This window comes from Falco cherrug, chromosome 5, assembly GCF_023634085.1.
Source record: "Falco cherrug isolate bFalChe1 chromosome 5, bFalChe1.pri, whole genome shotgun sequence".
NCBI classification, from domain to species: domain Eukaryota; kingdom Metazoa; phylum Chordata; class Aves; order Falconiformes; family Falconidae; genus Falco; species Falco cherrug.
In genome coordinates this window covers 62309684-62570078 of record NC_073701.1, presented here as the reverse complement: position 1 = coordinate 62570078, position 260395 = coordinate 62309684, and the positions used below count along the sequence as shown (strand labels likewise).

The window sequence follows — 260395 nt, the reverse complement described above, 5'->3', positions numbered from 1 at the left end:
TTTCTAAAGAGCAGAAAAGCATTGAAGGAAAGACACAGAGCCTCTCCCCTCCCACTGGTGTCCCCGCAGGTGAGCAGTCCATGAACTCATGTCTCCCACAGCCACAGGCTAAAAAAAGTACTTCTACCATTGCCAAAACTGCCCAGAAAGAAATTGCATTATTTTTCCTGACAATTTTATTATATGTCTGAAATAAAACCTACTGCCAGTTTAATCTCATTTGTATGCTGTGTGGTAGATATGGATTTGGGCATCAGGAGGACTCAGCTTTGCCCTGGCAGGCTGGTGACCTTGAGGTGGAAGTGTATTTCTACTTGTACTACTTCTCTTCTTGAGCGGAGGCTTAGTTTTGGAGCTGTTTGCATCAAGGGCTGCCTTTTATTATGTATGTGGGTGCCTGGCGTAACAGAGATGTGATCTTGGTTGTGGCCTCTGCAGCTTCTCTAGTACAAACAATAATTTCCATTCCATCTATTCTTTTGTTTGCTACTGATCTATATTAAACAGTTGGTGATTACTACATTTATGGGTGATTATTGTACTTATGCTGTGTTAAATCTAAATGTTTGTTTATCTTTATGTGGTCTCTGTGTATGTTTGCGTGGCTTTTAACTTTATGTATTGCAGAGTTCCTTAATTATAAAATCAATAAATTTTTTAAAGTTATGACTATTGCACAGATAGAAACCCACACAACATCCATGTCTGTATGCAACAATGATTCTTATCTTGAGCTTGTGGCAGCACACAAACCTCAGCTACGAGAGTCAACAGACTCTTTCCGTTTCTTTGGGGTTTGTTTTGTGCTAGCTGCGATTAATGCTTTGTTAGCCTGGCTCATTCTCTGCTTCTCATCAAAGCCTTCCTCTTGCAAGCTGTTCTTCTCAGGTGGACTCTCATCTCCCTGGAGGCTTGTTGACTTCAGCAAAAGTCATGATCCATGGAGGTCGCTGCCCAATGGTGCCTGTTGAATGAAAGCTTGGAGAAGTGGGTTCAGTCCCCAGCTCTGCCACAGGCATCTTTTGAGTTACATCTGCACCACAGAGAAATCCTGAACGGAGTAGCTCCGTTACAGCTGCTCTTTATTCCACAATCTTATGTCTTCTGATGGTGGTGCACTGCCAATGATTAATTCCAGACCTTGAGCAGCTTCAGGCTGACTACAGCAAGAAGCCTTTTCTCCAGGTATTGAAAAGGAGGTGGTTGGGAATATTTAACACAGATTTACCAAAGGCAAGCCATGCCTGACTAACCCAAATGCTTTCTGTGATGGTTTGACTTGTTATGTGGAGAAAGGGAGAGCAAGGAATGTAGTTTGCCTTGATTTAGTGAGGTCTTTCATGGGCTTTCCTAGAGCCTCTCCATAGAAAAACAGAGGAGATGCGAAAGAGATGGGTGAACTACCTGAAAGTGGCTGAAAAACTGACTAATTAATGATTAGTCAATGATTAAGACTAATTGGTGACTAGTTACATATGGTGTTCTCCTCAGTGGTCAATACTTTGTCCATCAGTGACCTGGACAACAGGACTGAAAGCAACCTAGCAAGTCTGCAGGTGTCACCAGATTGGTGGGCAAATCCGAGGACAAGGCTGTCATTTAGAGGGACAGGCTGGAGAAATGAGCCTACAGGATCTTCATGAAATTCAACAAAGACAAATGCAAAATCTTGAATCTGGGACAATCCTTTGTACCATGCCATGCTGGGAACTGGCTGGCTGGATGATCTGCAGAAAAAAAGATCTGGCTCTTCTGATGGACAGGAAGTTGAATTTACATTAGCTGTGTGCTCTTCAGCTCTTGAAGGCTAAGAATATTCTGGGTTGTATTAGCAAGAGCATTGCCAGCTGGTCAAGAAAAGTGGTTATTCCCTCTGCTGAGCAGTCTGAGACAATATCTGGAGCACCGTGTCCAGCACTGGACATCAACACTTAGTCATAGAATCATAGAACGGTTTGGGTTGGAAGGGATTGTAAAGATTATCTAGTTCCAATCCCCCTGCCGTGGGCAGGGGCACCTTCCGCTAGACCAGGTTGCTAGACCAGCCATCACAGACATTTTGTATTTCCACTGTTCTTAGCAAGGATTTCCACAGCCTTGCTTTCAAGCAGTGTAACAGCAGAGCTGGTTTCTGTTTTGCTGGGGGAAACCAAAGCATGTCATCAAAGTATACCCTGCAATGTCATACCCTAGATTATGCACCAGAGAAAAAGAGCTTCTCTTAGCTCACGGTCCATGCAAGTGGAGAAAGCAAAGATGTCCTGCTTGGGTCACCAAGGATGATTTTTTTTACTTATACATCGTTCTGCAACCATGGTCTTCTGAAGCAACTTGCCAAAAGAACCTAGACATAGCCTTGTGTCTTACTCTAGTGCAGCAGCAGTAACAATATTTAGGGGGAAGAAAGTTTGTGAGCAGATTCTGTAAAAATGTTGCAGGAGACAATTCTGAAATGTCCACCAGGCTATGTGAGTGCAGCAGGTAAAAGACATTTCTGCATTACCCTGTCGTATGAAGCAATTAGGTTGAGCTAAGCATCAGCACCGTATCTCCATGATTCTGGGGACAATGCACAATACCCAAAACACACCTTTGTTTGGTTTAGGCTCTCTGTTATTGCTGTTTCATCCTGGCTGTGCCTCAGTTTCCCCCATAGGGTTGTACTAATATGGGAGCACATTATAATCATCAGTATTTCTCCACTACCAAGAGTCCTGAAGCTCCTCCAGACAATTAAAACCTGTGAATTGATAAATACACCAGGAGACACCCACTGCCTGGCACTTGTTGCTGCCTGTTGTTGATGAGGAGCTGCAAACCTCCCATGGAAGCAGGAGCTGCAGCCACTCATGTAAACACAAGCTAATCAACAACCGGCGTTAAAGAAGTGTAGCAGGTGATGACCCCAATTTCTTTTTTTCCAAGCTATATTTCTCAAGCAGCAGCTCACATCGGCTCTTACACTTTCTTACTTTGCCACTTACATCTAATTAGGATATGTGCTTACAAGGAGCAGAAGCATCTGTAATTAAATGGAAGCGCAGCGCCGGGAGTGAGCTGTCAGGATGAGTGCCCTTCCGTAGCCGAGTGTGGCAGTTTTTGGCATGGCTGGAGGCCAGGGCTCCAGTGGGAAATGACCACCATGTCTCTCGCTGTGGACAAAGAGCTGGTGGGTGTCCTAGAAATGAATGTCAGTGGGGGCACGCACCCCTTTCCAAAGTGTTGCCCAAGAGATGGGTCTCGAGGGGAGGTCCCAGAGTTGTTAGTGATGGCACAGACAGGATTTCTGTGGTATCCTGTGCGTGGACTTAACCAAACTGTTAGCCAGCGCCAAGCTCAGCATCTTTAGTTTTGCAATGCTATTTTACTACTCTTTTCCAGGGGGGGAGTGAGGAAGGAGAGGAAAGCCATGCTTGTACACAATGTTAACTCTCCCTAAAAAATGCGGTATTTACCCCAGTCTAAATGTATTCTATGTCAGTGCGCATGAATTCACCCTCCCCAGCAGACTGTAGTTAGTAATTACAATAAGGTGTTTGGCAATGTGCACATCTGAGAACAGCCTGGACTATTGATCTTATTTTTTAAAAAACCATATTTAATCTCACTAGTTCCGCCCATAGAAAATACCAACACAGACATGTTAAATCTTATGCAGACTTGCCTGAGATCAGGCAGGTGCTTCACAAAATTGTTAAAAAAAGGAGAAAACCTAACTTAGCCAAAATTTATTTGGTGTCAGTGTACAGCCCTCACTCTATCTGATGCCAACTTGGAGCTACCTTTTTCACGTTAAATCAGGAGCAGCAAGGGATTATAATTGCTGCACGTGGGTAAGATGAAAATCAGAAAGAGTCCCAGATCCAACTGCAATTCTAAGGGAAATGTAGGAACATAATTGATGTCCAAAAGCAGCCTGTGGATAGAAGTCCCTGCTTGGAGCTGAAGCCAGCAAGTCAGGTGTTGCCGGGTCTTTTTGGCCCTGTGTGGTCAGAAATGTAATATCACAACTCATTGGAAAACCTCAATGGGTTGTAATTCTGTTACAGCATTAAAACACACCAGGGGCAGAGGCATCCCAGGGACTGTGTAATTCGAAAAAGACACATTCCAGCAATTACTTTTTTTTTTTCTTTGAAAGAAAAGCTGATCTTAATGGTTTCAATTATTTTCCATCCAGTTGCTGCCCTAGGATGATGTGGAGTTTGAAGTATGGGCAGGAACTAATTTCAAAAGGGACGTTAAATGTATGTTTATGTACTAAAATATGTATAATGCAGACCACAAGAAATGAACTGCAAAGCATTGCATGGAGCTAATTCCATCAAGGGAGGGAAGGAGCCCACAAGTTCACTCACACAGTTTAAAAGGTCAGAGGAATCCCTCACCGGAATTGTTTGTTTCTCAATAACTGTTGCCCAACTATTTTTCTGAAACAAATCCCATGTCTTCCAGGTGGAAACTGATACCAGGCTGAAAGCTTGCCTGCATGTAGCCTGCTTTCTCTTGTCCAAAGAAGAAATGTGGCCTCCTGTACATGAAAATAGAATCCAGGACCAATATACTTGGTACTGGAAAAAGTCAGACACTACAGGTTTGCTGGGTGATATTGGGAAAGGCTTTTCCAGCTCCAGCCTGCCTCCTTCTGTGATAGCTGGAAGGAAATGTTTCACATAACTCAACCCACACTGTTTTAAGAAGGCAATCCAGCAAGATATTTGAGGGTTTGATAGTTTTCCAAAGGCAAGGCAGGATTTTTAATTTTTTTTTCCTTTTTCTAAATCTGGAAGATGTCTCCTGGGACAGGAACATGGCTTCCAAGACAGCTCTTGAACCAATTATGTTTCATGCACTTTCAGATGACTTCCCTGCAAATGCTGAGGCTGCAGGCACTTTGCTGAAAGGAGCTATATTACCTGCAACCCACAGGTCTGCCTGATCTCCTCATACCCCAGAGCAGCAGACTCACATCCCACCAATTTAGCCATGCTGAGGAAATTGGGACATATCTACACACTGCAGGGCTGGTACCACTGCTCTCCCACGCAGCAAACGCCCCTTATCTCTTGCTGGGCAACTGCACCACTCTGAGATGAGGAGGCCACCGTCCCTGGAGAGATACTGCTGAGAGATTGGCCAAATTAACAGATTCCTGTGATAAGGTTTCTGCTCTGTGAAGATCTCATGAACAGTAACAGAGTGACTTGGAGAAACAGAGGACAGTAAAGTCAAAGCTACACTAGAACTGAAATCCATGGTAATTTCAAACAACAGGCAGCTGTTTTGGATACTTATCCAGTTGTTAAAACTCATAATTCCCTTTATAATCCCAGTGAAGATGCTTACTGTACTTACCCAGGACAGACAAATGTTGATGGGACATTTAGCAGAGGCTCTCTGTGGTCATTCAGTTGGCCCTAAATAGAACAGTCATTATCCTTATGAGAGCTTTACAGGGATAAATCAGCCTCGCTTACTCTGAGTAATCATGCTAGATCCTAGGTGACTGGAAAAGACACAGAAAAGATAGATGGTTTTGTGGTTAAAGCACTGGTTTATGCAACTGGAAGAGCAATTCCTGCCACATTTTCCACTGCAGTCTCTCTGTGGATCAAACTACAGGTTTTGTGCATTTGGATTATGAACTGCTGGAGAGCAGGGAGGGCAATCATGTTTGCACACCTCCCAGAAGGAGGGAACACCAATTCTGCTTAGCACATGTAAAATCTACTGTAATACAATGAATAATAGCCATGATTTGCCTTCTTCAGCCTTCTGGGGTTAGTAAAACCAGGAAAACTGTGGCAGAACTGGAGTTTTACATGCAGAGAGCACAGGGGACTGATTTAGACAGGCTCTGGCAGAGGATGCTGCGTAGACTTGGGAACATGTCATAGAGATGAAGCTGCAGCCCCTTTAGTCTTCCTGGGAACTGGTGCCTGCAAGAAAACAGGGAATTAAAAAAGCAGAGCCCCTTGGACGTGTAAATGGCCTTGTCCTGTATTTTAGCCTGTTGTGAATCAAAGTACCTGCCTTCTACTACACCAGACTCCCCATGAAACTTGGCCCTTCTCTTCCCCGGGTGAATCTCTTTCAGCAGCTCCTGGGAGGTAAAGATGACCAGGATAGATCCCCTGATGTCTTTCATCTGACAGGATCTGCACCCAAGAGAAGTCTGTGCTTCCTCTATCTTATTCTCTTTTCTATTCCCTGCATGTGCTGCTTGCCTATGCCAAGCTAGTGATGTAGTGAAGCTAATAACTCACTAATGCATATTCATGAATGCCAGATAATATGTTAATGACACTATGCAAACACATTCGATTAAAAAACCCAAACCAAATAAAAAAAAAACAACAAACCCCAGGCCACCTTGTTACCTTTTTTTTTTGATTGTGCTCTTCCCAGTCTCTCCAAGGAGGTTTTGCCTTGATACGGGTTACTGCATGCCATCTCCTGTTATGTGTTGTCGTTCCCCGCCCCCCCCCCCCCCCCCAAATTTCTTTCAGACTTCTGACAGTCATGACCTATTCATTATTTCAGCCACGTCACAGGTTTATGCTCTGACTGAACCTTTGTGCCTTGGGTCTGGGTCTCCTGAGGCTGGCTATGCTATCCACAATAGTGGTGTACAGCCACAGAGTCCTCTTTGACAGGAGCAACTCCCACCTGTTTTGAATACTCCCCAGATGGATTTCCAGGTATATTATCAGGACTGATCCCAGATAAAAAAGACCTTTTTAAGCTCCAAGGCTGAAATAAATACAACAAAAAGCAAAGAAATATTGTTTGAATGGATTTCACCAAAACTAATTCTTCTCAGAGTCACCAAGAACTGGAAATAACTGAAACCAGCTAGGTGTATGTTGATCACAACAAACTCTTCCCTTTCACCTCTGAATATCTTTAAGAAATGGAAAGGCTTGCAAAGAATGGCCATTCTCTCTCCTTGCACTCATAGATGCCCAGCTATGTAAGGTTGCTCACCTTGATGTTAGAAAAAGATTCAGTGTGGGCATCCATGGACCATCTTAATTGGATTCAAAGCAAGGATTTAAACGAGGTTATCTTGTCTTTCAGGGCAAGTCTACTGAGAGAGGGAAGATAAGGCAGTGAGGGTTGCAATGCCTCCAGCTGAGAGAGATTAGGGTGTTGGCCAGTGTGAGGAAAGGTTGTAATGATTGCACATTGCTTTGAGTTCATTGCATTCCCACAAAAGGCTCTGCCCCCATCACACCCCTCAGCATGCTATATTAGGGGCAGTGGTTCAGAAATGATGCAGAGAAAGAAGGATTATTTTCTGAAGAAGTTACACAAACAGCATTTGGCATCTCCTGCCTGCTCACAGAACAACTGTGACCCTGGTTAACTTGAAAAAAGCACAGCTGCCATCACCTTGCTACCTCCTGGGAAAGAGTCCCCAGGCAGTAATCCCACCATTAGAGGAGGTATCAACATGCTCAGAGGGGCTTGGTACTGTTCACTGTGGCACAGCCTCCATCTGTGCCCACCTTGCTCTACCCGCAGCAGTGGCAGACGTTCCCAGGAGGTGATTGGTTATTGCCTCAAAGCCCACAAAGAGCAGTTCCCAACATTTTGCTGCAGGTCTGATCCCGAGATGAACACAGAGATTGAGTCTCTCCACCTGCAGCTGCCCCATGACAAGCTGCCAGATTGCCCTGCAGAGGTGTTTCTCAACCTTTTTTAATCAAAGACCATGAAAAGATATCAATAACCCCCTCCTGGAGTTGCTTATGTCATGGAGTTACAAAAGAATTTAAAAATAAAGGTAACATTCAAGTGCTGCTTCGTTTTCCCCCCGTTTTATTTGTGGGTTCAGGGTTGCATACATTTGTACAAAAAGGAAAGGTCTGCAGTCATTTCACAGAGCTTTGGCTGTCTGTAGCAGCATTTAGAGACCATGCTGTACCTACCCACCTCTCTGTGCAAAGGGTTGGCAATTTCCCCATGGCATCCTGCATCCCCACGGCACCATTTGGTCCAGCCCTTTCTGCCCAGCAGGAGCAAAAAAACTGAAGCAGGATGAAAAACCCCTCATACTGTGAAAAGGAGAGAATGATGCCTGGCCGGGTTTCATCCTTCTAACTTTATGTGTCATCAGTTCGGATGCGTAAATCTGAGCAAGTTGTCTAGACATCTTTTATAGTCGATGGAGAGAAAGAACTTCCCGGGTGCAATTCAGCCCAGCTGGGAGAGATGAATTGTGCTCTAGAAGGAACCATCTCTCTTTCCCGACCGTAAAGCAAAGTCGCAGCGATAAAGCAGCTCAGACATAACCGCCTACCTCTCAGCAAGCTGCAGTTAGCTGAGAAAAGTCCCACTCAAAATAACACACAAACAACTGTCAGCTTCCCTAAACAGCTCTTACGCTGTAACAGAATAAAAGCATCCAGGGGAGAACTGCATCTTGGCAGCATGCTTCCTACTGACATCAAACCAGCAGAAGCCCCTGACCTCAGTGAAGTTATCTGACCTGGGAAAAGACCTGCTCCATACCCTGACTGTAATAATGCACTGTACCAGAATTCCAGATCAGAATTTAAGGCTGCAATAAGCCAGAGGAGCTGTGCTCACTCGGGTTTTGGTTTTGCGGCAGCAGAGAAGTTGGACAGCATAAAAGGGGCTGCAAACCCTCCCAGGGTGGTGTGGGCTGTGCCGTGCCAGGAACAGCATCTGACTCCCAGAGATGCAAGGACATAGCACTGAATTACAAAGGGACTAGAATATTGCTGCAGATTTTTCTGACAAAAGAGGCTCCACCTTTTCCTTCTTCCCAAACATGGGAAAAATTCTGAAAATATTTCCTCAGCTCCATTGGAGGTTCCACCAGCACATGCACAGCCCCCCACACATCCCTACACCCCCACACACACTAGGTACACAGTCATTCCCCAGGTTTGCTTTGCAGATTTGCCTATTGACATTCCCCCTCCCTCCTTCCCTCCCTCTCCTGCTCTTCACTTCCCCCACTCCGTGGAGGCACCAACACGACTCGACTCTTTATAACATTCACCATCGCTGGGAGACCAGGGGCTGCTTTGAAAAATAATAATAAAAAAAGAGAAATATTTTTAAAAGGGAAAAAAAAAAACCACCAAAAAAAACAAAACAGGGAAAAGGGGCAGAGGAAAAAAGAGAGAAAGAAAGGAATGCATGTCAGCTCCAACCCGCTGCCGCGCCAGCATGCACACGGGTTGCCTTTTGCTCGGCGCACATCAATGCCTCTTATCCTCCGAAGTTATTTCCCCTGGAGTGAACCTATCAAAGATTTTCAGCCTCTCTGGAGAGAGCAGTTCCAGATAACACTGGATTCCCTTGTCAATTTTTGCCTACCAGGCTCTGGCAGCATTTTCTACCTGTCACTCTGATCTTGACACACACGTACCGAAGAAGCATGTGTGTGTGTGTGTGTGTGCGTGCGTGCGTGTGTGTGTTTCTGGAGCTGTTTCCTCCTGCTTTGCAAGCAATGCAGCTGCTTTTAGACTGCAGAGAGGAAGGGAAAACTCAGTTACGCTTGGCATCTGTATAGCACCCCACTCATCTGTGATTCCTGTAGTGTCTTGCCCTCATCATAATTACAGTAATTAATATAATTATACTAATAATAATTATTATTATTTAGGGTGTGCCAAAGCTTTCCTAATACAGCTCCTTCCCTGGAAATCCTAGGCCTATATTTGTAAAAGAAATCACTGTAGGATTTCTGAATAAACGCTCACCACCAAAACCCTGCTGCCACAACAGCTGTGAATTCAGAAACATCCATCCTCTCCCCTTTCTTTGTTGTGACAACAGCACTGGAAAGACCAGCCACTCCAACAGGCTCCTGGTATGTCTCTGATGGGCCAGATAGGTCTTTCTGGTCACTTGTGATTTATTTTTGGAGGAGAGAGATTGGTTTGAGTGATTTGGTCAGCTTTTATCATTGAAGACGCTAAGGCAGTGGCTGGTGAGAGGAGAGACTCTGTGCAACCCCTAAATCAGCATCCCAAGAAGCCGTGTAATTACAAGGGTCTACCTAAAGGGCCCAGAGCTCATTAGCCTCAGCAATTAAATAAGCAGTTTATAGGTGCTGTAACTCATGCTGGACCAAAGGGTGGGCACGTCGCAGCACAGTGAGCTGCAAGGCGCGGCTGCTTGCCTGTAGCTTCAGCCCCAACCAAAAGTTTTCCAAAGCTCCAGCACAGCTGATCTCTCTTGTGCAGAACTGGTCCTTCAAAACGTAGAATCATGTGTGCCAGTTGATGGCTTCTTTCTATTTTGTGTTTTCTGCTGAGGCTCTATGTCCCAGGATGATATTAGACCCAGCTGCAATATGGGTTATGATCACCAGCTCAGCTTGCACACCGAGCGGGAGGAGAGTGGCAAGAAGTGATGCTGATGTGTCACCCAACCACCCCCCTCCTCCTCTGGCAATGCTATCCGCAGCACATGCACAGACAGTAGAAATCACTACTCTGTGGTTAAACATAGCCCACAATTATTTGCACTGTATATATGATCTTGCAGCTTTCTGCATATCACCCAGGTCATGCCCTGGAAGTAGCGTTGCCCTCAAGCACAATGTAAGAGCCCCTGAAGACCCCCTGAAGGTCTTAGCAGTGTGGGAGGAGGATCCTTGAATGCAATTTACAGTCACTGTTACCAACATTAAGTCGTAACGTTTCCACCTGAGTCCGATAAAATGCTGTGGAGGAAAGGGAGGCCCAGAGCCACCTCAGCACCCCGGGACACTTGAGTGAACCACCCAGTCTAGGAACTGTCAACATTACATCAGGGCTCCACGACCTTGTGCCCTTAAGCATCCACACTGTTTTCCCCCCAAGGACATGCCTTCTCCAGCGGTGACTGTAGAAGCAGGAGGAAGGCAAAGGAGGTCAGTGAGGATACTGTGCTAGGGAGTGAGAGCATGGTTGCTCTACTGAGGCCACCTGACCATCCAAACCAGACCTCAGGGCTTGGCTGTTTTCAGCCACTACTGCTATTCCAGCTGTAGCAAAAGTATCCCAGTTACCCCACACACAACCTCCCAAACTCAAGCACCGCCTTAACACTTACTAGACTCATGTAGGTGTATGGATCACACAGGTTTGCCTATAGATGCTGCTGGTGTGCAAACAAGGAGACCATGCAGACAAAAAAGTCACACTGCATGGTGTCCATATCATAGAATCACAGAATGGTTTGGGTTGGAAGGGACCTTAAAGACCATCTAGTTCCACCCCCTGTGCCATGGGCAGGGACACCTTCCACCAGCACAGGTTGCTCCAAGCCCCGTCCAGCCTGGCCTTGAGCACTGCCAGGGATGGGGCAGCCACAGCTGCTCTGGGCAGCCTGTGCCGATGCCTTGCCACTGTCACAGCAAAAAATTCTTCCTAATATCTAATCTAAATTTACCTCTTTTAGTTTAAAACCATTCCCCCTTGTCCTATCACTACAGGCCCTGCTAAAAAGTCTGTCACCATCTTTCTTATAAGCCCCCTTTGGGTACTGGAAATCTGCTCTAAGGTCTCCCCGGAGCCTTCTCTTCTCCAGGCTGAACAACGCCAACTTCCTCAGCCCGTCTTCCTAGGAGAGGTGCTCCGGCCCCTGATCATCTCCGTGAGCTCTTCCAGACATTAGGGACACACAGAGAGCAAACGATTCCTGAAGACCTCCATGGTGAAACCAAGAGCTCTGTTTGAAACCCAGCAGCACAATATAGCCCCTCAATAGCAAACCCAGCCCCAGAGAGGACAGCTTTGCTCCAGAGCTCACCTGTGTTACTCCAGCCCTGTAAATACAGACTGGAGACCTGGGTTCTAGCTAGTTGGTGCTGTTCCCCCTCTGGGAGATTTGATATTTGTCAATTCCGTGAAGGCCCAATAGCATGTTAAAGGCAGGATGTAAAATTGGATTACGTGGACTCAGCCTTTGAGCATAGAAGAGCTAGCTCTCCTTAAAGGCCAACAGCCTTTCCTTTTTCCCTGCCTGGGACCTTCACTGAACCTTGAATGGTGCAGCACACGGTTATTCCATTTCACCTTGCAGCTGGCTTGCTGTAATTGATTATATTTGTCAGCTTATTTTTTTTTTTTAAATGCCATGAATGGATTCATGCTGCACATATGTGTAAACCAGAGTCACTGCCCTGCAACAATAGTTCCCTGTTATTCTCTGTTTTGTGCTCACAGTGGGAGAGATTCATTCAAATAGGACAGAAAAATATTGCTTTATAAACTTGAAGTAGGTGTGCAGCAGCTAATCCAGCCATCCATCATCTCCCTGCTCTAATCTGCCTAAAGTCATTGGGGACAGAGAGGGAAGGAGCAGGCAACAATCGCAGTATCATGGTAACAGTGAGAGTGATGCTGGAGTGGCTTGTCTGCTCCAAGAGTGCAGGGAGGGGTGTGCAAGCTCACACGCAGCTTCCCGGGCTGTGTGTCCTGGGTAAGCATTAATCAGATACAAAAGGGCACAAGTCACACAAGAATAACTCTGCTATTATTATGATTTATTTCATGTAATGCTCTAGCTCTTTAGTCAGGTCAGAGCCTTGGTCTTTTCCTTCAAAGCCTGAAATAGCTGGAGGCGTGGATGGCTAAGAGCGTATTCTGCACTCCCATATTCAGCTCTGCTCAGGGATGGCACTTTGCAGTTGAACAGCTCCTGCCATGTCCCCGGCAGCTTGTGCAGATGGGAGGTCGCTGTGCCACCGGCCATGCTGTGGAGCCAAGGGCCCAGCTCAGAGAAAGGAGCTGTGAAGCATCCTTCCCTCCCACCAGCCCCAAGGTGTATTCCCCCAGGGCACAATGGCAGCCCTCATCCTGGCAGTGCTTGATGTGACTGTACACAGTGAAATGTGGGTCAGATTAAAAGTAAAAATTACCTCTGGTGGTTTCAGCTTTGCAAAACCTGCAGATCCGTCTGTCTGTCCATCCTGTTCTGCTCTGAGACCCGTTCCTGGTGTCACCATGAGCTGCTATCACAGCTCACCACTCCTACTGTCTCCTCCTGTCCTGGGATGTGTTGTATGACAGCAGAAGGAAGGGTGTTGGGCCAAGAGATGCGACTCAGACCTTTCGTAAAAGGTACCACCTGATGTGAATTAAAAAGACACAAACCATCCAGGGGTCTGCTTTCATGGAAATGGAGCATAAAAGGCAAATTTCATCTCCTTAGAGGGTGGCTGGAATCCTTTAGTCTCTGATGTCCAGGTACCCAGGAAGGAACAAAAAGAATCTGCAGTAGGAATTAACAGAGCACAGATTAATTACCAAGGACTAGGGTCTTTAGAAATGCATCCTATAAAAACCAACCAAAACAAAACAACCCCCCCAAAACAAACCAGGAACACTTTGGGGCTTTAACCTTCCCCTCTCTCCTCCCATCTGTCACACAATTATGGCTGCCCTCTTGCAAGAGGCTGCAAAGACAAGGGGCAAGGGGAGCTAGCAGAGCAAACACACATGCCCAGGGGCCTTGTTGCATTGCTGCTTCTCTCTATGGCTTTGCAGGAGCTGCAGGGATGCGACAGCGAAATGCAGCAACTGGAGCTCAAGAGCTGCCTGCATCATGAGCAGGGAGTGTGAACAACGGACGCAGGAGAAGCTGTTAATGCAGGGTAGATGCTGAAGCAGCCCTAATCTATTTGGCAAGCTGATGCCTGACACTGCATAAAACTGTGCATTGAAAATAAAGACAGGGTTTTGTTGAAGTTTGGCAGGGTGTGATTTGTGTTTGCTAATGTACAGTCTGCAGTAGCAAACGAGAGAAATCCTGGTATATTCAGAAAGAAAGAAATCCCGCTATGGTTCTGCCTCTGCAGCAGCGAGGCATTTTAAGGGGCACTCAGTCTGCATCTGGATGGCAGAGGTGGCTCGCATACTCTGCTCTCCTTTCACAACGGGTCTCTCCAGCTAGCACATTTAATTCTAAGGGCTTGGCTCACTGGCAGATCATCACACTCAGTGGTTCATGGATGGGACTGAGCCAATATCCATTCTCTGTGGTTTGATACCCAGCTCTGCCTTTGCTATTAAACCTAAATAAAAAACAAGTTCAGTGGCTGCAAAAGCTGCCAGGCCATTGCAGCTTTATTTAGTTGCATTGCAGGTGCATTTTGGGAAGTGGGTTTTGCAGTCTTCCCTCATGCATGCATGCCCGCAGCCTGCCTGTGAGGTTAACCCATCCCTAAAGGATCAGGACTGTGCAGACCAGCCCCTTCCCCCTCTGCTAGCCGGCTAGCTAGTCAGCTAGCCATCTACTGCAAGGAGTCTTTGTGCTGGAGGCATGCAGCTCCGAGGCGTCCCCTGGTGCCATTGGAGTGTCTCATAGTGGGTTTGAGAACTGGTGACCAGTCTCAGGTGGGATCTGAAATCACCAGAAGTCCTGCATGAGAGGATGGATGGATGGGAGGGTGGGTGGATGGATGGATGGGAGGGTGGGTGGATGAATGGAGATGTTACCCAGCATTCACCATTGCCTAAACCTCAGCATTACCGTGACAAGGTCCTGTCCATCAAAAGCTCCACTGCAGATGCCTGGGAAAGAGATGTCTATATTTAGGAAGCATTCAGAATTTTGGGTTTTCTTTCAGGAATTTATCCAACAGCTCTATGAACCTGTGTAAATGCCTGCCCTGAGAAGGCAGCCAGTAGAACAACTCTCCATCTGAAGGATGTCCTTGTGTTTGTTTTCAGCTCGCTTCCTGCAAAGTGCTGTCTGCCTGTCAGAGTTGATGCCTCCTTTTCATTGTATCAGAAGAGGTGGTGAAAGAGCTTTGTCTCTTCATTCCTCAGTGGCACTTACAGACGTCTACTGAATCCACTCTCAGCCATCTCTTCTTTAAAGTAGTTATGTTGCATTATCAGGATTTCATTTCTGGCTCTAAGCCACCAACAGAGAAATACTTGCAAGGAAGGAAGAGGAACTGTCTTTGCAATGCCCATGTTCCTGGCCTGCTACAGCCCACCCTCGCCTCCAACAGCACAAACCACTTGAAGCTGGATTCACCTTTTGTGACTGTCTAAATTTGAGGCATTTTACAAGCCAAACGTAGATATTTGTTTTAGGGCAAGCTAAATCCTTCTGTAGACTGTCAAGGGACTTCAGTCACCACATCTTGCAGAGGCACCTATGTTGTAGCTGTCTGAAGGCCAGAGAAGGGCAGCGAAGCACAGAAGGGCAATGCAGCTGGGGCAGGGGCAGGGGCACAAGGCTGATGGGGAGCAGCTGGGGGATCTGGGGGGGGGGTGTCAGCCTGAAGAAAAGGAGGCTCAGGGGGGACCTTCTTGCTCCCTACAGCTCCCTGAGAGGAGGCTGCAGCAGGTGGGGGTCGGTCTCTTCTCCCAAGTAACAAGTGACAGGATGAGAGGCAACAGGCCCAAGCTGTGCCAGGAGAGGTTTAGATTGGATATTAGGAAATATTTCTTCACTGAAAGGGTTGTCAAGCATTGGAACAGGCTGCCCAGGGAGATGGTGGAGTTACCATCCCTAGAAGTGTTCAAAAAATGCATGTTCTGGTCCAGGAAATCCCAGACTGGAGAGATCTGATGTTACACCTGGAGTGAAATGAAGATGCAAACAAGATCAAATGCTGCTCATCAAGAAACTTTATTGTAACAGAGTGTTTACTAAAAAATAGCGATAGGAAAGGGAAGGAAGAATAGAAAAGAAGGAAACCTAGCAAGCAGTCGGGATAGAGTTGCAAAGATAGCCACCACCTTGGATCCAGTGGCTTCCCATTGGTCCATAGTTTCCTTGTCCATCAGTGGTGGGGGTCTCCAGATCAAGCCCCTTACTGTCCAATTATGCTGTCTTTTCTAGGGTATCTGGGCAGACTCTTTCCCAGACAAGGGCACGTACCACACTACCGGGCATGCTCCCCATCTCAGCATGCTGGTTCCAAGGGGCACACGTGGCAGCCACGTGGTCCTTCACTACGGACTGCACATACCTCGGCAGGTTGGGGTGGTCATTCATGTCTGGACATGTCTCCCAAAACAACGTGGCCGTTCCTTGACCTTGGCTGATGTCTGGTTTTGGGCGGCTGCTTGCTCCTTGTCTGGTTCACAGCTACTGAGTTTGGTTAAACTGCTGGGTAGCCTTGCGCCGAGCCCAGCGAATGTGAACAAGCTTTGAGACAGGTCACAATATGGTCTCCCACAACATAGAGATGCGGTGCTTAGGGACATGGTTTCATGGTGGGCTTGGCAGTGCTGGATTAATGGTTGGACTTGCTGATCTCAAAGGTCTTTTCCAACCTAAATGATTCTATGATTCTATGCAGTCCCACCCATATGGTAAACTCAGCCTCCTCCCCACACCTCTGATTGCCCATCTGAACAAACGCAGACAGCTTCCCCTCTTCATGGTATTATTTAGAAGCTCAATTAGTTAATGGCTGTAAAGTGCTGGTAAGATGGATAGCACTATAGAAACACTGTTCTTGGGAAGTACTTCCAATTTTTTTTTTTATTTTTTTTTTTTTTTACTAAAAAGAAAGCCACCTGACAAATCTGTGGCTAGAAAAGCCAGGATGTCAAAAGAGATGGACAGTGAATAACTGAGAAGGTGACAGGAATTATAATTCATCTTCCATTGGCATTTGTTCCATTTTTATCTCCACTTTGGCTTGAATGCTCAAGAATAAGGTAGGAGGAAGGAGTTTTGTTACTGACTTACTAATGTTGTTGGTGAAGGGCAAGAAAGCCTGCAGTACAAAGCTGAGACACTCTCCCCCTCTATCTTCACTTTGCATCTTCTTCATGGATTTACCGTTTCTAATGTATGAAGCAGTCAAGGTGGGCAGGACAGCTGAAAAACACTTTCTCATATTATTTTTTAATATAATAAAGAATTGGAAAGGGGCGGTAACCCTGTTACTGTTCTTTTGTGAGTCAAAACAAGTCGGGACAATACAACCTTCTTGCCAACACATTTTTTGCTGTGCTTTTGGCCTGTGGTCCTTTCCCTTGCTGCAAGCCTGGCCGGCGTCACTAACCAGTGCCGAACATACACAGCACTTAAGGTTTCTTTGAGCTTTTTCTGCAGGCAGCTTCCTGCTGTCATCTCTGCTGTTTGCACAGCTGAATGCCTGTAATACCTGAGTCAGGGCTGAGCACAGTGCAAATCCCCCCAGCTATCAGGAAATCCAATTTTATGGACACGGCTAAATTTGTGTGATGTGTTGGTGGATTAATTCATGAAGATCATTGCCTTCTCAGTACTGTAATTCAAGCTCTTTTCTTACAGGGGAGAGAGGCAGGCACACGGATATTTTCACATCATGGGGCCAGTCAACAAGTGTCACAGTGGGATGCAGAAGCAGCATGTAAGATTGTGCTTGGCCGAAGGTCAACACAACTATTATAGTGCTGCATGGGATTGGTCAAAGGTTTTAAATGAGCAGTCTAGATAGGTTAATTCTCATTTCATGGATATTGATAGGTCAAAAGGCTTCCAGCAACTCCAAAGACTGTATGTATGTATTGTCCATGCTGAGATTTTTTTTTTTTTTTTTTTGCTAGATAGTTGTAGACTGAGCTAAACCAATAAATCACACCTACTTTGTGGGTCAAGATGGAGGGGAAGAGCTTTTATTTGGGAGGCAGCAGTCTGCTTACAACATGATACTGCCCCATGTCCTGCTCTTTGCATTTGTACAGTGCTTTTTCCCTCTGTGCCCCAGGAAAGATGCAGGTTGTTGCTGTTCCTTTCTGGTGTCCCTGGCCAACAGCACTCCAAAACCCTTTATCCCTGAACTGGTAGCACCAGTGCTTCCTCTAGAAGGGCCTTCCCAAAACAGATACAGAGTCATAGAATCATTTAGGTTGGAAATGACCCTTAAGATCATCGAGTCCAACTGTAAACCTGACACTACCAAGTCCACTATTAAAACATGCCCCTACCATGGGGACCTACCCTACCTACCCTGTCATTCTTGAACTGGTAGAGTCTCCCTTCCATTAAAATGAAAGCCAGAAAACTCCACTGCCCCCATGTAGGGCTGTTTAATGATAGCATCACTCCCAGAGGCAGGAAGATAACTAATATTTTCATCCTCCTTTACTGTGATGAGGAACCTGAGGCCCAGCACAGCTGTGATTTGTAGAAGCAGCAGTATGGGTTTCCCAACATTCAGCATCCATCCAGCCTGGTTTTCCATCTTTGCAGGGTTGTTCTACTGATCCTGCAATGGGAGGACCCACCACAGTCAGCAACATCCCCAGCAATGTCATCGTTGCCTTTAGCCTTCATCTGACAGACATGAGACATCAGTTTCCTCCAGCTCCTGACCATGCAGTATGTGTTGCACTTCCTTTGTACAACACAGAGGACAAGCTCTATATCCACCAAGAAGCTAGACGTCCCCGTGTCAGTCCAGAACCTTAAACATCAGAGTCACAAGCGGCTTATCACAGCAGTCACTGCAGTCATGCACCAGAAGGTGCCAAGTAACACTGCAATGCTACCAATGGCATGGAGTCACCAATTTAGCAGCCTCAGCAGGAAACACATTGTATTTGTCTTTGTAATAAAATGCACATGAACAGGGACCAAGTTACAGATGGTACTGAGGCTGAAGGGACACCTCACGATTTTGGGACCCCTCAGGACCTCAGCTCTATGGGATCCATTACTTGCAGCCTCCAGAGCCCCCACAAGTGAGGACTTCTCTTCAGGGAGAACCAGCAGTTTGGTGTTGGAATGGATCTCAAAGCACATGACAGAGGATGGAGGAATAGCATTTCCTCTATTTCATGGATGAAGAAAAGCCAAGGGCAGCAAAGACATAATGTGTCTTAGCCTACATGGGATCAGTTGCAGATTTGGGAATAGATCTAGGAGAAGGATGGTGCATGTATGGGTGTGTGTGTGCATGCAGGGGTGTGTCCCACTGAAACAACCAGCCAAACCTCCACCACCTTCTCCAGAGCAAAGACTTCATCCAATAGCTCAACACCTCTATGGCTTACATGAAAATCCTTCCTCTACAGCCGTGACAACCAACCACTGCTGGTGGTTCCTTCCTGCGCCTCACTTAATACCCTCATTCCTGAACCAATTCACAGCATCCCACAGCATCTGTGGGGAATCACTGGAGCTTTCCAAGGCTTGATGGGACTTCAGGAAATGGCATAAGTGAAAGCCTAAAGAGGGTTTGACTTGATGTAGGCTCATCTTGGAGGAAGAAAGGAAAAAATGTCCATCAGATAGGAAGGACCTCCTATCACCCTACAAAGCACCTTAAGCATGTTACAGACTGAAATACCCACAGGGATGTGGTCTGTTCTTCCTGTTCCCAGTTTACGTCCAGTCTATCCCCACCTATCTCTTTTTCCTTTTAAAATCTCATTTCTCTAATCTTCTGGAAGCAGCCAGACATAGTTCAAAAATTACCTTCCCCCCCCGCCTCCCCTCCATTAAAGCCTGTCTCCCTCTCCCTTTCTTCATATACCTGTTTATATCAGTTTCAGATGAATGGAGAAGGTCCACTGAAAGTGTTTTTCTGTATTTTTTCACAAATTGGACCATTAAACCTGATGTATGATATTAGCAAAGTGTGTGGTATTAAGCAGAGTAGCATTTACACATAAAAATTATTTAGAGTATTAGAGATTGGGATTGTTTTCCCTTTACACTGCTCAAAATGTGTCGGAAAGTGAGGGAGAAGTGCATTAGCAGAAGGATCAGTTGTGATTCAAGGCTGAAGAGTTAAAGCTCCCTGGACCACTGTAATTTTGACCCCTTCTCCAAATCATTATGCTAGGACATAGAGCCTTTCATTACTTGAGAATATAACGCTGGGCTTTGGGAGCTTTAACTCTGCATTTTTGGGATTTTGTGAGTTTAAATAATAATTTATTATTCTATTAAAATAGTTCTTTTTCATTTTTTTTTCCCAGTGAATTAACTTGGAGAGGTTTTTGAGAGTGAAAGGGAAAATTAAAAATGTGGGGAAACTGGAGAGTATTTCCACACATTGCAATAGTGTCTCTGGCTTGCAATGCAAATATATCCCAAAATGTACAATGTACTCAGCAGGGAAAACAAATGTGCAGATAGCTGGAGGAGAGAACAGGGTGACAAAGCATTGAGAAAAATTGCATGGGTTATCTAGGAGCTCATCTGGGTATATGCAACAATCCAGCAAGGAACTGTAATCATAACCTGATATTACAGAATCACAGAATCATAGACTATCTTGAGTTAGAAGGGACCCATAAGGATCATCGAGTCCAACTCCCTTCTCCTCACAGGACTACCTAAAACTAAACCACGTGACTAAGAGCATCATCCAGGTGTTCCTTGTACTCTGACAGGCTTGCTGCCATGACCACTTCCCTGGGGAGTTTGTTCCAGTGACCAACCACCCTCTCAGTGAACTTTTTCCTAATGCCTATTGTTGCTGTTATTATTTTTATAAATATTAACTAAACGTTGAGTACTGTCATTGATCCCTTTCCCACCAGCAGGACCTCAAAGTCTGCTGGAGATCTCAAATCAGAGGCTTCTGTGGTTTTCAACAGCCTTTGGGCCAGGCCATTTCACCCACAGGAAAAACCTGTTGCATTTCAGAGCTGTAACAAGAATGCCAGCAAGAAAAAAAGCAGAGAGAGAGTTAACAGAGTGATCTGCTGTGCAAGGTCTGGAAAAAAAATGACACTTTTGTGAAATAAATAGGGAGAAATGTTGAGACCGTGGATGGTGTTTGCAAAAATGGCAGCCATTGGTCAATGTTCTCTTTCTCATTATTCCTCAATTGTGGAACAAAATCAGACATTATCTCCAGGGATGTTTTGAGATGTAAATAGATGACTAGGCATGTTCAGATGATTTTTGCCATCCCTAGTGTTTATGTTTCATATCATTTCATGGGCACACTTCAATCAGATTGCATCAAAACTTGTGGCCAGATTAGGGGTGTTTTGACTGAAATAAAGATTAAATGTTACTCAAGACGATTTACAGCTGTCCAAAACTAGATCTAGAAGGAACCTGAAACATTTGTCTGACACTTTCAGAGCCTCAGGGGTAGGAAGTTGTGCAGATTTATATTTTTTATTTCTACCATCTTACAACCATTCACTAATGAGAACAATTTCTCACATCCTTGCTGTATGTAGGATACCAGCGTCACAGCCCTTCAACCATGGGGCTAGGTACAAGCGTGTTTACATTTGTGCATGTCCGGAGTAACTGATGGAGCAACCAGAGTCTGATTTAGACCCACAGCTTCAGGTCTGCAGAGTCACTTAGCAGCCATTTCGTCTCTGGGCTGTTTGCACTAGACTTGGACCATACCCAAATATAGCCAAGCTTTGAAAAAACTGAGCTCTCAATTCAGGTTTTTCAGGATATCTCTAGGTTTTAGTATGTTTTTCTTCTGTCTCTGAGTTACAGCAGGTATCAGGACTTCAGGTAACACAGAACATTTCAATGAGGACTTGTTACTTGAAGAGGAGCATTCGTCTGGGAACTGATGATCATCACCACAGTTACATCCCACTCAGAATTTCCAAAAAGAATCAGTGGTCAGGGACTTTGTGGCAGGGAAGGATTCAGATTGGATCACCATGTGAGCTGGGTGTTTTAGACACAGCAGGAACACGCTGTTTACACACTTTCCCTGGTCCATTCATGTTCAGATGAGTTTGGATGTTATTTGATTGATCAGATCTAAATGAATCTTTGGGAAATTCCTTTTTTTCCATGGTGCATAAGCTGATAGCTGGATGAGGGGCAAAATACATCATGAATTTCCTATGGCATTTGGTGTCCCAGGGCAAAAGTGTAAGCTTTTTTGCTTCCTGCTGAGTCTGGTGGTACAGGGAAAAGGCAATTGAGGAGTCATGCAGCCAAAGGAGAATCATTTTCATCTGCTGTAACTTTGCAATCCCTGCACAGTGCCATGGGAAAGCTTTAGGACTTTTATAGCTTCTCCACAAGATGTGTTGGAACTGTGCTCAGTATATAACTGGGGAAAACCACATCAAAAGCGGGTGCCTCAGTGCACTGCATGACTTCCCGATAACTAACTTCAATTAGATTTATTTATTTATTTTATTCTGTTGATTCACATCTCACAGCACTTCGCTGTTCCTGACTCCCTGTCCTCAGATGACGAGAACTTGGTTTGTGCATCTGTCTTTCACTGCTGTCACATGAAGCGAGTCCTCTGTGTTGCATACAGATGAGACTTGGCTCTCGCCTGCGCAGCAGCCAGAAGGATATCCACAGGAATCGCAGCTCCCCAGGTGTAAAAGTATGGGGAAAAAAAGAGAATAACAGGCTCTCAGACTGCAGAGAAGTGGTGGAAGACACTAGTGCCACTCTGCCAGCATTTGTGTTTTCACTGCCAGCCTCACAATGTCTAGAGGTGTCCCAGAGCAGTGAAAGGATTGTATGTTAAAAAATGAATGCTCTGCAGTTGTCGCTAAGGAGCAAAGCTAGGACACGTGAGCCCTCAAGGGTGTGAAACCAGAGGGCTGTAGAAGGACCCCAGATGTCAATGCTTTTCTAATCCTGAACTCTTTTCTTTTTGCACTTCGGATTGGCAGTGGTAAGATTAATGGCTGGATTCTACCTATGTTCTCCAAAGTTTCTTGCTATAATGTCTGATCCCTGAAGATTATCCCTACATCTTCTTCAATCTCTTTCTATTTAAGCATTGCCTTTACAAAGTCAGCTTTCAACCCTGCATTTGAGAAAAATATTAAGCTGTTTTGTCAGAGAAGACACACACTTCAGAAAGGGGCTCTTTCTGCAGCATGTGCCTCAGACCTCCCCAGCTTCTATTTATGCTGCTTTTGAGCATAAGGATAGTTTGCTTTTATCTGTCCAATGGATTTCTGTCACTGTGATCATTTGTCCCCTGGGAAAGATGTCTGTGGCTCTTTCCACCACCACCGAAACACAAAAGACCTCTTTTCCTTTTGTCAAGGAGCCAATGTCGAGAATTCCTGCTCTCTCACTTGGGGGTAGTGACTGACTTGGAAAGAACATCTCAATTGAGTATTAGTTTCCCCAGATGAAATATCACTTACCCTCTTCTTTGCAGTGCCAGTAATACGAATGGTCTCCAACCACTGTAATTGCTTCGCGGTAGATTGAAAAGGGAAGGAGCAGCTTTGCTGATTTGTGGTTTAGGAGAACGTACAATATATGTGTCTCCAACCGATATTAAAGATGACAGATTGAAATCTGAACCACCAAAGATGTGCACTGCAGATGATAAATTGCCCTCCAACTTTGAGAAGAGTTGGATCGTGGCTCAAAGTGCAAGGGAAGGCGTACACTGAAAGCCAGACCAATGCGTAATCTCCACAATTAGTGTAAGCATCCATCCTGCATCTGTAGAGTGCTTTCTATTTCCATATGGATGTAAGTGAATTAGTGTGCTGGGGGCTGATAGCCCCATTAGATAGCCTGCTTTCCTTTAATGGTTTGATAAAAGGAAGGTGACAAGAAGATAGATAGAGGCAATACTCCAGGCTTCTTGCCGTAGAACCATTATCATTAACAGCATTAATTAGCCTATAATACACTGTACAGAAACACCAGATACAACCAGTTTAAAGGGAAGTAACCTGACAATTGTCCGTGACGTGATAGCTTAGCATTAGCATATACTGATCATTGAATATCTTTATCTTCCTAACCTGGCTTTTCAAAAAGGGAAGAATTCCCAAGGCTGCCTTGCAGGCAGCCTCTCTAACCAAGTCATTAAAAAGACACATGATTATGGAAGCGGGAGCCACAAGGTTGGTTGCAGACGCCAGAACCTTTTGCCGTGCAGTCCGGGTTTACCCTTTGGAGACTATTTGCGCTTAAGGGTACATCAAGGTGGACTCAAATGCTTCTAAATCTGACAGCCTTTCCCAGCAGAGACTGGTAGTGCCTTTGGAGAGCTCTGGTGAAGAGAAGTGCAGAGAACAACCCTGAGTTTGCCTATAGGAGGTAATACAGACAGATATAGATAAAATTGGAGTACAGCCCTAGACTGGGGTGTTTCAGCCTAAAGCCAGCCTTAACCATCCTGCAGTCTGGACGTGCAGAGGTGATAAAGTACCCTAAGGGAAAACAAAACATTTTACTGTTAGTTCTTCTGAGCAGCTAGCCAAAAACCCCAAGGCTCCTACTAAGAAGAGAAGTAAGAACTGTGTAATCAATGGTTTTTTTAAGGCAATAATCTTTCTCTGCAAGGAATGTGTCCAGCCACAGAATCACAGAAAGACTGTTGAGTCCCTTGAACCAAAGTTGAATCAGGGGCATCTAGCTCATGCTCAACAGAAGTTTATCCAAACAGTTGGTGAAAACCCTCAATCAAGGAGATTTTAAAGGCTCCCTTGTTAAGCCATTTTAGCATTTTGTTGTGAACATGACTTCTAGTCTCCCCTAGTATCCACATTAAATGTTCTTTGCTGAAAATTAAGCTCATTTCTTATTATTTTTCTCCCAGTGGATTAGAAGAATTGCTCTCATCACTTTTTCAAGTATCTTTGGTCTCCTGGAAGACTATTATTCTATCTCTACTTGGCTTCTCTTTTCTTGGCTAAAGAAATACAATTCCTTCAACCTATTTTGCTGATTACAAAAGTAATCGAAACTACTGGAGAGGGTTCCCTTGCTAAGAGCACAAACCCTCTCTCAGCGAGGAGCCCTGAGACTTTTTTCATCAAGCTTTTCTGCATGCTGCTTCTTCAGCCTGTGTGACACTTTTCCCCACCAGCATAACTGCACTGAAAGGAATACTGAGTTTTAATCTAACTGCTCTCTGTGCCTCAACAGCCTGAGGCACGTGGGCTGTGCAAAACCCTCCTCGGGTTCTGGGTAGGTCCTCAGGGGTTAGGCTGATATCTAGGCTGGTTCATATTGTCTGACACCGGAGGTTATCACAGGACTGTGAATCAGCCACGGATTTGAGACAGCCTTCACACAGAGCTTCCAGAAAGAGACAGAAAGGATTTTAAATTCAGAAAACTCCAGTGTTATTTGAATAAAAAATCCAATTGATTTCTCAGCTAGAGGATGGAAAGAAATTGACACCTCCAGGGGATTTTTCATCCCAGATGCTAACCTAACCTTTGGCTGGAATGAAACTCTCCTTTTCTGGAGGGACACTTAGGGTTTGCTCAGCCTGGACACCCAACATCTAGATGGCCTATACTTGATGAGTTACATGTTTGTGCTGGTTTTCTTTTGCTTTCTCAAAAACAGCTCCAGTCCAAACAGAAGGAAAGGATGATTGATTGATTGATTGATATGGTGATGGAGCAAAGTTTACGCTCCTGATTCCTTGGGTTGCAGCACTTTTATATCTAAAAGTATTTCTTTGGCTCCTTAAGCAAGGGCTTTGACCAAAGAAATCCTTCCAGATCTCTTCTTGAGCTTACTGTACATGGCCTCAGGCAGACTCCAAGGTCAGCCATTCTGCCTGTCCATGCAACCCCCAAACTCCTGGGCATGACACACCCCAGACTGCCAACAAGTACCTGCTGTCACCAACGAAAGTCTGTTGGGATCATGAGAAATGCACTCACTGGAGAAAAGTCTCCAGTGAAAATGAGGGACAAATGAGACCAGGATGTCCTGCAGTGACCAGGTGGACACCCTTCAGCTAGGTCTTGGCAGCTCCGTTTTCCAGCTCTTCTGTTTCCATACTGTCCTTCCTAGAGGGAACTGCCTTGGCAATGGCAAGGAAGAGATGCGGTCTTCAATATCGCTGTTTTTCTTGGGAGTGCAGTCTCATGAGGAGTTGCAGGGTTGCCTTCAAGCCTCTTCATAGAAATGCCTAATTTAGATGCTGTAACCAGCTTGACATCTAAACCAGAGCTTTCTGACCTTGAGCTTACAGACAGCCAGTGTAAAGAGCTAGGGTTTTATAGCTAAGGTAGATGTCAGCAGTAAGCAGTTACTTATCGCCCATAGCTTACCCAAGGACAGCTTCCTGACAAAAAGATGCACTCCCACCTGGCATTGAAAGCAACCCCTGGTCTATTCCATCTATGCTCAGGAATCAGCTGTGGAGGAATTTCTAGCTGACCAAATCCTCCCTGACTACCTTCACAGCCAAGGGACAGAAGTAGGCACCACAGCATGAAGTTTATCTGTCCAGGCACGGATGTCTCCTTTAGGATGAGACGATTCATGTCTGAGAGGTTCTTAGGGGTGCATGGATGGAGCGTAGGGGGTGAAGTTCATTGTGGTTGTGAGTTGAACCTCACTTCGGAGCTCACCTCTTGCAGCCATGGGGCATTGACACTGGGGAACCATTTACACCAGTATTTTGTTGGTCATCTAATAACTGCTTTAGTGAAGTGCAAAAAGAAATGCTGCCCATTCTGCTTGGGCTGGGGCTTGGGAGGGAGGGAAAGGAGGAACAAAATCTTCCTCGGGGGATGAAAAATATGGAAAAATGAAATAGACCAGGCAACAGAGAGACTGACAGCTGGAGCCTGCTGGATCTATTGCTATTGACCGTAAGCTTGGTTAAGGTGGCAGTTATCAGCTGCAGTATCATCCCACCTAAAAGTGGAAAGGAAATATCAATACTGAAATGTTAAAGGCACCAAAAAAAAGCAGAGCAGAGAGAGAAAGTGAAATAATGGGACTGCAATGATTAAGACAGACAGACAGACAGTGATGTTGCTGCAACAACTCTCAGCAGTGCTGGGAATGAAAGTTACATTTCATTGTGAGAAAACATAAAAGGAGATGAATTTGCTCTCATGCTGCTTGCAGAGTTTAGTAGACTGCAAAACAGATTTCCTGGGTTCTCTGAAGGAATTGTTTAGAGGAAATGCCCAAGTCACGGGGGTTATTCTCTTTTGCTTACAAAAGATACCTGGATATAGTACCTACAACTTCAGTTTTGGAGCAAAGGGTGGAGCAAAGGGATGGAAACACAACCTCTCCATATATATTATAAGGTATGAAATGGCTTGAGGTCAGTGTTTTCTCAAGAAAAAAAAAAAAAAAGCATTTTGTTCTTGCTGCTTTGAACTTGTGTATTTCCCATTGCTTGAGGTGAATGAAAATCTGCCCTGAAACAGTGTACATGCATCAGCGTGTGTATGCATGTGTGAGCAGGGGTCAGATGGGCACGCAGCATTGTTATAAATAAAAAGAAAGTGGCTGTCTTTTTGCATTGTGCTTGGAACTAGGGCTTATTTCCCTAGAGGTGCACATGTCCCATTTTATTTATGATCTCTAATGGCACCGTCCCAAATGATGGCTGCTCCACAGATGGGCCTAGATCCCCAAAGGGGACTGTCCCATGAGCGCAGCTTTTCAGCAACACTAGCCACCTCTTCCTCACTATTTGGTGCCCAGTGGATGTGGACACCCTAGAGGACCACCTTGCTTTGAGGAAAGGCTCATTTTTTTACTCTTTTGAAGAAATACTGGGCAAGCACAAATCTTGAGGATACTTTTGAAGCACAAGGCAGTTATATATTTCATGCAAAGCATTTCCTTGCAATGAAAGGTTTCAAGATTACAGCTTTCCAGGGCTTTCCTGTACTCGAGATCAGCATCACCAATCCATGGATCTCCTCTGCTACCCCTATGGCAACTCTAGGTTTGCACATCTTGCTTAAGGACAATTTCACAGAATCTCTTTTCCTGCTGCAAAGTCAGCCTAGGAAACCTTTGTGTTGCTGCCCAGCTCCTTTCCACATCCACAAAGTGGACCAGGAGAGCTGTTCATGGGACCACACCAAAAACCATGTCACTGTCACTGAGATATCTGGCCAAAAGACAACCTTCTGGTTGTGGGTGATTTTTGGAAGGGAGGTGTGGGTATATAAGGGTTATTTTCAACTGAGATTATCTAGCAGATTTTCAAAATAATCTCTACTTGAAAAATCAAGCTTGTGATGGAGCGGTAGCTGCCCTTCCCTCCTAAGATGGAAGCATCTGCTCTCCCTTATTCTTTTACTCCCAAATCAGCCCCTGCAGTCCCAGAGAGCTTATAAATAATAAAAAAAATAATCAATGTGACAGCAAGAAAAAGGGATCTGCCCTAACTATGCAATATACCCCTCCAAAACCTGTGCACAATGCCTGTGGTGTTGCTGATGAGGCCAGAAGGAGCCCTCAGGAGAGCCAGCCTTCCAGCCTTATCCTGCTGAGAAAGCACCCGTATCCCCCTAAGCACCCTGAGAGAGCCTTGATTTAGGTCTGGCTCATACTGCTTTTCTCAGATGAATAGGAAGGAGAATTTGGAAGAAAATCTTGTTTATAGTGGTGGTCAGAAGCAAGGCCAGCGGGAGAACGTATATATGCAAGAGTGTTCACACACATCTAAGGCTTTACCTCGGTTGCCTCCTAAATAATGTCAAGAAGCATCGGGATGGCAGAAGGCAGCCGCAGCCATCTCCTTCCTTCCCCTTGCAGGCCTAGTTCTAATTTTTTTCTTGCCCAGTTTTCAAGGCTATTTCAGGTCCAAATTTTTCCTGCACGCTCCACCTCTTCTCCCTTCGTTTTTCACCATGCTGGGAAAGAAACATGAAAGCTGTGTTTGCTCTGCAGAGCAGAGAGGACCTGTGATTGCAATTATAGCTCTCAAACTAATGATGTGCAGAGACACTAGACAACAGTAGTCTCTGTCCGCAGGATGGGGATATCCTGTGTTGTCCTAGCTCTGGGTAGCTTCAGAAAGAGAGAAAATCAGTTTTTAACAGGGGAGCATTTCCTCAGCTGGTATAAACCAGCATAACCTGATGCCTTTCTAAAGGCCGGGATGGATGACAATAGCCCCAGGATGATTTCCCACAAAACTTTACAGAATCTGAATGAAATAAGGACAATTCGTTGCAAGTCCTTAGCAAAAAAAGCACACAGCTTGGTGCTTAAATTTCCCGACCATCTCTGCTATTTTTACGTACAGCCAGCCAGTGCCATATTTATTTTCCCAGCATCACTGCCTGCTTGTTTTACAAGAACAGGACTTGACATACAGGTGTGTTGGGCAAATAACTTGCCCAGTGCTTCAAAAAGTCAGCAAGAGAGTCAGGAATCACAGCCTGGCACCATGCAAATAAACATTTCCATCCTCTGGCTGTGTGGAAAACTGCAGGTGTGGGATTAAAGGAATGGTGGGGAATTGGGGGTAGGGAGAAAAGTGTAAAAAAGGAGCTGAGAACAGTGCCTGCTCAATGAATGTATTTGAGTGGGAGACAGTTAAAGGCTGGTTTATGGTAACTGCATCACACATTCACATTCATCTTTCTCTAAAACATTCTGAGTTTTCTTTACTCACTACCAAGGCAACTAATTCCTGCAGGAAAACAGGGTGAACTCACACAGAGCAGTTGTAAACAGCAGTGAGCACAGCAACACCGCGCTTGTAGATGCACAGTGGCCAAGTCCAGAGCAGTTCAGAAGATACAGAGAAAATTTCTTCGCATCTAGAAACCTCTCACCACCAACCCCTGGGAATGCACAGACCAACCATCTGAATACGCCATGCAGGGCCCACCCGCGCAGTGCATGGTGCATCAGATATGCTGCTCAGATGCCGATGGATGCTCAGACATGTTCAGCTTCAGCGAACAGCACTGCTGATGCTGGCAGGAGTTTGCCTTCTCACATCTGACTCCAAACATCTCCCACCCTCTCCTCCAGCTCAGCTTCTGTGAAAAACAGGAAGGAGAGGTGGCCTTGGAGGAGCTGAGAGCAGAGAGCAAGACACGCAAGGCATCTCTGCTCCCACCGTTAACAGTGTTGATCTGACTTACGAGCACTACAGGTGTCAGAGTCTAGACTTGAACCTTAGTATCCCACGCTGGGACAGGGTGAGAAGGAAAGCCTGTCCTCATATGTCCTGGGTGCAGTCCTGAGCCATGCCTCTGCAGGTAGCCCACTGTGATGTGACAAGGAGGGAGGCAGCTTTGGCTGTCACCTCTCCCAGCAGGGCTCACAGACGTCAGGGAAAGAAGGGCTGGCGCTCAGCTGGCAGAGCCTTGGCTTAGTTACAGCATCAATGATGACCCTGTGGCCTTTGTGAAAAAGTATTCTCAGCCCTCGGGCTGGAAAGGTTGGACACCTCTGGCTGATTTATCCAGAGGCACTGACACAGGCAAGCAAGGTCCCAGCCTGGGAAAGTTTGCGGAAGATGGATAACAAGGCACAGATATTAATGGGCCATAAGGGAAGGTGGCAGCAAATATGAGGAAGCTTCTGGTACCTGACACTTGCCTTTCAAATATAATTGCCCCTTGTCTGGCTGATGGAGGGATTTGAACCTGGTGTTTCCTATGCTGGAAGCACAAATCTCCAGGGTCTGCATGAAAGAGCAAGGACATCGCTGCACTGCTGACCCATCCCTTCTGCTAACGGCGAGGTCTGAACCTTGAGCCTTCAGCCAGACATTCACAATTAGCAGCATGCACAGACGGAAGCATCTCCATATTAACCCATCATCGCACGCACAGACGGAAGCATCTCCATATTAACCCATCATCATTGTCTGCCCTCAGACAAACCTGAGAGCAACTGAGAGTTTCCCCACACAGCATCTACCTCCCCAGCAGCTGGGCAGGTTTAACGGCACTGTTGGCACAGCCCCTTATTTGTTGCTGCGCTTCAATCCATTGATGCTAAGGGTGGGGTTCCATCCCACCAGCCACATCCAAAGTGATCACCTGGTGCTCCCTCAAGACAAATAACCACAAGCAAGTGCAACTTACCTTAAAATAGAGATGGTAAACAGATCAGGCAACCTGAACCTTGGAAAAGCTTGTCTTTCTCCATTGACTAGGAAGGGAAAGAAGGCTGATTAACTCTGATGCAATTTTTGTATTGTCTCTAGTATAAGACCTTAAAAAATGATGCTGCAGTCATGTCTCATGAAAAGGGAGTCCTAAGCCACAACATGTCAGAAAATCACACTCTAGAAATAATGTAGAATAGAGGTAGCAAGATGATGATACAACAATCAATAAAGCAGAGAGGTACCAACAGTGCTGAAAGAGAAGCCCACTACTGAATGCAATGTGAACTCTCCACCCAGGTGGAGGAGGAGGAGTGGGAATTTATTACTCTGCTAGGCAGGACAGTATAATGAAACCCATCGTCTGGCTTTGACCTTTTCTTGACAAAAGAAACTAGAGATTTTAGGGTGCTTCCTTTTCACAGGGTCAATTTCTTATACATTAAAGGGGATGGAGCTTCAGGAAGACAAGCCTAACCTTCTGTATGTCAAATCCCCCTGAGATGTTTCCTGCAGGCCACCTAAATATTAAGTCCTCTGAATTCCCTTCAAAATTGGCTTCCAGTATCCATACTCCAGTCTACACTTGATTCTTCCATATGTACTATCATCTGTAATGTCTGACCTTTTCCAAGGTTGGTCCCCTGTTTCAACTGGAGATTTTGCAACAGATTAAGGACAAATGTCTGATTCCTACACAAAGTGAACTAGAATTGGCTCCCTGGTTTTAAAAGGGAAAGCAGGAGGAAGGTGCAAAGAATGACTGTCTCAAAAAGTTTGCACAGAGCAAGAATGGTCTCCTGCACCATGGCCTTACAGGTTTAACCAGGCAGGTCTCCTGCCCTTTGTCTGGGCTCCTCCAGCAGTTCTCCAAAGTCAACAGGCAGCCATGCAATCGTACAGTGTCCTAGTATGTTGTGATCACTCCTTATTATACTGTACTCTCCCTACTCCTACCTCTCCTGGGGTGCTGAACACTTTGGGCAAGGCCTGCCAGTTGTACACACACCCAGCACTCATCCACAGTACCATGGATTTGGTGTTATCCTGTACATGTGCAGGATTGAACCCTTGCTGCTTACCTCAGGAATCCAAGGAGGTTTTGAATGCTCCCCCCACCCCATTTTCTGCTGGCACTGTGTTTTGTCTTTCCTGAGACACACAATATTTTGTGATTTTGATTTTCAGATGAACAATGACAATGAAGAAGATAAGAAGAAAAAGATTCACTTAATTTTCTCCGTTAATATGATACATTTTGTACTTCTGCCTCCCTCCTTTTTACTCTGAGCTTTCACTGATTCAAGGATCTGTTAGCTCGTACTTGTTGGAAACAGCTCATCTCTGTTTACTGTCTCTGCAGGAGGTATTATTGCCTCTCACAGCTTAAATTCATGAATTTTTTTTTCTGTTTGTTTGTCTTTATCCATCTCCAGCCTTCCTTGTTGCCTCCACTTCCTAGTTGGATCTTCAAACTACTTTTGAGACAAACCTTATTGTTTATCCAAGGGATCATGTTCAGATAGCCTACTCTAGGTGCCTTGCTTTGCTACCACAATGATGGAGCACCACCAGCAAAGGGCTATCCAGCAACTCACGTCCATTGTAATCCATGGGGTCAAAAGGAGAATTCAAATCTGCAATTTTAATCACTAGTCTGAATAAGAGACCTGACTTCTCTCCCAATGACAGCGGTAACTGATTTTGATAAGACCAGGATGGTCTTCTAGCAGAGAGGGAATGGCCAGCTGCCCTGGACACTAGACAGAAGACCTGAGAGTGACCTTGATTTCCATGTGCACCAATGTATGTGCTGGTTTTTCACATGTAGGATTTCTCACCGCAATCTGCCAACAATGAAAGAGCAAGATCACAGCAGCCTTTCCTGGGGAAAAGTAAAGCTTCTTAGGAACTGTTGAGACCTCAGAAGCGACCGCTGTGAGAAGGGGAAGGCTCATGCATGTTCATGCAACAGCATAAGGGACACAGCGCCAGGAGACCAGGCTGGGAGAACAGATAATGCATGGCTTATTATGAAACAACAGTTAAGCTGTAGCTCTCAGTTATCAGCTTGATCGCCATTAATATAAGAGCATTATACTTTTGTATTCCTTCTTTGCCCTGTGCTTGCAACTAGGAAGCACTCCTCACCAGCCTTTGCAGGTTTTCTAGGGTCAGTTCTAGAGAGTAGGTTCATGGCCAAGACCATCAGGATGGGCAGCAGCCCGCTCTCCTCCTCCAGCATGTGGTTGTCACTGTACCAGAAGCAGCTCACCCCAGTTCCAGTAGGGATGATGTGAACGTAGCACCAGATCCAGTCTGAGGATGCTGGGTAAGGCTGATGGTGAACAGCCTCAGCTGCTCATTTGCCACTACCTCAGTGCCCCTACTTTGGGTAAGCTAATGTTATTCCTACCTACAGACACTTTCTGCAGTGGTGGGTGGAGGGGGGATGCTCATTGCAGAGTGCCAAGGGGGGAGAGCAAAGGGGTCTCATGGCCACAGTAGAGCCAAGCGGACAGAAATGGGAAAGATCAGCAGAGAAACTGCTTGTAGAAAATGGGCTGTCATTGTCTCCACTGACCCTTTCCCTCTGCTGAGCCAATATCACAGCTTATATTTCCAGGCAGCAAGCTGGAAATGTTTCCTTCCCTGTCTGCAGATGCCAAAGGTGCCCAAGCCGAGACAGAAGCTTTCAGGGTGGCTCATCACAAAATACACCACAACAAACACTGGCAGGGCTGCAGCAGTGCTTTTCTGAGCACCCTGCATGCTTTGCACCTTCCTCCACCACACCGTACAGCAGCCTGTCAGGAGTGGGACAGTCACAGCCTTTGCCTGTCAGACTGTGGGATTTCTCTCTCTCTCCCTGTCTCTGTGCCTTTGGTGCAATGCAGTATTTTCTGCTCTAGCTGCTTTGCTCACTGGAGCCCTGCAAGTGCTGGAGAAAACAAGGGGGTTGCTTTGCAAAGCCACCCTGTATGCAGCTATTGTTCCCACCTTCAGTGGGTCCATGCTTAGCCCAGTGATCAAGCAGGAGCATGAAGATCTTTTATGCCCCAGTTCTGCTGCCTGCCCTTAGTGAAGTGAAGACTGGGAAAGGAGGACCAGCAAAGATGTCCAGTGTGGGGGAGCCCAGTTTCTGAAGAGTTTGTGTCCAGAGCACCAGCCCGCAACTCAGAAAACATCTCAAGATGTTTCTCCTTATGTCAGCTGATATGGAGAGGGATCAGAGAAGACACTGGCAGTATGTAGCTTGTCATGTCTAGGGTGGAGAAAAAACAGCTGGGTAAATTCACATTTTCTTTGGTCGGCGATAGGGAAAGGTCCGTGTGCGCTGCTTCATGGCTAGCTCCTTTACGGTGCGTTGGTCATGTCCACACCACAAAGCACCAGACCCATGGCTTGTCCATGACTCGAAGATGTAACAATTATATTCAGGTGGATTTTATTCTTTAATTGCTTGAAATATAAAAGCTATCCCCAAAAAGAGTGTTCAGGTTTTGTCTTAAAGGCACAAAGGGATTTGCACACAACTATGAAATAGTAACTGAGATAACAGACATGCACCATAAGCAGTTGGGGACCAGGGAGGAGGAGCTACCCTGGGAGCTAGGTTGGCAACCCTAGATGCACATCTTTGGTAGAGGCTGCAACCCCAAAATGCTTGGATAACCTTAGGGGAAAAAAAACCCATGGATTGCTGTTGCAACCACTACTGGCAGAAACCCAGCCCCTGCTGTGTTTTGTGTGTGCACAGGAATTCAGAAAATGCATAAACCGTGCTGTGGTTTCCTGCCTTTATGTAAGAACTTGCCTCCATCCCTACATTCACACCTTCCAGCCAGACCTACAGAGCTTTGCTCCAGGGTTGCAGTACTCTGCTCCTGCGCTACTCCTCATCTGAAAGCCCAGAAAGCAGCTTCACACCTCACGCAACACTCAGATGTGCTCAGCAACATGTTTAATGGGCTGTGCACGGCCCAGAGCAGCAAACGGTGGGTTCTCACCAGCTCTGTGTGCTCGGTGGAACTGTCCTCAATCACCCTTGCTCTGCAGGGTGAGGGGAAGAAAGGGAAGGAAGGGAAGGAAGGAAGGAAGGAAGGAAGGAAGGAAGGAAGGAAGGAGGGAGGGAGGGAGAGAAGGACAGAAGGAAGGAAAGAAGGAAGGAAAAGGAAGGAAGGAGGGAGGGAGGGAAGGAAGGAAGGAAGGAAGGAAGGAGGGAAGGAAGGAGGGAAGGAAGGAAGGAAGGAAGGATGCAGCCAGACAGCACAGACTTCCTCTTTCTTTCCGCCTTGCTCCTGTCCAGTCTAATGAGAAGCAGGCAGAGTTTCTCCTTCCCCAGCAGCCATGGAGCTTGTTTGAAGCAATTTGGAGGCAATTGAATGAAAAGGAATAAACGAGTGGATATTGCAGTTTATGGATGGCTGACTCAAACCCACAGGCAGTGATTAGAGGCCCACAGTCCCTTTTATGCCCACAGTAAGAAAATGAGTTAAATTTGTTCTATTTTAGCTCTAAACAGGAGGCAAAGTTGTAGTGGGCTGGATTGTCAGTTATGCCACCTTTTAATATTCATCTGGAGAAAAACCAAAACAGAACAGTTTTTTTTATTTTAATTTAAATAAAGTGTCAGTCGATCCAAAGCTCTGGCTTTGATACTCTCCTTCTAGCTGAGATGCAAAGAAATGATGGTGGGGAAAATGGAGAATAAACAAGTGCAACTTCCCTACTCTTTCTCCCACCTTCATTTGCCCTACAAGTAGTTTTCAACACAGCTGTTTGCCCATTTGGCCCCTTGTTAGCACTATCTATGGTGGTTCCTCACCTTCTTTCTCACCTGTTTGCAAGCTCAGATGAAGAAATGCAGTTCCAAAGAGTGGACAAGATGAGCATGTCACGAAAGACCTTATCTGAACTTTAGTTCCATCATTGCCTCTGCTGATGATTGTCTGAGTAACCTTGGGTAAGCCAGTAGAAATGTTTTTCCCCCAGACATGTGCCCGCTTGCTGCATTGCCATTAGTCATGCTAAAATGTGCAGGTAACTGGACTGGAAAAGGCAGGCCAATGAACCTGATGCTTCAGTTGTCTTTCTGCAGCTGGGATAAAAAGGCATCCCAGTCCTGCACCTTTAGGGTTGAAACCAAAGGACATCTCAGGCCTCATCACTGCTCTCTTGTGGCCAGCACAGCCAGACCTTCTTCCCACTGGGACCAGGGTGATGTGCTGAACAAGGAATGGGGGAAATCGGACTTTCTTCCAACATGAAGCTGGTTTGCAGTTGTCCTGGTTTAACCCCGGCCGGCAACCAAGCCCCATGCAGCCTTTTGCTCGCTCCCCCGCAACCAGAGGGATGGGGAGAGGAATCTGAAAGGAATGTAAAACTCGAGAGTTGAGATAAAGACAATTTAATAGGTAAAGCAAAAGCCACACACAGAAGCAAAGCAAGGAATTCACTCACCACTTCCCATGGGCAGGCAGGTGTTCAGCCATCCCCAGGGAAGCCGGGCTCCAGCACATGTAACTGTTACTCAGGAAGACAAACGCCATAATGCCAAATGTCCCCCCCCGCTTCCTTCTTCCCCCAGTTTATATATCCAGCATGACATCATATGGTATGGAATGCCTCTTTGGCTAGCTTGGGCCACCTGCCCTGGCTGTGTCCCCTCCCCATTTCCCGTGCCCCTCAGCCTCTCACTGGCAGGGCCCAAGAAACCAAAAAGTCCTTGGTTTAGTATAAACATCACCCAGCAACAACTGACAATATCAGTGCAGTTATCAACGTTGTTCTCTCATCAGACCCAAAGCACAGCACTGAACTAGCTACTAGGAAGAAAATTAACTCCATCCCAGCTGAAACCAGGACAGCAGCTGAGGTGCATACCAGACAGAAGGATGCATCCTCAACTTTGAGGAATGAATGGTCTAAACAGACAAAGGAAGAAAAAGCCAGAGATTCTCCCAAAGTCACCCAAAATGCCAGTGGTTGCGGTAGGCTTGAGAGGCCCTCACTCACTACCCAGTGGTCTTGCCTCTACGCTACAAAGAAAAAACCTACATCTTTGTATTCTTACACTAACTTCTTTCATCAATGTTACTTTCAAGATATTGAGATTTGTCTATTTATTAGAAGGGAAAAGACACAGTAAGATTTAAAATGTACTTCTCAACCTACATCTCTTACAGTCATGTTATTCAGTCTCCTGGGACAATGGCTACCATGGCATCTAAATCTGAATCCTCCTTTGTAAACGGATGGAAACTTGACATTCTTCAAGTCTTTCAGAGAAATTACAATAAAACAAAACCACCAAAAAACCCCCAAACACACAAAAAAACACCCCAAAACCAAACCACAAACCAGCAAAAAACTTCAGAAAACCACACACACTTAGAGCATCAGCTGCTGAAGCCATGTTAAGTTTTCAAAGGACAGAAGGGTAAAAAAAACCACCAACCATCTCCTGGATGATGAGTCTTCTTGCTGCTGATAGTAACTCTCATTCTGGTCCTACCTGCTCTATGTGCTGCAGTGTTTGTACTGTTGCTTTGTCAACTTGACTGTGATGAACTATTTACAGCTTGAATTTTGCAGAGACAAAAATATGATACCTGTTTAGATGAGTAAGACCTTCCATGCCAGCGGTGTCGTGTATTTTCCAGAGATAAAGGCAGAGCATCTTGTACACAGTTCAAGGTGTGCTATGGGAGGTCAGTTCTCTCGCAGCTTCATTCAGCTCTTATGCGTAATCCCAAGCCACTCACTTCTTCACTGTAACCTCTTCTAGTCTTTACATACTCCAGTGCTTTCCAGGCAGAGATGTCTCTCACATGGGCTTCCCAGCAGTTCCCATCTCAGCTGGCCTTTGATTTCAGCTGGGTCCTCAAATTGTTATAATGCAGAGAAGATCAATAATGTCTGCACAGAGTAAAGGTACAGAAGTATTGTATGAGGCAGCAGACAGCAACAAGACCAACAACAGAGTATAAAAAGTGGGGGGAAAGTATGCTTTTCCCTATGAAAACACCTGGGAAAGGAAAGAACAGTACACCAGACCTCAAACGATGATGGATGCTCAAGTCACTTGTGCTAAGCCTGGATGGATGGAGGGAGAAAGATGATGCCTGGACTATTGAAATAAGCACAGAAAGCAGAAAAGGCATTGGGATTTGATGTGTAACAGAGTAAGCCCCTGAAGATATCCACATACAGAGACTTTATAATACTTCAGTGGAGCTACTTCATTTCTGCTGTTACACGAGCATGCAGAGCATGACAGAGAATGGAACACTCTGAGTGGAGAAAGAGTCTTTTGGTTGCAAAACTTGTCAGCAGCTCAGACAGTATAGTTGTCAATCATGGCTCTAGGGTTTTTTTAACCTGACCACTTGCTTACGGCTAGATTTCCCAAAGAACCCAGCCTCTGAGCTAGCTGCAAAACAATTTTGTTTATCTGTCGCTCCTATAAAATATGTTAAGTTTTGTTAAAAAAAACAGACACTTGGAAACAGTGTATTTCTCAGCTTTTAAGGAAAACTCACACTTTTTTTTTCTTGAAAATGATTTCTGATTAAAAAATACGCACTTTCAGAGAACACCTCTTTTTTTTTCTTTTTTCCTTCTTTTTTATTTTTTCTTTTTTCTTCTTTAATTTTTTTTCTTTTTGGTTTTGGTCCGCCTCCTCCCACACCACCACCCCCCGCCACCACCCCAAATAGTAACAGGAACAGCAATCAAGCAAACAGATCCAAGAACCTCCTATAGAAAAAGCTCTAATGCTCCTGACTAAGCACACAAGTGAGGATATCAGGCTTCCCAAAGTGCCCAGCCTACAGGAACCCACATTTGTATCAGAAAAACTACATCCATCAGAAACTATTCCTGGCTTTATGCAGGGACTCAATCAAAACTCTGTGGAGTCTTTGTGCTTGGTCCTTTCTTTGGGAAGGTCTGCTTTTGGGGCTCCATCACACAGGAATAACTGAAGCTTTTTACAAAGCAACACCAATCATAGAATCATAGAATCGTTTAGGTTGACAAAGACCTTTAAGAACACCAAGTCCAACTGTTAACTTGGCACTGCCAAGTCCATCACTAAAACACGTCCCCAAGTGCCACATCTACACGTCTTTTAAATACCTCCAGGGACATTGATTCCACTGCCTCCCTGGGAAGCCTGTTCCAATGCTACACCACAGGCCAGAGAAGATGAATACTGTCATTGCGCTGCTGCAAACACCAGTCCTGCCAACTGCAGAGCATCGGGAGCCACTTTCCCACCTCCTCCCTCCTCACAAACAGTTTGGAGCTCAGCCATGGTCCTGGAAGAGGGCCCAGATATTTATGTTCCTGGACCTTGGCTCATGGCAGCCAGTGTTTGGTTTTGAAAACAACTGCTGATTAAACAGAAATCCCCTGCCGAACAAACAAAAAGAATCTTTTCTTACCCATTTTTGCCCATTTAGTTATATGCCTGGGCTGGAACAAGACTGTTTTGCTGGACAGATCTCTCCTCGGCAAATTCCAGCAGTGGATGCACTGCTTTGGCTCACACCTGCCTTGGTGCTCCCAGGGACTCAGAGCCTGCAGAAGCTGGAAGATAGTTTAGACAATGAGGGAAAAGGCTTTTCTCAAATAGTTAAACTAACACTCAGTAAAATTAATAGGTAAAATTCCAAATAAACTTCAGTGCTCTCCCTCAACCCTGCAGGGTTTGATTTTGGTCCCTGACACCTTTGCTTGCAAAGCAGCCTTCACTGGTGACAGCCACTGCAGCCCAGAAATAGCCATCTCACACAGCCCTTCAGAATGCTCTCATTTTCCCCAAGACAGAGCAGTGATGTGACAACTCTGAGGCACTCGAAAAAGCTGCCATTCTGACACTGAAACAGCTATGATTTGGCCTCCATGAGACCACAACCATTCTTTCCATCCCCATCACAATGCATTGTTATCCCCAGCTGGAGTCTGTGCCTTCACTTGTTTTTCTTTGTATTGCAAGCGACCCTACTGCTTTCAGCTTTGATGCAGACCCTATAGTGCATGGTGCTGTCCATGCCCACAATTTTTATGAAGTAAATAAAACAGTCAATGTTTGGGGAAAAAAAATAACGTGCCATTTTGCAGATGGCTGGAGGCTGGTAGTTCTTGGCCATGAGCTCATCCACAGTCTACTTGTTATAATGGCCTTTCAGTTCTGCTGTGTTACATGTTATAACCACATTCTCAGTGTTTCATCCAAAAGCTATCATCAAGTAGGAACCAAAACCAGCAAAAACTCACTTCTTAAATCAACTTCCAGTTGACATCATTGTCATTTCTCTGGAGTATCTCCTTTGAGCCTTCAGAGCATGGGACTACCTGGACCATGTTCCACCCACCACACTCTCTTGTGCTTGACTATGGATTAGATTTGTGCTACCATGTTTCCTAAGTCAACTGTTGACATAAGAGCACATCACAGTATCTGGGAAGACACTCACTAGGTTTTCCAGAGAGGCTTTGCAAAGGAAGCCATATTTTCAGGACAGCTCAACAGGCTGTGTACTGAGCTGGGCTGAAAATCTGGGAGCTCTCAAGCCAAGCGTCAGGCACTTCTGAAAACCTGAATTCTTTTGAAATCTTGTACCATAACTTAGTCAAAGATCTACAGGGACCTATGGCACACCCACCCTTTGTGTCATCATCTTCTGAGCCTTACCTATGCCTTTGCAGCCTCTTCTTCTGTTACATACAGCATGTTCTTTTTTCAGTGGTGCGTTTAGAAGTAATTGAAAAATTTCCATCACAAATCATTTCTCAAAGCAAACATTTTTTCCCCCCATACTACACTGTTTTTCCAACAATATCTTCAACACCAAAACCAACAGCTCAGTGCCTCAAACCCAAAATGTTTGGATGGGAGTATTGCTCACTTGCCTTTAGTCCCATTCTCCCATTGTGAGATTCCCTGCCTGGAATAAATCTCTGACAACGTACCACTAACTTTTTTCAGGGAGACTGTGATGTTAAGAGGAAGGTGCAGACTAACAAGAAAGTCTAGGAAAAATGGAGCCAATCTCTTTAGGCGCCATAGAGTGGTACATTGGAACCTATGTTTCTTATTTTCCAGCCTTTCTCTCCCCAAATTAATATTCTCACTGAACTCATCCTGAAAACATTTAAGAAGGTAGAGATAGAAATGTCTTCGTCCAGCTATAACTGCAGTGGTATTCCAGAAAGAAGGGCGAGGGGTGGGGGGTGGGGGGGGGTGGGGGGGTAGTTTTTGTGCTGTCTTTCACACTTTCTTTAAAGTTTCTTCTTGTGAAAGGAACTTGGAATCCCACCTTTAAATGACAAAAAAGATACTGGATGATTTCAGTGATGCAGTTTCTCCTGGTTTTGCTCTGTCATTTCTGCTTGTCTCTGCTCAAGCAGTTGAAAAGCCATTCAATCTGCCTTGGACAAGTGGCCATCTGACCTGGACAGCAGCCCCTGTCATGTAACCCATGCAACAGCTGTTGAATGGTAATGCACTTTAGCTGGCCATTGGGCTAGTCTGGATTGACTTGTGAGCCAGTGGCTTGGAGGTGAAAGCCTTCAGTATTCCCTTACTAATTGTGGTCAAGCCAAAGGAACTTGTAGGACATGGTTATAGGAAAAATTAGTAGATAGCAAAGCAAATTCACAAGTATTTAGAGTCCTGAACAACGACGAGTCACTAAGTCTATTGAGAATAGCTCTGAAGATAATGTGCTTGGATGGAAATAAATAAAGGAAAAGAAGAGCAGAGAAACGGATGTATGGCACCATGGCAGGCACCATGGAGCACTCACCCCAAAGGGTGTATAAATACCCTGGTCTCTAGAATCATTTGAAAGTGGGTTTGCCTCAGCAAGTACAGAAAAAATCTTGTGCTGGCCAAGAGATGACCTCGTAGAACTTTCTGTCTCTCTTTTCTAGCCCTTAGTCTCTTGGATCATCTGTTTCCTTTGGTGCAATTGCCTTATTTCCTGGTCTGAGGTGGACTCACCTGTCTAATCTACAGAACAATGATGCTCTCATTCATTTTCATTCTTACCACTTAGCCATGCCTTTCATTATATAGCAGATGTTTACTATGGTTACCAAGAAAGAAGAGAGCAAACCGGTAGCTTCATCTGCACTCTACTGTATGTGATGCTGCTAGACCCATCATACCTTTCATAGGTCTTGTATGCTGCATTTGGCAGGAGGTGGGAAAGTATACCCCTACCCATCCCTATATGCAGGGCACATCTTAATACAGACTGGTCCCTTGTAAGACCACAGGATCAGTTTATGACACCAGACAGGGAGGTGAAAAGCCCTAAACTGGTCTTTGTCATCCACAGGTCTTCATATTATCCCTCATAATAACATTAAAAAAAACAACTGGCTGCAGTAGGTCTGTCCAAAGTTCATCCCTCCAGCCCACCAGTCTGCTTCCAACCATGGGCAGCTGCAGATACCTAGAGAGAAACTATACAGAACCGGGAAATTATAGAATGATCCATTCCCCAATTTACCCATTCAAGACCCACTCTTCTTTCCATCGTGGCACACATGGTGGGTAGGTAGCTTCAAGGTAGGCATATGTTCAGATATCTTATTCTAACTCTGATTCACAGCAGCCTAGAAAATCTGGAGGAGGCTGATGGCACTGGCTTAATGAAACTAACTGTTCTACTTGGAAGAAGGGAAAATTATTCAAATTGAGTGAACGTCTTGGAGAAAAAAACCCCATTATTTAGAAAGCTTAATCATCTATAGACACTGGTTTGGGACTAAAGTAACCCTAAGGAGGTTCCAGGAGTGTTCTAGAGAAAAGCTGCCCTCAAATGTTTGGGTCCATGTGTCTGATGACTCTGAGTTCATAGGAGAATCTTTCCCATCCTCACTTCCACTTGGGTGGAAACAGGAGTGCTTTGCTGCACTTGATTGAAGAACGAGAGGCTTCAAAAGCAGCATTAAAGTCAGATATCAAGGCAGGGGAACAGGAAAAAAAACAACCAAAACTAGCTTGGTGATGAGGTTTAGGGCAAGTCTTGCTGTATGCAAAATCCCAGCCCCAGTGATTTGGCAGTGGAAACTGCTTGAACTCAAGAGTCACCAAGAAATGGGAAACAATAGAGATAGGGTTTGCACCTGTAATTTTCTTTCCCCCAAACCAGGAAAATTCGTACTCCTCTTGTCTTAAACCAGAAAGAAACTAGAAGCCATGCCCACACACATGTCTCAGTGGTGGAGAACAGTCTCCTGTGCTTTCTCCTCTGGACTTTCCTCCATTTGGTGAGCCCCAGGGTCCAGTGCAGGGTCACCCTCTTCCTTCCACTGCCTGCACAAGTGCTTCATCACATAAATGATCCAAAACCAGACGTAAGCTTCCCCCTACCCACTCTGAGCCTGAGTTTTAGGACAAGGAAAAGCAGCTGCCTCAGAGTGCAAACCCACCATGTCGCCTCTAGTCAGATGACTATTGAACTGCTGCGCCAGCATTTTTTACAGCCGTTTAAAACGCTATCAAGGCGGCATCAAACTGACTTTTACATCCAAACCAAAATGGCTATGGAATGGAGCCCAGAGTGAAATGCTAAATTGGATCCTATCAAATCAGCATCAGATCACACAGGCTAAGCGGTAATGAATGGCTCCTAATGATGGAGTTCATCATTATAAAGTAATGACAAAAGATACATAACCACTGAGGTCTCCAACAGTGCAACCAGCCGCCACCCATCACCTACCCCCTCTGCTCTGTCTGTTGCCCGCTGATATTTTCCTATTAGGGTGAAGCTTTTTTCTGGGGAGTGTTTTTCTCCCTTTAACTGGCGAAGGGTTTCAGGGCTCATTCAGGATAAATTATTCAGTCTAAACAGAGATGCAATAAATCTTAAATCGCAAACAATAGACAATTCTCCCTTTAGACACACAGAGCCTACAAAACTAATCTCCTGCTAAGCAATACTATGTCCCACTACAGCTGCTGATGGCAAAATTTACAAGGGTAGCATTTGTTTCCTTATGTGCATCTATATTTAGATTGCCATAGGGCCTCCCCTTCCCACAGCAACACAAGGCAACCCATCGTTGCATGCGTGAACTGGTCACCATGGGCAAGACAGAGAGAGAAATGGCTCGTCACCTCTCAGTTTGGAAGATACTTGGCCATGCAAACTTTTAGCTATTTCACTCGTTAAATAAGGACACTTGAAAGTGGAAGAAAGGATAGAGCAGCTTGTGTAACTGAATTAGGATTAGCAGTCCCATGTATCGTTCTGCCGAGATTTAAGCCTTTCATGTAGCTGGACTTGCACTGCTTTTTTTGGAAAGCATGGTCTTGGCATGAGTTCTATATTGTTGAAAGTAGTTTTACCCACCCTGAACCCAGGGGATCCATCTGGAAGAAGGTGAAGCCTCAAACCCACCTACAGCACTCAAATCTCTGCCCCTTCACCAAAGCTAGCTCCTCCTTTTTCCTCCAGCCAAACTCAAAGCACAGACCAAGTCTGTAGCATCTGGAGGGTGGTGCTGTTCCTTAAGGAAGAGAACCAGCTCAAAGCAGAGAAAATCCCCACCACAGATTTAGTGCCAGAAACCAGCTGAAATAACACTGTGGCTAGCACAAGCTTCGGCCACCAAATGGAAATAGCTGCCGGTGGATCCTCGGCAAGCCACATTTCCCCTGGCTGGGGACTTGGCCTTCTGTGTGCAAATCTTTCCTCACATTGCACACCCACTCCTTCCTGCCATCTGCCAGGCGCGCCATGCCCTGGGCCAAGTCTGGTGCCGGCTGCTCCTCCCTGTGCAAGCCTCCCCAGCCCAGATATGCCCAAGTGCTTCTGCACACTCCAACTGCTCTTCTCAACCCAGAAAGAAGCCAAGTTGGGAGCTCTGCTGTCATTTCCCCTACCCCCACATCAGCTGTAGCAGGAGTGAGCAACTGCTTTGGCTTCTCTTTACCTTTCAGGGCCATCTGGACAACCTCAGACCTTGTGCTAAGGAAAATGGAGAAGGGCCAACAGCACCTTCATGATGTCAACCAGGAAGCGAGTTATAGCCTGGAAGCAGGAGTTTTATGTACATTCATGAAATACTCAGGGCTTCCTTGCACTCCTTTATGACTGCAGACTCCTTTGGGAATGACATGGACTCCTAATGGATGCTGCATTAGCTAATCCAGTGATTCAATTACTTCTAAATACTCTCTGGTGGCAGGGGCTAGTCTTCCTGCTCACTTACTGGAAATAGTTGCTCTTCCAGGGGGTGGGGAGAAGGGCTTCCATTATAAGAAGCACCCCCTTGTCTTTTCTTTGCATCGTCTTTCCACAGATAGTGCTCAGCCTCTAAGGACACAGAGGAAGGCAGACAGACCTGAGATCCAGCACCTTTCTTCCCAGCAGGCCAGACACAAACCCTGTCTGGCTCCACCATCATAAGAGCTGTATGAGGAAGGCAGGTCGTACCAGTTCAGTGCAGCAATGCCCTGATAGCCACCAGCTTGTAGGAGCTGGTTTGTATCCATCTAGCACACAGTGAAGCCAGAGGTGCTCAGTCCTGCTGATGCTCAGCTCTGTAGGCTAGCCAGTCTAGGACCAGTATCCAGATATCAGGAGTTGCTCCATTCATTTGCCTCATGGTCATCCCTCAGCTGGACAGAATTGTGTTCAGCATGGGGCCCCTCGCTGCAGGACAGACACGGAGGAGCTGGAGCGTGTCCAGAGCCGGGCAGGGGCTGGGGGGGGGGGGCAGCGGGGGGAGCTGGGGGGTTAGCCTGGAGATGGGGGGGTGCTCCGGGGGGACCTTCTCGCTCCCTACAGCTGCCTGAGAGGAGGTTGCAGTGAGGTGGGGGTTGGTCTCTTCTCCCAGGTAACAAGGGACAGGACAAGACGAAAACCAGGGGAGGTTTTAATTGGATATTAGGAAAAATGTCTTCATGGGGAGGGTGGTCAAGCATTCGAAGAGGCTGCCCAGGGAGGTGGTGGAGTCACCATCCCTGGAGGTATTGAAAAGACGTGTAGATGTGGCACTTAGGGACATGGTTTAGTGGTGGGCTTGGCAGTGCTGGGTTAATGGTTGGATTCGGTGATCTTAAAGGTCTTTTCCAACCTAAAAAATCCTATGATTCTATGATCACTAAAGAGGATGGCAAAAGTATAGACACCAGGCTGGACAGACTCCTATCCAAGCAATCATGACACATTCTACTGCTGAAATTCATATTGCAGCTTTAATGGGACACTCCTTCATTTCCTACCCTGAGCTCTGCCTCTGTGGATGAATACACTTCAGTAGTGCATTTCAGACAGTCTTAGGCATATGCATAGGTATCACCTGTATGTCACACAGCAAATCCACACTCTTTCTGCTGGTGCTTTGCTGTATGGACAGAGTTTATAAGCCTAAGAGCAGCATTACTCTTAGTTCTTGAAAGCACAGAAGAGATGAAAGACAAATTCAGCACGCTTAGAGGAATAAGAAGCTCACGCCAGAGAAGAGCAGGTTTGATCCTCTAGTGAAGGAGTGCTGTATCCAGCCTCGCCTGGCGGATAGGCACATACGAAATACTGCGCCCCCCTGGAAAGTAATCAGCCAGAGCATGGGAGGGTCTGCTGTAAGTCTCAAGTGGGTTTTACATGATAACACGCTTACTTCTTAGAAACTTGCAGAAAAATAAGGAAAGATTTGCAGAGAATGGGAGTGCCAGGTACACTTCCTTTTGATTTGTCAGCGATGAACCATCAAAGAAGATCCGCTCTTGGCTTTGCTTTTACATTAGGATTGCTATACTCACTTTTGACCAGGGAAGTGCTAAAGTATATACAAAAAACATTGTCTGCATAGACTTAAAAGGGAAAGATAAAAACTTACAAGCTTCTGCCAAAATCTTCATATGGCCAGAAAACGTAAGACAGACATTCATACATTGGTTCATATCCTTAAAGAGCAGAAGAGATCAAATATACATATTAAAACATACATATTTTGTACACACATATTATATATATATATATATATATAATATGTATATATATACACAAATACATATTAAATATCTTCAGTCCCTACTGGGGAGAAGAATCAGTGTTTGCAACATGCTGTTACAGAGCATGGAGTCAGCCGATGTGGAACTGCATTAATTACAGTTTCACTTGGTGCTTGTCCCAGGCTTGGGCTCTCAGGGAGGAATTGCTATTTGCCAGTGGTTTAACACCCTGCTGCCACTGCTCCTGAGTTCCCAGCTCAGAGGGGCAGGAAAAGTGCTATTTGCAACCAGTTCAGCTCACTGCTGCTGTGAAAACAGGACAGCAGCAAGCATTTTGCCCGACTGACTTTCCCAGGAGCAAAGCATGATCAGGCAGTTAAAATCCTGGCTAACCTACCCACCCAAACAGCACAGAACTGAAGTAAAAAACTCTGCCATTCAGAGCTGGTCCAGTACTTTCAGAAACCTCAAACTTAGATACTGGACTCAAGTTTCAGGAGAATGAAAAATGTCCTTCATGTGAGGACAACACCCAGACTCATTCTGGGGGAAAGTTCATCCCAAAGGACGTCTGCAGCAGCCTGTTTGGATGGAGCCATCCAGTTTTGCAGGTGCACACAATTTAGGTATGCGGATGTGATTTGGGCTGGGCCATCTGGTCTCATGACTAGACCTTGGTCTGGTTTACTGAGATATATATCCTGCTAGATCATTTCTTCCCGGATTGGATGGGATTTCTATGGGCCTTGGAGCCAGTGCTGCCCTGCCAGTTTTGCCCACAGATTTTCTTAGGAGCTGGGTGCAGTTTAAGGAGAACAAACAAGGCATCCTGCTGTGTAAGTCTTTGTTCAGTATCAACAAAAACATGATTCCTTCACCACTATCTTGAGGGGAAGCCCTTAGGCTAAATCCTTCAGTCATAGGTGGGACACAGGCAACCTGAAGAGAGTGGAGGAGAAGGAGGTATAGGGAAAAAGCCTGCATAATTGCAACACAGGACAGGTAGAAGATATCATAAATTCAAGGAGAAAGAATCAAATAGATACAGCCTGAAATTCAGATATAGTAATAAATTTTCTTTGTACTGTAGAAGAACTAGTTCAGAGAGAGGAGATGAGGAATGAGGAGGGTTATGGAGTCAGCTTGGAAAGTGAATCAACCTAAGTATGAAATAACTTTGTTCCTCTAATCTGGGAGGTGCAGAGGTCCTGCCATTTACTGCCTTGGTAGGTCTGGAGGCAACCACCTGGTTGTGGAGACCACTCAGCCATAAGGACATACAACCAGGACATGCCAGACTTCATTTAAGCTACCTACCCTTGTGTGGAGGTTGAATTTAGGGCTGTATCATAGTGTTTTAGTTCAAGAGAAGAATGATTCTGAGTTTCTGCTATCCAAGGCTGTCAGGTCATCATCTCCTACTGTCAATGTAGAGAGCTGGGCAGGCTGTCTGAGCAACCCTCTTCATGCACATACTCCAGACATGAATCCTACCTCCCTCCTTCAACTACGGGGAACCTAGATGCAGTGATCCTATGCAACACGATCAGAGCTGCCCATCAGCACGAGGAAGACTGCTGTGTACTGCAGCTGGTACCTAAGTCCTTCTTGAAAATCACAGCGGGGATATGGCCCTCATTTGAGGAAAATCTGGACAAACAAAATGTGCTGCCCCCTCTCTGCAGGCATAAAGTACTTCTCAACCCTCCAGAACAAACCTCAGGCATTTAGGAAGAGCCATAGCCATGGAATGGGCCAGGAGGACTGAGAGCATTTCCTAGCACTACTTGTGCACCTTGTTGATGGCAATGATGGAGTTAATATAGCTCCCATCTACATGTTGAGCAGGCAGCTTGCCAGAGGCTTGAAGTCTGGTAAATAAGCAGGCACATCTTGGCTCACTGGGAACAGATTGTTAACTCAGTTCAGCTCAGGGTGAGATGCACCACTGAGCGGCTGTCATTAGCAGAGAGGATTCAGTGGTCATGACTGCATGTCACTGTCACAGCCGGAGCTGTGCAGGACTGGAGATCTGGTAAGAGGAAATGGTTTTGGCTCTTGACCAAGTCTTGCAGTCCTTGCTCCACCAGCACTCCCGCTCCTCATCTTGGTGCAACCTGCTGTTCAGTGGGTGTTTCATGTTCCTCCCCTGGCAACCAGCCTACGAGCATGCAAGACTAAGCTATACTTATGTCTCAAGAGCTTAAAGTTCCCTGAATCAGTGCCGAGCCCTTCCCTTCATGCCGATCCCAATGCAAGGACCACCAGGTTTACTAATATCGCTGACTGCCTTACATGAGATCCTGAAGAACCCTGGTGACAAAGGGGCAAAAACACCCCAGGCATCACCATGCTGGCTGACACACTATGGCCAAGACCACATACTGGATGCTGCAGCTTGAGCTGCAGCAAAACCAGTTTAGTTGACTTACCGAACCCTGATGGAGACCTGAAATCTTGTAAGGGTCTAGGTGATGGTAAGGTGGACAGACCAAATAGCCCCTCTCCAAGGCAGCCACCTCACCCAAAAGGCCATGACCGCTATTGGTTATACAACTGAGCACCTCTGTCTACTCAAGAAGCATCTCTCCAAGACAATGGTCAAGGTCCAAAAGGGAACTGGCTTCTCCGGTATGCTTTCCCAGACCATAGCATCAACTGGGCTTCAGCTAATGGATCCACATCATCAAATTCCCTTCTGAAACCTGGCAAACCAGAAAATACAGCTATCAGGAAACCTGTGAACTGCAAGGGCAAATTCTGGAACATGATCCATTTAGGTAAAAAACCAGCAAATCCACAGCTCACTCTGTGCTGTTCCCTCAAGCTGGAGCTCAGACACAGAATTATGGACCTATTATCTGGGCTAAAGGAAAAATCCATCAGAAGTCATCGGTACAGGGCACACAGTGCACATTGGAGCCGTTTCAGCGCAGTCCAGCAGAAGCCAGGGGGGACTCCATCTGCTCCAGCCAGCTTGCCGCAATGCCAAGCTTGCGTTTTATTTGTGCGTCCTTGGTGCAGTTACGAGCATGTACGTGGGAATGTTCTCTCCATCCCCTGTTTGCTCCCAGCATGCAGTGAATTCAAAGCTGCCCTTCCAACATCACAGGATGTTAGAACAGAATTGGTCGCAGTGTCATGAAATCAGCTGGGAAGTTTGCAGCAGCAAGGCAGGCAGGCTCATTTTTCTCAGTTGATAAAAAGCCTGAAGAGCATTTTTATTAAATCCATTGAGGGAAACCCCAGGATCAGTGGCAGAAGGGACAAGGGGTTGTTATGGAGAAAAATCCTCTCTTAAAACGTACAGAAATCTCAGAGAGAGGCTCAGTAGAGGCACAGCAAATTATGAAAAATTATCAATAACTTCTGAAAATGAAATGACCACGGCACTGTAATAAACCAGCTCTGAAAAATATGCACAAAAATCCCACTAGGAGATGAAATCCAAACTGTGTAACGATACAACTTTATCACAGCCCATATAGCAATCAGCAAACAAGCCTTCTTATAGCTCAAACTGCAGAGTTTTTGGGGCAGGAAGGTTGGTCATTTCATCTTTGCCAAGCTGTGAGCAGCTATGGTGCATGGCAGAGAAACAACAGTAGTGACAGCTTTCTAGGGCAGGATCTGTCTCATATCATGCTGGCTACTTAGTTGGTGCTTAAACAACGTAATGAGAATCTGCAATATGGGGACAAGTCCTTTTGCAGGCATACAGCCGCTGCTGCCTGCTAAGCCCAAAACAGACCCACCAGAATTATATTCAGCAGCCAGTCACCAAGCAGGTGCTTGTGAAGAACATCTCCACGATGAAGGGGACAGCTTTGAAGCCCTGTCCTGTACCATGAATCCTTGCTCTGAACCCACCCTAGTCCATATCCCTAGCTTACTGATATAGCCTTCTGCTCCTTACTCTCTGTCCCTGACCAGGGATTCACCTCTGCCTGCAGCTTTCCCAGATCCTTTCCCTGACGTGGTGCCTGATGCCACCTCCTGTCCCTTTCCTGCTCCTTGATTTTGATGCATGCTATCTCCACAGTTTTGTTACCTTCCATCCAACTCTAACCACACTCCTGCTTGCCCTTTGAGTAGCAACACTCGTGATTTGGGGACCTCCAGCTCTCCCCTGTTTGGAGGGGAGCTAGCTTGGCTTCTAACAAACCACATTGTAAGAGACAGAAAATTTAGGTGTCCTCTTTTCGTCACAGTATTTGCATTTGCAACCTTCCTTCTACATCAAATACAGAATTTGATAGCAACCTGCCAAAAAAAAATGATGGTTTACTATCAAAGAAACTAAATGCAAGTTGGCCTAGTGACTTACTCATCGCGAATCTCTTTGAAGGAAGCCTTTACCACCATGAAGGATTTCTGTGGCAGATGCTCAGTAGAGTCGATTAGACAGAAATCATCTCTCTCAAACCAGCCCTGGCCCTCCTTCTCAATTCAGATGGAATTCAGATGGTCTGAAGAGAGAAATGTTTCTCCTTTTCAAGTGCTTCCTCCTCCACGCTACAAAGTGTTGCTCCCACCCTCGAATGGCCTGTGCAAAGTGGGAACATGCAGCACATCAACCTTTCCCTAGGAAGCAGACTCCCAAGGAAAAAGCGATACCATTTTCTGCAAGTGAACTTTAAAGAGGAGGAAGCCTTTGTTTCTTAGAGCCTTTTAGGTGCTGATCAATAATGAAGCTTTAAAACTCCACAAACACGCCTTTCCCTGCAGTCAAACCAAGCCTTGAGGCTGCCTTTGCTCCTTCTGATGATGGGCAGCCTTTCTTCCAGCCCTGCTTCATCACCCCTCCCGGAGGGTCTGCCATCAGAGGAGGACCCAGGGTCTGCACATTCAGTATTCAAGCCAGCAAACAGCTATGACATCTACCGAGCCAATTAGTAAGAAGGGATGGCTGCCGCAGGAGCAGTGACCCAATCTGACTTCCTGGGGTGGGCGAGCAGAGAGGGTGACATCTTGGTGACATGGGGCAAGCCATCTCAATCCCAGCTGCACGTCCATCTCATTCATAATGCAGCTGGGCCGTTCACTGCTTTTCCCTGTTGCTTTCGATACTGGATGAACAGGAAAATCACTGATCATTAGCAACAAAGGACAGAGGGATCCCAAGGGCAAACTTTATATTGTATTCATAAAATCAGCTCTCCTCTCAGGCAGTCTGTCTCCCTGTGGCAGGTCTGCTCCACAGAGCATCTTTAAAAATACACTTTTTATTTCAGTAGTGCCAAAAATCAAGGCCGCCTTATGCTAGACACAACACGATTAAGTAGATTGTCTCTGCTCTGTAGAGCTTAAAATTCAAATAGTCAAGACAACGTGTAAAGGGAACAAGAGACACAGGGAGGTGAGCTGATTTTCCAACATTATATTGGAAATTAGTTTCAGCGCTGAGAATACTACTATGGTATCCAGACAGAGGCAGGATCCCTACAGCACGGTGGGACCATTCCGTTAGTAATACATCTAAATACTCCAAGTGCTGGAGCATCTATCATTTTTCTTGGAGACTGTCCTGTACCCTGATCACCAGGAACTTATATCTCTGATATTTAGCCTGTAGTACTATTCTCTCCTAGTCATAATCCAGTTTACTGTACCACACAGTCTTCTCTCCCTCACTGGTTTTACACATTTCAGAGATCTTTAGTCTCTTAGGGTGTGCTCCTACCTGTCATTGCCTAGCAAAACTTCACGTCTGATGCTCTTGCTGGTCTTTCTGGAATCACCCTGCTTTGTCAAGGTTAACACTGTGCCAGATTACCAGCACTGGCACTGCAGTCCTTTGGAGGTTGTTGCACAAAAGAAAAACACTCTTATTTGAAGATTGTTGCAGAGAACAGTGCTTTCCACCCCGAGCATGTGCCACCACTTTCACAGGTACTGACCTGCAATGCAGACACGTGCAGAAACATGACAAGACAGTACCAGCATGTCACACATTTAGCTCAAGCCTTAGCAAAGTTGAGCCGATTTAAAGCAAGGCACTGGCCTGACAACTTCTTCTCATCAAATAAGGTGGGATCAGCAGTGTCTCTCTTTGGGATACAGATGATCACTCACTCTGGATTTATAGGGGTCTCAACTGTGCCTCTGACTCCATCTGGGACCTGTAAACAGAAACCATAACACCTGATACCAGTCCAACACCACGAACAGTTGTGGTCAAAACTGTATGTCAATGCTAGATAAAAGCTCATGGTTGAAGTAACCCTCCATGCCTGCAAGATCCTGTGATAAGAAGGCCATTCCTATGGCCAGGAAAAGAAAAGGCTTTTGTGTAGCATTGTCCACCTGTATAGAAAGAAACTAATGCAGGCATGACTGTATTGTTTTTATTTCCTTTTTCTTTTCTTGTATCTGGTCTTGTATAAATGTTCTTTGGAATCATGTATGTTCTGCAGAGCTGGAAAGGAATCAAATCTCACGAGGATCTTCATTTGGGTTGGTACCCTGTAACATTTTTTATTAATGATTCAGACATGAAGGATCATTGGATTTGCTGGAGATAATGAAATAAGGGCAGTGGTTAGGACTCAGAAGGACGTAAGCATTTTGCAGACTGATCTTAATAGAGACGGTGAATAGGCACAGAAGTAGAATATGAAATTTAATGTGGCTAAGTGTGAAGTAATGCATGGGGGTAAGAGCAGTCTCTGAGCTAAGTGCATTTTAAACAATGCTGAATTAGTAACACAAAGGAATAAGATCTAGACTTAACTGATGATTTCAACATTCACCATCACTGTACAGTGATATATTATAATGTCTCAGGGTCAGGCCTCCCCAGGAGGTCAACAGGAGAAGCAGGTGAGGGCAACAGCAGGTTCAGCTAATGACCGTTAAGGTAGTAAGAAGGAGAATCATTTGCTTCACTTTCTCCTGATGCCAAGCACCATTCTCAGCTGGTGCTTAAAGCCGTCAGGCAACCCGGGCTGCTCACACCCTGTTTTCTGATCTTTATTACTTTGCCAAAGTTTAATTGGCCCAGCTGATGCTTCCCAAGCTGAGTGTCTGCTGCAGGCTGGTTAGTTAGTTATTTGTGTTGCTTTTTGCCAGAGGAGGGGGAAGCAGGGAGGAAGGGGGGAAACTCAGGTTTCAATAAGAAATGAGTACAACTCATTCCAAATCAAAACGCATCAAACAAACCGTCAAAATTATTCTTACAACTTTCTAAGAGGAGCAGTGCTGCCTCTTCCCTGCTTTGGAATAGGGATTTAATACCAGAAAAGAGAGATAAAGTCATTCTGATTTCTGGGGAATGGCTTTTCCCGCTTCCTGGGTGTTGTATATTTGCAAAGTTAAAAAAAATTCCAAACCCTTCAGCCTTCCAGTTACTCAAGAAAGGCTTGTTACTACATGGTGACCACATCCCCTAAGCTGTTTGTTTGCACTGACCATGCTTGTTCCCCTCACCCATCCAGGAAAGCAGCTGGGTAAACCAAGGACATTTGAAGGTTTGCTAGCCCACCACAGCAAGAGCAACTTGGGACTTCCCTTGTAACAGTCACCTCTTATTTAGGACAAGAACTTGGAGCAAGGAAAATTTTCTCCATAAACCCATTGGGCTCCCTTTTGGCTTTCCAGACAATGACTGAAGAAAGAAAGAATAGGCTAGGCTAGGCTAAAATGGAATGGAATGGAATGGAATGGAATGGAATGGAATAGAATAGAATAGAATAGAATAGAATAGAATAGAATAGAATAGAATAGAATAGAATAGAATAGAATAGAATAGAATAGAATAGAATAGAATAGAATAATTTCAGTTGGAAGGGACCTACAATCATCATCTAGCCCAAGTGCCTGACCACTTCAGGGCTGACCAAAAATTAAAGCATGTTATTAAAAGCATTGTGCAAATGCCTCTTGAACACTGGCTGGCACAAAGCATTGACCACCTCTCTAGCAAGCCGTTCCAGTGTTTGATGACCCTTTCAATAAAGAAATGCTTCCTCATGTCCAGTCTAAACCTCCCCTGACACAGCTTTGAATCATTCCTACATGTCCTACCACTGGACACGAAGGAGAAGAGCTCAGCACCTCCCTCTCTGCTTCCCCTCCTCAGGAAGCTGTAGACAGCAATGAAGTCACCCCTCAGCCTCCTCCAAACTAGACAAACCCGAAGTCCTTAGCTGCTCCTCAAAGGTCTTTCACCAGCAAGAATAAAGAACACAAAAGGAATGAGACAGACAGAAGACACCTTGACACAAGCAGACATCAATTAAGAGTATCTGGTGTGATGGGACAGACAGACATTCACTGCAACCCAAACCATGACAAGGTATCATTTTGGGATTGTACTAGTGGGCTTGGACCAAAACCTCACCAAGAACCATGCTCACAGCTTGAATGACGACACGTTGGTGCTGCCAGCCCAAGCCCTGGCCTGTGTTGGTTTGCCCGCACAGACATGGCCTCGTGCTCCTGTCTCACACTTTCTCTGCTGTCAACAGACACAAATGAGATTCCTGTACCCCTTGCACACTGACCAACACTCAGCACTGCCATCCCACCACAGCTAGCACAAGCAAAGGAGCTCCGCAGGATGAAACTGAGAGATGAATCCCAGTGCCAACCAACAGAGCCGGCAAGCTGGAGGAATTCATAGATATGTAGTCTTTTTCCTTTAAAAAAAGGGGGAAATAAAAAAAAGGAGGAATTTATAACCCTGAGACAAAAGAACATTGGCATTTTAAAATCAAAGCTAGGAAATGCCAAAATTGCTGGTGTACATACTTTAATTCACCCCCTTTCATATACACTCATTATACTATAATCTTAACTACATGGTTGCATGGGTTTTGTCTCCAGAACTTGGCTCACAGGATACAACCTGCTTATTGAGTCAGGCACCAGGTTTCTCCTGTCATTCAGTGGATAACCCCATCCCTTATTTTCTCTGCATAGTATATCAGCTTTGCTCAAAAGGCAGTATTATAAATTTTAAATTTTTTTCTCTGTTGATCCCCCATGCCAGAAGTTTCACTAGTATGAAGAAATCTACTTTCAAAACACTCTCCTGAGATGAAGCTGTGGTATGATTCTCACAATAAATGCTAGGAGCTGAGATACTGAGATAAAAAACATATATCCATTATGACTGTTTGATTTGAGCTTGCCGTGACCCATTTTTTCCAAAAGGTTAGCCTTTTTTAGAGCTTTCTTTGTTAGATCTCTAAGGTGCCTTTCATTTCAGTCGCAATTTTAACTATTCAACATTTTTACAAAGTAGACTGCTTGCTTTCAATGAATGGTCAACAAAGAAGATTTTAGTCTAAATTACTTTCTCTGTGTGTGTGATGAAGGGACTTTTGTGGCAGAGTCTGAAATAGGGCTGAAATAGGGCTGGCCACAAAACAAAAATTCTCTTTTGAGTAAAGAGAAATGGATAATCAAGATTTCATTTAAAAAATATTTTAATGAATCTGAGATTTTTCTGCAATGGACAAGGGGAAAAAAGAAGTAGAGTCATGGTTAGGTTGTACTTCTGGACTGAGATCATGCCAAGCTGTAGTCCCTCCTCTGAATCAAACATAATAAAGCTCTCCTGAAATCATTCCAAGTTTTAGCAAAAGATAAATATTCACAAGGTAAGAGGCAGACAAATGGGACAATCACACACCTTTGAACTTCTGGGTTTTCCCATCTTCAAATGAGCGACCAAGATCAGCTATTTCAGTCACTTAAAAACCTATCCTAATCATCATAAGCCTTCCTGCTCAGTCAAGTTTTTCTATCAGGAAAGCATTTTGGGACAAAATTTCAAAGCAGCTCTACATTTCCCTGCCTAAATCTTGGCATTGGCTTTTCTCCCCTTTGGTATGTCACCCACTTCAATGCTTCCACCTGGTGCCACTGCTGTGCAGTGGACCCCAGCTGCACACCACAGCCTTCACATGTCCTCTGCAGCAGAGGAGATAGAACCCATTTAAGAAAATGGGGTCTTTACAAGAACTTTGCTTCCCTTCATAAGTCAAGGAAACTGGAGATTTGGTAAACCTTGACGTTTCAAACAAAAATCCAACAATCAACAGGAAACAGCATAGTATCACAGAATAACTTGGGCTGGAAGGGACCTCTGGAGGTCTCTGGTCCAGCTCCCCACTCAAAGCAAAGCCAACTCCAAAGTTAGATATAGCTTTGAATTTAGATGAGGTTGCTCAAGGTCACATCCTGGAGCTGTGGCTTTAGCAGAGAAGTAATCCTGGGATTTCCCTTCGAAAGACTCGTCAGCCATGGGCAGACACTTGTCTCCAGGGGCTCTGCTGCCTCTTTGCAGGAAGCTCCTGACTGTAAGTATGCCCTACTGCAAGAGCAATAAATTGCCTTGTCCACACCTCACCTGCAAGGCAAGCATGTCTCCATCCATTGCCCTATTTAATAAATATCAGAACTTTATGAACAGTTGCCAAACCTGCTTTACTTTGCAGGTGGGATAACTGCAAACCACGTTTCCTGCTCTCTCTGAAGAACTTCACACAACCCGTCTAAAACACAATCATTTAATTGCATTCATTAGTATGTTCAGTATAATGTAATGCCAAAGAAACAAGTACCCAGCATATAACCAGCCAGATGTATGAGAAAGGTGATCTGCCAGGCCATGGGAGTATCTCATGAGAGGCAGCCTAGATGACAGCCTCCTGTCCCCTACTGTTCTGCAATTAGAGCATTTATCCTAATGCGCGTACCCACGTGGGCACCAGTGACCAACATCCTGCCCTTTCCCAACTTTTGAGAGCTCATCTCTGTAGCCTTAATGTCCTTTTAATGTAGAATTTTTAATGTAATTATTTATTTACATGACCATGCAGCCTAGAGGGGCTCGCTTACAAGAGTTGCGTGAGAAGACTGTCATTACTCAGGCTTTGCAGAAGATGATTAAAGCAGCATGACTAAAGTGTTTAAAGTGCTCTGTCCTAAAAAAGGGCAATGTGCAAAGTGCCCTCTTCCTACATGCTGCAGCTGCTGTCTGTATTCAGAGGCGTATTTGTTAACTGCAGTGACAAAAGGAAGTTCTTTCTTTTCCTCCTCATTGCCTTGGCATTAATCAAATACAGCCTGCACTGGGTTTTACTCCATCCAGTTGCCCGCTCAAATTGTTGCCTCACTTCCAGGCAGCTACATGTTCACCAGCCCCTTGACAGCAGCGAGGTGGGAGATGGGTCCCCAAAGGCGTAATTTGAAGAAGGTATATTTTACAGAGCTGTCAAGAAGTTCTTCATTTGGGCTGCTGAGCCTTTATTACTAGCGATGTGTTGTAAGGCAGAGAGGGCCCAACTTGCCTCTCGGATTTCAGGATGAGTTTGCAAGACTGATAGAAAAAACAACAACAAAAAGAGCCCTTCTCTTCAGCGTGGAGCTTATCTAAGCTGCTACTTGCCAAGTGAGATAAATGCGGGCCCTCACAATCTGATTATCACCGCCATTTCACAGGCTTGATACAATCTTTAATCCACGAGCCACTATGAAATTAAACTGGCTGATCTGTTCGGATAGAGGCAAGGGCTGAATAGCTGAAGGATGAAAAGGAAGGGTGTAAAAGGGGAAGATGAAGGAATTTCTTTTCATCGCTTGGTTTATACAAAGTCAGCCTGAATATTCATTGTGGGTGGCAACGTCTGGAAGGAACGGTGAGGGGAAAAAACCACAGCAACAGGAAATCTTAATCTGGGGAAGAAGAGCCTGATTACAAATATTTTCCCTAAACCTTTCTAATGTTTGTTCACATGCAAACGTTGGATGGTGCTTGCTTGTAGTATGCAGATAGAATTTTCTATCTGCTCCAAAACGAGAAAGAAAGAAACAGAGGTGGAATGTAAGATTATTTACTGGTGGTTTAGAGTGTTCTCCAGCTGAACAAAACAATAAGATGTAGCTCTCAACTGCACAATGACACCTGAAGCTGCCTCTCTACCCCCTACCTGTAAAGGTCAGGTTCTCCATGAAAACTGTGTGGTCCTGCAGGAACAAAGCCATCAGCGCAGCCACATGGCCTTATCCAGGAGAAGGTGCCCAGAAAGGAGAAAAACCGATGAAGCTGCACCTGTATATGTTCTGCAGGGCTTGAGATCTGCAAATATGACACTCATGGAAGGCATCTCATGAAGAAGCCAGTTTTCCAGAATGCAAGACCCCTCCTTGTAATTAACCCCTCCCCACCACAGTCCCTAAGGTAAAACTGACCCAAACTGTTGCACATACCAGCTTTACACACGCACACGCACTCCAAATAGCCTTTTCTCAAATGGAGAATGCAAGGAAGGAATTCCAATTCATCTAGCCAAAATCTGATTTTTCTGGAAGTGACAAACTCCACCAGTTTCAGTGGCCTTAGTCAGGTTTGCACTGATGTCAGTGAGATCAGAGCTTGGTCTCAGTGACAAAGGGCTGGCAGAGGAGTCCTCAAATTGTCCCTAACACCATGGGCATCTGCTTCGCCTCTGGCTCTGTCCAACTTCCCCCTCAGCAGTGCCAGCTCCGTGAAAATAGAAATAGCAGAGGACTGATGGAGCGGTGCGTTGGGCTGGAAAGGCTTTCATGAAGGGAGATTGGTTTTTGTCATCTCACCTTTGAAGAGACAGTGCAGTAGTCAGGTATTCCAGCTTGTCTTGTGTCAGCTTTTACAAATGGAGTGATGTGAAGAGTTCTAAATGGAGAGAGCTTTTAATCTCTAAGCAAGCTACAAATCGAAGGTGAACCTCATTAACTTGGACACTTTGTGTGTTAAAAATGAGAAGCATTTCACCTAATGAGAAGCTCTTAATAGGTGTTGGTTTTTTTGCTAAATTATCATATTAACCAGCAGATAATTAACAAGCATTTTCTTAATGTGGTGTTCTACTGATAAAAACTCATTGTCTATAAATCATCAAGCCACTACAAAAAAAAAAAAAAAAAAGGCTTTTTAATCATGCTGGGCATTATGGGCAAAAAGTACAGGACAATTTTAATTGTTGGGGAACTAGAAGGGAAAGACAAGAATCTCTAATCTGTTGGGGGCATGCATGGGGTGCCTTAAGGTAAATCAAACACTGAAGACTGGTTTTTAAAACACTTTAGAGTACTTATGGGCACTGGTATGTCATTATTGAAACGGCTTCCTCAGAAGTACAATGTGGCAGAAGTTTAAGAGTAAATGCCAGAGCCAAGTGTTACTTTAGAGGAGATGGGGGCATTTCCTCTAATGAGAAAAAAAACAACCCCAAAACCCAAAAAAATCCTGTAAAGGAAAGGGAGCCAAGATTAAAGCTTAAAGGTACGTTTTGAAAGTAGCATGAGATCTGTAATAACCACGTGCTGTTGGGACCTTTCACCATCAGAAAGATGCCCAATGCCCACTCCAGCAGCACCGTGGCAGTGCGCTGGCTCAGCGCGGTCCGAGAGCAGAGAGCTGCTAATGCAGCCGCTGCCGGCTGGCTTGGAGAGCAAAGCCTGGGGAGTTTCCATAGCACCAAGGCCTCCCACGCAGCCTCTTTCAGTTCTGGCCAGCACTGCGCATCATACATCACACCAGAAGGTATTGCAGGTGGCCCTCCAGTAATCCCAGTGCTGGCAAGACAGGCTGAATTAGTGAAGTTAGTCATCCCATTTCTACACGAAGGTGCTCCAGTGCTCTGCAGCTCAGTGGTGCATTTCGTTTTGGTTTCCACCAATTTCTACTCCATGTAGCCATTACAATAGTATCTAAAAGTTTTCTGTGTTAATTCTAGCCCCCGTCTCTACATCCCTCCATCAAAGTGACATAAGAAAACTATGGTTAAACCTGAAATTGGTTCCTCCCAGCCCAACAGTCTGTTTAGCAGGACAATATCTATACAAAAGCATGGGTCTTACTTCTGGCTACATAAGCCAGAGGTGGACAGAGGTAGTTCCAAGTTCCTGATACCCAGCACTGTCCCCTTTGCTGGGGCATTTGACGGGGTACTTGACAAACACTCCCTTCCGAGCATAACTGACTTGTGACTCATTTCCACCCTGGTGCATCCTCCCAACTCTTCCGTCATTTCCACCATGTTCTTCACAGGGAAAAATCCCTAGTTCAGTACCTTTCTTACAGACACTCCTGGTGCCAGCCCAGAGCTGATCAATATCTTGCTCTTTCTGCACAAAAACCATGGAGCCGCTGGCAGTAATTTCTGAGATGTCCTGGTAGCTTCCCACTTGTACCCTTTGAACTACCAAATTAATTTCAGCCTGTTCTCATAGTTTTACTGTTTCACAGCTCTACCTTTCCTATCATTTTTGCCCTCTTTGTCTGCAGGGGAATTTGGGCAAGGGAGGATTTTGCAGGGAGGATGAGAGGTGGCAGAGGATGAGCCTAGCAGGGTACAAGTCCCTGCCCACGTTTCCCCAGCACCTGCAAACTGTGCTGGCTTGGAGTGACATGGCAGCAGTTTTCTTCTTGGCGTCCAGCCGCTCCAACCACTCACTGCTGGGGCCGTGGGCTCCACACCAGCTGGCCTGGGTCAGAGAAAGTTGTGCATGGATAGGAAAGTCAGACCAGCAAGCAAAGAACAAAACTACAGAAATCAAGTTCAGAAGGAAACAACAGAGGAGAAAAGTAAAACAGAGAGAAAACCTTCAAGCCCAAACTGTTCCAAGAGTCTGGGTGTTAGGATATGAATCTCTCATTTCTGGCTGATAATCCATAGCTACCCAGAAGAGCCCGACTGCCCTCATGAATACTTATGAAGCTGTGGGCATGGAAACAGAGCTCAGATCTTTTTGCTCTTGTGGAAAGTCACCGACTGCTTGAACAAAAGGAGACTCCCTTCTGATGGTCCACATTGTCAAAACTATGATGCATGCATTGCTTAGCCATCCTCAGCCCATCTGGCAAACATGCATGAACCTGTGCCTCCAAGGACCCCAGAAAATTAGCTTAGATATACCAGCACCCATCACATGGCCTTGTCCTGAAGATATATAACCTACCCTGACATGGTCAGAAAGGAGGGATGAATAACCCGATGTTCCAGCTGCTTTCCATCCTTCCACATTTGATGCATGGAGGGGAGATGCAGAGTCCTAGCGCAGCAAAATCCAAAAAGCCTCAGTTCATTGTGAGCCATATCCTAAGAGGGAAATACTGGAGGACCCCCAGGTGGAGAGGAGACGGATGGAGACTGGTGAAGCAGAGCTTGGCTCCTGCAGACTGGAGATGTGACAAGCGAGAGGCTGGTGTCACTGCAGGACTTTTGCACAAAGAGGTTGGCAGAGGATGGCTCTCCTCTGGCTTGTCTTGTGCCCCAGCCCTGGTACCACCATGCCCTGGGCCAGTGCTGAGTAAGTGGCTGCTGCTCTGCCTCTTCCCAGCTCTCACAGAAAAAGAAGGGATAGAGCTGGAGAGAGCGTGAGAGGAGAATGGATGAGAGTGAAAAATAGAGGGCCAAGGAGGAAAACAGAGCATTCAGCGTGATTACGTGTTGGGAGAGCATCAGGCCCCAAGCACAAACCATGCATTTGTAACACACACTCGGCACTTGCTTTTATAGCCCGCAACACAAGGACTTGTTAGAGGTAACTGAAGACCAGCAGGAGCCTTCATCTGGAACTCAAACAGTGGAAACTCTTCCATTAACACTCCCTCCCTGCCAGCTCCAATCCCTCTCTTTATTTTACCTCTAGGTTACGGCCAGCATCTTGACTGGAATTACCCTGGGCTGCTGCTGAACCAGCTCTGACCTCTGCTGCATATGCTTTTGTGGCACAGTAACTGACGGTAGAGTCCTGCTTGATTAGTGTGAGACATGCACCCCGGCCAGCTTCTCCCTCCAGCCAGCAATGTGATGGGGCGGGGAGGGGGAAGGTTGTTTCAGGCTGTTAGAGAAAATTTACTCCATGATTTATGGGAAGGGAAAATCCATTTAGAATTTAAAACTGCTACTAGCTCCTTTCAGTGTGCATGTGTCTGCATGTATATAATATATATATATATATATAACATAAACCCTTATAAAAAATAAAACATAATAAAATGGGGAGGGGGAGGGGTGTTTGCAAGCCTTGCAGGCATAAAGCCCTGGAAATGTGCAGCAAGCTTTATAATTACCATAGCATTTCCAGTGCATTTGGCCACAAAAGCTCTGAATTGAATTGCTTAGCATCTCCCTCTGTCTCCCTGTGACTCTTCCTTGCATCACAAAGCTCAGAAGCACATTTTGAAGTTTCAAAAGGACCATTTTTGTGAATGAGATAATCGGCACCGACTAATCGGCCACGCTGCCCTCTGTGTAATCCATACACCTCCGGCGGAGGGAACAAAGCCACGTCCAGCTAATCCCCTTGGGTCATGCCTTGAAGCATGTGGCACAGGCCCTATGGCAGGAGAGGAGGCGGGAAGGATTATGCTGTCAAGAGCAGACATACGTCTGCGCTCTTACATCAACCAGGACCTTGTTATGCATAATTCCAGGTAATGAACCCCAAGAGTGAGGCTGTGTGGCAGCAAGCCATGTGGCACACTTGGGTCCCTGTACCCATGGCACAGAGGTGACCATATTGACCAGCAATGCAGAAACCATGTGAGAAAGCACCCACTGCCACCAGCTCCAGCACCCTGTGCCTTGCAGATGGGATAACGTGGGTGGTACATCTCACCCAGGAGATTGCCATCTCCTCCATCACTTGAGAAAAGGTCTTAACCACCACTTTATGTGCTGGTTAGGAGGTAAAATCACTTTCTAGCCCATAAATGGTGCAAGGCTGGAACATCGAGAGGTGCAGAACCAGGGAGAAAGGAAAGACAGGGCCGCTGCGGCTGTAGCCTTGTGCTCAGAATACCCAAGGGGAGGGGAAGGAGCTGTACAGGGGTCTGGGCTGCTCATGCATTTCACATACAGAGCCACTGGATCAAACAAACAGCAAAACCCAGGAGCCATCTCAGAAGCTTTGAAACCCCCTGCTTCCTCATTTCTATGGACAAAGGATATACCGTGTGGGGAAAGGTGAGGAGGAGCATGCATGCACTTGTGTGTGTAAATGTGCACACATGCATGCCTGCGGTTGGCACAGAGCACGTTTCTGATCCAGTGGCTCACCCCGCATCATCCACAGGAGTAAATCTGCTGATAGAAACCGACTCAGAGCCGCCTCACTAAAACAAACACTCAGGAGCAGTGAACATCCACCCTTGGGTTCTAAACTCGCTCTGTTCTTAACAGATTGCACCTGAATTAAAAAGGCAAAAAGCCTTGTTCCCCTTTCTCCAAAATCTACCCAAGGAAGGAGGAGCTGTTCCTGTTACACTGCAGTAAAAACAACCCAGCTGAACATCTTTGGAGAGCCCTGATCCCTCCAGACAGAGGAATCTCTCGCGCTGACATGCTCGCATCCATACAGGCTTATTCCTGCTCTGTGATTCTCCAAAGGGAGCCATCAGTCTCTTCAAAACACTCTCCTGTAGTCAGCGGTGATAGGCAATGTAATAATACCTTTTATTGGGTCAATACATCAGCTGGAAAACAGAAGCTATTCCTTTCTTCAGGTGATGGCCAAAAAGTGACCTATGTGAACATGCAGGCCAGTATATTATAGCTGTTAGGCTGGCCCGATAGGCAGGATGGTATATTTACCTCTCTTCGTTTGTCTCTTGGTGCTTTATTGCATTTCCTGTTTTGTGAGCAGCCTTAATAAAACATCTTTCTGAAGGGCTCTCTGCTGCGTAGTAAATATCCTCCCTCATCCGCCAACTTAGATAGGGATCAATCAATCAGAGGAGGTCCCTCGGGATGCCAGGGTGCATCATTCAAGGTTAGGGACCAGACAGACAGGTGACAGAAGAAGGATTGCAATGTTCTGCCAGGAATTAACCACCCCCCGCTGCTTGCCAAAGGGAAAAAAAAAAAAAAAAAAAGAAAAGAAAAAAAAAAAAGAGGATGGGAGAGTCCTCCAAAGATGGGAGAGGTTTCATCTTGCATCCTTAGCAGGGTTTCTTTAAACAGCCTGGAGGAAAACAGGCGTCCCTGAAGTCAGCCATCTGGGTGACTTGGTATGAAGAGCCGTAACACAGCAGAATGCCTTGGGCTTTCCTGCCAGTAGACATCAATGTCTAACCAGGGACTGAGGGGTACCACGGTACCACACATGTAAGAAGTTGGGAACCTTCCCACTGAGAGATGGCTGAGGACCAGGGTGTAATAATCTCCGTGGGTAAGGCTTGACGGTGGCTTGTTTGCTGCGTGCTGCTTGGGGCCCATGTGAAATGTCTTTTCTAGCTGGCAAGCCAAAGGGTGGCACCAGCTTGGTGGGTGCAGGAGCTGCCTGGTGTGAATCCAGCCTGGCTCTGCTCTGTGCCAGGCCAGGTGACAAGGCATGTCCCCCCCACGGAAAGAGTTTTTTTAGTGATAAAGCTTTGTCAACAACGTTTTATTGCTGCCTGTGCTTCCCAGCTTTGCAACCATCTCTCATATTAACTCTTTGGTGCCTTCCAGAAAGCAAAGAAAGACATCCAAAAGATTAATTTATCGCTCCATTATTAACACATTAAAATGTCAATATTTGCCTTCAGTGGCCTGCAGTGCCAGATGGGAGCATGGAAGCTCTCATGTAAGGAAGCTGCAACCATAAGTAATGATGACCTTTTAATTGGTCCATTATAAGGTCGGAGCTTGGCCACCACATTGGGAGAGTTCACTAAGCAGTTAATCCATTTAGCAGAGTCCGGATCTTTGGAGAGGGTGTAAGTGGTGTGACTGTAGTATAAGCTGCATTTGAGAGTCATTAAAGGGTTGCTTTTTGTGGGAAGAGCCGTATTTTAACAGCATTATCTTCCAGCTCCACCAGGCAAGCCCTTGTGAATTATCCTTCTCTGAAGCTGCAGCTATAGATTTCATCTTATAGTTTCCTATGTATAATAAACGACAGCTCTCAGACATCCTAGAAGAGGGCTTCTAATGGCAACTGGCATGTGGGAGCAGGTGATACATCCAGATTCAGGAGTGTATAAAACCTGAGCTCCCTGCAGGCTGCTCCTCTCCAGCTGGACGGAGAACAAGAAGTTGCATAGCGTCTTCGCAGGCTGCGTTTTGTAAATTGGCTCCTGTCTGCAAGTGCACGTTCAATACATGCTTCCACCTGTAGCTGTTGTGGACAGTGCAGCTGGCTCTTCGGCCAACTGGTCTGCATCTGTGAACAAGCTGAGCGGTTCCTCTGCTGGTGCCACCGCTGCAAAGGGCTTGTCCTAAGGGAAGAGGTGTCACCGTTTAGTTACAGACAGTACCTGCCAAATGCTGCCCTCTCACACGGAGTTCACAGCCTCGTGCAGTATGAAACAGCGACTGATTCAGAAGGACAAGGGACTATCATGGAAGAAGATGAGGCTGCAGGAACGAGAGGAAGGCAGGGTCCCTGTTCTCCTGTCCTGCACAGTGGGGATGGTTATCAGGAGAGGAATAAGAAGGGCCATTCATTAACACATACATGTTTTAAGGCCCTTCAGTGGTTAAAAGGTAGCGAAGCATAGGCAGGCAACAGATTCTGAAGACTGAGTGCATGATTCGGAGCTCCAGGTCATTCTCTGTATGGTGAGTAAAGGGCTCCAAATGGTGCTGAGGGGCTCAAAAGGTCACACTGCTGCAGTCAGTCCCTCAGCACAGGTTTGTAGATCTGGCCTCCAAGGACCCCCACAAAGTCCTTTGTGGAGGTTATATGCCAAGATGGTGAAAAAGCAGCGTGAAGGCCAGCAAGCAGCACTTCAGCAGCACACAGGCTAACTAAAGAGATGCTACAGAGAGAGAACCCGAGTCAAACCTCAAAGCCAATAGAGTTGGCTCCGCTTCCTTTCCCTGTCTGCCTTCCCTACTTCCCCTCTGGTGGATCTACACCAGGCTGCTGTCCCCTTCATCTTCCAAAAATGATTACACTAACTGCAGGGGACCCTCTAGAACCTTCCCTGGACAGAAGGACAATCTTATGCATCTCATCAAAGACAAAGACCCCCAGTTACCAAGGAAGGGTGAGAGTGGATGGTAGTGCTGGACCAGCAAGGACAGTCAGACCACCATGAATCTGCAATACGGCAAAGCCCTGCAAGCCCTCTCCTGAAAATGATGGGAATTGTAGTGTAGAGATCTACTGGGAAGAAAGCTGAGGCTGTGGAGGTGCAGGATGTAGTGGTGCAAGGTAACACCAAGAGTCAAGGTTAGAAGTCAGACTTGAGCCGCCCATCGCTTCTCCTGGTGAGCATGGCGGTCTGCTGTACCAACAGAGCCGTAACTCACCCGATCTCCACCCGTTCATCCCTGCATGCTCCGATCTCTCTGTTTCTTTTCCCCAAAGCAGCTAATCATTGCACTGCCACGACCTCCCGCCCCAGACCTCATCTGTACGGCGAAACCAGCTCCTGTGCTCAGCAGCAGCCCAGATTAGTTCCTTGTAAACAGAAGCATCTTTGTGCCCAAGCACTGACCTTTGACTCGGCTCCTGATCTCAGCAGATCTGATGTGTCTGGCTATTTGTCTTGCCTCTCGCTGAGAGGAAGAATAGGAGAGGAGAGGCGGCACGCGACCAAGAGCTGAACGGAGCAGGGATCTATTCCTGGCTCCATCTCAGACTTCCTCCCTGACCCTTGGCAAAATGACTTACTCTGTCTATTCCTGGGTTGTGTGGGGCCATACCTTGCTGCCCTTCCACTGGAAGGGCTCATAGCAGTAGGAGGATCAAAGGGTGGAGGATGTAATTTGGCTGGAGCCTGTATTGCTGCAGTTGAGCCTAAAACCGAGCACTGGACTTTCCAGAATCTCAGATGGCCAGGGACTGGGAGAAAAATAGATCAACTGTGCGGTTTTACTGTAGATCACATTGTCAGACCACAGCTCTCCACAGCATAGCCTCCTCTTCCTCCTCCTCACAGATTAAAAGCAGACCCCACATCTGCACCTTCCTCCTCATCTCTGGGGAACTGGTCTTATGTCCCTCTGTCTATTGCTCCTGCACACCTCAATCCCACCACCATCCCTGCCCATCTGTCCACCTCCCACCCTCCAGTTGGTCTCCCTCTTGCCCTGTCCCCTGTCTTCTTATCTGAGGATTAGCAAATTTAGTCCATTTCTAAAGAGATACCAAGTCCCATATCCTCTCCAGCTCCTGTCCTCTCCAGATCCTAGTGGTCCCAGTGACCTGGATTCCTTCCCTTGTCCCAGTCCTGGCAGGAACCCTCTCTAACAGAGTGTCTAGGTACTACTTTACCATTGCAGTCAATGTTTCCAGTAGTACTCATCGTGTTCCCTGCAACAGGGGCCAGACAAATAATCCATTAAAGCTGGGAGGAGGGGAGGATTCAGTATCTTTAGAAGAAAAAGCTGGCACGACTGTATGATGGGGAAGTCAAAGCTCACACTGGAGCAGGACTGGATAGGAACATTTCCAGTCCCTAGAGCCATGACCACATTGAACTCTGCAGTTCATGAAACACAAAAAATGACCCTGTCCTGGGCTGGGTTTGTGACAGTAAACATCAGGCAATATGCTGGTGTGAAACCTCTACCCAAGAAGTCTGTGTGGACCCTCAAGCAAAACACACATAGTATCACCCCAGATACCAGCTCCAAGCCCACTACCTAGAGAGATTTACCAGTCTATTCCCTGAAACATTTCTCACCTTTGCAGAAGTGGAGATGGATTTTCCAGCATATTATCAATTAACAATTTGCAAATTATTTCCTAAAATACCTTCAGTGTCATTCAAATGGCAGGGAAGTCAGCCTAAACTTCCAGCCAGATGGAAGCCCTCCTCTGCTCTCATGGGGGCTTCACAAGTAACTCCTGTGGGCTCCACCGCTGTAGCCTTCTGTGATGACCAGCTGGAGGCCTTTCATGACAACAGGGACAACAAACCACCCAAACACATTAAGGTAAGAAAAGGTGAAAACATGTATCAGGATGGCATTGCAAAGTACTAGGAGGGAAGGAAAGGAGGATTCAAGAAAAATGCTGGGAATCTCTTCTGGCATCTTTATCAAAATTACACAAAGCCGAGACACAGTTACTGGGTTTGCTCTCCACACACCTTGAAGGCCCAGAAGAAACACCAGGAAGTCCACCACACACTCAAGAGACACAGCTATCGCCATGGACAAGCTAAAGCATAGTAAATGCACAGCCATGAAATAAATTTGAAATTGAGAACTAGGAAGGAAAAGATCCACCCTCAAACCAGAAGTAAAAAGAAAAGATCCAAAATGTTGGCAGTTCTCAAGCTCCAGACTGCTAAACTTTCCGGGTCCACAGACCATCTTCTCTGTTAGTTTGGGTGTTAAGCACAAAATCTTGTTGTGTGCAAAAACAGATCCCAGCAAATGCAGGAGAACGACAGTATGTTCTTACTGCATGTATGATGCTCACCATGCCAGTGCCCTTCTGGGTCCTACGGTCAAAGCCTCCAGTCACCTCCAGCAGAAAGGTGGGGTTGTCACCATGAGTCATCACCACCCTAAGGAAGTCATGCAGGGATGGGAGGGATGTTCATCCAAATCCTAATGTAGAGGACTGAAAAAAGATATTAGCTTGCATTATTCATGAAAAGAAGGTCACATTTACTACACCCAGGCTTCACTCAGACAACCACAGGCAACGTATGGATCCTGTCAGTCTGCCCCAGCACTAGAAAGACCCTCTTGGGCATTGCCAATAGGACAGGAAGACCCTATGGTGCAGTTCACTGTGATTATTGACTTCTTGCCTTCAGGAGACCAGGGCCTGCCAGCTGCTTCATCTTCAGCTCCATATCTACCTGCCGACTGAGATGATCAGCCACAGCTGTATTTCAGACCATTCGGTGGCAGAAAGAACAAGGGAGGACAAAGCTGTGCACAGTCCCAGCTGGGGTGGATGTGCTGTCCCCCAGGCTGGATGTAGGCAACGGCCTGACTCCACTCTCAAGCCCACAAAGGTCAATGCCTAAATTCGTAAAACTCATTTAGAGGTCCGCATACAAGATTAATTTGACCGACAAAGGACTAATTGGTTTCAGGACTAATTAAGTACATATACTTGGCTTTGCTTAATCAGTGAAATTTCCAATGGCATCAAAAAGTCTAAGAATACAAATCCCCAGAGATTTAAAGCAAATAGTTAAAATCAACTGAGATCCAATTATCATATAAATCACTAATGACCTGGGTAAATTGGAAGCTCTTTGGCTCAGCCTCCAGGGAAGAATAAACCTGATAAAAATGAACATGCTACCTGGATTAATACACAGGCTCAGGGGACTTCATTGCAAATCTTCCAATAGGACTTTTCCAGTGACATTGTTACTCGCTGTGAAACACCAATATTTCAAAACAATCCGTTTTCACAGGAAGGTTTTGATGAAACTTTCAGCTGGAACTTTTACATCTTTGCGTGCAGCATCCAAAGCCATATTCACTCAAGAATAGCCAATTATCCATTGCTGGGCACATTCCTGCTGAATACTGTAACCGGAGGGCAATTAGTTATTTCCGGTCCCATCTTTCCATGCTCTGCCTTTCATTTTGCTCATGGTCACAGTCTAATATCCCATTTATAAAAAATAAAGAAAAAAAAAAAGAAAAAAGATGGTGATCAAGGATGTTGGTTTTGGTCTAACGAAAAAGAACTTGCAAATGTTTGCTACAGGCCCCAAGATAATCAGATCTAATTTTCTAATTAATTAATTAAATACAAATGGTGGTGGGCAAAGAACACCAGGTATCTTTCTTGAGCAACTTCAGCTGTCAATTGGATTCTGGAGTTAAGAGTTCCAGATCTGAGGAAAGAGCACAAAAGCATTATGGTGGCTGAAGCCACCAGATGGATATAAGACATCAACTAGCAAACACAGAGGCAACACCTCTAACAGCAGTATTTTTTCACCCACACTCATTTTTAGGTGCAGGCTACAGGTGGTTCCCAGAAGACCTAATCTCCATAAACCAACTAGGCTGTCTCATCCTGACCTGTTTATTTTGCCAGTCCGAATTCCAACCTTATTCTCCATTCATGGGAATGTCAGGTTTTGAAAAAGTGGTATGTGTGAAAAAAATAATAAAGAAAAAAAGAAATACAGTTTTTATTTACCCAGTGATTACAAATCCTAGCGTTTACACCTGCCAAGCTGCAGCACACATTAGGAAGTGCTGCCAATAAATGAGCATTCAAAGCCTTCACCTCCTGGCTCCAGAGTTTAGCCAGGAAACGCTCCCAGTCAGAACCCCTCCCATTCCAGATCGCCTGCTTTGCTGTGTGATTTCCTAATGACCCACCAAAGACTTAATCTGAATGTAATGAGGCACGGATAGGATAAAGAATTAACAGTAAATACCTTACCCACAGTGGAATAAAGCGATTAAAGAAATGTCCTTGGACCTTTGGCTGTGTGTTACGGAACAACAGAAATAAAAGTATTCAGGTGCACCAACCACACTGAAAACCTACACAAAGCTGTGCCACCACCATCACCACCCACCCACCCCTCCCCAGGTGATGGTTTCAAAAGCAGCCTCTGGAGAGCTGTGTTTGTACGTATGTTTTGGCCATGCCCTTTTATTCAAAGCTCCTGCTCTGGTATCAAAGCACGATCCCAGAGGTCTGCCATAGGCAGGATTTTGTTGTGTCCATCAAACAATAGTGAGAGGCACATTACAGCGGGCAGCCAGCTGGAGTGCTGTGGGTGGCAGGAGGGGTCTGCTGCGTCAGAAAACCCTCCTAAAAAGCACATCAACTTGAACAAGGGACTTGGATTTTAAAAGAAAGTGTGCATTCAAGCCACACAGGGTAATTTCTGGTTGACCAAAGAACTCTCATGAGACCCAGATGAAAGGCATGAAGGCAAGCCATACCCTCCTCCCTGTCCCCCCTCTTCATCTTTGCCCTGCCTACTACTCCATGTTATATAGCTTTGTTATGTGCCCAAGAAATCTCTGTGTGCTTAAAAACTTGGGTACCCAGGCAAATAATAAATATCTTTGTCGTTTCCTGGTGCAGAGTACTACAGTACTTGAGATGCATGCTGGTACTTCTCACTTGTTTGTTTGCTTTTAAAGAAAAAAACACTTGATAAATAGAGTAGAAAACAAAGGAAATCCATATTCCTCCTTGCTCACTCTCTTACTCCTCTGGAACCCCACAAAATTCTAACATATGGACTAAGCCTCAGCAGCTCGTCGCCCTTCCTTTTCTTCCATATCATTAGGAGGATCATTAGAGGTCAGAGTACAGTCCTTGTGAGGATAAAACAGCTCACAAAATTTTAAGCCTGTGGCTAAATAAAACTCTGAGCCACTTGCTCAAACTCTTGTTGCTGAAAATGCCCAGCAGCACTGAAGTACTGTAGATGTAGGATGCAGCAGACATCTGGGTGGACTTACAGGTGCACAGGAGAGGAGGAGGAGATGCTGAGCTGCAGGGCAGTGGTGGAAATAAACTGGCCTCTGCGCTGTTTTTACTGCTTTTCCCATCCTACCTGGGTATAGGAAACCCAGGGAAAACTTTAGCGTGTCAGGTCCTTGCAAAGCCAAAGGCAGCCTTTTGCAAGGCAAAAGCAAGCCGCAGCCTGAGCATAGGCAGAGGCGTGCGAGATGGGTCATGGCCACCATCACGGCACTGCAAATGCAATTTATAATGCAGTGTATTGACATGATAATGGGAAACAGCGCATCAGTAGTCCTCGCTCACCCCTCACTGAGCAGCACCCACTTGCTGGTAGCCCACGCAGCGAATCAGAGACACCTGCCATCACCTGAATTGTCCTCAGGCCAGGAGGAGGAACGCTGGCTAAAGTGGGGCTGGAAAGATGCAAGTTCAAGGCTTATCATAAGGGAACCTCCTCCAGCTGGCGCGAGGATAAGTTTACTGCCAGAATATGAAACCTGTTCTGATGCTACAGCTCCCTATCAGGATCCCGGAAAAACTGTTGAGGATAGACCCAATCAGGTCCTCACGGAGGGCTCAATGGACATGCACCAACACCAAGACAAGTCAGGGAGCTGAGCACCAGCCCCTCCATCTGCAGCATCCTCCCAGACCAGGGAGCTGATGGTGCTTCAAAAGGCTACGAAAAAAATCAACCAGGGTTGCTGTGCATGAGCCCCTGACGCATGAGCATTGATTGCGCTGATGTTACTCCAGATGAACTATGTGCTTTTAACAGTCGCTTTCTACTTTTTATTCTGTGCTATCACTCCATTACGTTACAAAAGTAATCAATCTCATTTGATATTCATTTGTGGCCATTAGCTTCCTGCCCAGTGCTGCACACAGGCACCATGGGTTGAGCTCGCCCACCCAGACACCCACCACATGACGTGAAGTTGGGCTAAGCCGGTCCGCATCTTCTCCGTTTGGCCCTGGGTCTGAAGTTCAAAGCAGATTGAAAAAAGTCAATCTCCCCAAAACTCAAAGGTCTGAACATCAAAAAGACATTTTTATGGCTTTGCAGCCACCAAATTAGCTGTGTGCAGGCAGAAAGTGATGTGTAAGTTTTACACTTCAGGGTGGAAAACCACATCCTTCCTCTCATGGCATGTCACATTTGGCCTGGAGAATTTGCTTTTCTCTGGGGAATCAAGTATTCATCTGTAGTTAGTTCATGAGATAAAAATAAGTCAGAGATCTTGTTTCTCTCCAGTGTTCTGGGATTGTATTTTTTTTTCCTCCTTGTGCTGGAAAAACCCTCCCTGGTATCCCAGGAAGCTGAACCTGGGATTTCCCTGCATGTATGCAGGACAAGCATCCACCTGCACACTTAACCTGTGGCTACCAATTTACGTGGCGTCTTTGCCTCTAGAATCAAATCACTTGGGATGGAGAGGCTGGAATTCACTCTGCTGGCTGCAATCCATCCAGCAAACCCCAAAATTTCCAGGGGAGCATCCACAGCCAAGGCAGCTCAGCACCCAGGCACTCGCTGGAGCTTCACTGGAGCCAGTGGGACACCGAGCCATCCCTAACTCCTGCCTGGAGCATACGTGTTGGCAAACAAGGATCTGATCTGACTGTTGCTAAGCTACACGGGGCCTATGGGAGGATGCAGGGCTGTACAGGCTTGGGTCCCAAACCCATGGGGTGCCGCACGGGGCTGTCTGCGGGCGGCTGAGCCCCAGGAAACGCTGCTCACAGCACGGGTGAGTGTGCCAGCGCCAGCGGCTGCATCAGTGCATCAGTGCTGCCGGGGCTTAAAAGCCAGCATTACCCTGGGGAGGGGCGGCATGAGAAAGCAGGCAAGGATGCTTGAAGATGTGTCTTTTAAGACAATGAGGGCTTTAAAGAGCTAAGCCCCTTGCCATAAAACCAAAATCAAATGCTGTTATGTAACTCCCAACCCCTCTAAAGCTTCAAACACATCCCTTGAAATTAAAAAGAAAAAAAAAAAATAATCTGGAAAAACCCTCCACCATCAAAGTATTTCACCTTAAAAAAAAATAAATAAACCAACCCAAACCCCCTAACAAACAACAATATTTCAAGCAAAGCAAATAAAACCACACCCTGAACAGAGGCAACGTACAATACGGCTGAGCTGGGACCCTGCATCGCCCACCCTCAACAGCGTCTCCCCAAAGGTCATGGCTCAGAGCCCACCAATATTGGGGCAGACCCCCAAGTGCTTTGCCTGCACGTTTCTTGCAGTGGGGGCATTTTTTTTACTTCTTCTTTTCCCACCACTGCTACTTAATGAATAAAGCCTAATCAATACTCATAATAAAGCTTACTAGGTGGTAGGAGGGGAAGAGACAGCTCAGAATTATCATTGTAATGGGAGGATTGATTCTCCCTCCAGTAACTCCACCTCGAGAGCCTTGGACTTCAGCTCAAAACCTGACCTCTTGTTTAGCTCGGGCTGGTTATGGCCTTGCCACTGTGGACATGTGTCCTCCCAGGTCACATCACCCATCCTGCAGACACCTTCCAAGCATTAGCAGAGCAAGAACCGAGGCAGGCGCCTGAGATGTTGCCAGCTGCAGCCTGAGAAGATCCTCCATCACCCCAGTGCCCCACGTAATTTGTTTTCCTGGAAACTGGTGGTGTTAATGTTACGGAAAGCCACACCAGTTCTTGGTAGGTGCTTTCAAACCCAGAGCTTGGACTGGTTTGTGACCAAGGAAAAGATACTGTATTAGCCTGACTGGGGAAGGTGTATCTAGTGCCTCCAAACAGGGTATGTCGGGGGTATTTCTCACTGGAGATTCTTTTCATGTTACAGGATTTACAGCAAGTGTTATCTGTCTCCAGAGCAACACTGCTACATTAGCACAGATCACAGAGAGCCTCGGTGCCATCTCTGCGGGGGAGGAGACCCAGCTTCCCCGGATAACCAGGCTCCTGGCTCTTCTGCCATGGCCGCCAACACTGGCAGCAATTAGTGCCTCTGTACAAACGACCCTCAGACGGGTCCAGAGTGAACAGCACCAGCAGGAGCTCTGCAGGCTTGTGTACGCAGATGAGTGACGGTATTTGAACAGCACTTACTGTGTTTGATGAGGACTGGCGCTGTGTGGTGCAGAGATGTCCAAGCACACGTACACACACACTCTGGCATGGCTGTATCAAGCTTTGGTTCTCAATACAATTTTTCAACACAGCATCATTGGCCTGGGATGGGGTCAAGTCTCCTGCTCCTGCCAGACTGCTCTGGGAGCAGGCATGGCTGCTACAGGGACTACCCAGGGGACCTCATCCTATGGCCTGTGCCAGGGACCTCTTCTTGTATTACTGACACAGCAGCAGCAGCTGTGGGCTGTTGAGAAATGTGTCAGGGCTGAAGCCTGTTTTATGTGCAATGGATGCAGAAGGCAACGGTGTCCCTAGGTCACACATGGGCAGTGTTGGGTGTGGACCTCCTAAGCTGGGCAAAGGGTCTGCAGAAGTTGTGGGACATGTGATGGACACCACACACTTCCTATCAAAGAAAGGAGAAGTGACAGTGTCTTCAGTTTCTGGAGCAACAGGGTATTTTGCTAGATTGAAACACCCACCTACCCCAGAAAGTTAGGACAGAAAAGGACAGAAAAAACCCAGCATCCAGTGAGCAGCAAGTGCTCCAGGTTCTCCCTGTCCAGCTTCCTTGTAAAGAGAGAAGAAACCAAAATTGGTCCTCATGGAAGAAAACTGTGATATTCATAAAAAAACAGGTATCAGCAAGGAAGCTGATGAGGGGCTTGTTTTCCCAAACAAGTTCCCATCCCATGAGCTGTTATTTCCAGAACATTATTAGAGGTACCTTTAGACACCAATGCTCACCCTGCTTTAATTCCATGTTTAATGGAGATGGGGACAAACAGGGATCACAAGCTGCAGCAACACAGAAAACTTAAGAGGGAAGAGATAAATCTCTCCACGTTGAGGATGCAAAGGACTCATCCGAACGCAGATGAGTGTCATCCACACCCCGAAGGTGTTCACCCACCACCCTCCATGGGAGATGAGCCCTCCCGGACCCCCAGACGATGTGCTGTGCTCAGCAGTCAGCACAGTAAGCAGAGGGTTTGTTTTAATGTCATGGTTTTGTCCCTGTTTTGTGAGCCAGCAGCAGATTTAGACTCACCACCGTCTGGCAGAAGCCCAGCCACAAGCCCACAGAGAAGCAGCCAAGTCGAAATGAAGACAAAGCACTTGGGGGTTTTGATGGACGACAGGCAGAGCTGCCTTCAGCCTGAGCCGCTCATACAATATACAAACGAAGACACAAATCAATGCAAAGTGTTTGAACTCCATAAAGAAAGAAAAAATCAACACATCTATCACACTCAGACACACGTCCATTTGAGTCCAAACACTGGCAGCACTTTTTATCAATGGCATCAGCTGGATTAATACAAACTGGGAGGTACATGTAACAGGACACGAGGTCCCTCTCCCTTCCCTAAGAGGCAATTACTTCCCAGCTGCCTTCAGCATTGTCACTGGGACACACAGATTCTCCCAATGCACCTTAAAATAAAGGATTTAGCCCCACTTTATGGAAGGGACACTGAGGGGATAAGTACTACCCCATGGCTGAGCTTTGAGGAGGAAGACTAAGCTGGGGTTAGACTACTGAAGCAATCAGCTGATCATCTGGTTGGGAAAAAAATGGAAAAGATGCTACAGAAAAGGCAAAACAACAAAAGGTTACACCAAAACCTGACAAGAGCTCTGCTCACAGCTGCTACATGGGCTCTTGTGTCCCAGCGTGCTCCCTAGGATCCAGTTCTGGCAAAGCTGGTCAGACTGGAGAAGGAAATGGGACATTTCTGGGGCCACAATCAGTCAGGCATCCCCAGCCTCCAAATATTCCCTTATAGATAGGGACGGGCAGTGGGTAATAAGCCTGCCTCCAGACAACCATATATCCTCGCTTTCTTTCTAGCTCTGATGGAGCATGGAAGATACCCTCAGGGACCTTCTGTCCATCTCTCTGTGTCACCACTTTATTCAGGAGGTGGGCTGCGCTGAAGTGCACGTGTGACTATTAAGGTAACAGCCTTAGCTTTATTAAGCTCTGTTTAACACTGATTCATTTTCAAGTCGTTCTGCGCAGTGATTAGCATCATTTGGGTTGGGGGGGGGGGGGGGCATACAAATTAAGCATTAGCTGGATTTGACAGAGGTTGGTTGTTCAGTTTTACCTGATAGTGGGCACTTCTGCGATACCAAAGTGGGCAGTTGTCTTCTCCGCAGCCTAGCGATCTGAAACACGAGGGTGTTTTACCATCTGCTAGCTCACCTGGGCTTAGCCATCCTCTTTCTTACTGCAAATTCACAAATAATCCATCCTATGAAACAACTGTTGCACCAATTCATTAAGCTTATCAAGACCATGGCTATCAGACAGCTCTAAGCATTTCAAAGAACGTAATTACAAGGAGTACATTTATAAAAATAGATTTAAGGAGGAGGTGCTTAACCCAGCAAAACACCTCCCTGTGCACTGATGCATGAGTCCTCTAGTGAGACTTTCCCACCTTGCAGAAGGCATTTGAACTCTTGAAGAGCACTTGTTTCAGGCTGCCTGCAGACCCTGGTGGGTACTTTTAAATTGCTTGTACTTCATCATGGTTTCAACTCGTCTTTGCCATGTCATAGTTTAACCGCAGCCAGCAACTAAGTACGATGCAGCTGCTCACTCCCTCCCCAACCCCTGGTGGGATGGGAAGGAGAGTCAGAAAATGGTAAAACCCGTGGGTTAAGATAACAGTTTAGGAATTGAAATAAAGTAAAATATAATATTAATACCAATACCAATTGTAACGAAAAGGGAGATAACAGAGAAAGTGAAATAAAACTCAAGAAAAAACAAGTGATGCACAATACAACTGCTCACCATCCACTGACAGATGCCCAGCCAGTCCCCGAGCAGTGATCGGCTACTCCCAGCCAACTGTCCCCAGTTTATATACTGTGCATGACATCCCATGGTACGGGATATCCCTTTGGCTACTTTGGGTCAGCTGTCCTGGCTATGTCCTCTCCCAACCTTTTGTGCCCCTCCAGCCTTCCGCTGGCAGGGCCTGAGAAACCAAAAAGTCCTTGACTTAATATAAACATCATCTAGCAACAACTAAAAATATGTTATCAAAGTTATTCTTACACTAAATCCAAAACACAGCAGTGCACCAGCTACTAAGAAGAAAATTATCTATCCCAGCTGAAACCAGGACACCCAGAACAATGCAGAAGTGCACATCTGGATGTGGGTGATGCTGGGGAGAAAGGCACCAGGACCAGCCTCCAGCTCTGGGTTCAGCTCATCTGAATCTTGGCCAGAAACTCTAATGCAGAGATCCTCTGAAACTGGTGAGAAACAGGCTCCTGAGTGTCCACCAAGCTCACCAGAGTCCCACAAGGAGCTCAGGGTTAAACTCAGACTTAAAACCACTGACTCATTTCTAATCCTGCATCACTTTCAGGTCATTCCCCAAGTTTACAAGGCACAGAGGGGCTGGAGCAGGAGCACTCCAAAAGCCTGTGAGAACCAGCAAAAGAAAAAAACTTGAAGTTGGCTCCACAGCCACTCCTGTGCTCCCTACAAGGACTAGAAGACAGGTTATAGGAAGCACTGGCTCCCTGCTGCCGCCATTTGCAGCTTGTACATGTCAGAGCAACTTCAGTCGTTGCAGTGGACAGCACGTATTGCAGCCAGGACCGAGTTATTTCAAGACCTCCCCCTCTGCTGCTGGGTGGGAAACCCATCAGTGATTCACCTTCAACCCCGAGCAGCTGCTAGGTCCTGGACCAGCAGCAATCAAGTGGCATCAAAGACAGTATCAGTTGTTCCTTTTGGCAGGATGGCAGGTGTCAGGGAGAGCATCTGCAAACAGAGATAGGGTGGGCTGCCCCTCACTCACTCATCTGTCCATCCATCCAGGGTGCTCCCAGATCTATCAATTCATACTTAGCACTTCCATAACAGGTTACAGGTTCAAAGGGCTGTGAAAATATTAACTAATTAACCCCCTTGGCAGACCGTGAGGAAGGGGAGAGCTATCACCTCCATGGTGCAGGCTAGTGATGGAGGTTGGGGGTGTTCAGAGCACTGGTGGAGAGGAGGAGGCAAGCTGGTTTGGGATAAAGGCTTTTCCTGCTGGTATCTGTTCATGACCACAGAGCAGCTGCATTCATTTCCCTTTCCCTCCAAGCAGAAGGGATGAATCACACCTTCTTCCTAAACAGAGGCAACGACAGAAACAGCACCTACATCAGGGGCTGCAGCTCTTCTGGGATTCTCCTCCAAGGCCACAGAGACCCATGTCCTGATGGGAGGCCATCCATCTGTGCTGAGACCAATTCAGGCTCTGCCCCTTTGTGTCTGGTTTGTGGCAAGACCTGGGGCATTAGTGCAGGATTTTTTTTAAACCAACATGGATAGGAAAACAGAAGGTTTGGAAGATGGACTCATCAAGGACACTGGTCGGGCTCTGAATTCTTGGATAACAGGGAGCACATTTGGTGCCAGTCCATGTGGTGCTAACCACAAAAGCACGACCAGAGATGCTTTGATGATCGCAAATATTTCCCCTTTAATGCGCCAAATTAGGGTCTGCGAAATGGCCAAACATCTGTCAGGAAGGGGAGAGGTGGAGTTCATCCTCCCCCAGAGTCTTTGTGCAAAATGTCCGAAGCTTTTTCTGCCACAACTCCTGAAACCTCTCCCTCACCAGCCTCCCAGGCCCAGGGGTCTCCCTATCTGGCCTGGGCTGACAGTGTTTCTTCCTCTGCAGAAAATGCAGCTATGCCCCAAGTATTATAAATTAATGCCCAACAGCTCTGGATGCAAAGAAAAGGCTATTTTTTTTAAAAAATTATTGTTATTTTACAGCAGTGTTTGAAATTGCAGGAAGCACTGAAGTAAAATGTTGCTCTGATTCCATGTCATTCTCACACAAGCACACACCCAGAGCAGCATCTCTCCTCACCGTGCCTAGGCTCATCTGCTAATATCCCCTTTCTACCAACAGAGAGCCAATTAGGAAGGAGATGAAAACCAGTGAACACCAGCCACAGGCTCTGCTGCCTCAAAACTGTGCCTGAGCACCCTGCGCTGCCCCCCCACCTCCAGATCTGAGTCCTGATCCCCCGATCGCTATAACGCAGCCTTCCTTTGCTCCGCATCCTCATTATGGGAGACCCCAGTATCATGCTGTTATATATATCTTAAAGACTTTTCACCCCTCCAGAATATTCAGAAAATGACTGAAATAAATGTTTGCCTTTTTAATAAAGGCACACATGAGGGTTCACCACTGGGGAGAGCCCAGCAGCTGCGAACAGATGTGTCCTTAGGTCAATCCAAACCCTATTGTCATTCACCACTGCGACCCACTGCCGCCCTGACAGGAGCAGACGTACAAAAGCTACATCTATTACAGCAAATGAGACAAGGTCAGGGCACAGGATCAAACTCCAGCACACAATTACACATACTTTTAAGCTACTGGCGGGCTATCTGTCACAGTCTCAGACCACAATGAGCAGCCTCCCAGGCATGGGCTGGGTTTGGTCATTGCGCTTTGCAGAACAAGAAAACTTAAGCATGGGGACACAATTATGCCATGCTATGTCTCAGGGCCAGTGAATGACTGTCCCATGTTACTCATGACAAGGACAGAAGCAAACAGTCCTGGGTTCTTCTGCAACCTGTGCTTTGGAAATGCCAACTCACCGTTGAGCTTGCCTCACACCAGGGTATTCACCAAGGGTGGAAGGCATCCAACTGCATTTATAACGAACAAAGAAGGCTGCAGAGAGGGCTGAAGGAGGAACTCTGTCTTCCGCATGGAAAGCAGAAGCCCAGGCTGTACACCACGAGCTCTAGTAGCTGACAAGAGGGTGGCCCCTTGAGTGCCGTCCTACTGCTCTGACCGGAGACCAGCTGGTGCCTACACAGCTCCTAGCTGAGGGCAAAGCCTTGCTCACCTTCAGGACAGTTTTGGAAGAGCTGTAACAAATCCCCCTATGCATCAAACACGAGTGCCAGATATGTTTTTAGATACCATTGTGTGAATGTCTCCTGCTCTGGGGACATTCAGAACCCCCTGGACGTGACTGTGTGCAGCCCGCTCTGGGAGAGCTGCTTCAGCAGGGGCTGGGCTGGGGGGTTCCAGGGGTCCCTTCCCAATCCCACCATTCTGTGATTCTGTGATTTACAGTCTCTTTGCAGTGTCGGGAAGAAAAAGGAGGCCCCTTCATGGACTGCAGTGGCAAGAGGGCATTGCCGCTATGATGGTTCACATGGGATATGGACACACCAAGCGCAGTGGGCAGAGCTCAGAATGACACCATGTCTATGGCTGGCCACCATCTCCATGTCATTAAACATCCTGCTGGACTGAAGGAGCTGGGTGATACAACACGCAGCCTCATACCTGCCTCTGATAGTCGCCTCATTGCATCCTGGCCAACTGCTGAACTCAGAAGCTGTGTTTGCCTGCAGGACATGCATGACACACAAAGGCATGAGAAGGAGCAGTGGGGACAGGAGGAATGGAGAGAAAGCAAGAGGCCCCATGTGCATGCTACCCATGGCTGCAGGTAGAGAAGACCGTGAGCCAAGCGCTGTGCCCATAAGCAGGCCTGGGGGGAGCAAGCTGGCTTTCGGAAAGCAGAGCGGCAAGTAGGCGTGCAGGGGATTTTGGGACCATCCAGGGAAGCAGGGTGACATGGGACCATGGGACATCTCTGCGGAGGACAGCTGTATGGGGCAGATGTGATGGTGGGGCATGCATGTGGGGAGGCTGGGGGGATACCCTGGCTCTTGTATCTCCTGCTGCCATCCAAGCTGGCCAGACTGGGGAAAAGAGCATTCTGAGAGATTTTCAATGTGCTGCCTGTCACCATGGAAACCCTTCCCCAGCATCCCAGCTGGCAGCGATGCTCTCGTTATGGGGTGGCCACAGAACCCCCGGAGAGGAGCAGTCCCTGGGCAGGCCATGGGGCAGGAGCAGCAGAGAAGGGGTGGCCCTGGCCCTCAGAGCACTGCAAGTGGGACAGGATCAGGCTCTGCACACCTCAGCCACCTGGAATTGCCAGCCAATCCCTGCGTTAGCCCTGACACTAAGCAGGGAGGCTGGGCAGCCTCTGAGAAGCCTGCAAAGGCATCCTGGGAGACAGGAGGTGGAAAGGTGTCAGCTGGGGATGCTGACAACTGAAAAAATGTCAGAAGAAAACTCCCTTTGGTCATTTACTCTGGAGTTACCCATCACGGAGTATGTGCTCCTGGAGACACACAAGCAGGAGACCTGCTGGCTCAGGTCAGCCAGAGCAGAGGTGAAGACAAAATATCCTGCTTAGCATTGCATCATGCATATCTGTATCAGCTGTCCTGACGTCTCTGCCTATCATGGTGCCCTTCTGAGGACAGCTGGTCTTTTCTGCCCACGCCACACTTGAGACAACACTAACCTGGGCACAGAAAAAACCCAAACCCCACAGGTTGTCCAGAGGGAGCACTAAAAACCCGCTTCTTTTGTCTCCCAGGAAGGTGGGGGTGGAAGGAAGGATGGACCTGGCATCCAGATCCCATGTTCACAGTCTCCCTCTTCACCACCTCAACCAGCTGACAGAAGTCTTTGCAAGAGGTCTGCGGGGAAAGGAGTCCTGGGCAACACCGTTGTCTCTTGGAGGTGCTGTAGAAATGCTTGGAGGTGGTAAAACTGACCTTAACCCATGCATATGGTTTTAGGTTGATTCTCAGTTGTCCTCAAGTGAAGCTGAGCTCACACTTGATTAGGATTCACATTTTGTAGGTGTTCGGCAGTCTTTTCAACATGTTTCAGGTTTTTTTGTTTGTTTTGTTCTGCACAGTATTTATTGTGTGTTTGCTGCCGTGTTTTACCAAACTGCAAGAAATATGTAAACAGCAAATGATCAAAGCAATATATCTTTTATATCTAAAAGCAGGCAAGCCAGATGGAGTTAATTAATGAAGATGTTTAGCGAGACTAGAGTTTAGCTCATATGCAAACAGGTTGTTCCCAGAAGCATCAATCTAATCCAATAAACAATTTGTGGGGATCTAAAAAATACTGCTTTGTTCCTTCCTTTCCATTACAAAGAGCTGAGTAAAACTTTTGTTGCTATCTAATCCTGGCGAGAGGTTTTGAATTAACAGCACCAAAAGGTGATTCGCTGCCTGCACTGGAAACATCCTCGTCTGCATGTCCTGATCCTGTTGCTTACAGCAAAAGAGTAGTTGAGTATCCAAAAGCAAATTCAATGCTCAGCCTCTTTCCTGAGACTGCCAACAAGGGAGCTAATTATGGCCAATAATAACATTGTGGACATCGCTGCATACCAGGCTGCATTCAGCCAAGAATCCTGTTCTCTATCAGATGATAATTCAGGATGTTATGTCAGATTTTATTTTTATTCCACAAGATATTACCAGACATAAACTGTTATAATGCCTCAAGTGACAACCCGTTCAATCACTCTGCTCTGTGATCCACCCTATAACTCAGATTTACAGGCCAGCTTTATGCCACAGATTATTGATCAATTATCTGGCTCGGGTTGCGGCAGCCTGTGATGCCAATCCCTGCTCAGCCGGCAATAGAAGAGGAGCCAGCAGCCTCCTCCAGGACAGCACGGATGTATGTGAACCCATACACGGGCATATGCAATTCCCAGGGGCTGCAGTGATGCAGTCCCATCCCTCTCTGCACCCACCAGGAGAGAGAAGAGTGAGGTGCCTAAGCTGTCTGGAGAGGAAAGAGCAAAGCAGAGCAAGGAAACGGCTCCATTTGCATTTCAATCAGTCAGCTGCAGAACGGGACGCTGGGTGCAAAATGGTGATTCAAGTCTTACTAAATGGGTGAACTTGCCATTTCTGCATTTGAAACAAAAAGAAGAGGAGAATGGCTCCAGCTTTTCCTGGGGAAGGTTGCCTTGCCCAGGAGCCTTTGCCAGGCTGAGCCTGTCCCAGCAGCTGTGGATCAGAGGTGGCCCTCATGGGGAAGCTGTGGATTCAGTCCCTGGGATGCTCACAGAGGTGGCTACAGCTCCAGTTGCCACGTGTGGCAGCAGGAGAAGGGATCAGGACCTCAGACCTCTTGTGGGCGAGGAGATCTATGCCAGCTCCTGTGGCAATATGACCCTTCAGCTTGCATGGCTTTTACCTCCTCTTCTTGTTGAAGCCTGCCTGTGGCATGGAGCGGAGACGGGATTTGGTCTTAGCAAAGCCTGGCTGACTAAATGCAGGTAGTGTCGCACACACCAGACTCTGGAAAGCTCCTGCAAGTGGGCATCTTCTCCTGACCTCAGGAGCCACAGAGGGTCCGTTCACCTTGACAGATCAGTGAGCTAAAGAGCTGGTCACAGTCCTCCCCAATCCTTTCCTGGCTGTTGTAAGAGGACCTTCTTGGAGATGGCAATACAAGGCTGCCATTGCAAAATACATAGAATCTCACTAAATTCTCCCTTTCTCCTGCCCCTTTTTTCCACCAAAAAGTGTGAGTGAGATAAAGATGAAAGAAGCCACTGTCCAGCCACTGACCATTCCTGCTCCATCATCCCACAGTCAGGTATTTCCCTGCTTTGAGACACATTGAACCTGGCCCTTGTGTAGATGCTAATGTGGCAGAAGGTTCACAGGACTTCTTTATCCAGGAAAAACACTCTAATTTGGTGTTTATCATTGCAATAGTTACTGTAAACCTGTTTGTTTTGAAGGAAGATTGCTTAGTAACCCCAAGGTACCATCATCTGTCAGCTGCTGTGGTCACACCAGGCTTTTGAGAGATGGCGGAGACATGAAGACAAAATCCAGAAAAAGAAAACATCAGGATAACTTTATTTTATGGTTGTACCACCCCTTTTTATCACCTATAGCTGGAAGCCCTTGAGGCAATACTGCTTCTTCCTCCAACTCCCCCTCCATCCCATCAAACACACACTTCGAAGGAGTTTGAATACTCCTCTCCCAGCCACCGAGCCATTTATCTCCATGTCTCTCCAGATCCTGAACTCAGAAAAAAACAGGTAAGGATGCACTGAAACACATTTCAGTCTTTCTCTGCATGCAAATAAATATGCCTTTTCTCTTAGTGAGGACCTAGTTTGGTTTCCCCCCATGGGATGGAAAATGGCAAACAAGGAAGAGGTAGAGCTGAAGGCGAGATGGGCACATGTGTGTGCCCACGCGTGTGCATTCCCTTGCTGAACAGCAGCCGAAACTCCAGGAACAAACCGGCCGTCCTAAACTTGAAGCTTCAGATCCAAAATGGCATCAATTTGCCCGTGTTATCTTCACACTTACCGTGGCTAGGAAAGGTCAAAATGGTTTTAAAAACCACTTATATCCTTTCTGTGCTGCAGAGCAGACATCTCCCCAGTTTCCTCAAGCTGCAGCAAGCTTTCAAACCAAATGGATCAATAATAGCTTTTAAAAATTACCATCAAGAAATGAAAGGCTTGGCATTGCACACCCACTTAGGTAGCTGTAACTACAGCAGACTAACATGAAACTGAAGTTGGTCCCAAATGAAGGCACGTCTCTGAGACACTGGAGCCTGAAATGGCCTTTATGACGTAAATTTATATTAAGTACCAGCAATCTTTTAAGTTTCCTTCTTTAGCATTTTACTTTCAGTTGGCTTCTTTCTGAGTCTATTTAACAGGAGATTTCCTAGACATGGGGACAAAGCTGCTGTCAGTCACGTTCCTGTTTATGCTTGGCTGGGATGCTGATGGCCACCTGAAACTACAGATTAGGTCTATATAACCGAGGCGGGTGTGCTGAGGGTTTGGGCTGGAAATCTCTCTGCTCCAACCTCCTAGGCTGGGGACCACGCTCCCCGTTGGAAATGTGTGGTATGACCCAGATGGTGTCTGATGGGCTTTTTGGTTCCTAAAAAGCCATTTTTTATGGCCTTGATAAAAGAACACGCCCCTGAGAAAGACAACGTGGGGACAGAGAAAGCACAAGGACGCTAGCTCTGGGTTCCCAGCCTTGCTCCATCCTGCTGTGACCCCCGCAATGGGTCTCACCTCCCCCTCCCTCCAGCAGCTTCCTGCAAAGGTCAGGTGGAGGAAACTGCTGAAGACAGCCACCAGCGACAGAGAGGTTTGAAACAGGTCTAAACACAGCACAAGATTAGCCAGACATCACACCCAGACCGTAATTGCCCCTGGACCGAGATACCCACAGAAGCAGTCACGGGGTTAACCCCTGACTTGGTACTGGGAGCGCAGGTGCTTTATCTTTCAGCCCAGGGCCACCAGCCGTGCACCAAACCCCAGTGAAGTTTTCCAGCAGCAAAATGCTATCTGCAAGGTCCTTGCCCTTTGCAAGATCTCCTCTACCACCCGGCTCTGCCCTATTATAGCAAAACTCAAACCTGCACAAGGGCAAAGACCAGCCCCACTGAGTAATGCAAAAGCTGCAGACCTGTTACCAAATACATACTTTATGTCAGAACAATAACAAGCTTTGGTTTAATTTCATTACCAGGAGGAGGAACATCATGCTGTCTGTGCAGAGGACTATGAGTCGGGATGCTTGGCTTGTGCTCTTGCTTCTTGTATGCTGCTGTGGAAGCACAAATACCAAGATGCCCATTAATGGCATCAGAAATTGGTCTGATCCCCGTCCACAAAGGTAATGAGATGTCAAATGCCCCTTGATTTCAGTGGCACAGAGGTACCCAAAGCATTTCTAAGGCTATGTCAGGATCTCTGCTCCTGTAAGAGGGGATGACTGTGCTACCTACAGGCTTTACGGTCGGGGAGGCTTAGCTCCAGGATGGAAAATGATCTGCACTTTGATAACCCGCAGCAGGAACAGCCAAGAGAAAAGAGTTTGATCAGGAAGCATTAAAAAAAAAAAAAAGTATAAAAAAGTTGTAAGATTACGTTCTGGGACAGAAAGTACTATGCCAAGAGTGGGTCTACTGCTCAACCTCCAATATCTGCAACCAGGACAATGACCCCACTCCTTCAGGAATGGTCCTGCACAGGACAACTTACTTTGGAGACTGCAGAGGTCCCTTCTGGCCATCCTACTCTTCTTCTGAAAGAGCTTTTACCATTGGGTGGGATTCACTTAACCTCAGCTCCCTGCCTGAGAGATCATCCAGGCTCCCACCAAGATCAATGGGAAGGGGAGCACCTTCAGAAACAGTTTATATAAATGCGGTAGGTGGGCTGAAGCACCCTCGGGATAAAACACCCTCTTTGATCCCCAAAAGAAACAAAGAGACAAACTCCCTTGGACTAGACGCTCACAGGTACAGGACTTTTACATACCCAACACTGCCAAGACGAGCCCCTGCCTTGGATAAGGGATCAGACCAGAAGGATTGCAGGTCTCCTCCAGTCTGACCAGTGGTGAAACAAAGGGAAAGGTTTTGTGAGTCAAACGACCTCTCCCTCCCGTTGGTGAAGGGGCCACCCACACCAGTGCCAGCTCCTACCTGCGTGGTGCCGCAGAGCCCTCGTTTCTGGTCCTGCACACTCATCCTTTCACACAGCAAAAGTGTGGAGAGTTGCAAGGTGGGAAAGCATCATGGTTTATAGTGTTTCCTTTAAGCTATGGAGAAAAAAATGTCATCAATTTTAGGGACACAATTCTAGGATGTGACCTCTCCTGTCCACATCCCTCTTCCCATGCGGGTGGTGTGCTCGCTGCACTGGTAAACCTGGCTTTTGCAGATGCTTCCCAGAGTGTCAGAAACTCTGGCACAAACTAAAAGGTCCTGGGCAAGCAGCACACAGGACTAGGAGAGCCCTTGGACAGGGCAGCTGAGACCTGTGATTACACACCTGGCTAATGAGCCTCCATCTCCTGAGTGTGTCACAGTTGTCCCTTAGTGGCAGCTCTAAAGGCAGAGCTCGAGGATGGTATTTTCCCAGAAGGCTGGGAATGAAGAACTCTTTTTCCCTCAAAATCTGCTCCTCTGCTGCTTTCTGCAGTAACATCAAGGCCATTTCGGTCCTTCTGGCAGAATCCCAAGCACTCCACAGGCACAGGGGACACGTTAGCTCCTGGGGCAGAACTGGGGAGCTGGACTGTGGGTCCCCACGCCACTGCATTCCTACTGCTTTTCCTAGGACAGGAATATAAAAAAGAATTTTGATTTTGTTCCTTTTCCCTCCACTGAGTCCCTCAGCAAAGAGAAGGGCATGAAACGAAAGCAGGTTAGAGAGAATTTTGCTGGCAATATTTCATGCTGCCTCTAGTCTCTTCGTTCCCACTGAGTACTCCCAGCCTGAATATTGAGTAACCCGAGCTTCAAAACACACATGGGGGTGATGGATTGCTGCTGAATGCAGGCTGAAGTTTTAAGCCAACAATTACTTCTCTCTTAAGACTTTTTCCCCACCAGAAACGGGGGAACAAAACACCTTTGAATTGTTTTTATGAACAATGCTGTCTTCTGCACGGTAACTGGAATCTTTAAAGGATGCTGGGTTATGAATAGCTCTCATTACTGGGGGAAAAAATGCCCAGTGCCACGTTGGTGTTATTTTGTACATGCGCTTACTATATGTGTGGGGGATTAATCACCACTTTTAAGGAGGCTCAGAGCCGAAATGATTAACCTCTGAGAAGAAACCCGACTTAAAAAGGAAGGAGCCCACTCAGCAGGAGCCACTGCCTCGGAGCCCACAGCCCTCTCCCTCCGCTCCTCTCCTGCGCGGGGAGGAAATGAGCCTCCCCAGAGACAGCCGCGATGGACCTGGCACAATGAATGTCTCTCTGATCCCGTAAATCAAGTGGTGAGTAACTTCTGTGTGGGGGAAGGGATCGCTTAAGAACCAGAGGCAGAGTCAAGGGGTGAAATTCAGAGGAAGAGCTTGGAGGGGCTGAAGATACCTCCAGACTCAGAGTATCAGTTTGGCGTTTCTGCTGCTTGTTTTTAACTTGTCGGATGCCGAAGCTGGCCCCCCTCAAAACCAACCAAACAAAAAGAACCAACAAAAGGCAACCCCCCACCCCCAAACCAATGACATTAAACACATTTATTAAAAGACTGGCACTGCTTAACGGACATGAACTTCCCACAGGCAACTTCTGGGTCTCTGTGGGGGAACCCCTCGCCTGCCCTCAGCACCTCGTAGTCTTGAGCACCGGCATTATCACAGGCTGAGATCCAAGGAAATAAAGCGAGTAGGACATGATCCCATAGGGCCCTGGGGACAGCAATGACAACAGATATTTTGATATTTTTACATCAGGCTGGGGAAAGCGGTTATTTGGGCACGGCTGTTTCATACCTGTGGAGCTCAGGGCAGAGCTGCTGAGCGGTTGCAGCTTTCTGACGAACCGCGGGTGTCCAAGGGAGGTGACAGTGACCACACACCTTGTGCCTCCAGGACAGATCAAACACAATTCCTTAGTTCAGCTAGTCCAAAGCAAAACTGAAAAAAAAGGAGAGTAACACATACACACACAGAGCCCATCCTTGGTGGGTAGATTAAGAATTGCACACCCACATGTTCTCTCCTCCAATGCCTACAGAGCATTTTCCAGCCTAACATGGTTATTTCCACCAGGCTGGGGAAACAGAGGCATGAAAAAGCTGAATGATACACCCAGTAATATTCAAAATAGAAACTACATACCCTGATGCCTCGGTAACCCCCACAGAGCATTTGGCATCCCTTGTACGGACCAAAAATAATGCTCTGGCTGGTTCAGCTCATAGCCTTCTGGGGAGGCAAGGTGAGTGAGACCACCTTCTGGACCCCTTGCCCTGAGACCCACCATCTCAGCTTCTGCATGGGGTCCCCTTGGGCCTGTAGGAACCTCAAACTGAGCTAGACAGCATAAGGAGGAGGACATGAAAGACCACTAGCTCCAAAAGGCTGACCCCAGGTAGCAGGAGGTGCAGTACAACAAAAAAGCACTGCCTCTCCAGGGAACTCTAAGTCACCAAGGTTTGATACACACGGGTTTAATACGCCATTTGGTTTCTTGGTAACAGCAGACCAAGCTGCAGCAGCAGCAATCAGCTTCGTTCTAAACCCCCAAAAGTGCCACGACGTCAGATTAAAAAGCTTCCATTTAAAGAGAAAAAAAAACCAACAAGGCAAGACTTGGTAGTGATTCATAATGACGCTGTTTTACAGGCCCCCTAATGGGTGCACTCTCCATTCAAGGAAAAGACACGGTGCACTGAGTGAATGATTTTACTAGACTCTGTGCCACAAAGGCAGCGTGCTCGGGTCGATAGGCAGATCCCAGAATGTGCACCGCTTACCGTAACATTAGCAACAGCCGCACATTACCCATTCTTGAGAGCTTGAAGTGGATTCACAACCATCTCTTGTTTTACTGGAGGCTATTTAATATTCTCTTGCTGTTGACACCCTGCCTCTCCCCCGCCTCCTCTCTTCTGCAGCTTTCCCCCAAAGCTGCAAGAACAAATAACACAGGCACACATTTGCTGCAGCACTCCCTCGCTGCTCCTCCGAGACGGCAAACTGGGACAACAGAACAGGAGCTGGTAGATTTCCTTCCTATTTGGGTGCTAAAGAAAGGTTTTTCTTACTAAGACAGCGTGTTACGATCTGTCTGCTCTGGCCTCAGCTCGTATGTCCCATGTTCAGCATTCCTCCAGCACTTCACATTAGTCCTAATAACAGCAACAGGATCAGCTTCTGTAAAACAACAAATACATACATGCTCTGTTCCTTTTGCCTATTCTGTGCTCCTGGAGCTGCATCCAGATCCTGTTCACAGACCTCTCTATGCAAAGCTCATTTTTTCAGGCAAAAGCAGAGGTTTTCATTTGTCCGCCTGATTCGCAGAGTGGGAACCTTAAGCAAAAAGTAAGAGATCACGGGACCTTTACCTACCCAGAAGCACTCAGTTGCTATCAATCAGACCTCACTCACCTCTGCAAATAAAACATCAGGCTCTGCTATTTAATGGCAGCTATGGTGGAATATAGATTTCTTGTTTGCTTGCTTTTTAAGAAGAGTCAGATTAGAATACATTCAAGCTGACTCTGACCTTTTCAAAACAACCCAAGTGGTAATATTAAAACTGAGAGGGGGAAAAAAATCCTCAGTATTTGACATAAGAAACAGGGGAGAGATACAGTAAATTCTCATGGGCTGTCTCGCAAAAACGGTTCCTGTCCATTAACAGGTCTTCAGGACCTCATCTCCTTGCCCCCGCTATACTTCACACACTAAAGCCTTTGCAGAACTAAACCCCTACACCACAACCAAATAAACTTGTGAACAGCTTTGCAAGGAGATGACCTGGCTTAAGGAACGTGAGGATTTCTCCATATCAGGTTTTATGGAATAGCGCAGTGGACTCCAACATTTGCCAAGTCCCTTCCCGCCCTGCTCTTTCTATATAAGCAAGAGATGAACATGAAGAAGAAACTGATCAACTTGCAGTTAGTTGGGAATTTGATCCGCTTCTTGCGACTCCAACGTCATCTCCCAAATGGGCACTTGCAGTTTGATCTGTGCAGTCAACCCTCACTTTGGGATAACGGGGACAGCTGCTCTGCCCCCATCTACCCGTGGGACTTGCAAAGGAAGGAGGGATGATCTTCCTGCACAGGGTGGTCAGAAAATAACTCTGGTCTCATATGACAGCTGAAAAGAAAAAACCTCACCTCCGGCTGCTGATGTACACTGCAAGCTGGTAGAAATGCCTCCATTAAACCAGCAAGGCAGCCCACAGGAGAAGGGATGTGCAGGATCTAATACAAGGAGCAGTGGAACAACCTTCAACTCCCCAAATCAGCAATGCCACGGGGACACTTCCAAATGGCAACCCCCAGCAGTCTTAACAGTATATATAAAATATTTGTAATAAATACCACACCACTGCTGGCCTATCTGCTGCCTTAGGTCCTCCCTGACCATGGCAGAAGCACTTTTGGATGGAAGGTGGCTCAAAAGTTTTTGGGCACAAGACTTCTGACAGGTAGACCTTTTTGGGTTATTTTTCCTACAAACCATCCTATTGTTAGCAATGTCAGATGGTGCTTCCCATGCAGGAGAGAGAAGGGTTAACCCGGAGGGGGCGTTGCTGCAGCACTGAAGTTCAAGGTGCTCCCTCCAGCACACTGGCTGAGTATTCTCTTCCCAGCAGTTACTGTCTTGAGAGAGAATCAAACTAATTACTTTAGTAATTACCAAACTAACTACCTCTCTAATTACTGAGTGTCTTTGTTCACTTGGAGCTGACGTTCCTGAGCAGAGGAACCCTGGCTCAGTGCCCCATGCTCTCTGGGAACCTGCCTGGCTCTTTTGCAATGACTTGAAGACCCATGTCTTCACACCATGGTCCTCCTCACACCATGTCCAGGATGTCTCCTTCCTCAGGGAGGGGCAGATGCTGATCTAGTTCCTTGGCTGGTGAACTGCAAGTTTGCATTGTAGCGAATGTTTTGCTGCCAGGCAGACTACAGAAGGGCACAGTACCTTTGCTGTACATAGGGTTCTCTGGTGGGAATAACATCAGAACAGTGCTGGGCATCACCACCACACTGATTACCAAACTAGAAATGCACTTGCCTTCAGGCACTATTTGATACTGCTCCCTTTGATAAAAGCAGCAACTGAGAGCAAACTGGAAGGTGACTTGAGATGACAGATGTTCCTCTCCAACACAGAGCTGAGAACTGCAGGGTGTTCACCCAGCAAAACCCAACATGAACATCACTGTCAACTTACCTTGCCTCCCCAGGCTTACTCCCTCTTCATTTTCCAGACCTCTACTTGAATCTTGCCTTGGGATCTCAAGAGCCAGGGTCTAGTAGTCACTCACTGCTCTCCTGAATGGCAATCTGACAGTGTGTGCTTAGCCCTGAGAACAGCCCCCAGCTCTTTAAGGAAAAATCACCATTCTTAAAGGATGAACACAAATGGTTTCATTAATGCTGATCATGACCTGCAGAGGATTTTGTATGATGAGATGTTGGAGCCTGAACACAGAAAGGACTCTCATGGCTGTAGGATGGACACCCACATTGTGCATGCTCTCTTGCTCTCTCCTTCCATCATCTCCTCTCTTGAGCCTTCAGCCAACTTCCACAACACAGTATCAGCTCAACATAAACCTTTGCAAATTATGAACTGACCAGCTTACAAAACTCACTTCTGCAGCCATTTGCCCGCAAATGAGAAGACACCGAAATCTAAATCCTTACCTGATTTTAAGTGGCAACACCCACATCTTGATCAAATAGGATTTACTATGGGCAGATGAGCTGCAATGTGTTATCAGCTGGCACGGGACAAATGCCTGATGATTTCTGGGTCCTGCAAATGAGATTTGGCACGCTGGGAAAATTCTCACCCCTCCACTATCTCCATCCCTGCTATTTGGGAAGCAAGGCTGCCTCGCTCTGTCCCAGCAGTACCTACTGTGATGAATGCCTGGTTCTAGTCACGGATCTCTAGATGCTCATACAGTAGAAAGGTGCATATAAAGAAAACACTAAACCAGTTTGCCTTGCCCAAACCTGATCAGTATTCACAGCTGAGAGGAAGACCTTTCAATAGTCTGCAGAGAAGGATATTGTCTAGAATTTCTGTTACTTTGGAAAGGAAAACAAAAAGGATAGAAAAGAGAAAGGCTCCTCCTTCTATCGCTTCTTCAGCTTGAAAGGTGACACGTAACACCCTCAGACGGCATCCACCTGAAACTCCATTCACCTATTCTCTCAAAAAAAGGGCACAAGATCTAAAAGAGAACAAAGCAGTGGCCATCTGAGCTGTGAAATGTATCTCAACTCATAGCCATCTCCATATTAAAGCTAATTCCAAATACCTGCTTAGAACTGTAATGCAGGAATATCTTAACAGGTGAAAAAAACACCAACCCAGCTCTGCAAGGTTATGTGATCTCAGACACACACAACTCCTGAGGAAAGGAAGTCCGGTATTTGAAAGAGGCTAACACTGCTAAATTACATGAGAGTAGGACAGCAGTGATTATTTTAACACCACTGAAAGGCTTGTGATTTGTTCCACAGACACTGAGCAAAGAACAATGAAAAGCTTTGATCCAGCTGTTACAATACTGCTTTTCCATTTAAAACCCTAGGCAAAACTGCCCTTTGGTTACAGCTGATCAGAGCTTGTGAATGACCAACAAGAACGTCTGAAACTATTCTCTACAATGGGCACAGTGTCATGCCTTCATCTATCATCCCTAGAGAATATCACTCCTATCATCCTTTCTGAGATCAGGATCCATTAAGCTGAGTTCAAATTCTCAGTATGGCAGTGAGCAATCTTAGAGATCTGGTTATTTCTGAGAAGGAGGGAGACTTCCCCACAAGTTTTCCATTCTAAAGAGAAAAATGAGAAACTTCGAAGATTTTCAGTCTTGAAATGCAGCTACAAGGTAAGTCTTGACTGGAAGAACGCTGTCCAGAACAGACTAGACCCAGGCTTTTTTCTCCTTGCCCCCAGTACCATAAATAGTAAGCTGCAGACACACACTCCTCTTGCTTGTGCTTCTTCAGATCCTATGAACCTTCCTTTTTTTAATTACTTTTTAAAAAATAACTTTGGTCTAGTTTCAAAAAAAAAGATGGGAAAAGTCTCTGTTTTAGGCAGACCCACCACTTAATTGAGCAGAAATGTCCAACATTACCTCTCAACTTCGTTTTCAAATGAACAGTGTCCTGCTTCATGTCCATACCAGCAAGAAAGAGAAGGGAGAAGAAAGAAGTCAAAGACTAGGATGCAGGGACGCAGGAGGAGGGCTGGCAAAGGCAGAAGAGGTGGCAAACCAAAGCTCGCTCCAGAGACATTCAGAACTGCTGCTCTACTTTAAAGGCAAAAGCTGTCCACAATGTAGACAGTTTTAAAGTCTACACCTTATTTGTCACAATCAACATCTCCCAAGCTCAACACATGCTAGAGATGCTACTACTTATGATACAGAAGATGTTTAAAGAACACAACATCTCAAATGAAGCCCAAAACACAGTTGGAACAAAGCAAGCAAGACTGACTCCCATAGCTAAAGGCTGTCAGGATGGGAAACCAATAAACATTTGGCAATAACAGAGACCTTGCTTCCCGACATAGCTCTTCTCCTGATTTTACAGAATCATCTGGCCTTAAAAACGTCTGCTTTTCCTCTATGCTACATTTTGCTGCCAATTCTAAGACTGGCAAGGATGGATCTGCCAACTTCTTGGCGCTCTGTTACAAAAGAGAACATGATAAAGGAGAATTTGTGAGTTAGCTGATTTGTAAACACTACAGCAAGTCACCATGTAAACATGTTGCTTATGTCCTTATTATTTCTCTCAAGCAGTTTACCTGGCACCTGACATGGAACTCCAGGATCTTCCTCTCCTACTGATACTACAGTTGCTTCACATGTTAAAAAGCCCAGCTTCTTTTTGTAGCATTAAAAAAAAAACAACAAAAAAACGACAACAAAAAACCCAAACCCTTAATTAAACAGTATTCACAAAGCATCTCGATAATCAGAATAGGAGAGTGACTTGCAATATTTTGAATAAATAATAAGTGAGAACCACAGGTGCACTCACAGTTGTACAGTTCAAACGTAGCCAATTAGAGAAACAGAACAGGTAAATAAATAGCAGAAGGCTCTAGACACATTGCTCATCTGACACTGCTACTATTGTGTAAAAAAATATTTTCTAAGATTGCTTGGTGAGATGAATGCAACGGTCGTTATCTGAACAAGCCCAAATGAAACTGGGTACCTGCATAAAGATAGTTTGCAGTTTGGGGCAGTGTATGGCCTTCCATTCACAAGTACTTTCCAAGAAAGGAAACTGGTGGTGCACGAATCACCAGCACACTGTCACGTGGGGTCCCTTTAGGTTGCTGGGATGGAAAACAGTTACATGTAAGTACCGTTCCTGAAACCAAGGTTGGTTATGCATAAAAGTCTATGCTTTAAAACTTCAGCAATAACATCTCCTGCAAAAACATGATTGACACGGCAGAGGGAACACCACCCGCCTCTGAGCAAAAGAAGAGACAGACTGAAACATCAATCTTGTGCATAAAATATATTTATTGTTGGTACAGAGCGAGGCATATTCGTCAGTACTTGATAGAAGTGAGGAGCACAACAGAATCATTTCACGTAAATAAAGGCCATGTTACATCTTAAGTGTTGGATCATGAACACTTCTTCCAGCAGAAGGCATGGAGAGAGACTTTGCTTAAGTTACATAATTTGAGAAATAAGTTAAAGCACAATTTATGTCATTATACACTGTAAGGGAAACTTTAATACGAGCAATGAATAAGAGCTGTACGGTTAGGAGCAGCGGCTGACTTGCTCACAAAGGACTGCCATGTCCCAGCACACCAAGTGTTACATACCTGTGCCTGTGGCAGCAAGAAGTTTTTGAGGAGATTCTACAAAGAAATAGCAGCATTTGAAGGATATTTCCCCTTTCTAAGGTCAGTGAAAGGTTCCTTTCTTTTCCTTCCTTCAATCACCAATAAGTGGATCTTACTAAGACTGAACAGTATCTTCGGATGTATGATTTCTGATGTAATAAGATACAGGTCTTGGCTTTTCAAATGGTCACACTGATTGAGCCGTGATGGCTGCTGCTCTTGAAATGGCTCTTCCAGTTCTTCTCTTTATTGGTCTGCCCTGTAAATGGGCTGTCATATCATTCTTGGGGAAAAAATGCTCTTCTGCTGAAATTAGAGTTGATGGTCTTGTGCTTGATTTGGACAATGCCTTTATCCTCCTCTCCCAAGCATGCTCTGCTAAAAAATGGTTAGGGAGGAGAGGAAGAGAGAGGGAGAAACACATATTTCAGTAACTCAAAGTTATTCCAGAGACTCCCTGAAGTTTGGCTACAATTCCTTCCTAGGATTTGCAATTTTTTAAATTAATATATAGAAAAAAACCCCACTGTCAACATACACAGCATCACAGACACAAGTCACAGAAGCAGAATGAAGCTATTTGAGGACTCAACGAGCCAACCCTTTGGAGCCTGAAGAGTTCCAGTGACACTTCCTTTTCATCCATCCTAATGCCATCATGGCTCTAGTGTTATGGCTATTAAGGAAATTAAAATGTCTGGCCTTACAATAAGATTAATTCTGTTTCCAGCAATTACATACTCGAGGAAATATATCCTGAAGTCATACAACACTAAGTATCTCTGCTGCCTACGTCCTTCCTGTGTTCTGAGTCATAATCAAAATCTCAATAGTCTGAACATGTTGCACTGACCTTGTGGTTCATTAATCACCTCCTGTGCACAGTCAGGCCACCAAGAGCTAAAAGTATAGATTTATCAAGCAGTCCAAGAGTTATTCCTCCTGCCACACCAGAGAGCTCTGCCATCAAGGTCTTGACTCTTCAAAGAGGTCCTGGCCTCCACCATGAAAATGCAGACTCGCAAGGACAGTATGTAGGGCTCTACTAAGAACTTCCTACTGCCATGATCTAGAAATCAAGGATCTGAAGAAGTAAGTATAGGTATGGATACTACTTGTCTAGATCAGTAAGGAGAACAGAAAGTTCTCCTTAGAAAGAAAGGATGAAGAGACGTACCAAGGAGCAGTGCACATGAAAAGATGGCAAATGTCCTTGTGATCACAAATATTCTCCAGAATCTGTGGTAGAGAAGTATACTCTGACAAAATACAAGGAGTTGGTTTTATGCTCCCTAGGTGCTATTAGAAACAAAAATATGGGAAACTTTTCGCAGTTAACAAAATCTCCAATCTCAGTTTGACAGCATCCCCGTGGAGATTTCTTAAAACTGATGAAGGCTACTTTACCTGGAAGACTCTTTTTGCGGTGGTATTACAGAAACTTGTTCAAAGCCATTGCTGGGCTGAATATTAACTTTAAGTAAATTTAACACTGCCTAAGTTAACGTAGGAAATTCCCTAAAGATCTGAGAAAAATTGTGTTACCTTTATTTAGTGTCCTAAGGAAAGAAATGACAGGTATTTGTTCATCACACACATATTTCTGCCCACAAAATTTCATCTTCAGACAAATGGGAGTGTTCCAGGGTTTGCTTTGCTTTTGTCTACATTTTCAGGGTTTTTTTAATGTTCTTTACTGATTCTTGCCATTTCACATCGCTTAAGAAGTTAATGTATTTAAAATATTTTCCTTGTGTTTTTTCTTAACACCAATGTAGGCATGAAGCAAACCTGGTCTGAGTCTTCCATAATCAATTTCCTTCAATTAAGGAAGTGTTAAATGGTGGCCATAAAAGACAAGGCCTTTTTATTGCATTTCAGTTCCGTGTTTACAGCTACACTGAATTTTCTATTAGATTGGAAGATGGTATCTAGTAAAAATACTGGAGGATGAGGCTAAAATAATGGTTTTACTCTGACTAGGATACATGATTAAGGATCACACTATCCTAAAAATTCAAATAATGGTTACAAGGCTGATAGAAAACATTTTGTAGCCAGGCTGTCAGACACCAGCAGCTGTCGTTAACATTCTTTCAAGTACTTTCAAATCTCACCTGCCTGCAGAGACTTGCATCCCTCTGAAATTCATTGGTCTAATAGGGAACTACTGCACAGACTTCGTTAAGCTATAGACTAGTTGTGTTTCCATATATGAAATAGGACTCCCTGCAGGCCAGGGGGAAAAAGAAAAGGGGGGGGGGGGAAGAAAAAAGGAAAAGAAAGAATTGAAAAAAAAGAAAGAAAAAAGGAAAAGAAAGAATTGAAAAAAAAAAAAGAAAGAAAAAAGGAAAAGAAAGAATTGAAAAAAAAGAAGAAGAAAAAAAAGAAGGGCATTTTAACAGCCACCTCGTCCATATCAGTGGATGGCCAACTAGTCTAAGTGATTAAAATGCCACTGGATGGTCTGTATTAGCGCAGCGACTGGTCTGGTTGGATTTACTTCAGCAGTAGGAGCACAGATACATGCCACAGACAATCCTAATATCTTCCCCTTAATGGCTCCATTAAGTAAGTTTTCCCCTCTGTTACTATTATAATAAAATGCAAACATTAATAACAGAATTTAATTTATCTCACTAGCTTCTCATGACTTTGGGAAAAGATGTAAAGCAAAGATACAACAATGTGTCAAACTCCTCTGAATTAACAACTCTCTGGGCTTTTCTAACAAGGGGAGAAAAGGACAGATAGAGACATGAGATTACAGACAGGATGAGAAATAAGGAGCATACAGAAGAGAGGGTGAGATAATTATAAGCAAGATAGGAAAGAAAGAGGAGTCAATAAATTCAATTTATGAAAAGCACAGAGTGTGCTCAGCCTGAGCACAAGTGCCCAGACTCACCGCCAGGAAATCGGATTAGTTAACTTACTTGGTTTTCAATATCTTGGTCTATTCCCTCTAGCAAATTTTCTTCTTTGTTTGTTTCTTGTAGCCAGTGTCAGTTAACTTTTTCATTTCTGAATCTGCTATTTATCCCACTCCTCTGTCTTCCAACCAAGCACAAATAGTAGGTAATTTTGAAGTATTTTATAACAGTGTTTAGCAATTATTTCAAAGTAACTGTTTGTCTGGACTTCTGGGCAATCAGCAAGTAAAAATAATTACAATTACAGCTGCAACACATGGAGGATGAGCTACAGAGGACTGATGTTCATTATGAAAAACAATTGTTCCTGCTTGAAAATATTTCCATCATAAAAGGCTTCTTTCTCTGTTATCATAAGAGAAAAACCTCTCTGAATTCTCAACTTGAAACGTGTGAGAGAGAATAAGAAACATTTAGGAAACACTTTTAACTACTTGACAGGCTTGGTTGAAGATCTTCAAGAAAAAAGGTGTTTAAAAAGGTTCAAAACCCCAATGCTCATATTTATGCAATTTCCTTTTCCTGCACCTTCTGAACATGAATTAATTCATCCTCATCATAGTTTTCTGAAGAAATTCCTATCAGATACAAACTTCAGTTATAGCTTAAACTTTAGTTACAGCTTAGCTTTGTCAATGACACGGGCAGTGGGATTGAGCGCACCCTCAGCAAGTTTGCAATGATGCTGAGCTGAGTGGTGCAGCCAACACGCAGGAGGGAAGGGATGCTGTCCAGAGGGACCCTGACAGACCTGAGAGGTGGGCCCGTGCAAACCCCATCAAGTTCAAGGCCAAGTGCAAGGTCCTGCACCTGGGTCGGGGCAATCCCAAGCACAAACAGGCTGGGCAGAGAATGGATTGAGAGCAGCCCTGAGGAGAAGGACTTGGGGGTGCTGGTGGACGAGAAGCTCAGCGTGGCCCGGCAAGGTGCGCTCGCAGCCCAGCAAGCCAACCGAGCCCCGGGCTGCACCAAGAGCAGCGTGGCCAGCAGGGCCAGGGAGGGGATTCTGCCCCTCTGCTCCGCTCTGGTGAGACCCCCCTGCAGCGCTGCCTCTGCTCTGGGGTCCTCAGCACAAGGAGGGCACGGGCCTGTTGGAGCGAGTCCAGAGGAGCCCACGGAGATGATCGGGGGCTGGAGCACCTCTGCTAGGAAGATGCGCTGGGAGATTTGGGGCTGTTCAGCCTGGAGAAGGCTCTGCGGAGGGGAGACCTTAAAGAGGCCTTTCAATACTTAAAAGGGGATTTATAAAAAAGATAAGGACAGAACTTTTAGTAAGGCCTGTAGCAACAGGACAAGGGATAACAGTTTTAAAGTAAAAGAGGGTAGATTTACATTAGATATTAGGAAGAAACTCTTCCCTGTGAGGGCGGTGAGGCACTGGCACAGGCTGCCCAGAGCAGCTGTGGCTGCCCCATCCCTGGCAGGGCTCAAGGCCAGGCTGGACGGGGCTGGGAGCAACCCGGGCTGGTGGAAGGTGTCCCTGCCCATGGCACAGGGGGTGGAACTAGATGCTCTTTAAGATCCCTTCCTACCCAAACCATTCTATAGTACTATGTATAAGTAATTAATCTAATTTTTTTAGTTACTTCAAAAAATAATACAAAATTATAAATGCAGTAAATTAGTGTTCCAGATGATGCAAGCCACCATGAAAATCTAGTCCACTACATAACAAACCTAATATTAATTATCGACCTTTTTTTCTAAAATGTCTCATACCCACCCATGGTCCAGTAACTTCAGACTGGGTTTTAGAATACAAAAAACACATTAAAAGAAAACTTAAAAAAACCCAGACACAAATTATTGTTTGTCATAGTAGGAATTAACCAAAAAAATCTCAATTCAATTTAAGGAAAAAAACCCAAAACAAACAAACAGTTCAAAAGTTCATGGAGAACTGTATGGCTTTGGGAAGAAGGGGATGAGCAACATTTTCGAGCTGGAGCCATATCAGCTCCTGTGCCCAAGGAAAGCACTTGGACAAAGCTGGTTGCACTTCGCATGCTCGGGTACCTGAGCACAGCTCAACCATCTTTGCAAAATGAATGAAGTGTCAGCAGCTTCATGAAAGAAAACTTCAGGCTAGGACATCAGGTAAAGTTTTCATGAGCAGGCTGTAGATTTTTTAATGAAATTAAGAAGCTCAGGAGCTTGGTGCATTAACAAGTGGGCAGGAGGCTTATCAACTAAGGATATATCAGAAGAGGTAATTTTGAAAGGGACAGAGTGATCTCATTGATTTTTATTTTTCGTCACATGGATCCTCTTTACAGTTTTCAGTGATGGTAACAATGTTTAATACCATAAAGTGATTTTAGAGCTGCCTGGACAGCCAGACAAATTGTCCTTGTCCTGCAGTGTTCAGAGAACAACCAAACTACAGCTGTTAGCTGAATTTGTCTTCCAGCACTGCTAGTCCAGACAGGCTGCCTGTGTAAAGAGGTGTACACTGACTATATAAACAAAGAATTAACAATAATAGCATCACACAAATGTATTAAGCACTGTGGACGGAGAAAACTGCTTTAGCACTGCCACACAACCATTGTCTCCTACCACGTCTTACACAGCACTAGACCATGAGCAGTGTTAACTCCAGCAAGATCTTCAGTAACACCAGAGCAAAACAGTGCCAGTGTAACAGCAAAAAGGTCACTGAGAATGATTAAAACTTTACTAATTTTCTATACAGCCAGAATTATCTTGAGTGAAAATTATCATTATCAAATACTAGGTGTGCTTGCTGAGTCTCTGCTAACACACTACAGCATACTTTTTCACATGTTCAAATATCAACTCATAGATTTTAGAAGAAATAAAGATAACTGACTTATTTAAGCACTTTTGACGTATGCTGCTTACATGATCTATAAGCACATTTCCACCTGGCTTTTTTAAGAACACAACTGAGGTCAACATAGGCATCTCTATGTTTGAAAGATGTAAGCTGGTGAAAAATAGTATTTGGAAATGTTAGCCTCTATTAACTGAAAGATGTACGTATTATTATAATTTTCCCTTGTGCTGCACTAATAAAGCATCAAGGTTTTAATTCACATAACAACCCATACCCCAGAAAAATGGAAGAGAGGAGGGCAAGACCAAGTAAAGGGGAGTATTAGACTGTCAGAATACATAAAATAAAAGAAATCTTAAAAACATGAAAGACTTCCAACTGGTGAGCAACTGAGTTTAAGACATCCACTTGTTTGTCATATTTATAACAAATAGTACCACATAGTTTAATCCCCTTGTTTTACTGCTAAAACTGCAGATACCAGGAAACATCTGCTAACAGCGATAGCTACTACACTAAACAACAGCTTCCCAAGGGAAGAGACTGAAACCCTAGCATTTAAATAAATTGAAAGTGGACTCCACAGAGCTTGTGAGAACTGACATAGTGGGAACTGTACTGCTTTAGCATGTAAGAATGACTAACTGGATAATCTGATGGTCTTCCTCTCTTCTTCATTCCATCATTAATCCAGTGGCAATATTTCTAACTCACCTGTTTGGCATGATTGACACAATGCAGGTACTGGCTAGCCAGGGCAGAGCAGCTGAGTGTCTCCTGAGCATGTTGTCGATAACACTGTAGAATTTTATCCTGCAGATCAGCACAGATTGGATGAGACTCATATCGCCTGGGGAAAGAGAAAAGAACTTTCTAGTTTCCTTCTCAAAAAGATTTCAGGGAAGATGCAACTCTTTTATTATTTTTTTTTAAGAAGTAAGTAAACTAAATAATAGAAGTGAAGGAAAACACTTCATAAAGAAAGGTTTTTTCTAGAGCTAGTTGGGTTATAAAGTGGGTAACATCAGACACAAACATCAACGTGAGTTGCAGAAGTTTGGCTACTAGCATCACAAGTGTCCTCATGATCCAGTACACTCAGACTCCAGCTGGCAAAGAAAATTAACATCCAACTTCCTATCAGCACACATCTTTAACTGAAGATCCCAGCAATGACAAAGCACATTTGATCTCACCTACATTAGAAACACAGTCACAGAACCACAGGAAAATTTCATAGCTGTATAGCCCTATGACCATAATCTTGCTACATACTAAACATTGCTCCTGCATAAAAGTGCAATCGCCCGTTGGGCTGACCTCAAGAATATAAAAGCCCTGCTACCGTCAGCAAATTACACAACCTACTTTTGCTGATCTGATGATAGCCTCTATTTTTGGCGCATCCTCCTTTCCATCACCTCAATTCTAATCCTAACACCAGATGTGTGAGTTATTTAGGAATTCTATTTTCTTTACCATATGGATTCATTACTCTTGCCATCTTTTCGGCTGATGCAAGACACTTTTTGCCTTCAATGGAAGTCAAAGGAAGGGAAGCTTCTTTAGTCCGTCCTGTAAAATCCAAACTCTTTTGGACAAAAATCTTGTAATTTGCACTAATTTATAAAAATGTTATCCACACGGATAGTGCCACAGAATTAAAATGGGAATACAAAATTTTACTGTTTGAAAACTAAAAGGGTTGGTAATCTACCTGTACATTTGCGTTATAAATATCTTTTAAGGTACTTATTTCTGTAAGAGGCAATCAAATCCCAATTAAACCCTTTTCACACCAAAGAAAACATTTAAACATTAGGAAAAAAACCCACAAAAATTTAGAAAATCATTTATGCTTCATATTCCTTGAAAACAACCATTTTCTTTATGTGTGCAAACTGTATACTTAACACATCTTCCCATTTACCCTACTAGGGAGGCCTGACAGTAGCTGCTGTAACATCCATTTCAGCCCAAATATTTTTAGTTCAACAAAGTCATAAAAAACCTGAGACTCATCAGTCACAGTATCTTCAGATGAATACTCTGTTCCTTCTTATTTTGCTGATTAATCAAGGCAGATTTCTACTTTACACAGTAAGAAAGTGAACTGCAAAGCACAATGCTGTTCCTTAGGGGAACTGACTTCTTGGCAATCACTTAAGATGCAGTACCAAAAAAAAGGAATGTTAAGTCACCTTGATTTTACAGTATGTACCTATATAAAACATCTTTCTTACTCCTTTCATTCATTACTGTACATCTGTGAAATGCCTAAAACAGAATTTAAATGCAGTCCCAGGTGCTTACACACTTTATGATCTGAAAGTTCAAAATTCTGTAGACTCGTATGGATGAGGATTTTCCCTTAATCCTCCCTTTGCTGATATCAGCAAGCACTTCAAAAGTGTGTTAGGCATCAAAATGTATGACTATAAACTGCTGCACACCAACTGATTATGGCAAGGCCCATATCGGGATGGAGTATGAGAGGAATCACCATGTGCACTCTGTAGACCTAAGACTCACAGTGGTGATGATTCAGGTCCAGTTAAACCAGAGCTCGTTTTAAATGCCTGAAACCCTAGTCTGGATTGGTAAACCAATACAATAGACTACGAGTTAAACAAAAAATACACAGAGTAAACCTAGTTGTGCCTTTTTTCACAAGTGACTTTATAGTGACTTCTTATATAAAGGTGAAGAGTGAAGGAAATGGGCTGCTTTACACTTGCTACATAAATTCTGTAATTGTACTTAAAGCCATTTCAATGGGGATCTCTAACCCACATAATGGAGCTTTTTTGATTGCTTTTTTCCCTGAGCCATGCCATTAGTGACTATTCGATGTATTATCCCTTATTTGAATGCTTCAATGGACTCTTTATGTTGCCAACCGTATCAAAGCCCTTTAAGACACATCATCTCCCACCCCACAGTTACTTGTTTTCATACTATGACTTTTCACTGGTGATTTTTCAAAACTTACTCTCAGCCCACTGCCTGTCCTTCCAGGCACTGCAGACCTGACACAGGGTCAATGCGAACAGGGCCATTTACTTCCTTCAAGTCAACAAATTCTATTTCCTTGGATTAATCTGTTGAAGGAGAGCACAATCTCCATATTGATCTGCTGTGCTTGTTACACTACCCTAATGCACTACTTGCACTTTTGGGAAAATGTTAAATGAGATTACTGTCTAACATTAGATGGCCATAAACCACGTGCCGCAGGATCCCCCGGTCAGGAAAGAAGACTGCATCGCGCATTATGGTAACGCCACCGAAGGGTTTGCAATTGATTTCTGCTCGGTGATGGACGACAGGACTCTCAGACAGATGGTCGGAAACAGCCAGCAGCAAGGAAACTCCTCAAAAGGGAAATGAAGTATTTCCCTAACAGAGAACTTCTTTAAAGTTCCTATAAATAAATACAGAAGCATTTAAGGGTCTGTGGGGCTTGGCTGAAGAAATAGCTTGTCAGAAAAGGTAAACAGTGTACAACACAGAGTAACTATGTGGAATCTACAGTGAAAATGTGGAGGTTTTAAATACCTGAATGGATAAATCAACTGGATCTGGTCCCAGAGCTGACTCTGCTCTGAGCAGGAGGTCCACTCCCTGAGCTACCCTGTGTCCCGAGGGAGAGATCTGTATTTTGGAACATGTAGCAAGGATTTATTCATTTAGTCACTTAGGAATTTCACAACTAAACTGAAGGAAAAATCCATAGTGTAGTAGTAAACCAGGACTGCAAGGGAACCCTGACAGATCTCCATCTCCATTCAGTGCAACTGAAGAACTATTTTACAGAATCAACACACATGAACTCTAAAATGCTTTTCTTAGCAAAAGTCAATATGAACAGCCATCTGATCTGCAGCGTGCACCACATGGCAAGCTTGCAACAACATGTTTTTATTAAGTTTATAATTACTTGATCTGCCTTCGCTTTTCCAGCTGCTCCTCAAGCACCTCACGTGCTAGCACAATATTTCTGTGTGCTGGAATAAACCTCTGAGGGAGCTGTGCACCCACCTTTTCCATCAAGCTGATGCACCACAAACTCATAAAGGTAATAGGATGAAGACACAAAAGAAAATGAGAGAGATTTAAAAAGAAATATTCTATGCTAAAGCATGAAGAGAAAATTTAATGACGGTAACTTTGTACTCATCTAGCCTCTCTCAAAGAGCATAGATAGCTTATTGTACTCCTGGGGGCTCCGAGAAAGGAGCCCCTTCACAGCATTCAAACAAAATGTCTACTAAAGAGGAAATTTGAAATCACCACGGTAAGCTTTACAAGCTTTGTGATAGAACTGACATTCTGGCTGAAGGAATCTGAATCACTGATGAGTTTCCAACTGTGAAGGTATCTGGCATAATCCCACCAGATCAGGACTTGAGGCAATTGTCATAAAATATGGGGAAAAAAATAGCAACAAAAAACCAGCAATCAATACAAACGATAGTGCCATTAGATGGCCAGAAGTATCCAGGGCTTAATTTTATTCCTCATTAAAATGCTGGCACCTACCAAAAGCATCTGGTTTTATGTGCGTAACCCTTGGCATCTAAGGCTACCTGTGTACTACTAAACAAAACAGACCAGAGATGATCCTCTAGGTCCAAGGGCAAGCAGCAGGATACAACACAACCTACACCTCTTAAGTGTAAAATCTTGCCTTCTCCTCCAAGCAAGCAGCTCAGCACATTTACATCCAAACTGCAACCTGGGCACAGTCCCCAGAATGTGCTGTTCACCCAGTCATGCTTGGTGCTGGCCAGGGAAGCCAGCTCCAAAGCAAAACTCTATAAATGAATGTGCTACCAATTAGACCCAATGCACCAGCACAGGAGCACATGGGAGATGATGTCCTGACCTGTTTTATTTACTCCTGCGGGTGCATCAGAGGCGCCACACTGTGACCAGACCCCAACTGCACCAGGTAGCACGCAAAGAGAAAAAAAAAGGATGTTTCTTTTCTCAGTGTGCTTATAATGCACACACAGATAAGAAACAACAAGTTGATGAAAACAGATGGTGAAACAAAAGGAAACTGAGGCAATCTGTACCCTCACAATAGGCAGCCACTAAGTATAACAACAGCCTAATTGTTTTCAAGTCATTTGTCAGCAACCAAGAGGATTTTAAGAGGGATTTGTGGAAGTTAATCAATTACTGTTTACTGTTGTCTATGTCTAGCAGAAATTCTTTGTGAGAACCACCAAAAACTTGGTGCTTGTTTGAAAAGCAGGTAAGTGAGGGATAGAAGGTGGCATCACATATTCAGAGAGAAAGTAAACAGGGAATTGGAAACAGAAGGGAAGAAGAAATGGGACATACAGGGCTTCAAAAGCAAAGACTTGTGACTTGCATGGGATAACATTGATGGGAAGCCAGTGGCAGGACGAAAGGAGATGATGTGAATCCAGGGTGGGAAACTACCTGCAGCACTGCTTTCAACAGACATCGGCAGGGCAAGGTTTCTCTTCTCATGGCAGGAGGGCGTGGGGGACACAACACACAAAATAAATGTTGCAGTAGCTGGCAGTCTGAGTAGTGATGGATTTAGCTGAGCAGACAGATGAGGTACAGTGAGAGTGAAATGTAAGTCTAGCTGAGAAGACCGAGACAGAAGGCCAGCTCCAAGATGGAAGTGTAAGCGACACGTCTGCAACAGCAGCAAGACAGTGGTATTTTCCACCATGACACAAAAAGCTGGTGGCAAATGGGTTATTCTTTAAGATTACCTCATCCAAAAAGAGCCACTTCCAACAGCATCACTGCTGAGTGAATTTGAAGGACCTGTTTACGGTACAGAAAATAGTTGCAAAACATATAACAGGAAAAAAGACAAAAGGGCATATGGTAATGAAGGTCCTTACTGCTGCACCATTATTTTTAGTTTTAAATTAATTTACTCTTTATATTAAATTATTTTTAAAAAATGTCTTCACACATTAAGTAGGTGATGACTTGAAAGTGCATTATGAAACATGTAAAGCACAAACCAAATGGTTATGTTCTTCTAAAAATCATTTGGAAGTAATACCACAGATTTGATTTCTGAATATCTACAACTGATGTTATGAAGCAGTCCATAATCAAGCTGTGCCCACACAGAGCCCTCAAAATTACCGTGTGGGAAGTGCTGCCAGCAAAAGATCAAGTACTGTAGAGTGATTCTTGCTTTTATTTACACTTGACTACATAGTGTGACTTTTCCAGAAGGTATAAAAGAAAGAATTTGCCTAATCAATCTATGATAAAGTGGTGGAAGAGAACCACAGTTGTTTCTGCTCTACAATTGAGAGCGCTAAATATGTGTAGTAATACTAAATGAATGACTTATGCAGAACTTGGAATAACTTACTCTGCCTGCTGATATATGTATCCTTTGTGCTGCTACTAGTGATCAAGGCCAGTGCTAATACTGGCCTTATTATTTTTAGATGCTTTCACCTAAAATCCCAGCACTGAGAAAAAACATAGGCAAATGTTTGCCATCCTCTCATTTATTTCATCTCTTACCCAGCCTTCTTAAAAGCAAATACAAATCTATTTCAAACACTCTGACCTGTGAAATTTAGGGACAGAGACGAGGAGGAAAGACACATTCCAGCGTATTCACACACACACTGCTTGAAGACACACATTTAATTATGTCTAGAGAATACTAAGCCAAGTTCAGTATGTTGACAAAGACCTGGTTTAACAATGAAGACAGGCAGACAGTACTATTGACCTTTATAGATGCCTTTTTCTTTGCCTAGTGAGTGTTTCCCACCTGGTATAGCACCTGGTATGTTGGTTCAGCTTTTAGCATAAACAAAGGGGAAACCATTCCTTGTATTGCAACAACTTATTTATTGCATCCAGGGAGGAAAGAGCATCTCTAAGATTAACAGAGAGAATTTAAGATCTCAAATCTGGCAAAATGCATAAATACCAGCAGAACTTCAAGAAGTGAATAATTACACATTTGCATGTGCAAAGTTATGCACATTCTTAAACCCCTTCTTGAGCTGGGACTTACAACAGAAAGGATGAGGATCAGAAAAAGATTTCCTAGTTGTGAATCCTAATTAGACCAATGAACTAGTTGCCAAGGTAAGTCTTTGTACTCTCAGGACATTACGTTAGGACTAGATCTATTCAGCCTAGAGAAAGATAATTGCAAGTGAACATGAGCTGGATCTGTGAGATTATCAATGGTGTACAGGAGAGGCAGCCAGTCAAATTTTCTAGCAGTACATTTACAACAAAAAAAATAATTCAAGCCTTTTCCAAAAAACACATAATGAAAAGCTGGTACTTGCTGCTAGAGGATACTGGGGTTATCATTAAGCATGTTTTGAGTTCAAATGATAATTATACAGCAACGTAAGCAAAGCCCATCACGACATCATAAGCAAAAATACAGTGTTTGGCTCAGAAAAGCCCTACTCTGTTACTTCTTTAAAGGTAAAACAGTATCACTGCATACTTCCTCTATTTTTACAGCATTCCTTAAGTACCCACTCCTAGCTGTTGCCCAAGCTAGCGGACCTCTGATGTGACCTGCTATAACTGCTTGTACTCCAAACAGCTTGACGAGCAAGTCATCAAATGAATACAAGACTCCCATCAAACCTGACAGACAAAATTAGATTGAATACTTTTACTTAAATTGATATGAATTGACTTTTATTATCCCAAACCACTATTTGTTTATAAAATTCCCTTCCCTTGAAAACAAGAACAAAAAACCCCTTAAAATACAAAGTATACCAACATATTATTATACAAATGTACCTCACACACAGCTGGTCTGTGCAGCTGCAAAGGGAACAACATGTTGGAATTACCCAAACTTAGGATGCACATTTTTTTTTTTAAGCATAAGGAACAGTTTTTATTGGATACTAGGATACTAAAATAAACAATCACATGGATGATAATGGTACAAATTTTAGATTGCTAACAGAGGCATGCATGCCTCTACAGCATAGAAAAGATAACATAGCAACTACAATCCTTAATCAGAAGAAGCTCTGGAAGGAGCAGTTGTAGTTACATGAAATATATTGTATCCATGCAATGCACCTGGAGATAGATAGATATATATATATATACACACAGGACTTCTTGGTCTTGTACTGATCAAAATCAGTTCCTAAGTTTGGCAAGTTAAGAGACAAAGAACAATCATCTCAGATATTCAGAAGTCTGTCCAACCACTCGGCAGAACAAAAACCACAAAACCCAAACTAATTCCACCACGAGAGTCAAATCTACTCAGTCTGAATTGAGCAAACCCCTTCACTTCCACGCACACGTGATCAGCATATCAACGCTTGCATTTCAAGCTTCATAATGTAAATTCAGATCACAAATTATTTTTAGAATTTGCATGTGGCATCACTTGAACTCTGTCTCATTGCTCCACCCAAAAAAATAGTTAATGAAGACTGGCAAGATTCCACTCAGCTGTTTATGGGCAGACAAGTCAAAATCACTGTGGCAAACACCAGGCAGTGCCATTTCTTACTATTAGGACTTCTGGGGGGCTTTTTGGCACTGTGGAAGTTTAGGCTGCAGCAAGCAGTTAGGGAACCACTGCCCTCTTCAGATCTAGCTACAGCTCATGATAAGTGGAGTCTTTGGGAGATCTAATCAATGCTTGGCTGACGTTTCTCATAGAAGTGGTTGATGTCAGTGGTTTGCAACCATTGCTGTGCCAGGACTACTTGAGTATATCAATTAGCATTACATACTATGTGAAAATACAATATAATATTTCTGATTTTTAAAGGAAAAAATAATTTTGAGACAGTCTGAAACCTGCTTTGACATGAAGATGGCAAAAAATTACACAGTTTTATCTACTTCAACGGTCACTTTATCCATTTTCATTTTATTCCTGTCCCTATGTTAAATTTTCCAAAGTACTGTTACAGCACTGTGTTTGTAAAGTGCGCACGTACACACACACTGACAGACCTAAAAAAAGACCAAATGCCCAAAAAAGCAGCATAAACCAAATACACAACAGCATACCATGGTATAGATTTATTGCTGCCACTTATTTCCCAAGAGCTATACAACTCACTTCAGGCTTTGTAAACGCCTGAGTAATATGATCATCCCAAAATCGTGATAATAAAATCTTCACAGCACCTTACACTACCTGTACTAAAAAAAACAGCTTTTCCTTTATATAGGTGCTATATAATGTATTCTAATAAGACACGTTTCTCATCTATAGCAAAGGTCAACTACTGCACTCAATGCAAAGCACCACAAGAAACTAACACGTGGCACATTATTAACCAAATATGACTCTCCAGAGCAATATATGTTTAACTATTTTCTTCAGCCATAAGAAGCCCAAACATCACAAAAATAAGAGGTATTATGAGAAGAAGTAGCGTACAGAAAAAGCAATCAACAGTTAAATACTTCAAGCATCACTGCTCCTGCAGGTGATGATTACTTGAGGGAACTGAAGGTTGCAATCTTAAGAGATGGTAGAATAAATGCCAATTTTTCATTTGGGCATGAAGTTATTTAACAAAAAAGGCTTGGATTCACTCTGATAAGGTAGAAAGGCTACGTGCACTTCCTTAGTTTGCATGGGGCTGTGCCGAGCCACCCTTTTAATAAAATATAATCAGCTGGGCTGCAACAACAATAATGTGTTAGCAAGCACACACAAAGAGTAATAATCACCTTGCGAACATGCTGATAATAAGTGGGTACTGGACCTTGCTATAATGTAACTTAGTTTTAATGTGCTCATACAATGTATTATAGAAATATTAGAACATAATGCTCTCAACATCCCTTTTAGCATCCTAGTAGGGAAAATGTACCTCTCACGACGAACATATGAACTGAACTTAGAGAGATGATTTGTAAAGCACAACATTCATATTTTTTCATTATTTTTAATGTCATAATTTTTCACTGCCTACTGCTGGATGCTTCCCTGGGACTATTGTAAGACATGATGGCACCTGGAAAGCAGTTTAACACCGGAAAGTAGAGGGGAAACATCATTACCAACTCCCAAAGAACTTACAAAGCTCTCTCCTTACACATTTGTTGTGTACTGGCAGCATTAATAGACAATGGGTTATCTAATGGAACTTCAGTCTGATCCAAGAAAGTAATTCGGATGCCTCCTATTTTATAACCTTATCAGATGTTTTTTAAGTTGCTATTTTTTTGCCAAGGTCTTCAGGTAGTTTGGTAGTAGAACGCTTTTAAGTTAAAGTATCTCAACTTCGACAAACTTTAGATCAACCACTGAAATTTTTCCCAGTTAGGTCATGCTCCTTGATTTCAACTGGTTCTCACTGAAGTTTTACTGCTAATTGCTGCCAACTGAAGAATTCAACTTCCTCCTGCTGTGGCACATCTCATTACAAAGGCTGGTACTAGGCTCAGAGAAAGAAAATAATAATTCTTCCCATCTAAAGATGGAAACTGGTGATCTTTGCCATCATGCTGCCATTTTTGGGTTTGGCTTTTAAGGGGTCTAAATTATAATACAGTCTGAAATAACCCTGACAGGAGAACAGTAACAATTTAGGACAAAATACCTCAGTGATAGAATTTGTAACAGAAACAGCATTTTTTTCTGAAGACCTTTCCTCTTCCTCGTATCACTTCTGCAAGTAGGTAAAATTTAAATGACCTCTTTCATTTCATGCCGCAAACAACAAAGGTCTCCTTTGGGGGTACTGCCTATATAAACCAGCAGGATTTTATCATGTTCATCCTACTTCGTGGGAAAGGTGAGTCCACTTTAAAGCTAACGTGGTAGTGAGTGCAAGCACCCTACCAAAGGTACAGAGAGCCGGGAGAGACAATAATGAACATAATTACAGTTAGTTATTGTTTGGTCTACTTACGGCCCTATTTTATAATGCTACTGCCAGTAGAGCTATTTTATGTGATGTCTTTTTCATGCAGCAACCTTTTCATAAATCAAAGCAAAAGCAATACTAGGCAGTTTCTCCTGCAGCCTGGTTGACAATAAAAGTTAACACTGAACCCTGGCTGTTATCAATCTTCATAAATGTGTCCATGATATAGCAAGTCGGTTCCGTATTACACCAAGCCTGTTACTAATGCATGCATAGGAGCAACCCAGTGGCTTAATGGATCTCCTAAATTGCTTAAAACTGGGATTTCATGTTAAGTGGCAAGGAAAGTTTTAAAGAAATAACTGCTTTTCTCATGTCTTTCAATATATGATAAAGTGATTACAGCGGGTCTAGCTTGAGAAATGTATATTGTACTACAAAAGGCATTTTCACACACAAAACAGAGACCCCAGGAAAATGCGTATCACGTTCAAGAAACTATAGTAGGAAGTGCAAATTATCAGTATTTCAGTAGTTCCTTCTAGAAGAGTTCCACGTGACTAAGTGTTTTTATATGCAAGCACTGAACTCAGAATCTGAGAGAATAAATAAACTTACTTCAGTTGTATGCGCACCCTCTTAGAGGAGAAGGGGGAATGCCTGATTTGTATTAATTTGGATATTATATGAAAACAATCAGTTTATAATGCATATGCACAGCAAGAGGGAGATGGTGGAGTTTGACCTTCACACATCTGTACTGCAAGGATCCAAAAAGCAGCAATAATGTTATCTGCCTAAACATGAGGTTAACCAGGTACTGAAGAACTTGAAGACAACTTCTGCCCCACGCAGTGCCATGCTACGCAACTGGAGAGGAGTAACAAGCCTCCAGGTTTTAAACCAAGAGAACTTAGGATACAGCCATTACATAGATTAGCTTTATCCTTAATTATAAAAGCCACCAAAATTTGTTGTAGACAAAATATCTGCAATTTCTCTACCTAAAGAAGCTAAAATGTTTAGTACAGAAGAGCTGGTGAACTGGATTCATTTGACACTGAATTTATCTATAAAGAACTTGTTTTTAAAATCTACATTGACCATGTTTGACTGCATCTTTTTATTGAGAGGGTTACAACAATTTTTTTTGCCAAACTACCGTGTCTAGTCAAGGCAAAGGGAAAAGAATATATGTGATGGAAGAAAAGGGACTGCATTTCATCAGCCCACAAAAGAGCAAGATCTCCCTAACAGTAAAGCAGTGTGGACAGAGAGGTAGTCTGTTACACATGGATCTATAAAGCCTTTCTCGCAAAACCTTTCGATCCTGATCTTCTTTTGCTTCCAGTAATGCATATGGCACAGTGCAGCATTTGCTACAGAATATTATCTGTCTTAACAGACCCTTGACAGGGGAGTCTGTCTTTATAAAGTTTATAGCCACAGACATGGCACTCCAGTGGTCTCCGTAAAGATACACACATTAGTTCTATCTATTTTGTTCAGTTCCTTTCCCCAGACTTAAATGTGTGCTTTAAATGTTTCAGGGCTATACATTGATTTTATATTGCAGGCAGATGAATGGAAAAGGAGGAGAGTGAGAGACAGTGCATCTTTATGATTTATTTTTTTTTAACATTGTTTTCCAGTTTCAGGTATAGATCCTCTGTGGAGGCACACAGCACTTGAATTGACAAAATCCACTAAGACTTAAATGCTCCATAAAGAGTAATGGGGAAAAATGCAGAGAAAAGCCAGCTTTGTGTCTTGTTATGTTCTTTTAGGGTTAGAAGGCTGTCTGCTTTTCATGCTTCTAAGTGTGCAGCATGGAACATAAATATCAGGTCACATCTATAAAAGCCAAAATGTTTTAAAATGCTAACACAAAAATATTTAGGAAATCACGTCTTCAAAAATGGCAGGAAAAGAGTTTTGATTCGCTTAAGAATGAAGCTTATGTTCAAGGAAATATGAGAATACATTTATCAGATACTGCAAAAGCCTTCAAGAAATTGGTTAGGACATTTCATGACAAATATATGCATTTACTCCTATAGACATCAGGACTCATGCTTTAAAAATGCAGCGATAACCACTGAAAGAAGCAAAAAGCACATTCAGAAAATAATCTAGCATTTTGCATTAAGGAGTACTGAGAATAACAGGTCAAAATTTACAGAAATTAGGGGCAGAATATCAGGAAAAAAAATCCTGTAGAGGACACGCAATAAATAACCGCATAGTATTCCTAGGGAAATAAAACAAAACTTGAATTTTCTGTTAAAGAGACAGACTATCTTGTTGGACACGAGTACTTCCAACTAACCCATAGCTCCATGGCTAACATGGCAGACTAACATAATATTAGATGTCTAAAGGCAATGGGATCATTTTCTATGAGCCATTAGAGGTAGAGCCCTGTTACAATTAGGATTTTGCAGTCTATGGATCAGAGTTTCAGTCCCTTATGCCAAGGAAGGTGCAATACTCTGGGTGAAGTTTGTGTACAGTCACACCAGTTGGTCTGTGTGTAACTGCAGATCTACCTTCTGATCAATGAACTGACTTACACAGCTGTGTTTGGAGATCCCCACTGGGAAAGCTTGCTGGAAATTTCAAGATAAAAGGAGAAAAAAATTCTTTTTCAAGACTTGTAACTTCTGGGAAATAATTTCAAAATGATCATATTTACAAAAGGCAGCTACTGTCTAGAATTCAGTTATCAAAATGTCAAATTTTCTTTGATCAAAGGAGAATAACTGATAAAACTATGTAAGTTTGGGGGTAGAAAGAAGTAATGCTCATGAGAGCAGGATTCAGGTTGCTTCCCTGTTCAAAGCCATACGAAAAAGTACGTTTTGGTGCTCTGGTCAATTCCTAGAGAATGGAACTGCTTAAGAAACACAATTACATTTTTAAAACACAGAATTGTCTTATGCTGGAAGTGCTACTGGTGGGATGAACAAAGAAAGCCAAAACAGCACTGTTTGATTCTGGTCAAGACAGAAAACAAATGTCTGGGAACCGTTATAACCTCTTACCTGTAGACGAGACCCAAACCAATCAGGTCACTGAAAAAATCTATACTGTGTTAGGAAGAAGGGCCTATAAGGTTTGTGTAAAAAATGGCAGTCATTAATCACTTAGTTCTGGACCACATGATTCGGCACAGATACCCCACTGACCTCAGTCAAATCCCCTAACCTTCAGGGATAACTGGACACACTTATGTTACATGTACACAGGCCCTTTCATTATTTTTATTACAGTAGCACATAAGTGGACTAATTGAAGATAAATTTACGTTAGGCAGGCAATTTGTTAGGCATTCTAATACATTAAAAAGCATAAATCGTAGGCAGACCTACAAAGGCTTCTCCATGATCCAACATCCATGCAGCATACATGTTGCCAACTGCCTGCTGCACAATTTTGCTCTATTCAACAAAAAATTAGAATTAATCAAGTGCAACCTGGCACAATTCTATTTCTTTGAGTCTGCTAGCAGCACAGAATGACAGCAAAGAAATGAACTTCCTCCTCTATCAAAACAGAGGAGTGACACCCGCAACATGATAATCCCCTGTCACCTCCCAGGTACCACCCTCCCAGATGCCAAGAACTGGAGCAGCCCCTTCTCCAGATGTTGCCAGTTGCAGCGCTGCACTTTGCATTGCCAACATCTGCAACGTGCTGAGACACAAACATGTGAGGACCAGCGTAAAATAAATGCAATCTGGTTCTGGTACCAGCAGCATTTCTGCTGTTTGGATGTTTTGAGAATAAGGTCTTGATTTTAAAAACATAAATGAAACAGCAACAGCTTGCTGGGTAAGCGTTGGGAGATACGGAGATACTTGTTGAACACCTCAGGCCTGACCAACACCTTGTGCTGAAACCCTGACTGCTAACCAAGGCCCAAATCTGATTGAGATTCATCTCAGTTTAGACTGCCCTAAGCAAGTAGAAAGACAAAAAGCAATAATAGGAGATAAACTGCAAAAAAAGTGCAGCTCTGCTCAGTGCAGGAGCTATTAGAGAATACCTGTTCTCTGCATGCCTAACATCTTACCTATTTCCCATAGCAGAAAAAATAAATGAAGTATTTTTTAATACCATTTAGTCTTTTTATGCTATTTGACCTTTTAGCCACAGAGTAAAGTAGGTGCAATATACCCTGCCGGATGCCACAGTTTTCAAGTCCAGTAATGATTTTTACTCCCAGCAATTAAAAGCTTCACTTTTGAACTAATCTCATGGGTACTAGGAGGCAACAACAAGCTTAACTACTTTAGAAGACATCTTAATAGTATTTTTACAAACCTTATTTTCTGAGTACGACAGCACTTTGCAACAAAGCATACAATTTATTATTATTCCCCAAAATGTTTAATGTATACTTTGGCTTTACAAGTGTGATTTCACTTAGTTGGAGTCTATGCAGAATACTGCAGTCTATTTTTTTTCCCCGGATTTAGCCCAACACTAGTGGAAGGGGTGGGGGGTGGGGAGGAAGAACTGGTTAATTACAAGTAGCAGCAAATGAGCTGTGATGGAGGTGTTATGAATGTAAATCAGGGATGCCTGATGCAGTAACAGCAGCATCTGTGCATGCAGCTTCCAAAGTAATAAGATCATGCTGATGTACTGGCATCCTACTTTGATCATTTCATCTTGTTCAAGAGCTCTGATTGGAAAACAAAGGTCGGTGGCACTGACCTCCCTTCCCGCAGCTTGCACATGCACAAATATTAGTGACTGATCAAGGATTGCTTTTTTTCTAGCCCATGATTTCAGAATTGACGGTTACAAAGTCGGGGGCCCTACCTAAACAGCACAAGCTCCTGCAATGTGAAGTGTCATGTCCTAACATGTAGAGATAATTGGCAACTCATTCTTCACCCTGTAACCAGAAACAGGTGTATGCTTCCTTAAGAAGTCATACCATCAACTCCACAAAACATGCTGCCATCCAGAAAGAGAGGTTTGCTGCTGTGTGCTCTGAGGTGGGGGCTGTGAAATTGGTAGGCTTTGATCCTACAGATGGCTTGGCCTCATAAAAAATACCCTCAGAAAAGTATTAGTCTCAGCAACAGAAGATTACAAAATACAGAACAAATTAATAATAAAGAGAAGAGACTGTGGGTTTTAACCTTTCTTGGTTTAACACTGTAATTGGGAAATCATTTACTCGTGTTTATCCAAAATCCCAACAAAGGATGCTTAACGTATTAAAACAAGAGGCTTTAGTCCTTGAAAGGGAGCACAAAGCCAGATGTACCACTGCAAAGCGTTACATGCCAACTATGCTGTGAAGAGTCAGTCCTTGCTAGTTGTGAGTGGCTCATGAAACTGCAGCCAGCAGCAAGAACTGTCCTTAATGAGTGCATCCATCAATTTTCAGGGGACTTGGTTGATTACCAGCACAGAAAACTAGGGAACATGCCAATTTAACTGTTGGCCGCCGATGCGTGAAGGAAGAGTTTCACTCACTTGCTTTCGTAAGGAAGTCTATAAAATTACTTAAGTGTTTCTATGTAAGCAAATATACAAAACCTATGGTGTGCCTGAAACACAAGCACATGCTTCCCCCTTCAAACACATCAACCAGACTCACCTGAAGATTAAAGGGACGTCTGGATAAAGAGGCATGTTTGTCCACATGGTTGTCCTATTATAACATTATCCTACAAAAACTATCCTACTATACCTATCCTACCTTCTAGAAAATATTTTATTATTTTAAATACTAATTCATATCAAATAAAAAAATTCGGAGTTGTAATCTTGTGCTTACTGAAATTAAAGATTGTTTTCTCCATTCCAGACTCTAAAAGTATCTAACTGTGTGAAAAACTGGTGATAGCCTAAGGGGAGCTTTAATGAATGTACCCACTATTTCTAGAAAGGAAACAAAAGGCAAAAAAGGATTATGGCAAACATGGGAAGAAGTGCCTTAGCCCTCTTAAATTAACGTGCTATGTACATTTTGAATAATGGATTTTAAAGGTTAATATAATGCTCAAAAAACACATTCAATGCTTCAAACCTATCTCCTGACCAAATAAGCACATTTAAAGTTCACATTACAGCTCAAATATTTCAATGAAAATACACATTCCCATGCAAACAGACTCATGATTCTGGGCTTAACAGAAAAACACACAGATATTATGCCAGAATCCCCTGCTCCCACTTTGTTCGGAATAAATCTGCATCTAGCTAAAAAGTGTACAATTAATATTTCATCCAGCTCTGTCGAGTACTCTCATTCCTAATGCACTGTATTGATCAAAGGAAGAACGTTAAGCATCTATGTTGCTGCAGGGAAAACTAAAGTTGTCATTTATGAAGTGATCATCATTGCATAGGTAAATATAGTGAATGAAGGGTTTATAGAATTTTGCTATTCTAAAGCTGTTCAAAGGATATGCTCTTATACATGTTTATAGGTTGCAGAGAAACTGAGACGGGGTAACTACTGACCAACAAAGTCCCTTGATCAAGCCAAGCTGGTGAAGAAACTGGCAACTCTATCTGAAAGGCAGAAATACGTAGCTCTTGCTTTGTTGCTCTGACGCAAAGGCAGGCACAAGGCATGCACGGTGTAGAGGGTTTCACCAGCTGAGGGAATCCTGTGTCAGAGCAAAATCACTTACACAAAGTAGTAGTAGAAAGTCAAACATGTTGCTTGAATGAGCTCTGCCACAGCAGCCCTCTGGTAAGGTAGAGTCCTTGGTACAGAACCAAGTTATGTTGCAAAACAAAGTCCTTATATTTCAATTTATATTTAGATAGAAAGCTTTGTCTTGAATGGGTGCAAACCAAGTCATGGAGGCTGTCAATGGACTTCACATCGCCAGATCTTCAAACTGCCTGGCACCCTTTCCCTGTAAGTATGACCCAGTGTGGTACACCTTTGTGTTGCAACCACTGGGCATACACAGCGTTTTAAAGCTTTTCAATTTATTTAGATTCCAGTTAGGGCACCTTGGCCAATAATAACGTTTGCTGAAAGTATGTGTTACTTGAGTCTGAAAAATAGTATTTGGTACAGCACCAAGTACTGGCTGAAAGGAGTGAGCAAAGAAAACAGATTCTGTTTTATTCCTTTAGCGTTCAAAAGGAACAGAATTTTGGATGTACAAGATAAATAACAGAGACCAAAAAGATTTGTAGTCTCTTCATCAATTTCTCTTCGCATCTGAAGCAGTTCTACATGTTATGAACCTGGACTGATTTAAACCCAAGAGGGGTGACAGTACCACACCCACTCTGCAAAACACCATTTACACTTTGCTTATTAAGTGTAATGCCATTAGATATTAGACAAGAGTGCTGCTTAAATCAACGTAAGCAACTCTCACAGCTATGCCAGCCTCTGCACGGTGTCAGCACAGCTGTGTGTGCAGCTACACAGTGAAGCAGCCTTGGGGAATAAATAGGGAATAGTGTGGAAGAGTAGAAAGAAAGAGAAATAAGACTCCTCAGATACCTCCTGCTGCTAAACAAAAGCTCCATGGTTTAAGCTGAGTTGACAGTATTTAATGCCAGCATTAAGTTAAGCACTCCTTCCAGCTTAACTTACAAACATACCAGTCTTAGGCTCACCTTTACGCAGGATGTTGTGGGTAACTTGGGACCATCAACCTCAGCTGTAACATGTGAAAAAAGAATTCAAGAATACTACAAGCAACAGTATCATCAGGGCAAACAATACAGACAGGATTGTTTCATGACAAAGCACTGCATACATGTGCTATATTTGTAAGAGAAAAGATTAATTCAGGATATTTCTATTTAGAGCCCATCATCTTTGGCTGAGCAAAGACAGCTCAACTAGAAGGCAAGCCTGCAGGCTGTGTCCAAGGTTTTCTAAATAGCTTTCTATTTTCTGTCACTGGAAAAATACTATGTAGTATTTCACCAACAATTTATAAACTATACGTTTAACTTTAGTTTTTAATGTTAATTAAGGTAGCAAAAGGAACTGCTAGAAACTGAAAGTTTCTCACAAGTTGGATCTGTACAAGCAGAAACGAAGCAGGAGCTATTTGTTTGGATATCTCCAAAATTGATATCTATGTTACAGCAGTATGCAAGTACAACATGGTAGTTACTGAAGATCAAGGAACTAGCAATATTCCTAATTTACAGATAGTGCGGAAGAGTCCCTTAAAATTCACCATATGTGCCCAATACCAGAAAGGTAATGAGAACAGTGAAATTAACCTTTCCTGGTCTCATCCCAATTTGTCATTAAAAACCTTATTTTCTCTCTATACTGCTCCCCCCCTCCCCCAATATCCAGAAAATTGGCATCACTGCTTTGTGAGACAATTATATTTGAAGATCAAAGTGTCACTGTTATTCATTTAACGTGGCTTCATTACAGACCTACTCAGCTTCACTTCCTAGTTCTAAAGAATATTAGCTAAAACATGACTTAAAGGAAACACTCCTCATGGTTCTATGTATTTACAGATAAACAAACGTAACTGTGCTTTAAATTTTATTTTCAGTAAACATTAATAAACAAAGCTTCATGCTACAGAAGTCACCAATTAAAGCAAGACAAGACATTGATGTTTTGTCATCTCTCCCCGTTCACTCTACCCTGAATTAAACCCCCTGCTGAACATATATTCAAGGTTGTAATAGTCTGTTGCCTGGCTAGCACCAAGCTCTCCTTTCCATCAGCGATCAGAGCAATGGAAATGATTGAGGATCAAATGAAACATATTGATTTGGTTTGTAAAACTGTTTTTAAAACGTCTCAAATGTGTGAAGATCATAGTGTGTGAAGCAGCCTGAACAAATCCCAAACCTTTCTGTGTTTAATCAAATGAGCACCTTCAGTTCCCAAGACGCATTTGTCCTGATGGCAAGGTTCATGATCAAAAGCCTCATAGTAAGGGAATAAAACCACCAAAAGCTGTAATTCAGAATAAACCCCCAAGCCACTAGATGATGCAGAGAATCCTCCATGATTAAAACTGGTAGCACTGGGTAATTTCATCCAGGAGTCTATCAACATACAAACACATATAAACCCTGTGCCATGATGCACAAGATCCAGAATTTGGCTTTGTTGTGATCCCCAAAGAGGACCTGGATCTTCTATCAATCTGGCCAGCTAGGGACTGTTTTTGCCAAGAGCCCAGCAGCAAGAAGCAACTCCATGTTGTCTATAAGACAGCAGTGGAGCAGGAGAAGAACGGCAAAATATTTTGTAAAAAAAAAAGCACTAGTGCACAGCTATGAAGTCTATTACCTACCAGAAGGATTCAAAACCCACAGAAGATAAAGTAAAAACATTTATTTTAGGCAGCATTTGCCCTATCCACTTACTCTATTCCTAAATGAATAATCAAGATGTTACTTGGCTCTAGACACCATGGGGGAATAAAATGTCACCACCACAGCTGCTGAATTTCCCGCTACCCGCCCTTCAAATTAAGGAAAAAACCCACCACACAAATGTACAATTTGATTAGTAAAAGTTCAAATCTTTGCCCAAAGCCTGGCTCTTCCTGTAATATTGCATTCTTTTCTTCTTGTGTAAACTTCTCATTATAACACAGACATCTTCATAATATAATAATTCTGGTTATAATGTAACTGCGGGTAACATAACTCCTACATTAGAAAAGGCAGCATGCTCTAGTAATGTTGTTTTAATGTAATTTGCGTACTGCAGGAACTGACTGAACCTGGTCATTTAGGATTTGATCAATGTGAATTAGTGTCTTAAAGAGATGAACCATTTGATAATTCAGAATTTGATCAATGTGAATCAGGACCTCACAGAGATAAAACATTTATCATGAACATTTGGGATATCAGTCTAATCCAGGCAGCGCTGGAGAAGGTAATAAGCAGGCATCAATAAGGGCTGCAGACGAAGTACAGAAGACCTGCCAGTTCTCTAATACAAGACTATATGGGATATTTGGTTTTTTCCCTTTTTAATAGGGTGAATTACCCCTGAAGACCAATGAAGCCACAGCTGATGTAATTTCAGGGACTAAATAGAGGAAGGAAAAGGAAAATCCAGGAAATATTTAAGTAATTATCCACCCCTCTTATCTCTTGAAGGAGATATAGCTTAAAAAGTTGAAGAAATGCAAGTTATCTCAACAAAACTTAGTAACTAATTTGAGACACATTTTACATAAAGTGAGACTATTTTGTAATAATACCACAATTAGATCTATTAATCTTGCACTTAGAACCTGAAATCACACTGACATGCAGCACATCAGTTTACGCATTAACAAAATTTAGCAGTTCAACCTTATTTAATTCTTTTTTTACAGCCAATTAAACAAGCTCTTTAAACACTATTGCTTGAAACTCCGTCCTCAATCTGCACATGCAATTAAACTGAACATGAGAAGTGCCTGGTGACAGGAAAAGAGCATCATCTTTAGGTTTCACTAAATCATTCATAATTTAACCATCAAGTTACATACAAAAGGCAGGGATAAAATAACATCTGCTGAATTCAAACCTTCAATAAAAAGACATGGGATTTAAAAGGACTGCATATAAGGCAAACTTAAATTGTAAAGTAATAGTGATATTTCATGCACTTTCTCAAATCTACTACAATTTACATACATACTTCAGGTACCTTTTTCTTTTCATGTTTTCCTTTTGGTTTTTTTTTTTAAGGCAACGGACCAAAACTGGTTCCACTAATCAAAAAGCTCCAGATAATTTTTCAGGAAATTTGGCTTGAAGTGCAAAAGCAGCACAGCAATTTCAGTAATGCCATTACAGCAAGACTAGTCAAATTTCTACTTATACCTTTAATCTCTAGAAAATCAAGAAAAGACCAGTCTCATTAGGTGTGAGGAATCTCTGATTCCCTCTCTGAATCCCTCTACAGTAAATATTTTTTGGTTTATGCAGGTAGACTGAAATATCCTTCAAAACAGTTTTCTTAAAATTCTTAGATATTGCCTGATGCGAAGAACTGGCCCCTGCTATATCTACTGGCTCCATTTATGCAAGAATGAACCCAAAAGCATTTGATTTACTTAGAAAATTATTAGTATATTATGGGGAAAAATCAAACCCAAAGCCATTTCCTACATCTGGCCACAATAACTGCCCAGAGCTATCAACTAGTGCTTCAAAACAGAACAAAAGCTTGTTTTGGAATAATGAAAGTGAGATTAGGCAATAATTAGATTTCAAAAAGCTGAAAATAGTCCACTGTAACAGAGGAAGGAAAGATACCCCCTTGATGGGAATCTTATCACAGATGGAAAAACATGACAATGAATAACACCACACCAAGCCCTCCAAATTACGCTTAAATCAGACCTTGAGTCAATGGTCATCCTGTCCCTTTTCTTTAAAGGACAGATGAATTCAGTCCTCAATATACCCTACACCATTAACCAATACAAAGATTTCATATATACTCTAGAGAATACTTAACAATTCATGATATTAAGAGATAAAATGATTTTTATCTTACAGTTAAGAACTTTATTTATAGCATTATCAGTAGCTCAAAAAGGCCTTTTCTCTTCTTACTCATCAAAAAAAAAACAAACCAAAAACACTCAAATGCAAGCCAAAAGAAAATGCCTCCACAAATCTAAAAATTGTTACAGAATAATTCATTTTATGCAGTATTTCTTAGTTACTGCTGAGACAAAAAGGTTGTAAAAAGTTCTCTCTGTATCCTTACTAAAATGATAAATTGAACCTTCTGCCTAATGGATGAACCAGCAGAGAGGGAAGAGTCCAAGGCTAAGGGTCAGAGTCACTTTGATCTGTCAATTACTATATCTTCATTTAACCATCCTCAGGACTAATAAAAATTATTTAATTTGACCTTCACTGTTAAGGGCAAAGTGAAGTTGCTAATTTAAATCCTTTCACATCATGCAAGCGTAGGATGAATACTATTGTAATGCAAGGTTGGAACTACATTTTGGGGGCTCCATTAGAGAAAAAATGTTAAGAAATACAATTTTAGAATATTTCATGTATCTTATCAAATACAAATTAATTAGTATACTACCAACTGCACATCCAATTTCTATACAGCTTATGGTTGCTATGTACTGACTTCCAAATTCTTCCAAATTCTTTCATTTCAATAAACAGCACAAAATGATAGGATCTATGAGAGGGGGAAGGGAATTACTGTGCATTTTTATGTACAGAACTCACCTAGCTGCCAGACTTAAAAATAACAATAAGGAAAACTTACTTGAACCGAGCTGACACTTCATCGGCAGCTTTTTGGTATTGCTCCGTGGTAACCTTGTAGAACTGGGCACTCTGGAAAATTGGGGAAAAAAACAAACAACAAAACAAACAAAAGATTGAATATAATTTATATGCATGCAAATAATCTAGTAAATAAAGCTAATTTGGATATTTTATCAATTTAAGTTGCTCCAAAACTGCCCAAAACCTAACCCTCAAATCAAGTATTCTACAAAGTTTCAAAGATGACTCTTTTTTGGTGTTTTTTTATGTAAGTATGTCCTCTTGGTTCTAGAAGGCTATGCAAAAGAGATGGCTCTTAGGGAGGAAACTATAAAGACACATGAGGAAAGAAGCACATATTTAGCACTAGGTGCTGCTGGAGCCTTTGAAGTTTCTCCATTAAAACAAAAAAAAAACCAAAAAAAAAACCCACCCAAAAAACCAACAAAAAACCCAACCAAACAAAAAAAACCCACCAAAAACTGAAGTCTTATTTCTTTGCCTGTCTGTGTCTGTGTTACTTACATATATATCCCCATCTAGTTTGCAGGTGATACTCAAGTCAAACTTCAAAGTTGCACAACAAATTAACTATAGCTTGACTTTCTCTTTTGCTCTTTGCCTTGATAATGTCTCTCACAGTGAGTTACTTAAATATTCCAAACTTGCAGGTTGCTTCAATCAGTTGCTACTTTTAATTTTTAAAATCAGGCAGCTTCAGAACATATTTTCATCTCCCCTAAACCCAGGAATGCCTTTCATTCAGTTCCACCAAATCATTAATTTCCAAAATGCAGGCAAGACAAGACTGAATCATCAAGCAACAGAGCTTTTCTATACTTAAAAATGGCAGAGTTTCTCAGTGGGACGTAGGATATTCAAAGACAAATCACTATAATGTTGTGATGCTTCAAGTCTAGATAATATATACCTGGTATTTTTCAAGAGGTTTTTATAGCCTTAGCACAGTTGGACTTAAGATGTAATAACTAAGGCACCTGGCTTCACAGTTGGAGGAATAAATAAAAGTTAAAGCAGTTCAAAACTTCTCTCAAACCATTTTTCCCTGAATGGTGGGGAAACAGGTCATGGAGAGGTACAAAGGTTTTGTTGGCACTTGCAAGAACTCTTCCGTAGCTTTGCAGCTCTTGAGTCATCTGGCATCCCAGGGAGTCATGTTAACATGGCAACAAAACTCTTACAATCATACACTGCATGATTACACAGAAAACATTCCGAATCCTTACTTTAACGACCTACCTATTTATACCATGGATTACACTTATTTATGCTACAACACTGATTTTGACTGTTTAAAATATTTAAAATAAATGGATGGCACAATGCAGTCCATGGAAAACATCATTCCAGTTTTATTTCTGGTAAAGTAAGCAGGGGGTTTTATTTATTTAAGATACTGACGTATGACAAAGCAGTACGTTTAAAACATTGTTAGGGGGAAAAAAAAAAATCACAAACCCTGTAACTGGAGAGAACACTCTTTTGTAAAAGTCAAAGATGAAACAATCTTCTTGATCATTGTGTTAGTAAACATGTCCTGAGAAACATATATCTGTGTCAAATTACGTTATAAGGAATGCAAGCAAGATAGCCCATACAGCAAAAACACGTGATGGAAACTCAGAAAGAGGCAGCGCTACCTACAAAAATAAAAGGAAAAAAATGTTTTTCCTTTCCATTTGAGGTTTTCATCTTCCAAGGTTCTTCCTTGTGAATTATAAACTTGAAATGTATGGAAATCACTGAAAAAGAATACCAGCTCCACACATGGGTAAAATTGTGTTGCAAGTCTAATATTTTACCACAAATTATAACAAATCATGTAACATCCGCTGCAGTCAAAGGTCATGCACAGATCACAAAAAGCACGGTGGTCTACTGCAGTCTTGCTTCTGAGATCCAGACCTAATAATTCTTTTGTACTAGAATCAAGGTTTCCATGCGTGTAACTTCGGGTCATTTATTTTTTCATAAATCATTGTTGGCCAGTAAGAAAATGAAAATGAAATCCTCCTCACACCAGTGACCTCCTTGCATTTAGCAATCTCAGCTGCCCAATGACAGTTACATCCAGGTTCCTTGGACGCAGATGAAATCAATAGGTAGGCCATTAGACAGCACACTGACTATGGTGCGAGTGCGGACAGGTCACCATTCGAGATGATGAATAGCTCTCTATCATCCCACAGTCCCCTACGATGCTAACATTTACTATAATCTTATTTGGGCTGCGATTTATCTTTCTTTTGCCTGATCAATAAAGATGAACACAACAGTTGTAAGGATCGATTGCAATTTTTTATAATTTTCAAGCATGAAGGAGCATTTCTGACACAAAAACAATATTCTGAGTGTACTTGTTCTACTTTTTAATTGTAGTTCAAGTGATCAAGTGAGCTGCTATCTATGCCAAAGAGTTTTAATCCTACAGTAGACTCAAGCTATTGAGAAATCATTTGTTGTCTTAGATAAAGTGTGCTTTGTTTCTTGGATCAGATCTTCCTTTGAACTTCACTCAGGTTCTCCTTTAGAGATATATTCTCTATAATCCAGAAATCAAGTTTCCTTTGAGAAGTCCTCCCTAATCCTCAAGGTAAGAGTACAGGGGTCATTTCTCTAAATACAGAAAAAAGCGGTGCTATAACATAGCACCGTTGACATAAAGAATTTCCTCAGTCTCCAGATAAATACATTTATGTATCTATGTTGGATATATAGTCTGCATAATCATGTACTGTTCGATTCAAAGTGGAGGAAAAAAGCTACAGTCCAATTCTCAGGTTAGCAGCAGTGGCAAACTATCAGAGAATAGCTCTGCAGATCTTCACCAGTTCCAGCAGATGTTCCAAATGTAACCCTTTTCTCCCCAAAGCGTGCATGGGTGGGGAGGGCAGGGGGAAGGGAACAGAACTGCAATGCCACTTACCATTCTGCATCAAGCACCTGTGTGCATGAACATACAAAGCTCAGCTATGTTTATTACATTCCAGATATATATACTCTATATATAATATTCCTAGGGTTCTTTTAACTAAATAAGCCACTAAAATGGTAGAAAAGACTAAATGAAGTTCCCTTGTCTCTTTGATTTAGGTCCCTTGGGCACATGCATTATGAAATGGTCTTCACTTATAAACAGCACCCTCCCCTCTTCAAAATCTTCGTTGGTGTGTAACAAAATGATGGTTTTCTGTAGACCTTTACAGTCTCCTTCGTTGGAAGAAGTATGAAACTGCAGGAAGTGTGTTATGAAAGATGCTAGAAAATCCCAAGAGGGAACAGAGCTGTCAGCGTTACGGCAATTAATCATCATCCCAGATTATGTAGAAGATGCTATTTCTGTATCTGTTACAGAGTTCTTGCACAACGTGGGCATGTTGCTTGACTTCCAATATCAAAATAAAGCGAAGAATTTGGTTTGTGATGACTACCTTGGCTTCTTCAAAGTCAAGTATCTCATCTAAACCGATCACTGAGGTGTGCTCCAGAATCACAGGCGTTGTTGGCCGGTAGATCCCACCCGCCTCAGAATGACATGAATTACTCTGATTACTCTGACACGAGTTCCGAGGGAACTGACAGACAAAGTGGCTAAGCCACTATCCATCATACCTGAGAAGTCGTGGCAGTCCAGTGAAGTTCCCACTGATTGGAAAAGGGGAAACATAAGCCCCATTTTTAAAAAGGGAAATGAGAAAGACACAGGGAACTACACCAGTCAGTCTCACCTATGTTCCTGGCAAGATAGTGGAGCAGATCCTCCTGGAAACTATGCTAAGGTACACCAAGAATAAGGAGGAGACTGGTGACAGCTTCACTAAGGAAAAATCATGCCTGACCAGTTTACTGGACTTCTGTGACAGGTGTACTGCACTGGTGGATGCAGGAAGAGCAACTGACGTCATCTATCTGGACTTGTGCAAAGCATCTGACACTGCCCCACATGACAACCTTGTCCCTAAATTGGAGACATGGATAGGAATTGGCTGGGTGGTCATACACAAAGAGTCATGGTCAATGCTTGATGTCCAAGTGGAGACCAGTGATGAGCAGTGTTCCTCAGGGGTCGATACTGGGACCAGCCCTGTTTAACATCCTTGTTGGTGACACAGGCAGTGTGATCGAGCACACCCTCAGCAAGTTTGCAATGATGCCGACCTGAGTGTTGCAGCCAACATGAAGGAGGGAAGGGATGCCGTCCAGAGGGAGATGCACAGGCCTGAGAGGTGGGCCCGTGCAAACCCCATCAAGTTCAACAAGGCCAAATGCAAGGTCCTGCATCTGGGTCAGGGCAACCCCCAGTATCAATACAGGTTGGGTGGAAAATGGATAGAGCAGCCCTGAGGAGAAGGACTTGGGGGTGCTGGTGGACGAGAAGCTCAGTGTGGCCCAGCAAGGTGCGCTCGCAGCCCAGCAAGCCAACCGAGCCCCGGGCTGCACCAAGAGCAGCGTGGCCAGCAGGGCCAGGGAGGGGATTCTGCCCCTCTGCTCCGCTCTGGTGAGACCCCCCTGCAGCGCTGCCTCTGCTCTGGGGTCCTCAGCACAAGGAGGGCACGGGCCTGTTGGAGCGAGTCCAGAGGAGCCCACGGAGATGATCAGGGGCTGGAGCACCTCTCCTAGGAAGCCGGGCTGAGAGTTGGGGTTGTTCAGCCTGGAGAAGGGAAGGCTTCGGGGAGACCTTAGAGCACGTGCCAGTACTTAAAGGGCGCTTATACGAAAGATGGGGACAGACTTTTTAGTAGGGTCTGTAGCGACAGGACAAGCAGGAATAGTTTTGAACTGAAAGAGGGTAGATCTAGACTGGATATTAGGAAGAACTTCTTTACCGTGAGGGTGGTGAGGCACTGACACAGGTTGCCCAGAGCAGCTGTGGCTGCCCCATCCCTGGCAGTGCTCAAGGCCAGGCTGGACGGGGCTTGGAGCAACCTGGGCTGGTGGGAGGTGTCCCTGCCCCGGCAGCAGGGCTGGAACTAGATGGTCTTGAAGGTCCCTTTCCAACCAAAACCATCCTGTGATTCTATTCTATCACTGCCAAATCAATGGGGCCCGAATAACTGTCTCAAAAGAGGTGATTAACTTTAAAGCTGGTAAAGTTGGGGGAGATTAACCCACCTGTAAGCATGCTTCTCATCTGCTGTCTGACTGACTGAAGAAACACTACCCACCTTTACAATAAAAACTGACATACTGGACCAGACCATATACCCATCCAGCTCAGAACTGTGGCAAGTATTAACGGCACATGTGTAGGATTAAGAGCAGAACAGGCAGACAGGGATGCCGGGGCATCCTCCAGCACATACAATGACAATAATCTAGTCTGAGGGTTATGCCCTAAAGTCCACCATGACTCTCAGCAGGGAAAAACCAAGCCACACCAGATTTGAACAGCTGAACAGCCATAACCAAAGAGCAAGAGTCCTATTTCCAAGACACATAGTGCCTGAAAAAGCTAAGGATTCCAAGACATCATGCCTTACCTACCTCTTACTCAGCATAAAGGGCCCTTGCGATCATTAGTCACCATGATTTCTCTATGCATAAAGAATTTTAGCCTTAATTACCTTGCACAGGAATTAGGGAATTTATTTTCATTTCTTTAACATTATGGGAAAGGCAACACGGAAAGGCCTAATAGAAGCTAGTAATTTTTCAAAGTTTCAGTACTGTGAAATAAATAATGGTTGCCATGCACCCTGAGTAAGTTGGGTCATAAAGGGGAACCCCAGCAATTACAGGAGCAGGTATGGCAATACATCTCAGGTCCAAGTCATCTGAATAAGCCCACTACCTTCTACACCGCTGTTTTCCAACTTGCAGGTATTTAAGTTTAGCAGTTGGTTATTCTTTGAGCAGAGAAAGCTTGAAAAAAAATAATAATTGGTGAAGAGAAAAAAGAAATCCACCAAATGCTAGAAATGCCATGACATAAAATCATGACACCAAGCTTGCATCCCCTGGGAAATCACGATGCTTTACATCTTCAATACAGTCTTGTTCTACCAGAACTAGAACTAACAAAGCAGTAGGTAGGCTTGACTTCTGCCAGACAAACTCTCTTACAGATTCTAATATTCCCAATAGCTATCAAGCTCTCTGCTCTGTTCCCTCAATCCACACAGCTTATTGTTCCCTCAGTCTATTCTTAACTGTGTTCTCTATCCTGTATCTCCAGAGGAGACTCTCCCGTTAACTAACTCCTGCCTTTTCACAGTCTCTTTAACTTTCTGTACCCAGTCCCCATCTTTCAGGCTGCGCCTCTGATGTCCTCAGCTCAAGTCACCTATTCCTCTCAGCCTCACGACACTGGCACAGTACTGTACTTGGGTTGTTCTTCTGGCTGTCTGGGCTTAGGACTGGCCAACATGTATTTTGACAGTCCAAGAGTGACAGTCCTCAAGGAGCAAGTAATCTTCAACCTTCACAAGCACTTGGGCAGCAGCAGCAAACAGATAAATATACTGTAGGAAACACTGTATTTTTCTCTACTTGCCCACCTGTATGGCAGAAGGTTTTGGTAAGACAGGCAAAATCTGAGTCAGAGGGAAACCACTATTTTAATGTATGTGTGAACGGATGTTTTTATAGGAATATCAATTGTCCAGCTGAACTGGAGTAAGACAAGCTTAGGCACATTTTCACGGGAATGGCAAAACCCAGAACCTAGGAAGCATCCAAACTCTGCCCAATTTTAGCTTCCCTAAAGAAAATTCTTAAAATGCAGTTCCAAAATCACCTATTCAACATTTTTAAAAATATTGTAATGTTGTGTTAGTTACCATACAGGCAGTAAGCCATTCAGAGGATTTTGTTGAAAAACCTTCAAAATCTCATAGTGTTCAGTCAAATGACTAATGTCACATGTGACTTTAATTGACCTGAATAGGACCACCACAGGTTAAGGTACTTAAGTGTTTATGGCCTAGAGATAACATATAGCTTGCAACCAAATTGAGTGACAAGTAGTATTTTCTATGCCTTTCACTTAGCACCCTTCTTTGAATAGAAAGATCAGGATTAGTTGTGCTTGAGGAAGAAGTGTCTTTTTAAGAGCCTTTTCAAAGAAGGGAACAGAAAGAAGTGTTGGCTAGCACTGAGGAAGAGAAGCTAAAGAAAAAGAGGACTTGAAATTCAATTTTAAATCTATCCAGTTTCCCCTGATAAATACACAGAGCCATATCAAGTATAAATAATGCTAGAATTCAGGTAGAGAAGAATGAGATCTGACCATGGGCAAAAGTATTTTCATCATGTTTGCCCCTGAAATAATCTTTCCTGAACAAAAGTAAGAGCAGAGGCTGCTTAAAGAACATATTGTGGAGGAATAGGAGAAGAATTATTTTGCTAGACAGCTCTGATTTCAAAGGTCTGTGTAAGAAAATAAATTCCTACAGAACCTTGGAAGGTCAGCTGTTTTGTCTGCATGTGGGACCTCAAAGCAGAAGTGCATGTTTTACTCTCTGCTGAAAATCTTCAGATTTTCAGCCAGATAAAGTTCTGAAAGATCTTGTGTCATCCAAGCTGATAAAAGGTTATCAAAAGAACCAGGAGAACTTGAGAGCCTTCATTTAATTTCTCTAAAGATACATCACCTATAAGCACTATTTTATTACAAATGTGCTGAAACTGTTCTTACTGAAGACATACCATGACTTATTTTGGCATTGAATTTTTTCTTTTAAGCCCCTTGGCTCTTAAAGCCCTGAACAGATTCAGTATGAGGGTAACATTCATGCAACCTTTTTTTTTTTTTTTTTTTTAATTTAATAGTTATGTAGTTAACAGTTTATTTGACAAAGAAAGAGACGTGTAACTTCCATACAAAAGAGACAAATCTGGCCTTTGCTTTAAGTTAGTGCTGTGGAAGACAAAAATGAGCACAGCTTGACTTCAGCTCAGCTCAGCTCCTGCTCCACCCACCAAAGGAATGAAGAGCTTGGGTTGTTTGGCACCTTTAGAGATCAGGGGAGAATTTTTAATTTAAAGACTTCTTTTTCCTTGTCATACTCCCCCCACAGAAGGACTCAAAGCATCGGCAGGCAAAGATTATCATGTTCCCTGAATGGCAAATTGGAAAGTTTTCTTTACCTCTTTTTAATCCATTTCTGCTGAAGCGAAGATTTCTTTTATCCCTTAATTGAACTTCTGGCCATTTCATCTCATTATCTTTTACGAATCCATTTGTGGATAATATGAAGCATTTTGGTTTATTCATTCTGTTGACATGCAGCCTGAGATCTATACAGCCTAAAAAGATTTCCAAAGCCCAAAGGAAGGATAGCTCTAAAGCCTATAAAGTTGCCTCACAGATCTGAATCCAGCCTCAAGACTGGCTCAGTCCCCATTCTGTTCTGGCACTGCAAAGCAGGGACAAGATACCCAGCATAGCCACCACTGTCCAGACACATCTATTACAGCAGCTGCACAAAGGAAACCCATGCAGGAGAGTCTTTTGGGTACTAGGGACACACACTGTGAAAGGTGTATGATCACCAGGTCACGGCCCTCTGTTACACAAACTGTGAAGCAGACCGTGTAGATTACAAAGAAAAGGCAAGATTAACTGTAAGAGAAATAGCCTTAAAACATCCAGTCATATTTGATCTGTGAAGCTGCCACTAAAAGCAACAAGTGAGCAAGAAGAGGAGGAATTGGGAAAGGGGAAATAACAAAAAGAGTAAGACTACCTACTGTAGTGTGCATACATCCCAGTTCCAAATTATATTAAATTACAGCTTTATAAATATATGACCACTTTTATGGCATCTTTATTTAAATTAAAAAACTCTATTTGTCTCTGAATTGATTTTAATAAGCTATGGAAAACCGAGCATATAACATCATACAGATTCCCAGGTAATACTGCATCTTCATTCTACCTCAAATGCTATTAAAATGATATATCAATGAAGTAATCTCTTCTGAAATGTCATCAGATCAGGCCTTTGCTTGAATTTTTAGATAAGTTACTTCTTATACAAGTTATGACTTCTCTCGTTTGGTCTAGCTGTGCTATTTAGCCAGCTGTTGCATTTTTCAACTCCAGAGATGAAACGAAGCATGTCCAATTCCACATTTAGGGAACCACGTAACACAACTTCTGCTCTTGTTGGGTTTTTACATGCTATTATGAGCTCCTTTTTGCATGAGGGGACTGATGGCCCTCATCGGGACCGTCATCAGAACTCACCAGATGGACCAAAAAGTTCTTTGTACCTGTCACAGGGCGGAAAATAACAAGGCATTCAGTTTTTATGAAAAACTATTCAACTGGAGCATCCTTCCATAAAAGAATGGTTGCTGTCCAAAGCAAACCAGTTGTCCAATTCTGAATTGCAGCATCAAAGTAATCTTCAGAGAAGCACCCAACAGGTGCCTTAGTGGGGGACTTCAAGCACGTAATGAGGATGTTCAGGACAACTCAGAAATAGTCAGAGACTAAAGATTCATGGACAAGATCAGGGGATGTGCTTTCACAGCAAAGAACATTTTCTGTTCAAGAAGTGATAAAAGTAGCTGCAAGGAAGAGAGAGAGAAGACAAACTGAAAGAGAAGCCCCATGACTGAAAAAAAGCTAAGGTAGTGATCTGGGATCCTGGACTAAGCCTACAGAGGACTGCTGGATGGTAAGGAAGTGCTAAGACCAATTTTCAGGCTTTTGGTGGAGTTTGCCTAGAGCTACTTATGCCTGTGTTGGCTCAAATTCAAGTGCAATTCCCTATCTCCTCCTCTTTACTCCCAAGTGTTTATGAAACCTCATCTCCCTCTTATGTCCTGGAAGAAGCTGGCCCTGGACCAGAGTGCCCCTCTGATAGAATAGATGTCTGAACTATTACGGACCGAAGGGAGGACTTTGGACACCCATGCCCCCACATACCTGTTTCTACAGAGGGATAAAAAAGCAAACAGGTATCTAAACGAGTGCTGAAGATGCCAGAGAAAGAGACAGTACTATGACCCACTCAAACAAAGGAAACAAAGGAGAAACACATGCTGTATCTTGTGAAATGTTCTGTGAGAAGACAACTCACTTCCCAACATCATTTGTTTGATTTCATGATGTGTGTTTGTCGAAGAGTATACATTCAGCATGCAGCAAGTGGGGCAAAGTACTTAATTCAGTTATCAGCAGGAAATGGGGAAAATGTCATATTCTTTGACCTTTTCTTTTGAATTTCCAATTCTGTTTTTCAGGCACCACTAATACCTTTAACTGCAACTATTAATGTCTCTTAAGTTTATCCCAAGATATGCTTTACTTCACTTTTCTGCCCTAGTAGAACATTGATCTCTAATTTGTTAACACTCAGAGCTGCCAAAGAAAATGAAAACCTTTGTGAAAAGGACAAATCTATTCAAAGTTCTTACAGCTATTCAGCCAAGCATCTAATCTGCATGTAATTGTAGTAGTCTTTAATACAAATGTTCTCAATCTTAAGAGATGCACGTGTAAATGCACGATTATATTTACGTCTCCTACTGATGACAAGATGCCTCATTTAAATGATTCCTATTTACAACTTTTTTCTCAGTCCCATCCCTTTCACTGTTACATGTTATAAATTATGTTCTCTGTAATGTACCAATGGGTAGTATTTCTCCATGTCCTAAAGCAGATATCCTCCCTCCCCTCCCTCCCCCCCCCCCCCCCCCCCCAAATGGAAACCGAACATGGCAAGTTGCCAGATGCTGTCTTTGAGGCACACAGGAATGGGTATTGCTGCTGCCAGGGGTGATGCCCATGAAATACTGAGAAATCCCTTCTCTCGGTCACGTCAGGTACAGACTACAGCACTAGGAATTCATAAGAAGGATTTAAAATTCCCATTGTTGGTTGCCTTTACGGAATCAATTATTAAATACTGACCCAATGGGCTACTTATGCACAGCAGAAGCCACGCAAGGAAATACATCAGCTCACAAGCAAACTAGGATCAGCATGAGCCTTGAATGGCTGTCTGTGGGTTACAAGGACACTTCAATATTTTATTTCAAAGTACACACTGTACATTATATATATATATATATAATTGAACCCCCCCCTATTTTTGCTACCGCAGTGAAGAGTCCACTTATCTTAAGTCTTCTATTACATTCACACATAGTTGCAGCTTGTCTGCTGCATGAATAACTTTTACAAAGTCCAGTAGCATTAGAGACTCAAGGGAAGAAAATTTGAGGTTACCCACAAAGCTGATTTTGTAAACTTCTAATGGAGACAGCAAGCACTGAGTTCAAGGTAGCTCTTCTATGGACTACAGCAGCCATAATTTTAAGACGCTGCTGCTTATCCTCTGCAGTCAGAGGAATGATCTGGAAAAATCACTTTAAACACCACCTGTTTCAAACTCATTTTGGTCAGCTTTCAGAGTCAGACAGATATCCCATTAAAGCGGTCAAAAGAGTACAAGAAAATTGCTGCTGTGAATTATGGATGAAAATTTGGCCGGATCACGAGACTCTGCTTGGAGGCCAGCTACATGTAGAGTTCCTCAGGGGTCTATGATGCAGCCATCTCTGTTTAATATCTTTATCAGTGACCCAGAGATGGAGTACATGCTTACCAAATTTGCAGGTGACACTACATCGGGAGGACATGCTCTATAAGGAGAAGCAAAGACTACTTGACTTGTTTAGCTCAGAAAGGACAATCTAGGGAGACCTGGTCCAGTGGAAGGTGTCCCTGCCCATGGCAGGGTGGGCGGAACTAGACAATCTTTAAGGTCCCTTCCAGCTCAAACCATTCTACAATTCTGATCCAACAGCAGCTTTAGAAGGCCTAAGAGAAGTTTATCAACAAGATGGAACCAGGCTCTTTGCTGATGTGCAGTGGGAGAACAAGAGACAATGGTTGAAATCAAAACAATAGAGGTTCCAAATAAATGCACGGAAAAGTATTTCCCTCTGAGGATAATTAAGCAAGGGGCAGAGATCTGAAGAGATTGTGGTATCTCCAGCCCTGGAGGTCGTCAAAGAGCCAGCTGGACAAAGCCCTCAACAACCTTGTCTGTCTCAGTGTTGATCTTGCTTTGAAAGCAGGAGGCTGGACCTCCCAGTGCCCCTTCCAGTCCAAATAATTCTATGAATATGTATACTTACAGTCAGTGATATATCTGATATCAGAATGAAAATCTGTTTTGGCTTGTAAATGTGCAATCTGCTCTGCAGCTGTATGTGAAATTCATCTTGTGGCAGAAGCCCAACATAAAGAATCACAGATTAGCTACATCTTCTTTCAAATAAATGGAAAGTAGCTGGGTTTAGCTTTGTTTATTAGATCTACCGCTATCACTGCTCAGTTAGATGGGTTGCCTAAGGGCATAATGAGTGCAAGATTACCATTTTTTTGAAATGTGCAATGCTGCCACAAATAACACTTATGCACTGACCCTCAAGAGATCAAGAATAAAGTTCTTGGAAGAAATTCTAAAATACTCTGTCTCTTTCAATTCAACAGCCCTGGCAACAGTGACATTTCACCGGCTTGTTTCTGGCTCTACATCACAGCTTTAAAAACTTCTGTCTTTGTCTTTCTGAATGGATACCAAGTTGTGGTAACTCTCCTCAGGTCACTGTCTCAGCACAGCGCAAGATTGAGTTTGATTGATACTACCAAAGTGCTCGTATTGTAGAATTACAAGCTGCAGTATCCAGGTAGGGTGAGTTTATTGTTCAGGGCCACTTTAATACTTGTATTCAGACAACAGACTTTTTTTGATATTGTTGGCAATGTTGGTATCTGGCTGTTTACATCACTGTCAGGTGAAAAGATTCTGATGACGTCAGAATCAGCAGGACAGTAAAGAGCAGGTAAATATGGAGAGGTCACCTTTTCACTGTGCAAAGAGCTCATGACACATGTCAAACCACCTACTACAAGAGATCAAGGCAGAAAGTCTTTCAGTCTCAAAGTATGAGCCAACTGACAGCTGATGCTGTACAAGAGCTGAGCAAAACTAAAAAACTACGTATCAATAACAAGTTTTGTGATTATGAAGTGACTAAAATACTTCAAGGATGGTCTTCTGCAGATGCTTTGAACACTGTGTGTGAGCAGTGAGGAAATACCAGGACTGGTACAACAAGAACGCTAACAATATAAAAAAGCGCTTGATGAAAAACATTGTATGTAGTTGTTTGGATGCCTGATACGTACCTGAATTCAAGAAAACTACATTTTACACTCAGTCTAGATTGAGAACTATGTGCACATTTAGTGAAGCAATAATCAAAATCAGCTCCAAGCATCTTTAAATGAGATGTTTTTCTAAAATGTGTGAGAATTTTTCAATGTTCTTACAACAGTGTATCCCAGCAGACCCATTCTGTTTGGAAATGGCCTTCTGAAAGAAATGCAGCCAAAACTAAGGCAGGTGGCCTTCTCACTCAAAAAACTGCTAAAAAAAAATCCAGGACCTATGAAAAAGAAACCTATTAAGTGTCGCAGCATGCCACAGCGTAATCGTTAGCACCAAATACATTGCTTTGGAAGTTAAAAATGTGGTTCTATTGCTCTCAAGTAATAAGGCAACACGCCACAAAATTCCTACAGCTGGATGATATACTAGACCAAATAATTCAAATGCAGACCTCTAAAACCATTCATAATTTAAAACCATTAAAAAAGTTTTGTGACCTCTAGAGATGATTACCACTATTTACTGAGCTTCTTTTTCCTGCATCCTTCGCAGGTTCTGTTTATTTCTACTATACATTTCAATTCTCCCTCCCACAGTGCTCAGTGCATCTTTCAAGCCAGAGCCATCATTCTGCCTTTCAATCATCCCACAGGTATTTAGTGTATCTTCTGTCCTACTTATGTATATTCTCCTACTGCTGTCTTTATTTTTCCTTTCCATTTTAAATGATCACTTGTGCTATACACCTGTAATTCTCCAGACATCCACAGCCTATCTGCTTTTCCTCATTAGTTGGAACAGATTTTCAGTTGCTTCTTGATAACGTACTCTGCATTACATACATAGCGCCCCCGCACCATGTCCATTTATTTTCGCAAATGTCAGGAACTCAAAATTTGCCCCTGTAGGTCACTGCTGTTATTATGAAGCAGGTCTGCTAATCCCCCTACCCGTGCTGCCATTTGTCTCTCAGGATGGGATTCACCATGCCTAATCCCATCTACCTATAGATTGATGATTAAACTATGCTTCCTCAATAATGAACAGCAAATGATTCCCTCACTAAATTGATGAGATGGTTTGATCAACCTTCAGTGGCATCTATCCCTCACCAGCAACTACTCAATGAACCTAAATATTGAATGCAGACTAGATGTTTCCACTTTAAGCTAAGTTAGAAAATATGCATCAGTGCTGTAGAATCTCACCAAGGAGGATATACAAAGACACCATAATTTAGCACAACTTCTCTGCAATAAATATGGTTATACACTTGTACTATGCCAATAAAATGGCAAAATAAAGCAAAACCACTGATGGAAGACTCACACACAGTAGTTCTTTTCAAAATACCAGACACTCAACCACAATCATTTATAATTCTCCTTCACTCCTTACAGCAACAGGTCTAGCTAGATAAATTACACCTCTATATCGATTAACGCAGTTGCCTGATAAATATATGGAAGTACTTGCAATTTAATTTTTTGTGTTTTATTCTACATAACACGTTACATCTACATAATGCATGGAAGCATTCAGAATGCACTTGATATAGTCATGATTTTTTCCCCTTTTTCCCTCCACAGTTCCAAAGCTACTCAACAAAAGCTCCATATCTTTCATTTGTCAGCTATCTTCAATCCACTATGGGAAAAACATCCATTTTGCTATTATAAAATCTGGAAATACCTTGTGGGATCTACAACATCATAAGGTTACTGAATACTGCAGTAGCTCTTTGCAATGCTGCATACATTATTGTAATTATTTATTCATTCTCCAGATGTAACAAGTGGTAAGGTAAATCCCCTGAATCAGCAAGCTTCATTTTATAGTGCCAACTAATAGAATAATTTAGGAGGCACCTTCAGAGGTCACCTGTTCCAAGCTCTTGGCTCAAATCAGGTCCAACTAGACCAAGTTGCTCAGGACTTTGCCCAGTTGAGTCTTCAACACTTCCAAGGATGATTCCTCATTTGTATTAAATCTGTGTCCTACGGATCACACCACCGACAACTGTATTTATGGTACCTGCACACAGTAGCTTTCTATTTATTCTGCCTCCACTTTCATACTATTTCTAATAGCCTGGTCAAGAAAAGAAGTAAAACACTGGCAGTAAAAACAGAGCCACATGAAAATGGGTTAATGTGTCTGAAAACTTAATTCCATCAACTAGTCGGATCAAAAGACATTGTAGGTCCCCTCAAATGCTGTCAATAAATCCCTGTTCTGTTAACCACTGGTAAAACTCCCACTTCAAAAATATTCTACATGCTGTATGGTAAAAACACATAACATGTTATACTTGATTTTCCAATATAAAAGCACAGGTCTTGCAAGGATTCTTCAGTTTTTTATGAAGTTCTTTCAATTTTACAAGTATCTGAAATCATCTCTTGTCAGTTCATGGCAACAGTTCAAAGAAAAAATTTCACAGGAGTTTTCTGAATTCAAGAGTAATTTTCTACTTTTGAAGAAGTATTTTAAAAAATTTCTTCATTTTTCTAACAAAAGGAAGCCCAACCTGCACTGTTGTCTAGTAATTCATCTTACCTATACACATCCATATTTTGTTTTGCCTAGTTGAAGGCCTACTGAAATACTATTGCCTGCTCAGTCGCAAGAGATTCTGAAGTCCTCAGCATTCTGCACATTACTTGAAACATATAATTAAAGTTTCAAAAAATTAGGTGACAGTAGCAGCAGTGATTTCTTAAGAAGAAAGGAAGATCAAGAAATCTGTTTAAAACGTGCAATGAATACAGTATGGTCTGTGTTCATTTCAAGGGGTGTGTTACGCTGGCAATACATTATTTGGTAGCATTAAGCCAAAAAAATAGTGTACCTATTCACTGGTGTTAAAGCAGACAAGACAGCAAAGATATCAGCGGGTTTTCCTATAAAGAAACCACATCAAACAGCTTCAACTACAAAAAATTATATCAAGGTGTCTTGAGTAAGGACAGATGAAGCTGCCGAGTGTCTGACACACGGGACAGGGATGGCACCTCCTGAGAACGAGGCTCCTGGAGGCCTGATTTAAGACTGCAGCTCTTCTCTTATCCCAAAAGCTCTCTTATTTTCTCCTTATGCTTTATTGAACAATACGTAGCTTCCAAAAAGATCATTCTGGTATGCTGTGTTCACTTCCAACACGATCTCTTGAATACAAGTCTTGTGCAATTGAAACCCGAGGTGAGGGGGGATAAGAAACCCAGTGAAAATCTCTATTACTTTTATAATCATAAAAGCCATGCATATATCCAGCACCTAACTCTATTGTAAATCCCACAAAGAAGAGTTTGGTGAAAAAAAATGCATGAGATATCATTCTCTACAATCTAGAACAGTTTTTAATACATAGTTTTGTAACGTGCATTATGCTGTTTCAATGCTAAAGAGCAATACACAGGCAACACTCTAACCACCTGATATGAAAAAAACAATCTGGTATCTTAAAAATGAAATCTGTTAAAAAAACCAACTATGATGCACACTTTAAAAGCCCATTAGACAAGTTAAGCAAGAAATGAGTAAACAGTAACTCAAAATCATGCCTTCACATTTCTAGACATTTTGCAGAATAAAATGGTTAACACAAAGATTGGATATTTTAACTTGCTTACTTCTCCAGTTAATATATTGTGCGATATCTCCTTCTATAGAATTTATCAAAGAAATCACTGTCGGTATGCTATTTTAATGATTATACTGTTCTTTTCTTGCTTGGAGAAAATGAGGTAATGAAAAAATAGTGAATTTCCCAAGGTATGAAACAGAAGTAGGATTGTCAAACAGACTTTCTGTTCAAACATTCACTCATTAATCAAAGGCAAAATTGCCATTTATTTTTAAAAAATAATAATAGAGGCATTTTTTATAACATGGGTCAAAATGCAAGTATTTATACCTGTAGAAACAGTAATTATAGTCTATATCATGTAAACCACTGCCAAGCACTACTATGCTTCTATTTTTGAGAACTGAAGGCTAGGGAGGATTAACTATTGAAATCAGTAGCAAGCTTGGCATGAACAGACATTTGAGCTGGCATGCAGCAACAATTATCTGCAAGGCTTTTAAAAAATACATATGGTATCAAACACCAAAAAATATTCTGCATTATTGTCACAGTCTGTTGGGAACAAGGAATATCTTCTTTGGGTTTTTATGTTTGATAAATATGTAGATGAACAAGAAATAAATTTTGTTGCAGGGAAAAAAAAAATCTTTAACTGGATTACAGCAGTACCAGATATGGAAAACGTTAAAATGTTATTAAGGTAAGACATTTTAAAAAATTATAATCCTTTTCTGAGAATTAGACGTATGTTTGAACGCCTCTGCTGTGATTCATTTGAATTTGCTTCCTAATTACTGCAGCTATGTTTTTGTGTTTTGGTGTGCATAAATACATATTCCTATGTGATTATGGCCCACAGTAAAGCAAACAGTTAAACTTTCTGACATGGGGAAAAAAATAAAGATTTCAAAAGTGGCAAAAGAGTATCTACTCATTTCAAACACATGATTATCTTTCCATATTTCAAAAGGAAAGGCCTTTTGAGGCATAGAAATATGCATGTGAATAGAAACATATTGAAAAGTCTCAGCTTTCAGGTATAATGCTTTTCAGTTAGAAAGGTATAAGATGGGGGAACTTTCAATTTTCTCTGACACGCTTAAAGAGAGCTGAACATGCCACCAGCCTGGCATTATCATTTCTTTCCCCTCTCCCAGCTACTGATGGTTCACTACCACTTTTGCTAAGCTGTGTCGATATCCCAATTAAAAACTACAAAAGCAACAACAAGCCCCTCTGCAGCTGAGCTGGATCTATTTCATACCGAGTGGGTTATCTGACACGGAACTCATAAACAGGCTGAAAACCGGTTAAAACAGAATGCAAGAGAGAAGAAACCTTCACCTTGGAAGTATTAGTGTAAAAATGACAAATCATTTTTCCAGGAAGGATCTCACAAATACAGGAACTCAATGTCGTCTATTTCATTCCTTTTGAAGGAATGGGGACTCAGGAATTCTAAAGGAATCTGAGTAATGCTGAAGACAAACTGCTTTTGCTCTCTTTAAAGCAAAACCTCAGCTGAAAACAAGTTGTCACTAGGCTTGTCACCAGGTCCATTATTCTGATTCCCTTCCCCCTCTCTTCTGTTTTCCCCAGTTTTCTTTCTACAAACCTTACCGGTCATCTTGAACTTTGGGTTCCTTCCCCATGTTTCAAGCTAGTATTTCAGTTTCTGGGTAGTTTCATAGAATACAGAGGAATACAGAAGTCTGCCTTTGTGTATTGAATTCTCAATAGAGAAAAAAACGTGTACTTAACCTTTCACTGCTTCTGCAGCAAAGCCTGGGCCAAGCAGAGATCTGTGCCACAACTAACGTTATAAAAAAAAAAAAGTGGTATATCTTCCCCTCTCTGCAGTGGGCTTAAAACGTGGTCACATCCTAAGATTTTGGCTCAATTCTTACCATGACTGGACTCTCCCTGATGTTAAGAATATCAGCTCTAGCCACAACTACTCCTGGGCAGGACTTGATCTCTTGCACACGAAGAGCACAATACAATGAGATGAGAAAGATGATATACCGATATATCTATACCAGGAGCCAATACAGAGCACTGATTTCCTCAAGCACAGTGTGAACCATGTTCTTTACACAAGGCTTTCCCCCCAAACCAGAATTGCCTGTGCTTACCCTACAGAAACAAGGATTAAATCTGCTGTCCCTTTTCCCTATATGCACACGTACCCACACGGTGAAATGCCAAAACCTCACATGAAAAAGGCTGTGTCAGAATCATAGCTTATTGTTCAGTGATTCTAAAACAGCCTCAGAAAATCCACCAGCTGCCAGATGCAAGCTGCCCGAACCTAGTGCTGCATTTCAGCAGCTCCTCTGAGCAGAGCAGAGCCCTCTCTCCCACCAAAGGCCAAGTTATTAAGAAATTGTTTGTCGACTTAGATTGGATTGATCATTTGTTTCCCAAATTCCTTTTCCCATCATTTACTCATTATACGCCTCCTCCTGATGTAAGAGGACATTTATTAGCTTCTGCATTTATTGTGCTGGCAAATAGAGACATTGTGCAGCATTTCCTGGGGATTCTCTCATTTATCTATCGGTTATGAGACTAAAATATTTTTAGGGGCAGAAAAAATTAAAATATCACTCAGACTGACAGCAGTGAAAATTAAGCAGCTATATGCTTAGGAAGGCTATTTCTGCCTTTAGGTTTCCAAAACTATTTACAAAAAAAGCGTGGCAACATTTCACATAAAACTTATTGCTTTATAATGAGAAAAATTACTAAGTACTGCTTATGCTGGGCATAAAAGGGGGTGTTTTCATAGAATCATTTAGACTGGAAAAGACCCTTAAGATCCCTGAGTCCAGTTGTTAACCCAGCACTGCCAAGCCACCACTCAACCATGTCCCTAAGCAGCGCACCTACGTGTCTTTTAAATCCCTCCAGGGATGGTGACTCCACCGCCTCCCTGGGCAGCCTGTTCCGAGGCTCGACCACCCTTTCCGGGAAGACATTTTCCCTCACAGCCCATCTGACCCTGCCCTGGCGCCACCTGAGGCCGTTTCCTCTCGCCCTGTCACTTGTTCCCTGGGAGCAGAGACCGACCCCCCCTGCTGCAGCCTCCTCTCAGGCAGCTGTAGGGAGCCACCAGGTGCCCCTGAGCCCCCCCTCTGCAGGCTGACCCCCCCAGCTCCCCCCGCCCCCCCCCCCAGCCCCTGCCCCAGCCCCTGCCCCAGCCCCTGCCCGGCTCTGGACACGCTCCAGCCCCTCTGCGTCCCCCCTGCCCTGAGGGGCCCGACCCTGAGCCCAGGCCCCGAGGGGCGGCCGCACCGGTGCCCAGCACAGGGGGACGGGCACTGCCCCGGCCCTGCCGGCCACAGCGCTTCTGACAGCGGCCAGGGCGCTGCTGGCCCCCTTGGCCACCTGGGCACGCTGGGGGCTCCTGCCCAGCGGCTGTGCCCAGCCCCCCCGGCCCTTTCCCCCGGGCAGTTCCCAGCCCCCTGCCCCCAGCCCCGCTGCCCCTCACACACTTGGCCTCGGCCCCCAGCCGGCTGTCATCGTTCTAAAGAGAAAGGGTGCTCAAAGGATATTTTAATGCGCATCACTGATACTTGTTTAAATGGGAAGTATACTTAAATTACATACTTCTTGGGTTTAAATGCAATTGCACGAAGGACAGAGAACAGAAAACAAGTGAAAACAGGTCTGTATTCCCCTTCCTTACATCCAATGTTCAGCTTCCTCAGAAGTAAAATTACTGGACAATTTAAAAAAAAGTGTGAATATATAGTAAAACGACAAATATGTTTAAGGGAAAATATTTCTATCAGATTCCCAGGAAACTGAAAGAGACTAAATGTTTATTCCTGTGGAATTACTCCAAATATCAATATAACCAGCAAAATCTCTAGAAGGTATCCTAAAAATTCAGTATTTTACTTCTCCAGTGGTTAAGTCTGGAGCTGCAGTATTTTCTAAATATGTTACATTGACAAAGAAATCCAAGAAAACTATCTCACCAAGTGCTGTTTTAATATAGTGTTAACTTAGTACAGTATTTGTTCCCAAACTTCAGTTTCTGTGAAGGAAAGAGGGTGGGAGGAGGGAATAGACTGGTGAAATGAAAGCTGCTTATTCATTAGCTACCCATATGTTAAAACATTTTGCCATATATGAAATGCGATAAACACTGTCTTTTAACACTGAAATGACAAATTTCTTTGATTTGTTCCATTTTGCATATTAAAAAAAATTTGTCTTTCACAATACTTTGCTCCTTTAAAAGGGGAAGGGGGAAAAGTGCAGCTCAAACTATAAATGAAAACAAATGCAGACACATTCACTAAGGGTGACTTAGGCAATACTGACATGTTTATGTTTAACTGTATGCATCCACTAATTTGTATTAATAAAAGTGAGCGGTGCTGGATGAACAACCTGCTTAGCGTCATTAGGATCCGGCACGTGCTTTTGTGGGAAAGCCATCCCACAGGAGAGACGCTTTTGCTCCCACGCCACAGGTCCTGTTCACTGTAATTTCCAGTCCTTCCATCAGACAAGGCAAGCAATGGCAGGGGAAAGGCGTTAGCCAGCCCTCCTGACAACACAATTTTGGACATGGGATTAAACAAGAGGGAGACCAAAGGAGCTGCCCAACATGATGCTTTTTGACTGCTTTGGTTTTCCATATTGCCTCTTATGTTCCCGCTCCCATCAGTTTATCCTCATCTATATTTTTTATTTGTAGGAAGAACATATATACGTGTTCAGACTTCACAAGCACCAAGATTCAAGTGACTTTAACACAACTGAAACACTCTCACAGAAAAATAATGATTAGCAATGAGCAGTTATCATGGAACTGTAAATAAACTCCTATTCTTAAAGTACAGTAGAAGGTCAGTAAATGCTGAGATCCAGAGCAGTGATAATTGTATAACGGAAGAAAAGTTAAGAAAAAAAAAAAAAAGAAAAAATAGAATTCAAGGTATGAGGACTTAAAAGCTGCAGGAATAGAAATGGCTTTTTTGAAAAAAAAAGTATTATAAAACTACATGATATTGGATAAACATATAAAATAGCCAATTCCTGGAAAATATTATTTCTCTGTTTCTTGGGTTAGTAAATCCTCTATTAACTACCAAAATCTCCAAAAGTTTGAATTTTAGAGGTTTTGAGCATCCCCTTTTCCGAGCATACCTCTGCATAACACAGACAGTGCAACTGCACCTCAAAAAAACACCTTCCCCTGTACCTCAGAAAATGTCAGTGCCAAAATTCTGTAGGGAATGACACTGGGGCATCCTATAGGCAGAAAGAGAGACTTCAGGACAAGTTTAAAATGGCATTTTAGGACAAAAGGCATAATGAAATATAGCAAGAAGACTGGAGGGAAAATATCAGAGTCAGTTCTAGCCAGTGATACAAGAAAAAAAATTACAGAAGCTGCTCAGGAAAAGAAAGTTGTAAGAAATGGACTGCAAACAGCCTATATGAAAACAGTAGTTACACATTAAAAGCTGTCAAGTATCTTACTGCACATGGGGGAAAAGCTTGGAATATTAGTTATTGCACTATTTTTGGTCTCCATTTATATAAAGACACACACAGAGAATGGAAAAAATAATCTATAAACAAACATTTAGAGAAACATCGATACCTACTATTCAGCGTGGAACAACTCCTTATTTTGTTATTAAGCAGCATTTCAGCACTGCTATTGATTGGACATGTGATAGTGAAAGATGAGACCAAACCAGGTATTTTTAATGGGAAGATGTCTCAGATGAAGACATCACGCTTATTTGGCAGCCTTAGAGAAAAAAAATAATATGGGTGAGATGCGTATTTAAAAACAAACAGCTACTTATTCATAAATGGTAAATAAAAGATAAAGAGCAGAAAAAAATAAAACTAAGGCTTAAAAAACAATTGTTCAGAATAATGATTGTGGCTCAGCAAGATACGGAGGTAGTGCATTAATGCAGCATTCCAGTCAGAAGGCTACAGCTCAGTTTATGTCAATCAGGTTGAGGTTTCAGATATTGTAATTGGTAGCAAGTTTCCTAATCTCAACCTGCCAGGCAAGAAGCATTCAACAAAAGCTCTGTCCCCAAAATATAATGAAATTTGAAGACAGAAATTTTCTAATATTGGCAACATGAAGCAAGATCACAGGTTGGGTTGACAGCTTTATTATGCTAAACTGACAAAAACATTACGCTCTGGTCCGTACTAAAAAGGGTGGTTTTCATGAGCAGTATGGAAATACAAAGCACTGGGAAACTCTGATGAACTCCTACTTTTATCTCATTGGTGCAGCATATGAGCTCGGACATAGAAAAGTCTCCTGGCCCAAGTACAAAATGAGAAATTAATATATCTTGATTTTATACTCTAGTCTCCTGCTGCACCAATTTGGGGAAAACTGCAAAAACCCACTGTCGCAGCTGAATAGCCATTTAAGAAAAAAAGATATCAAAAACTTGACAGAAATAATACAACTCATTAACAATGATATGATACGCAGTAGAATTCATCAAATGAAAGCCATAATATATTTTATCGCTTCTGAAAAGCATTTGGAAATGGAGTTAATGTATTGATATACAGGAGGTGTATGTTTAGTGTGTGTGTGCATGTATATATATTTGATATGGGGAGGGAGAGAGAGAGAAATAGATAGCCAGCCAGATAAACAGAAGAAGAAAAAAACAGTGGGAACATCTCAGAAACAGAAGCGGGGGTAGGAATGATAAACTGTTTTTTTTCCAACCACGGATATTTAGAGACTGCTGCTGTAATGACTGGCTAAAATTAAAAATGACTGTTAATACAACATAGGCATACTAGTATTTAAAGAGAGGGAAGGTCTACAAACTGCCATTCAGCAAGCCTTTTCTGAAGTACAGCAGTTTGGTTAGGTCAAAGACAACACAGACATTACTGGAAGCATCAGTTTAAACAGCAGAAGAAAGAAAAAGAGCAAGCAGTTTTAGCTGTACCACATTTAAAAAATTCACTTCTCCAGACAGAGGACTATGAAGCATCTCCATGGAGGCAAACTGGAGAAACTGTAAAAGTTGGGGAAGTTATAAAAGATTCCTTTACAGGCCCTGTTCTCAGAAAAGATGTTGGCAATATACGTTAAAGCTGCTGCCCAAAGACTGCTTAATTATCCATGGTAAGGAAGATGGAAAATATAAAGCAAGTGTAGAACACAGTGATTATTTCTGTTGCTATAAACTATGTTTTGAACAGAAATCTGTTTGAGCAGCATTTTGTTATTGCAATGGACAATTCTTAAAAACCTGTGTCCAACAAAGCACACATACACTGCACTTAATCGACAAGCACAACTTAGCAAGTCTGTCAGCTCTCTGTCAGCTCTGCGCTGGAGCTAATTCCATTTCTTCATGGGAACAATGACAAAAGGTTTGCTGAGCTTTCCTTGTGTCTCCTCTAAATGCTCAGTACATACTATCATCAGCCAAACGCATTTCCTACTTTGCTGGATCCAGCCTCAAGTCTCAAAGTGCTGTACCTACATCACTGTTACGTGATTTTGAAAGACATGGAAGAATGCAAGTACAAACGTGTGGAGAGTAAACATGTTTGCTCTAGCAAATACAAACTTCTAAACAGAAAAGGTGAGAGCAGAATCATCCTCTGGTTATAAAATTCTTGCTGATACAATCATGCAAGATCGAAGAAAGTAAACAGACTGATAAAACAAATACAAACAAAAGCCTTTAAACTGCTAAAATATGTTGTGGCAAATAAAAATGTCTGTAGTTATTATACTGCTTTATAAGAGTCCCCCTCTGTTATCTACATCTTGCAAACCACAGTTTACAAAAACCATGGCAAACAGATTCTGATTATTTAGTTGTTGAGATTTGAAAAGGTAAACAAGACTCTGAAGCATCTGAACAAATGTGGAAGTCACATTGTTTGCATCTTAGCACTTATGTTCATTATAAACACCTACAAAAAGCCAGTACTTGGCTGTGAAGCTGAACTGTATATCATCTCCTTTTCTGAGCACTGGGGCTATCACTGCAAAGCACGTTGGTCCATTCTAAGCCTTGAATAGAAAAAAGGAAGAGATCATTAAATTATAATTTCCCCACACAATTGGTGTAAGCATTTCTTACCAACAGGATTAGTATGAAAGCAAGATCCCAGAATAAAGCTGCTCAGCACTGAGGATGGCAGTTTAGTGTCTAGTAAATTTGATTTCTCTGAAAATCCTGACACATCATAATAGCAAAATCCTATTTACTGTAGCAAGCAGGATGGATAATACTATTTAACACCTGGTATAGTATGTGCCATGAGCTCACAGCTTTGTGCTCTGTGTGCTCATCTTAACTTAAGGTTAATGCTCCTTGACAGTCTACATGGTAAGTAGAATCCCCAAATTAAGTGCCAAATCTACGATCTGCAAATCCTTCCTCAAAATTTAAGTCATGAAAAAATGGATGCAGAGAAAAGTATCACATCTCCAGAACTTATGTCTATATTCTCAGGCTCTGATCAGGGCAGTAAGCCCTGTATGGTGCAGGAGTCTACCTGCACAAAGGCCACTAAAGTCAGCAAGGACATGAACAGAAATTACAGAATCAGCAAGGAAGAACTATCAGGGCAGCAACTTGCTGACTGCTGTATCCGTAGTATATCTAACATAACGGTGAAACCTCTAAATGCTGACAGAATCATAGAATCATGGCATTGTTTAGATTGGAAAAGACCTTTAAGATCATTGAGTCCAAGCGTTAATCCAGCACTGCCAAGCCCACCACTGAACCACGTCCCTAGGCATTGTATCTACACATTTTATCAATCCCTCCAGGGATGGTGACTCCGTCTCCGCCCTGGGCAGCCTGTTCCAGTGCTTGACTACCCTTTCTGTGAAGAAGTTTTTCCTAATATCCAATCTAAACCTTCCCTGGCACAATTTGAGGCCGTTTCCTCTTGTCCTGTCACTTGTTACTTGGGAGCAGAGACCGACCCCCACCTGCTGCAGCCTCCTCTCAGGGAGCTGTAGGGAGCGAGAAGGTCCCCCCTAAGCTTCTTTTCTCCAGGCTGACCCCCCACAGTTCCCTCAGCTGCTCCCCATCAGCCTTGTGCTCTAGTTTAATTTTATTACCTTACACCATATGCATATTCACATGCATATTACTCAGTACTTACTGAAAGTATTTCCACGAAACTCGCAAACATAGAAACTTAGCTCAAATAAGAAATATCCTGATCAATACGGAGATACATCTCTTGCTCATTCACACTGATAAACTAAGTAGTTGTGCCATACAGCAGTGTATTAAAATTAATTTCCTTCTGCTCCTATGACTAGGGGCATGATTCTCCTAATGATGCGTAATAGTATTATGAAGCAGTGTAACATGAAAATAGTTGGATTTGCTGAAGAAAATTTGAACTAGGCAGAGCTGCATTATTCTCAAACTGACAGCAGCCCGCACAGACACAGCTCACTGTGACTGCCTGTATGATGGCAAAACTATAAGCAGGAGGAGGAGAGGATCTAGTCATCTTTCCTTCATATCAAAAATTCTAAAGCAAAAGCAACTGGGTGAAGGAACAACAGGGTGTCGTTCAGCTCTGTAGACAAAATGAAAACAACTTTTGTTGTTGACCAGAACCTACAGATAACAGCAACATTAGAGGTGCAAAGATGGTTATGAAGTCTACAGCCACTGTGGCTTGGAATGGACATTGAAACTGGTGACACAATGCAGGCATGGTGGACGTGGAGGAGCTGAACAGAACAGTGATGAATACAACAGGACAGAAGTGTCACAGTGTGGATACACACACCAGAGAGTGTTAGAGAAAGAGGTCGTAGGATTCTTCTTCCAGGTAGTAAGCTGCTCAGTCTGCCCAAGATCTTAGTTCTCTTTTTTCTTGCTCTGCTACTTCAAAAGAAAAATAAAATAGTTTTAAAATACCACTAATGCCACCTCATTATAGTAAATAATTAAGACAACATAGGGTACACATATGTCAGTGATTTGAATACTGCTATCTCTGGGGTTTTTTTTACTGTAGTCAAGAAGCACCATTAGCCTGTAAGCAGACAAAGAAAAACACTGTCAAATTTTCCTCAAAGCTTAATGTGCAAACTCTTAAATAACAGCTTTACATCCTAGTCAGATATACAGTATGAGAAGGTTATTCTTTAACTCCTTTGTTAAACTATCTCATTTTGCTTTGATGCTGTGGAGCATGTAATAACTCATAGCTTATGTGCTATCTTTGACCTAGAAACACTGGCAGCTGTTAGGGGAATCGCTCAGTTTTTGGAAAGTATCAAAAGGTTTTTAGCACATAAACCAAATTTATGAACAGATATTGCCCTGGAGAATAGAATTGTTTATGTTTTAGTATCACAGCTGTCACTGGTGCACAGTTATCTTGTCCTGTATTAATCCCCTGAAAAGGTTGAGCATCTTCACTCAGTCACTGAAATATTTTATAATTGACAGACTTCATCTGGCACTGAATATGTATAATAATTTTCTCCATAAAGAGCATACTGTGCTGACACTAATCTGTTTTGTTGTCGTCTCCCCTTATTATCAATGTCTGCATTGTTTTTTCAGCAGCATTGAAGAACACAAATAGGAAGCTTCTAATTGAAAAAGCTAAGTAATCAAAAAGCCAATTAATCATACAGATGAGCTCTGACACTCAATGATGCAACAGACAGAAATACCACATTCATATAACTGAAGTATTTTTGAAGTGTGCTTATTTGATGTAAGAATGATCTGAGAATGTAATTAGCATTCTTTGTCACAGGTGATAGACTCACATTGCACATTCCTTCATACTGACATTACTTCTCTGAGCTCTACTAACTCTGCTCCCATCCCACCTCCCCTTCTGCTCTTTTCTCTGCTGAACAGCCCATGCTCTGATTTTGTGTACCTTTCACTGAAATCAGGACAAGTTTAGGAACAAATAAGCAGCCTATTATTGTACTCTGTAATTTCCAGAACGTTAGGCCTTTCCAGACCTTCCTTTTTTCTTAAAGCTCTATTTCCATCCCAGTGCTCAAAAATCACCAATACAGAATCTCACAAATGACCTTAATAACAGCTGCAGCCTCAGTGAAGCTGGGATTGCAGGAGACATGACCTCTCCGCTTTTGCAGGTTTTCATTCTGTAATCTCCACATCTCTGATAAAGTTCAAAGTCAGATTTTGAGCACTGAGTTCACCTCCTTTCAGAGCTTGAACAACTCTCTTTTTTTTGGTGTGGAAGAGGTATGCACATCCACTTTGAAAACCAACCGGATGACAACTTGGCAAAGCAAAGGTTTCTTAGCGTACAAATAGAAAGTCAGAATGAAAAGACAAGCCTTAATATTATGAGAACTCCACTCTGAAGACAGAGCAAACATTGTCCATGGCATAAGACAGTCAATTCAGAACCACCTGTTGTAGTCCTGGAGACTTCCAAGTACGAGAAGAGAAAGCAAGACATGGCAGAGTTCACCTATTTCACATCACTTGGGGGATGACACTTCAGTGGTACTCAAATACAGCTATTTATAGTTCATTATCTCACTTGCACACAGCAATTCACACACATGTTAAAACATGATTCCCCATTGGAAGTCTTCACTTAACAGAAGCAAGCAAAGGCACCGTACCAGTGACCTACTTTAATGTGAAAAATGACTAAGAATAAAATCTTATTCACTGCATAGCACCTTAAAAAGGTAAAAGAAAAGCTTTCCAACAAAGAATCATGGTTTATCACACAGCCTTCGCCATAAATTACTCCAATACTACTTGAACTGTCATGATAAAATGGAAGGCTGATGACTAAGAGCAGAGGTACAACTGCCCTGTAAGAAGCCAGTTTGGATGAGACAATGCAGATGCTTTTTCCCCTAACACCAGACAATTATTTGAGAATAAGGAAGGTATTCTGTGGGGATTTTTTTTGAAGGATCTTAATTTTTAACTGCTTAAATAATGCACCATTTTAGAATCATTAAACTAATTTACTCTCATCTTTTCAAACCATTTTTCATTGCCAAGAACATGGACTTCATTAATGTCATCTTTAAAATGGCAGGACAAAACACTGAGACAGTATCTGATATGCCCTCTATTTAAAATATTCATTAAGACCAATTATACACACTGATAATTCATGCAACATGCTCTTCTTCCTAATCCATAAAAACAAGGCGTTTTCTTCTATCTTACTAAGCTGCAAAAATGAATATATATCTTCTTCGGATCATTTTCAAATTTAACTAAAAAAATTCCAAATTAATCAAGAAGAGGTGGGCTCAGGAAGAAGGCACAGGGGTAAAGGAGGCAAATATATTCAGGCTAAAGGTTACAACCAGCCTGGGATCTAGAAAATGATGACAGTAAGTTTTTGAAATTAATATCCTACAAAATAATACCCTATAAAGAATAAGAATGCTAACAGCAATATGTTGAAATATTGTAAGCATGTTGCACAGCTTACCAAACTGTTCCGTACAGTTTAAAGTCTACTGTGAAAAAAAGGCACAGAAGTGCTTCTTAAACATGGCATAAACAACTTGCCATTAACATTACACTCCACGTGCTGGTGGTTTTTGGAGGAACCACTAATTCCACCCAGAGAAAGAAACTGTGGACTACAACAACAGCGGAAATTCAGTAATATATCTTCACACTCCATGTGCAATTTTAAGACTACTTGGTGCTACTGATCCACTTACACTGGCGCTTTGTCAGTGCTGGTATAAAAGCAACCTCGTTCAGACTTTTTCTCTCTCTGTAATTACTGTGACAGGTGAAATCTCATTGCAAATGTGAGAACTTAGTAAAGAAAACAATATCCTCAACATTAAAGCCTCCACGTTGTCAATATTAAGCCAAAACCAGTAGCAGTTACAACCAAAAAAAACCCCTCTGGCCACATTTTTAATCTTTATCTCCTTAGAAAAGTCATCTTGTTTAACAGTAAAACATAACCAGAAAGTCAGTAGCAGAAATGAACAGAAACTCTTGATTAAGAGGGAAAGGAGACTTGCCCTTTCTTCGAGTCGAGCCAGCTGCTCTTTGTAGTAGGCATCGTGCTTCTTCAGTTCTCTGTCTTTCTCTTCCAGCTGCCTGGCCTAGAAAAAAAATTATAAAACTGGATCAAAAAGAATGATAAAACTGGATCAAGAAAGAGCCTCACTTGCAAAGCAAAGCTTCTACTATAAATTGTACCAGTAAGGAATATACAGTGATTGCAAACTGCAGCCTATTAGTTTTTGCCAAACAGAACATTAATAAGATGATGATTGCTGCATTGAAAATGTAAAGAAATTGTCTATTGTACTGGATTTTCTCCTTCCCTCCTCAGCAGCTGTGTCATAGTTTGTCCAAATGTATTTGGAAATGTCACGAAGACTGAACCAAGCATACCATGCTGAGATGCTTTGGGGTTTGGTTTTTGTATTTGTGTTTGGTCTTTTTTTAACTAACTTTGCACATCACTTCTGAACTTGGGCAAACTTGCTCAAGCTACCAAAACCCACATACATTATATATATGCAGAGCCTGAATATTTATTTGTTAGCTGTTACTAAGTGGACATTTTGACACCGGAAAGCTAGACTTGGATCCACGTATTTTTAGGCAGTAGTAAAAAGAATTTTTTTGAAGTAGCTGTTTTTTCTTTCAAACCCCAATTCAGGGATGCATTTCGCATGTGCTTAATTCTAAATACATGAAGGTTTGGAAAGAACCAAATGCTTACACCTTTGCAAAAGCAGATCTAAAGTACATCTAAAACCCAGCAGTCCTCTTTAAAATTAGTAATCATTCCTATAGAAACTCCTAGATCAGTTGAAATATCCAACTAAGCCAGCTGAAATAGTCTAATGCAGGATCACTCCCATGTCCAGTAACTTAAAATAATACAAAAGAATTCTGAACTTGTATCTTTTGAATACTAATGTGACTTGAGTATTCAGTTAAGAGACACTGCTACCAGCACTACTGAGGAAGTTGACATTTTCTTGGCTGGTCATCACAATATGTAACAATATCTAGTAGGTGACTCATTAAGAATTATAAAATACATTAAAAGAGCGCACCTGCACACAGAACCACATACAAGTGGTAAGTCCTCTAGAAGAAATACTAGACAAGTGATTTTTAACAAGCTAAGGAAGATTTAACATCTAAATTAACAGCGCAAATTCATTCCAGGCTCATAATGTTTTAATAATAAAATATCTTTAGCGACTAATAATTAACTATCAGTGGTCATTACCACAATTGCCTATTCAACATTAGCCATTTACTGCTAACATATTCTTTTCACCCCGGTACTGATACCAGCTGCAAAAAGTTCCTATTTTAGCAGCATCACGTAAAATGGTGAACTGTTTGTACTCCTACTACTAAAGATGGTATCTCCAGGTCATGCTTACAGAAGCACGTCAGAAACCTTACAGCACATATTATGCTACACTTGTATCAGTGCAGGGCTTCATTCTCTTTGTCAAGATTAGCTTCTCTTCTTTTTTTGCAAACAGACAAAGAATAAAATAAAAACATTTGATTGTTGGTTGTTCTTTACTTAACTACTTACCTTTTTTTCTATATCCTGAAGCATATAAAAAAGTAAAATAAATAAATTTAAATTTATGAATAGACACATAAACAGAAAGAATGCAAAAAAATGCATGCATGTCAGGCCTATCTGTAATCTCTAAAAACAACACTGAAAACTGCTTGGAAGTTGGTGGCGTTTTTTTGTATGAACTTAACCAAAATACCCCTGCTCATCCAGAAAGCACACAGTCAGATTTTAATTCTACTTGGATGAACCAAACCTTGCCTCTGCCAACCACCCATCTCCAGTATACTGCCATGGAGCACATGCTACAGCCCTGTCCACCAACATTTTAATCAGCCTTTATTCACTAATTACAGGTTTTTCCACAGCCAACTACCATGCTTTGTATTGATCGTGATTTTGCTTTTCCAAGATAACGACCTCCCAAAGCTGGTGGTTATAGAAATAGCTGAAAATTCATTGCAGGTTGTGCCTCCCCAAAACCACCCTCTCCCAGATATCTAATACAATACTTCAAAGCATTATGGCAATTACCCATACGTGAATATTTTATGTCTAACCACCTCATGATCCCTAAAATATTTGCAAACTCACGAACATTCCTTTTGTGCAAGTGGAGATAAATAGGTCAGTGAGAAAGAAAACATAAAATTAACGTTCCATAATGCTCATGAGAATTCAGTTAAGTTTTAGTTCTAACAATTCAATAGTGTTTCACACAATCCTATCAATGACCTGAAACCAAGCAGCAAAACTGACTTTGGAAAGCCAGTGAGATATAATAAAACCCATACAAGAGCATCATGGCTTAATTCACTCACCCCATTACTGACAATTCACAAGTGCAGAAATTTTCAGGGTAATTTTAAATTTTTTTTAAAAAAAGTTTCAACTAAAAACACAACAGGTCAAGGGCACACTAATGATAGAGGGGATGAAACCCACTCTCTTCTCTGAGTCCAGCCGAGTTTAAATTATTTTTATCTGCATCTTGCTTGCTGATCAAACACCATTTAAAAAAGAGAGAAATGGATTTGTTTAACAGTGTCTGATCACCAAATTTATATATATATGGAAGACAATATGAGTGGGGGAATGCAAATAACATTTGTTCCAAGGATATTCAACTGAATGTAAGTTTTTGTCCTGGAAAGTTTATTAGGTTTTTTGCATTGATCTAGTTCCCTGCCCTCCAAGATCATCAGTGATTAAACAGCCAGCTTTTACTGCACTAAAGATACAGCGCCCAAGAAGCAAATTATGTTCATGCTGCTTATTGCCCTGATCCTATCAAAGCTTTCATACCACCGAGAAAGTAGAGATATTAGATTGTAAGAATACTAAATAATACATCTATCCAAAGCTTTGGTCCCTATATTGTGAAAGTAACTTGAAGATTTGGTAGGCCAGTAAGAAACTAAAAAAAAAAGTTTCTTCCACATTTGTGGCATTTGTACAGTAACGTAGACATAGCAAGTTTTAAAAAATTAAATATTCATTTATACAGGAGACAATATAAATATGCCAACAGAAGAGAATTCACTGCAGAAATAAAAACGTGTAAGGTAATATTATATTTATGGGGCTGCAGCAACATGATCCCAGTGAATATCAATTAGCCGTAACAAAATAATTAACAGTAGCCATGTATTCAATTAGCTGAATGCTGCACTTTAGTTGTAAATGAGATACTGGAACAGGTTCATTGCTTCTTCACAAAGTAACGCTAATAAACAGCATTTGCTTGTTTGTTGTTTAGAAAACAGCTTCAGAAGGTCGCCTTTTAAAGGCAGCCCATCTTCCCAAGACCACTCAAAATTAAAATCCCAAACCAGATCACTAGGATTAAATACAGGTTCTTCAGAATCGTTAGGAAGTTGGACCAAGATTTAAAGGCCAACCTGGGTTTCATTTCCAAAAGTAGTGCCTAGATTTAGCACAGCAGTGGTATGAGTTTCCGTCAATGGAGAAATGGATGTCTACAAAAAATTCCCATGTGTCGCCTTCTACATGGCTGCAGAGACACTTGCAAAGCAGTCCCGTGATGAAGCCAAACCCTTCTCGTGCTGGATCCAACAGGTACATATTAATTTTGTCCTTTCTAAAGTAGAACAGAGCAAACAAACCAACTGAAAACGTGTGTTTCATAACTATCTTTAAAAAAATAAAGGAGTCCAGTTTCCTGGCTACAGCAAGGTTAGAGGTGCTTGCAGTCTGTAGTTGCTATTCATTAAGGAGTTGCAGGGGACAGACCAGTATCAGGCAGTTTAGCAGAAGTCTGTAAGCAGGTTTCAAAATCAGCTCTTGAAGCACTCAGTAGTCCCAGTTTTACAACTGCCCCTTGGCACAGCCTCCGAGCTTCAAATTCATTAACATCCACAAGTTTATGGCAGAAACCGCTGAGATGGCTTCAGGTTGCATTTTTCTGGCAGAGAAATGCTTCAAAATAAGAGTGCAGTTTTAACACTGAATTTATAAATCATCATCAGCCATCTGAAAGAGCTTTGCCTAGGTCTTGCCAAGCTAATTCATGGTCATCTCCTCATCACCCCACCAAGAACGTCAGAAGACGGGGCAAGGGGAGAACCAAGGGACCGGGTCTCCCAAGGCACACTCAAGGCTGTGAGTGAGACCAGACATCTGGGCTGGGGGCAGAAAGAGTACCCTGCCACAAAGGGTTCAAAAGGCTAAGGGGATTTGCCAAATGAAATGCTGACTACAGCAACGAGGGGCTTTTCCCATGGGAAAGGTCACATGAAATAGCTACAGGCCTTCAGGCGGGCCCATGTACTTTGGAGAAAAGGTTAACGGATTAATAGGCAAAAGAAAGCAGTGGCAGAGGAGTGGCCTTCAGCAGCTCCAACAGCACAACTGTCTCACAGGAGAACTGCTGGCAGGTCAGGATGAATGTGATATACCAGTACTACAAGACAGCAGACCTCAAAAAAAAATCATCTTTCAACGTTATGTTGCTGGAGAATTTCCATTTGTTCTGCAGCTTGAGGTTTACTGGATGAACATATCTGTAGCTTAAAGCAGCGTGTGAATTCACGAGTTCGTTGGCACCAACGTCACTCAGGCACAGGCTGTGACTGTCACATTGTAAAACAGTTATTCACCCTTTGGTGTCTACTAGATTGCTCTGCCCAGAAACCCTTTTGCAGCGGACAACATTCACCCATGACATACTGCCTAGTGCTTTCACATCTGCATGCTGATAAAATCAGATGAAAAAGGTTCGTTGCTTGTACACGTCTTTATGGTCAGCAAAACTATGATCTTCATTACTGCATACCAGTGCCCCAATAAAAATTATTCTCAATTTCCACATTTACTCCATGTTGGATTGCAACAGTTTGAAATTTTAACCTTCTATTTCAATATATAAATACATACATCATTCTGAATGGGCAACAGCAATAACTTATGGATATTCTTAGGAACATATGCTTCTCCCTTCCCCCTAAGATAATTTCTTTTTGAAGCTATTGCTCTTCACAAAATCATTCCTAACCACAAAAAACGATCCAGACACATCACTAAAAAACCCCTACGTTAATTTCCACTTGTAAAGGTAGAGAATAGTTATGAACAGCAGCAACAATAATGTATCATAAAACATATTCTTTGACAACTGTAATTAAAACAAGCTTCTGTAATTACCAGTAAATGTGCTACAGTACATTTTCTAAAAAATAAAGAAGTCCTAAAAGAATGAGTAGTGCAGATAAAAAAAGATCACATTGAGAGGAGGCTAATGGAGAAAATTAAAGAATTGAATTTATGAACAAGTTAGGATCTAGTCTATGCAGAACATGTGACATGAAGCTTCATTTACTAAATCTAGTTATAGACCAAAGGGAGAAAAAAATGAAATGTACGCTGTATCAAATGAGAGTTATGGATTCCAATTTCTAATGCAAGCTGCAGGAATATGCAACTGAAATTCAGAGGAACACTGCTCTCCATCAAGACAGAAGTCTGTTGATGTTCCTGTCCCAAAAAGGAGAGCTTCTGTTACCATGTTGGATGTAAAAAGCTGAACAAGGAAAATGTGGGACACCTGCTGAAGGAGATGGATGCTTTAGGGTGAGTAGACACATAGAGCTGAGGTACTCAAAGGGACCTCAGCAGGTCATGTAGTTCCTGCTCGAAACAGGGGCAACTGGTACCTCAAGGCTGTATCCAGTTGAGTTTTGAAAATCTCCAAGCATGGAGGGTGACCAACCTCTTCTGTGCCTTCTTCATCAGCCAGGTCTCCCAGACTCTATGTGTAGAGTCAGGGTTCAAGGAGGAGAAGCAGTAATAGCAGTAGGTAAGTACTGAGACACTAATCATTTGAGAGGACCCCAGGTTCCATCCAGCCTGATTTATTTTATGATCCTGTCCCCAAAACAAGGGGCAGAAAGATCACACAATTGTACCGAACTGCTGCAGAAGGAGCAATATGAGCGCTAAAGAAAAGCTGCACTTATCAACAAACTCTGCTCCTCACTGGGTGAACCATCTGGTTTGTTCAGTCTGAAATCAACAGATAGTGAAGATTTTATCGTCTTGAAAATAAAAATTAAAATACATTCATGACTATTATATTCATTAGCAATATGCAGAAAAGCCTCAAGTATCTATTCAATCACAGTTCAAAGAAAACAGAGATGCTAAACAAATCTGTATTACATATATGCATGTCAACAGGAACAGAAGAAAGGCACGACTTATTCCTGAAACTGTATACATGCTTTTCATTTAACTAACACAGTCCAAAAAGATCAAACATTTTAAAGACTATCTGTACTGCTGCCAGGTATTTGTAGCAATTCAAGTAACGTCTATAACCATGTCTGACAGCTTCTGATGTTTCAGTCATATGTCAAACATGTACAGTTTTCCACTAATCTTACAGAAGCATAGACTGTTCCACATGAGCCAAAGTGGATTTCTCTGTATGAAAATGAAGCAAGAGTACTATTATTCTGCAAAATTCAGGAAAAAACAACTGCCAGTAAATAGACTTAGGACTGTATTCTACTTCCATCTTTTTTCTATACTGTTGCTATTGTAGTAAGTCATAAATATTTGTGTCCTTTTTACTGTGTTCAGAATTCATCTAATGATAATTTTACAGCAATCCTTTTGAAATTCCTGGATGAAACAAACAGCAGAACGATAAAGAAAAGATATTAAGCACTGTGAGCCAATATTTGATGTACTTTATAACAATACATCATGTAAAACAAAGGAAACATAAGGAACCATACCACCCTTCCAGAAGGCGTTTTCTCCAGTTCTCCACTGAAGTCCAAAAGTAAGTCAGTAAGAAGAATCTTGAACCTCGGTTGCCTAATACCTAAATATTCAGGCTAGAGAAAATTTCGAAATCTTCTAAGCTTTCCATCTAGGAATCATTATTCTTGCTTACAGAATCCAGCATAATTTGCTAACGTTTGGATATTTTATTATTATATTTTGCAAAGCCACAACTTATTTCTTTTGCCTTGTAAAATGAAGATTCAGTAGACTCAAGAGAAACAGTGAAATAATTCTTACAGAAGCTGCACTAACATAAGCAATGAAAACCAAACATCTCATTGAAGCCTAAATCAAAGTCAATCTCATCTGAAATCCTATAGAAAACTTACTCTAACCTGTGTTTATTGCAGGTCTAGCAGTGTCAGGGACTGCAAGTTCTCCAGTGTTGTCTTCCATCTGCAAATATCCTACCTCTTGTATCAAATGATCGGAACTATACATGAATTGATATAATTTCCTTACAACAGAACTTGTAACATTGGAACTGGCTGCTCAACCTGTTATCCTGGTAACCAATTTCCACTGAAGGTAAAAAAATGATGATGCCCAGGTAGGTAAAATCCACTTCTGAATACAAAATAAGAGTACATGTATTCCTTCTCAGCTATTCAAGCTATTGATTTCTGCTTAAGACACAAAACTGAATCATTTGCAACTACATTAGGTGTTTCTCAATTCAAAAGATACAAGATAAACAATTCCTTCATTTTTGGATGTTCAAGAAGGCACTACTTCAAAATATCTTTATGACAATAGATTAGCTGTATTTTTTTTTAAATGGATCTTATTAAACTCTTCTCTTTCTTAATAAACAAACCATTAAAACTCAGTGACTCTGTCTCAAATAATGCAGCCATACTGTTTACTATTATTCCAAAGCAGAGAGATTCTCCTCATCAGCTTGATAATAAAAGAACTGCAAACAGTAGATAATTTAAGATAGAAGGTGTAACTCAGAAACAAGCTGATCTTTTCAATGGAGCATATGACTTCACAGTGAAGTACTACAGTATTTAACCTCAGCACTGCCAAGGGAGTACTGTTCTGGTCACTTCTGGGAATGCTACAGCTTTCACAAAAGACACTCTCCCATCAAGATACACAAAAAAATCACATGATAAACAAAATATTTATAGCTAATTGGTATGCCATATACATCAAGCCTAATCAAAATTTATCCCAATGAATGAATCATTGCTTTGTAGCTCTCCTGTTTCATTCTTTGCAGCACTTCCAAAACTCAATTCAAATAAATAAGAGGACAGTCAAATAGTTCTTTTTTAACTAAGTGTGAAATCCTATGTGATAAGAAAAGCTACTATACCTGTTAAAATGATTAATACAAACCAGCAAAGCTAGAAAGCAAAGCCTTGGGAAAGTGGGGGGAAATGGCAGGAAGTGTGTGCGCCAATACAGCAAGATTCAATGCTCTTTGTATTTTAATTAGCAAATTACAATGCTGGTCTTTCAGAATTTTCTTTAAAGTTTTAGCAACTTATTCTGAAATAAACCCACAAGAGAATTACTGCCTTGAGTAGAGTACCTCTGAAAGGAGCTTGGATTGATTTATGTATTGATTATTGGTGTGCATCTTCCTTTTATATAATCCTATAACACGTGTCATTGAATTTCGTGTTCAACTTCCATTCACTGCACTTCTATTTCTCTTCTCATTTGATTGCAGAGTCTCTAGGGCAGAGCCTGGAACTCACTACACATCTGTGCAGTGTTTAACATAATTATACTTCAAGCTCTACTGGTGTTTGTATTATTCTAACAGAAATAAATAATATTCTAAGCACAGAAAATACATAAAAATTATGGAAAAAGTAGACTCAATACAAGACAGTAAGGGAGACAAACACTTCATTTTTGTAAAGACCATTATGGAAAAACAAATTAATTTTTTTTGTTGTTGTTTTTAAAGCCCTGGTCAGTTCAGATAGTATATATCTGTGTGTGCTAGTAATTTGGGACTGAGCAACTAAAAACACCCCAAACTTATAAATATCATTTACCAATTGGAGGCAGGAAATCTGTTTAGGAGAAGGTCTGATGTTAACATTTCTATTCCTTACTCTGACATCCTTTGTCATGTAAATTTGTTGACACAACAGTTAGAGTGATTAACATAGCTGGGCAGAGACTGGCTGTTACAAACACATGGTTCTACATTTTACTACAAATTTTCTCGCAATAAGAAAGAATAACACAGCTGTCTAACGGGATATTCCAAAGTAATTCAAAAATATCTTACACAAAGAAAAATGTAAATCAAATAATCATTAAATCCAATTAAATGCCCAAGATTTCATAAGAATTACTGGATACAAATGGCCAAAAAGATCAAACCAACAAAGATTACACGGTCACTGTCCAACGTTTCAAGCAGTTTACAACTGAGATTACTTCAGCCATCTAGAAAAAGGGATACATTGAGATGATAGCAACTGGAAATCATCTTTATTCATGAAGACCATGTAGAACATCACAAGAAGCTGTTTAAGCTACAAGAACCAAGCAGCCCAAAGACAGGTAGGATCCAATGAGGACAAAAGTTTAAAAATATCTCAAAGGCGAGTGTCAGGAGGACGGGGCCAGGCTCTTGTCAGGGGTGCCCAGCGACAGGGCACGGGGCAACGGGCACAAGCTGCAGCACAGGGAGCCCCACCTGAACAGGAGGGAGAACTTCTTTACCGTGAGGGTGCCAGAGCAGGGGAACAGGCTGCCCAGAGAGGCTGTGGGGTCTCCTGCTCTGGGGACATTCAGAACCCCCTGGACGTGACCGTGTGCAGCCCGCTCTGGGAGAGCTGCTTCAGCAGGGGCTGGGCTGGGGGGGCTCCAGGGGTCCCTTCCCAATCCCACCATTCTTGACTAAAAAACGACATCATTGGAAAGCAAAAGCCTGCACCAGCCACATGAAGGATTTTTATTCCAGTTGTAAAGCCCCAGAGAAAGAATTTATATTCCTGCAGGCAAGCCAATAAAAACTTGTCCCGTGTGTTAACAATAGTCAAATAAAAACAGAAAGAGATTTGTGAAGAAAAGGGGAAAGGGAAGACAGTACCACACTGAGATTGCATTATCTAACACAGATTAAATAATCTCCCAGATCCTCCCAGAGCTCTGGTCAATACAGCTGAAAGCTTCAGAGAAGAGAGAAGCTTGAGATACATAAAGACCAAAAATATCAGAAGCACTTTGTGTACACAGAAGGGTAGCTGATAGAGGTATACAAAATAATTAAATGTTCAGAGAAGGTGAGTCAGGCTCTCTTATTTACTCGTTCTCATAATACAAGACCGAGGAGATATTCAGTGAACAGTGAAATTGAAAAGCAACAAATTTGAAACCAATTAAATGCATAATTAACCTCCAGAACTCATTGCCACAAGTTATCAGTGAAGCCAATCGCTTAGCAAAACCCCAAAAAGTTCAGATGTTTGTGTTAACTCTGAAAACATCCACAGTTATACCTATAAGGTTGCAGAGACTGAATTCCTTTGAGGACTGCAAACCTCATCATTCTGACAACAATTACAAATACTAAAATCCGTCACGCATGAATTATAAGAGATGAGGAGGAAACTCCGTCCTTTTTGTACCACCTGTATGTTACAAAGTGCCTTTAGAGAACTACTTTGCTTCTTGTGGCGTATGACAAAATCCATTATTTCCGTTTAAAATTTCAGCTACCAGCAGTCGACTGCTGTGATGCTGTATTTATATAAACAAGAAAGAATAAAAGCCCTAAATAAGCATCACCAACTTTTTCTTTCATAATCAAGATGACAATTTATACAGAGATTACATAGATCCATACCAAAAGCTTCAAGAAGTCTTCTTGCAGAACTCTCTCATTCATGTGTTGCTAACAGCTAAACAGTATAAAGAACCGATGTTAAATGAAACTTGAGGTATGAAACAAAACAAAATATCTAATCAGCAGGGAAAAAAATAGCTAACAAGTAAATTTAAATACTGCTGAGACAGAAACCAAAATGCCGAACTGGTTCAAATGACTTGTGCAGAAAGAAAGACTGCAGAGTTTCTCTGCTCAGCAAATTTCCTACCATTAGCCTTATTGTTCTTAAGACAGAGAAATCCATGCAGCAAAAAGAACAATCTTCCAAATTTCTTCTAATTTGAAGAAAACAAAAAGCCCTGAAAAGCACATTGAAGGCAAGGACGGTGCATCCATGCTCTGAGTTTACCAAAGCAAACCAATACTGATGGCTCCTCTAGCCTCTCCATTCCCACTTCTCCTATCCCTCTTCTTTGCTTCACCTTCCCAAACAAATGTAAAACCAGCAAAACTCTCATAGCTATAACTTACACTGCTTCGACACTGCAGCTGCTTAAATAACTATAAGGCAAGTAGAAATAAGAACTGTCATTTCCATCTAAATAGTAAGAAGTCAATCACTTGAAAATCAAATATTACCACTCTAAGGGCTGGCTAGAGATGGATGAGAATGTCCCGCTAAGATCCACCACTAGAGAAACTATTAACTACCGTGTTGGTTTTTCTTATTGTTTATTGCTGTATCACAAATGGAGCAGTTCAACCTTAGACATCGATTAGGATTCAGCTCTGTTCAGCGCTGCACAAATGCAGTACGGACAATTAGCAGAAGGAAGAACACCTGCGAGATTTAATGTACTATATTGGAGAGATAAGAAGGTAAGAAAAAGACCGCAGACAACAACTAACATCCAATAAGGCATATCAGGATTTTTTCCATTCTTAGAGAGTGTAGTAGAAGGCACAGTAACAAATAAGCTAAACTTGTGCTACCTGTTAATGTAACTTCTAGAGATGTAAATGTTATCAGTCATCAGGACTATCCTGATAGTCACTACTTTTTCTTTGCTTATAGTTTTAAACAGAAGAGAATTAGGGCTCCAACGCAAACAGCTTCTGGCTCAAGGGCATACCCTACTAATGGAGACCAGCATCATCCCCTTGCTGCATCTCAGGCAAAGTGACCCTAAAATGGAGTAAGCATGGTGCTGGGCTGCAGGAAAATAAGTTGTGCCCTCTAGTTCAACTGCTTGTGCAACCTCAGAGAAGATTTCTTTCCTTTTCCTTTTTCAGGGCATCACTGATGTTTGCAAGGAGTCTGAGTGCTGTCTGTACAGTACTTAGAGAATCTACAAGCCATGCATTTGATAAAGGAATACTGTTATTTTAACATGACCATTTTATGTTGTGGGTGAGAAAGCCTGCAAGTGAAAGCAAGTGCATAAATGTGCTTTACAGAAAAGGGGTTTCATCCCAGTCGATACAATGCTTCAGGAAAACATAAGCTGCCAAGTACTTTTATAATAAGGGGGGGAGGGGGGTGGGGGGGTGGGGGACACCTCATATTTTGGAAGTTGCTAAACATATAAATTTTACACAATCTTTTGTGTACTGCCCAACATTTTGAGTGCTAGAAAGCAAAGCTAGTCTCTGAATTGGTGAAGTTTTTGGTGGTGGCTTTTTTTGTTGGTTGTTGGGGTTTTTTTGTACTGCATGCTTAAACCTTATTTGTCATGCAATACAGACTGTTCTAACCCACAGTGAGAATTAGTGCTTAATTTTCTAAACGTGGAGAGACATACCAACCACTTGCAAAAGTAATGTGACTGGTGTTTGCATGAAATTGAGAATAGCAAAGAATTGTTAAAATTAGATTAATTCAGAAATGGCAGAAGAGTAATAACTTTTCTCTGTCCTTAAAGAGGAATTAAAAAAAATAAAAAATCTGCAGAACAAAACATGACCCATCATAAACAGGCAAAAAGATCTAATAAAATGTTTATTCATCCCTCATAATACAGAGTACACGACACCCTGTTGAGGTTTCAGGTTATTAAACAAGATACTGCTCTGCACTGAAACAAGAAGAAAACCTGGACTAGGGATGGAAGGACTTTCCTTTGTCTTCCAAGTGCCTTGGTTCAGTGTCAGACAAATACAGAAGCCATGCTGACAAGATCAAGGCAGACTGACTGGAAAATTGACTAAACATGTCAGGAAAGGTGCAACTCTTGTTTTATCCACTTTTTGGCCCCTTCACACTGTCTTGTGAATCATAAGATAAGCTAGATTTCCAAGACAAACAGCAGAAAAGAAATATATAATTGACTCTATGTGCTCTTCTTGCACTATTTCTGTAATTATTTTTCATTCAGGAGTGCAAGAATCTAAAGCCGCTCTACAGAGACTCTCCTTTTCTATAATTTTGGGTCTAGAGGAGTAACACATACAATACAGGTTAAGAGATTTCAAAAGAAGAAAAACATTATTGTACCACAAAACCAAGACATAACATCCTGTATTTATATATAAACAACTACATTTAATTGTCTTGCTACTATCTACAAGATATCACATCTATCTGTGAGGGAACACAACTGTTCAAGCTTACCAGATACTCTACCTTTACTTAACACTGATACACGTGCCTAGAAATGGACAGGCTAAAAAAGTGAATTTTCAACAGGAACCACATTTTTCTTATAACAGATCTCATTGAGCAGCCATCTCCAACCACTCAAAATTACACAAAAATTATTTATATGTGAGAAAATACCCACAGGTATCTTCTGGCACATTTATCACCATGTACTATGACCCTGTTAAATTTCAACGACTTCAGGAGATGAGGTTCAATCAGTTATTGAGTGAGGCAACACAGCAAAGTCCACGCTGACCACTGCAATGACCGGTACAGTTTCATTTAAGAAAGTACTGAATCACTACCTCAACAAGGTGCTAAGGAAATTCAAGACTGTTTTAAATGGGACATAACACTGGTGTCCCAATGACCCGTCAGTAACATCTCTGAAGTCCTCCTGTAAAAATCAGGTTCCCCCATTCTCGTAACCAAATGTCAGCTTTGTTAACCGTAATCTACCTTTCCAAATTCAGTTGGCAGTGTCTGGCAATTACTGTTTTTCACTTCCTTCTTTATGCTATTGAGCACTATTAGACTGCTGCTGAATTCTTTTTTCACAGCCTCAATTTATAGATGGAGGAAGCTATATATTTGTATGCAGAAGTTAAAATGTATTTAGGCATTGAAATACTGACAAAGTAACTGCAGTAGAAGCACAAGTCTTATTACTGCCAGTAACATACAGTCCGAGCCCAGCTCAGGCGCACTGCATGGGAGAGATGGAGGCATGAATCTACATTATGCAGAATATCACCACAGATGCACAAATTCAGCTTTTATAAACTAAAATTAAAGAGAGTCTTGTTTGCTTTTAGGAAACCTTAATCTAACACACAGTGAGCAGTATTTTTTTTAATGATGGGGAAATAGCCTCATATCTCCTCTTACTTAACTGGAGTCAATAAAAAAAATAAAATAATAAAATTAAAAAAAAGGCCAAAGCAGTTTTCCTTGAAATTTAAGCTGTAAGGGTTTACTACAGTAGAAAAAGAGTAATTGTAAGACAAACCTGAAGGTTTTTTTAAATTCTGTAACAAAAAGACCCAAACACACATAGTCCATGGGGACACTGGTGCACAAGAAGCTCAGCGTGGCCCGGCAAGGTGCGCTCGCAGCCCAGCAAGCCAACCGAGCCCCGGGCTGCACCAAGAGCAGCGTGGCCAGCAGGGCCAGGGAGGGGATTCTGCCCCTCTGCTCCGCTCTGGTGAGACCCCCCTGCAGCGCTGCCTCTGCTCTGGGGTCCTCAGCACAAGGAGGGCACGGGCCTGTTGGAGCGAGTCCAGAGGAGCCCACGGAGATGATCAGGGGCTGGAGCACCTCTGCTAGGAAGCCGGGCTGAGGGAGTTGGGGTTGTTCAGCCTGGAGAAGAGAAGGCTCCGGGGAGACCTTAGAGCATATTCCAGTACCTAAAGGGGGCTTATACGAAAGATGGGGACAGACTTTTTAGTAGGGTCTGTAGCAACAGGACAAGGGATAACAGTTTTAAAGTAAAAGAGGGTAGATTTAGATATTAGGAAGAACTTGTTTAGTGTGAGGGTGGTGAGACACTGGCAGAGGCTGCCCAGAGCAGCTGTGGCTGCCCCATCCCTGGCAGTGCTCAAGGCCAGGCTGGATGGGGCTTGGAGCAACCTGGGCTGGTGGAAGGTGCCGGGGTAGGGACTAGATGGTCTTTAAGGTTCTTCCCAACCCAAACCATACTGTGATTCTATGTAAACAGAGCTGCTTCATCAATCAAATTAAAAAAAGAAAACACAAAAACAAACCAAAAGAAAACTGGAGATAAAATAGAGGAATTATAAAATTTAACATAATCTGCAGATCTGCATTAGCTTCAGGTAGTTCTTTTGCTAGTCTTGTCTTCTGCACTTGTAGTCACTATTCGTCCTTCTCCCCTGTACCGTCTCCCAAACAGCTCAACATGTCATCAGCACCTGGATGGGAATGGGACCAGCACCTTATCAGCCTGGCCTGCCACACGGTCACAGCATCACAGCAGTACTTATCCAAACCCTGGACCATCAGCTCATTACAGGAAGAACAGGCTGGATGCCATCTTTCCAGTGCCCCCATAAAAAAAGTGTTTTCTCATGAACCACAGCATTGGTCCTCAATGCAGGACTTGGGGAGGGGGACAGGGAGGAATCCTCAAAAGTGGATGCTCATCCGAAATTCTGGAGTTTCCTATGGAAACAGATCTCACCCTTTAGGAGCTTTACTGCTGCCAAAGGCTATCTCACCCCAAGAACCAGAGAAATATTCCAGACAATGTATTTCTATTAAAAAATAAATATTTTAGTAGCAAAAAAGTACATTTTCAGGGACTTGGAAGTTTTTAGCATTCAGAATGCCCAAATTAAAGTAGAGCTAATCACGTAGCTGTGGCTAAGTGACATAAGAAAGGCAGGAAAGGATTTAGACTTCTTAATTACAGTAAAAGCTACAGTTGGAAAGCAAATATACCTGCTTTAGGCACACAGTCATTTCCTTCCCCACCCCAAGTATATTACTTCACATATTTTTGTGTGTGTGTGTATATATATGTATTTATATATTTTTATGTATGCATATATACAAAAAGGCCCTTCTCCTTCATACCTTGATCTCAAAAATTACAATTTACAGTGAAGACCTTACATGTTTACTCTCAAAAAGTAAAATATTAAGAGAAAAGTATAAGGTTACTACAGAATACTATGTGAAAATTTTTAATTGACACTTTATTAAAATGCAGTTTCTTTTTAAAGCCTAAAACTCTCTCCATTGTTATCCAGGTATAAGGCTTCCAAATGATACCAGGATTGTACCTGCATCGAAATACAGAAAGAGCACTGGTAGGGAGGGAATGGTGTACATAAATAATATTTGTACAGATATTCAACTACAAATCCACCAGTGAATTAAGTGGGACCAAGACTAGAACCTAGATACTTCTGCACGGGTTTTTGTTTGCTTTTAATATAACAGAGTATCAAAGACACTGAATATTTAACTCCTCTTTGTTCAGCTCCCAAATAATTTTCAAAGCCTTAACACAAGCATTTCCAAATTGCTAAAAAGTGGCAACAGTATTTTAAATGCATTTTTTGCACAACAAAAAAACACAAAATCAGAAGACAGAGGAAGATCTGCCCTCATAGTTAGAGGCTCAAAAAGATAATGTGCATAGAAATAGTACACACTTAACAGATCAGGCAGCATAAGCACAGGTACACTCAGGGTCTTTTGAGCTATCTAATAGCAGTAGCTTTTATCATCATATTCCGTGCATACAACTTAGCTTTTCTGTCTAATATTTATGGAGGAATAATTCTGACAAATATTTTATTCCACTGTCTGCTTGTAGACATACACAGATTCATAAGCAAAAAGCCATTCATCTGAGGCTGAGTACCAGAGACAGCTTGGATGAAACCACAGTCACAGCTGAGCTCCTGCTCCGGGCTACCTGAACCTCCTCAGATGTTATTCTCAGATCAAGGCTGTGATAAATTATGAAGACATAGAAAAGCAAGAAATATGGAAGTAATTTATTAAGGGCAAAATGGGGAAAAAGAGAAGGATCCTGCAACAGAATGTAGAGGGCTAATATAATTCTCCCTGTGAAGGCTAAAAGACCTAGAAGTTTCATGATTTGGCTAGGAAGGTAGGTGATATACCCAAAGCATGTCAGAGAAAGAACTGGGGCCAACATCCAACTACTGCTGGCCATCACTGTTGGGGAACCAAAACTCATGCTAGAGATGAGGAAGATTATTTTTAATCTGTTTCCAAAGGGATAAAACCAAGCCCTGCCTTACCAGTAGACCTAGTATCATACAAGAAAGAGCACCAAGTTGTGCAGCTCTGCAATGTGGTAGGATCTGGGACCCTAATACAAGAGGCTTCTCTGTATATGACTTAACTTGGCTAAATACTCATCTTTGAATGTAAGCATAGCAAATAGAAAGAAGCAGGACATAATTTTATAAAATTAAATAATTTGTGAATGGTACTGCAGCTTGCAAACTGGACAAGGTAAGAAGGAGGTGGGCCAGAAGATGAATTCTTCCGCTTTCATACCAGCAGCTGACCCCTTCAAGGATGGCATGCAAAAGGTGAGAAAAACTTTCAGTCTGCACAAGCTCTCAAAATGAGATTTGTGATATGCCATCAAGGAAAACCAGCAAAAAGGAGAAAACCAAGCAGAGATGATGACAGTGCCAGCATAGAAGTGCCAGCTGAGGGCCTGAAGGTGTCTGGCAGCACTAGGTGAGGCTGGACACTGTCAAAGGACACCGGTAACAAAATACCAAACAACGGTTTAAGAAGCTGATTTACCAAAGCACACTTCTGAATTGCAATTGTAGGTGGGGGCCTCTTGGGAGTTCTCTTGTTTTCTGGTGGATTTTTTTGTGTAAGTTACTGATGTATTTTCTTAAATTAAGATTCATCCACAGCATGAAGACGTGAAAGATACAATCATGCTGCTGTGTTCCTCATGATGTCTGAAGTAAAATTATTTCTAATATTTTCCAAGCTGGAAAAAAAAAGATATGAAATGTTCAGAAATTCATAATTACTCTTGTAAGCAATTCAAAGATTGCCTTGGTATTAAAAAAAAAAAACCTCTGCATAAAAAGGAATAAAAACATCTAACAGACTAAGTTAAATGGAATAGGTTAATAATTTGTATAATCTTATCACTAAGGTTTATACAGTCATAAAACTATAATGGCAAAGAAATTTAGATTTAAAAGAGAAATTATGTCTAAAACCTTACCCACTGTTCTAAATATTAAATTTTTAAAAAATTAATGATCTGCTTATTAACGATATCATATCAGAAACACAGTGGAGACTGAGGCTATCTCCCCAGTTATTTTTAAACTATTCCAACTACTAGTACTCATGGCTTAATGCTAGCAATCTTTGCAATAACATATGATGGCAGTGAATCAATAAAACTCAGTATCATAAAACCTGACTCGCTCTGTCCTACTAATTTCTCCCCAAAATGCTAATCTATTTATAAACCCATAGGAAAAAATCTACATGCCACCATTGCGTACATTTGGAACAGAAGTCCTCAAACATCGCTTCAGGCTGTGGCTTGAGAGACAAAGTTGTGAAGGTATCCTCCTTTCTGAAATCATTAGTGTTGGACTCAAAACTCCTTAAATGCTTCATGCAGAAAGAAAATTATGTCAAAGAACCGAGTTACAAACAATCCTTATGTAATAGTTTTGAGTGATTCTTGTTATCACGGGGTGAGGGGGTAATGCTTTAAACAAATGGCAAGTATCGTTTTAGAACTATGGAGTATATTTTTATTTATAAATAAGTAAAAAAAAAAAAAAAAAAAGGACTCAGCATGCAGTAATAACTAATGATCCAAGTGCCACATGCCTTGAGAGAGATCTAAGATAGAAACAAATTAACCTAATCCCATTACTTTAAGGTCCAGGACTGAAAAGAGCCGCCGAAGACTTGTGGTGAACCTGTGTCACTTTGATCTTCATTGTAACAGAAAAAAGCAAAATGACATGCTCAAATGAAAATCATTTATAATAGATGAAAGCAGGGCAGAGCACTACATGGATTAAATGTGTTTAGGGTAGTCAGAGGGTGAAAAATAAATAAAAATTACAATTTCCTACAGCCCTCTTCCCTCATCTCACATTCTTTCCTCAAATGCAAGGTCCTGCATCCCAAGATTACTTTTAATCCCTACATGTATGAAAAACACAAGGAAGAACGCACATTAAAATATCAGTTGTAGCTAATACATCATTCTGTAGGCAACTCAAATGCAACTGTGATTAAAGTAGTAAATCAAACTAGAAACAGAAGCATGAACTTCTCTGTTGTAAAATTAAAGATTGGAAGGGCGAGAGTTTCATTTTTCCACCCATTAGCACTGCAGGGTGAACTTAAATTCATTCCTCCATATTTCAGTCTCTTATTTCTAGAAAGACAAAATGACATGTGACTATTTTAATAGTGTATTGGACAAGCTGCCACAAAAGGATGCCATGAATGAAAAGCAACGCTCGCTCATATACAACCAAGGCAATGGGGCATACATTAACATTAAAATTTGTTGATGATTTGACCTCGAGGTACCTTACAGAGTTTGTGTTTTCAGAACCCATTTTTACTCAGTTGTATGTGCTCCAAGTAGTATCTCAGTGATGATTATGTTAAGGTCTCCATCATAAGTCAACGACAATACCGTAACTCAAAATATAGTTGGAGGGGGTGGGGTGGTGGTGGTGGGGGTGTCAGAACTAAGCTTTTGACTGCTTTAATCTTCTTAGAAGTATTGCTCAAAATAAATTTTGAGAGAAGAAAGCAACCTGTGCTAGCTGAGCTTGGGTTTGGCGGGGGTGGTGGGCTAGATCACTTCCAGGGGTCCCACGCAACCTCAACCATTCTGTAATTCCACAAAATCTTTTTGCTTTTCTTTCTGAATAACTACTAATTACTTATAGTTGGCAGCCCTACCACTTATATTTCATTCATTTCTGGCAGATTTGAAGTTGTCAGGATTGTACTTTATATACTACTGCTTTCTTAACTATTTACCCTTCAGAAACAGGAGGACAGCTTTGGGTAGAGCAATTGCGAGCTGCCAAACTACCAGCTTCTGCAGAAGCAAAATTTATCAACTGCTTCTCCAAGAGGAGAGAGTTTTACAGTTCACGTGTGTAATTTAGACAGGCAAACTGCAGATAATAATTTCATTCTTAATATCTGCACATACAGAAAAAAGGCCCATTTATTTAAATGATGTTGTAAAGTCATTGCAGAATTCTTGATTCTTCAATTTGCTCCAATAACACTGAGGAGCAGGCTGCAGGCATCAAACTGTGCTAAACACCCTGAACCTCAAGTTTACGACTTATTTATTAAAATAACTGGCAATCTGAGGTCATCTGCTTCTGTAGCCATCCCTGGAAAAGTATCCGTGTTTAAAAATTATTCACTCTGAGCAGTCACAAGGGTGAGGCACTTAAATGACCAGCTGTTTCTCCACCCACACCAAAAGACAATGTAAGCATCTGGGCTGAGTCCTGTAAGTGTAACAGAAACCCAAAATCACAGCTGCAACCCAAGCACTATGAAGAATAATCTATACTCAATGCTGATAAAAATTAGTATCTTCAAGAGGAGCTCAAGATTTTTTGCTTTTGTAAGTCTCTCAAGTTTAGTTTAAATCATTTATGGAAGCCTACATCTTTGTCTGGAACTCACCACTATCGCCTAACTCTGGAACACCTTTCTTCTGTAGCAGAAAATATCACAAATTAGCTCATACTTGCAAGCAGAAGTAAACAAAATCAGTTCAACTAAAGCAAACTTAGTCAACAAAATACATCTGACCACAGAAAGTTAGCCTTTGTTGCAAAATTATGAGTTTCGTAGGTTCCTAATACATGTTCTTCCTTTAGCTCCACTATCAAAAAAATTCACCTTTATATACCAAGAGGCCAAAACAACCAAAGGGAGAACAAGACACATAGTGCTCCAGTCCTAACCGTGCAATGCAGTTTACTTATACCACACCACAGCTTTTCTTCATCTGTAATGTTAGAAAATTTTCATGTCTATATTGCAGGCAGGAGACAGTAATTTGGTGGCTTCCAGATGACACAACGTTTCACAAGGGTTATGTGCTGTACAGGCTTTTTAATTTCACTTTGTGACCATAATTCTGCTATCCATTAAAGACCACACAATTCCAAAACAGGAGAAGCATCTCTGTCATCTGCTCAACTTTATCTTAACTCCCTGATGGCTGGAGGTACTGGCAGAAGTTCAGGGCACCTACATAAGGAAACTATGCAGCAGCTTTCTCAATACAATTCAGTGAAGAGTGTGTATTGACCGTGCCAATGATGCCTACATTTGGGAAGGCAAGAGCAGCTTTCTGTACAGCAGAAGTTTGTCACTTGCTTTAAGAAGCCCTCTGAGCACTTTTGACTGCTCTCAAAACGAAAACAACTTGACAGCTCTCACCTGTATTTGCCATTTCTGTCCCTGAAAGCATTACAAATTTGGTGGAAACAGGCTGCGAGAAGTCCAGTACGTCCAGAACATGGTAATTTAGCTCTTTTTATTCCAAAATACAGAAGTTGGTGTTAGTTCATTATCTACCACATGGACAACTGATATACGAGTTACACCCAAATGATAATGGAAGGTCATGTAAATAGAAATTAAATACAGGAGATGTGATTAAGGAAGGAAGGTTCAGTTTGCTGAAGCTTATTCTCCAAAATTACTTGCTATCTCAGCTATCATCTGCACTCACCAGTTTAAGGTTATAGTCTAGTGTCCTCAAAGAAATTTTTATTAACTGCAGGCCATAATATTAATTTTGCTGAGATAATAAACAAGATGTGAAAACAGCCAATCAAAACAACTACCTTTTAAAATTCAATTGCCATTACATGTAGTACTGAAAAATTAAAAAGAAAACTGTAAAAGTTCTACATACAAAACACAGTCCCTAACCACTACATCAACAAGCCTTGAAAAAAGTCAGTTCCAGGTAATTCTGTACATTCCTAAGTAGTGTATAAGATACACTGTGAGAAAGAAAACCTCCACTCACAAAATAAATCTGCATGCATGCAGAGTTCTTGATGAGCACATAAAAAAAGAAAATAATACGCTGGGCAAACAGGTGATTCTACACAGCTATTAGTGCAGAACTGAAAATGCTAAACTAAATTTCATGCACGTGCCTTAGTTGTCCATAGTGCTAAACAAAATTACTTTTTATTGTTAAAATATACTCTTTTCTTTTCAAGTACGACATATTACTAGTATAAGTCACTTTCATTCTGTTTTTCTTATACACAACATGAATTTTCAAGGGAAAAGTAAACATTTTTAACAATAAAGAATTGCTAAAATACCTCCATTTCTAAATATTTATTATAAATAAATATACAGTGGTTTTATTTTGCATATTATCACACTGTCCAGGTTTAAAATAATTCACCACCATCACCAAGCCGAAAAATAAAAGCCAACTAATAATTGGGAAAGTAAAAACATTCCCTATTTGCTTTCTGAAATATTTTTCTCTCAAAGTAAAGCCTGTCAATTTATAACCCCTCAATCCCTTCTTATCACCATTTCTGACAAAATATATTAATGATGAATTCTGAAAATGAGAACAGTAAGGCTGCTGCACTGCAGGGAATTGCCACATGGGGGATTCAAAAATGATGGGACATACATAGGAAGTCAGAGGGAAAAAAAGCCATAAGATCATAACATGGAAAACGTAGAAAACACAGTCATTGCTTTTTAAAATGTCAACCTATATGTATTTACATATGCATATGTGTGTGTATATATGCATCTATACAAAGTCAAACTATATGCATTTACACAGGTGTCCTATGTATTTCTAAAATCCTCTAGAAAACTATATTTATCCTTTTCCTCTCTGAAGCTAGACCTGTATTTCTATACCACTTCAGCAGTATACAAAGATAAAAATCCTCATTTTATTTATTTTCGGTATTCAAATCTTTTCTATTTTGTTGAGATGTCAACTTGAAAAAAATTATACACATGTAAATACACCCCCACACACAAACGTATGCATGCAAATTAGCACATAATTCAAATCTCCACCTCATAATTCGTACTTTCATCTTTATTCCAAGAACCGATATTTATTCACACCTAGCAGTAACTCTGAAGTCTAAACTAAAGAGCATTTGAAGAATCTCATTTTTTAAGCAAATAAAATTATGTTTCACTACACTGCTAGGGACTATGTGGGCAGGAAGGAGAAACAGGTCTTTTCATAACTGCCATTAGCACCAATAATTTCGGTACCAATTTGTAATTTTCTAGTCCCAATTCTTTAAAATTCTATTACAAAGTCAGCAGTGCTCAGCATGCAGATGTCAGCTTCTCCCAAAGAAAAAAAAAAAAAGGCCATCTAAATAAATGAAAAGGCAATGTTCAAAAACATTTATTGCTCAAGGTAAGCGATGGAAGACACTGACAAAACAACCATCTTTTCATGTTTATATGCCAATGGCCTTTTACTTTATTACCAATTTTGAAGCAGATCGTTATGAAGTTCACTACCTGATAAAAAATGCAACTATCTTATTTTAAACAGGATTTTATATCCAAGCCTCAGCTAAATACAACAAATTTTAAAATCATAGAATCATTTAGTTTGGAAAACACCTCGAAGTCCATCCAGCCAAACCATTAACCCAGCACTGCCAAGCCACCACTAAACCATGTCCCTAAGCAGCGCACCTACGTGTCTTTTAAATCCCTCCAGGGATGGCAACTCCACCGCCTCCCTGGGCAGCCTGTTCCGAGGCTCGACCACCCTTTCCGTGAAGACATTTTCCCTCACAGCCCATCTGACCCTGCCCTGGCGCCACCTGAGGCCGTTTCCTCTCGCCCTGTCACTTGTTCCCTGGGAGCAGAGACCGACCCCCCCCTGCTGCAGCCTCCTCTCAGGCAGCTGTAGGGAGCCACCAGGTGCCCCTGAGCCCCCCCTCTGCAGGCTGACCCCCCCAGCTCCCCCCGCCGCCCCCCCCCAGCCCCTGCCCCAGCCCCTGCCCCAGCCCCTGCCCGGCTCTGGACACGCTCCAGCCCCTCTGCGTCCCCCCTGCCCTGAGGGGCCCGACCCTGAGCCCAGGCCCCGAGGGGCGGCCGCACCGGTGCCCAGCACAGGGGGACGGGCACTGCCCCGGCCCTGCCGGCCACAGCGCTTCTGACAGCGGCCAGGGCGCTGCTGGCCCCCTTGGCCACCTGGGCACGCTGGGGGCTCCTGCCCAGCGGCTGTGCCCAGCCCCCCCGGCCCTTTCCCCCGGGCAGTTCCCAGCCCCCTGCCCCCAGCCCCGCTGCCCCTCACACACTTGGCCTCGGCCCCTCGGCCCGGCCTGCCCAGCCCCCTCAGAGCCCCCTGCCCCCGGCACATCGGCGCCCCCCGGCCGGGTGTCACCCGCAGGCGGGCTGAGGGCGCGCTCCATCCCCTCGCCCCGAGCGCCGTGCGGGTACCCGGCAGGGCTGGCCCCAGCCCTGGTCCCTGGGGAACGGCCCCTGTGCCCGGCCGCCAGCGGGATGTCACTCCGGTCCCCACCACGCGCTGGGCCCGGCCGTCCAGCAGCTTTTACCCGGGGAACAGCACGTCCACGCCAGGAGCAGCCGGCTTCTCCAGGAGAGCGCTGGGGGAAACGGTCTCACAGGCTCCGCTAAGGTCGGGGGAGCAGCACCCACAGCCTTTCCCCCATCCCGTGCGCGGGTCACCCGGGCACGGAAGGAGACCCGGTTCGCCCAGCAGGACCCACCTTGCACAGCCCCGCGCTGGCTGGGCCCCATCCCCCGGCTGTCCTGCCCGTGCCACGTGCCGGCGCTCAGGCCGACCGGCTCCATCACCTTCCCCGGCACCGGGGTCGGGCTGCCGGGCCCCTGGTTCCCCGGATCCTCCCTGCGGCCCTTCCTGCAGACGGGTGTCACACTGGGTGACCTCCAGTTAGCGGGGCCCGCCCCGCTCAGCCGGGGCTGCTGGTAAGTGATGGGCAGTGGCTCGGTGAGCGCTGCCGCCATCTCCCTCAGCACCCTTGGGTGGATTACATCCAGCCCCATAGACCTGCCCCTTCTTCCAAAGGTCATAAACTCTCCTTTTTCTCATGAGTTCCAGCCAAAGCTCTCTGTTCAGCCAGGCCGGTCCTCCCCACCAGTTCATCTTTCAGCACATGGGGACAGCCTGCTCTGTGCCTTTAAGATTGCCTTCTTGAAGAACGTCCAGCCTTCCTGGTCCCCTTGGCCCTTCAGGGCTGCCTCCCAGGGGACTCTGCCAGCCAGGCTCCTCAACAGGCCAAAGTCTGCCCTCGGGAAGCCCAGGGGAGCAGTTCTGCTGCCCCCCCTCCTTACTTCTCTGAGAATCAAAAACACTATCATTTCATGATCACTGTGCCCAAAACAGCCTCCAGCCTTCACATCACCCACCAGCCCTTCTCTGTTCACAAACAACAGGTCCAGCAGGTGCCTCCCCTCACCGGTTCCCTCACCAGCTGTGTCAGGAAGGTCTCTTCCACGCACTCCAGGAACCTCCTGAGCTCTTTCCTCTCCGCTGTGTTGTACTTCCAGTGGACAATGGGTAAGTTGAAGTCCCCCATGAGAACAAGAGCCAGCGACTGTGACCCTTCTCCCAGCTGTTTATAGAACCTTTTGCCTGCCTCTTCAGCCTGGTTGGGTGGCCTATAACAGACTCCAAGCATGATCTCTGCCTTCTTGGCCTTCCCCCTGATTCTTACCCACAGACACTCAACCCCGTTGTCACCATCGTTAGGCTCTAGACCAGCAAAACCCTCCGTAACACACAGGGCTACCCCACCGCCTCGCCTTCCTTGTCCACCCCTTCTGAAGAGTTTACAGCCACCCACTGCAGCACTCCAGCTGTCCCAGTCATATCACCATGTTTCTGTGATAGCAACTATGTCACAGTTTTCCTGCTGCACAAGGGCTTCCAGCTCCTGCTGCTTGTTGCCCATGCTGTGTGCACTGGTGTGATACACTTCAGTTGGGCTATTGATCCCACCACCGTTTTGGAAGGAGAAGCCCCAATTCCTACGTGACCATTCTCAGGCGCTTCCTGGTTTCTAACACAGCAATAACCCTTGCGTCTTTGCTGCCACAGGGATCTCCAACCCCTACCTCCACCAAGACAGCGGACAGAAGTACCTCACTAGCACATCATCCCTCCAACACTGGCATGAACCCCCAGGCTTATCTCTAGTAACAACTTATCTGTAGTAACAACCTAGCACTTGGGTATGCAGCATTAAGAACTACCACCTGTTTTTAGAAACCGATTTCTTCCAGTGCAACATTACTCACCCAGTAATCTGTATTTTCCTCCAGTCAGCGTACTCAGGTATTGCATCAATGATGACATAGTGAGAAGCTAAAACATAGACACTCATACGCTAAAGGCACACCACATGAAACCACACTCGTACGTTGCAAACCAAGATTCCTACTGAGTAGGTGTTGTGAGAAAAAAAAGCCCATTTCCTACTTACGCATGGAGTCATGACAACCACCAGCTGAAGGTTTGAAGAGCACAAAAATCTTTTAGCTACAGAAAAAAGGATTTAATATTAGAAATAATTTCCAATAAAATAATTTTTGTATAGAAATACAGTGTGTTCAACTTTCTTTTAAACAGACCTTTGCTCATCGGTGGAGGTTTCCAAGAAAAATAGCCGTGGCATCAAGCAACTGCATTTCTCCTGTAACATTTGCTGCTCACCAAGAAAGAGAAGAAAGAAGAAGAAACCTCCTGCTGCCATATCTGGACTGTCCCCTTCAAGTGCTACAGCAGAGTGGGGGGAGAAGGAGGGAAAGGAAGCAGATAAAGGTGACATTGGCTGTGAGGTCACTTCTATAAGGGCAGCCTGACTGGCCAGTAGGCAGGCATCATGAGGCCATCAAGCACATCACAAAGTCCAAGACTTTATAAGGCAGGACTGACAAGTCCTAGTAAGGCTGGGAGGCAAGCAGGGGCCATCACTTCTGGTCTTTACCAAAGAATCTGCCATCCCCAGGATAACAGGAGAGGGAAATGCCACCGACACATGAGAACAAAGAGGGACTACAGAAAAAGAATAAAATCAGACTATTCAAAAACCTATTATTATTACTTTCAACAAAAAAAAAAACAACTAACTTGTCTAAAGCTACAAAAGACAATGAAATATTTTTTTAAAATATTCTTATTTATTTTGTAGACTAAAAAACCATGCATCTTTGTCAGCTTCTGCATCATACCACCTATTTGCATAACAACCCTACCTTTTCTGAACATTTCACACTGGAGTAGAGCATTTTTGAGGGGACTTAATTTTCAGTTCCTCTGATGCAACTTCGCTGCCAGAAGTAGCCCCAGTTTCCAATTCATCCACTGTCATGTGCCGCTATGGCAGTTTCCACTAACTCACACTTAAGAGAATTCTGTGGCTACACAACACCTCTGCTCACGCTGGTCCCAAATGAATAGCGACTGCTAAACCAGATCAGACACAACACAAAAATATGACTACCCAGTGCAGCATGATGTTAAAAAGCAATAGACTTACAATTACTACTTCCAGATACAGTTAAATCCCTGACCAGAAGTCATTAAAGCTCCACACAAAACTGCAGACCATAATGGATGTTAATTCAATGTCCTCTATTCTGAAAGCAATACTTGCCTTTCCTGCCTAACCTCGTGCTGCTTATTCATTTTAGGCTAAGCTTATACTGGTCTTCCTCTTTTTGTTCTGTCTAGCGCTAAGTCACATTTCAACAATGCTAGTACTGTATTTTTCTCATTTAACAGCAAAATTTCATACAGATGATCTTCACACCATAAATTGCTACTGTGTTCCACCACAGAAAAAAAAACCCACAAAACTGTGAATAGTGTGAGATAATATACTTAACTTGTAAAAGCCCTTTGAGAGCCCCCAAGATAAGAATTCATTCTATGGAAGTTCTCTTTATTAATGAAAGTACTTATATCAATTGCTTTGAACTTCTATAGACAGTGCCTTATTTCAAACTATTTTAATCAATCCTCACAAAATCTCTTGGCAACAGCGTACAGGAAGTATGCAGAGGCAAGGGAGTCGTGGCATTTCAGTCACACTACTGATTTTTTCTGTTTATTATTCACCGTTAGCATGCTTTTTAATTAATCAAACAAAATAAAACCAATGTGGTTTCCCAGCCTCAAAGTTCTTCTTTATTAAAAAAGTGATTACATGCAGTAATCTGGATTTAATATTAGAAAGGCTCATAGAATTTTCCAGCCCATACTACTCACAAAGTAACTAATCATTCAAAGAGATTTAAATTAATTTGGGTCAAATGAGACTCAACATCATCTTCCAGGTGCAGCTGCTCCCACTTTTACTGGTTACTGGTCCCACTGACACGCTTACAGAGTAGCACATGTGAATCTAGTGGCGAGGGTCTCAGCTTAGCTCACACCATTCATTTAAACTCTTTCAGCAAATCAACGCTGCCCAAAGCAAGTTAAGGAAGCGCTCCCGTGAACTGCTACTAGGCCAGCTGGTGAGGGACACTCACCTCTAGCAAGGGGAAATTATAAGGAGCTTCTGAAGTCTTTAACTTTCTCCACTACTATTACTGGATCTAGAAGAAGATACTTGCCAAAAAGACCAGAGTCTGTCCAGGCAGTAAATGACAGGGATGAGATGCTGACTGACTTTCCATTTCAGCTTCAGCCCTAGAATGTTGTAGCTGCCAACTGAAATTATGTGCAAGGGTATATGATTTATATTCTAAAGGATTATTAATATATTTGACAAAAGAAACTACAGATTCCTTAAAAGCATGAAGTAATTTCTTCAAGAAGAGTTTAATTATTCCTAATCATAAAAAATAAAAGAACCTTATTTTACAACCATTAATTTTATCATCTACTGAGATGTAGTGAGCCTTGACACCGAAGTATGGGTTACTACAAATTCTGTATTCTTTGGACCAAAATACATGCTTGAAGATAACAGACACTACCAGTTTCTTTCAAACTGACAGTTTATGTTAGGCTAAACACAGATTGGTGGCCATGATCAAGAAAATTGGAATTGCTCAGGCATAGCTGCAGTTACTGGTGTTACTTATTTGGGAGCTTTGTGATTTAGTGAAATCACCAGCAATTGTTTAGCAAGTAATTAAACCATAAAGCCAAGCCCTGTGATTTTCAGTCTTTTGAAAGCAATAATCATCAGAATTCCCAGCACCATTTAAATGATTCCTGTCTAGGTTCACCAGCATCATTTGTGTTATCGTTCATTCCCTTCATATGGCTGTATTAGTGGCGTTATCCAAATTACACACTACTGTCTGCTATTTTACTGATTATTCACTATAAATGTCCACCTCTCAACAGATCTGAATCCATTCCTTAATCATGGCACGGGTGTAAAATTTAACATTTCTGTTTATTCATTCTAAGCCAGACTTTCATTACCATACAAAAAAATATTTTAAGTCAAATAAAACTTGAAAGACTGGACAACTCTTCTTCACGTTTTTTAAACCAAAGACTGCATTATATAAATTTCACAATTCCCCTAAGTGCCTTTAAAATTACAAGCAATTTAGACCATGATTCACTTTCATGCAGACTCTGACTGCATGCAATTTTTCCCCCCCCATCTCAATTATATCTTAATATTATCGAGGCTGAAATGCATTAAATACATCATATTTCATAGTAAAGCAATAATACTTACATGCATTTTAGAAGAAATTGTCCTGCATTATAAATGTATTTATAATGTCATTACCTTATTTTCTACATTGACTGAAATATTAGGCAGCAGCAACTGCTCCAAGCTACGGATGGAAGCTTTTAGCAAACCTTATGTTTATTCTGCTGCTGGTAATTAGCTATTTTAGTTAATATAATACAACATTTACAAACAGCAATTTATCCAATATATAAACTCGCTCCTGTAATTAGTGAAACATTGTTATTGATTAAGATTTAATATGGCGGTTGCTGTTTCTGCAATGTACTACACAAAGGGAACTATCACTAATTTGTCAGAGGACAGTTCCTAGTCAGAGTAATCCCCCGGCAGAGTACCGTGAATTTAATTCTGGATAAAATATTGCAGAAAATACAATCTGCAAAGTTTTAAATTATTTAAAGGAGCAGGTAATAACAAAAATAATTTAAGAGAGAATTACACACTCCTCTCTCAAAGAGATAAAGACTACTTGAGTATTATTTTATTGCAAAACAAGTTTAAAGTGATACTTATATTACTAAGACTTAATAATCCTATTCAAAAATACTTTGAAAAACACATACACAAAAAAATCTATTCTATCATTTTAGATTCAACAATAAATACACTAAAATGGTATTAAACAGAAGCATCAATTGTTCTACCAGTAGTATCAGTGAAGTATCAGGCATTGTATTTTGCGTAGGAGTATAAACAAAAAATAACTCTCAGAAAGAAAAGTCTTTCTGAAAACATTTCAGTTCATCACAGAAAAATAAAGAAGTTTACAGTATTTCAATTATAAGTTTAAGGATGAACTTACACTATCAAAACTTGACCCTGAATTGTAATTTCTACTAACAGCACTCTGCATTCATGCTTGAATCCAGCCGTGTTACTGAAAGTGAAATACGAGTCCTACACTCTTCTACCGATTCACTCATCTGAATAGACTGTTACCTGCCAGGAATATCACATTTTATACTTTCATTATCAAAAGCAAATGAGGCAACTCTAAGTGAAGTACAATTTCAGCTATTTAGATTTTCAGAACATGCAGCACATTTCAGTAAAATACACAAGTAACATGCTCAGAAGCACCACATATTATAAAAGATAAACATAAATGTGTGAATATAAAGCTAGTTATCTATAATTCTGAAAATACGAGTCCAACCCAACTCTAAAATTCTGTATTTTACAAATGCTGTAGTCCAAAAGATTTTTTTTTTATCTCCAAGCAATTTCAATTCTTACAGTGCTATTTTTTTGTTTGTTTTTTTTTTTTAAACTAATGAAAAAGACATTTTCTCTGACAAAGAAATGGACATATTTAAAAGCACAAAACACTCAGCCTAAACACCGCTCTGTAAGTTTGACTGAGAAAATACATGCATCATCTAAAAGTTTAGTATGAACTGGAAAAATAAGGAATTATTAGTCTGAGATTATAGACAGCCTTTTAATATTACATGAGGTGCTTACACATTTTTGGTAATGTGTCCTGGTAAACCACGACATCATGACAGAAATAACCAATATAAACCTATTATAGTAAATAAAATTAAAAAACCTACATGTATTTTTCAAGCCATTCCTGCATACCTATGGAATTCACAGAGTAAGACTCAAGGACTCACTTTTACATGTATTCTTATAATTTAAACCAGTTACATATAACAAACAGGGAAATACTGGAAGAATGGGATTTCTTTTACAGAGAAAGTCAGGGAAATTATTATATTCATTAAAATGCTCCTAAAATGACTAGTTTATCATCTTTGCTACAGAACAGAGCAAGCCGAGCATAAATTATTTATGATGTGTAACAGTTTAATGGAGTATAAAATAGCTTTTTTCTTCTCACTAGTAATACAAGTTCTGATTTTTTTTGTTGTCATCTCCACACTCAGCAATGTACTCTACTCATTTACAATTATGATGGAACAATTTTTAAAATTGTCCTATATAAACTCTAACTTAAAGGAATACTTACACCACCTATTTGTTAGTTTCTTGAAGTGCTACCATAGTATCCCACCAAGAACACACTGCTTAACTGCATGAAACTCAAGTAAGTCACAGGACTGCTGTCAGTTCCTCCAGAAATTTAGAGAAGTCCTGGGATCAAAACCTGCATACAGCCTGACACTGTAACATCAAAACTATCATCGTGGGAAGATGCACTAAGATCAGCTTTCATTTCCCCACGTAGCTACAATCACTCAGTTTGTAATCTTGTGGAACACACTCCAATCTCAGGGAATGCATGAATAAGTAGAAATTCGTCATTACCCATGGGACCAAAAGAATTTTAACACCAAATAGTTAAAAAAAAAAAGGAATCAATGTGTTCTGATAAAGAAACATAGAATGGTTTGGGTGGGAAAGGACCTTAAAGAGCATCTAGTTCCACCCCTCCACCATGGGCAGGGACACCTTCCACCAGCCCAGGTTGCTCCAAGCCCCGTCCAACCTGGCCTCAGACACTGCCAGGGATGGGGCAGCCACAGCTGCTCTGGGCAGCCTGTGCCGGTGCCTCACTACCCTCAGCACAAAAAATTTCTTCCTTCTGTCCAATCGAAATCTATCCTCTTTCAGTTTCAAACCATTGCTCCTTGTGCTGTCACTACAGGCCTTGCTCAAAAGTCTTTCTCCATCTTTCTTTATAAGTCCCCTTTTGTATGTTGAAAGGCTGCAATAAGGTCTGCGCGGAGCCTTCTCCTTGGGCTGAACAACCCCAGCTCTCTGTAAGTTTGCATTAGCTGAAGTTTTCTAAGAAAAAAATTACGGACAATGAAGACCCCTCATAAGAAAACATGCATCATGGGAACACTTTTCATTATGGTTCATTTCCTAATTTATTATCAGCATATTTTCTGTGGCATGGATATGGGTACCATTATAAATTCAATGTTTTGGGTGCAAATCACCTTACTTGAGTAGGATTTCTACACAATAAGGAAGCCACATTTAAACTAGAGCACCTCAAGCCCAGACACATACAAAGAAATGGACACTTCTACAAGATAAGCCACTTCATCATAATTTGACATCTGAAAAAGGTCAGAATCACATTCTAAAATCGTCTGTTTCTCTTCAATTATACAGAGATCCTACATGAAAAGTTCTGGCATAGCTGATTAGACTTGTAAGTAGCTGAAGATGTAGGCAGAGAAAACACACCTCTGCTTGCAAATGACTGTGCACCTATACTTCGGATAAAAGCTTACAACAAGACCAGTATGCAGTAGAAAATCTAAATGCTAAGCTTTTAAGGCTGCATAGACTGGCGATACCCCTATTTGGATTTGTTCATCTTCTGCATAATTAACCACCCCACACACTTGAAAGTAAACCTGAACTGACAGTAGAACTTACTTTGTGAATAATTGTGACTGAATCCTTGTATTTTTCCTCCAGTTTATGGATCTGACTTGCACTGAAAGTTATCAGGAAAATAAGTAGTTGTCTCTTTACTGTTCCACCATCTGTAGAATGCCTTGTGTCACCCTCTCCACAAAATAAAATTACTTCCCATTCATTTTCCACTCCATAGAGCCTCAAGCTACAGCATGTCAGAAGTAAGAGAAAGAAAAGAGTTAAAGATGCTACATACTTCATCTCCAACTTTTCTGAGGGCCTAAGCCAAATTCATCTCATGCACATAAGAAAGAAAAGAGAGAAAACCCTCCACTAACAATAAATAAAATTTCTTTTTGTTCTGCTGAGAAGCTTGAGCATTCATGTAATTTTCAAGGAATTTGGTATCTGCCAAGGAGAGCAGTGCCCATCACATCAGTTTCAGGGAAACTCCTACTACTACCTCCAATAAAATCAAATGAAGCTTAGCCATGCCTGTAAGCCTCTGAGGAAAAAAACCCCACAAATAAACAGAAAACAAAAAAGCAAACAAAAAACCCCACATATCAGATTTGGTAATTTTTCTGTCAGAGCCTGGCAATGGCGTTCTGCATTAATTTCATCTGCCATATGTATTCTCCATTGCTGAGCACTCCCACAGGCCAATTTATACAGCCCAGCAACCCCCACAGCTTTGCTGAAGAGACATCCTCCCAGGATTTCAAGGATTACAGGGGATTCCTTCTGCAATTATTCCTTCCAGCAGCTCCAAGACACTGTAGCATCAGGCAACAGAAGCAAAGAGGACAATTAGCTCCAAGGCATCATAGAAAAGAAGCAGTAGTTTCTTCTGAAGATATGAATAGAAGGACTTGGTTGCTCTTTTGCACAGAGAGAAAAAAGGGAAAGAGTTGAAAGCAGGAAAAAATAAATCAAAAAGACAGACATAAATGAAGAATGGGGTGACTAAGGGCAGGAAGGAGCTACAGTGGTTGGCAAAGGTGGAAAGAAGCTGGAGGTTTGAGAAAGAACTGGGGTATTTGGAAAAACTTAGATAGAAACAGTTGTCTAAGAAAGCAATTTAAGAACAGAATTTGGGAAAGGAATACCCACATTAAAAAAAAAAAAAAATCATTAAAACCCAAATATGAACCTATGCAAAACAGAGATTGACTCAGAATTCCTAACTGTCAAGACTACTTTTTGTTTTCAGGACAACTTGTAAAGCTTACAGAAGGCATGACAAGACCAATGTTCTGGGTTTCTCCAGTAGTTCACATGGTATGATAGTTACATCACTCTCCTCAATATCTGAAGTCATACATGACCTTCAACATCTTTCATGGGACTTTGGAAAGATGAAGAGAAGGAAGAAGATTCGATTTTTAAAATAGAGAAAAAGTCAAGTAAGCTACATCAAAACAATAGTAACATAGCAAAACAATGATTTCAGGGGTTACTTTATCGGATATTTCTTATCTGCTGAACTTCAGCTTTGAACTCCGTGTTTATGCAATCATTAAATCTAACGTAGCTATAACCTTTACACTTTCTCTGGCACCAGACTGTCAGCACTCTATGAACAGATAATTTTACACAGCTTTTTCCATTATATTCCACATGCAACAGATGCTACATGCCTTTAAAATGAAACATACCAACCCAAATGAAATGCTAAATGAAAAAAAAATAAAATTATAGTGCTTTCAGATAAGTTAATGCTTCATATCACATCCCTGCAAAACGAGTTTAGAGTACAGATCAAGACCAACACAATCAAGTTGAGTTCATTGGATCTGGGTGGCCAACTAAAAATCACTACATCCTAATTTTTCATAGTATCTCTGTAATCTTTCTTTTTTCCTTCTCCAAAAATAACACTAACCACCTGTAGATTTTGCAATCTGAACACTCCTAACAGACTGACAGATTTACTTGTTGGGGCAGCCAACACAAAAATATGCTGTACAAGTACAGCAAAATTGAAGTAGTCAAAAGTTATCACATGGCAAAGCACGCTGCAAATAGCAAATTTTCAAATTCATAATATCCGCTCTAACAACTATTTAGCCACTGTTCATAAAAGGCATGGAAATTTTCTTCAGAATCTGCTTTGTCCAATAAAACAGTAAGGGAAACTGTGATCAGCATTAGCACACTATCAGTCTGCATCACCACAAATTTCAGTCTTATCAGGATACTCCATGCTCATCCTTCTAGTAGAACATCTCTTACTCCTCAAGTCTCCATGGATCTGCTTCCCTAATACACCAGGATTGACCATCAAAAAAAAAAAGTCAACAAAATAAGTTTATCAAACATTTGGCAGATCTTTCAAGGGTTGTGACCTCACTCTCACTTTAAGGCAAACCCACACCCCTGCCATACTGACCCACAGCAGTTATATACTCACCCTCTTTTCTCGCTACAAACAACTGCATGTATACTTGACGGATCTCGACCACCAGTTTTCTGCTGCCCTACTGCAGGAAGATAAAGTTACTTTTCTAGAAAGGCCAACTTAATCTTTCCGTGAGCCTCCAAAACAAACAGGAATATGGGAATAAATCTGGCAGCACTGGAGAACAATGTAGGCTACCAAGAAAAGCTGTTTAAAATACATGAAGGCTTGCCTTACGTGGTGGTTTGACCCTGGCTGAATGCCAGGTGCCCACCAAAGCCATTTTATCACTCAGGTCCTCAACCACACAGGGGAGAGAAAATGTACCAAAAGGCTCGTAGGTCAAGATAAGCCCAGGGAGATCACTCACCAGTTACCGTCACAGGCAAAACAGACTCAACTGTGGAAATCAGTTTAATTTATTACCATTCAATTCAGAAAAAAACCCACACTTTCCCCCCACCCCTCTCTTCTTCCCTGGCTTAACTTACTTCCCAAGTTCTCTGCCTCCTCCTGCTGAGTGGGGCAGGGTAATGCGGAATGGGGATTATGGTTAGTCCATCATACTCCTTCCTCCTCATACTCCTCCCTTGCTCCAGCGCAGGTCCCTCCCACAGGAGACAGTCCTCCATGAACTTCTTCAATGCTAGTCCTTCCACAGGCTGCAGTTCTTCATGAACTGCTGCAGCACATGTCCCTCCCATGGGGCTCAGCCCCTTGGGCCCAGCCAGCTCCAGCGTGGGTCCCCACAGGGGCACAAGCCCCACCAGCAAACCTACCCCAGACCAGGCTCCTCTCCACGGGGCCACAGTCCCTGCCAGGAGCTGCTCACAGCCTCCTTTGGGTGTCCCCTACTGCAGCATGGGGTCCTCCACGGGCTGAAGGTGGGTACCTGCTCCACTGCAGACCTCTATGGGCCGGGGGCACAGCCTGCTCCACCATGGGCTTCACCGGGGGGTGCTGGGGAATCTCTGCTCCAGCGCCTGAAGCACCTCCTGCCCCTTCTTCTGCACTGACCTTGGGGGTCTGCAGAGCTGTTGCTCCCACATAGTCTCACTCCTCTCTCCCACCGGTGAAGATACGTTTTTTTTCCCCCCTTCTTAATATGCTATCACAGAGGTGATACCACCGCTGCTGCTTGACTCAGCCTTGGCCAGCAGCAGGTTCATCTTGGAACCGGCTGGCTTTGGCTCCATTGGACATGGGGGAAGCTTCTGGCATCTTCTCACAGAAGCCACCCCTGTACCCACCCACCCCGCCCCTGCTACCAAAATCTTGCCATGCAAACCCACTACACCTTAATAACCACTCTTTCTTAAGGCCAAATCTGTACATATAAAACTTCAAAAATAATTTTAAGACATACCAAACCAAAAGAGAAAACCATAGGCATTATTTTTCTGCTGTACATTAGCTCACTTGCAGGTAGCATGTTCAAAGAATGATTTTCTCAAGTTCAGTATCTTCTTCCAACATCATTACTTTCAAAAGAAATAACCACAGTGTGTTTTTTTCTCATTCTTCCAACAAGCAGATAAAAGTAAAAAGGAAAATTAAAATATTACATGAGTTATTACAGTGTAAAACAAAGATCCAACTGACCTACTTATGAGTGTTTCTTAGAAGATGCCCATTACTAAGGCAGAAACAACATCCACTCATTATCCTTCCTTCTAACATCCTTCTTGCCCATCTTCAGAAGCATGAAAAGAAAATCTGATATTCTACAGATGTATTTCTTCCTTTGCATCAAAGCACGTACATTAAGCCATTGCTCTGAATCTGCTGTCATGACTCAAATATTTGGTAGCCCATTTAGTTGCCTTACAAGCTAAAAAGACTCAGCCATCACTGTGGCACACAATAATTCTCTTCCCTCTGAGATTTCACAGCAGTCTTCCTGGCTCTAAATGCAACACTCGCCCAGTAAAAAATGGTGCAGAGGGCCCCTTGTTGGGCTATTTACAGCCTTAAGGACAGACACATGGTCACAAAAGGACTTTGAAAGTCAGCCTGTATTTACCTGTAACATTACTTTAATAATTTTCAATTCACCCTTACACCCTTCATGCATACACACTCCAACACTGCACTCAGCCAAAAACATTCACCTACACCTAAAACTCCTTTTTCATCAGCCAAAAACATTCACCTACACCTAAAACTCCTTTTTCAATGTCATGACTTTCTTCCTTTATGTATACTAAATGCCATAGTAGAAATTATTTCAAAATGCAACCATTAAAGGTATGCTAATAACTATGAATTGTGACAGCTGCTGCAGAAACAAGCCTGTTGGCTCAGGCACAGCACCATTAACTATCTATCATAAAGTACTCTGGACTTGCTCATTTATTACTGCTACATAGCCCAAGGGGGGGAAAGGGGGAACAGCAAGAGTTTCTTTCTCCAAAGCAAAATCATAAGCCACTTACTTATCCTAATGTCACGATCCCCACTGTTTATCTGCATGATAATTAGGAAAATGAGAAATAATGAATTTTTATTTATTTACAAACGTGATTTGAATTTAACCATCTACGAAAAAGACAATGCAGTATCTTACTATGTTTACAGATGGCTGGATCTTACGAGCTCACAACTAAATTTTATGTATCAGCCATATTAACCAAGAACTAACATGCAAGCAAGTATTATCATCTTCTTTTGCCATGGCTTCCCAAAAATGACTGTTGACAAGCTTCTCCCATATCCTTTCTATGATTTTTTTTTTTTTAACAGTGGACTTGACAGCTGAAACTAGTTTCTGCTTTCAAAATTCGTTATAAAGAAAAAAAAAAGGCTACATGTTGAAATCAGCATATTTTGAAGTGGAAGGTACCTTCTGAAAAGAAAATGACTTGGCTTCAATTCTCTAGATTACTTGTATACATCAAAGTTTGATTTACTTTATTAGGAGCAACACAGCCCCCCATATGTCAGATTCCCTGAATACATAACCTCAGAGAAAAAAAAAAAGACTAGACACACATATAATTGTATGTACAAAGGCTATCATCACTACATTTCTTAGAAGGAGGCTGAATTCCCAGCTACAAACTCCACTGTACTTTGCAGGACAGAGATGACACTGTGCTATCAGGAACAGCCCTCAGCAGACTGTACTATCAAGAGAATAATTTTTATTACTGAAATAAGATGATACATTAACATTCCCAATTTATTAACCCTTACATGTTAAACTCTTCCCTCCTTTAAAAAAAGGAGACAGACTAGTTTTTCCTCTGTGCACATATTGGCACACCTGCCACACAATATATCATGCAAGTAATACATGATAAGACCAAAAAATTTCTTAGCATCTATATAAAAAAAAAAAAAAAACAAACCCACATTGACTATGACATTCCATTTTCTTTCCTCACTTTCTCTCTGAAATATTCTTTTCCATTGGATTTGTATAGGTGTATACAGGCTATAGGCTTTAGATACATTGGCACCTATTGCTACAACACTTAAGCGTCTCAACATATTCCAGACATCCAGTGGGAACCTGATATGAAAAGACACGTAAGCTTAAAATTACCTCCAAAATTGAGATTTATTTTTTTTAAAAATTAATTTAGATCTTTAAATTTAGAGTAGATATTAGGAAGAAATCCTTTACCGTGAGGGCGGTGAGACCCCGGCACAGGCTGCCCAGAGCAGCTGTGGCTGCCCCATCCCTGGCAGGGCTCAAGGCCAGGCTGGACGGGGCTGGGAGCAACGTGGGCTGGTGGGAGGGGTCCCTGCCCATGGCAGGGGGGTGGGACAAGGTGATCTTTAACATCCCTTCCAACTCAAACCATTATTTGAATCTGTGATTAATTTGTCACCTCTATCCCTTTTTCCCAAAACACCATTCCCTATCAGCATGTGTTTTCTAGAATTCAAATTATTATTATTAACTCTACCAGTATTAGCCTACCTCAGGTACCTTAAACCACCCAGGATAATTTGTGACACTATGTAAGTGGACTGATGGCAATGAGATCACCAATAGTAGTTGTATTAAATGACATTTTTTGATCACATTTCATTCTGACTTATGATACACAAATTCACAGGAAGTGTTATATTTGGTGAAGGTAAATAATTTCTTCCTGAGGATGACTGTTACACTAATCATGATCTGTTATAGGCTCCTTGCTAACTAAATGTGGTAAGTAAGATGGAGAATTGACAGCCAAGGAGAGGCAACAGAACTTTTCAATCTACTAAACTGCATTTAAACTGGGGAAACAAACAAACCAACCAACCAATCCAAAAAAGCACGCAACAGTATTTCAGTCATTTAATTCTCCTAAGGAGACACTGAAGTTTCACTACTTCCCTAACTCATAGCAGAAGCACAAGTCATCCAATTATATACTAATAAATAAAGAATATGTCAAAGTGCCCAAAGAGCACAAAAAGTATTAACAACCAAAACCAATAAAAATGTCTCAGGCATCACTTACACTTGTGTTTCTGTTAAAGCAGAATATGACATCATTGTTGCACATGCTGATAATGTAGCTGGACCTGCCACTCGCTTTGGCCTTAACAACATTAAATTCCAAGTGCTTTTTTGTTTAGTCTAAGTATGTTTTCTCTCTTTCCCTCATACAAGCACAGCACCAGACTTAAGCTTTCAGAAATGCATCAGGAAAAATACTTTGTTAACATTGCCTAGGTGGTACTAAGGCTGGGAGGTCACTTCCATGCCCGACAGCACTCAAGGTAGAGGAAACTGGTACAGCGTCCATGCCCTAATTTAGGGTATGACAAAATAAGCAGTGGCAGAGGGCGGGGGAAAAGGGGGGAAGCTTTTGTTCTTATTGTCAAGAATATAATTTTCTAAATGGGAAAGAGATGTAAAACTGGGTGGCAATGGTACTCCTGAATGCAAAAGAACTTCAAGTAGTAGATCAAAGATAAAAATGGACATCTACCACTAAATGTCAAGTTCCCCAAGAACACCAGGTAAGTCAGGTCCTCCTAAATGAGGCAGTGTACATGTAATTAACTACCGGTATCTCACCCTTAATTACTCTCAAGTTTAAAACCCAATGTTGGGCATAGTTGTGAATATAAAAGTTGGTGGGGCACAGCCTATTCATCTGCTTAGTTACAAAGAAATTCCAGATTTCTTACTCTCCTCCCATTCCCAAGAAAAACTGTCACCACAGAACTGCTTGGAAAACAGTGACAACATACCTCCCAGAGAAAAGAAATTTTCCATTCTTCCAGGATTTCTGAGATGCAAGAAGCACATATCCCACTCACTCCCAAACAGATCTGTCCATAAAACTCAGTATCCAGATTCAAAACTGTTCTCAGTGAATGGGGAGGCATACCAAATTAAAGAGAGTTATACAAAACTAAAAGGCATGTCTACAAAATGAGACTATGAAATTAAGCCATAAGGAATATTATATGTACCACTTCGTCATCTTACTGGTACTCACACCAAAGCCTCTTTTTTTTTTTTTTTCCAGCTTGGTACTTCAAAAGCAAGGGCCCTCATCTCAGAACTCACTTCCCACAGAACAGGCAGAGTCCTGATTATACCAAATCCTAAAACCATATACAAAGTTAATATCATAAAACAGCAACATCAAACCCACTAATCAATATAGTGACTTTTAATAAATAGTGATTTTTTTATACATAGAGTTGCCTGGATCCTTTCCAAACTGTTCTCTTTCAATGGCCTTATCCCCTTCTTTCAGCTGGTGTTCCTAAGCAAGATACCTACATTACACAGTGAAGAGTCCACAGATAAGTTACAGCCATCATGAAATAAGGATTTTCATTAATTATTCAGGTGGTCATAAGTAAAAAAAATTGCTCTTAATTTCCAACCCCTGTCCCTCAAAGCACTTTTCTTCTCATAAGTCTTCTACTTCAACCCAAAGGAAGGAAGAGAACTAGAGTACTCTAAAGGAGAGGCAAGTGAATATTTGCCTAGCCAAAATTAACCTAACCTGAGAGTAAACAAACATTAAGTCAGAATGAGTCTCAAGACCAAGCAAATTGTTTTGTTAAAATGGAAGAAACTGTCTCTGTATTAAGTTTCAAGACTTCTGTCAACTGCATCTGTTTTAATCCATAGCATGTATCTGTACCATGTCGTGTACAAGGTCAAGTCTTGACAACTGTTTGATCTGGTTTTCTTGTGTCATACAAAAGACAGAGTGTACGTGCTCCAAAGGCCCAGAAGTAATCAAAAGGAGTCTGGACAGGAATATTTATATACAAACATTGTTAGAAAAGCTTCAAGAGAACAATATTGAAAACATTCTTTTCATGATATCTGGAGGGCAGAAACAGGACTTCTCTCTGGAAGAAGGGGAGGTATATGTAAAAAGGATTAATATGCTTATTTTTTGCCCATGCATGACAAGGAATGATGATATTCATTTGAAAAGATAGCATGGCAATTTTGTGAGCCATTCAATAAAAAGGGAGTAGCAAGAACAAATTGGTTAATGAATGAGGGAGGAGAGAGGAGAGTATTATGCAGTGAATCTATAAAAATGAACTCAATTTGAATTCAACCAAAAGAACGAATTGATGGAGCAGCAGGCTTTGTAAAGCACTAGATCTTCATCTGGATGCTGAGATAACATAGTGATTAATTTTGCTTCTGTCAAATATCTTGGGGTTTGCTATATAAGAATTAAAAAATATCACGCTTTTAAATGCTGTTTGATTATTCAAAACATATTCCTCTCACCATTCAAAAAGAAATTTTAAAGAGAATGCTCACCATATATACCTTCTTTTCCTTTACATTTTTTTTATCATTTTTACTTTGTTTTTCCTATCTGTCAAACTTTAAGATAGAGGGGAAAAAAAACCCCCATTAATCATTACATATGAAAATTTGAAAAAAATACATGTCTGTAACATGAAAAACTGAAGGAAGGTGAAAATTATTTGTTTTATTCCATTTAGACAAATATTTTAAATGTCAGAATGGACGTTGTAAAGGGACAGAAGACAGATACAGGTAAACAACTTCTTATTCTAGTTCACAGACATCTAATGGGAGTTTCAGAGATGAAATAAAACATTCGCTTAACAGTTCACATAACAAGAGATTGAACTGGGATTACAACCTACAGCATGAACAGTCACCCACAGGCTATTTTGAATTATTTTTACTGTTTAACTATATCAGTGGGGGAAAAATTGTTCACTCCTATTAATAAAATAATTGTAGACACACAGATGGCTCTTTAGCATTTCTTCAAGGCACATATATTTACTGAGATAAGAAAACCATTCACGGTATCTGGTAGAAAGTCCCATTTATTGTATTGCTCAAAAAAAACCATTATCAATCTCTATTTGCATTGCAATAGCTTCCTTTTCATACAGGAAAGTTTCATATAATCTATTTAACACCCCAGAAAAAACAGAAAGCCAGATTCCTATCCCAAACCCTTAACACTGCAGTAGAAATGCCAGAATGATAGGAAGAAAGTCAGTGAGAGAAGAAATGGATGCCAGAAGGGACATAAGCCATACCCATGATACAGTGTTTATTCAAAGGTGAGCATTTACTGTGCAATGGAGTTTAATATTTTCAAAATGCAGATGACTCTTTCATTGTATCCCTCTTCCTTCTCTAAAAAACAACCTCCTTTGTTTCTCCTCCGGAAAAAAAAAACCAACAAAAAATAGATAGATCACATCTGCAATATTCAAAAATATCTTCCTCCATTCTTGTCTTTCATCCCGTCTTTTACAACAGAACCAACCAAAACCAGATTACTTTTTCCCATATCACAAGAGTAATAATGCAAAAAGACTATTTGATGCAACAAAACTGCTATTTCTGAACCACAAGAACAGCAGCAGATGCAAAAAGTGTACATAAACTAAACAAAACCTTATGAGTAAATCTCCAAAAATATCTACTTTCAAAGAGATTCAAGAAAAACTCTTTATAAATTATAAAACTGAGGAACAAGAGACAAAACAACTGTCATTAGATTTAATTTTGTAGTTTTGTACCATGTGGTTTCCAAACCTTCAGTCTAATTTTCAAATACAAGCCTTTAATATTTTTACTATCGTAAATCATGAATTATAGGCATAAATTGTACTGTAATTTTCAGGAACAGCTTGGCCCTCCCTACAGTAAGCAATCGTGTTTTGTCTCAGGCTATGTAGTTTACCTCAAATTATTTCAGAATCATCTAAAAAGATTCTTTTTTCTATTAAAATGATGAATGAGCTAAATGAGGTATGTAATAAATACTGCAGGTTTGTAAACAGACTTCTTTTCTCGTGAGAACTAATGCCTTAACTCATTTAGTAATTCTTCCCCCTGGTATTTTCTAGTGAAGTCATCCTTAAAATATGGTTAGCACAGGACTGTTTGGAAAAAGCAGGAAGGGTCAGAACATAATCTGCTTATGGAAAATAGGGGACCTCCTCTTGACAAATCTAATGAATTGAGGACAGGAAAAATAAATGCAACACTAAAGCAAAGGTCATTGCATAGCACATGTATGTAGTGACTAGAACCAGCCACCCAAGGATGATAGGGAAAACAGCTAAACAGTCCAGACATGGAAGAGTGAAAACCTCTAACGATATGTATTCAATTATGACAATAGGTCAAATTCATTCCTAACATAACTCAACATGCTTCAGCTCTAATATATCGAGGAAAGCATTTTGTCTATTGATTTCAGTGCTCAGAAAAGTATAAGAAGAATTATACATCTCAAATATGATTTTGGTAGGAAAAAATATCTAATAATCTGATCACCACATTCACCTAAGGTGCAAAAAGTGCTTTTTAATAAAAGGATACTTCTACCAAATCGATTTTTTGAATGCAGAATTTATTAATAGACCTTCTTGTGCAGAAAATAATTTGTGAAACAAAAAAAATATCTCAGCAACAACAGATTTAATTCTCTAACAGGTACTTCAATGAAAGCCTGCAACAATACATGGAGAAATAGATATAATTGTATTAGTATGGATACAGATTTCTAATGATAGCAATAATCAAATTTTAATGTTATGGTTACAGCACATGAACAGAACAATATGTCTGTGCCTCTTCAGAGGGAAATGAGACTTCAATGTCATTGGCAGCTCAATAAAACCATTCTCTAACACATAGGGTCCTAATGACAGCTCATTTCAGTCCAGACAGTGAAGCAAATATGTTAACAGTAAACTCCAGGTCATTACAAGGAGATGGAAATACAACAGGTCCTCTGCACTTTGGATAACTATTGATTTTTTTACTCCATATTCTCTACATCTCACCCTGACTCTCATAATGACTCAAGTGATGGAATGTCAATAAGCTATTTATGGCAAAGCTACCACATTTAAAGTCACTCAACAAGACTTAGCCCAAACTCAACTATCCACAATTTTTAGATGTGCAGCAAAAGTCGCCAATAATAAATACTGCAAAGGAGAATAGGTATGCTACCTATGTGAGTAAAATAGTATGGGGCCTTCAACTGCGGCAATCTTTGCTAAAGAGGACCACACCAATACCGAAATTCTGTATGGTCAGAATGAAGTAAGAGACTTAAGGCATTATGAAGTCCTCCTTCAAGAGGGTTGGGCAGAAAAAAGTTTCATATACGTGCTAAATGTACAGAAGAAAAAAATGTGGGGTTTTTTATCAGCTGCACTGCTACAGGCAGTTCTCAAGTACTACTACAAGCACACAATGCACTTTGTCCTTTGGTAAAAACACTCAGATATACTTTGTAAATACCATGTCTCAAATACCATGTAAAGCTAAAGATAAAAAAACATTCTCTTTGGTGGCAAGGCCAGGTCAAGAGGTTTTAATTCTCCTCCCCCAATAACCTGCCCTCCATACACACTTCACAATTTCCTCAGTTGAGTTATTTTTTAGTCAAGCTATAAAGACTTATAAAAAATTGTGGGCACTTTTGCATTTGAAAAAGATTTGTAATGTATTTGCTTCAGTCCACAACATCTGCACAGACACAACAGAAAAGGAGGTGAACTGCAGTGCAGAGATGGCAATGAGTAGAAAAAGAGGTAAAGAAATCCTTTATCAGCAAAACATCCCTTCCACCTTACACTGATGTATATACAGCCCTTCAAAATAAGCTAGTTCACATCACTTGTCAGACAGGTGGGGGAGATAACTAACATCTCCCAAGTCAGCTTGTTTCAGTGTCAAATATCAGCCCCGCTGCAACGGAGACAGCAGGATCACACAGCCAGCAATGGGGGAGAAGCCAGAGGAGATGCAAGTCCTCACCAGCTCTTCAGCACACCACGTCTCACTGGCATTGCTTTTTAAAGACTAGACCCAAACGCTGCATGGTAAGGGAAGTTAGGCTAGGTCTAAAATACGCCTCAAAGTCAATGACATCTGAAGGCATTGCTAAAGGAATCAACAGCAGCTGGATTTATTTCTGCTAAATTAATTATCAACACTTCAACAAATCCTCACAGACTCCACAAGGGATATCTAGGGCTTCAGTCAGGGTCTGTAAATTCCACTCTAAATTGTAATTTCTACCTTGGTTGGTACAAACATCAGAATTACTGGTTTGTAAACCACTAGATCTACCACCACCACCACCCCCCCCAAATTGTTTTTGAAGATGCTGACATCCCATCAGCCACTTTCCAGTCCACTTGCACTGAGGGAGCTTTCCCTAACAGCTTACACAGCACATAAGTAGTTCGGCTATCATTAGCTCATCTATCATCTCTGAGTTTCTTTCAGAGCTTTTATGAATATCACCCAGGCTTGAAAAGCTGTTATTGGTAAAACTGTCTATTTCCCTTAATGTTTTCTACTGAAACTTCAGATTTGAGACTTTCTTTAAGGAGACCTCTAAAAAGCAAAGTTTTGGCCTGTGAACTTTGAGAGTTCCTTCACTCTGAATAGACACATGAAAAAACTCACAGAATGGTGGGGTCAGGAGGGACCCCTGGAGCCCCCCCAGCCCAGCCCCTGCTGAAGCAGCTCTCCCAGAGCGGGCTGCACACAGTCACGTCCAGGGGGTTCTGAATGTCCCCAGAGCAGGAGACCCCACAGCCTCTCTGGGCAGCCTGTTCCCCTGCTCTGGCACCCTCACGGTAAAGAAGTTCTCCCTCCTGTTCAGGTGGGGCTCCCTGTGCTGCAGCTTGTGCCCGTTGCCCCGTGCCCTGTCGCTGGGCACCCCTGACAAGGGCCTGGCCCCGTCCTCCTGACACTCGCCCTTGAGATGGTTGTAGACACCCATAAGGTGCCCTCTCAGTCTTCTCCGCTCCAGCCAAAACATGCCCAGCTGCCTCAGCCTCTCGTCATCAGGGAGATGCTCCAGACCCCTCATCACCAATTAATTCAGGGTGCTCTCCTACTACGGCCTCATTTCTTCTGTGCACTGCTCGTACTCCCCAATCTGCTCCTGAGCCTAGTCTTTGGTGGGTTCCTCGTTCCATAGTGAGCGGGTGTGGGTGTGAGCGTGCATACACACACGTGTGTGTATATGTGGTAGCTTTTATGCCTTTTGTTAGTTGTTCATTAAAATCCTTTTTGTCATACTTTATGTTTTTTTGGAGGGGTTTGCTTTTTTAACATTTAGTCTAACAAATGTCACATTCCTCCTCATTCTGCTCACTGAAAAATTATTTCACATTTTTTTAAGGATGCCCTTCTTTACCCTACTTTGCTGTCCAAGCTCTGCTGACTTTTTTATTTTTTTTTTCTTTCTGGAGAAGTGGAATACTTTCCCTTAAAGAGACAAATGATGTCTTTCTCGTCACATGTAGTTCTTGTCACCTGTAAAGCTTTCACTCATTTAGCCGTTCGGTTTAGCTTCATTTTATCAATTTTTTTCATTTGTACAAAGAGTTAATGCTAACTTTTGGGGCGTTAAACTTGAAACTTTGTTCATTCTGAAACTATAAGTAGCAGCCGGTGTTAAAAATAGTTGAAGAATGGGAAATATTACTTTAATCAAACAATTTTTTGTCTATTAGAACTGTATTAACAGCCTTTATAAAGAAAAAATAAAATTCTTCCTTTCTAAACAAAATTTCCTTTCCTGTGCACTATTTAAAAAAAATTTAGCAGCAGTAAAGGAATTAATTTTGCAGACAATGCTACTGATGGTTCAGAAACACTCATTTTTCTCCAAAAAGAATCTTACAGATCAAATCCCAGCTACATAAAATAGAAACCTACGGCAGCAGTTTGCTGAATTACTCATTCTACCTGACAAATGGTACACATAGATATATCCTCCCATCTTACAGATTTTACAAATTCAGCTTAAGACACATGAAACAAATAAACAGCTATCATAAGCAAAGAAGCCAAGAGAATAAAAACTGACCAGTTACAGGAAAATAAAGGAGGCAACTTACAGAAGGACTTGCAAGGGGAGTGAGAACTACTGAATGCTTTAATACTTAGATCCATTTTAAGGAAACAAACACACAAAGCCTACTTGCTACTTTGTTATCTTACAGTACACTTCAAAGAATGAACAAACTATAGTGGGAATGGCAAATCTGCAGTAGTAATAGCAAATGCACATAGCGATTTTCATCAAAGAACCTCAAGACATTTTAAAATTTCACAGATCGAAACAGTAAGATGATCAAAAATGAGATGACTATGCCAGGATACATAAATCACTAGCAGAGCTCAGGTACCTTGCTTCTCTTCTGATGTGCAAAATCTATGTCCTGACATACCTGTGCTTCCACAAAAGCATGTTTTTGGTAGTCGGCTCTAAAATGCCATGCAGCGATGCAGTCACCACGAAAAGGCAGCAAGGCATGCTACCTCCCCCATGAGGGGACTTTCTGTAGATTTTTAAGGTGTTTCCTTCATTTAATTAGCATCACTTGTATGCTCTTCTTCCAACTGAACATGCAGCAACACCACACACCTTGAACCACCACTTGCCAGGCTGATACAGTTCAAAATTAGTTAACAGTAATTCCTGATTGCTTCACTTGGCAGTGCTAACTTAAATGTTCTAGAGTAAGTAAAAAAATAATTTAAAATTGACATAATGCTAAATAAACTAGTTTGATATCCATAATAAGAAATCTCTCAAGCATTTGGCTGATGAGAAAGGCATCTTGTGCTTCTCAAAAGCACAGTGTTAACTATGTTAGTAAGTGAAAGATGCAAACCCCCTGGTAATTATGCAAATAATATTCCCCATTATAAATCTTCAGCTCCTCATTAGGTTGAGGCCACAAAACCCTTATCTCTCCTGCACAACATTAAGAATCCAGGGGTTTCAGGCATAAGACTAAAGCTGTACCTTGATCATAACTCCTCTCCGTTTTCCTTTGTTCTGATAATTTAAAATGACAAAATACTAAACATTTGTTTACCATACTGTAATTATTCTTCAACAGTAATGTTACCATGGAGGTGAAAGAGCACTGGGAAACATCTGCAAAAGGTACTAATACTGAGGTGTATTTTGGTGATATTTGTTTGGTTTTAAATTGTGATTTGGAAAAATAAAATGGGCAATAGATCTTTAATTACAGAGCATAGATAACACTACTGCTTATTGAAGCGATTGGTTTTCTATGTTACCAACCAATAAATCATAGAAAGCTTTGGTTTTATTTCAGCTAGAGGGCCAAAGAAATATTTACATTTATATAGTTGCTCACATAAGCAACCAAGTTAATTTTCACAGCCATGCTTGCCTGAGTGTTTTATACTTTTTTCTTGAAAATACCAATTTGTTTACTGTTTATACTCAAGTAATTAAAAAAAAGGAAGGTATATTCATACCTCAAAGAATAATGATAACTGTTACAAAGAAGAGTCAATACAGACTCAATGCAGCAAGCATCTGCCAAATATTAAGAAGTTATAAATCTGCCAGACATCAGAAATGGACTGAAATATATATAGTGACAGTTTTCAGGGAAAAACAGCCAGTCATATTTTACAACTTCCTTGCCAGGAAGTTTTTATACATCAGCTCTAATGAAATATGATTCTTGGATACAGAATTTTTCACTAAGCTGGTTCCAAGGTTTGAGACAATCACTAGAAGTTAAGACTTTTTGTTGTTGTTTTCTAGCACATAAGACTAAAAGACCAATACTTTTTTAATTCTTATTGTTAGCCAGATTTCCAGCCCAGAAATATAATGGACTTCCTTTAAATATGATGTAATTTATTTCTAGAAAAGTTCTCTTGTATTCTGTAACTTCTTAATACAGAATAGCCAATTTGGTAAGTAGACCTAGACTATCATACTGCTCTTCCACCCTCTGGAAAAAAAGACATTTAACATTATCCACACACAAGAAGATGTACTATATTTGTACCTTCAGAAAGGTTAGGCTCTTTCTAATCAGCTATTCCCAAGACAGGGACATTTGACCAAAAAAAAGAAATAAAATGGCATACAATTTACTAGTAATAAAGAAAAAAATATATAATAAGAAGAGATCTGCTCTTCTATCAATAATTTGAAACAAGTCTGAAGTCATGGTTGCTTGAAAATTCTGAGTTTCCATAAAAGTTTTGAAACTTACAAATCGCTGTGCCTTCTGACGCTCCTCTTCTGTCGCAGCTCTCTCTCGAAGAATGGCTCGAGTCAAATGTTCATTAGAAGAAATCCTTTCTCGCTCCAGAAGTTTGCCAAACTCATCACGGACATACATTTGTTCTTGTTTCAATCTACAGAAGGTGGAGGGAAATATAGATTGAAGGTATATTTTCCATGTGAGTTTAAAAGGACATAGGCACAGTCATTTTAAAAGCAGTCACTGTACACCTAAATACAAATATTTGCTAAAAATTCCAAAAGTTTCAGATTGAAGTGTCAAAATCAGAACACACAAAAGCTACAAGCCTTAGTATCACTAAGTCATATAAAATACAACTTATTCAAGAGCTTTATGAAAATATATTTTTAAGTAACAAGAATATGCATGGAGCTCTGTTTGTAGATTGGTTTTGCAGTGTTTTTAAGGTACCCTTTTCCCAGGAAAATCCTCTCCCCACCATCTGGTGGGCACCCAATTTCCAGGTAAGAGCTCCACTCTTTTGCAATGGGATAATGCTTTCCTACCTCTGGACACACCGTAAACTCAAATACTGCATCTATTCAGCAAACTGCAAAAAGATTGAACCACCGTAATAAACCTTTCCCAGCAATCTGAGAAGATGAGATCAAAATAGCTATTGAACTTGTTGCAACAGAGTTAGTAAAAGCAACTCCAGTCCGAGAAAATTCTCAACATTTGTACGTCACAAAACATAAAATATATTTGAAATATTCACTATAGTACTCAATATAAGCACACCATATCTAACTTAAACAATTTATTATTTGTGTATTTTCGTTGAACTAATAAAACTCATCTGTTGCTTGTATGTTGTGACACTGAACAGAGAGTCAGCATTAGGGAACTCAGAATAGTAACAGCAGTATGAAACACCAGTTTTGAAATAGATTTTTGAAAGAATGATGGAGAGGAAGCTTAAGTATTCTCAGTGCATTTATACATTGTCAAGGGAGCTTCAGAGAACAAATCATAATGAGTAGGGTCACTTTGTAAAAGGTACTAGCATTATAGTACATTAGATTCTTCCCCAGGGAAAACATTTAAGTGAGGTGGGGAGGAAAAAAGACAATTACAAGATGTATTGCTTCTGTGCTCAAATACAATCCTCTGAAACGCAGCAACCAACTGGGAATCTTTATAAAAAGTTTATTAAGCAGCATCTTCAATTACTTTAGAAAAAAAGTCAGATTATGCAGACATGGACCAAATTCCATTAAGTGATTTCCCAAGGTCCCCCAAATTATTCCAGCAGCATTGATATAACAAATCCTTCACACAATCAACGGTGCAGTCAAAACACACTGGTTGTCTTTTCCATTGGAGAAATCATGTTTTGTCTAAAATGAAAAAAAAAGTGTCAAAATAGAAGTCTCAGAAGCTTTTTCTTGTGAGAAAAAGAAAAGGCACTTAGCATTCCCTGAGACTGAAGTAAGCGCCGCCTTCATCCTTTCTGGATTTTACTTCCCACAAACGGCTTTCCCCTAAAAACGTCTCTTCTTTATGTATACTGTATCTAGCAAAGTGAAAAAAAAAAAAATAAAAACCAGACAACGTCTGAAAAAGGCTGCCAGAGACTTCCACCTTAGAATCTCTCCAAAATTTTAAAAAAACATTTAGATGTTTACATCTAATTCTTGCCAAATCATTCCCATATTTGACATGAGCTTAGTCAGTCTTTCTCAAGTCGTCTCCTTCTTGCCTCTGGAATTATGAACCTTCATGAGATCACCTGTCAACCTCTATTGCAAAAAGAAGAAAGTCAGTCTTCCTAACACTAAAAAATAATGGGCTCCTAATGTCAAGATAAACTCTTTGATGGCTTAACCTGACCGCTGTTACATTCAGCTTCCCTGCTAAGTACACTACAGAGGGACAGGATGTTCTTTTCTACTTTTGCCAAAACTCCGCATGTCCTTTACTGCAACTTGCTACAAGACAATGACCCAGAATCTCATCTATGTTCACGAGCCACCTGACTCCTTACCCTACAGTGAGCCATTAAAAAGCTTTTCATCAGAAGCACTGACATCCCACAGAATTAACAGATACCACCACAGCCGTGGGTACAGCCATACCAGTGACAGAAGGGATGGCTATATAATGCGGTTTCCCAAAAGCAGAGAATTAAGGGCAAGACTTGCTATTTCGACCTTAACCAGCCCATTTAAAATTAGTCTAGGTATCTCAAAACTGCTTTGGAGCCAGTCCAGTTCTGAGTATCTTCTTGGCCATGAACAGCTGCATCCTACCACAGCAAGACAGAAAAGGATGAGGATAAGACACCCCAAAATGGCACCTATAAACACCTATGTAACCCTACACATGATCTTATAAGTTACTGGTTTCTGAGGACACCACATGACAAAAATCCCAGAAAAAGGATCCTGTGCCATCCTTTGTTGGCAATCTCATCTCACTGTCATTGCCAAACCAATCCTCCGAGGAACTTCCACCACAACAGAGTAACTGGTAGGGGTGCAGGGAAAGTCTCTAACTCCCACCTTTGGTAATACAAATTACTATCTGCTCACCTCCTTTTCCCCACTCCACCTGTAAAACGATATAACTAAACAGTTAGGCGATGTGTTCTTTCCTCATATACGAAGCCAAAACCCAATATTTAATGTTAGCTTGCTCATTGATACCAATATGTGAAATATTTACATCACAAATCAAAAGATTTTACCTTCATTAATAGTTCTGCAAATTCAGTTATTGTAGCTACAGATAGCTCCTATTCCTTAATGTGAGGTTCCTCAATCTTCAAAAATGTACTTATAATGGTTTAAAAGTCAGCATAAATATCCAAACACAAAACTGTAAGCATTTACCAGGTCACCGGGTAGTTAACAGTCTTGCAGCTAAGCAGTAATACCTTGCATAAACTGATCAACTTCATGCAAAACAACAACTAAAAGAAAAGAAAAAAACAAAAAAAAAAAACCCCCAAACACCAAAAAAACCCAAAACACCCCCACCCAAACTACCACCACTACAACCCCCCTTGCCAAAAAACAACACCCCCCCAAAACTAAATCTTACCACTGTCACTATTCCACCTGCAAGGCTATAGTAGAAAATCACTTTCCGGAGATTTTGGAGATGAAAAGAACATTCCTGACTCAATTTATACTTGCCCCATTTAAACGCAGGGGGCACACTTTGGGAAAAAATACCATTTTAAGATAACACCCTTGTTCAGTGTTCCATCTTCCATTTTTCACACACAAAAAAAATCTGCACTTTCAGGCTTTTATAAGAAAAGTTTCTCTGATCAATCCATCAGCTCTTCCCTGCAGCTGTTGCAGAACTACTTGATCCATTTCCAGACAATTTCACTGTGGTGATTAAGTAATGCTTTCCAGGTTTTTTATTCTGCAAAATATTCGATAGTTTATTAGCAGAAGTACCTCGCACTTCCATACCACTTACCAGGTAGGAGTCAATCATTTATTTCCTCACATACAGCACCCTAACTTTTTTTTTGCAAAAGTTTCAGTAAATTTTGCACCACACACATCTTTCAGAAATGAAAATATTAACATCAGTTCCAAGACTGCTTTCCGAGAAGTCCCATTACTGACCACTTTCCAGACTAAGAATCTGCATTCATCGTTCACAACAAACCGCCGCCTTCTCCAGTTTAACCAGTAATTTTCTAAAGCTGCCAGTGTTTCAGTAGCCATTGACAAGATTAGGCTTACTACACTGTTGTTGTCTTAAAGAAGATATGTTTAAAGAACATTTTGTTATGGAGGGGAAATCAACTTATTTATTCCCTGCTGCTACTTCCCTTTAGTAAATATTTTTTGTCTCTTATTTTCCATTCCTTTCTATGTCAGCAGCAGATCATCTCTTTGACATTCATTAGAACTTTGCCACTAATTTTACTTCAACAGTTCCAGAGATGTCTGGATTGCTTTGTATTCCCACAAAAACCTTCTTCAATAAGTCAAAACACATACAAACAAACCCAAAGAAACACAAACAAAACAAAAAAACAACCAAACAAAACCCCACAAAACCAAAACACCCCCATCCATTTCATTTTAAACATACTGGATAAAGAAAAGCAAAGCTTCCACTTGACTTTCATCAATTCTCATTTTGACTTCTTGGCTTCCTTTGGACCCCCACCTTTTGGAATAAAGCTTTCTTTGCTGGTCCATATGCCTGCATGCTCGTCTTGTGGAACATCTGATCAGTTGCAATCTTTTTTGAAGACAGCTATTCACCAAGCAATGCTTGGGAGCTCTTTCCTACATGTCTTTTCATGTTGTTTGGCCAGAGAGTTTTCACAGCTTTGCCTTTTCAGTTCTTTGAATTTGTCTTTTGTCTTTGAATTTCCAACTCTCCTCTACGTAAAAAGTTTATCAGCTCTTCATTTCAATTAGCTTAACTAGATGCCTCCTTTCATCAGGGTGTATTTGCTGGTATCACAAAGCAAATCTGCAATTTACATGCTCATCTCCAGAAGCAAAAGCTTTCTCCTTCACTGGAGGCTAGCTACAAGCCCGAGTAGTTCCCTGCAGTACTGTGTCTCTAAGCTCAAAGGCTGGGCGATGCCTGCATGTTCAGCTTTGCCAATGTGTCTAGGAGTAGGTTTATTAAACTTCAAGACACCCAGGTCACCTCAGTGAAGGCAAGCTGTAAAGCAAACATTTTGCTGATTTTTTTCCCTACAATTTAGGCTAAAAAGGTACTTGTTTTACGTGCATAAAAAACATCCAAGGCTGTCTTGCCTATAGCAGCACCTTAAAGAAAAAATGTAGTCTTTGGTATCTACTCTAATCCTTGTTTCCATGATCAGGAATGTATCTGATCACACCTACAGAAAAAAATGTAACTAGCAAACTTCCTGAAGCACCCACTAAACTTCTTCATTTGGGGCAATTTTTATTCACAAAGAAGTCCTAAATAGCCATCTCAACTGATTTAAATTCACAAGAGTTTTAACAAAATAAGTAGGATTTTTAAATAATTTTCATTTATTTGAGTTACATAATTGGGTGGCTTGTAGGAGCTTAATGAAACAAACACAAGGCAGATACGTGCTGATCACAAACATTTGCTTGCATCAACTTACAGTAGTTTTCTTCCTTGACATTACAAATTCATTTTACTGGCATTCAGCATGTACTGCAGCTGAATAAAGGCAAACATCAGCTAAGTCTACAGTATTAAATTAAATTATCTAGCCAAAAGTAAAAAAATAGATAGATGCACATCTGCAATTTCTAAGGAGTTAAACCAGCACAACTTGTCAGTACTGTCCACTACTCCAAGAATCTCATATAAATCACTTAAACATTTTTAATTACAAGAAATATAAAGGCACAATATAATCGTTCTCACTTTTAAGCACAAAACTCAAGTTAACAGACAAGAAATGTTATGCATTACACTGATCATTTACACGGAAAGAAAGTGTTTTAAAAAAAGGTGCTGAAACAGCAGCGCTGCTGGCTATATGTTTTTCTACACAGTTGAATAAAATACTACTAAATAATGATGAAACACAGTTTCAAGAATTGTACAGTGCATTACAGTAGCCAATTTAATGAAATACAGGATGCAGTGCTATCACTTTTCCATAGTGCTATTTGAAAATACACCTAAAGCATTAATAAGAACCTCTATGTACTAAAGTGTGGATTAACACTTCACAGTATTTCATGTTCTCAGCTGTTTTATAGCACACAATCACACACAAAAAGCAACAACTCCTGCCTTTCTACAGCACTGTCTTTTAGGGCTTCAACACTCTGAGCTAACGGTATGAAGAAAATTTATGTACGTGTACTTCTTGTAATTTAGTAAACAAACAGCTAATGATTAAGTTACTTATCTTATTACTGTTAAAGCTTCTGGCACTCAAGTTCTACGTCGTAACTTCTTTCACCCATCCTTTAAATGCTTGATGATTGTCTTTTTATTAAAAGAGAAGTGCAGTCCACAGCTCCCTCAGAATCACGCAGTCATTTGGGCTGGAAGGGACCTTGTGTGATCATCTGGTTCAAACTCCCTGTTCAAGCAGAGTCAGCTAGAGCAGGCTGCCTGGGACAGTGTTCAGTTGGGCTCTGAATCCCTCCACAGATGAAGACTTCACAAACTTTCAGGGCAACTCCCGTGTTTGATCATCTTCACAGTGCTCTCTGCTGTTCAGATGGAATTTCACGTGTTTCAGTTTCTTGTCCTAATCCCTAGATCTTCTTGAAAATGCCCTTCTTGAAAACATGAGTGACATTTGCTTTTTCTCAGTCTTCAGGAACCTCTTCTGATCACCATGACCTTTCAAGGATAACTGAGAGTGGCCTCACAATGACATCAGCCAGCTAGCTCCCTCAGCACTCGTGGGTGCAACTCATCAGACCCCATGGAACTTGCTTGAAGTTCAGTCTGTTTAAGCATTCCTAACTTGCTACTCCTCCAGCTGTTCTCCAGACCTTCCCTCTGGTCCCACGGTGCTGGGATTCCTGAAAGCCAGCCTTAACAGTAAAGGCAGAAGAAGAAAAGGCAAAAGGAGGCATCAGAGTATCTCCACCTTCTCCATTTCCTTTATAACCAGGCACTCTGCTTCATTTAGCAATGGTCCAAGCTTACCCCAGTCTTCCTTTGGCTGTTGATTTTAACACTATATTCTGATATTCATATTTAAATACAAAGACATCTCTACGTATTTGTAGATCTATTTGCTGAAAGATAACTAAAAGTAATGAAGTATTTACATTAAGTAAAACATAAGCAAAAATAGCAAAATCAAAGATTTTGTTTATTTATGTGAACATGAATTTTACAGACTGAAGACAGGAAAATGTTCAACGAAGTTCAGGAACACAGGCACACAACCTAGTACATAGTTCAGTTTCTAGCTTGTTCAGTGGTACTTCTAAAGCTAGTTTTATCTTAGAAGTATGGGTAGATCCTTACAGTCAATGACTGACATAATTAACCTACTGGACACACTTCTTGTAATAATGATACTTCAACATACTCCTATCAGCTCCCATGCCTGTTCTAGAAATCTGTTTTTAGTACTACCCAAACTTCTGAAAATTAGAATTGAAAAACATGTCAGTGAATACCTAAAACACTTCCTAAGCATTTTTGTGCTAAGATACAAAAATTCATTTGTTATATATGTTTTAAGAAAAGTATGTTTTGCAAGTGGAAAATGAGGTCATCTCCTGTCTACAGATACTCTAAACACAGAAAAAATTTGGGCATTAAAATGGGGGGGGAGTGGCAGGGAGAGCTTTTGTCAGAAGAAGATAAGTTCTATTGGCTAAAACTGGATGCACCTTTGCACTGATAATCCTCACAGCACTGCAAACATCCTGCTTACCACAAAACAGAGAATAAAAATGCCCTGCCTGAGGCTCTTATTGCCTTTAAAGACTGGACTTAAGAGCTTAGCTACAGGATAAAAAAATTACTAAACTTCCTCTGAAATGAATGCTGTGACAGTTATGAAGATTATCTATTTGAATAAAAAAACTGAACCCAGACCCCCTCTGGAGAAAATTCAGACTCAGGTAATTCCCATCTCATTGGTGACAGCAGCCCCTTGGAGTCACTCAGAGCAGAATGCTATTACATGCATTAAAATTACTGAACACAATAAGCAGACCTAAATATATGAAGTTCACATTTTCCTGAAAAAAACCCAAACCACCAACCAGAAGTATGATTAAACATTGTTGTCACCGAGGGGAAAAAATCCTGGGGGAAACTGTAACAGGCTAGGTAAATCCTGATACATTAACAAGCAAAGATTTATGGATCTCAGAACAAACAGAGGCATAGTAAAAATTTTGTAATTTTTGTTACCATATTATCACATTTTAGGTTCCACTACAAGACAAATTTTGGACTGTTTTATTCCTGAAGTCGCTTTAATCAAAATAATGTTTGCAGTACACTCCACCTATATTAAATTCTGTTAAAACTGAACACAAAACCTAATTATTCTCACAGAGCAATCTCGCATCGGCAGACAGATGAGAAGAATTTTGAAAGATGCTCTCATATATATTGAGTGCACCCTCATCAAGTTTGCTGTGAGCTGCAGTCGACACACAGGAGGGAAGGGATGCCATCAGGAGGGAGATGCACAGGCCTGAGAGGTGGGCCCGTGCAAACCCCATCAAGTTCAACAAGGCCAAATGCAAGGTCCTGCATCTGGGTCGGGGCAATCCCAAGGACAAAGACAGGCTGGGCAGAGAATGGATTGAGAGCAGCCCTGAGGAGAAGGACTTGGGGGTGCTGGTGGACGAGAAGCTCAGCGTGGCCCGGCAAGGTGCGCTCGCAGCCCAGCAAGCCAACCGAGCCCCGGGCTGCACCAAGAGCAGCGTGGCCAGCAGGGCCAGGGAGGGGATTCTGCCCCTCTGCTCCGCTCTGGTGAGACCCCCCTGCAGCGCTGCCTCTGCTCTGGGGTCCTCAGCACAAGGAGGGCACGGGCCTGTTGGAGCGAGTCCAGAGGAGCCCACGGAGATGATCGGGGGCTGGAGCACCTCTGCTAGGAAGCCCGGCTGAGGGAGTTGGGGTTGTTCAGCCTGGAGAAGAGAAGGCTTCAGGGAGACCTTAGAGCACATTCCAGTACCTAAAGGGACCTACAAGAAACCTGGAAAGGGACTTTTTGCAAGGGCCTGTAGTAATAGGACAAGGAGCAATGGTTTTAAGCTGAAAGAGGGCAGATTTAGATATTAGCAAGAACTTGTTTAGTGTGAGGGTGGTGAGATGGGAGGTTGCCCAGAGCAGCTGTGGGTGCCCCATCCCTGGCAGTGCTCAAGGCCAGGCTGGACGGGGCTTGGAGCAACCTGGGCTGGTGGACGGTGGCCCTGTCCCTGGCAAGGAATGGAACTAGGTGGTCTTTAAGGTCCGTTCCAACCCAAACCATTCTGTGATTCTATATAAGCCAATTCCTTTTCACGTCTATATCTTTTGAGATGTGTGCAGGACAGACAGAAACAAAATCTAAGTTATACAGATAATTAAAACATCTGTCCAAACCACGTTCAAAAGCAGATCTTCAGATGTAAGCTCAATGGGAAATATTTGATTTCAAGCAGAATAACCTTTTTGCTTCAGCATTCCTATTTTTTTTATTTATATCTTTTTTTCCTATAGAAACAGTGAATGTGAGATTCTAGGCGGCATTTGTTATTATACGGCTTTTGAGCTACCTATGAACACACCAAATGCAACATTAGTAAAAGAAAATCTGCATGTGAATACACCAAATGTTTCAGAGCATTACCTGAGGCAGCCTGAAATGCTTACCCCACATCTCCGGGAGGAAGAAATTAATTAAATTATGGCATTTTCCCAAGCTAGTGCTACTGATTTAGCCCCAACTTGAACAAAGAACAGTTGAAATATCATGGCAGTGATGCTGTACTGTACACTGCCACTGAACAAAGAGGCTACAGGTGAGAGCACCCAGCCAGCATAGAACAGTCATCAATTATGGTTGACCATCACAAGCACCATGAAAAAAAACAAATAATAATGATCTCAATCACTTAGTTCATCTTGGTCATTTACTGCTGTTGACAGTAGAGGAAAAGTAAATTTTCCTAAATTAATGCATATTAAGGAATAAATTGAATAAATTTATATTTAAAAACTGTTAGAAAGTTGCTCTTCAGGTTTTCAGAATTTTGTATTTTCTGTACATATCAGTTTAAAGTAATTACTTCTATTCAAGTAAAAGTACTGTTAAATAATAACATAAAAAATACCAAAACCCCAACAAAAATAATTCCTTAATTAAGTAATGACATTTAATAACTGACAAACACCATATTGGGTCCAATAAAGTCACTGAAGTCAAAATACACAGCTAGCTCCATTCTCCAATACTTGCGCAGAATAGCTGGAAATTTAAGAAACAAACAAGAAAGCATCTCTGATGGGACTAGCGGTCTGTTTTCTGTATCTCTTAAGAAATGCAAAAATACATTCCAAAACAAGGCATGATAAAACTCGGATTCACTCTGAAAAAAATTCCAACGTTTTCAGATCCATCTTTCATATGGCTTCAAAACAAAAATCCATTAATTTTACTTATGTCATGGTACTGTAATCTTACACAGCATGACCCATGTTAGCCACACTAACAAGATGAATAATTTAATTCTCAGTCCAGGAGAACTCACTCTGTTTACTTCAAAATATCCATTTCTGTCATTCTTTAATAACACCTGCAGATGTGAAAGATTATCATTAAGGGAAAAGCACCTTTTAATTCACAGAGAACAGCAACACACTGAGAAATGTTAAAAAAAAAGTTTTGTGCTTTGATGGCCACTACACACTTTGTCCACTACCAGGAAAATCATCCTTTCCTCTTCCCTGTAAAAATGTAGAAAAATCTAAAATCTTGAAAGTTGGAAATGATCCTTAAGTATGAACTCCATGTAAGACGTAAAACTAACACATTTCAGTATGAAAAAAAAAAAAAAAAATGTATCTATATGCTTTCTTACGAGGTTTGGGGTTTTTAATTAATGTTAATTTTAGCCAGCTTCTTTCATGATCTCTGAACACTTACATTTCTACACGATACCTCCTCAATTCAAAAAGCTTACACTGACTAAAAAATAAGAGTACGCTATGTTTACAGTGGAAACCATTCATCAGAGGTTTTGCTTAGTTTGACACAAGCAAGTTTGTTAATGCATTCTGACAGACTTGCATAACATCCAAAAATGTTTTCAACAATGCAGTTTAGGCCATGATTCAATATTAATGAATGAATAACGTTTCTGAGTACCAAGTTTCAATATTTAATGAGCGAACGCTGAATGTGCCACAGAAAGCTGTGGTTGAAGATCACTGTAGCTGAAAAGGGTTTTAAAAAGATGTGAGAGACATGACAAAAACAACTTTAACCTGAACTGAAGTCTGAAGTGTGACATGGATATTTCTCCTACTCAATTCCTAGTAACTGATTATTCACCTGACTGCAAAGTCAGATAAATTTTCTAAAGTTCATCTGCCTCTGCAAAACACAGTTAAGAAAAGAGATATAGAAACAGACTATCTGAAAAGGAATGTCATTCTAAGACTCCTGTGAACAAAAACACAACACAAAAATTATTCTAAGTTGAAATTACTTCCTGCACTTTTTAGACACAAAAAAATTTACTATTTACATAAGACTTTGCATACTACAGCTGAAAGGAGCTACTCCTAACACTAGTAACAATCACATTTCCAAAAAACCTGTCCTAAAAGTACACTTCTAAACCAAATTTTTCAAATTATGCACGTGTTAACAGAAAATACAAATTTTAATGCACCATAAACCCACAGTGTAAAAAGGACACACTTTGCCTTCGACTTCTCTGCACTCATATTGCTCACATATCCCAAATAGAAAAAATATAAATCTTTTTCTTCCAATTTCCTTTGTTCGTATAACAAAGCTTTAAGTGAAATGTATTTTAAATGCTGCATGTGGTGGCATCACACCACCTGTGTGTGGGGCAGGAGGTAGAACACAAAATGTTGCTAAAAATCACCTACAGGAAAGCGGTTGTAAATTTGTAAATTTACAACTGGAATTTAATTTCCTGAACTTATGTTCTAACCAAGTGGGTTTTAAACACATCTACATATTGAACAAATCTTCCATTAAGTACAAGAGAGTTAGGACCAGTAAAAGGACCGTTTCCCCCAGCGCTCTCCTGGAGAAGCCGGCTGCTCCTGGCGTGGACGTGCTGTTCCCCGGGTAAAAGCTGCTGGACGGCCGGGCCCAGCGCGTGGTGGGGACCGGAGTGCCATCCCGCTGGCGGCCGGGCACAGGGGCCGTTCCCCAGGGACCAGGGCTGGGGCCAGCCCTGCCGGGTACCCGCACGGCGCTCGGGGCGAGGGGATGGAGCGCGCCCTCAGCCCGCCTGCGGGTGACACCCGGCCGGGGGGCGCCGATGTGCCGGGGGCAGGGGGCTCTGAGGGGGCTGGGCAGGCCGGGCCGAGGGGCCGAGGCCAAGTGTGTGAGGGGCAGCGGGGCTGGGGGCAGGGGGCTGGGAACTGCCCGGGGGAAAGGGCCGGGGGGGCTGGGCACAGCCGCTGGGCAGGAGCCCCCAGCGTGCCCAGGTGGCCAAGGGGGCCAGCAGCGCCCTGGCCGCTGTCAGAAGCGCTGTGGCCGGCAGGGCCGGGGCAGTGCCCGTCCCCCTGTGCTGGGCACCGGTGCGGCCGCCCCTCGGGGCCTGGGCTCAGGGTCGGGCCCCTCAGGGCAGGGGGGACGCAGAGGGGCTGGAGCGTGTCCAGAGCCGGGCAGGGGCTGGGGCTGGGGCAGGGGCGGGTCAGCCTGCAGAGGGGGGGCTCAGGGGCACCTTCTCGCTCTCCAAAAGTACCTGAGAGGAGGTTGTAGCGAGGTGCGGGTCAGGCTCTTCTCCAAAGTAACAAGCAACAGCACAAGATGAAAACTAGGGGAGGCTTAGATTGGATATTAGGAAAAATGTCTTCACGGAGAGGGTGGTCAAGTGTTGGAACAGGCTGCCCAGGGAGGTGGTGGAGTCAGCATCACTGGAAGTGTTCAAAAATCACGTAGATGCGGTGCTCATGGACATGGTTCAGTGGTAGGCTTGGCAGTGCTGGGTTAATGGTTGGACTCAATGGTCTTGAAGGTCTTTTCCAACCTAAATGATTCTATGATTCTAAGAGAAAAGCAGCAAGACAAACCTGAAATGCTAAAAAATGCAGGAATATAGAATGAAAAAAGGAAGGTCGTCAAACCCAGATTTGCAATCATTTTGGGAGTGCTTAGTCCAAAACCATTCAATCCTGACTACACGGATCCCAATTGCTATGCACTTTATAAAGCACAACGCGCACAATGAAAATTCTTTGATAAATTCACTACCAATGATCAAGAGCACTCATGATTATGGTGTATGCAGCAAGAGAGAAAAGATCAAAGGTAGCAATAAGACTTGCAATCCCTGTCCCATCCAACCCTTTTAATTAACACAACATGTCCTATATACCTGCAGGCTCCAAAAAAAAGAGCCCTCCAATTCTAACCTGATGTACTCCAGACTTAGTGACTGGCTTCCCCCCATACTCCATAAGCAAAGTGCAACGTCTGAAATCATCCCAACTGATTAGCCTCGGCTATAACACAGAAGTCAGCGACCTCCCACAGCTCACAGTGAGTTAAAATAAATGGCAAGAAGGAAAAGAGAGGCCAAGTTACACATTCTGGATATGGGTTGGGATAGGTCTTTTTGTCCTCTGATGAGAGCTAGCAACATCTCTCAAATTTGCAGATTAAATATTACAAAACCAAATACAAACAACATCTGTTTCATGTCGGGGGGGGGGGGGGGGGGGGGGGGGGGGGGGGGTTGGCCTATCTACCTCAAGCTGCATACCATAATCTGAGTAAGATTTTCCTAGTGTCTTACACTTTATTACTGTTAGTTTCCTAACCTTGCACTTCATTTTATTAAATTTAACAAGAATTCCAGCTCCAGTACTTTGTTCCATATCCACTTATTCCTCATGGTGACCTGTTACTCCTTAATTCTGGCCATACATGTATATAAATCACTGCTTCATTCATTAGAAATATTACTGAAAACATAAAAGTGATTCCAAAATTGATCCCTAAGCAGCAAGTAATCTTCTCCCATAATGCTAACTCCTTCCTCCAATATCACAGAATGGTTTGGGTTGGAAAGGGACCTTCAAGGTGACTTAGTTCCAGCCCCTCTGCTGTAGGCAGGGACACCTTCCACTAGCCCAGGTTGCTCCAGGCCCATCCAGCCTGGCCTTGAACACTGCCAGGAAGGGCATCCACAGCTTCCCTGGGCAGCCTGTGCCAGTGCCTCACCATCCTCACAGTAAAGAGTTTCTTCCCAATATCTATTCTACATCTACCCTCCCCATCTATAATCCTTTACATGCTTGCCGTTGGTCAGTCCCAAATTATCTTAAAATTCATACATTAGTTTTGGACATCTCCAGTACCAATAACAAGGAAGACAAGGAGGCATCAAGTGCTTTGCCTGACTCTTCAGGCTGAAGTCTGTTACGCAACCCAAGAACACACTAAACTCAATACAAATTATCTTTGTTAAAGACTATGTTCCACCTTGCCCCACTTAACCATTTCTTTCCATTTTCTCAATTACCCCCTACTTCAAAAGCGGGTACTTCTCAAATTACCCATAACGAGTCCAAGTAATAACATTCAGCTGAACATACTCATTCATTTCCTTTTTCCAGCTGCCTTACAGCCTCAGCATAACATTTGTGAATTGAAAAATCTTTGCTAATGGCCATGTTATTTTATGTGCCAGTTCTTGATCAAAAGATCAAAGACACTAATTTCAAAACTCGTAATTACATACAGCTCTTCAATTTATCAACAATACTTCCACGGACAGCTTGTTAATACACATTGCAATATGGACACTGACTCTTGTCAGTCCGATGGCTGCTCACACCATATAGAAGATAGTTGTTTTGACTTTCTTCATTAAGATACTTGGGGTTTTTTTTTAGGGAGTTGCTGGGTGTTGAGAGGAAGGGTGATTAGGAGGGAGGGAAGGTTCTTTGAGGGGATTTTGTAATTATACTTCATAAAGCCACTCTTTTTAAAATATGTGCATATAGATCAGTATTATATAAAGACAGAATAGATGAACAAATTTCTACCTTTATGCCAGCGGCATGCAGAGAACCTAAGTCAGAATAGTAAAACTGTTTTACATAATTTGTATATGTATTTAGTTAAGACTTTTCCCGATATCCACCTAACTCCACTTGAAATTACTTTTGAACTTAATATCACTCCTCTTGGGATCTGCAAAGGCAGTCATGAAATTACGACAACATTAATTATCTGTTAAAATGAAGTGACAGTTACAGGGTTTTTTATTATTAAGTGTTTCTCTGCTATGTCTACTCATTTGCTACTTTTCAAAATGAAAGATCGCAGCGGTTTGAAAGCAAAGTTTTGCTTAAAATTGCTAGGGGGGAATGGTTTCCCTCCTCCCTACTTGAATTTAAATCTATGAAGCAGTATTTTATTTTTTTTAATGCTCTCTCCAAATAAGCTCACTGACTTCAAGTCATTTTCTCATCTCTCCTAGAACTTGGTATACAAGTTGTCAGTTGAGATGCCAAGTTTTAAAATTGAAGTGAAAAGTAATTCCTTGAAAATTGGGGTTTATAAAGGTAGGAGAGAATTAGAGCACTGCTTCCTCCAATTTCCACTTCCTGTCTCCAAGATTCATTTCCTTATATACTGAGAACTAGACATACCGTATTAATGGGGAGTCAACCAGTAACAGAAATCTCAGAGAGTAAACCACTGCCAAATACTGATTTTTCTTCCCAGAAAACAGGTAAGTAAGGTAAAATGGGCTTCTAAGATAGCTTGCTGTTTCTAAATTCTCAACCTCATAAGCAGCATGGTTGCAAGCTTTTTTTTTTTTGCTTCCTTGGCATTCTGCAGGTGAGATAGTGCACTAAACTCCTATGGTTTTAAAAAGAGTACAATGCAACCCAATTCAGAAGGTGACTTACGCTTCCATAATAGAATCAGGTTTTCAACAGATGGCTGTCGAAAGAGGCATCAGTTACAACACCTCACCTGATCACAGTACTTATTTTATAGGTAAATCTCTGCTTGAATCCAGAATGTCTTCACAGTGAATCTTGGCATCTTCCCTTGCCTGCAGAGGGATAGTTTTGACGCAGCCTGACCCTCCTTATGCCCTCTTTTCCTGTGACAGAGCAGTATTAGCCCATAATCCTCCAGCCCTATGGAAGAATAAGTTCACTTCTAAATCTTTTGCTGTGTGTGAGATCAGGCAAGGGAAACTTCTGCTGTGAGAAAGGTAAAAAAAGCATGAGATGGCATGACCAGGAAAGGGGAATAAGAGGAACTCAGCCTGTGGAAGTGATCCTAATGCTGCTGTATCCATGCGTGTTCCCCAGCCCTGAGGCTGAAGTAGCCTTTTGTGCATTCAAAGGAATTAGGTTTTACTTTTTCATATTTTTATAAAATCAGCTATACACACCAAACTTGAATGCTTTGGTAAATGAATAGCCCTCACCACTGCCTGGCATTACCTGATTTTACACTCCAGAAAAGCCTTCTCTACAATCTTACCCAATTACTATTTTAAGTCTTCTCTCTACCAACTATGCACCTTCAGACAGGGAAGGAGAGAGTCATGCACACATACCTGTCACATTCAGAGACGGAAGGCCCTTATCAGATGTCACATTAGCCTTTCTTTCTAGTTTATATGCAATTTAGGACTTAACCTGTTTATCACTATAAAATATCCAAGTTTTGCTCTCTCAAATCAATAGCTAGGCTTTCTTCTGATACACTGCATGTCATACTAGAAAAAGGTTATGCTTCCCAGCATTTACAGAAGACAAGTCATACCACATATAAAGGTGTATAAACGAAGATAGAATACTTATCCATAGACTACATAAATATGGCACTACTGACAACAATACTTCAAAAATATACCTTTTCACTCCCGGAGTGTGTAACTTATCCCCCACCCCGCCCCCAAGAATGACAAAACTTCCCTCTAAAAGCAGTTTTGCTCAATTGTTTTTTTAAAAGTTCCTTGAATCTCTCTCTGCAACACTTACTTCACAGAAACCTTGTCAGAGAGAGGATGAGCAGAAGAGGCAAGCTTTGGTGCAAGTCTGTTGGGCCAACTCTTGCATTCCTAAATGTGATTATCAATTGGGTAATATCTCTAGCCATTATTTTTTTTTAAACAGTATGGTTACAAATGCCAGAAGATATTAAACTCTTATTTTTGACCTATCAGAAGTCAAAACAGTTATAATCTCTTTTACTGCTTCAAAGTATTTCCAGCTTTCTATCCTACAGTCAACAGTAAAGAAGATGTAATTTTCCAGACTGTTTTCACACTTAATCTAAACACTATCAAGAGGTCCCTGTGGCAGAAAACTATTACAACTATTTTCAAACAAAGTAGCTTTTTGTCCCCCATGAGAAGAATACTGCAAGAAAAAAACAGGTCTCCCAATTCAACACAGCTAATTACCCAGCAAAATATAATAATTTAGGAAGAAAATAAGTCTACTTCGAAAAAGTTCTCGCCACATTTAGTGCACTACCCATATGAATCGAAGACACATTAATATACTTTTTATAAATTTACCTCCGTAAAATATAAAATGAGTATTGTAAATAAATCAATCATTTTATTTTTCCTGATGTTCTCCAGACCTATGCCAGTAAACTAGAATAAACATGTTATTAAAGCAGAAATCAATAGTAAGCTTTAAAATATACAGTAGCACAAAGAGGTCAAGCCCTAGAATTGATTTTATTATAACATTTTTGGTGTGTAATTCCCAAAGGGTTCTTCTCCAGTATTGTTCTTCATTCTTCTCTCACTTTACATTTTCACTGGTGAATTTGTTATTCTCTTATGCAAAAGCTGTCTACTCCAAGAAGTTTTCAAAGACCTTGTCATATATCCAATGTACTGCTGAGACATGACAAAAAAAGGTCGGGGGAAGCACTCAAGACACATCAAAGTATCAATTAAACCATAAAGTAAATTGCAGTTATATAGGGACCCTTCCCTAAGCACAACAACAAAACAACATACAAAGAAGCTAATGGCTGCAATCTAATAACCCACCACTGCAAGACACCTTCACAAACCAGTGTGTACTTATTCCTAAAAGCTGATTTAGAGTTTAGAAAGGTTTCCTCCAGACTGATGAGGACATTTAGGAATACAGAGGTTGCAATAAGTTATCCAGCTAATGACAGATAAAATACCACACCATATGGAGCCCAACTAGTCAAGCAGAACAGGCTCCAGCAATTCATTACCAAGGAATGTTTGAAAATCTATCATCTGTATTGCTGAAGAAAAGCATTTTTCATGTGGCTTTCAAGACATCACAGGAGACGACGCAGTCAAAACAGAGAATAGCCTAAGAGTTATCAACAGCCATCACAGAATCACAGAAAAGTTTGGGTTGGAGAGGACCTTTAACAATCATCTAACTCTACCCCCCCCCCGCAATGAGCAGGGACATCTGCAACTAGATCAGGTTGCCGAGAGCCCTGTCCAACCTGACCTTGCACATTTCCAGGCATGGGGCATCAACCACCTCACCGGGCAACCTGTGCCAGTGTCTCACCACCCTCATCACAAAACATTTCCTTCTTATGTCCAATCTACAACCTTCCTCATTCAATTTAAAACTGTTGCCCCTTGTCCTGTCTCTACAGGCCCTGGGTAGCAAAGCCCTCTCAAGTCTGTCTTATAAGCCCCCTTTGTATATCAAATGACCACAACAAGGTCACCCTGGAGCCTTCCCTTCTCCAGGCTGAACAACCCCAACTCTCTCAGCCCATCCTCCTAAAAGAGGTGCTCCAGCCCTCCGACCACGTTTGTGGCCCTCCTCTGGACCTGCTCTAACACGTCTGTGTCTTTGTTGTTCTGCTAATTGGCTTTTTGGTGACCATACCAGAAAATAAGCAAAGCCAACACAGGGAAGGGATAATGGGGATCCCAACACGCAACCACTAGAAGGCCCAGAAAGCTGGACAAGGACTAAGGCTACAAAATGCAGGCTTGTACCTGTAGCACAAGGTAGTTAGGAGACATTGTAACACTCCTGAGGCTGCAGGTAATAATAGTTCTCTTCTGGTTCTACTGGTTAAAATCATTAATGTCCAGATACCCAGCATCTCCCATCCACTGACAGTTACCACCCATGCAATTCCCTTCACAAGGGATCCCTGGAATGTGTCCCATTCAGTTTCAGATGAAGTCACCTGGAGAAGTTAAAACAAGTTCCTCAAATCAAGCTAACCCATGTCCATGATCTTAATTTCAACAGAAGTAATCCTGCAGGGTTGCGACTGTCTAAATAGACATTTTAAAAAAGGTTTAAGATACACTGTGAAAATTCTACATACATCAGATCCTTTTTAATAAGATTTTGAGCAACAGTTGCAAAATGCTCAGTGCTAGTCCTGATAATTTTCTGATTTTGTCACGCCTTAAACAATTTTAGAGCAGAACTAGCAACAGATTTACTTAAGGGCCACCAAACCAAACAAAAGGCTACTTTTAAGCCTTTCCCTGTCTTAGAATTCCTCCTTACACTAGTACTTTTCCTCCAAGAAACAAAATGCTAGAATCACAGGAGATATGATACAGGAGAATACAAGCACAGTTAAACACAGGAAAACCAATCATCTGGGCATCTTGGGACAGCCATACATCAACAAACTGCACAGGGACATCTATTTGGCATACTAACAAAATTACATGCATGTATGTATTGAAGACTTGAACAAAATAAAATTTCTGCAATATTGAAGGGTCTGTCACACACAGCATTTTGTAAAAACACCTCATTCTACATATAATTAATATTTGCCATGTGCCAAAGCATATAGAAAAAGTGGAAGCTAGGAAACACTTGCCAAGAAAGAGAGACTGAAAATCCACAAATATAATTAGTCTAAGCTAAATGATTAGCAAAGTAAGACTGAAATTTCCCGGGAAAAAAGGTAAGTAATCATTCATGAATGTTCAATTTCTATGGGAAATCACATCCTTCATTTGCCTTTTGTATATATTTTAGTGGAGAAATTCAGCAGTTTGATGAGGTTGACAGCAGCTAAAATTTTATCATTATGCTGATGATAAAGGCTGTTGTTCACTTTTGCTTTTTCAAAATATCTTTTCTTCTGGTTGTGCCTTTCAAAAGGCAAAGTCTTTACAAACAAAAAGATGTATTGAGCACCATCAGTAAAGTATTATGGACATCAACAAATTAACAGATTTATATTCAAGAACTGTCGTGACGGAGGGAAGACGCAGTTACTCAATATGAGTGATCAGCAGACTTCCCTCCGTCGTGACAAACGGCGCCCAAACAGGGACCCTAGAGAGGGCTGAACCTGCGAGCCACGGTTCGACGGAGATTCGGGTACCGGTCCTGAAAGCAGCGCAGGAGGCGGAAGGGCACAGTCCCCACGCCCGGGAGCACCTACAGAGGGTCCCACCGGCCACGCGTCGCCGAAGTCTCGCAAAGGCTGCAACAGCGCTGACGAAGGTATGGAGAGACAAGCGACGTACGATTCGCTCATATTGAGTGACTGTGTCTTCCCTCCGTCGCAACAAAGAACAAAGTTAGTGTATGTAGTAGGTAAACTTCAGCCCAGTTTAGAAATTAAAGATGGGAGAAGGAAAATCATCTAATTCCCCCATGTCTATTCTCTAGAGCCATAACATTAAAAATTTTTACTTATTGGGAAATTAGAGAAAATGCTAAATATTTGCTGAGTTTATTCAGAACAAGCACAGAAAAGCAAAATGAAGTTATTAGTGTATACATAGATTCAGACACTCAGGTTAACAGTGATAGTGCAACAGTTTCAGTACCATGTTCTGGCAGTAAGAGGTCAACCAGAGCAAACCAGGCAATCTCACAACTGATTATTTCTTGCCAATAAACCCATTTAACCTGATTCTACTTCTTTTTATTCCAAATGTGCATTTTGTGATCCCTAGTGCTAGTTTACTACTTCTGTATTGTCCCAGACCATATCTACTGGTCCACCTAGTTGTGCAGATTTCTTTGCAGAACTCGATGGAGCAGATGCATCTTGCTGACCAGAGGCAGCTTCTCACTGCTGAAGTTCATGAGCCATGGCACCATCTGGTATGTTGCAGGCCACCTCCGTGCTATCAGAAGAAATGCTTCCAATTACTTCAATAGGAAGAGCTATTTCAGACTCCTTCATCACCAACATCAACAAAACTATTAAAATAGAAGAGTTCAACAGCTGTGATAAGACATTGCATAATAATCTACATCTGTAAGACTATACCTCAGGAGAAAACCTAAACAGCTAAAGGATAAACCAGATTCATTGTCATATTTTGTATCATTTCGGGTCATGGCAAATTAGTTTCACAGACTCCACTTCTCTTTCTATTACAACACTGCAAAGTAATTTAAGAACTTTGTTAAAAAAACAAACTACATCAACAATTACTATTTATCACCTATCACTATTGCCAAATTCAAGTTCTGGTGCCTATACTCTCATTTTTTAGAATCTTTTCTTCCAAAGTTGTGGTTTTGGCATGTATTTCACAGACAGCAAAAGCCTGCTTCTTCAGTAGGTCTGAAGGGACCATGCACACAAACAGTATGTCAAGCAGAACAGACTCCAGAAATTCTCAGTAACGAACAAGAAAATGTATCTTTAAAAAAAAAAAAAAAAAATCACCCCCAGAAAGCTTTTCAAAGATGCTGAAAGCAACAAAATCCGTGTGGTTTGTTGAACCATTAAGGTACAAACTTATAGTGTTTTCAGTTAATACAAAACTTTATAATGAGTGGAGTCTCTCCATAACACTACAATGATATGGAATATTTTTAGGAGGTCCTGGTACGTACTGACATGAAATGGAAAACAGACTACAGGAATACTAAAGCTGTATTTTCTCTAGGAGGAAAGGGCACATTACTCTTTCCTCTTCTGTTCAGAGGATTAAGCTCTCTAGTATTACCAGCTGTAACAATAATAGTATCATTGCTATAATTGCTGTAATACTGACAAGTGTTATAATCCTCAAGGTAACATACACGTTGTAAGACTGTAGCTCCGACACATTAACTGGTCACATCTACTAATGCAGTCACTGCAAATTCTGTTGCAATCAAATAATAATCAATTTATTTTTTCTAAATGAAAAAAACTTTTAAGAGAAAACATTTCAAATGTTCAGAAACCAAAGTGAGAAACAATCGTTAGGCTGAGTAAAGGAGTAAGCTAGAATCAACTTTTATTCTCCAGTGGGGTTTGTGGTCAATATGATTTTATTAGGAAACAAGATGGAGTTAACACATTCCTCTTTTTCCACAACCGATTGGAGAGCCTAAGAATACCCAGACAAGTCAGACTAAAGGTCCAACATACTCATATAACCCATCTCCACCACTAGCCAGCAGACACATGAGAAAAATGTAAGACACAAAACAAGTGGAAACCCTGCCTTCCTGTACAACTTTGCTTGTTTCTGAGAATAAATCTTGCTTCCTAAGATGATGGAAAGTTTTAAAAAAAAAAAAAAAAAAAAAAAAAAAGACTATATATAGCAGCTGCATTCACCCAGTCTATCCGACTACGCAGGTATATTCCCAGTGGGCAATCAGCCAAAAGGCAGCTTTATCAAAGCATTTCCAAGAATGTTTTTCCGTTAGCTGGACTCCAAAAAACAGCCAGTGAGATAAGGTGATGTCCTGGGCCACGACAGTCAAACATGGAGGACTGCAGCCACTAGTAATGCTCAAATTTCCGTCAACAGACTAGAAGCCACACACATTCTCCTGGCAGTAGCTACTAACCTTCAGATCAACTCACAATGTTTCCACCACCTCTACATGGACTTTCAAATTCTAGAAGAAGGAAATCCTGTAAAGATTCATTACTTGTGGTGAAATTTAAGTTCCCAGGGAGCCTCCTGGCTTTCATCCTACTCTCTTATAGCCAGAAGTTTAAGCAAGCTTCTTATCCTCAGCAAAGAAACATACAGGTTTGCAACCATATTCAATCACACACACACAAAAGAAATGAACATACATGAAGAAGCACACAGAAATAATATGAAAGACCAGTGGGCATACCATTTTGGACACATGTTCTAAGGCTGGGTCTAAATCACTACTTTATGTATAACTAACTATTCAAAGTCCCTTTAAATAAGAGCTGTGCAACTCATGTATCATGAGTACACTGATGGCATTAAAATACAATTTGAAGAGTCAGTCTTTATCTGTAATCCCAGAAGTAAGCACAGATCTTAACTTTATATAATGAGTAGTCCATCTGTACTGTGTCTGTATGTGTGAATAAAAATTACAATTTTCTTCCTTCACAGTGTGAAACTAGTAAAATACATTTTGCAATCTGATCAAAATGTGGTCATACGCTGCATACAGAAACAGTAACGAAATTAGCTATTAGACAGTTAGAATCGCACACAACAAACAGTTGCAAGTTTCAGATATTTATGTTTAAATGTTGTTTCGCTTGAAGGTTAGAAAAAATATTTTTGAGAAAGGAGTGAGAATGTACACATGCAAAATACATAATCTATGGTAAAAAAATCTCATAAAATGAATGCAGAAAGAACTTTTAATTTCATGGCGTTACATACCATTGGCACGTGTCTTAAAAGACTGTCAAAGAAAAGCAGTGGGTTATCAAATGAAATTGTTAAGAGATCAGAAGTGCAAGGTCAGGTTGTTTTTAATACTAGGACACCAGTTAAATTCACTAGCTTATGCCATTACTATACCTCTTCCAAAAGAAAAAAAAAGTTTTAAAGTGCAGCACTTTGACTTGCGTTTCCTAGGTTAAAGTTGCAAAACTTACCTTCAGGGCGTCAGGCCTCATTACACGCACTTCCTTATCAAAGGGCCTAACTGGTGCTAAAAGCACCAGAGATCCCAGCTCTGCAAGTTGTTATTCCCACACGGGACACCATCTTGCCTCAGTCCAGCTGGCGTCGGACGGCACCAGTGCGTTTGTGTACGCAGCCCTCCACAGAAGTTCTGAAACCTGCACTACACTGTATTTGTTCTTGTGCAACTGTTGACATACGAATACTGTAAACTGTTGTCTGTTAACAGTTTCCTTCTGTTATACATCTTAAGCACAGTGTAGCTGAGAACACAAGTTTTGTTTTGTTTTCCAACACTGCATCAATGTGTGTGTGTTTATTACAAATAGCTACAGTTGAGAGTAATCTTTCCCTTTTCATGGCTCTATTACCTAGAACACTCTGCACTAGACTGACATGCAAGACAAAATACTTCATCCCATCAATGTGCATCTAGCTCTTAAGTATATCCTTGCTTGAATACTGAAGTCCAGTAATGATGAAAAAATGATACCAACTCTACAAGTACATGAGTGCCCAGAAGACTGGCACAGAAGGTTATACAGAAGACTGCATTATTTTTGCCTGAAAGTATGGATCCTAACTTGAAAAAGAGCATTGAACAAATATTTCTTGTGCCCCTGCATTATGGAGAGATTGCTTTCTCAACTAGAATAAAACAGGAGGGGTAAGCATGCTCAACCTGAACAACACAAATCTGTTCTTAAAGTGATCAACAGAACAGTGTTTGCTTCGTTCTTAGAAGAACGAGATCCAGACAAGAACAGCTCTACATTTGCTACAGCGCTTTTTGAATATTGTTAAAACACAAACCTCAACCAGAATTCAACCCATAAAGACCTTAAGTAACAGCTAAGTAAATATATGCATCTTTTAAAACTGTTTCATCCAACATGAAAAGAGCCTCTACAGTCAAGTTAAAACATTCTTATAATTATATATACACTGTGCAAAAAGTATAAGAAAAAACCCTGCTTATTGCTAAACAAAAAATCAAAACTAGAAGACTATTAAAGCTGCTAACAAGACTTAATATTTGGATTTTTGGGTTTTTTATCGTAAGTATTTATTTATTTTGATAGTTTACATTTCAAAAGCACAGATTTTTCAACCTAATTTGAAGACAACAAAAAGGTTTTACAGGATCCTTTCAATATGCAACACCTCCCCCACTAATACTTAGTCAAGTAAAGGGAAGGCTGCCAGCCTATACAAAAAGTAACATCGGGTATGTGACAAGCCAATCTGCTACCTAACTTTCACACACCAATTCACAACCCATGAAAACTGAATTATGGAATACTTAATGAAAGTTACTGATAAGCGTCAAATAACAAAATACTGAAGTTACAAAACAAACATTTCCATATTGTAATCACATTTAGCTGAACTGTTGAGCAGTCAACACTAAGCTCAAATGTAATGCAGGTTTTCCTGTTGAAGTCCAGTTCAAAAGAAGAAATTTCCCTGCTGACAATTCAAAAAAAAAAAAAAAAAAGCCCGTTTTTTTTTCTGGGACATTTATATAGTCCTATCTAATTACATACTCCATCAACCTAACTCATTTAAATAATAATATAATGATGTGTAGGAAACATCTGATATATATGCAGACAATTTAAGTAGTACTAATTAGATTTTAATTTTTTTAATTCATCATAATGAGCCTTTCTTCCCATTCTCAAAGTAGAGGACAATGTGTAGGTTAATATTTATGTTTGTTGTGTCATATTACCTATGTAGGAAAATAATCAAAGTACGTATTTACACACAAGTCCACCGAGTTCACCATACGGCCAAACTCAATTTCAAATACAAACAGGATTTTTTTTAATTGCTAATAATCCCACAGTAACACACTAAGCACTGCAGAATATAGTTTTAAAATACTACATCCAATGTCTGCCGCTGCATTCTGTATGCCTCTACCTAGTCTTCCATAGTAGATACAATATCTGAAAAAAACATGCATAAAAAAGTAATGTTTCAATATACAGCAAGGATATCACAAGGGTTTTCTGCTAGTAAACTGTTTTAGTACAGTACCTTGAAGATACAAAGCACTATGCTCTACTAACCATTAAAGCAGTTCAAAACCCAGTGCAGCTCACAGAAGTACTTAGAACTCACATTTCTACTTGCTGTTAAAATTTCCCTTTCGATCAGACAGAGGGGTTTTAAGTAACCCACCTCTGCACTGCTCTCAAGCTACTTCTATCTCTACACCACAAAGTGCATATTTGGACTCAAGAGTGTATCAACAAAGATTGAGCTTAAAAGACTGCAAAAAAGAGTCAGGCTCATAAGGTCAAAAGAGATTTAGATCAACATTATGTATCAGCTCTTACAAGGAAATGTCAGTTAATTTGTTGTTTTAACACGTATTCAGTATCAAAACTTGCTATGTTGCCCAAAGGTCTTAACTACCATTTTGTCTTGAGGCACAGAATTCAACTGTTTATAGTAAGTAGATAATTAACAGTAACGGCGGCATTAAGTACATGTTTGTGTTAAATATTATTAACAAACCAACCTTCTCTTTTGAGCTTCAGAGTCTCTCCTGGCTCGTTCTAATGCCAGTTCTTCAGCTATTCTTTTCTTTAGCTCTTCATCAACTACAATTAAAAGAAAATTAAATTAAATGTTAACAGAACACAACATATGCCTAATTACCGAAACAACTGCATAATACAGTGCTCTATTTTATACATTTTCTTTTCTCTATACAGCAATTGGAGTGATTCTTGTGGTCTAACCAACTTTTAAAATTTAGCATCCAACAGACAGCCTTTAAAAATTACTCTTGTTAATCAACTTTTCAATTAGTGGAATCTTTTGACAATTAAAACCCGTATACTATATGTTAGATTAAATACAATCTTCTTAAGAAATGTGCCTCTATAAAGTAAAATGGGGGGCAGGGGGGGACACCACAACGACTGAGACCTAAATAATAAAGTCATAAAATGCTGCTTTTTATTCATATGGAACCAGGGGAAGCATCTTTCTGTGTAATGAATCAAGTACTTTCAGATGCAGATTTTACAGAACAAAACATTGACAACATCCTAGATATCCATACTTTTTGTTTCTATTGTTACAAAAAGATGTTGCCTCAAAGCCTCCCAATTGTGTTTTAACAAGCAGACATGGAAAGAATATTTTCTTCATTTAGATTTTGTCAGATGAATTAGTTGAAAGTCTGGTTAAGAACTGAAAAAGCAGGGAAGCAACTTCAAGTGTATGAACAAACTTTTCCACAGGAAAGGTAGAAAAGCATGACAGCCACTCATCCTATAAGCTTGAAAGACATCTATAAGACTACTGAAGTCCATTCAACCAGGTTTTGAAACATAAAACAGGTCCGTTTCCAACTCCCTCTAATATTCAAGGGCTCAGTCATGCAAACTACTAAACTGATACTGATAAATTCAATATTAATTATCTCCACATCTATTGGCAACTGCATATTTCTGAAAACTCTGACCCAAAGAGATCAGAAGTAGTTTTTTGTTACTTTCTTTAACAAAACTTGTGACAATAAAACACATTTCAATAGACTTCCAGAAGAAACCATACTGAAAAGATTGCTTCAACCTAAAAATATCAAATAAAACACTCTGGGATGGTTTTGTATGTTTTATCTCCCTCTGAATACGACTTGACATGTACGTAGCAGGAGTTAAAGAAATAAAAAAAAATTAAAACACCCAGTCATCTAGTAAGGAAGAACGTTTTTCATTTGGGAAACTAAATGTTTCTAAAGCTAATGAACGAAAGCTTTGCAACTAAAAGTTATGCCAACTTCAGTGGAACAGCCATTAACTTTGCATAAAATGTTGATTTTTAGCAGTCAATAAGCGTGCATGTTCCTATAGCAGGAAAAGAAAATAACTATTTAAAGTACAGCTGTAGAAAGGCAATAAAATCAAGTAATTATCACCAGGTTTATTCTAATAGTAAATCCTCGTCTAGACCTGCCTGTCTGGACTAAAGGTGTGCTTACAGGAGCCGAGTTGTACCTCTAACTCTGCAATACTCTAGTATTCCACTACAGGCATGTGGACAACTCCCTCATGTACACAAAGCACCTGGCTCAGATTCCACTCTGTGGAACCACAGAGCTAAGAGACTGCAATCTCACTCCAAAATGCCTGTCACTTGAGCATAACAGACGTTAAATTCAAGAAGGTGATACAACCTCCTCATCTGCCTCCAGAAGCAGTAACAAAAACACTTGCTTCAGTAGCTAAAAAACAGAGAATCTCAGACTATATAAGGCAACAAGACAACAAGAAGTCTCCATAGAGGTTGCTTTTGTATTAAGTATTTATGCATTTAGACAGCATTCAAAAACTGTTAGCAGTTGGAAATTTGCAGAGATACTGGGGCAGAGGGTGAAAAAGTCATCAGGCTCCTATTTATTGCAAGCTGATAGTTACGGCATTTGCCCAGAAAACAGAACATCTGGAATTTAGATCCTCCTAAGATGCACCGGTTTAAGTCTGCATATCGTATGTACTCAAATGAAGTGCCCTAAACACCAAGCTACCACCTAATTTAAGCAGATACACCCTTTTACTTTTTTTTTTTTTTTTTTTTTTTTTGGTAACAAAGCTAAAGAAAAAGTGCCTTAGAGGGTATGTAGAGATTCGAAGATGAATTGGAGGGCATCTCAAGTTATAGTACCCGCTTTGTGGAACCAGTTATTTGTTTGATATTAGGCAGCAAGCAGATTTTAAAAAATAGAGACACACATTTTAAAAAAGCCAGTGAAAAATGGCCATATATCTTAGTGACCTCATCTCCAGGAGTTGGCTTTATCCATAAATATTACCCAACGTCGTTAGCCCACACTCCCATTACAGGTAATAGAGTCCAGTGTGTAATTCTTCTAATTCTAAAGTAGACTTAGAAAACAGTGAATTTTATGAATTAATAAAGCAGCTTCATCAACTATATGGAAGTCTTGGCCAACTAATTCAGTTATCAGCATCTTAAAGCAGAATGAATCGATATCCATCCTGCCAGATACAGCAAATGCTTGAATGACAGAAACTGTTGTGCTGGGGAAAAGTGGGAGGACACTTACAAATGGCAAGTGAGACCCCAGCCTAAAAATATGTGAACATACATTAAAGTTCAGAGGTAAATATGAATCTTGTTACAGATTATTATCCCAAACCCTAGATGAAAAAGCAAAACCCCATTTTATCAGGATAGTCTCTACTGACTATTGACACTGCTCCACTGTTTTCTCCTCTGAGGCTATGTAAGGATACTCTTCGTTTGAGAACACTTGAGTTGTTACCACACACTTGTACATTTCCAAACAAAGATCAGCTAGTCACCATGAACTGTATAGCCTGAAGAGAAAAAAAATGTTTAGCAAAATATCAGGCAATCACAAGGAACCTGTTTCTGTACTGCAGCACATATTAATCTCCCTCACGCCTCTGTAAGCATCACAAGCCAAAATGAGGGCAGTTAAGGTTCTGCATTTGTACACTTAGAAATGATTAAGCTGTCATAAAAGCAAAGAATTTATTTCACATCACAGCTGCCTTATTCGCAGAACAATCTGAAAACCCAGGATGCAAGTGTTTCTTACTACAGTTCTGTTCAACACAAATGCCTCAATATTTTATGTCCTTTTAATACTGGACCGGAAAATCCACAAAAAAAAAAAAAGCATGAAGTACATTGTTTGCCAACATCTACATCATCAAGTTTATTGTTCTGGTGTGCAAAAATGAGTATAAGAACTCTTAACCAACCATAGAACGTTTTTTTTTAAGTCATAATGAGAAAAGATTCAGGCATCAGCCAATAAAGACATTTGACCTAACAATCAATTAGGTTACCCATCGATCAGCCAAATACTAATAGGGAATAAAAGCGGAGCTATAGATCATTCAATAGAATTATTGTAAGATATAATTGGGTAGCTCCCAAATGGGAACTTTATGATATTTCAGTAAAAAATTGCAGTTCTACAAGTAGAAGGAATTTGTTCTAGGAGAAGAAGCATTTAAAAAGAATGATGTTAATGTATTAGAAAGAGGATCAGAAGAAAAACGGGACCGTTTCTAGATAAAAGCAGTAACATTTCTCTCTGACAGCAATCTCTGCTCAGACTACAGGACATTAAAAACAGGCAGCTGACCATTAAACTGCTGGAGAACATTAGAATCTGGTGGGCACAAGACTGCTAAAATAAGCATGATCCAGAGAAAGTACACAGCAGCTGCCAAAACCTATGTAGCCATTCCCACCACCACCCCTTTAGTATTTTAAGTTCTTCAGGATACTGAAATCAGTGTCAACTTCATAGTAAGTGCATCCCAGAGCAGATAAATTTGGAAGATTTTCAGGCAAGTACATTTAAGAAGGTCTCACTTTTACCCAGTGCTTTTTACTCTGCTACAAGAGCATAAAATGAATGCAGCTCCACCATTTCCGAAGTCCGAACGTGCTAATGCACAGCTCACATCACAAGACAATTTAGACAGATGGTCAGTAATTGGAACTATACTCAAAAAGCCATAGTGCTATAGCCAGAAATAACTCTTCCCTACCCTTCTTTGCATGTGAAGTATGGATGCTGATAGGTGTCTGATAAGCAGTATTCTCTTCAGAATAATGGAAATAGAGTACCACCAGCAGCATCGCCAATGGGCTCATTACCATGCTCAGTGCTAGCAGCAGGCTGCACAATGCTTAGGAGAGTGACCAGACTGCTCCATGTAACACCACTACAGACACAGAACACAGTTATATGAAAAAAGCCACAAAGCTCTTGCCTGGATCTTCGCAGACCGAGCAGTGACTGTCAATGGACAAGGACGTTTTGCCGTTTTCATGTCCTTTGGGATGCAGTAAGCTGAAGTTTCTTTATTTGTCCATCTACTCTTTTGGAAAAGTTTGAAAGACATGGTCATTTATGCCTAATATTACAGCACAAATGCATAATTTATTCCCTCCCCTTCATGCACGCATTTAAAAGAGTAAAGATAAATTAACCAATTATTATTAATAAAACTATTTTCACACAGCGCAAGCAAAAAATACAGTTATTTGGTTCACTTAACTTCCCCTCCCCATACACACACAAAAAGGTAAACTCAGCTTCTTTCACAATTAAAGCAAAGCTTTAAGAGCATGGAAGAAAGAGGATAAAACAGCCAAAGACAAGATACGAAGAAACTATAAATTACATCCACTACATACCTATTTGCCAAAATCTGCGACCATGCCCAGCAGAGAGAAGAAAGGCAACTTCCAGAATAGAAGTTACAGCAGAAACTCAATTTTCCCACCAAATCATTCCGGTTGACTTCATGCCTCCAGACAAGATGTGCAGAGAGGAAGGGTGTGAAAGGGTGTAAGAGTATCTCCCACTGGGACAGGGCTTTATTTTGAAAGGAACACAGAGCAGGCTGGCAGTTATGGAAGCATAAGAGCATTCTTTGCTTGCCCATGTTTCAACACTTCTCCATTCAGCCTTTTACAGACAAGACTAACAGCAAGATTCCTATTCATCCAACACCCTTCTGCAAACCTGAAAAGGGCTTAATCTGCCACCTTTTTAAAAGGCCACAAAACCTATGAAAATGCTTCTGGGAGTTACTTGTAGAGATAACAACAGTTTTCTGTAGTCCATGTAAAGACTAACCTGATTGCTATTTATTAAAAAACAGTAATAAAAAAAATTAAACAGAAAGAGCATGCAAAGCCATCTGCTTAACCCCTAATATTGACTCTCCAATTGTGCTTCAAAAAGCAGATGAACAGGAAAGCATACAGCTAATATGTTTCCCAGAGTCCAAAAGGCTTTGAATAACTACAGGGACAAGTCATAAGGACAGAGGAGCTAAGGGTACTGAAAAGCTTAAGCATTTACGAACAGTTACTGAGGCTTCAGATATGTAATATGCACTTCATCTTGGAACTTCAAAGACCACCCACTAGCAGCATCAGGGAAAGCCAAGAGCTTTGCATGATGACAATTCTTGAGAAGCAATCAGCAATTTTATCTCTCAGGTCTACTACAGGTTGGTGCATAAGGGTATGAGCAACTCAGCTACTCTCATGATATTTTTCTCCAACTCCTCTGCCCTTGCTAGTCTTAAGATCTATATCCATGCCTTCTTCCTCTCACTCTAAAGCTGTTGCTTCATAGAGAAACCATTCAGCATGATACTAAGATTACAGCAAGAAGGCATCACCCAAAGCTGCAAACAACACACATTAGTTAAAGCAGACACCTGCAGCCTCAAAAAGGTTAGCCTGAGAAATCACGAATACAGTATGGACAAATTAATCAAACAGCCTCTAGCCTGCAGAGCTGGGAAACTGCCCATTAGTCTTGCATTTTCAAAAAATTAATGGAAACAGCATTCATTATCAGACACCTTAACTAAATCCTCTTGAAAGGGCAGGTGCATTAAGTCATTAATGAAGACACACTTAGGTTTGATACAATCAAATGTCTTTCAGAAAATGCTTACTTCAAAAGTATTCAGATAAAGAAAAAAATAAACTAGTTCTACTTTTCCTTTTCATTAAGCTTTGCCATTAAAAAACACAAACATGTTCAGTGAACAGTGTCCTTCAGAAAACAACTTCTCAAAGGCCAGAACAGAATCACACAGATGTACTGCAGGCCATGTGACCATCTTCCTTAAAGAGATACAAATTTGCTTTTATAAGAAATACTTCCAAGGATGGAAACAGCACAGCCTGTCTGGGCAACATGTTTCAATGCCTGACTGACCTGATGGTGACAAAGCTTCTCCTTACAGGTCAAAAGCACTCCTGTTCAGATTTATGCCTTTTGTTTATTGCCTCCCTGCCATGTGCCACTATGAGAGACTGGTTGGGTCTTCTCAATAACTTCCTTGATGGAATGGTACTTCCAAACCTAACAAGTCCAGGTCTCCCAGTCTCTCCTTTGGAGTTGCAGGCCACCATCCCTTCACTCAAAGAGCTCTGCAATGTATTTGGGGCTATACTGGTTACTTCTGCCTTCAAATAAACAGGTAACAAGGAAGGACAACCCATGTTGTTGAAATTAAGTACCTGGCTTGGGCACAACACAGAGGACAAACGCAGTGGTAAGATACACAAAACCAGGCCACACAACCTTCAAATTAGCGTTTGAATATAAGAGAGCAAAGAAGAAAGTGCATATGCAGTTTGGATCACCTTTAACATAAGCACTCAGTATAGACTGTTAGGCAAGTGTAGTTATAAAATGAGTAGTATGTTACTGTCATGGATTAGAAACAGGCTAAGACAAAACAGAACAAAAATTACTAGCATTGGGAAAGCTGAACAAGACACTTTATACTCTGCACATGAACAGTCTAAAATAATTTCAATCAAGACATTGCAAGTCTGGAAAACTTTAAAGGGGAGAAAATAAGGCCAAGCAAGCTGAGCAGCATAATGGTATACAAATTCAGTTTTGAAAAAATGAATAGTTACACACACTGGAAAGCACAATGCAATTTTATCTCACATTTTACTTGGTTTTTAAATCAACCATAAACACATCTAAGTCCCAGGTATCACACAAAGAAAATGTTTAATGGTCAGCTGGCCATGAGGGGGAAGATGGTAGAAGGGGAAGAGAAAGTCCAACAAGACTATAGAATATATAAAGAGAGAAATAATATGAAAAACATATATAAGATGATGCACCTCCATACTTCCTCAAGCACAGTGCTTTATCAGTCTTCCCACATGAAAGCTAAACCCAAGGGTAAGATTTATAGAATCACAGAATGGTTTGGGTTGGAAGGGACCTTAAAGACCACCTAGTTCCAGCCCCTGCCAGGGACAGGGCCACCTTCCACCAGCACAGGTTGCTCCAAGCCCCATCCAGCCTGGCCTTGAGCACTGCCAGGGATGGGGCACCCACAGCTGCTCTGGGCAGCCTCTGCCAGCACCTCACTGCCCTCACAGTAAAGAATTTCTTCCTTAGACCCAATCTAAATATACCCTCTTCCTGTTTAAAGTCACCCTCCCTTGTCTTTGCTGAGAATTTTTCAGTTCCACAAAAATTTATGGGCTTAACACAACAATCACTTCAAAAAGTTCTCCAAACTGTTTTGTCCAATAGCTTATGTTAACTTTTTCTTTCTTTTAAGGCAAAGGGGAAACATTAGAAAACTTAGTCTTTCAAACAAAGCATAGAAAAAGCAAGAGGTTTTCAGGGGGGCCTGTGTCAGAAGCACTAACTTAAACTGGTTTCTCATAGATCCACACTGCATGTTTCTCTGACTCCTCACAAAGTCGAGCTGATTTCTCTTGTTCGTATGACACTGTCTTTCTTGAGCACTTCTCCAGTCTCCAAAATCCAGTGCTCTCTCACGTCTCCTAGGTTGGCAATACACACCAAAAGCTATAGTAGCTTTTGCAGAAATTGTCCCAATCTGCCAGCCACAGCGTATGTGTGGCGTGGTAAACCTTTGGCAAAACAGCCTGGGCAGCTGAAGACCCTCTCTCAATTACAGCATTTATCTTACTGTGTCTTTTCTACCCAGCCCTTGATTTATTAAAACCTATAGAAATATCATGGTCTTGAGTCTTTCAGCCCCCCTTAGTTAGATTTGGCTAAAATTGATTAATAAATTCAGAAGTTATCAGAAGGCAACTGGTGAATGCATGGCACTACCACACAACTCTCTTTGGGAAAGCCCACAGAAATAATGGAAAGAAAACCTGAAACAGTTCTACGCAGAAAAGAGACAAGGTATAGAATTTAGTAATGTAAAATAGGCAGCTCTGGGCTTCTATTCATTCTTCCACCGTATATTGTTTAAAAAGTCTCACAAAGAAGCTTATAGAGCACCATGTAAAATATTTTTATTGTTGTAATATTTGAAACACACAGTGGACAATATACTGTCAAGCTTTTCTTGCTGAAGTGACAAGCGGGGGGGGGGGGGGGGGGCGGCGGGGAAATGCCAAAGAACACCAACAGGCCACATTATATATAATGTGGAATTGGAGAACACTGCTTCAAGGTATGTACCAACCATGGCCAGACACATGAAGACTTTTTTTTACTGAAAAAACTATTTCACAATTACTGCAGAATTTCTTGCATTCACCTCTGTAGCCTCTGCTATTGACAAGACAGCATCAGGGCATTCAAACCATCGATCTGATCCAACAAGGCGGTTCTCATGTCCCTGTGCACATTAAGTATGAACATTAACCAGTTCGCTTGGGACAACATACCTTAGGGCTGTCTTCAAACCCATCATCTGTCTCAGTAGCTGGCAGGGCAACTGGAGCTTTGTAGACATTAAAGTTAATGAAGATGTCACAAGGAAAATCCCTAACTGCGCATTAACAGTCATAAATATTGAATCAGAAAGCATACATCGGCAACCTGGTACCTTCACAACATCAAGCTACTACGGGGTTACAAACGTATTATGGGCTTTCCACTATTAAAACACTTTTCTCACTCACATTCCAATTTAAGATTCATAAGCAAGTATTATAATACACAAATACCCTCAATTTATTCTTTCTGCTTAGTAAACACTCCAGTTTGGTCCGTATCTAAATTACATACATCACAAAAATCATCAATATCAACACTCGCCATTTAAGTTGAACAGCAGACAAAAGAGAAAATATCAAAACCATTAATCTTAATTTAGAAAGAGTAGCCAACTACATAAATGACAGGCACTCAAGTAGCATACAATAATTTCCACTAGACCAGTAAAAAAAGTATATACTTTATTTCTTATTCAAATAAACAACAAGAAAATTTTGTTACCTTTCATGATATTCTCAAAGTTCTATCAAATGCCTAACAACAGAAACAAAATTTGTCTCACCCCTGAAATACATTACTTGAGGTCCAGGTTAAAGTGCACTGGTAAATCAATGCAAGACAGTCCATCTCCACCTACCCATGCTGCGTGATGTCTGTCAGTCAGGTAGCCCTTATAAGCATAGAATTTGCTGGTAGAATTATATCCTTTAGTTTGCTTTGTGTATCAGTAACACTGCCAAGGAACTCCTATCCTGGACTCCTAAACCCACGAGTTTTTAAAAAAGCCATAAAAGTATTCATTGCACACTAAATAAAACAGTAAAACTTCTGGTTTTTAAATGAAACTGTATGATTTCAATGTCAATTAAAGCCCTAGCCAATGTATTTAGTGTGCTTATATTAGGTGACAAGTCAATGACACCACTGATTATACTCTTCCTTCTTTAATTACTATTTTTTAAAGAGCCTGGATTTGCTGGTAGCAGCACACAAGAGGAAACAAGGAAGTGTTTAGTACCATTGGTACATCAGTACTCCTGGCATACAACTTCTTTTTAATTTAATGGTTTTCAAACACTGTTGTATCTGGTCTTTAACACTATAAACAGTCCAAATCAGCCTTGCACTCAGTGGAAAAAATAACGAATGATCCTTTCATTCCACCAACATTAAGGAAAAAACCTCCAAGAATGAGTTATTTGCTTTAAAGACTGAAGTATTTGTTTCCCTGTCTCTCTCAACAACAAAGGAATCCCTTAGAGACCCTCAGGAAGTTAACTGATACATGTAAAAGTGAATTATCAGAAAATGTGTGCAAGAACAGTCACTTTCATGAGTGACCTTATTACACATCTCCCAAATATCTTTATTATGAGCCATGGATCAAGGCATGGTCAGCATTCAAAAACTAGTTTGCTTTTTTTTTTAATTTGTTTTTTTTTTTTTAAATAGCATTCTTAAGAATAAATTATATTTTCAGACTCATACAAATTTAACAACACATAAAGCAACCAGTCCATTTAAATCCACAATTACAGGCACTTCCTACAGCCACGGACAAACATAAAGCATGCCTCCAAGGTCAGAAATTTGTATTAACTGTTAAATATTGGTAATGTGCAGCAATACCTAAACAAGCTCATAGGATAATTAAACATGAAAACAATGCAATTAAGTGTGCATCATTTAAAGATATTTAATATTTTAGTTTCTAAAGGCACTCTTGTATATACTGCATTATTTATTTTACGATGTAAATGCTGATATCAGTCGATTTATACTAATTTAAATTAGAAACTAATTGGTATGTGATCTAGAAATAACAAAGTTAGTTCATATTATATTTGGAACCTTCTCTTTTCAGTATGCCATTATTGTTGTAACTTTAGCAGTAAATCCTAACAATGAACTCATGAAGGGGGCTGGGAAAAACAGGAGAGGAGGATTACAAGGTCTTCCCCTGTAATTCTTTGAATTGGGTTCTATCTGCCTGTGCTTAACAGCCATATTTAAAAGAATAACTCGTTTTTGAGATTCACATGTAAACAAGAAAAGCAGAGAAGAATTTTCATCACTCCCTAACATGTCCAAGTTTACATTTCAATAAGCTAACAGAAAAATCAAGTAAACAAAAATGGATGTATACAATACACAGAAAGACAGAAAATTAAAAAGTATAAAATCCTGAGGCTAAACTTAGAATTAGATATTTTCACCAATACACAAAGGAGAAATGGAGCATAGGAGAATAAAGCAGTAGGAGTCCAGAAGCAAGGACACGTGAGCAAAGCTCTACGCAGGCCCAGGCCATGCTGCTGCCCCAAAAGCCTGCAGAGCCAGCCCTTCCAGTCACCACTGGCTTAACAAAAGCATGAGCTCTTCCACTACAAAATCCCTATGCAATACTCGGTCTGGGTTTTCACATCACCCAGGAAACACCTCAGCCTCTCCCCTGTTCATTCCAAGCTCAGACTATCAGCCCAGAAAGCAGATAGAGATGTCCTGGAGCCACAACAATCATGGTGGCAGAACAGACAGAAGTTCTCACCCAAATTTAAAATGGTGTATTTGTGTGACTCTTCTGTCAGACTTCATGATTATTAAAAAAAAAATTACAGGAATTTCAATGCAGTATAGTGAATCCTCAAAAATCTGTGAATAATTTTCTTCCAGAAACTTAGAATTCATTACAAAAAAGATGCACGCTTGACACAGAAAAAACATCCTGTCTTAGAGGTCTTAAGATAGATACACAGGGAAGCAATGCAAGAGAAAAACATCAAATATGGGCAACACATCTTGAAACATGTGACAGGTAATAAAATAAGTCATTTACCACCGATAAGTGGATTGAGTTGAAGAAGCCAGTTAACATAAAAATGTACCTGATTTTTATTTTCTCTAGGAATTCCTGCTGTGCCAGCTACATGACTACGTGAAGTTTTATTGTAACTTTAAAAATTGTTCTCAATCTCCTTACAAGGTTGTGAATCATTTCAACCAAAACTTCTTAATAATCCATCCTTGCCACGCACCTCCATAACATAAATATAAGAAATAACTTATTTCAGCAGCTATTTAGCAAGAAGTCATTTTGCTGTCCTGTTGATCTTAAATAATAAAAAACAATAATAATAATAATGAAATGGAAGTATCTCATACCTTTACAAGACTATCACTGGCAGAAAACCCTTAGGTTGAGTACAACAGTTGAGAGACTTGCTAGTTCAGCTGTGTTAGTAATTCCTACTGTACACACATTGTAAGGCTTTTCTTGCTGAATATAATTGATAAAAGCATCAGGATTCCATAATTCAATATTTTTAAAAAAATAAACATATTGTAAGGAATGATGGGAAGGGTTTTATGATTCTGCCTTCAACAGGATTCAGCATGCAGTACTCTTTCAGGACAATTTAAGTTGTCCAGTCTCTAATCTTTATGGCTTATGTTTATTGTAAAGCTATTTTATCTGACAGTATGGGGAAATTTACTGGTATCCCTTTTTATTTTCTTGGACAAAATAATTTCTGAATTCTCTCATCACATTTATTTCAATAAACATCTTCTACCGCTGCAGAGGACAGTGCAATAATCATGTATTTCTACTCATAATAGCTACGTAAAAGGGTTTATAAACTAAGATGTTTCTTTAGTTTTACATTAAAAGTCACCACTAATTGCAAAAATTTACTAACTGCTATTGCACAGACCAGTACTCCCAAATGGGACGCTGTACTGTCAAGGCTACATAAATAGCAAATTTTGATGTTCAGTTCATCTACTACCATCATCTTTAAAGAGGATTCGCCAGCTGTGATTGCAGACTATCAGTGGCACTTAGAAGTCAATTTTACCCAATTACAGCTCTGGATTACAGTCACTTTGGACAGGAGTAAGATGATTCACAAAGCTGTTCACCACGCTGAATCAGAAAGCCCAATGCTGAGGCTATTTCTGCATACCTTTCCGCTGGTGGGAATACAGGCTCAGCAGCTAGCTCTAGGCATTGACTTTTATTGTCAAATGTGCAAATGCCAACTGTTTGTGGGGCAGGGGCCCTGCTCTTACATAAATGTGGTGCAAAGTATACGGAATGGACCTTGCTACCCAAAGACGCTAAGTAGAAGACTTTTAATGAGTGACTGAATGGAATGAGTTAATATGAATAGGTAATGGGATAAAGAATAATGTTATTTTCCAATATTGTGCATCCCACACACAGTGCAAGTGACTGATCACACTCATAAGGAACAACACCCTCTTTTTCTTTTTCTTTTTTTATAAATAAATGTTTGTAAAATATAAATTTCTATTCACCTAACTTTTCCACCTAAACTGAAATTTTGTGTTCCATTCATGCTCACATATTGGTAGCTTTAAATCATCTTATCATGCCCCATGATGGAGCCTGTCCTTTTGTAGCAAAGGAATCTGAACAATCAATCAGAAGAGGGCAAGGCAAATAAACATAAAGAAAGATATCTGAAGACTATTATTTGCTGGAGGATACTGCTTCATGATGACAATGCTTCATGAGCCTTCTGACATTCAACCCCTCCACTACCGCTTACACTATTTCCAAAGCCAGCTGCACAGTCACGGCTCCAAATGCCAAAGAAAATTCTCTCTGCTTTGTGAGATTAAAAACCAGCAGTATTTTCCTCCCCATGAGCAACTAAATTAGTGACAGCCTGGCTTCTTGTAGGTTCTACTCCTCTAAAATTCACTATAACTGTACCCTCTCTCATGTTACCGTATTATTTGAACAAAGAAGGTGAATTTTATGGCTGGCCCAGAGTTAGGTACACAGTGACTGCCCAGCAGCACACACAATATCCCATAATTTTTTCTAAACAGGGTTACGCACAGGCAGACACAGCAAGAGGCACCATTCCCTTCCTGGCCAAGACGACCAGCCTTTTTGAAGGGACTGGTGAAGAAATCCAGTAAGGAGGGTGGAAAGATAAATGCAGAATTTTCAAAGCACTGATAAGGTGGAAGTGGAAGGAAATAGGATTCAGAGAGGCAAATCTACAATTAAACTAGGAAACTACAATAATAATGGAGAAAGAATATGGACAATAATGATGGAAAAGGTATGTGACCATTCTGCAGCAGATCCACATCCAGTAAGGAGTTTCCACCATCTGTCCTGAACACATCCTTTCGAAGAAATTCCTAGCAGTGCAACAACAGTCTTAATGTTCAAATAAAGTAAGTTGCAACATGCAACTTTGAAAGTTATTCTGGGAAAGAGGGAAGATAAAAACAAATTATATAAGAGGACATAATGCAATGATACTGTGAAAAAACAAGCAGTGAAAGAGTAAAGGTTAATGTAAGAAAGGAAAAAAGTGTTTCACCCAAAGATGACGCTCATCAAAACATCTGCTGATCCCATTAACCAGATTTCTCAGTGGTTAAAGCTGCACGAAAAATGATCAAGATGCCAAATTTCTACATTGTACATTCAAAGCAATCTAACACTAAATTTTAAAGGGATTAAAAATTTTCCAGTAGAAGCTGAATATTCAGAAGAAGAAAAAAGTATAACAGTGTCCCTATCAAGCAATAATTTTACTTATTGATGACACGGGCAGTGAAACTTGCACAAGGTCTGAAAGCAACCACTTCACCTAAAATTAGGCACAAAGAAGCCAGTAGTGATAAATAAGTGGGATTTTTAACAGCTGTTGTGGTGCACTCAAATCTAATCTCCTGTTCATTCACTCAAGTTATAACAACAGGCTGATACATGGATGTTTTGTATCAATACAGAGAAAAGAGTAATTCCAGAATTTGTTTATTCGGCTCAGATGCAAGCTACAGGACGTTTAGTCTCATCATCGTTGACTCGAGAAGGATACAAGGAAAAGAATTTTAACAGCATTTGTAACAAGGTCCTGTAACTGAGAATTACTGACTTAGAAAGGGAAGTGCAGGATAACTACTTTCTTATGTTTTGAGGGTAACATTTCCAGTTTCCTACATCCCTCAAACACAGCATATTTATTTGAGAGACTAATCTGGAAGCCAAACCGTAGTAACAGTGTGACAGAACACTTACCTCATATAATATTAATGGTAGGACACAAGAAGTGAGAGTAGAAATAGCCAATGTACACATTTCAAATATACACACCACAAAAGTATCAAGGGCACTTGCACTCCTTGCACAAGAGCAAGCATGTTTCTGTTGAAGAAAGTGGAGATGAACATAGAAAGCATCGTAGTGTGTCTTCCTCCAGCTTCAGCAAAACCGAAAACTTACATTGAATCATCAGGAGGCAGCTACAGTATTGTCAACTTTGAAAAGTGCCAACCAAAGTATTTTCAGCCCAGTACTTAGCACTGTATTACTGCTTGTAGTAATAATTGAAAACTGATTGTAAACAATATGAAACTATGATGTTCATGACTATTTTCATTATTCAGAAATTATATAAAATTAAAGGACAAATGTTGAAATGTTTAAAATTCTCACAACAACAATAATTTAACATCTACATTTTTAATAACGGGTAATGAGATCTGCTAACAAAAACAACTTTTTCAAATGACTGGTCTCCAAACTGACACAATACTTAGACCATCTCCACCCGTGATAGCTTTTTAGTGTTTTAAGTTGTCAGCATTAAGAAAAACAAGATACTACAGAATGATGTAGTAAATAGCAATATCGCCAAAAACAAGCAAATCCAATTCCAACCAGGAATAAACTGTCTTGAGTAGTCACCAAGTAGAATGATAACCCAGCACAAACAGGCAAATTTAAGAGCTAGTAGCATCTCACTTACTAGAAGGTGAACTCAGGAATTTAATAGTAAATGCAGAGAAAAAGAGCCTGTTCTGGCAAGAGGTCAGATATGTCCTAAGGAGAAAGAGCAATCTGACTGTCAGCAAAGATGCTTCCAGTTAATTCTAAATATGTGGTTTGGTTTTTTTCCATGAGTAAAACATTCTCTCCTCTGTTCTGCAAATCAGCAAGCAGACTAAAAGGAGCCAGTGTGTTCAGCAACCTCTTCAACACACAGACTGCCACAGAAAGAAGACTGGTCCTCAGTTAAAACTTAGTTGACAAAGTGATGGAATATCCAGTGCTGTTTCTCCAAAAGTTTCCTTTGGTTTCTGATTGGCATTAAAGTCGCTCTTCTGTGTAATTACTGCCTTTATTGAGGGTTTCTACCAACTTCTGCAGGTACTACTTTTGCTCCTTAGATTTCATAATGGTTCCATCTCCCCCTGTTAAGAAATGTCAGTTAGTAACATCAGGGATAACTGAGTCCTTTCTCTTACAATACACTGCCTCCTTCTCACCAAAAAAAGAGAAGGGAAAAAAACCCTAAGAAACAAAAAGTCAAGTGACTTCAATGAACCACTCACCTGCATTTCAACTTGTTCTGTATGAAGCTGCACAGATTAAGGAGAAATAGAAGCCTTTCACAGGATGGAACGGACCACCAGATCTCACCCCTAGCCTGAATTACTAGCTTAGATTAGAGTAGATGCTTATTCTTCAGATGATTAACATTAGGTAAAATCAAACACAGTTAATGAAGCGAAACACGAGAATCTGGTAAACTGGCTTCACAAAGCACTGTCAGCCCTACACAACCAACCTTGCAAGCAATGGGAAGAAAGAATGTCCTTCCTCTATTTCTTAAATTTAGATTTCAAAAAAGCAGGTAGTAGTATCTGAAAACTGCAATTTTCAGTCTGGTTGAGATATATTACTAAAGTTTTGGGGAACACGTGATATCATTGAAAATCAAGGAGTTCAGAACACATGCAAACCAGTCTGGGGAAAAAAAAAACGTAGCAGTATCTGAAACTGCATCCAGTTCCCCTGAGGCAGAAGAAAAGAAGTCTAAGTGGTTACCTCCTGCTTAACTAAAAAACAACTAGTACAAAGCCTTCAAGAAGCAGCACTACACAATACACTTAACCTGCCCAATCTGACAAGTGATGAAGAGTTGTAGTAATGCTTTGCTGCAGTCTGAAGATGAAAGAATAAAACAAAGCTTTTCTTTTCATCTTAATGCAATAAATAATACATTTAAAGTACTCTTTAGTATTGCACTGAAGATTCTCTAACAGGTAAATAAATTGTGATGGGAAGAAAAGTAGCATTTACTATTAAAACCACAAAGTTTTCATTACTTGGAGGTCATCTTGTCCTGCTGAAGTAATGTTGCACCTAACAAGTGGTATTTTAAAATAATACAGGAGAAAAAACGCACTTAAAACCCCCTCCTACTCATGTCTGTAGAGAGATAATTTGGTTAAGAATATATTGTACTATAAAAGCAGAGAGGATGCTATATAGCAGAATGACAATTTCCTTGCATAGTGCTATCGGACTAATGCTAGTGAAAGCAAACAGTTCTAATTGAGTCATTGGTTTTATTTCATTAAAATTATCAGTATTTTTGATTTTATTCTTTAAGATAGTAAAATCATTCAGACTGCTCCAAATGACTTCTATTCTAACAATCCTTTAAATTACATACCCTTTTATCTTAGCCAGTTATCTGCTCTTTTTGACCTATAATCCCAGCAAGGTCTCTGAAAGACAAAGGAGAAATACCTGTATTTTATTCTTGTGCCTAGACACAGCACAGACCAGAGAAGTCAAAGGCTGAAATTTCAGAGGAAATATTAAATAGTTCAATGCCTATACTAGCAATCTGCAGCACATTTAACTCTCAGTATGAACCAAGAACTTGAGCACCTGTGAACTCCGATTTCTGCAAGAAAATACATGGAAGATTTCTAACAAGGACTGCAATAAATGTGTCCCAAACAGGCATAACAGTCTGTCAATTTCTGATTTCTAACAGATAATGTAACTGAAATTAAGAAAAACAAAACAAAACAAGAGAAAAAAAGAAGAAAAAAGAGAACATGTTGCCAGATAGATTCTATTTAAATCTAAGGGGGCGGGGGGGGGGGGGGGGGGGGGGAGGGGGATTGTGCATGGGGAATGATAGGACATGAACGACTACACCCAAACACCAAAAACAAAACCCAAACCACCACATAGTTTTCCCACCAGTTTGCCTCACAAATATTTGATAAACCTGGCTGCATTTTCCAGAAGTTCAGCCTAAGGCTAAGCTCTGACTGACTACACTCAAAGGTCTAATGCTTTGCCAGAATTTAACTATAAAACAATTCAGTACTCTGAACTAGTAAAAGGCAATGGCATCAATTCCACACAAAAAATCATAAATATTTAGTCCTCAAAAGTCATTACTAAATTCTGTTTTTCAACGGGCTTCATAAACTTTGCACAATCTCTTTTTCCCAGATTAATTTTTTTCCTCTGTATTTTTAGAGACAGTTCCCCTAGCTTTCTTGACTGAGCTTACTGTAGCACTAGAAATTAATACAAGAATCACACACCAGCAGCCAACAGTTGTTTTTCAACATGATTTTCTGCTAACTACTGGAAGATTATGTTTTAGCACACAAATCTTGTGCTTCCACATCAAAAAGCAGGTGGTTTAACTTCTAACTCACAAGCCATTTCTAAGCAAACAGTTTGGATATGCTTGTTGTATCAGCTACGACAAAAATTGCTTTATGTGTACCGCGCAACTACTCTTGAAAGATTTTTAGAGCAAATGGCTGCACTCAGTAAACCCAAATACAGAGCATGCAGCCTTAAGCAGAATAGCATGAAATTTAATTTCAACAAATCCACTGGAGACCAAAAAGCACACACTATGCAGTACATAAGAATTACCTGTTCCTAAGAATATATTGAAACAAAAATGACACTTCTAAATGAATGCCCATTGAAAGATGAATTCTGCCTACCTGCAAAAAGCCACACATACAGAAAGTCATTTGAGAGAAAAAACTCTTAAGAGAAGCTAACAATCATTGCAGACAACCTACATCAGCCTGAGACCCAGTTACTTATGTGTATGAGCAGGACAGGACCAGACACAGAGTGCTCCTTCCTTGAATTTCATTTGGGGTATCAAGAGTTCTCCATTGGCTGTAAAATGAGAACCCCTAAATACATCAGTCAGGTGGGTCTCTAATATTTGACAATATTTGTGGGATATATTGGCTTTCTTCCTGACCCTCATGTAGGAGGGGAAAAACCCAAACAAAAAACCCACACAACTCAATCCACAAGCTCTCAAAAATCTAATTCCACAATTTTGCAATTTGTTGAACCCTTGCAACAAATAAAGCAAGGGCGGGGGGGGGGGGGGGCAGCAGCGGGAGAGCCAATCAATTACTGCGATTCTAGCCTTAAATGCTTCCTACACACAGACCACTTTTTTCGAAGTGGAACATAATCCTTTCATTACAATGAAAGAAAGAAACAGAGGGAGAAAGGAAGGGAGAGACAGAGAGACCTGTTCCATGTTTGGCCTGTCCTTCCAACTACACAATGAAACTTAAACCAAATCTTTATCATGTCAAACTCCAAGTCAAACTCCAAGTTAACATTAGCACAGATGTCATTTTTTGGAGCATATTTAAGTGTTCTGCATTTCATGCAGTCCACTACTATACTGAGGTATAAATAAGGTATTTTAGAGGGCTGGTTGCATTGACTTTAATTGTTATTACTAATTTAACTGTAAAAGTTTTTTTTTTATGTTTGGGGGGGGGTGTAATCCTTCACTGAACAGCAAAAAATGTTATTTTAGTATTACGGAGGAAAAAAATAATTCTAATCTACAAAAAGCTTGAGGATTGCTTTACCTTGCCACACTCTCCTTCTGAAGATTCAGTCCAGACCACTTCAGACATGCCTACACTCTCCAGCTCCATTAGTTGTGTGATCGGCTTGCTCCCTTCCACTAGCACCAGCACTCTGATGACTTTTGATGTCATTTCTGATGACAGTTGCTTAAGTAGCTGATTCGGGAAAGACAGGCTTAAGTTTGACATAATTTGCAAAAGATGGTTGTCACCGAACAGGAAAAGTCATACTACTGCTCCTGTGCACACTCCTGCTTCCCTCTTCTGGACACACACGGTTCATTCAACTAAGGGTGTTAAGCTAGTACGAAACTCTTCTTGTAGGGTGTTTCTGGATGGTTTAGATCACTAGACACTGAGATATTAGAGGAATGGTCAGACATGAGACAGTCAGATGAGGTTAGTTGTAACATCAGACCAAAGTTTTAAATACATGGTGTTTGCATGAGAAGTGCCAACACCTTTTGCCACTCATTCTTGTCCTACCCTTAGACATGCATGTAAAATGTCAGTTGTTCCACAAGATGTATCAGCACTTGAAATGCAATTAGAGTGGGCAGCCCAGAGGTGCAGTCTGCATGATGACATCTCAAAGAGAGCACTTAAGTGAAGAATCAAAACGCTGCTTTTGAACTCGGTAACTGTTGGGAACATAGTGTTAGAGTACCCCAGACAAATGCAGGCTTTTTCATTTCCACCTTGAAAAGCTCCTGTTCATAAGCGAGATGAGCATTTTGTAAGGTTCTAGGTGTTCCTCTTATACATTTATGTACCTTTTCCATATTCAACAATCCAAGTCTTTTAAACAATTAAATTAGGGCTTTTTGCATACTCTCAGATTCTCATCACATCTTTCCACCCCTCCATTAATTACACACCATCCTTCTCATGAGGTTAACATTGTACTTTAAGGACACAGAGTGAACTAAGCCCTTCAACAGCTCTGAACTCCAGATTACTATGAAATAAAAGAAAAAAGCCCAGATGTTTAAGTTGCATTATTTGCTAGTTTTCCCCTCTAATTTCAGAACCATTTCACAAGGACATACCCAGCCACTTGACATGTTCACAGAACACCCTGCATGTCATACAGATAGTGAGAACTTTAATTTATGCAGTACTTGCTTCACCTCCCATGCATAATTCTATCTTCCCTCTACTCCTGCAATCTAGCGACATGAATGTCAGGCTCAACTAAAGATTTGCTGTTACACTGACAGCATTAAAAGTTTGGCATCTTTAGCAGTCTTGTGAGTTACAAGACGTTTCACCTTTTGATAATAAAATACTTCCATCAATAGTGAACCTTCAACGCAAAGAATATCAATATACATCACTGAAAATAAAGTTATCTCCAAGAAACTCAGTGACAGCTAAGTGGCAATATAGCAAGCCACAGGAGAGCAAGAGCAAGTGCTGCAGCACCACACATGCAAGAATACCCAGAACAGCTTGCTCAAATTTAGATCTCACATCAAAAAAATATATATACCCTGATCAGACTGCTGCCTGGGTGTCAGAAGCAATGATGTTCAGATGAAGCTATCCTTCCTCTACAGGTAAAGGTATTATGCCATGTATCTACTTCCTTCAGCAACAGCAGTAGGATGAACCTTACTCAACAAAACTGCCAAACATTCTTTGGAATGTATTCTTGCCAGGACAGCTACATTAAAGGCTTCCAAGAATTTCAGACCAAAAGCCTATCAGAAGTCACCAGCATTTCTCACAAATATCTCTGCATCCCTTTGAAAAACTTCTTTTATTATTTCTCCCAGAGGTCAGAGGGAAATAAAACCAAAACCACAAACACGCTCTTAAAAGCAAATCCAGTATTATTCCATAAGATGCAAATCACAGCCTTGCAGGTTACCAGAGGTCCACAGACCAACTCAGTTCCTTGACTGAGGATTCCTACTCGATTTATTTCAGAGTTTTACAGTACCAGTAAAGTTTTAAACCTCCTTCTAAAAAAGAGTACCCAGAGCTGTACCTAGAGAGGGGCAAATAAACACTACCAAATGTAGAGACCAAGCCCTCCTGTTTGCTCCTGCAAGAAGAAAGGCTGCAAATCCGTGTCAGTGGTCAAAAGGAACTGCCTGAGATTTACAAGGCTCTCACAGCAAAATAAAAGCAGGGCATCAACCTAGGCATTCCTAACTGGTTTTTTTCCCTTTTCTAAAATTAAGAGGAACTCTACAAAATATAGTCACAGAAACGTCAGTTTACTTCATCTTTCAGTTTACACAGAGAAAAGGTGTTGTTGCAACAGAAAGGTAGTCAAAAACAATTAATACATTAAACAGCACAGAACTAACGGGATTTATTTGCAGGATTCTTGCTTAACTGGCATAAATTTAGCCAAACTCTGTAAACTTCCAGACACTCATAAAAACTGAAAATGCAAAACAATTCAAAGTTACAATAATGCAGAGCCTCCCACAACATTTATCATGAGGTATTCCAGTTTTACTTTTTTTCATGCAGCATCTGACTAGCCATAATTACTACCACCATCAGTACACACTGCAGTTCTTCAAAGAAAATAATTTTTTCTTAAAAGTCTTCCTAAAACCATACAAAGAACAAGGTCAATGACTCTGGTGTAAAACTTCTCAGCAGTGTTCTCTTGCGCTGCACATTGCAAGAGACCAGTCCAGGCAGTCACAATGGCCCCTTCTCATGTTATAAATTAAAAATGCTCTTGCACTGAGCAAACATTTTCACAACCCACTACAAAAATCACAGGATTAAGGTTGGAAGGGGCCTTAGAAGTAATTTTTTCAAACTCTCTGCCTAAAGCAGATTCAGCCTTGAGATCGGACCAGATTGCTCAGGGGTTTATCTACTCACATCCTGAATGCCTCCAAGGATGGAGGCTGCTCAGCCTCATTGGAAGACCTCTTCTGATGCCTGGCTGGTCTCATCATGACAACATTTTTCCTTGTTGCCACTTGGAACGTCTCCTGCTTCAGTGCTCACTGTTTCTTGCCCTCATACAATGCATCACCACGAAGAACCTGTTACCAGCTTCTCAATGAGCCCCACAGATATGGGAAGGCTGCTATTAGGCTTCCTCAAAACCTTCTCTGCTTGACCTTGAACAAGCCAAGTTTCCTCAGCCTCTCCTCACAGGGAAGGCACTCCAGCCCCTAACCCTTACTGACATCGTTCCAGCTCCTTTTCAGCAAAGTTACACCCCAGACAGGGAATCCCCAGCCTGCGCTGTGGCAAAGGGTTGCATCTTTCCTAGTGCATTTGTCCTTGTTGAATTTGTGAGGTTCCTGTTGGCTCATTCCTCCAGCCAGTCTAGGTCCCTCTGGATAGCAGCCCTGCCCTTGACTGTCGTCCTCCCAGTTTGCAGTCAGCTGCACTGAAGAACGTGTGCTCCACCTCCTCCTCCAGGACACTGACAAAGCTGTTAATTAGGACAAACTCCTGAGGAACCCCACGATACCAGTCTTCAAGTAGAACATGACCCATTAGCCACAACCTCTGCCCCTGACCATCCAACCAGGTGTTTTTAACCCAACTCATCGTCCCGTTATCCACACTGCAACATCCTAACTTGGACACAAGAATATAAGGAGAGGCAGTGCTGAACACCTTGCTGCAGTTGAGGTGAATAACACCTACTGCCTTCCCTCATTTACAAATTAATTCATTTTGTGGTCTGTCTCTGCTTCCACATCCTGCTGGACTCATATTTACACAGAAGCTCTATCACAAGCACCCCGTTTAACCACACCAGCCTCCCAATATATCTGTTGATTTTCCCGAGTACTGGCATGGATCATTCATGCACTGAGAAGAGGTTGTCCTTAAGGACCTCACAGCTTCCCTGAGCTTATCCCTTAGAGCTACCTGTTACGGGATCTCACCAACTAGCTCTCTTCATAACCAGAAGTTTGTCTCCTTCAAGTTCAGTTAAATGCTGGTTATGTCTTCTACTACAACCTCACTCTTTAAATAAACCTTCCTGCACATCTCAACAATACTTTCTTAAATGTTTCCAACTAAGCTGAGATACCCTGGGCCACTGAAACCCCATCAAAAGATACACACACCAACACAACAGGCTACACAATTAAAAGGCATCATTCCACACAAATGAACAAAGCTAAGAAATATATCTTTCTCTACTGGAAACATGCAAGGTCTAACCTGATTTCTGAGGAGATGTCAGCAGTGCTTATTTTATTATACCTACACAATACACAGTACTTTATAGCATGGGCCCTTTATGATTGTTTTCATGGGGATAGTATAGCAACAATAACAAATAATTTAATTTAAAAAAAAAAATCCTCTGTCCTCAGCGTCATCTGTTTCTGCAAAGGGGAAAAAATGGTTGACATGCAGAGACTCTTGATAATTTAAGCACTTGTTCTTTTTTTTTGTTGTAACAGACTAACAGCTTTTCAGATATCCACTAAGCTGATGAATTAGACCATTCCCTTTGTCTGTTATGACTAAAGCTTTAGGTATAATACACACTCAGGGAAGAAAAAAAAAAGTATTCGTTGTCTAACCAAATTACTTTTCATCAATATTGCTTTAGGAATTACAGACATACTTTAAAGATTTTACACTTCTTAAATATTTTAGTGTGTTTAATATTACTCAGAAGTCAGAAAATTAGCCAAGCAAGCTAGGATGCTTCAAGACATAGTATTTAGATGTCAGATTCATTGTAATTGTATGTAATTTCATTTTCCGACCCCAGACTGAAGTCAATAAATTCGTCATATTGGCAAGCAACAAGATACACATTCTTTCATGTAATCTAATCCATTATTCCTCCACCAAAAGCTATCAAAAGACTTGACTTAAAGAAAGGGCTGCTTTTAATAGCTCTAATGTTTCTCCCTCTACAGATCTTTTTTATTTGTGTAGAGAAGTGTTATTTGTCTAGAAGATACAAACGCAGGCTAACAAACTGTTGAGTTCAAAAGTTGCCCAGCTGGCAATTCAAAAGCCAGAGCCAGCCTCCAAACACCACCATCCTTGGGTAACTCTCTTCAGAAGCAGTGAGAGACCCACTCCGTCAGAAAAACAAGTCACTATCACCAGATTCATACACAGGAGAGGAGGAGCTGCCTGGAAAGAGGTCTCATTAACGGTGCAAGAGGCTTTACCAAGAAACCAAGCCCCAGCACTGCTGCATCACAGAAGATACCCAGATTTGGGATCCAGCTCCCACAGCCATCAGTGGAGAGTAGGTCAATATTCAGTGATCAGGACACTGGCTTTGAGGCAAGTGCCCTTTCTGTAATGGCACCTTATTAGACAAATGCAGACTCTGACAAGTTAGATGTAGCTACAAAATAAACAAATAGGTTGACTGTTCTTACATCAACAAAGAAATTCAATAGTTGGTAATTCTTTATCAAAAAACATTCAGTGAAAGAGGAGCGAATGATAGGGTAACATGTACTTAAGTATAATTTAATCCTCTTAAACACAAATCATTTTAGCAACTGAGGTATAACACCAATTATACTCTCCTGTGGAAATACAAGCACTTCACCTAAATCACTAGTTATTAAAGCAAATATACAGAATAGGTTTCCCAAGCTTGTGAGCGGTCAAAGGCATCACTTAGCCCCTCAGTAAATAAAAATAAAAATATTTTAAAAACACTATTTCCAACACACAAAGAGAAACAAAATAAAGGATCAAGATATGTACATACTGTGAATTAGCAAAGAATTACTGGGGTATTAAAGTCTTCACCTCTAGTTACCACATGCCAAAAATCACATATGCTTATTTGCAAGACTACTTCCATAACCCAAGTTTAAGGATGAAAAAGCAACAAGCACCCCATGAAAGCAGGTAGGATGTGCAAGTATGATTCCATATAAATCCTTTGTCTACAATAATTTCTTCACCACAGCAAAATACATGTGCAGAAGGCTAGTATTTAAAAAAAAAGGATGGACAATCTGGCTGTCCATACATTAAACTACAGTCCAACTCCATTTAAATCTTCCTTAAGCAAGCACTAAATTCTAAGCAATTTTATTGGGCAAACTGTATTTCACGAGCCAGGTTAATAGCTGAAGTCCTTTTTAGCCCTAATACTATCCTTGCTTTCACTACGCCACAGGCTTCCTATTCATAAAGTGGAAAAACAAACCTCTAACACAGCATCATTTGGGAGCCCAAATCTTTGTAAAACATCCTATTGCTGGATTTGCTTGACAACATTAAATGCTTACATCTGACCTCTTCACCCTGACATTCCTAGAGGGCAATTCATCTCTTTCTGAAGTAGAATTCTCAAATAAGCCAGATGAGTTGTCCCCCAAAATGCCTTTTTCTTTCTAATGACTACAGAGGGAGTCCAGCTCTGATAGCAACAGAAAACCAACTTTCTATGCTTCAGATGAAAGAAAGATGCAACGTTCTGCTCATTCAGGTCTTGCTGCAAGGCCTACTACTGCCACAGGACTTGTTTTTAATCATTGTTGAGTTTCGGTGGGATTTTTTTCTAAGTATCAAGGCAAAAGACCCTTAGGAAATACTGATATCATTAATATTTTTGGAGCACTGATAAGAAGTCTTACTTGAACCTTAAACATTTCACATAGTAAACACACACAAATCACACATTCCAATCTCTGCCATTCATTTTCACTCCTTCAGTAGCTACATCACATTCACTGTGCCGCAGTATTTTAACTTAGAGCACAGGTTGCCTGTCACAAAGCCCGTTTGATGCATTTGAACAAGCCTCAATAACGGAATAGAACAAGTTAAGAAAGCCATCGTTCTGAGCCATCGATCTGTATAAACAGTATGTGACTTATTTCCACTATTCCATGATAGGAAAATAGCGTATTATTCTTTTACTGTTTACTTATCTATATTTCAACAGAAGCTCACAATACTAAAATTCAGCGTTGATTAAGTATGCAAGAATTTCCACTTCAGAACTCAATACATATTTGGAATGGATATTTGCTTTTCTGGTTTTGTTGTTGGGTGTTCGTTTTTTTTTTTAAAAAAAAGAAGTTTTTAACAACAAATAACACCACAGAAAACCAAGTCTAATAAACAGTTGTGTTTTACACTTCAATGTCAGTCAGAAGAAAACAAAGAGTAACTCAACTCCTCTAAAAGCCTAGAAATTACCTCCTTCTTCAAAAGGAGATGAGCAAAACAGTTAATGTCAAAAAATCATCTCTACAAAATGGCAATGAGCTCATTAAAATGCTCTGAACAGCACATTTGATCTTCTTCCTCACATTAAAAAAATAAAACACCAAAACAAAACAGAAAAACATGGGCATACCTGAACCAGATGCTGATCGGTGCTGAGACTGCGGTCTTCCACTGGGCGAAGAAGGTTCCTTCATACGATCAATGACACTGTCAGACAGCTGAAAAACATAACCCCCAACCTAGAGTCAGACTGCATCTTCTCCTTTATCCCCATTACCCCTTTCTTCCCCAAAAGGTTAAGTAAAACTTTAAAAAAAAAAGAGCATAGAGCCCCAAAATAAGGTATGACAGCTGCCAAAACTCTATTCACAATGCAAAATAAACTATTTCCCCCCATTTGTGGCATGAGCACTCATCTCTTGCGACTGAACAAGATTATTTTGGCACTCTCAGAACACAAGAGACTGATATGACAGAAAAGAGGATATGGGGAAAAATGAAGGAAATAACACCCTTTGTCACATTGCTTGTAATTAATCAACCTTTTTGCTTTTCCCAGTTATTTAGATGACAGTCAAATATCACACCACGCAGGCACAAAGCACTTAACTCAGGAGGAACTTCATCCTAATAAAGCCCTCCCTCAAAATACTTGTGCAACACAAGTGGTCACAACAGGTGTAGTCAAGCACCAAGTTGATTCCAATATTGACACATGCACACACAAAAAACTGTCACAAATTATGCAGAATCAAACAGAATAACAGTAATGTCCAATTTCAGCTCTACTGTAGCCTACACATAAAATTAACAGAAGGTGAAGAAGTAATAACATGAAAACTGCTGGTTTTCAACTTAAAACTTTTTATTGGTCTCTGAACACCAACTCTATCAAAATACTGTTTTGGCAGCCCATGAAAATTTATTTTAATTAGCAAATTCTTTACTAAAACCTACAGCATGATGTCTCTCACTGGCAGAAATCCATTACAAAGATTTCACTAAAATCTGTAATCTAATATGCATGTGTAAAATTTCTTCAGCATACGATTTCTTAACCCAATCGTTAAAACTCTCAATTTAACCTCACATAGTTAAAAGTATGTAAACAGTGAGGTATATCCTACTTTCAGATGCTCTGTTGACTAACATTATTTAATTAGCGAAGCTACATTTTCCTAGTACCCATGATATCATTCTGGTTTTATTCCCAGTATTTCAAAATCCAGGATGCTTTAGAGAAATTCCAATAGTCTTTGCCTGTATTTAAGCACATTTCATAGCAGATGAACTTTGCTACGAACACTTACGTTACCATCACCTACTTGCCCAAGGCATTAAATGATCAAAACTGAAAAATATTAGCGTGCTGAAACAGGCAGCAGTTTCTATCATGGTTCATTCTGCCACACTCCTCCCTATGAGCAGCAATAAAAGACAACTTATTATCACTCCTGGTATGAACTACACACTGTCTTCCATTGAAAAATTTCTAAGCTGCAAGATTTCTCAGTGTCTTGTGTCACAAGCTATCTTCTGGTATAGTATAGGCAAGAGCAGGCCATAAACTGGGAAAGAACGGGAATGCTTCTGCAGGTACACGGGCTGTCAGCTACCCGGCAGCAAGAGCGCCGGGCGTGGGAAGGGAGGCGCTCCCATCCGTAGAGGTCAGGGAAAGGCAGAACCACCTCTCCTCGTTGCACATCTCCTACAGGCGTCCTGCCGCCCAGCTGCGGTCAGCGGGCTGGGGGCTGGACGCCCCGACGGCAGCCTCCTGCTCCCGCTGGGCTTCTTGCCGCCGCAGGCGCCCCCAGACCCGAGCGGCGCGGCCCCCGCCGAGCCCCAACGGCCCAAGCGGCGCGGGGGAAAGAGGCGGGGGTCAGTGCGGGAGAAGGGCCGGGAACGAGGGCCGACACCGTGCGGGGCCAGCAGTCTGCGGGCAGAAAACGAGGAAGGAGGGGTCGGGGCGGGCCGAGCTCAGGGCGGCCCGGGGCCAACCAGGCCCACAGCGTTCCGGCGGGCCCCGGCGAGCGCCCCCGGCCCGAGGAACCCCCGGGGAGCCCCGCTCTCACCCGCACGCCCTTCACCACCGTGATGTTCTCATTCTCGTCCGCCTCGAAAGTGACGCGCCGGGTGCTGCTCCCGCCGCCGCCCATCTTCGCCCGGCGCCACCAGGCCACGGCCAGGGACAGCCCCAAGGAGACTCACTGTCCCCGCTGCCAGCGCGCCCCACAACAACACTGCCCCTTATTGGCCCGCCGCTCGCCCCACCCCGCCCTCCGCTCCTAGAACCTTGTTCCCTATTGGCTGCGTGGCCGTAGCCATGGAGACGGCGCGCCCCCGCCGAGGAGCGGTGAGGGACGCGGAAAGGGAGCGGAAACTTTTTCGGTTTAAACTTCACCGGGGGCGCGCGGACTACGCGCCCCAGGGAGCCCAGCGGCGGGGCGGGGCCAGGGGCGGGGCCAGGGGCGGGGCGGGCCCTGCGCGACGCCCGCTGGGTAGCGCAGTTCTGGCGGCCGCGCTGAGAGAGGGCGGGCAGGGGGCGCGGCCCGCAGCCCAGCCGGCGCTGCCGGGACCCAGCCGCGCTCCGAGGGGGCGTTCGGGGGTCCCCCCAGCCCGGGCGGCCCCGCTGACGCTGAGGGGCCGGGTGCTGTTGCCCTCCCTCAGCGGGCCCACGCTAACGGTGGGGACGGGGGGCTGGGCGGGGGGCTGGGCC

General features: G+C 41.9%; 1 protein-coding gene and 1 long non-coding RNA gene across 3 annotated transcripts; both read right to left on the bottom strand.

The window, feature by feature from the left end:
* Nucleotides 1–96124: 96124 nt before the first annotated feature.
* Nucleotides 96125–259919, bottom strand: CHCHD3 (coiled-coil-helix-coiled-coil-helix domain containing 3). Of its 2 annotated transcripts, none has more exons than XM_055711152.1 (8): nucleotides 259752–259919; nucleotides 257810–257897; nucleotides 231010–231091; nucleotides 204970–205114; nucleotides 155100–155183; nucleotides 125313–125383; nucleotides 102927–103062; nucleotides 96125–96854 (listed from the first exon to the last, which is right to left on the bottom strand). In XM_055711152.1, exons 1-8 carry the CDS (start codon nucleotides 259833–259835, stop codon nucleotides 96831–96833), a joined length of 714 nt encoding a protein of 237 aa, XP_055567127.1. In that variant the 5' UTR covers nucleotides 259836–259919; the 3' UTR covers nucleotides 96125–96830. The 2 variants fall into 2 exon arrangements, with proteins under 2 accessions (XP_055567127.1, XP_055567126.1); XM_055711151.1 differs by having other exon boundaries at nucleotides 96125–96857; nucleotides 259752–259918.
* On the bottom strand, nucleotides 245574–251015 carry LOC106631329 (uncharacterized). The gene is made up of 3 exons (XR_001334953.3): nucleotides 250510–251015; nucleotides 248292–248346; nucleotides 245574–247023 (listed from the first exon to the last, which is right to left on the bottom strand). It is a non-coding gene; the product is annotated as an uncharacterized LOC106631329 (long non-coding RNA).
* Nucleotides 259920–260395: the final 476 nt, after the last annotated feature.

What these genes read in the sequence shown, in the direction of transcription:
- CHCHD3 (XM_055711151.1), bottom strand. Translation starts at nt 259,835, where the DNA reads ATGGGCGGCGGCGGGAGCAGCACCCGGCGCGTCACTTTCGAGGCGGAC. An exon ending in CCGATCAGCATCTGGTTCAG is followed by an intron (nt 231,092 to 257,809) that starts GTATGCCCATGT and finishes TTTTAATTGTAG; the next exon opens with TTGATGAAGAGCTAAAGAAA. An exon ending in GAAGTGTCAGCTCGGTTCAA is followed by an intron (nt 103,063 to 125,312) that starts GTAAGTTTTCCT and finishes CTCTTTCCCCAG; the next exon opens with GCGATATGAGTCTCATCCAA.